The following is a 214,752-nucleotide window of genomic DNA, read 5'->3' as shown; positions in this document are numbered from 1 at the left end:
GTGGGCAGTCACCCCCGGCGAAGGGCACGCAGGCTTCGTAGCGGGGGTGACAGGGGTCACGAACAAGAGCCCGAAGCGGAGGCTGGCCGGCGCGGCCGCGGGTGGGCGGGCGCCTGCGGTCCCACCGTACTGGGTGCGATCTCACGCGGTGTGCGGTGAGCGGCGGCGGCGCGCAGTGTCCTCCGAGGTTTCCGCCTGCTGCCCCTGGCGTGCGCTCTGCTCCAAGGAGCCTTTGAAGGCATTGCCCTGCTCTCGGTGGTCCCCATCACGTTCTCACGTGACAGATACTCTGTGCGTGTTGGTCGCGTATCGTAGATGAAGAGTTCTGCCCTTGAAGCGCCTGTCCCGCTTGAGAATGCCTAGAGTAGACCAAGTGACTGAGCAATCTGGGAGAAAAAAAAAAAGGCCCTCACGTGTAATATCCTGTACGAACAGTTTTTAAAAGCAGTTTTAAATTCCTTCTTTAAAAAAGAAAATATAGCCGCCTTCCTTTGGGGGTTCTGACCTTCTCGTGTTGGATACTTTTAAGATAGGAAACCCTTCTTTCTCTAGGGCACAAAGTTCCTGGGTGACTTTGGGGTTCTCCCCCATTGGTTTCCCCTCCAGAATAATCGCGTGGCCTTCAGGAACGCCCTGCGACTTTCTTGCCTTCACTTCCCACTCTTCTAGAAGGGCTCTTCTAACAACACGATAGAAATTAGAACTGAAGACTTTAAAACCCAGGCCTTACATAGAACTGCCTGAAGGGCTCGGATCAGTCTTTTAATAGACACAGAAATGTCTAGATAAGGAATCGGCCATCTGAAGGGGAAAGTATAATGTTTTTGTTTAGTCCTCACCTACTATTTCTTAACCATCTGTAATGTCTAATTTCGGCGGGGGGTCGGGGGCGGCGGGTGTCCCTTGGAGAAAATAGTTGTAGAAGTTATGCGGCTTGACCGGATTTCCCCCTACCAGTTCTAGACATAGAAAGTAGAAATGCTGCCCTCCGTTCATGCTACCTCCCCTTCAACCCATTTAGTAGAGCTACATTTAAGATTTCCTTAAGGGCATTGAACCACATTCCTGACAGTGTTTCGCTGATTTGTAGTCTGGCAAAACATTAAGATACAAACAGGTATAGATTTCCTGAATAAGACTCTAATAACAAGCACAAAAAGTAATCCCTGGAATTAATAAATGAGATTGCATGAAACTAATCACTCCCCTCCCCCACTCCATTTGCCAGAAAATCAAGAGAGAGGAGACAGCTTACCAAATGGGAGACAATGTTGTAAAAGAAAGGAAAGAAGGAAGGAAGAAAGGAAGAAAGAAAGAAAAAAGAAAATCCTGTGTGTATGTGCGTGTGCGTGTGTGTGTTTAATGGCTGAATCCATTCCAGTTCAAGAATTGTCTCCACTAGATCAGCCTGGAGACATGCCTGTGGGGCATTCTTTTGATGAAAGATTGGTGTGGAACGGCCCAGCCGTGCCTTCCCACGCTGTGGGCGGTGCCACCATTGGGTAGGTGGTCCTGGTTACTATAAGACAGCAGGCTATTCAAGCTAGCAAGTAACACTCTTCCGCGGCCTCTGCATCAATCAGGTCTTGCCTTGGCTTCTCTCAGTGATGGACTCTAAACTGTAAGTCAAAGAAAGACTAATTAAAGAAAACTCTAATTAAATGTCAAGAATACTACATGTATTTATAGGGAGAAAAATTAGACTATATCCATTTATCCAGAAACTCTGTATTCTAATACATTTTTTTCTTTCAAGTGTAAGGGTTAAAGATGTTACTTAAAGTGTTACTTTAGGGTAACATTTTTTTTCTACCATGGTTGTCCATGGTAGGAGCTAGAGAAGGACACAAGGACATCTTTTGCCACTGAGTTCTGGCTTGTTTGTTTTTGCAGCACGGGCAATTGAATCTAGGCCTCATTTGTGCTACCCAAGGGTTCTGCCACTCAGCTGTATGCCCAGCCACGGGTGTCTTTTTTCTCTCTTCCCCTCCTCCGCAACCCTATGGAAATTCAAAAATCTCCTAACGTTTGCAACTTGTCAGCTCTATGTTTCCCCCTGATGGTGTGTTACTTCCACAGAACATGTCCAAATTAAAACCTTCTGATTTCTTTAGGGTGTTGGGTGTTGAAACCTTAGCTAGCCGATATCCAGGCACACACACACACACACACACACACACACACACACATGAACACACGGGGAGGAGAACCAGGGACATAGCAACAAGATGCCTTTCTGCTTTCTCTAATTTTGCCTGTTCTTCTTTTCATATCTACTAAATCCTGAGATCCAGAGAAGATTATAAAATTGGTCTAGAACTGAAATCTACTGAAGGCTGAATAAATAACAATTTATTCAGCTTTCTTGGTCTTTATGAATCAATGACAAACACTTGTTTAAAGTCAGATTCTGGAGCCTCTCAAATGCATTGAAATCTAATTTCCAGAAGATTGACTAGGGAGTTTTGTTTTTAACTGCCTCAGGTGATCATTAGTGATAGCGAGGTTGGGAACACCTCCAGCTACCAATAGCACAGGTGTGTGTGTTGCTTCAGTACCTGGCAGGTGAGGAATGCAAGGGAGGCCTTTGTGTGAATGTAAAGGAGTTACAGAGCAACAAGAAAACCAGCAAAAATGCAGGGTGGAAGAGACTGCTTAAGATGTGTCTATTGCTTTCTTGACAGACAACACTGTTTCTAAGGTTACACTGGCATAATATCCATACCAAGATGCCTTAGAGGTAAGCCACACCTTTATTTTAAAAGATTGCACCCCCTTTTTTTTTCTGAGTCCTAGCATCGGAGAAGCTGAGGCAGGAGGATCATGGGTTTAAAGACAACCTGGGCTAAATAGGAAGCTCAGGGCTAGCATGAGCTCTACTTCAAAAGCTCAGGGCTAGTGAGGCTCTACTTCAAAAGCCCAAAATCAGAAAGGGAAGAAGGAAAGGGAAGAAGGGAGGACAGAAGGAAGGAGAATTTTTTCAAGAGCACCAGAATCACACAAACAGAATTTTGTGTGTGTTCATATCGTGGCAGCTAGATTATGGGAGGGTAAACTGAAGATGATGATGCCCCTGAGAATGTCTGAAAAGAGTTGGTCTCAGGATTCAAAATTCTGTTCAAGTTACTAATTGGAGAAAATATACGGATCTGATGTCTCAGTCTGTGAAACTGGAGTTTTACACCAAATCCTTACATTGTTGATGTTTATCTACATGTGCATATTTTGTGGGTGCTTCTAAATACCTTATAACCCAGCTTTGCTCATGTGGACTGTACAGAGAAGAGCCACGATGTGTCCGTGAGAGCTGGCACATAAACTGCGTGTTATGTTGGGGGATATTTATCTGAGGCTTCCGTATTCACAGTAACTGCTAACAGTGGGTTTTTTTTTTTTTTTTTTTTTTTTATCCTTCTGCAGTAGCTTTAATGAGTAAATATATTTGACATAATTAGCAATGTTCATATGCAGATAGTCTATATTGGATGCAACAGAAAATAAAATGGCATGTATTCCTTTGGCCTCAACAAACAACTGCAAAGGTTTTCTTATTGAGTGTAGTGGTGCTCACCTGTAACTCCAGCTCCATAGGAGGCTGAGGCAGGAGGATGAAAAGTTTGAGGCCTACCTTAACTACATAGACAGTTTGAGGCTGACCTGCACATTTGCTAGATCTTCCTCAAAATAATATTACAAGAAAAAGGTTCAGTCCCTAGTAAAACACAGAGAGAGGGAGGGGAGGGGAGGGGAGGGATGGAGAGAGTTTCATACTGGAAGAAGGCCCTAGACTTGATCATCAGCAACCCTCCAAATTAATCTATTTTAACCATGTATCCTTTCATGTACTTTCTACTGTATGTCAGCATTAACTTAGAGAAACCCCATGCTGCCATTGGTCTTTAGTTAAACATGACCTTAGCTGCTGGGTGTATTCCAAGTGCATCCATAAAAGCTCAAGGCAGGTCAAGAGCTGGAGTTCATATCTTACTGCAGTCCCTCCCTACACGTAGATATCAGTGTCCTACTAAGTATGCTGCCGTGGCGACTGTGAGGATGAAGAAGGTGGTGTTGGGGATGTTGAGGAGTCTAGCACTTCCTTTCTACGAAACCACTGGGAGTTTTTCATTCATGTTGGGTTTTGTTGTTGTTTGAGAAAGGGTTTCATTCCATGTATCCTAAACTCAGGGTAATCTTCCTGTGTCACCCTAATGAATGTACCACCACAGTCTGCTTAGTATGTGGTATTTAAGAGGCGGGGGGAGGGAAGGAACGCTTTGAGTTATATTTTTGATTGGCTATTACCTATTTTTAGTTTGTGTAATTGTGATTTGAATAATTGGATTCAGATATGCTTCACTTTGAATTTTATTAATTGTTAATATTTGCTTCAGAGCTAAGTATCTGGAAAATAGAAAGTAGCATGAAGCTTAGTACTGTGGCAGACCCATATGCAGGCATCTCTTTCCTTCCAAAACATTAATAAACACTATATTTTTGTTACTATAAAATTTATTTTATGTCAGCTTATAAGTAGAGTTGAATGAGGGAGCTTTCACTGTCTTTATTTCCTGGCTATTAACATTCTATGATCATTAATGAAGATACTTTTGTATGTGGTAGAGAGGTAATTATAGAAGATCCTTCTGAATATTAGAACCTCTTGAGTCTCTGGTCTCAGAGGATCACCAAGTGAGTAGTACTCAATTTTCAAGTGAGCTTTCCTGTGTGTTTCCGTTTGGAAGTCTGCATGTGCTTCATGAGCCAACACACTGGCTCCACAGCTCAGATGTGAAAGTGAAATATCGGCAAACATATACTTGAAAACACGAGATATCCAGTGCTCAGTTCTAGTACATTATAACTAGGTTCCTTGTTTTCACTGATAGACTTCTGTGCTGGCTAGTCTTATGTCAATTTGACACAAGGTAGAGTCATCTGAAAAGAGGGAACCTCAAGTGAGAGAATGCCTCCGTAAGATCTGGTTGTAAGGCATCTTCTTAGTGATTGATGGGGGAGGGCCCAGCACATTGTGGGTGGGGCCACCCCTGGGCTGGTAGTTCTGGGTTCTATAAGAAAGCAGGCTGAGCAAGCCATGAGTAGCAAGCCAGTAAGCAGCACCCCTCTGTGGCCTCTGCATGAGCTCCTGCCTCCAGGTTCCTGCCCTGCTTGAGTTCCTGCCCTGACTTTCCTCAGTGATGGTTTGTCACCTGGAAGTGTAAGCTGAAGTTAAGCCCTTGCCTTCCCAGGTTGCTTTGGTTGTGGTGTTCATTACAGCAACACTAACCCTAACTAGGATAAGTTCTAATACTTGTTGGGATTTATTAACTGCTTGCAGTAGTCCAGAATGATGCTTTCACAAGCTTTATTTGTATTAATCTTTCATATAATAACTCTCTTGGCAATGTATAGTTATTATTAATGTTATTCATAAAGGAGACAGAGGGAGTAGCTAACTTGGTCATGATCAGTCTGTATGGAGCCTGGATTGAGACATAGGCAGTCTGATTCAGAGACCTGAAGTTCAACCCTCTTACCTTGCTGCTTCGAGTGTACACAGAGCTGTAAAAATCTGAGCAGTATGATGTAGCTGGGAAAGTATTCTGGATTCCAGGGGTCCGTCTCTTAAGCCATTCTGCCATCTTGTCACTATAGCAATGGGGATTGATCTAGAGAGGACATGACCCATTCCAGGGCTCTAACCCTTTCTAGCTCTAGGGTTTCATTATAATTATTTTGTATACAGAAGAGAAAAATGATTTTTTTTTAACTTATCTGACTTAAAATGAGAGCCAGAAAAATAAAGTACTAACATGGTTAAACTTGAAAGTAGATAACTTTTGGATAAACATACTGTTATTAAATCCATTGTGTTATTTGTATAACTATGAAAAGGTCCTGAACATTCCAACATTTGCATATGACACATTTACATAATTAAAGTGTTCTGAGCCACTGTCTTGATCTCCTATTTCAGGACATATAGAATAAATGCTTTGGAGGAAAATGAACTGTGCAGCTAGAGGGTAGATCATATTATATACCATGACCCCTTCTTCTTTCTGATGAATACTACCACCCTATTGAAATGACAGTCCATATTAAGCTTCTATAATAATTGTGACTTTTTTCATATGAGAGACAAGACAAAGAACAGTTTCATAATAAAAAAAAATGAATCTTTTTGAACTATAGAGATGGCTTAGTTGGAAAAAAAATGCCTGTGCTATCACGGGGACTTGAATTTGGGTCACCAGAACCCACATAAAAGCTGTCAATGGCAGCGTGTGACTGTAGTCATAGGGCTTGCTGGGGTAAGTAGAGAAAATAGACATTGGCTGGCCAGCTAGCCTAAACCAGCTGAGCTTTGGTTCCGTGAGAGGCCCTGCCTCAAAGAGTAAGGAAGGCAGTGGTATAAGAAGACAGATGATAGCAACCTATGGCTTCTATACACATACGTGCACACACACACACACACACACACACACACACACACACAACTAGATACATACTAATTCCTTGCTCTTTCCCCAAAGTCCCTGCCTTTTTCAAAAGGATTCCTCCTAGTTAGTAATTTTTAAAGAAAATTTGAATTTTCTATTACTCTAACTTCTAATTTGGAAATAACAATAAATAGTTGTTCTCTGGGGATTTTATTTATTTATTTATTTATTTATTTATTTATTTAAAAGTGCTTCTCTTTTGATGAAACAAATCCGAAAGATGTACAGTCAGGCTCACGTTGTGCAGTTCACAAGCATGGAAAAACAAACAAGCAGGAGGACAGAGTTCCAACACAAGAAGCTAGCCCAAGACCAGGCTGGACTTGCCTCCAGGGGGGTTCTCCTGGATGGCGCTGGGGCCGGAGCCACTGGGCTGGGCACAGGAGCAGTGGGCACCGGCTTCTTTTCCATCTGCGCCAGGTTGGCTTGGAAGTCTGTGTCCACGTTTTCATGCGTATCACCTTCTCCCTTGAGGTCTAAGAAGTCTCCCGAGCTTGCTTCAGAAGAGTTACTTCTCTGTGGTCCAGGCGACTCCATATCTTCCCTGCCACCACCACTAGACTTGGCACCTGATGACTTGGCCCAAGATGGGAGATTTTCTTCAGGTGTCCCAAAGATGTTAGAAGCCATCTTGTTCTTCCTCACAGGCTGTTCTGTGGGCTCATCAAAGCCTAATGAAAAATTGGACCCACCACCTGGAGGCCGCAAAACCCAGGAGCTGTTCCTGCTCCTACACCCTTGAAGGTGGTGGTAGTGATCATAATGCCAAGGGACGAGGGAGGCTGGCCCTGAAAACGCGGAGGGGGAACTGGGACCAACCTGCACAGACAACTCCACAGCTTAGCCAGCCGGGCTCCACAAGCTTCTGTCTGGGACTTTATTTTTTAGTTTTTTTTTTTTATTATTTTGTAGTTTTTAGATTTGCTATATGTTTCAGTGTTTGGCTTGCATGTATGTATGTACACCATATGTGTGCCTGGTGCCCACAGAGATGAGAAAGCACTGAATCACCCAGAACTTGAGTTAGGATGATTGTGAACCACTGGATGAGTCCTGGGAACTGAACCCAGGTCCTCTGCAAGAGCGACAATGCTCTGAACCCTGAGCCATCTCCGCCCTTCCTGGGACCTGAAGATCACATATCAGAAGCGTAAGGTTTAAGGAAGAAGAAGTTAACTGTATCAACAAAGGGAAACTTGTTTCCTAATTCTCGGGTTCTGTGAGATCACTAAAAATCCTGCTGAGGTTTGTAAATGTTATACATTCCTTTTCTTGGTTGTTAAACTCATCTTTGTTTCTAATCTGTCCTTCGCGCTAGCCTTGGTTCCTATCTGAACAGAAAAGGTGGTTATGAGCCACAGACAAGAAGGAATAGAGTGGGGGTCTAAGGGCATGACAGATAAGTGACTTTATTTCATGTGGTTTGAGGAGGAACCTGTGTGCTAGACAGTTCGTTAGCTATAACTTTAGGTCGTGGTTTGATTTATTGGACTATAACGAATATTCTCTGTAACATGTAAAATCGTGTAATCTTTTAAGTAGTCTAGTTTTTTTTTCGATTCTAATACTTGAGAAGCCTCTGTTCCATTAAATGTTAACTAGAAAAAATAGCATATCAGAAACATCAAAGGACTGTGTATCTGGTCTTTGCATTGTAAAAGTAATATGAATAGAATTAAAACTTTGGGATAGCTGGGCAGTGGTGGTACACGCCTTTAATCCCAGCACTTGGGAGGCCGAGGCAGGCGGATTTCTGAGTTCGAGGCCAGCCTGGTCTACAGAGTGAGTTCCAGGACAGCCAGGGCTACACAGAGAAACCCTGTCTCAAAACCAAAAAAAAAAATAAAAAAAATAAATAAAATAAATAAAACTTTGGGATAGAAGAGTCTGGAGAAAGTCTACATTGCTGTCATGATTAGAGGGTTTGTGTGAGGTGGTGGGCAAAGCCCCCTTCACATAGGTGAGATTATATCAGGCTGACCCAAGGGCTGCCCTCTCTCTAAGACCTACAGGGGAAAATTGTCAGGAAACTTAGGTTAGAAAAATTAAAAGATTATAGTTAAGAAGGCTTTAAGATTGAAATTATTTACTTGGGAAATTATACAATTCTCTCTAGAAGGTCTTCTAACTTGAGATTGTCTGTCAGCAACACCCTATCTACCCATGTATGTACCTGTCACAAAGCTTCCTGACGCCACAGTGCTGTTAGCTCTGGCTTGAGAAGCAGACAGTGGCCTATGTCTGGAGCAATCGCTGACATATTTATAAAAACAGAGCGTACGAACGTACAGCACTTGACCTTTACATTGCTGGGAACTGTACAGTTTTGAGCACAGGAAGTCCTGTATTTTAGTTATTCCATTGGTCATGTGACCACCACTGATCTGTTTAACTTTTATGGCTCATGTGATGCTCTCCCAAGACCTTTATGTTAACAATGACCTTGAATTATGGTTCTTAATGAATCGCCTCTATCAAGAGTAGAGAATGATATGAGACAGAATTTTAAAAATAGTACATTCAAGGAGGATTATCGAGACTAGTTCTCGGAAATGCAAGATGAGACATTCGAGGTGAACCAGAGTGTGGTAATCTAAAGATGGCATCAGGAAGCAGGAAAAAGATGGGTTTTCACTTCTTTTAATTAAGAAAGGATAAAGAATGGTTAGGTTGGGGGAAAAATCACTTTGTGGATTGAAGGAGAACCAGACATTGTTCTGATATATATATTTTTTTGAGGTTTTATTCTATAGCCCAGGCTGGACTAAAATTCACAATATCACCCAAACTGGCCTTGAACTCGAAGCAGCCTTTCTGCCTCAGCCTCCAGAGGACTGTGGCTTCAGGCATGAGCCACTACACCTGGCCCAGAAATTTGTTAGAGTGAAGTATGAGTAAAGGGCAAAAGACAGATGTGCAGGGCCGCATCTTTAATCCCAGGATGGAAAGGCTGAGGCAGAATGATTATGAATTTATTACTAGCCTGGGCTACTGTCTTAGTTAGGGTTTCATTGCTGTGAGGAGACAGTGACCATGACATCTCTTACAAAAGAAACATTTCATTGGGACTGGCTCAGAGTTTCAGAGGTTTAGTCTTTTATCATCATGGCAGGAAGCATGGCAGCATATAGGCTGACATGGTGCTGGAGCCAGAGTTGAAAGTTCTATATGTTGATCTGCAGACAGCAAGCAGAGACTGGGTACCATGCTGAGTGTAGCTTAGGCATGTATAACGTTCCACAGTGACACACTTCATCTAACAAGGCCACGCCTCCTCCAGTGAAACCACACCTCCCAATGTCACTCCCTATGGCCAAGCATTTCATCCCCTGAGTCTGTGGGGGCCGTTCCTATTCAAACCAACATCAAGAAAAACAAGTGAACAACAGCAAAAAGTGAAGAAGAAATTCATGTAAGATCAAAAGTTTGTCTTCAACAAAATGGATTTCCTAGTAGATATAGGTGAGGGGTCAAACAAGTCAGGAAGATGATGGGGAGGTTAGAAGATTGTTGCCTTAGTTACATTAGTTGTTAGTTACATAGTTACTTTCTACTGTTATAGTAAAACACCATGAGCAAGGTGACCTGTGTTGTTTAGGTGTGGGGTTCCAGCAGGTCAGAGTCCATGATGGTGGAGCAAAACAAAGGTGGCTAAAGAAGCAAGCGGAGAGCTCTCACCCTGAACAGCAAGCATGAAACAGAAAGGGCTTGAGTCTTTAAACTCGTAAAGCCTGCCCCCAGTAACATGCTTTCTACAGCAATTTTCTAAACTTCCCAAACATTGCTATCAACTGGGGACCAAGTGTTCAAATGCCCGAGACTATAGGGGACATCCCATTCACTTGAAAGTAAGAATCAAAAATCCAAAGAGGCCATGGTTCCGCAGTGAGAAAATACAATGGAAGTGTAATAGCATCTACACAGGAGAGAGACCTCAGTGAAAGATAAAGAGGTCTGTTAAAATAGACATGAGCAAAACAAAACCCAAAACAATCATCAGTTCTGTATACCAAGAAGACTGGTAACTATTTAGGCCTGAGAAAGGTATATACACACATGAAGTCATGAGACTGTTCCTGTCAGGACAGTCAGGGATGGGAGGGGCTTGCTGCATGGGGAAGGCAACTCTTTCTATTCAAAAGACCACGTGGAATGGCAAACCTTGTACGCCACCAAGCCTGCCCTCTGTCTAATGGAGTAAGAAACCTGTTACAGAGAGGATTCATTTAATTCCATGATGCCCTTATATCAAGGATAATATTCAGAAGCACATCCTATGTGGGTGTTCTAGACTTCAGAGACATAGGCCTCTAGAAAGACCGGGAAGAGGGGCAACCCTGAGGGTGTAGTGGGCTTTGGGAGAACTGCGATTCTTCTGTCCTTGACACACACAGCAATGCATTTTGTAGGAAGCTTGAATCACTCAAGACTTAGTCCTGGCATGGAAGAGTGGAGTTTGTCATTGCCACAAGGTAATAGTTTAAGACTATATAAATTATCTAGAAGCCAGCTTGGACACTGATTCTCAATGGGTTATTAATTGGAGAAATATGTGTTACACGATTTTAGAGTAAAGTTAATCATTGTAACATCATTTTTATGATGTTTAAAATGCAGTCAGTCACAATTTAGTTTTGTCTGGGTTGTGGCCTTACTCTCCAGGCACTTTACATGTGTAAATCCATGTCGCACTTCTGTGTTCCTTTGAAGTAGATAAGGTTATGTATTTTTTATCTGGAATGCTTAGGGCCAGAAGGGTTTCAGATTTTGAAAATTTTCAAACTTCGGAATATTTGCATAAAATTTACTGGTGAAATATCTCTAACCTAAAAATTTGAACTGCTCCAAGAGTTGATATCCAACATTTCAATGCTGGCACGACGCCCCCAAACGTGATGCCCCCAAACGTGACGCCCCCAAACGTGACGCTTTTGCAGCATTTTGGAGTTGAGAGAAAGGATTCCCAGCCTGAGTTAACGTGCCGTCCCTTTTCTCTGTCTCTTGTATAGTGAGGAGAGGCTCACAATGCTGTGTGGCCCACTGTTATGCTCCCATTATGAGGTGGAGTAGTTTCTCTAGGATTTTTTCTCTAACCTTCTTGCTTCAGAACACACGTTCTAAATGTCCTACACCTATGCTACACACCTTTTTATATGTCTAAAGTATGAGTTGAAGTTTGCCTGGGAACTATCACACTTTGGTTGATTTTAATATATTTTAGATGGCACAATGTACATGAAAGAAAGTAGCTTCTGCGAGCTGCTAAATAGAATAAATTGTTTTATTTCATAAGCATTTTAAAAATAGAGTATGTCAGTACATTCTGGGATGAGAAGGACTTGTTGCTGGGGAAGGTCAACCCTTTTTATTCAGAAGACCACGTGGAACGGCAAACCTTGTACACCACCAAGCCTGCCCTCTGTCTAATGGGGTAAGAAACCTGTCACAGAGAAGACTCACTGAGTTCCATGGCTCAGTGCACCTAATATGTAAATTCCAAGGGACCAAAATTATCGATTCATAGGCTTACATATGTTTGTAGTCAGCAGACCAAGATGGGAGACAAAATTAGAATCCAGATGTGGTTTTCAACAATAGGCACATTGAATGTATTTTCTCTTGTTACCATATTATTTATCTGAGAGCTCCCAAAAGGATTTCATCACTAATAGCTGCTATTGGCGTGTGCTATCATTCTTTGACTTATAAATAGCTCCCACCCCTGGGCCCTAAAAACAGGACTCTGCTGCCATAGAAACAGTTGTTAATAAACATGAGCACTTTAGAGTATGTATGGGTTCAGATCTGAAGGAAGGGAAGCCTGCAAAGCAGAAATCCTGAAGGCCAGTCATCCCAGGGATGGGTACTGGATATAACTGGTCCCCATGAACAGGCATCTCAACCCGAAGTTATTTTCTGGAACACTGCCCCAGGTTTTCTCCCCTACTTCAGTAAATATCTGAATTTTATTTGCCAAATAAAGATTGGTTTCTTAAAAATTATTATTTCTATATGTGGTAAGTATTCTTAAGTGACTTCCCATGCTTATGGAAAACCCAAACCCAAACCAAATCACCAAACCTAGAAAATACTTGGGAGACAGGGCTTGGTAAAAACCAGTTGGCTATGTTTAATTTTGGCTAGACTGTAGAGAAGAAAAGCCCAGTTTTCTCTGTCTTGCCTGTGGCAGTGTTGCAGTGTACAGGAAAAGGTGACGTAAAAGCCCAGATGTGTACAGAATCATTTCCTTGTGTTTCTGTTGCTACATTCTGGGTCCCATTCAGTGTTCTTAGTCTCATTACTAAAGGAATTTAAGAATGGACGCACTTGGAAACACAAGGATAATCAGCGTTTAAAGGGAAAGTTGTAGGGCAGGCGAACAGTACAGCAGCTGCCTGGAGGAGAGAAGGAAGAGCCTTGCCATTTAAGCCGGCATGGAGGTCAGACACATGGATGGCAAGCAGCCACATGGCAGGGAGCAAAGCTTCAGAGAAAGAGAAAGGATATCCAAAGTATTGGGCAGGGAAAGCCTGAAACTTTAAGGAAACATGCTCAGAAAAGAGAAGACAAGGTAAAATCATGAGTGGAAGACTTATATTCCTATATTGGTCCTTAAACCCCTACAATGGGGGCAGAGAGTCTGGGAAGGAAAAACACAGTACCTCGATAACGGACTAGTTATTCTGCCTATCTCTTAACATGGCCTACGCTGAGCCTACCTTGCCTAGGGTTGGTCCCTTAGGCAAAGCGGTTGAGCTGCCAACCCAGCTGCAGTGTCAGGTCTGCCCCAGGTTAGAGATCTCATTTTCTTGGCCTTTAGGTGCTCACCAGAAGACTCGAGTCCATTTTGCATGTCTTTAGTTTCATAGGTGGGAGAATTTCAAAACTAAAGACGGCCATCAGAGGAAGATGGGTCAGCAGGTCAAAGTATTTAATGCCAAGCTGGATATCCACATGGTTAAAGGAGAAAATACTCCAGCCAGTGGCCCTCTGACCGCCCCCCACCCCTTGTGTGTGTGTGTGTGTGTGTGTACAAATGTGTACATACACATACTCTCTCACATACTAAATTGATAAAAACACATAAAAGAGAAAACTCAGAAGTAACTTTAAGACGATGTTCATTGGAGTTTGAGGGCTAACACAGGGCAGGCAAGCTGGAGGCCTTGGCTGCTGCCTGCTGGGGGTGGGGCATGAGAAAGAGAAGCTGGTGGATTATAAGAAAGCAGTCATGCCCAGCAAGGATGAGTGTGAGCTTCGAGGGCACAGGAGCGTCTTCGGAGGAGAGAGAAGGCGAACCCACTGAGGGTGTACACTGCAGGGCTTGGGTTTCACATCGATGGTTTCTCTCAAGTACTAGTAATCACCCCTCCCTGTTCTCTCCCTTTAGACACCCTCTCTCCCACTGCTCTCTCTCCTTATCCAAGTCTCCCTCTGTTTTCCTGGCAGATGTATGAATATGAATGAATGAATTCTAGGATACAAATGAGAAAAAGCATACAATATTTATCTTTTTGTTTTGTTTGTTTTTTGAGACAGGGTTTCTCTGTATAGCCCTGGCTGTCCTGGAACTCACTTTGTAGACCACGCTGGCCTCGAACTCAGAAATCCGCCTACCTCTGCCTCCCAAGAGCTGAGATTAAAGGTGTGCGCCACCACTGCCCGGCACAATATTTATCTTTGTGTGTGTGGTTTATCTTGCTGAATATGATCATCTCCAGTTTAATCCATTTTCTAACAAATAATATTGTTTCCTTTTTGTTTGTTTGTTTGATTTTTGAGACAGAGTTTCTCTGTAACATCCCTGGCTGTCCTGGAACTTACCATATAGACCAGGCTGGCCTCGAACTCATAGAGAACTGCTTGCCTCGGCCTCCTGAGTGCTGCAACTAAAGGCATGTGCCACCACTGCTTGGCTAGAATCTCATTTTGTAAGTGTTGTGCGTATATAACACCTTTCTTTGGCCACTGTCTCTCCACAGATGATCTGAGAACTCAGTGATTGTGAACAGTGCTGTCATGAATACAGATGTTTGGGTATCTCTGAAGTATGTTCATTTAGACCTGAAGTGTTATGTCTAGGTCATAATGGTAGTTCCATTTTTAGTTTTTTTTTTTTTTTGAAGGATTTTCATACAGAGGCTCAACCAATTTCTGTTCCCATTCACAGTATATAAGGGTGTCACAATTAATCTGAATTGTGAAAAGGTAAAGCAAAGTCCTGTCATCGAAGCCAGATAGGCCCTGAGGGTCTAGGCAAATGTGAATACAAACCACAGCATCTTTAAGGTCGAACACTGTGAACCAGGAGGTGGTGGTGGGAATCTGCCCCAAGAAGGTATAAGGTTTGGGAACTGTGAGTCGGATGAAGACTACAGCCTCATTTGTGGTCCCCAGTCATAGACCAACCTGTAGGGTCTGTCTGACATCTTTACTGCGAAGGGAAGAGTGTTGCATGGAGAGTTACATGAGTTCTCTGTCGACAAGAAGCCAGGGATTTATCAATGAGAAGCTATGAACTTTTTATGCTTTAGCCTTCAGTAACTGGGGCTTCAGGGGAGGCTGCTCGGCTCATCAGTGGTAGTTGAAAGGGGAGTGGCTATTAGTGTCCAGGGATGGAAGTGCGCTCAATCGTCAGGGGAGTGTTTTGAATGAACTCTAGGGAGGGCTCTTTGGCCCCAGACAGCTCCAGACTATTCAAGGACTTTGGGGGTTGGGTGGTTCAAAAAGCCTGAAGTAGGTCTGAAGTTTAGACATTGTATCTACCCCAGAAGTAAACCCAGCAGTGTGGTAGGACTAGACAAGAATGAACAGAAGATGCTTGCCTATTGTACAGGTCAAGAGGGGGTGGAGAGGGGATGGATAGAGCTTCTGGTGAAGAGAATTGGGCACTGGAATATCTAACCATAGAAGGCGCCTGGGTGAAAAAAAGTTACTCTCTACTCTCTTATCAATAAGTAATGTAATCTTGGCCCTTGGCAATGTAGGGCCACCTAAAGTTCATCTCCATGGAGATAGAACATGCAGAAACCTTATAGTCTCAGCACCCCATCAATCTTCTTCATTATGATCTTTGTAGTTTAGAAATAAAGTCATGGACAATTGGCATTTTTCAGGTTTAACCTAATCCTAGTGGCCTTGGTTGGAGGTCATACTTCCCTCATGTAGAAGAAAGGGACATTTACTTCCGATGGGCCGCCACTTTGTAGACTGGACATAGGCTTGGAGGAGGAGGCTTCTACTCTGGAAACTTTAGGCACTTCTGGCTGAAATGTGCCTGACCACAAGGATATAGCAGAGTCCTTTGACCGGAGGCTGGTTTAGGGCCTTAGACTGAGCTGTTTAGCCACTAGGTGGCGCTCTAGGATTTCCCGAGCTAGACATGGAGTCCGCAGCCCTGTATTAAGATAGCTTGTCATGTTTATCCTTGTCTCCTCTAGTTTGGCTTTTCTAGTTCTTGAGGTCTTCTCTAGGCTATTAAAGAACATGTGTCTAATAAAAGTATCTAATAAATAACTGTGTCTAATAAAGTGGTGAAAGAAGTCTGGGTCCCTGGTGGAGTATTGAAACTGTTGTCTGCTCTCTGGAGAAATTTGGTTTATAAAATATACAGTCGGGATGACTTAGCCTTTCTGTCTACTGGGGTCCACACTGGTGCACTTGCACATGGTTTCAGCTTGCCTAAATTGAAAGGGACCAGGATTCTTGGCAGCGTCCTGTGTTGTGTTCTACAAGTTGTTGTAGTTAATGGGTTTGACACTGGCATTTTAATTCCCTCTAATACATAACCTAATCATATTATCTCAGTGAGTCCACTCTTGCCATTTCCTGAAGCAGCGCTGATGTGGCCATTGGGAGCTCGTAACAGCGATAGCTATGGAAGCTGGCCTGGCTGTAACTGGATGATGAACACACACCTCATCAGTCACATACTGAGAACCAGATGAGGCTTCCCCGTGTTTGCAGCAGCATGTGGCTAGAGAGGCGCACTGTTAGCCTACGTCAAAAGCTTGGCAAGCCGAGCATCATCGCTAAAAGGTCCTCATTTGGTTTATATTTGGGGCAGCTTGGGGGAAAGGGGATGTGTAACTGAACGGCACCAAGGGGAAAAATTTACTACAGGAGAAGCAGTAGTTTTTAATTGTTCATAGGTGCAGCAGATAATTAGAATAATGTAGATGTGTTGCTATGTTGGATGAAAAGCCACAATGAACCCTCTGGATTCCCTAATGCAGGGATCCTGGCTGAAAGGTCCTGATGTGGATTGTATTTGGGACAGACTGGGCATGGGGGAGGGGCTGTGTAGCTGCTGGTGCTGCAATCCTTATGAGCTGGCTTGCAAAGGGGAAAGCTGGTCTCTGAAGGGGTGGGATGGCTTCCTCTCCTCCTTGAGTTCCCATATGAAGCTCTTGCGCAGGTGTGATGGGGAGGGTGTGTCTGGATAAAGAGGGGTGTGGCTGGAAAGAGATCTTTGGAGGGGGGAGGAAGATGAGGAGGAAGAGGAATAGGAGAAGCTGAAGAGGGTGATGAGGGGGAGAGGAGATGGCGGTAGAGAAGCTGGAAGTAGCTGGAAGTTAAGCCTAGATATATACAAAGGAGAGGCCATGAAGGGTCACCTGTGGCCAAGTTTAAGGAAAATCCAAAGTTCAGGAGAATCTAGTAAAATACATAATGCATCCCCATTGCATCTTGTGGTCTTGTGACAGTCTTGAAAGCTTGGCTATAAGAAATCTCAGAGTCCTTTCCTAAATTACAAAGACATCTAATTGTAGGATGAAGAAATAGCTCAACGTGCCCCGAGGCAGCCAGCATGATTGATCTGCAAGTGTGTTAAGGGTCAAGTTTTGCTGTGAAAAAAATTGTTTTCTTTTTCAGAGTCTGAGAATCCAATTTAGACCAGTTCTTAATACCCTGGTGGCAAGTGGAAGGGATAGAAAACACGGGGCCTGTCACATGGGTTCCAGAGCCTTCCATTTATTTACTGTTGAGGGCAACAGACCTCTCCTGTTGTCAGAGTGAAACCCAGACTCCCTGCACCAATTCGACTGAGGCGTCCTCTTAGATAGAGTCTCCCCAATTCCCAAAGGTGGGATACAGTTTCTCTCTGGACCCAAACCAAACCAATCTGACAGGTCAGACTAGATTGACCTTGAAGGGAAAGCTCACAGACTAAAACCGTCAAATCGGTCATGACTGAACGTGAAGGAGACTCAACTATCCTGGAGGAAAATGAAGACCCAGTTACTAGTAGGTTTCTTGAATGAGGAAGTCTGAGTAGGACCTCTTATACAAACACAAACACTGTAAGCTACATGTTCAAGCTCCTCCCCACTCTAGAGAGCTGTGACAAATGCCGTGGTGGAGAAAAAGAGAGGCCTGGCGGAAGGGTCCTTACAGTATGTGCAGATCTGAGGGGTCTCCCAGGAGGAATTGAATAACACCTTTCTTTGGCCACTGTCTCTCCACAGATGATCTGAGAACTCGGTGATTGTGAACAGTGCTGTCATGAATACAGATGTTTGGGTATCTCTGAAGTATGTTCATTTAGACCTGAAGTGTTATGTCTAGGTCATACACTTACACTCTATTGACTAGAGAAGGCCACTCTTTTTTGTCCATTGCCTTCAGATGCTATCAAGGATACCCATGGCCAGGGTTATTTTGTTGCAAATGGGAAGTGAGACTTTCCACAGGAGACAGAAAGGACTGCTTAAGCTGATCCACAGCTGCTCAGGAATCCTAAGTAGTCCACGGGCCAATCAGCTGACCTCTACAAGTACTAGAGGGGGGAGAGGCTGAGGAAGGTGTGGTGGTTTGTATATGCTTGGCCCAGGGCATGGCACCATTAGGAGGTGTGGCCCTTTTGGAGTAGGCGCGTCACTGTGTGTTTGTGTGTGTGTATGTGTGTGTGTGTGTGTGTGTGCGTGCTTCAAGACCCTCATCCTAGCTGCCTGGAAGTCACTCTTCTCTTAGAGGCCTGCAGATGAAGATGTAGAACTCTCAGCTTCTCTAGCCCCATGCCTGGCTGGATGCTGCCATGCTCCTGCCTTGATGATAATGGACTAAACCTCTGAACCTATAAGCCAGCCCCAATTAAAAGCTGTCCTTTATAAGAATTGCCTTGGTCATGGTGTCTCTTCACAGCAGTGGAAACCCTAACTAAAACAGAAGGCATACTGGCTAGTTTTATGTCAACCTGACATAAGCTAGAGTCATTTTGGAAGAGGGGAATCTCACTGAAGAAAATGCTTCCACCAGATTGGCCTGTGGGCAAGTCTGTGGTGTATTTTCTTGATTGATGATTAATGATGTGGAAATTCACAGCTTACCGTAGGTGGCGCCACCTCTTGGTTGGTGGTCCTAGATGGTGTAAGATAGCAGGCTAAGCCAGTCACATGGAGCAAGCCAGTAAGCAGTGTTCCTCCACGGCCTCTGCATCAGTTTCTGCCTTCAGGGTCCTGCCTTGAGATTTTGCCCTAACTTCCCTGAAAGACGAGCTACAAGCTGGAAGATGAAATAAATCCTCCCTCCACAAGTTTCTTTTAATCATGTTGTTTAACACAGCAGTAGAAACCCTAAGGCAAAGAGGAAGTTCTCCATCCATGCTGTCAAAATGTACAAGGAGTGCTGGTGACAAGCCCAAAGCATGGGAGAAATGCATTTACCAGACCAGAAGTAGAAAGATTAAAGAAAAATTATTTCTTAGGAAAATCCTTAAAGGACAGGTATATACAGCAGACATGTTCTCTGAATCAGCCCCTTGGGAAGGAATGGCGTTCTTTCAAAACATGCCATTCCCAGGGGGTTGTGCCTGAATAGATGAGTGAGCATCTTGCCATCGAGGTAAAAATTAAATTTTATAGCACCAGTTGTTTTTCTTGATGTTAGTCACTTGGGATAAAGAGCCAAGGTCCTTTGGGCTTAGGCTCCTGTTTTAAACTTTTTGTGGTGCCATATGCTGTGCATGCGCACTGTAGCCAACACATGCGTGCGGTACCGTGTGCATGTGGAGCCCACCAGAACTTTGCTTCTCTTTGGGTTGAGCCCCACAGAACAGGGCTCTCCACTTGCCTATTATGTTTCAGTTAGGGTTCTTAGTTTCTCAGACAAATCTCGCCTGCTAGTATAAGATCTTTTCGTTCCTTTGTTCACTGCTTTTCTCTGGTGCCTTTCCGTTGTATTTCTCCACAATCTTCTATCTCCAATCTCCTAAGAATTCCTATGGAACTCACAGGATCTGAGGGTGAATGTGTGTCTTGAAGAGATGCAGGAGAGATGATGAAGTGCCATTAGCGAACTGAAATCACAGGTTAAACTTATGACAAGTGAGAATCTGGCAGAGTACAGCCACAGAAGTAAGAAAAGAGAAACAACAAAATGACAGTGGCTTTCTTGCCTCTTTTTTTAAAAAGGCAGTAGAGATCAAACGGAAAGCGGACGGGAGGCTGGAGAGGTGCGTCAGCTACTGGCTACTCTTGCAGAGGATCAAGGTTCAGTTTCCAGCACTCACATGACTACTGACAACCATCTGTAGTTCCAGTTCCAGGGGACACGACCCCCTTTTCTGGCCTCATTGGGCACTACACAGACAGTATGCATATGTATAAGTAGTAGAAAGACTCATATATGTAAAAATAGATTTTTAAAATAGACCTTGAGAAATATATCAATAATCTGAAATTTGTTTTATAAATAAAACCTCATTGAAAAATACCATGTCAATGAGATAGGTGAAGTCTGTTTATGTCTTTTTGGTTATGAGCCTATCATTTAACAGCTGAGCCATCTCTCTAATGTTGGGGTCTACACTAGTCCCTGTTCGGGCGCCAAAATAATGTTGGGGTCCACACTAGCCCCACGTTGGGGCAGCCAAAATAATGTTGCAGCCCAGGCAAAATGTTGAGGCCCGGGCCAACCCACGTTTGGGCGGCCACTGTATCCCGGCCCAAGCTGCTGCTTCCGTCTGCGGGTAGGGGTTCAGCAAGAGCAAGGGTGAGGGCAGACTCTACCTAATGTCTGATGTGTCTGATTCGTCTGATCTCAGTAGTCTATAGTATGATTCTGATCTGTTCTGTCTCTGCCTTTTATATGTCTCACTTCTAAGCCACGCCTCTAAGTTACACCTTTAATCATGCCCTTAGGTCTTGTCTCTAACTCTGATCTCTATACTTCTAAGTCATACTCTTAAATCACACACCTTTAATCTCACACACCTTTAATCTCAAGGTATCTAAACCAAGATTATCGGAGTGTTCTCAGCTGTTGTAGGCTATTGTAATTCAAACCTCATGTCAGGGTATATGGCTCAAGATGGCTGCAAAGCTGATAGCCGCTTTCTGCTAAAAGTCGGCCCCCAACATCTCTCCTGCCCAATTTTTGGGTGGCCGCAATGCCCTAAGACTTGAGGAAAGGTCTCCGGAATTTGGAGCTCTTCAGCTCCTTTCTAAGGATTAGCAAATAATTGTAATTATAACTAAAATTTGTGAACAAGGTGAAATGAACTTTGGAATTCTAATTGCTACAAATGAAACTTTGGTCTCTATTTTAAGGGGACCGAGTGTGAGTGGGTTTTTTTTTTTTGTTTTGTTTTGTTTTGTTTTTTTAATATATGGTATCTTTAGAGAAATGGGAACTAAGATACATTGTATGCTTGAGATTTTTAAAGAATCTTATGCATTCTAAACTTGGCCTAGTGGTGAATACCTGTAATTCTGTCATTTGGAAGGCTGAGGCAGGAGGATCCCTATGAGTTTGATGCAACATAGGAGGGAGGGAGATGGGAAATGGTTGTGCGGGGTGGGGGGGGGGGAGAGAGACAGGAGAGAAGCACTAACTGGGAGTGGTGTGGGCTTTTGAAACCTCAAACCTGCGCTCAGTGACACAAAGGCAGCACCTAGTCTTCTATCACATACTTCTACAACTGAGGACCAAGCATTCAAAAATATGAGTCTATGGGTGCAAGTAGCCATTCTCATTCAAACCACCACAAGGTTACTGTCTAATCTCCCCCTCCCCCTTCCTCTTCCTCCTCCTTCTCATAACTGGTACACACTGTTAACATCTAAATTTCAAGCTTGGAAATGCATATTGGCAAGCAGCAATACAAAAGTATTCACGAAGAATGCATAATCTCTGAAAATTATGAAAACGTGCCAGCTTCCCATACATTTGTAAATACAAACTGACTAGTGTATTTGTCACGTCTGTGTAGCTAGAGAAGTTTGCTTTTAAAACAGATAAAATTCAGTCTTTAGGTGTGCGTGGTATGAATGACAGTCTTTCTTTTTAATTTCTAGTTGTTTGGGATCTTTAAGCATGCAAAAGCTGTGAGCAGGGTCCACAAGGAACCAGCACTGTGTTATGGCATCCAGCTGGGCCAGAGCTGAGACACCTCTGGTCATCTACATCAGGAGCAGAAGCACTTGAACCATCAGCCCTTTGGCCACGGTTTGGATGACTACCACACCCATGCCCACGTCCTCCCTGTCAGGAAGTCTTGGGTGGCCGAGGCCTCTGAAATTGATCTCCAGTTGAGACTTTATATCATTTGCTGGCTTCCGGAAATGAAGGTTTGCAGCCGAATCTGCAACACGAATCTCTTCACTTTTTCCCTTTTATGCAGAACAAAGGCCCTTTTCCATTGTCCATCAGTACCTTCATTCGGTTTTCAGATATTAAATTTTACTTTTGCTCGGTCTTTATTTCCAGTAGCTTCCCACTCATCCAAGTCCTCTCTTGTGGACCCTCTTTCTCTTCATCTTCATTCTCGTTACATTCACTGTCTGCCTCTGGGTGGTCTTCACTTTCGTGGGTTTCCTCAGTTATATTTGATTGATTCAAATCAGTTCATTAATCTCTGACAGTTCCCGGTTGTGAAAGCCACCACCTCCATGTTTGTCCTCTTGCTTCAGGCCAGATCTACCACTTCCACTGTGCCTAACAATTCACATTTGTCACGAGAATCAAATCCATTGCCCTGGCCCATCCCCCATCCACAGCCTCCGTGAGCCCTTCCCAGGTCACCTCGGCCTCAGATAGGCGGTTCAATAATGTCTATCAACTGCAATTCGTCACCTTCACCCTTCAAGTGGCTTTTCAAATCTTCTTTCACGAGGTGGTTGTCTTTTTGGTCTCCTATAAATTATTTTCCCTTTACGCTGGAGGTGTTAATCAAGTCTCCTCCCAGCTCACTTTATTCCTCTTTTCTTACGGAGTCACCAGCAACAGTATCTCCTCCTCTTTGTCAGCCACGCCCACTACTCTTGGTGTGTGGGGGAGGCCGGGAATGTTAAGCCACCCCTGCTGGTGGCTTTTGTTCTCTACTGCCTTCAGTAAGGGTCTGATTCCTCATCAAATGTCTGGTCGAATCCATTGGTGACCCCACAGCTGAAGCCTTTCTGTAGGTGCCCAGGCATGACAGCAACTCAGCAGCGCCTTCCTCCACAGATTGCCGCAGACCACTACAATGGGCTACAATTTGTTGCAGTAACTCCAACCCCATAAAGCCCACAGAAAAACAACACAACTCAGTTATAATATTTATATGCTGTATGCCTAGATGGGCAGATAACCCACTACACTACTCTAGGCCCTGTTGTGAGATCCCTTGCCTCTTGCGGCATGTCCAGGCCACATGGTTCTGCTCCGTCTTCCTTCCACCTCCTCTTCTCCACCTGCCTCTGTCTCCTCGTCTCCTTGTCTCTCCCTCCTCCCTCTCTCTCCCTCTCTAAAACCTCCAGCCCCATCTTTTCCTTCCACTGCCCAATCCCAGGCTCTAGCCTTTATTTGGCCAGTTAAAATGGGGAGAAGGGTCACATGAAATCACCTGAGTACGTGATGGGGCAGCCCCTCTTCAGGAAGCAGAATTAGCATCGAAATACAAACAGCACCAGGGTACCATTTCAATCTTCCCACAAGATTCACTGTCTAATCTTCTAAAAAAAAAAAAAAATATATATATATATATATATTTACATATATATACATATATATTTATTTTAGAATATATATATATCAAGTATTATATATAAGCATTATACTGACTTTTAGTAGATGACAGATTATCTTCTTGACTAAACTCTAGAGCCCCACCTCTGACCCTACATCTCTACATGGCCTCAACCTGGAACCATAAAGGTTAGAAAAAAACAAAAAGTAATATAATTCTAATACCTCAAGGCTATGTTTCTAGGATGCCAGCAGCCATCCTCCCTCACAAAAGTTCATGCCTAAAAATACTAAGAGATATGTGGTAGTTTGAATATGCTTGGCCCAGGGAGTGTCACTATTTGGAAGTGTGGCCTTGTTGGAGTAGGTGTGTCACTGTGGGTGTGGGCTTTAAGACCCTCATCCTAGCTGCCTGAAGCTAGTCTTCTGCTAGCAGCCTTCAGATGGAGATGTAGACCCCTCAGCTCCTCCTGCACCATGCCTGCCTGGATGCTGCCATGTTCCCACCTTGATGATAATGGACTGAACCTCTGTACTTGTAAGTCAGCCCTGATTAAATGTTGTCTTTGTAAGAGTTGCCTTGGTCATGGTGTCTCTTCACAGCAGTAAAACCCTAAGACAGCACAGCAAAACAATCTCCTGCTGTGCAGCCAACACCTGATGGCAGCGCCCTTGCACTCTGGCCTCTGTGGGAAGGGCCTGAACCTAATGTTGATGATCACCAGTTAGCAGCTCAAGTGTTCTGCTTTCTGTGATTTTCACTTCCAAGACTTTATTGTGTTCCTGCCACCTTTCTCCTGTCCCTTCCCTTGTCTTTAAGATGTTTTGTCATTACCTCTGCCATCAAAATCCAGCTCCATTCGGACTAGATTCCTTCTCCATGCAATGCTATGTTACTGATTTAAATATGGTTTTTTTTTTTTTTTTTTAAAGATTTATTTGCTGTCTGAGAGTACACTGTCACTCTCTTCAGACACACCAGAAGAGGGCATCAGATCGCATTATAGACGGTTTTGAGTTACTATGTGGTTGCTGGGAATTGAACTCAGGACCTCTGGAAGAACAGTCAATGCTCTTAACCTGAGCCATCTCTCTCTCTAGACCCTATTTTTACTATTTAAACTAGAGTTTGATTTTTTTAAAAAGCAGCTGTGATTATTGAATTAAGATAATAGATTGAGAGGTGGTGAACACTGGGGGCAGTCATGGTCTACTTGTGTAGCACATGTTACTTCTTAAAGGCTGTGTGACCATTAGCAATTAATAATTTTTGTATGTGTATTAGTCTCCACACTTGTAAATCCTCATTATTTTTCAAAATTGTACTTACTGTGCTTAGTGCTAATTACATGATAAGCATTCCTAAGTCAGGTTTCCTTTGCGTGCTTTATACTTCCCCAGACGTCCCTTTTAAACCTCTTGTGAACTTCAGGAAACTGCACCAATCCATGCAGAGAATTTCTTTTTCTTCCACTTGATATTTTTCAATGTCCAAGTTCTACTTTACTTTGGGTTTTGTTAAAAAAGCAATTCTTACATTTTCCTTGGAAACTGGAGTCCCACGGGAGCAGAAGGCCACACTCAGCTGCTGGAAGAAAAGGTGGCAGCTTTGCTCAGTTCTTTACTTACCTGTGGGCTTTCTCACAGTGCAAGCTTGCCTTCTAAGGCAGAGATCAGGGCAGGACCAATGTCTTTAAGAAATTTAACACATTCAAAGAACAATTGGTCTTTATGCTCTTTTTTAAAATGTATAGTTTATCTTTATTTTATGTTCATTGGCATTTTGCCTGTGTGTATATCCATGTGAGGGTGTCAGAAGCCCTGGAATTAAAATTATAGACAGGTGCAAGCTGTCATGTAGGTGCTGGGAATTGAACCTGGGCCCTTTGGAAGAGCAATCAGTGCTCTTAACTGAGCCATCTCTTCAGCCCTAGTAGGTTTTTTGTTTGTTTGCTTTGGCTTTGTAGAGTTCTTTGTTTTTAAATGAGTCCTGAATTAAGCTGTCTCTCCTGCAAAGGTACTCGTCAGCACAGCAGAACATTCTGGTTTAAAGACCAGTTTGAACAGAAATAAGGTAAGAACTCAGTATAGTGGATTGCTAACCCCAAGTTACTTTTATGAGGATCAAAGCTGAGAGGCTTCCTTACCATGTCTTCTGGAACTGCTCTGTTTGGGAAAGTTGGATAAAGTAATTTAGTTTCAGTTTGCAGACATGGAATTCTGGCCCATGTAACTCCATGTGGTTGTCTACTGGCTCTGGAACAGGACCTCAACCCCAAAGAGTAGTCTGTTAGCTTTCCTGAGTGATCTGAATGTGTGGTCCAAATGGACATTGACTTCTACATGTTTTCATCTCAGGAGCATACCTACAGTGCTTAGAGGGCTAGAACGAATCAAAGACCACCTGAAAGTGCACACTAAGTTCAGGTCACTGCTTAAAAGGCTTAGAGGGAGCATGGACAAATTCCATTGCTCTGCCAAAATAATAGCATAATACACACACATGCATATAAAAAGCCAAATACCAGTGGCTGGTAATCATTACCATTTAAAAACAACTAGAAGAAAAGAGAGAAAAGCAACTCTTGACATTCTAAAGCAAAACTCCACAAACTATGTGGAGCTGTGGTACAGACAAGGCTGAAAACTGTAAGTTCATTACAGTCTTCCTCATCTGTGTGAGTGGCTGTGCTGTGTTCCAATTGCTCCACAAAGGAACAAACAACATACAAAAAGATATGATGGTGGACTTGGAAGGAAAAGAGTATCACTCATTACCTCTTTATGCTTGTTGAATTAGTTTGTTTAGTTTTTTGCTCTGTCTCACAGGCTGTCATGGAACTCGTGGTGATCCTCCTGCCCTACTCCCCAAAGTGCTGGAATTGTGAGGTGTGCAGCGCATTACCCGGCTTCCATGACCTCTTTGTAGGTATTTTATAAAATACCTTTTCTCTGACTCAGCAAGGAGTTTTTAAGATCTTGTTGGGATAACCTACTAGTATGTTTTCTTTTTCTGGAAGTGTAGCAGGATCTTTATTCTGCTATATTGTATTCGCAGTGGAGCTCGGTGATTAGGCAGTAGAAGATGAGGTGGAGCTGAGAGAATAAGAGAGGAAGGGGAGGGGAAAAAGGAGGAAGAGGAGGCTATCGACCATGGAGGAAGACAGGTGAGTTGAAAGCTGTCCTGGGTAGCAACCTCTATCAAAAGGTTAGATATTGGGTAAGAATTCTAATTGTGTTGGCATCTTGTTATTTAAACATTTCCAAATATATAAATCCATTGGACAATCTTTAAGCATTAAGAGTCTTCATTCTATGAGGTACTGCAAGGATGGCAGATATTGTCTGGGGTTCAGCCGAGCTTTGTGGATGCAGCCTGGGGGATTGACAGAGCCGTCTACCATGCTGCCGTCTGGTGGGTGCATTTAGCTAGCGGGAGCCCCAGTCAGAGCTGAGGAGCAGTGGGAACATAGTGGCTGCCCAGGAATAAGCCCTTTTCTAAATATCACCACTACAGGAAGCAACAGTGTGTGGCCTCTACATTTCTTAGTGTTTTACTATGGTGGCCACTCAAGGTACAGAAGCTTCCATAACTGCAGAAGCTCCAGTCCGCTCCCCGAGGCAACCCTGACTGTTTCCATCACCATTATTAATGTTCCCTGTTCTTGAACGACAGATAAACTGAATAATTTTGGTTTGATAAGCATGATTTTATTAGCTTAGCATTATATCTCAAAGATTCTCCTGTGCTCTTTCCTTCAGAGTAATTTTACTTTCTGAAATCATATTACATCATTTCCCTCTTCCTCCTCTTCCCTCCAGTCACCCCCTTGTTCATCCTCTTTATTCATGGTTTCTTTATCTTCAATTGTTGTTACACACACACACACACACACACACACACCCCGGGGGGAGGGGAGAGAGAGAGAGAGAGAGAGAGAGAGAGAGAGAGAGAGAGAGAGAGAGAGAGAGACCTAAATACACAAACACAATCTGTGCAGCCTGTATACTGTTACTTGTGTATGTATACTCACAGGGCTGACCACCTGATATTGGATAACCCATATGGGGCAGGGAGGGGGGAACTCTTCCCTGAAGAAGATTATTTCTCCTGCTCTCAGAATTCCCTACAGGCATTGTGTATGGTTGAGCTTTCCCCTTCTGTGTTAGCATATCCATTGGTGGTCTCATTGTTAAGGTAGACATACTGGTAAAATATCATGGATGTGGCCTCTCTGACATTTCTAGGAGACACGATTTCACAGTAAATGTCGGCTAGCTCTTATGATCTCTCTCCTCCCTCATCTGCAATGATCACTGAGCCTTAGATGCAGGAATTGTGTTAGATGTATCAATTGGGACCACCACATGATTAATAGTTCTTTACCTTATGGTTGGCTGTGGTTTTTGTAATGGTCCCTGTCTGTTGCAGAGTTTCTTTGATGAGCAGTGATAGCTGCACTCACCTGTGGTAATAAGGACAAACCTTTATACTCTGTTGGGAGTGATGCTGGTTTAATAAAGTGATGGTTGTAGGTTCCACTCCAAGATCTATGACTTCCCAGCTCTGGGTAGTTGGCTAGGTTCCCAGTGCCAGCTGTGATTCCCTCTTGTGGAATGGGCCTTCAATCCAATTAGAGAGCTGCTGGTTACCACCCAAGCTACAATCTTTAGTGATTTTTCAAATTGCTGACTACTACTCCATGATGTGACTGTACCACAGTTTGTGTGCACACACTCCTGGTGACATTCCTGGATTGTTCCATAGTTCCAGGGTATATCATAGTTTATGACCATTACAAAGCCTGCTGTAAACCTTCTTGGACAAGTCTTTTTGTGAATATAGGCTCTCATTTCTCTTGGGTATACCTTAAGTTATATAGGCTTGTGGATGTTAAACATTATTAGAAAGTTGTTTAACCTTGGTGCCAATCTGAGAGCTCCAGCTGTTAAAGGTTGATATTAATGGTCCTTTTAATTATGGCTAGCCTAGGGGTATCGAGTGGCATTTACTTATAGTTTTCATATGTATTTCTTTAATAGCTAATGAGACTAAGTACCTTTCTAAACACATATTGGTTTTTGAGATACCTTTGATGAAGGATAACGTTTTTTGCCCCTTCTAAAATTTAAATTGATCATTTTTTCCCTTATTCACTTTTGAGAATGCTTTTGGGGCTAGAGAGATGACTTAGGAGTTCGGAGAACTAAGAAGTTGCAGAGAACCCAGCATTCCTCTCAGGGGCTCACAACTCTCTATAGCTCCAGCTCCAGGGGATCTGATGAGTCTGCCCTCAATGGGCATCTCCATTAACATGCACATAGCCACACCTAACACACACTTCCCTTCTTCCTCTCAGCCGAATAAAGTGATTATCATCTTCATGCATCAATTCATTGATGGACATTTCAACTGAGTCCACATCTCAGCTATTGTGAGCAGAGCTGCAGTAAACATGGATGCCAGGCATCACCAAGGTTGGGCAAGGTTTTCTTGGGTCCATATGGGTGGAGGAGTGGCGTCTCCATATGGCTTCAGTTGTAAGCAATGTAGTTTAGATTGTGATTGTGTCAGTGGTCCAAGCTGGAAGTGTCTGTGGCTATGGTGGTAGCTGAATGGACTACTAGGGCAACAGCTTCAGGAGAGCCTTCTGTTTCTATTGTTCTCACTGTGGGGAGTGTTTACTGAGAGTGCCACTTCTGGTTTGTGAACTGATGGCTCACAGGCACCCACATTAGGATCCAGGACACAGGGGGCTTGGGGGGGGGTAGACTCATATTATTGGGCTCAAGTGTTGCGCGCACCTCCCGAGCCCCTATTCGCCCGCGAATAAGGACACGTGAGACAATAATCGGGTATCACTGCAGACGAGGATTTTACTTCTTGTAACAGTAAAGCAGAAGGACCGAAAGAGCCGGAAGCGGCACCGCTTAAATACGCCCTAGAGTGACGTGTTCACTTCTGATTGACTGTTCACTCATCACCCAACATTACGCCTCGGGATTGGCCAGTGACTTTGGCGGGCTTTCTGCCTTTGCAGCTGCGCAGTTACTTGTTTACTACTGGGAAGACATGTGGCCAGCGCCATCTTGGAAAGGCAAACGTATAACCACTGACCATGGCTTCCGACACTCAAGGTCTTATAAAAAACTACCTGGCCACACTTCAGGTGCAATGCCACTCACTTTCCATGCACGACTGAGTGTAGTTCTTCCCTTAAACCAGGATCTGCTGCACTGAGGTTCACCCCATATCCAGGTCCAGGCTCAGCTGTCGTCGTGACACTGGCCCAGTGGAAGACTGTCAGGCCTCCAGGATCGGGGCACCTATCCTGGGACCCAGCGCTGACAGACATAAGCAGCTCTAGCTTCAACAGAATAAGGTACCACGAGCTGTGACTTTAGTCCCTAGGGCTACTGAATCACAGCAGTAGCCCTGGCTTTGTGGGGCTGGGTACAGCAGAGTGGACCTAAAGATACGGAAACCTCATTCTCCAGAGAGATGAGGTGCCGCCACAGCTAGGACCATGAGGGGCTAGCTCAGTGCCAGGTGCATGGGAGTAGGTAGTTATAACCGCTTGGCCTGATGAATGGATGTCATATAATGTGGTGTCTTGGGTGAGTGGAGTCTCTTGATCTTTAAGGGAGGGCACTTAGGTGTAGTGTGCTTGTGGTGTGGATGCTTCTATTCATGTGTAAAAGAGACTCGGGGTCCTTCTGTGGCCAGGTGCTGGCTCAGATGTAGCATAAGAGGAGCAGTAGCTCTGGAAGTCTGATGCTCTGTGCTGTCTGGGGTCAGATACAATCTCAGTTCAGCCCTAAAGGTAAGGTGTGCCGGTTACCAAAATAAATCTCTGCTCTGCCATCTTCATGTGGCCCCAGGGTAGGGCCCAGCAGTAGTTCCATTTAGGTTGAAGTACCACTTGGTGGGCATAATGCCCGGAGCCTCAGCAGGGGAGAGGCTCAATGGCCTGTGCACCGGAACAGGACAGGTGTAAGGTGCCTAGATGGTATGGCTCAGAACTAAGAGAGATGAGACAAAGCATCAGCTATTCTCGCTTGTTCGGTATGTACCCAAGGACCAAAAGAGGCTCCAGTAGATAATGGTAACAGGGCTGTCGGGTGCTTCTTATCTTTTGTCCTTTAAGGGAACCCCTTCCTGCTTTCAGGCTGACTCAGACAGGATGCTGGGTCCAAGCAGAGTATTTCCTTCCCTTCCCTAGGCGACTGCCCTGGGCTTCTGTGTTCTACAGGATTGCTGCTGCTGCTGCTGCTGCTTCTGCATGATGGTCCATTGTTCTTAGTTATTTGGGTTGAAATGTAGTTTCTTTTATTCATTATTTGGTAAGAATGATAGAAATTTTTGGTCAGCCATTTTTCTGACATCACCCTCAGAATTCATGCTTTGTCTGATGTTAGCTCCACAAGACGCCATACAGCACAGAGTGCTACAAACATTCAGAGCTGCAGTCCACCTAACAGGATCCAACAGCATCGTCACTGCCTGGGAATTCTTCACAAACACAGTTTCTCAGACTCCTCACAGAACTGCAGAACCAGAAGATGGTGGAGTGGGTAGGGATGCCATTCCGTTCTTTAACAGCTCCCACAGTAGCTTTGGTACATGCTGGAGTCTGAGAACCAGCACAGCATTCTAGTTCCTTATTTTGGAAATGTTTTGAAAAAGCAATTTTATTAATGTGTGTGTGTGTGTGTGTGTGTGTGTGTGTGTGTGTGTGTGTATTGATATATATATGCACATATGTGTGTGTATGGATAATCTCAATAATGTAACTGTTGTATGTGTATATATGGCTCCTTTCTCTCTTAGTCTTTTTGAAGCTTTTCTATGTTGTGTGTCTCCATTTGTTTCTCTTTACTGGTTTCAGTGTTCCACTCTGTGGACATGGCACACTTTGCTTATTCATTCTCCTGTTGATTGACACTTGGGTTTTTCCAGTTAGGCAATTGTGAATAACGATTTCCTGACCATTCATTTACACTTCTCTTTATGCAGACTTGCTTTTTTAAAAAAAGAGTTTCCCTTGGGTCAGTATATGAGAATGCAATAACTGGCGTGTACACCAGGCTCATTAGTCATCTAATGTTGCATAACAAATACCCAGAGGCTGAAAACAACCAAATGCATCATCTCTCAGTTTCATTAGACCAGGAATCTTCAGATGACTCAGCCAGATAGTTCCAGCTTAGAGCCAATCAAGGAGAACAGGGAGCATGCTCACCTCGGGGATCACATGAGGTAGACTCTGTTTCCTAATACTCCTAATACTGTTGGTAATAGTCTCATGACAAGGCATCTGACGTTCCTCAGAATAAAACAGCCTGAGAGAAGAAAAAGAATGTAACCAGAAAAGAAGCCATTATCTTTAAAATCCAGACTTGGAAATTCCATCTGATCATGCTGTCCTAACCAACCACATTTAAGGGGAAAAGATTGTAGGGTGTGAATTCTAAGAAACAGAGTCCGACGTAAGGCTCCATGCTGATGGCTTTCTCCTCTAGTAGCTGTTTGCTTACATTTATAAGAAGTTGCCGTCTTTGGTTAGCTCCTTACTACACTTGACACTCCCCTTGAGAGGAGAACTGAATCACACCCTGTGAACGTTTGATATGGGCAGACTTTTACATGCCATGCATTCCAGCGGAGCTGTGGACTCCGTTCTGGATTTAAAGTCACCGTTGTTGGTGACTGCTTTTGAATGTGCTTATGAATCAGCTGTTTATATATCTTTCGTGGTAAAATGACTTCACATTTTTCCCATTTTAAAGTCAAGCTATCTTACCACTGCAGTTTTGGAATTCATTATGCATGTATGTTAAATGTAAGTGCTTAATTAGATATACAATAAGAAATATTCTATCTTCTCCCAGCTGGTGGTGTGACCTTTTGTTGTCTTAATAGTTCTGTACAGAGAACAACAGTTTTTATTTTTGATTAAATCCAATTTATTCTTTTCTTTATAGTTCCTTTTGTTGTTTTATTTTTGAGATGATATCTTGCTACTACGTAGCCCAGGCTGGCCTCAAAGTGCAGTCTGTTTTTACCTCCTGGATGCTGGCATTAGGGGCGCCATCATACTTGGCCAGCTCATCTTTTGTTCTTTATTGATTTTCTTTTTTCCATGTGTGCTCGTGCACCTGCCTATGCCACAGTCATGGACATGGCTAAGTCAGAAGACAGCTTACAGAAGTTGATTCTCTCCTTCCACCATGTGGATTTCTGAGATCAATATCAGGTCATCAGGCTTGGCAACAAGCACCTTTATCCACTGAGCCATCCTGCTGGCCCTCTTTGTTGATTTTTCTATCTGAACAATCTGTCCATTGTCCAGAGTGGGGGAAAGTCCCAAGCTGTCACTATATTAACTGTTCACTGTATATTTCCAATATGAAAGATTAAAGAGGAATGGGGGCAACATCTCTATCTGGAAAGTGCTTCTGAACAAATTGAAGCTGCTGAGCCCACATGAACAGACAGGCATGTGGAGAGCCCTTTAGTGTTTGCACTGAAAAGGCAGAGACGAGCAGATCCCTGACAATTGTCAGCCAAGCTGAATTGGTGAGTTCCAGAAGCAGAAACTGGCTTGTGACCTCTACCTACATGTATACACATGTGTATGCCTACTTTCACATACATATGCATGCACTAGTATGCACTAACGTGTACACAAATACATCAAAAGATGGATAACATAAATTGTATAGACAATAAATAATAAATATGTTACAGATTTGACTACCATGGTGGAATAAACCAGTCTCTTGAAGGATACAGTCTGATTCACACAGGAAGAAACAGACAATCCAAACAGGTCTCTGTTAAGGAAGTTGCACTGGTGATTAATAACCATCTGAAATAAAAAGCATTGGGACAATGCTGGTGATTTTTAGCAAACACTAAGAAGGAAATGATATCAATTTTTTTTTTTTTACCAATTATATATTTTATTTGTGAGTAATAGTTACAGATTCTAATAAGTTAAATTAAAACTGCAATTTATTAGAAGAGTAAAAGATTTATTTATTTTTACTTATATGAATACACATAGCTGTCTTCAGATACACAGCAGATGAGAGCATCAGACCCCATTACAGATGGTTGTGAGTTACCACATGGTTGCTGGGAATTGTTCTCAGGACTGCTGAAAGAGCTGTCAATGCTCTTAACTGCTAAGCCACCGTCTTGGTTACCAGTTTTCTACTGTCTCTTTCCAGAGATTTCCTATTTCCTAATTCATTCTATGAGGTCCTTTAGAACCTTATTACAAAACCCAAGCACATTAACAGATAAGAAAACTTCTGTCCAGTATCTCCCGTGATGGATCAGAGATATAAAATCCTTCAATGTACTATAATGCATAAGAAGAAACATACATTATAACCAGAAGAATTTATGCCAATTATATGAGGCTGTATATACAGCATTCTACAATGAATTGCTGTAATCTATAATTTCAAAAGATTATTAGGAAAAATCACATGATTGCGTCAGTGAATACATTTGACCAAAATTTAATACCCATTCGTGAGAAAGGCTTAATGAAAGTAGAGAGGACATTTTTTTCTAGCCATATAAAGAATACCTTCAAAACACCCACCACTTAACACCTGTTAAAATGGTGAGAAATAGAAAACATTTTGCTGATACCAGGAATATGAAAAGACCTATTCTTACCTCTTCTTTTCAACACAGTACTGAATGTGCTAGCTAATGTATTAAGAGAAGAAAAGAAAGAAATACACAAATTGAGAAGGAAGAGTTAACTATCTTTGTACACAGAATGATTTTCTAAAGGTTTTTCAAAAGAAACAAGCTCTTCACCTAGTAAGCAATCACAGCAAGGTGACAGGATACAAGGTTAATCTGTAAAAGCCAGTCATCCTCTTATTTACTGGCATTGAACAAATATGAATAGAATTGGAAATTGAAGGGAAAGTATTTAACTCCCCAAAATATGAACTATACAGGAAAAAGGAACAAAGTATACATAAGGATAAAACTCTAAAATCTGATTGAAAAACACAAGGAAGAACTAGTAGATTCAATTTGTTGAGATGTCATTTTGTTTTCTCAACCCAATATATAGTTTCAATACAAACCCAATGAGGATTCCTAATCAGTTATTATTACGTTGTTGCTAAGCTAGTTCTAAAGTCTAATGGAGAGGTGAGGGACACAGAATAGCCAGCACAGTGCTGAAGCAGAACAGTATTGGATTTACACCATCTAATTTCAAAACTTTTTATTTGTACATGTAATCAAGACACCATGGCTTAAGTGAATAAACAGATAAACAGAATAGAAAAGCCAGAAATGACCCATGCACAGACAGTCAACTAACATTTGGCAAAGGAGCAGAAGCAATACAATGTAGCGAGAATTCTGCAATTTTGGTTTCTTTAAAAACACAGAGGTGTGGAGGTGTGGGGCTGCTTTGGACTGTCTGCTGCAGCTGATCATGATTTGCCTAGTGCTCTAGCAGGGCATGATTTTGCCAGCTGCAGATAGTTTCTGTGGAATTTGGAGTTCTGGGGACTTTTCGGAGGGTATATAAGTCCTAGGGCCCCATAGGCAGGATGGGCACTATTAGCTGCGACCTTGTTAGAGGAACTGTATAACTGTGGGGGCAGGCTTTGAAGTGTCGGATGTTCAAGCTAGGCCTAGTGTGGCATTCACTTCCTGGTGCCTGAGGATCAAGATGTAGAACTCTCAGCTCTTTCTCCAGTACCATGTCTGTCTGCACACTGCCATGCTTCCTACCGCGGTGATAAAGGACTAAACCTCTGAAACTGTAAGCCAGCCCCAATTAAATGTTTTTCCTTTAAAAGAGTTGCTGTGGTCATGGTTTCTTCACAGCAACAGAAACCCTAACTGAGACACGGTCTTTCCTAGTATTTTGAAATTAGAAAATTTGCCTTTTAATTTTTTTTACCAAGCAATAAAATATTTCTATTCTGTAACTATTAGAAGCAAAGGTATAAGGTGAAATCTTTCTAGCTCCAGTAGGTTAGTGAGGTATATTAATTTTGAACTTGTTTCAGCTTACATGGCTTTAAAATCAACTAGGGGCCTATGAAAATGGTTAAACTTAAAACAACATTGAAAGAGGAAGGAAAAGGAAAAGTTACCTGCTGGCAGATAAGATGATCACAGTATTAGAGAAGATGGAAAGGTAATGTTACATTGAAACAAAAGTTCAGGCTGTGCTGTAAGGCTACATCAATGCCTTAGCATCCTCCAGTCTCCAGAGGGTTCCATTTCAGTCCTAGCAGGCAAGACCTGGCAAAGGCAGTGGGACTGAATGCAGCTGGGGGATAGCATGTGAAGTCAGCATGCAAACCCGCTGAAAGAAGAGACCCATCTGTATCTTCTCCCTTGAAGAACAAGCCATGAGGAGGGCAGTCTGCTCCAGGAGAAAATCTCCTTTTCTGAAGAAATTTAAGGCGATAGGACTTCTAGTATGTATATTTGCTCTAAATAAAGGGCCAACAAAATTTCCGTAAATAGTCAGGTGGTAAATATTTTAAGATTTTTAAGCCATATAAACTTAGTTCTGTCTTAATTCACATTGCTATAACCAATGACAGTGCCACAGATATAACTACATACTAGACAATGACATTTCAGTCCATACTGCACCACATACACAGTGATGGATGACATGCTATAATGTCAGATCCATAGTAGGCTGTATCTTCTATGATCTCACAAGGATGGAACCAATTGACAGATGCATCTCTCAGAATATGCCTGTTAACCCATGATGGTATTTTCCACAGCTCTGAACTCTTAGAAATCCAGTGTCAGATGTAAGCCCGAGTGTCTGATGAGAAACTGTTCTCTGCTTCTGTGGTGGTGCCTTGTTTCCCAGTACTCTAAATCGGAGGAACATGAAGGAACAGGAGGTGACAAGTCTGCATGCTGTATAAAGTCTCCTAAAAAACAATAATAAAAGTGTGTGATATGCACACACATGCAGGTATCTATGGAGACCAAGGGAGGGCGTTGGAACCATTGGAACTGGAGCTATAGTTGTGCATTTTTGTATTGTGGGTGCTTGAAAGTTCAACTCGGATCCTCTGTAAGAAGAGAAAGCACTGGCCATCTCTCTAGCTCTGGAGCCTCTTTTATAAAGACCTTGGTCTAATTCATGAGGAAGGGGTTCTTTTGACCCAATCATCTTGTAAAAGTCTAACTTTTTAATCTGTTGTCATTGGAAATTAAGTTTTAACACACTTTTTAAGGGAATACAAACATTCAAACCAGAGCAGCTTGTGTGCTGTATTTCTATGTGATTTTAAGTATTTGTTTATGATCCTTAAAATATTTTAAAAATTGTCAGGTATTTCTGCTTGGACTTATATATCAGGCCGCTCTCATACAGGATATCCGTACAGTCATAGCTCTTGGGAGGCTAAAGCAGGAGGATTGCCACAAATCTAAGACCAGCTTAAGTCTATGACTTAAGTCATAATTCCAGGACAATTCCAACTAGGTGAGATCTTGTCTCAAGCAAAGAAACACACCCCTCCCAACACACACACACACACACACGATGTGTGTGTGTAAGATCAAGCATTTTACAAAAACAGTCTGGGCTAGTAATAGATTTATACTCTGCTCTAAGAGAAGTTTTAGCTTTGCAGTCTGCCAGTGGGCCCCTGGCCAGATCTTCCTCAAAACAAACCTTCCAGTCGAATGCTCTGCTCAGGTACACAGAGTACCGATTGCTATTCCCATCAGAGCGCGAGGTCTGCTGGAAAGCAGATGTACTTACACAATCTCGGAGGAATCCACACCTCTTATCTAAAAGAGCCAACCATGAACAAACAGCTAAAACATATGAGCAATTCAGGCTTCTCAAATAGTTAAGGAGAAGCAACGTTGGTTAGAGAAGATCCCGATAACAAATACTGGCCCTGGAAGTTACAAAACGAAGGGAACCGAACAGAACCTGGAAATGTTTTCTTAAAAATTTTTTTTTTCATTTTAATTATGTCTATGTATGGACATACGCATGTTGAGTGTAACTGGAGCCGGGCTTATAGGTGGGTATGAGTGCCTTGTATGGATGCTGGGATTTGAACTCTGATCCTCTGGAAGAGTATAGTGAGTGCTCTAAACAGCTGAGCCATGTCTCCAGCCCTAAAGATGTTTTTAACTGGTACATTGTGAGAGATTAGAGAAGCTATTCCATCCTTTAATTACAGCCATGGGGGGTGATGATTGAATGAAGAACTCTATTGATCAAATTATCACTAAATCAAAGGCAAGAATTTAACAAGGTACAGCTGAAAACCCTCAGACAATGATGTCTGAAAATGGGTTAGATAACAGTGTAGAGAAAAGGAAGAGTAAATCTAGAATTCCCCAGATCTAAACTACAGAGTAATATAATACAGAGAAAAATTAGCAAAAAACAAAACTGATGGATTTTTTTTTAAGTTAAAGAACACGAGACTTCATCTAGGAAGGACCCGCATGGCTGTCTAGCATGACTTGCAAAACCTTCCCAAGGATAAGTTTAGGTAACAGTCTCATGACATTTTGGAACCTTCAGTAGAAATAAAAAAACCTCACAGGAGGAGAAGAGAGAGCTGGTAACGTGCAGGGTTTTAATGATTAGACAGGCACCATACTGTGGTCTACATTTCCAGACACTGAAAGATAATGATACAGTGTCCAAACTGGGAATTGTCTTTTCAGTGTACATCAGTATGACCAGCTCAGTTCTATCATGTGTGAAGACAAAATACAGATGTCATCACCATGCAGGAACTCAGATTTGGCACTGCATCCTGTTATAGAAAGTTAGGTGATGTGTTCCAGCCAATGAGACAGCAAACAAATCAGGAGACAGGGAAACCTAGGATGCGGGGACCGACCCAGTGAAGAGAAACTTTGGGATGCCAGCCTGATGGTTCAGTAGCAGTTCTATGGGGGAGTCAGTCAGTGTAGGGCAGGGAGCATTTTGGAAGGGATGGAAGGCAAGGCAAGGAAGATGCCTGGGATAACCACCACAGCCAAGAGGCTGGTATTTCTGGTGGGAAGATTAATTGTCATATTGTTACCATCACATTTAGCCACCTCTTATAAAAGGGAAATAAGATGCAAATAAAATGTAGACTGTTTTTAAACCATCTTACAGAGGGTAAGGAAAGACTCTGTTTAAGGAGAAAAAGATGTGTTATTCCCACATACCATACAAATCTGTCAAGAATATTAATTAAATTGTCTTAATAAAACACATGTTTTTTTATTGTTTCCTGACTTTTAGAGTAAATCAGAGGCAAAATATCAAAGTTCTTTAGGATCATAGTCTAGAATATGAGTGTCAAAAATGTCATCATGGTGTAAGAGTCAGGAAACACCTGATAAAGAAAGGGAAACTTGAAAAAGGAAGACAGTACTATTATTTCATACAATAAGAAGTTAGCTTGTGGGGCTGGAGAGGTGGCTCAGAAGTTAAGAGCACTGCTTTCGCAGAGGTCCCAGGTTCGATTCCAGTACCCACATGGTCAATCGCAACCATCTAGCCATGGTCACAATATCAACTGGATTTCAGGGTAATCTGATGCCCTCTTCTGGCCACTACAGACACCAGGCACACATGTGGTCACACACACACACACACACACCCCTATAGGTATGTCTAAAATAAGTATTTCAAATGTCAGCCTGTGTACTGACCCCAGGTGATAAAGATGTAGAGGTGCAGTTAGCCGTCCATATCTGATGGGCTTCACAACCAGTACATGGAATCACCTGTGAATCCATGATACTCAGGAGAAGTTACATCTGTATTGAACATATAGAGACTTATTTCTTGAAAGTATTCTATTCCCAGTATCTATACAGCATTGACATTGGATTAGGTTAGGCATTATAAATAATCTGAATATATATATATATATGTATATGTATATGTATATATACATATATATGTGATATATATACATGTGTATGTATGTGTGTGTATATATATATGTGTGTGTATATATATGCATATAGGAGATATGTCCCTTCAAGTGCCCATGGATTGTGATCTTTGCAAGAAGTTCTGGAACCAATCCCTGGCAAATACCAAGAGACCATCTATCTCATTTGAAATCACAAATGTAGCCAAGAGGAAAAATAAAGAATGAAACTTATTACATGTTGAAAGGAAGAACGTTAAAGAAGTAGGGCACAGTGTTGAGACTACATCTGTGGTAGGGCCGTAGACCTTGTCTAGAGTAATAAGTATAGAAAGAAGGACTATATGCTGAATTACGGAGACTCACATCGGAAACATGCTGGGAAGAGCTTGCCCCTGGGGAGCCGGGCTATGGCTTCTTTCTTGTTCTGTTTCCTTGACCCCCCTCCAATCACCAGTACTTAGATGAGGCGTCTTACTGGGGACAGTCCCTGACCTTTGTGTCACACTGCGTGTGCATAGTAAATGGCTTCAAGTGCAGAGCACCCTTTTATCATCTGTTCTCTGAGTGCAGACTCTGGATTTTCAAACTTCTCTTTCTGTGTGTCCTCACGTCACTTAAAGCATGAGAGCAGGAGAGATGATGTTAAGACCACTTGCTGCTCTTCCAGAGGACCCAAATTTGGTTCCCAGCTCCCATGGTAGGAAGCCCATGACTGACTGTAACTCTCACTCCAGGGGATCTGACACCTTCTAGACCAGCAGTTCTCAACCTGTGGGTCACAGTTCTCCCCAGGAATCATATGTCAGATATCCTGCATGTCAGATGTTTATGATTCATACTGCAGCAAAATTATAGTTATGAAGTAGCAATGGAATAGTTTTATGGCTGAGGTCACCACAACATGAGAAACCATCCTAAAGAAGGATTCCTACATTAAGAAGGTTGAGAACAGCTATTCTAGACTCTGAAGGTACTCGCCTACACATGACATACCGTTTCAAAGACACACATACACATAAATAAAAATACGTTTCAAATAGAAATCATTTTCTTACTCATGGAATATATTTCTCTATTTTTTGTTTTCAACAGTAGAAGTACGCATGTCTTTCTTTGACATGTTTACATTTACAGAGTTGTACAGCACTTCCACAATCCAGTGTTGGAGCAATTCTGTCTCTCTGTAAAGATCCCTTATATTCTCCAGTAGCTCATGTTTCCAGCCCCAGTTCCAGGCAGCTGGAACTCTACCTGTGTCTCTATAGGTTTGCCTTTTCTACACATTTCATGTAAGCAAGGTCATATGTGTGCTCTCTTATGAGTCACTTCTTCACTTAGCATATTCTGAAGTTCATCCGTGTCTTAGCATCATATATGACCACCTAACTCCTCATTGTGGTCCAAACAGCACTCCATCGTACGGCCACACCACAACGTGTTCATGTGTCAGTTGATGGGCACGCTGGTTGGTTCCAGTGTCTATGGATTGTCAACTGATGGACATTTAGATTGTTCCTAGTTTGAAGACAGCAAGAATGGATGTGTTCTATCTGTGTGAAGGTCTTTGTGCAGACCTGCAATTTCATTTCTCTCATATACATTTGAATGCTAGATTTACACATTGCTTTTTTCCCTGCTGCCCCGGGACTCTAAGGTGGAACACATGCTAGGCACACACTCTGTCACTGGGTTGCACTCCCAGCCCTTATGTATAAATTTTCAGGAACTCGCAAAGTCTTTTCCAAAGTAGATGTGCCATCTTACAAGTGCCATCTTACAGCAATGAATGTGGGACTTGGTTTCTCTGTATCCTTGTCAGAGCTTGGTATTGCCACTGTTGTGATTTAGCTATTCAAGCGGGTTCAAAATGATAACTCATCAAGAGTTTCTATCCACTACTTATACTTTGTTTAACTTCAGCAGTGTTTGAAAACTACCCTAACTTTCTCCTCTTACTGTGCTCCCTTGTTCTGTCACGTGCCTCTTTAGGGATGTCTTTTTTTTTTTTTAACCCTAATTTCTATTGCTTTATTTTATTTCTTCACTCTTCTTGGTTACTAAAATAACTTCCTAACTTTTTTTCTCAAGCCAACTATTTTCTATACTATCAGAAAATATAAACCTTATAGCATGCGGACATGACCTTGTGACTCCTTTCCCAAAAGCTCTTCATGGCCTTCTGTTGCCCTTCAGATGATATCTGTCTCGATTCTGCTTTCGTCGCCCCTGGCCCTCTTTGCTCCACTACCTCACACTCTCACAAACCTGTACACCTTCACGTCTGTGCCATGCATGCATCCTGGGCTGTGACCTGCTGACAATTAGTTGACCACCTTGGATCTTCTTTCTCTGTGCTTTTGAACATCGTGTGAAACGTTCATCCATCTCTGCTTACAAATGCTTCTTTATTCCCTAGGTTATGTGCCAGCAATAACACTTCTTGGAATCTCTCACTTTTCCTTATTAGTTAACCAGTATTGATGTTTTTGATGTGTGTGTGCTTATATAGTGGTATACAGCCTAGGCTATGGCAAGACTCTGGGTTAAATAATAAAATATACATAAGAGTTGGCAAGTACCATAGACTGACCCACACGAAATTATCCTTGTTCTAAGTAAAAGTCTCTTTTACGTGAGTTTCTTGTGTCAGCTTTCTGTCACAGTGGAAAAACCCTGAGAAAGTAAAGGGAAGGAGAAGAGATTTACTTTGGAGCACAGCCACGGTCCACAGCTAGTTGGCTTCTGGAGCATCACATCAGAGAGCTAGCGTACCTCTGCATCTTGTGGTGTCTAGAAAACACAGGATGGGCCAGGACCCCAGGATCCTAGTTAAGGGCCCATCTCAAAACCTGACTTCCTCCACTAGGACACATCTCCTAAAAGCTCTGCCACCTCCCAGAAGTGCCATGACATAGGGACCAAACCATTCAACACTCGTGCTTTAGGTGGGGGCACATTTAAGACCCAATCCACAGAGGTGAATCAGTGAAAGACTTTACTTAGTTACTTGTTCTATGTTTTTTATCCTGTGTCCAACAGTAGGCGGGCATTTGTTTAAAAGGTATTTACCGCTTAGCACACTTGTTCCCAGGTATAAGGCGAAATTGTTCTGAAATACCAGGCTTTCATTCAGTGAAATACTAGCTTGAAAATCTTTTTATTTTCTAATTTAGAATCACATGTATCCAGGTAGCATACATCTGCATACCCACGATCTGGTAAGCTAAGGCAGAAGGACTATACATTTTAGGCAAGCCTGGGCTACACGTAAAGACTCTATTTTATTTATTTTTATTTATTTATTTATTTATTTATTTATTTTTGGTTTTTTGAGACAGGGTTTCTCTGTATAGCCCTGGTTGTCCTGGAACTCACTCTGTAGACCAGGCTGGCCTCAAACTCAGAAATCCGCCTGCCTCTGCCTCCCAAGTGCTGGGATTAAAGGCGTGCACCACCACTGCCCAGCAAGACTTTATTTTAAATAATAAAATAAGGAATCACATAGTTCTCCCTGTTTTTAATTTCTCACATATAAGACAGCACAAATCATCATAACATGTCTCTTAATAAATGCATCTTGAATGGCTTAAGGTCACGTGATCTCCACTTGCAGTTTAGTGTTCATTCCTATATTAATTGGCAGCATAATAGTTTCCTAGTTCAGATAAAATAATAAAGGATATTTTTATTATCTCATTTTCAGTCTCAAATACTATGTGCTAAAATGATTTATGTATATATGTGTATGCACACATATATGTAATGACTATATCTATAAAAATTTCATTTGATATGGGAGATAATATGAGCAATGAAAATAAACTTATAGTCAAATTTATATATATATATATATATATATATATATGAACAAATGTATTTGTTTCTGAATTTTCTACCCATGAAATAATGTTGTCTTAATTGTGAGTTTTAGAAAATAAAACCATCTAAATGCTTAGTATACTTTATATAAAGGAAAACCCCATACTTCCTTTAAACAGATTTATATATTAACATTTTAAAACATGATTTTTGGAACTTGACTTTTCTTAGTGTATATGAGGCTGAGAGATCCTCTCAAAAGGAGAGGAGAGAAGATTCTAAGAGCCAGAGATGGGTGACTCCAAGGAGACAGGACTTAACACACACGCGTTCAAAGAGATCGTGACAGCGCACACAAACAGCTGTGTCACGGTTCTCCTGAGAACTTCTATCATCAGATCCACTAGTTGCATCATTATAGGTGGCACCGTAGGTGTGAGCTCCGTTTCAACTATTGCTCCATTTTATAAGTTCAAGTCATTACTTGTACATTTTATATAGTCTATAAGGGAAATTATTTTTTAAACTCTGTGGTGCATCCAACCATTAGTTTCACACCAAAATGCTGTCTCTCCACAAACTTGCATAACACTTATCAGTTATCAAGACATGCAGAGATTAGTAAGGGCTCTAAAGAATGTGGCTTATTTCATAACTTTGAAACTTGGACTGCACTTTAGGGGTGCCACCTACCGCAGCTCCGTTTCTTAGTGAAATCCTGCCCGTTTGCAGTTTGGAAACGTGTGGGCGTGGTTCCCGTGGCTGCTCCTGACCTCTGCTCACACCTTGGTCTGCCTTGACCTCGCCCACACTGAAGTGACATAAATCAGATTTTTGACACGTTCTAAAGTGCGAGTCACTGCTGCTGAAGTACTCAGCGTTCAAAAACTTGTGAAACGCTGCATGTCTAGAGAAATTTACTTTTTTTTTATGAGAATATAAATTTTTGTTGAGGTAAGCCCTGTTTATTTGGGGGAAAAGGAGAAAACAATGGGCCAATGATTATATGTTTACTGTACTTATGTGTTCTCTTTCTCCCTCTCTCTCTCCCTTTCTTTCTCCCTCTCTCTCTCCCCCTCTCTGCCTATCTGTAAAAGAGATTGCCTCTAGAAGACTTTAATATTGCATGTTCTTACATGAAGTAACAGATTAAACTTTCATTAGAGTCTTTGTACTGAGACAAGAGCTTGCACTCACTGTGTAAGGATAAATACTTCATCTGCAGCTCTATTTCAATGCGCTTGTTTCTTTACGGTAGCAAACTCCACTCATAAGAATGTCTTATTTAACCTTGCCTTGCCAAATCTCAGAGACTGTCAATTGACTGACAGGCAGAGTACATATAGCTTCTGCCTATCGAACGTGGACGTGCTGTTATACATGTTTTAAGGCTGTAACCGGCATGCTTAAATGCTTCTTGAGATTTTTCTATAGAATGGCCATTATCAACAAGTTGAAAAGTTGGGAGGTCATGGCTTTGTTGTGGAAGTTGGGTTTCTGAGGGCTTCCTGGTTTAAAAGCACAGATATCTCTGGAGGTTGGTTCAGTTTGAGCACGCATCTGGACATCTCCATGCGCGTTTGCAAGCGAGACGCTATGACACCATCCTCACCCAATGCTACACTTTTAACATCGATCTCTGTTTTATCTGTTCATGTTTCAGCACTGTCTGTGTGTCTAAGATGCTAGAATTCTGTCACGCATGTTTTGTTTTCAACATTTTAGAGTTTTGCTGATGGAACATTTGGCATGTTAAAATGCCCTCAAAACAGGATAACCTCCCCTAAAATATAAATTTTAAATTATTTTAGGTGCTGTTTTTCAACCCTAATCCTTCCACCAAGAATGAAACTATTTAGACATTAAGATGCCAACAGGTAATTTCTTGTAAGTTCATACTTTTTGTCTATGTGTGAATTTATTTAGTAAGGAAATAACAAATGTATATTAATATAAAGCTATATTGTCCCCATGCAAAGCCTGCCAAAAACAGTAAATAGTTTAGCTTTAATAGACTTATGTAACATAAAGCTGTTTTGCTTTTTACTTACGTTTTATTGGTTTGTTTTCCATTTTACAAAGTGACAGATTCTACCTTTCTATCTCAAATACTAAGTGAATGAAATCAGAATAAAATTAGCTTAAGAGGTAGTAATTCCAGTTAGGTGAGTAATGTTAGGAGCTGGATTATTACGAGACACAGCTTTTTATAAAAATAGAAAAGGGAATCTGAAAAAAACAATAACTTTGGGCCAGTTTTTTGTTTCTGTAACACTAAATTCTTCATAGTGTTTTTTTGTCTTCTTTGGTATTGCATACCTTTTTTATGCTTTCATAGTTGCAATCTGAAACTGACACAGATTTTTCTTGTTTTTAATTTAAACTTTTCAAATTCAGACTAGAGATTTCCAGCTCCTTGCAATTATATGTTAACAGGTATCAATAGTTTAGAAGTCAATATACTAGCAAGTTTTTTTTTTTAACAGCATATTGTTTTTTAATGCCAAGTTGGATATCAAATAAAAGCAATGCATTTTCTTCTTCACATTAGATGATTCTAGATTGCATTTATAGGCAGAAACAATGAAACTAGCAATATGCAATTTTAAAGCAATAGGATGTTTTCTTTAAGGAGAAATTCTCAATTTTCCCATGTAAATAGCAGTCAATGAAGACTGGTAAAGGAAAGGTCAAAGGTTAAAAAGAAAGTAAAGGGAGAAAAAGTACAGAAGAGGAAGGCAAGAGAGAAAACTCGACTTCTTTACTTGGTAGTCTGATGTTTGTTTGGGCTGCATCTAAGCAATAGGCTAAATTTTCAAGGATTTTTTAGGGGAGCAGCTGTCATGGGAATCCCCTTCAAATTAACACTCATGTGATTGTTTCCTTTGGTTTTTTTGACATTGATATGTAAAAGTTTTTAGAAATCAAAATCTATTTCAATTATCTAAATCTTTCCCCACTACAATTTATATATATCGATATATAACAATATATATACATACATACATATATGTGCATATGTATATATTTGAGACATAAATAGTAAAATAAAGATCTAAATACAACTTTGTCCAGAAAGTATTTAAGTGCTACAGAATTCCCAGGCTGCGTGAGGGACAGGCATGTTTTGTAGTAAGACTGTACTTTAACTGTGAAGATTTCTTATTTCCGTTGTATAGCTTCTACATGTATTATTGTCAACAGCCATATCCTTGGGATAGAATGACTTTTCTTTTAAGGGATAGATGCTCTTGTCCATGAAATAAGGAATAAAATTATTTTACTTTGAGAAAAGAAAATTCATTCTTGTAAAAAAAAAAAAAAAAAAATGCTGGTTTGTTCTTAGATGAGACATTTCAACTCCAGGCGGCCTCAGGAAAGCGTTAACCGTGTCTGTTTCATATGCATGTGTGTTGTAGATCACGAGCAGCCCTGTGGTCCCAGGCACAGGTCATTTTGCCTGAATGGGGGGATTTGTTATGTGATTCCTACTATCCCCAGCCCATTCTGTAGGTGAGTCTTGTGGACTGGGGGAGAGGGTGATTTTAGTTTCATCTTTTAATTTTGAAAGAACGTAAAAAGTATAAGATGAAGGGGAGCTGGGATGTTCTGTTCTCTCTGTGTAGGACAGTAAGCTCTGGAAGAAAACAAAGCAACAGATAAATCTCAATATGGTGGTCATTTTCAAACGTGGTTTGGTAGTTACCATCCTAGGCAGATTATAAAGAAGAACACGCTCAAGAGACCCCTCTGAATTTTAGAATTTTAACAGTTTAGGGGAAATGACCAACATTGGTCAACATTGTTAGAAAAACATCATGAGAAATCACAGGAGAAAAAGCTCAAACAAGACAGTTTTATTTAGAATACTTAAATACAAGGTAACAAACTAGCCTTTAACCTTCTCTTCCAATAGCCAGTAACCACTGTTTTAAGAGATTTAAAAGACAACATAGTTCACCCTCCAAATTCTAATTGTTCAGTTCCAAGTTTAAAATTTTCCATTGTGGCTTTTTCTTTAACCTATGGATATTATTTCTTGGTTATAATCCCTTAATGTGTAAATTAATTGTATTGTGGTCAGAATATTTGAACCATTGAACTGTCTCTGCACCAAATAAGCTGAAAGACAGCTCTAAGCATACGAGGATTTGGAGATTCACTAAAATGGGAAGGAAGCTTGGTTGCCTACAGCTTTTTTACTTGGATAAATGTGTTTTTAGTACATTCCTGAAAAGTTATGTACTCTGGAAAATTCACCCGCAATGAGAGAGAACAGGCAGTTTGCTGGTAAAATACTAAATTTAAGAATGTGTCTAGTTCCTTCCTGGTTCCAGTTTTGAACAGCAGTGTGGATAGCCAACAGCACAGTCTGAGCTTGTAATGGGTAGAGGATGAGGCTCAGAGAGCTGGCCACCCTAGTGTGTAGCCGTAAGTCAGTGAGGTTGGCCCTTTCTGGCAATGAATGAACCATGTAACCAGGAGCTGTTCAACACCCAGGAGAAAGAGGGATCAGGGCTGGATGAGATGGGTGAGCAGAGGAGATTGAGAATTAAGGAATAGAGTATCTGAGGGTTCAGATGGGTTCAATAACATAATAAATCATGTGTTATTTTATTAAAAAATAATATCCTTTCAATGACCTTCAACATTCTAATATAGTTGTTATTGTTATAGACTGTAGTAGAAATATCTGAGGGTGACAAATTCCTTTTCCATGCCTTCCATACTGTCCCCTGTATTCCCAGTCTTCTTGTCATGGAGAAATCCAGACTCAGTTCCAACCGGTTTTGCTGGTTCAGCCAGTTGTCGGTTTGGATTTCTTCTTTGCCCTATCTCTTCATCTCTCCAGTCCTTTCTGTTTTTACTGTCAGACCTTCCTGGCCCCGGGTTTGTCTAACAGAAATAGTTCCCAAACTAGCTCCTGGAGCCCCATTTGTATCACTGTACCTGCGAAATCAAGAAAACTTCAACAGTGGACCCTACGCCTGCACACTGACTCTCTATGTCCTTACTGTTTTGCACAGCTTTTGGGCCTTTTGACAGCTTGGTACCAAGCCTACCTTTGTGGCCTTTGCCTCACTTTTGCTCTGCCAGTGCTTGATCTAGAAGCAACTGTTTGCATTAGATACACTTTGCATTACGCCAGTTTCCTTGAATTTACAACTGTTCTGCCTTTTTTTTGTATGTAGCCAGATTCAAAAACGCATTAATATTTCAAGGCTACCTTCTCCCTAGTCCTCGACCCCACCATAAATCAGAGCTGACTTCTCCCTGTGGACTTCTACAGAAATGAGGGAAAGTTATTACTTTATATGTTTGGTCATTTGTATACTCAGTACTATTTTATTAAAATATAAATAGCCCCTAGTCTGTCTCACCACCTGTAGACTGAATGATCCATTGTCCATGGTGAGGTTTTAGAAATAATTTTAAGTCTGAATGAGTGATCAGTATTCTTTAGGGAAACAGGTAAGTGAATTATTAAAAAAAAAAAAATGAAATTCCACAATGGTGATGTCTAAATATGTCTTGCAGCTCTGATACAATCTCTCCGTGCACACAGTAAGTGGCATTTTCTCCTCTTGTCTGTACTTTTTTTCTTTGTTGAACGTTCTTAGAACCTACTCTGGCTTTCTTTATGTAATTTAACTAGCTAGACTTTTAAATAAATGTTCTTGAGCTAACATTTTAATGGAGCAACTGATGTTACTTCTTCAGTACTACTTGGGCATGGTATCTCAGTACTCGGAGCTGGAGGCAGTAAGATCGCTGAGGGTTCCAGGCCAGCCTGGGAGACTCTGTCATTGGTGTTTGTTAAAACTGGCCTTGAAGCCTGGTTCATGGACAGAATTTGAAGTGGTCAGCCTGTGCTAGAGGAGAGAGTGAATTCTTAGAGATGGGCTCAGGGTTGTACATGTCCAATAGGCCAAGCTTCTCATTTTCCTGAAATATTTCCTGTGTTTTTATCTGTTTGGTTTCTCAATAACTAAAGAGCCAGGCCAAAAGTTCCTCCTGTAATTTTGAATCTTCGATGTGATTTCTGCTAATTTTTACTTAAAATATTTTGAAGTAATATTATTAAGCTCGTATAAATGTATAATGGATTATTTTCTGGTAAATGTCCCTTTCATCTTTGTATGATACTGACCTTTGTCCCTGATAATGATTTCTGTTTTCGCACATATCGTTCATTGACATTAGGGTGGCTAAGCTAGCCGTCCTTTGTTGAGTATTTGAATAGAAGATTTTTCCTTCAACTTTTTATTAAATGTAAGCTTAATAAAAAGCTTATTAAGAGTAAGGTTTTTTTAAATCCAGTCTGAAGTGTTTTTCTTTTAATAAGAGTTAATCAAATTTTGTTTTTCTGGTTATATTACTAAATTTTTAAATCAGTTTGTAACCATCTTCCCTTGTGATCTCGACTGTGCTTTAAAGATTCCTTCTGATCTTTTCAGTGTGTTTTGTTTCATTTCGTCTTGTAGCAAGATCTCACACTGGCCCAGGTTGGCCTGGAACTCCTCTTACATAACCCAGGCTGGCCTGGAACTAACTCCTCTTACGTAACCCAGGCTGGCTGGGCTCCAGGCATGTGCTGCTGCCATGCCCAGCTTCCTACTTCCCTTTAGTTCTAGGACCTTGAACTATGTACATCTAATTAGGATATATGAGGCCTGTGCTAAGCCTGACTCCATACTGCTTCCTCCTCGATCTGTGAGGTACAGGGGCTTCCTACTCCCCGTGAAGCCTTCTGGGTCCTTTCTAAGCACCTGTCACCCCAGGGTCACACTAGCACGAGAACTGACACTCGAAATTTTTTATTTTTATTAAGCCACAATTAAGTATTTTTTTTCTTTGTCATTCTAAGAATTCATTGCCAGACCCCATCACAAAGCTTCCATCTTGTTTCCTTCTGAAATGTTTCTGTGTTTAAGCCTTTGATCTATTTTATGTTAATCTTTGTGTTTGGTATAAGATAACGTTTGTTGATTGGCTTTTTTTTTTTTTTTTTTTAATGAACCTGTGCAGTTTTTTTAGCATCATGTGGTGAAAACTTTTCTTTACTGAATGGTCTTGGTGTGTCCACCATGTGTGTGAGGGGTTGTCTGGACTCTGTAACTGTGCCCCATTTGGTCGATAGTCCATAGTCTGCACTTACAGTTTTTTTTGTTTTTTTTTTTTTTAATGTGTATAAATGTCTTTCTTGTATGTATGTATCTTAGTTAGGGTTTCCATTGCTGTGAGGAGACACCATGACCAAAGTAACTCTTATAAAGGAAAACATTTCATTGGAGCTCGCTTACAGGTTCAGAGTTTCAGTCCATTATCATCAAGGTGGGAGCATGGCAGCATCCAGGCAGGCATGGGACTGGAGGAGCTGAGAGGTCTACATCTTCATCCACTGGGAAGACACTGACTCCCACGTGGCTGGCAGGAGGTTTTCATTGCCCACCCCCACAGTAACACACTTCCTCCAATAAGGTCAGACCTCCAAATAGTGCCACTCCCTGGAGCAAGCATATTTAAACCACCATTGTATGTGTGTATACATGTGTGCCATGTGTGTTTCTGGTGCCCTGGAAGATCAGAAGAAGCATCATAGCCCCTAGAACTGTAGTTATAGATGGTCTCAAGCCACCATGTGGGTGCTGAGAATCAAACCCAGATCCTCTGCAAAAGCAACCAGTGCTCCCAACCCCTAAGCCATCTCCCCTGAACTTACATTTTTATCACAGTTGTTCAACATGTATTTATATGGGAGGGAGTGTGCATGAACTAGGTAGGACTTGGCCTCTCTACCATGGGGGATCCAGGAATCAAACTCATCCTACCCTGCTCAGTGGAAACCACCCTTACCTACTGAGCAAACCTGCCAGCCCTTAGCACAGTATTTTAATAGTGTGGTTTTATAGTTAGTTTTTAACTCAGAAAAGGAAGATTTTTCAATTTTCTTTTTCCAGAATGTTTTAGCTGATCAGTGTACTTTAAAAGTCCCTAAGAATCTTCACTTGATTTTAGCCAAAGGCTGAGAAGTGAATCTTAAGAATCGATGGTCTTTTTATTGTTGTTCTATATAGATACCCAGTTTGGATCAGACTACTCATACAGCCTTCTTATTTGCTTATTTATTTTAGACAGGTTTCCTAAGTAAACCAGGCTAGTCTTGAACTCACAGAGATCCACTTACCTCTGCCTCCCAAGTGCTGGGATTAAAGGCGTGTGCCACTACACCTGTTCATTTCTTTATTCTGTGTCAGATATTATATATGAAAACCGTAAAGGCCTTTGGTGCAGAGAGGATCTACACACACTTCTGGCAGGGGCTTAGAAACAACAGTAAGAATAGGTTGACTTCTCAGTGACTGGGATCCCTTGCAGCTAGGCTTCAGCTCAATGTGGACAACTTCATCTGGTTTATCATGTGTCAGAGATAAACATTAAACTCATTTTCAACTTCAAAAAAAAAGAACAAAGGCCCATAAGATTAATGAGATTGAATCGTTAGATCATATATGAGGAAATTTGATATCTTAATAAAGTTGAAGACTTCGGACTCCTGTACATGTTATATATCCTAGTTAAGTTTTCTTCAGTAATACCTGTCTTACTATAATATTGTCGCAAATACTCTTTTTACTTTTAAAATAGGCGTTTTAATAGTTTGGGTTGGTATTTTAAACAGCATTTAAAATTTCATTTTTAAAATATTTATTTATTTATTTTGTTTTTTAAAAATAGGATTTCTCTGTGTAGTTCTGGCTGTTCTAGAGCTTGTTCTATAGACCAGGATGGCCTTGAATTCAGATCTGCCTGTCTCTTCTTCCCAAGTGCTGGGATTAAGGCATGGGTTACCACCACTCAGCCTGTTTTGTTAATTTTTTTAAATTAATTAATTAATTAATTAATTTAACTGGATGGTTGATTTGAAACCCTCCTTTTTTCCTCAGTTGATTTCCATGCTGTCTTTTCCTACAGTGTGTGTATTTGCATTCCATAATTAGACAACTGGGCTATAATACTCACTCAGTCCCAGCTCCAGCTTTTGACTCAGATTAATCTAAAGTGTAATCTTTATTTCCAAACGACTTAGGGAGGTGGTCTAGGTATATATATTAATGACTTTTAAAAAATTATTGTACCAAATATATATGACATAAATTTATTATTTTAACCATGTTTAAATGTATACTTCAGTGTACTAAGTCTACTCAATATTGTGTGATTACCACCACATATCTCTGTGCTTACCCTGTGGACCAGGGGCTTGGTGTCAATACCTTATATCCACTCATCCTGTAAAATGCATTTCCGGGAGTGAGATTGCTGGGTTGAAGATAAATACATTTATAATTTTAATGTGTTACAAACTCACTCTCTAGAGAACTTTTGATATGATAGTTGAACTCCCACTAATAAGGTCTTTGAGTGCCTCTTTCTCCATCTATACCCTGGAAAAGGACTGGACAAACTTCTAGGGTTCTGCCAATCTGATAAATAAAAACATCTCAGAATCGTTTTAGGTTATATTCTCCTAATTCTAAGTTGAGTTGACTATGCCATTATTTAAGTATAGTTGAAATATTTCATAATGTATTTGTTTATTTTCATGATTAGAATTCTTATTCCTTTCCTTATAAGACTTCCATTTTAAATTTGGATTTTCCCCCTATGACATCAGTCATTGAAAATTACTTATAGTTTATTCTTTTTAACTTAACCTGTTTACTTTTTCCACATGATAGCTTTGTTTTCTTGAAGTCAAATTCTGTTAGTTCTTAAAGCTCTTTGAGGTTCAGTCATACTAAGGAATGTCCTCCTTGGTCTAAGTTTATAAGGAATTCACCCATGTTTGCTTCAGGTACCTCTCTAAATATTTGGGTTTTGTATATTATGTGGTTAAGGATCTACGTTTATCTCCTTTAAAATGTTTACTTAGTGGGTTTGTGCTGCTAACAATAGAAATTCATTCCTCTCAGTTCTAGAGGTTGGTTGAGATCATGGAACTGGCATTTGCTGCCCTCACAAAGCGAGGGCCTAGGTTAGCTTGCTCAGCCTGTTAATAGCCCATGTCAGGGAGTAAGTCAGGACAAGCATTTTGGAGAGAACAGATTGAAGGCAGGCCAGCAAGTCTGTCCTCCTAGCGTTTCTGCTCTGGCTGTCCCACTTCCTGTTAACGCATCAGTCCCACGAGGACAGGAGCCTACATTTCTGTGCTAGTAGGTGGTAGTCTCTCTTAGCTGCTGGATTTTTATGGTAATTTAATATACAAGAAGTCTAGTGGTTGTCCCCTGCCATGCTTTTTGATATTTCCATCTGAACTTTGGACTTAATTTATCTGTTCAGAAGAAAAAGAACATGGTTTGGGAGGGGTGAGGTTGTTTTAATTGCATTAAATCCACTTAAGGGACATTTATTTGTTTCTAATGCGGATGCTTCATATCCAGGATTGAGAAGTGTTTGCATTTGTCCAGAGCCTCTCTCAAGTGCTTCAGGAGTGCCCTCAACACAGAATAAATGTTTTGACTATCCCTGAAGGGAGCTTATTCCATACACTTTGTGTTTTATTATTAAAATCAGTTTTTCCTATGAATTTAAAAAGTAAGTTAAAGTAAATTATTTCTCTGCTTAGGATTCTTGTGGGTCTTTCTCAGATAAAAGCCAACAGCCAACAAAGCACATCCTTCTCCAGCGCTCTGGCCTTGTGCCTTGCTCTTGTCTTCCTTCTCATCTCCTGAGACACAGTAGCAGCCCAGCTGCTCTCTACTCAAGACTCCGCAGCCCCTCCCCATGTCTCCCTTCTGTGCCAGGTGCTTTCCCTGTGATTTTTTTTCAAGGGCAGTTTCCTTACTGCCTTTATATTTTTATCATCCTCCCAGGGAAAGCTGAGGTCCGCTTTCCTTCTCCCACTCTGATTCTCCAAACCTCCCACCATCTACTGATAAACTACATAATGTTTATTTAGTCTTTAGTTTCTAATTCCCTAAAGTAGAATATAAGTTCCACGGCAGAATATGTTTTTATCTGTTTTGTTTTTCAAATCTATATAGAACAGCTATAGAGCAGTTATTGGGTGATTATCTTTGGAATGAGTTAATGCCCTATGACTTTGTTGAAGTCTTTTATAGTTTGTAAAGCTTCTGATAGTTGTTGGATTTTCACCAGACAGGGTCAAAATCAGTAGTGTCTTCTAAAACCCACCCAAGGCTTTCTATCCTTTATAAAGACTCTCAAGGGAGAATTTACCATTTCTGTTCTATACACTGTAGCAGAGGCTCTTAGTGTCCAATACAGACTCATCTGTTCTGCATTTCTTAGTCTTGCTTGCAGGTAAGTTGGGTCCATGTAGCAGATCCTCACAGTGGATATCAACAAAAGGGATACCAGCACTGGCAAGTCTGACTTTTAAAACCAGCTTCTAAAACACTCTAACCCCAGGACCCAAGAGCCATATTTTCCAGGAGGTAGAGAAGATAGCCAGGTGGGATTGGGCATTAGACTGTATAATGAACAGGAAAAACTTTGGTTGCATTAAATTACCAGTGTTTGACAGTGTGCCTTCAAGGCAACAGAAAGCAACTTAAGGAAATGCACTGGTTTGCTACTGCTGTGATAAACACCATGATCAAAAGAAACTTGGGGAGGAAAGGGTTTATTTGACTCACATTGGTACATCATGGTTCATCATCCATGAACGCCAGGTCAGGAGCTCAAGGCAGAAGCTTAAACAGAGACCCTGGGAGAACACTGCTTTTGTGACTCATTTCCTGTGGCCTGCTCAGCAACCTTTCTTATATAATCCAGACCTACCTGCTTAGGGATGCGGCTGCCTGTGAACCGGACCCTCATACATCAGTTAACAATTGAGAAGGTGCCTCCCCTTGACAGTCACCCAGACTGTCAAGGGCAGTTTCCTTACTGCCTTTATATTTTTATCATCCTCCCAGGGAAAGCTGAGGTCCGCTTTCCTTCTCCCACTCTGATTCTCCAAACCTCCCACCATCTACTGATAAACTACATAATGTTTATTTAGTCTTTAGTTTCTAATTCCCTAAAGTAGAATATAAGTTCCACGGCAGAATATGTTTTTATCTGTTTTGTTTTTCAAATCTATATAGAACAGCTATAGAGCAGTTATTGGGTGATTATCTTTGGAATGAGTTAATGCCCTATGACTTTGTTGAAGTCTTTTATAGTTTGTAAAGCTTCTGATAGTTGTTGGATTTTCACCAGACAGGGTCAAAATCAGTAGTGTCTTCTAAAACCCACCCAAGGCTTTCTATCCTTTATAAAGACTCTCAAGGGAGAATTTACCATTTCTGTTCTATACACTGTAGCAGAGGCTCTTAGTGTCCAATACAGACTCATCTGTTCTGCATTTCTTAGTCTTGCTTGCAGGTAAGTTGGGTCCATGTAGCAGATCCTCACAGTGGATATCAACAAAAGGGATACCAGCACTGGCAAGTCTGACTTTTAAAACCAGCTTCTAAAACACTCTAACCCCAGGACCCAAGAGCCATATTTTCCAGGAGGTAGAGAAGATAGCCAGGTGGGATTGGGCATTAGACTGTATAATGAACAGGAAAAACTTTGGTTGCATTAAATTACCAGTGTTTGACAGTGTGCCTTCAAGGCAACAGAAAGCAACTTAAGGAAATGCACTGGTTTGCTACTGCTGTGATAAACACCATGATCAAAAGAAACTTGGGGAGGAAAGGGTTTATTTGACTCACATTGGTACATCATGGTTCATCATCCATGAACGCCAGGTCAGGAGCTCAAGGCAGAAGCTTAAACAGAGACCCTGGGAGAACACTGCTTTTGTGACTCATTTCCTGTGGCCTGCTCAGCAACCTTTCTTATATAATCCAGACCTACCTGCTTAGGGATGCGGCTGCCTGTGAACCGGACCCTCATACATCAGTTAACAATTGAGAAGGTGCCTCCCCTTGACAGTCACCCAGACTAATTTTTATAGAGACATCTCCTCAGCTGAACTTCCCTCTTCCTGAGTGACATAGGCTTGTTGCAGGTTGACAGGTGAAGTTACCTATGACGGGGGAGGGGTTAATTTAGGCTTCTGGTTTGTCAGGAGCATGAGGCCCCTGATCATATTACATCCTCCCTCAGGTCAAAGTTCAGCTTCTTTCTGTGACGCCAGCCCACATTCAAGGTAGGGCTTTCCGATTCTGTCAGACCTTTCTGGAAACACCCTGGAGGTGTGTTTCCATGGTGATTATAAATCTGGTCAGGCCAATAATAAGAATGACCAGCACAAATATCTTGCAATGTAGTATGTTTCCAAATTTCTCATGAAGTCGAACTGGTACCAAAAATTTTAAACTGTGCTGCTTTCTGCTGGGGACACTAGTAGATAATTTGCCCCATCAAATGTAGTTGTGATTTTGTACAAGGGTGTTGTTGAACTGCTAGCACTCTTATTTAGCCCAAAGTTTCCTTCTCCCATTAACAAATCAGCTCTTCAGAGCATCTTGGGAGCTGGGGTCCTTCAGAGTCCTGACAGATAGTGCCCTCTATTTTACACCTACCTCATCCATATTACAAATGATCTCAACCAATATGTGTGAAGTGAAACTCCAAATATAGAGCAGTCCTGGGGGTCAGATGGCAGTGCGCAGTACTGGTATTTATGGGTCCTCGTTATGCAACTTCTGGAATGCATTTCATGGGAAGATTTTTGAGGTTTGAAGTACACCCCATTTACTTTCATATTCTGACATAACCATTTCATCAGATCCCACAAGTAAATATCATAATAAACATAAGATCCAGCACTGGCGATATATAGATAAGTGATCTACATAAATAATTAGCCACTTCAACAGTAAGTTGTTAGGGAGTAATTTGCCACATTTTTTTTCTGTTTTGTGAATGAATTTCTTTTTTGCTACGTCTAAGAAGATTTGAATGAGAGACTATGAGCCAGTTCTCTAAACTAACCAATTAACTTACTTTATTTCCCCAGCTTTTCAGTATATTCTTTTTCCAGCATTGTATCTATCTTTATCCTTCTTTGTCCTATACAGTTAAGCATACATGATACATTGAAAAACAAATTAGCTGGGCATGGTGGCACACACCTTTAATTCTAGCACTTGGGAAGCAAAGGCAGGTGGATCTCTGTGAGTTAAAGGCCAGCCTGGTCTATACATAGTTCCAGGACAGCCAAGGCTACATAGTGAGACCCTATCTCAAAAACACAAAAACAAACAAAAAAACCTCCAAAACTTGTTTGTTTAACAATGTGAAAAATAAGCCCCAAACTCTCGAAGTTAAAACAAAATCTTCACTACTCCATGAACTAGTATTAATGTGTCTGGGGAGCTAACGGTATTTCAGACTACTGTGACACCATGCCCAGGACTAGGAGGTGTGACAGCTTGTATTTCTACACTGCAAGTGGATCTCATCTCTCCTCATCAGACATACACTGACTAAGCTTACAGAAACTAGTGTCTAAAATAAGCTTGCTAACTTACTGCTTTATAATGGGTATAATTAACGTGGACTTGAGTTCATGAGAGCCAGGCATTTTCTTTCCCTATGGACTGACGCAGATAGGAAGCCAAAGTTGTAATCAGAACATTTAGTTTAAATATTATTGACTGGGGAAAAAAAGAATGTGATCTAATTTGAATGTATAACTTCCCTGATGCATTTATTTCCATGAGAGGACAACATCTCCCATCAGGTTGTGAGGCATCATGTCGCCTGGCCGGAACTGCCTGTTTGATTGTACTTAAATACACACTACGGATCCTTGCCTCTGTGCCATTTCCAAGCTAGGTTTCTTTGCCAACCAACAATTTCTCTAGGTAGTCAGTTTTTTCTTTATACAGGTTAATGTATATTAAGCTTTGTTCAGCTCTGTTTCATTAACTTTGTAATTAATTTTGAATCTAATAACATTATTTCCTTCAGTTCTAAATATTGTATACCACATCAGTTTCCTGCTTGTACCTAACAGTCAATCTGAATATAGTCCAAGTCTAAGAAATGAATATTCTGGCCTGAATTATTTCCCTATGTACATTTTTCTTCTAAGTCTTGCCTTTCAGGAATACTATTCATGTGGCCACTCTACTTCAGCCTGAGAGAAGAGCCTCAATTCTTAAATCCCTCGAGGTTCTTTCATGCTTGGACATCATCAGAACCCATTCTGGTTTATACCTGTTTCTTAGGACAGGCTGGAGTTGGTCCCACTCCTTTCCAATAAAATGTTGAACTCTGAGAATGTGACAATGCCATGGGAAAAGCCCTCAAAGGTAACTGGGGTGGGTAGAAACAAAAGGAAGAGGGTGTGGAAAAGGGACTGTCACCATGTGAGTTTTCCCCTTTCAATGGCCATTGGCCTGTGGATACACCCTTAAAACTAGGTAAAGCCCTGCAGGCAAACATCACATCTGGGACTTAATGGCAGACATCTTACAGAGGCTGTAACTTAGTCAGCAGTTAGAATTTAGAAGTTAGCAGTGAGGTAGAAAATGGGGGTGACTGCTCATGGGTTGCTATTACTTTTAGATGGGATTAAAACACCCTAAAATTTTGAGTGACAACCCTGTGAATATACTAAAATCATTGCACCGTATATGTTGAATGAGTTACATGTTATAGAAATTATATCTCTCAACAAAGCTGTTAAAATGAAAGCAAGATAAAAGATATGTTTTCAGGTATATGAAAATGAAGACCATTCATTGACAGTCAGCCTGTACTAGAAGAAAAGCAAAACTCTCCAGATTGAGGGAAAACAGAGCCTGCGTCTACAGAAACGCACAAAGAGCACTTAACAAAAGTACCAGAAACTCTTAAGTTTCAACTTCGGTAAGATATATATGACTATTTAAACCAAAAGTGTATTGTGGAACATATAAGGTCAAGGTATGCCCCATGACCGCTGGTCACAGAGGAGCAGGTATTGATGATAGGGTGGGAAGATTTTATGACAAGGATGCACATTTCAGCTCCAGGGACATAATACAGACTTAGCTGTAAGATACATTAACATGAGCAGCTGAATGGTACAGAAAGAAATCATTCGGGACAGAACAATATGAACCTATCAACTTTGTTAACTGCAAATGGGTTAAACATAACATGTCCGCTAAAAGAAGCAACACACACACACACACACACACACACACACACACTTGCATGCACGTGGGAGGAGGGCTATGGGAAAAGGGAGGAGAGAGATGAGAGGACCAAAAATTTTAATAAGACACAGTAATGGATGAGGGAAACAGTTGCACGTGGAGACAGGAGGCCCCAGCTGGAGTAGTGACAGTGGCACTGGAGGAGGTAACCTTCAAGCAGAGTGTCACCTGACATGAAGGAGTAGAAGACGTCATTTTATGTATTTACTGTTTGTGATTTTATAAATGTGTATAATGTTTTGATCTAATGCACTGCCTTTCCCCTCCCCTCCAGGTCTGCTACCTCCACCCCCTTCCCTCCCAACTTCATGTGCTTGTCTCATAGTTTAAAACCCACTGGGTACATCTAGCCTGCATGGCTGCACGGGAGTGGGTGTAGGCCCATCTGGAGCATGGGTGGCCTCTTAGGGATCATATCCCTGAAGAAAAACAGACTGTCTGTCTCCTCAGTAGCCACCAACTGAAAATAGCTTCCCAGCTAGGGATGGGGCCACACGAGCCACCTCCCTGGTCTGTGGTGGGATTTTGCCTGGCTCAGCCTTGTGCAGGTCTGGTGTCTGCAGTCACGGCCACCATGGGTTCACGTATGCAATGGTGTGTTTCATCTGCCTAGACCTGTTTTGCTGCACATGCCCACTGCTTCTGGCTCTAAGCCTTTTTTTTTTTTTTTTTTTTTTTTTTTTTTTTTTTTACCAAAGAGAAATATTTTATAATGAAAAACTGTTAATTAGGAAGATAATAATCACAGATATGTATGAACCTAGCAACAGGAATTAAAAATGCTAAAATGCTTGAGATATTTGAAAAATCAACGAGGTAAATAGATAAATCAACGAATTAGAGATTTCAAGGATATCCCAAGAACTACTACCAGCCACCCACTAGACCAAACTGCTTCCAACAGAACTTAAAATCTGTTTTCCATTAAATGTTCACGATACAGTTTTAAACATTTAACTTATGCTGGGCTAAGAAATCCCTTAGTAAACTTGTGGTTGAAATTTTACAGAACAAAGATTAGCAAACACATGGTCCAGAACCCCCTAATCACCAATTTTTATAGAATATGGGTTAATAATGGTTTTATATTTGAGAGTATTTTTAAAGACTATTTTTTGGCATAGGTGATTTATATGAAATTCTAACCTCAATGTTATAATAGTTTTATAAACACAGACATGCTCAGACATGCTCGTTTATGTACCATCTACACTTGCTTTTCTATATGGTTTAGTACTGCTAAAAATACCATGAACCACAGTACCTAAAATACCCACTTTCTTTTTACAGAAAATGTTTTCTGACCCTTGCCATAAAATATGTTTTTATTACAACATATTTTATTGTATCCCAGGCTGGCCTGAAACTTACTGTGTAGCCCAGGTTGGCCTCAAACTTATGGAAATCCTTCTGCTTCAGAGCCCAGGAAAGAATAAATAAAATTGCTGACATCTATAATATAATATTATAATGAAATATATAATGAAATGAAAGAAATATAATATTACTGCAGATATCCTGCAGACATTGTGTCTTCCTCCTGAGAGCATAATTAGACTAGATTTGCTCTCTAGGTTAGCTTTCTGTTGCTGTGATCAACACCATGACTAAAAGCAACTTTGGAAGGAAAGAATTTATTTCACCTTACAGGTTACTGTCCATCACTGAAGGAAGTCAGGGCAGGATCCTAGAGGCAGGAACAGAAGCAAAGGCCATGGAGGATGCTGCCTATACCGACATGGCTTATACAGTTGGCATCCTTGTACAACCCTGGACCATCTGCCCAAGGGTGGGACCACCCACAGGGGGATGACTCCTTTCACTACAATCAGTAATTAAGAAGATGCCCCACAAGTATATATGTATATATTTGTGTGTGTGTGTGTGTGTGTGTGTGTGTGTGTATACATATAATGCTACTGCTTCTTCAAATATATTTTAACGTATTTATAAATATGTATAATTTATAAATATATTTGAATATATATCAATGGTCCCAAAATCAGCAGAATTAAAATATTTTATATTTTAAGACTTTTCTTACACTTAAATCTGTGTATGTGCACATGTGCATGTGCACGAGTGTGTGATCTCCACAGATGGAGATCAGAGGATAATTTGTGGAAGTCAGTTTTCTCCTTGCAGCATGTAGGTTCCTGGGATCAAGTAAGTCATCAGACTTGGTGACAACCGCCTTTCACCACTGAGCCATCTTGCTGCCTGACATTCTGGGGTTTCACAGATAGTCAGTATCTACAAGGGAACAACTTTGATCCCAGCACTCTGAGAGGCAGAGGTGGGTGGATCTTTAAGTTCAAGGCTAACCTGATCTACAGAAAGAGTTCCAGGACAGCCAAGCCTAGACAGAGAAACTCCATCTCGACCCCTCCTCCCTCCCCAAAATATTATAAAGTCATCATTATGCTCCTAAACTGTTAAAAAACAGTTCATGGGCAACAGTAAACTGAGGTTGAGAAAGGCCCATGTCTCTGCGAAGGAGCAAGCATCCCAGTGTTGATCTGAATCAAAACAGATGTATTAATCTTATAATATTAGAAATTTTTACATCATACTGTGTGGTACTGTTTGGGATAAAGTCGTGTCTCTAGTCTCTTCCACAGGCTCTGTGTGTTCCCAGATGTAGACAGGCTCTCCGTTGTCTCTGTCCAATAATATTTCCCAGAAGTCAACACAGATGTCACAGATTTGTTTATTCAGATTGAAAATGATATCACTGATCACTGGTTGGTTCCTTGGATCTTGCAGTATGTCGTGGCCCTTACTCAGATTCAGTGCCCACTGTAACATACAGAACACAAATAGCTAAGGCGTTTGTTTGTCCAGAGATCTACAGAGAAATGAGCAGAAGTCTCAGGACACAGTTTCCTACATTGCTTTAGCGGGGGTCCCAGAAGCTGTTGGCATTTTAAAACCTTGATAATAAGTTCACAATAGTGATAGGTATACTGTGCACAGCTTCACTTTCCTGTCATGTGTCTGTTTTCTGTTCCTGTGTGAACAACTTTAGAAGCTTCTAGCATAAATGGTTGTGTATCACTGCCCTATGTTACTCAATGATGGGCTGTGCTCTGATAAATGCGTTAAGCGATTCTGTCATTGTGCCAACGTGATAAAGTACACACACGAACGTAGACGGTGTAAGACAAGTTGCTCAGCTCAGCTTCTTATGCTCAAGTGGTGTGTGAAACACGGGTCTGCAAACCCACTGCTGGTGGAATAATGCTCACTTCTTCATAGGAAACTTCATGGGTAGACAGCACTCTACAATGATACAATGTAGCAATAGTAATTAATAGTAACAGGATAGTAAATACCGAACCCAGTAATGGCTAATTATTATCATTATCAAGTATTATATACTGTATTTGGTTATCTATATGATTTTTTAATACATTTCTTTTGTGTGTGTATGGAAGATGAGGACATGCACCCATAGCTCATGGGAGTCGGTTCTCTTCTTCCACCATGTAGGTTCTGGGGATCAAACTCAGGTTATCAGACTTGGTGGCAAGCTCTTTTACCCATGAACCCATCCACCAGGCCCTTTGTATGCAGTGATCTTGAAGGGCCAGCAGTGCAGCCAGTTTCTTTAAATGAGCATACCCACAAACATGAATAGCATTAATTCAGAGTGTTTCTATGCAGATGGTGCCAAAACGGATAGCCTTTCATTTTACAGATGCAAGCACATTTCAAGAAGCTGGCCTGGCAGGAGGGGATATATTTATTTGTAATTCTGGTAGACATTGTCTGATTGTTTAACAAGGCATCTTAGACCCCACCAATTTATATATGGAACTGCCTCATTACCAAGCAGAAAATTTTCCTTAATATGGACTTTACCAGCCTGACAGAGGACAAGATAACTCAGTATTGCTGTAATTCATGTTTATCTTGAAACAGATGAGGCTACCCTGTTTGTATTAGTCAAGGTGTACAGAATAAAGCAAGTATAGCAGACTTGAGACAGCTGTCTTAGAAAGGCCTGCTTGTACAGTACTTATCTGGTGTATAGTTTACTTCTGTAAAGCTTTCTCTAAATGGGAGTGTGCAATGCAGTTCACACTAAGAACCTGCTTTTCTTTTGAAAGTCTGAAATGATGCTGTAGGCTAGACAGAAATGAGGTCATGATCTGCTCCCAGGAAAACCTTGGACACCAAGTCTCTGAGAAGCCTCTGTGGTAGGTAGCATTTTATACATGTTATCACGGGATATTACTGGAGGACTGGGCATCTTATGCCTGCCTGCACCAGGGGAGGACCTGGGAGCACGTGCCTGGAGGACTGGGGGTCTCCCTCATGCTTGCCTGCACCAGGGGAGGACCTGGGAGCATGTGCCTGGAGGACTGGGGATCTCCCTCATGCTTGCCTGCACCAGGGGAGGACCTGGGAGCACGTGCCTGGAGGACTGGGGATCTCCCTCATGCTTGTCTGCACCAGGGGAGGACCTGGGAGCACGTGCCCAGTCTTTTCTGGAGCAGATCCTTAGCAGCTTCCCTTTATGCCTCTGCGATACTAAACGGTTGCCTTGGGGATGACTCTATGCTTTCTCCATTCTTAACAAGTCATCAGTCCTGGGAATTATGATAGAATTTGCCCTTGCTCTCTTTCCTTTTATTAAAGGCTTTATTTGTGTTTTTAAAGGCCTTTTTCTGGGGTAGTTTTATGTTCACAGCAAGGGAGAGGCTTCTGCTCATTCTCTTGCCTGAGCGTGGTGGTGGGGGGGGGTCACTTACCGGATTGAAAGCAACTTCCCAGTGACTACACCACTGCTGTCCTCGGGGGAGGGATCCACGTCCTTTGCATCCTGTAGTCACTTGCACATTTGTGCCATTTCTGTCTCTTTACTCCCTGCTTCTATTCCTGCAAACAAGACACTTAGTTCCTGCAAGTCAAAATGGGCTGCTATTTCTGTCATCTATTTCTCTCTGTCTGTCTGTCTATCTGTCTATCTATCTATCTATCTATCTATCTATCTATCTATCTATCATCTTTCTAAGACAAGATACATACATACATACATACATACATACATACATACATACATACTACATAGCTCTGGCTGGCCTAGAATAATTCACTATTTAGACCAGGCTGGCCTCAAACCCACAGAGATCCCTGGCGCTCTCTCTCTCTCTCTCTCTCTCTCTCTCTCTCTCTCTCTCTCTCTCTCTCTCTCTCTCTCTCTCTACCTGGGAATCAAGGCACATGCCCCCACCATACCTGGCTTTGGAAGCACTCTTAATGGTGCTCACTGGCCTCGCTTGTCCATGGAACTCGTTGTGACTTCTGCTCATCTTTGCTTCTCCTGATATTTCTCACACACATTTTAGAATCTTTGGATTACAACTTTTCAAGCAGTGTAATGAGGAAAGGGAGAAAGTCTAACCTTTGAAGGACATATATCGCTTTTCCTAGTATCCTGATGGCTGGAACCTACATGTCCCATGACTATCTCACTGAGAAGTGGGGCAAAAAAGTGTAGCCCTGTGCTGGCGACAGATTCTGTGATTAGATAAAATAATTAAAGGATAATGAAAACAGAGAGGCATGTAGCTGTTTTCCTGTATTTCCAACCTTTCACCAATCCATCATGAAGAGCACTGCTGTTTAAGATACACACATTTAAGTGAGGGATTATAGGCATTGCATTGGTACAGATTCAAGGATGGATATGGACTTTTCAAGCTACGATATGAAATATCTCTCCTTTTATGGCAGAGATGTATTAGGAAAAGCCCTAGTTATCTTACACTGTTAACTACAAAGTTTTCCATAAGGCTAATTTTTTTCAGCAATTGTTCAATTTCTCTTTATTGGGATAAGTATAGTTGGACATTATTATTTGAGGGTTTTTTGAAATCATTTTTTATGATACAGTGCCCAAGAAAAACTGTTTAAAAGGAGGAGTTGTCTTGGCGGAGCTTTAGCCATCTTGGTCCCTCATTGTAGGTGAGAGTAGGCGAGCAGAGGGCCCCCCATGATGGACAGGACACAAAGGATGCCTGCAGAAACATCCTCATCCTTCCCCTTTGACTGCATTTGCCCTTCTAGCCTATCAGGTGGTGCCAACCATACTCCAGGTGTGTCTTCCCCTTACCTAATACTTCCGGGGATGCCCTCACAGATTACTGAGAGGTGTACCTTTCCCAATCTCCTAAGCAGATCTCAACCTAGTTCCATTGACTTGGTTAACCATCACCGAGTTTAAGTTTGCAAAATTTGATTACTTTCTGTAAATTGCAAGGTTCTCTTTTATATGTATATATGATCTTTGGAAGATAATTCTTTGGCATTATTAAATATTAGTTACACATAGGTTATCACATAGACTTGATAAAGCCTCGGAGGGTATGATCCGGAGTGTGAGACCTGGCCCTGTTGTCTCTGTTCTAGAATGTCCTGAGTCCCTCTGGAGACTGGGCTCAGGTGACAACAGGGAAATACAAGGTGAATGAATGGGCGTCTAGGTCGAGACTTTGGGGTACTTTGTTGTCTGCTTGGAAGTGCCTTGAATGGTGCCTGGCATCCACACTGAGTGTGTTTCTTCTCCTGTTGGGTTGCTTTACTTGATTACAGCGAAAAACATCAGTTCTAACTGTTCTGGGTCTGTTAGTGTTTTTTGTCATCTTCAGTCAGTCTGTCTTCCTTTTTATTCTTTCCCAAGTCTAGAAGTTTTAGAAATCTGGCCATTTCTTAGATAAAAACCTCTTGGGAGGCTCCCCAGGTGGTCTTTTCAGATTTTTTGTTCTGGAATTAGTTCTACTGTCAACAGATGCTTCTTGTCCATTCTAAACTATAGGTCTGTATGAAGCAAAATTCTCTTAAATGCATTTTGAACATAAAAGTAAAAAATATTAAAATAGTATAAAAGTAAAAGTATTAATAAATCAATAAAAGTCAGATAACATTTTATATGTTTTTTGTTCCTACAATTTTTTTTAGGAAAAAAATTATAAATTAGACTTAGAATAACCTTTATCTCAGAACTCAGGAGGCAGAGCCAGGCTTTCTGTGAATTCAAGCTTACCCTGCTCTACATAGCAAGCCCCAGGTCATTCGGGGCCGTACAGTGAGACCCTGTATCAATAAGTCAACTCGTTAATTCCTTTAACAGATTAATTCTGAAAGTCTTCCATATGTTAGCTGTCAACTTTGAGCTCAATTAAGATGCCCAAGTGGCCATTTGAGGTATAACTTCAACCATGGCTCTTGTGGTCTTGTTCATTTAATGAGAAGTAGCTAAGGCCAACTGCAGGAATAACCATGTATGTATCTTGTGTTCTAAAGGCTGAGCCAGGAGGATTCCCAGCTGTAGCTGCATAGGAGCTACACACACACACACACACAAACACACACACACACACTCACTAAGATTATCAAAAAGGGGCACATACAAGAGGCATAAAATTTTAATAAAACAACAAATTTGATATTTGTGCAATGTATTGACCTCTTCTATAAGTTAAGGTCTAAACAATGAAATTGAAAATTATTGGCATTGGTGTGGGGGAATTTTGTGTCTTTGGTCAGAATTTTACTGATTTAAATAGTTATAAATCAAACAGAAATGCAATGAAATATAAAGGAAATTTAAATAAAACTTTAGTCTTTTAAACTAGAGTTTAAGTTTGGGTATTTTGACCTTGACAAACAGTACTTGTGATAAAAGTGTGTGTTTAAGTCTTTATATTTAAATAATGTCATTAAAACAGCCACCCTCCCCTAGGAAAAAATAGAGGCATCAAAATCTGCCTCTATTTGGAGAGAAGAAAAGAGCAATATGACAAATTTTGCTAACACACACACAGGCTAATGCTGTTCCGGCCTAACCAGAGTCATGCTGGGCTGTCCCACAGTTAACCCGTGTCAGCATTCCTGTCAGGAACACGGTGTGCTTGAAAGAACTTACTGTAATTTACTGTCTGGGATAAAAAGCAAGCCATTGTTTCTGAACTCCAACCAAGGGCTGTTCACACAATAGGGAGAAACTCTGGCAAACCTCTTAGATATCTGGTTATATTTTTAGCTTCCTACGTACTTTAGAAAATCATGACTATCTAAAACTAAAAGAAATTTCAGAAAGTAGAATAATTATTTTGCCTTTATTTATTTTATGCATATATTACTTTTTCAAATGTTCTGTACCTGTGTGATTTATTCTAGTTTTATACATAAAATTTCAGAATTAAGTGAGGATTTTGTTTAGTGTATCAAAACTTACATTATTAAGCTGGGACATAGCTCATTGGTAGAGCATGTAATAATTAACATGTATAATCTCTGTATTTGTGCTCTGGCAGCAACAACAAAGAAATCTTTATATTACCTCTTTGCATGTCTTATCATTTGTTTCTAAGACATCGCCTACTTAAATCATCCATGCAGCTGAGCACCTCGGTGCACCCCGTGTTTTTGAAACAGTTTATCTCATTGGCGCACCCCAAGCTGACCGTGAGACACCAGATGTGAGTAACTTGTTTCAGGCGATTTTTCTTTCTCCTTCACTTACCTGTTTACTATATAGACCAGGACTGTAGTTGGGAGCATGCATATTCCAGGCAACCCTCCCCCCCCCCCCAAATAGATGGCTGCTCTCAGAGACCAGCTATGAAGTAGCAGAAATATGCCTTTTTTTTTTTTTTTTTTTGGTCTCTTTTTAGGTAATGACTTTCCCTTATAATTTCTCTCTAAAAATCTTCAATTACCCTAAAGTATAAATGCCACCATGTAGCTTAATATCACCCCCTAAACGCACAAGTTCCACAGGTGAAGGGAGAGCAGAAGCAAGTGGTGGCCCCAGCTCTCCTGTAGATTTCATCAAGGCTGACGTGAACTTTGTCTGGCCTATTCACACTGGATTTTTATCAGACTACCAGTTGGTTCTTCCTAAGATACAATTTTTATTGCTTTATAGTTTGATATCCCTTTTGAAATGTACTTTTGAGATTATTATACTGCTCTGGTGCAGTGTGTATATATAGCAGAAAATTAACCCATAGAATATTGTAATTCTGAAAGAATTTGCATTTTTAATTTTCTATTCTTACTCATTAAATATAGGATGGTAAGTGAACTTCAAAAGTATGATTCTTTTACTAGGTTTTTTCAGAATTGGTCAATATTTGCAGGTCACTAATCACTTGCGTCTCACAAATAAAATTTATTTGGATTTCTGTAAGAAAGAGTCCTTTCACTACTGTACATAGTCTGAAATTACAGACTTGTGAAATAGCACACGGAGCCTCCCTCATCCCACCCTGGATACCTGGTACTTCCTGTGAGACACAGGTTCCAGTGATAACTCTCTTGGTGCTTCTCCCCAGGTCTCCCAAATGCCGGGATTACAGGTGCCACATGCCTGGCTCCCGGTACTTTTTTAAAAAGTTTTTACACATTCCAAATTCTTTCATAATTTTTATAAATATCTTGTTTATGATTTTAGTAACCTCAAAAGTTGTTCATTTTTTTCAGTACTGGAGATTGAACTTAAGACCTTGTTTATATGTACACAACTACTGAGATATCCCCTTTAATTACGTGTGTGTGTGTGTGTGTGTGTGTGTGTGAACTATCTTGCTAGGTTTTTGTTTTGTTTTGGTTCGAGACAGGGTCTTTCTGTTTGCCCTGGCTGTCCTAGAACTCACTGTGTAGACCAGGCTGGCCTCGAACTCACAGAGATCCACCTGCCTCAGCCTCCCAAGTCCTGGGATTAAAGGTGTGCACCACCACCACCTGGCTTAACTTGATGTTTTAAAATTATTACTATTTTAGGTTGGCATGCAGAATTAAGTTCCATCCTCACTTCCTCACGCATGTGCCACACTTTGTCCTCAGTTCTCCTCCCCGAATTGCTGTGTCCTATGCTTCCTAGACCCCTCCAGCTGGTTTCCTTTGTCTTCCACTTAGCCCCACTTCTGCTTTCTTGTTACATGAATTCTCCTCTCTCAGGATCCCTTCCCCATGGGTGCATGCATTCGAGCATACACGCAAACATGCACATACAGGGACACACATGAACACACACAAATGCATGCTAATAGACATACACATATAAATAAGAGAACACTTGTGATATTTATCTTTCTGGATGTGGTGTGTTTTGTTTAATATAATAATTTCCACTTCCATTCACTTTCCTGCAAATGTCAAGATGTCATTTTTCTTTGTGACCACTCTAAATTCTATTGTGTATATGCCCTACATTTGTTTTGTCTGTCTATTTATTGATAGACAGCTAGGCTGATTTTATTGTCATGCTACTATAAATAGCAATGGAATGGATATGCATGTATCTTCGTAGTAGGATACAGGGTCTTCAGGCATGTGTCCAGAAGTGGTATGTCTGAGTGTACAGTAGCTCAGTGTTTAGTTTCTTGAAGACCCTACTGCTGATTGCTGTGGTGGCTTCACAAGGTGACGATTTAGTCATCACCGAACGTCTCTCTCTCTCCACATCCTCTTTGCCTTGGTCATCATTTGTTTTCTTGATGTCTGGTGGTAGCCATTCTGATCAAGATAAGGTGGTTCTTAAAGGAGTTTTAATTTGCTTTTCCCTGATGGTTAAGGATGTTGAACACTTGTTGAGTTCTCATTGGTTAATTGTGCATCTTCTTTTGAGATTATCTATTCCATTCATCATACCATTCATTGATAGATCAGCAGTTCTCAACGTGTTGCTCACAACACCTTTGGGGTTTAAGGACCCTTTCACAGGGGCCTAAGATCATCATAAAACACATTTACACCACAATCAAAACAGTAGAAAATTACAGTTATAAAGTAGCAACAAAAATAATTTTATGGCTAGGGTTTACCACATCAGAAACTGTAAAGGGTTACGACATTAGGAAGGTTGAGAACCACTGGATTGGGTAATTTGGGTTTCTAATGTTTAATTTTTACATGTTTAAAAAGGCTTTTTAAAATATTTATTTTAGTGGGCTTTTTTTTAGCTTTATGTGTTTTGTCTGTAAAAATGTATGTACACCTCGTGCATGTCATGCCCCCTGAAACTGGAGTTATGGATGGTTGTGAGCCACCACATGGATGCTGGGAACTGAACCTGGGTCCTCTACAAGAGCTGCCAGTGCACTTCAACTACAGAGCTGTCTCTCCAACCCAGGCCTTTTGTTTGTGTTTATTTTTTTAAAAAGTTTTTCAATTTAAAAAAGACCTTTTCATTTATTTTGAGACAAGTTTTCAACAATTTGCCCAGGTCAGGCTGACCTTGAACTTGTGATCCTGATCAAGCCTGTTGAGTAGCTGGGATTTGCAGACTGTGCTGTGCTGCTCAGTTACTCTGGTCATAGAAGTGCTTGTGTGAGTGAGGAAGTGTGTCGATACCACCCTGAGTTTGTTCTTACAAGTCTTAGCCATTCAGAAGTGAGTCTATGAAAGTTACAACACTCACTTTGTTCTGAGAAATTTCCTAAGAGTCTTGAATGACAGGCCTCTTGGCTGTCTGAGGACAGGAAGCCACGCCTAAGAAACTATCCCCCAGATTTCATGGGTAGCATGGGCATTTAAGCCAATTCCTCTTGACTTGGAATCATCCAATTTCCTGAGGTGCTTGGCCTGGTAGGCAAGGACATTCTTCAGGGCCTGTAAGCCGGGGACCAAACTATTTGTATTGAGTAGACTTGGTCAGATGTAGGACCCACAAGTAAAAACAGTGTAGTTCTGTAAGAATGAATGGACACTAGATAATTCAAATCAACAAAAAACAAGTAATTCGAATATTTAGTTCTAGTTTATAAAAGTAATGTTTACTGGATTTTCGTAGTATATAAATATCTTCTGAAGAGTTTTTTTTTAATATAAAAAGAACATGACATTAAAATATGAATAGTAATCTAAGCAAGTATCTGTAACAATTGTCCCTCCATAATTCATACAGTCCCATGCTCTTCATGATTTGGGGTTACCAGTCTGGTTTCCTGTGTTGTCTTCTGAAGTGCAGAGGATGCTGGGAAATCCTGACTCAGGCCTTTGGTTCTGAGTGAATGTTCTATAAATACCCATCACCTTAGAATCTTGTTCCCAAGAATCTATTCTTTGAAGAATTAAGCTGCACTTGTCATTTATTTCCTAGGTGACTTTGGCCTTTGCCAAACATCAAATTAAAACAGAAACTGTGTTGGAGATGTCTCGGAGAGTAGCATGCTTGTCGAGCACTTTACTGCCTTTTCTAATTCTCAGTAACCAGCTTAAAAGCCAGGTGTTTGTGCTCCTGCTGCTGGGAGCACACTACTCCATCTCTCTAGTCTAATTGGTGACCTCCTCCAGGTTCAGAAAATATGATCAAGAGTGATTGAAGAAAAGCACCCCAAACCACTCTTGGTCCTGTGTATACATGTGCATACATGTGCCTAAACATAACACATGAACACACACACACACACCATGCACAAGAAGGGAAACAGGAGTCTTTTATATAGAAGATAATGGCTCTAGTTAAATTTCCCCTATAGTCAATAATATCACAATGGAGAAAGACAAAATTCTTTACTGGAGTGTATTGCATAACTATTTCACATGGGTTTGGATCTGTATTTAAAACCTTTTAAGGTGACTGGGTTTGATGGTACATGCTTGTGACCATAGTAACTCAGGAGGCAGAGATAAGAGGATCAGGCTAGCCCCATTGTTCAAGAAAGGCATGAATCTCATCTTAAATCAAACAAGCAAACGTACAAACATGTGGAGACAAATATGTTGAGAAACCTCCAGGAGCATCTAAAGATTTGAATGTGATGGGTTCTAGTCCAACTGCTGTCTTTATTTCTGTAATGTAAACAACAGTATTTCCTATGCTAACTGCCATCTTTATTTTCTAATGTAAATGACAGGAGCGCCTATTCAAACTACCACCTCTATTTTTATAATGTAGACAACAGTGATTTTGAAGTATACCTTTTTGAGTATAAATAATATTTTGAGGGTTTTTCTGTATTCAAGATTCAATTTGGGGAAAGTAAAATTAAAAATTTATTGAAGAGATTGAGCTGCTTGGTTATAGCATCACGGTGGCTGAGAAAGGGTTCTTGGATGTCTCTTTCCTCAGAGGAGCAACAACATTTAAAATGAAAGTAGAGCCAGGCGGTGGTGGCATACACCTTTAATCCCAGCACTCGGGAGGCAGAGACAGGAGGGTTTCTGAGTTCAAGGCCAGCCTGGTCTACAGAGTGAGTTCCAGGATAGCCAGGGCTACACAGAGAAACCCTGTCTCGAAAAACCATAAATAAATAAATAAATAAATAAATAAATAAATAAATAAAATGAGAGTTGAAAGGGTGGTTATAAAGGAGCTTGGTCCCTGCCTCTTCCTCCTTTCTTTTTGAGTTAATATTTTTCTTCCCATAAATAATCCAAGGTGTAAAATTCAGCATCAAGCACAGAAGCACATCCTGGGCAGGTGCTGAGTCACTGCTTCCTGGGCTGGTCCAGGAAAGAGCAGTGTTTGTTTCATCTACCCTGAAAGCCCAGCTAGCAGGGTACTGAGAACCAAGAACACGCTTCATGTGGGGAAAAAAAAGGCTTGGGGATCCCGCGGTTCCTCCTGCCATGCTGTGGGTAGTCGGCTGGGAATGCTCTGGGTTTCTCCAGCTGGAAGTTGGGCCCGGCTGTTCATTAACTAAAAGTCTCTCCCTGGCTCCTCACGGTTCCTCATAGCGGCGCAGCCCCAACACACGAGGAAGCCCTTGGGTTTCCAAAACTGGTTTATTCACATGGCGAATTGTGGACGGATCTGGATGCATACCCCTCAAACCCAGGATCGACCTGAGTTAAAAGGGGAGGGGAGAAGGGGGGAGGGGCTGGGGAGGAATGTTTAATCGGCTCCACCTCTGGCCTTCAGGTACCTCATTAGTATGTAAATCTCTCTAGGGCCTGTTCACGCCCTCCACCTCTGTACATGACTGAAGGGTGGAGGTGAAATGGAGATTAGACCTTGTGTTAGGCCCAACAGCTTCATATGATAAGAAAATGAGATTCCAAAACAAGTCTTTTCCTATTCTAACAAACACCTTAGTTAACCCCAGGTAACAGTCGCTTACTCAAAAACTCTGAGGTCTTATTTGTATATCCATCATTTGTATTTCAAACAAATCAATATTTTTCATTAGGTTTCTGTTTCCAATACACTGGTATTGGAATACATGTAAGGTTTGGCTTTGAGGTTAAAAAAAAAAAAAAGCTGAGAGCTGCTACTTTCAAACAAAACTACTTTGCTTTAAAAACAGAAGAGCATGCACTCATGTGCTTCTCTGTTCTTAGTATAGTCTCCTCGCTTGCATCAGCCATGGCTTTTGACCAAGTAACTGATTTCTGTTTCACAAGAAAAACTAGGTTCAGGGTCATCTGGAACTGTGAGGATAAGAGGCAGCTCAGCAGACAAGTCACAGACACCACACACCTTATGTTCTGCCTCTATACACATCCTTTTTACTTAATTAAAAAATTTTAATTTTTTTCATTTTTATGGTGTGTGTGTGTGCACTCATGCACACGTTTGAATGTGGTACAGTTTATGTACGGAGGTCAGAGGGCAACCATACATTTGTTTCTCTGCTTCTACCGTGCCGGTCCTGGGGACAGGGCTCAGGACATCATGGTTTGATAGCAAATGCCTTTACACTCTGAGCCATCTTCCTGGACCTTATTTCTGCTTTGTTTTTAGACGTGGGGCTCACTCTAACTTTGCTTTTTTCCCCCTTAAGTGATGCTAGGGATAAAACTCAGAGCATCCTGTATGCCGAGCAGGTTCTCACTGCTGAGCTATACCCTCAGTACAGTACACATCCTTTATATAACCCACTAAAGTAGTAAAATCGTCATTAATATAATGTAAATTTTTTATGCAAGAAACAGAAATATAAGTACAAAATCAACTTAGTGATTAATGTTTTAGTGGTCCTACCTTATTTAAAATCAATTTAATTGGTTCAGATTTTAAAGATATCTTTTAAAATTCTATTATAAAGCATAAATGATATAAAATAACTATGGTTTAAGTAGAGCATCAAAACAATGATTTAGTTGAACAGTTTTACATTCTTAAATTTGGGGTTTTCCTTGTTTTTTGAGACAGGGTTTTTCTGTGTAGCCTTGGTTGTCCTAGAACTGTTGTGTAGATCAGGCTGGCCTCGAACTTATAGAGATCCACCTACCCCTGCCTCCCAGGTGCTGTAGTTAAAGGCATGTACCACCACCACCCAGCAACAGTCTTAAATTTCTTAACAATATGTAAGAACTAGTAACTTATTTGAACAGTTTAAGTTTAGGGAAAATAGGCCTAGGTCAAATAAAATGTATGCATACTGTACTCAATATTCTTAAAGACAATCTGCTTTTATTAATTCAAAATTAAGCTTTTTTTTTTTTTTTTTTTTTTTTTTTTTTTTTTTTATGTAAGAGTACTCTGTCTGGCCAGGCGGTGGTGGCCCACGCCTTTAATCCCAGCACTTGGGAGCCAGAGGCAGGCAGATTTCTGAGTTGGAGACCAGCCTGGTCTACAGAGTGAGTTCCAGGACAGCCAGGACACAGAGAAACCCTGTCTCAAAAAAAAAAAAAAAAAAAAAAAAAAAAAAAAAGTACTCTGTCTGCATGTACACCTGCATGCCAGAAGAGGGCATCAGATATCTTTATAGATGGTCCTGAGCCAGCATGGGGTTGCTGGGAATTAGACTCCGGGCCTCTGGAAGAGCAGTCAGTAGTCAAACAAAGATCTATTAATATAACCCGAGTTCTTTAAATGTTTCTTGGTTTTGATGATAATAATTTTCTTAAATTCATTCATATTTAAGATATTAGAATATTAGGTATATTTGTTAATGTTCTATAATGGACTTTTAGGGCTGTTCAGTATAGACATCAGGCAGCATGGGGTTCCTTGAATTTGATTTTATACTCTAAGAATCTCCTCTGTGAACAGACAGTTTATCCCCATGTCTCCTCTCTCTCTCTCTCTCTCTCTCTCTCTCTCTCTCTCTCTCTCTCTCTATCTCTCTCTCTATCTCACTCTCACTAACTCTCTCTCTCTCTCACTCTCACACTCTCTCTCTCTCTCTCTCCCACTGAAGCTAATCTTGAGTGTCAGCCGCCAGCTTAGATGTTTAGATGGTTGAGCTGGGGCCTTCATCATGAACAGTTTACTAATGGGAAGTAAACTGTTAAACCCATGTGAGCCACAACCACCAACAATGAAACCCATGAAGTAATGATAGAGAATGTGAAGTCCAGAACATGAGGGAACCGGCCAGTCTGAAGCTCTGCTCCCATGGATTCGCCTCTGAGGGCTGGGAGGAGAACTGGGATGGAGGAGATGCTTGGGTGTGCCGTCTCCCAGCCCTCAGGTCTGCGTACAGTCCTCTCTGGCTTATAAGGCCCAGTTTTATAGGCTTTTCCGACACCTCAGTTGACCTGACTCTGCCCAATGAGTCTACTGAGCATTTCAACAAATAGTCTCTAAATGTTTTAAAATATAAAGAGAAAATCAGATTTTCACACACAAAAAAGAGCATGCCTTAGAAGTGTATTTGAAGAACTGCTTATTTACAAGGAGACCAAAAGATGTTGTAACTGACTGAGAGGAAAGGAAAATTCAGTACTGTGCACACATATGAATAGACATGAAATTGATGTGGGCCCACATAGCAGTCTGTTGTTGCATACCAAGCAGAACACATCTCTATTCTCCTAAGGTTTATGGTTTACAGAGTTGTAAAGTAGCCCAAAGGTGAAAGGACAGGTCTCTATGGAGTTGGATAACCAGAAGGATATGTTTGCCTTATGTCTGGGAACCTGTTTTATGGATGATATCAAAATCTTTCTCTGAAAAGCAATCTACACAGGAGCCTTGTAGCCTTTGGCATCTTGGTCAACTTGGCCATTTAGACACAAAGGCAGTCAAGTAGAACTTCTGACCAGAACTAACAGAGTTGAAGCAGCAAGCGTGGAGGAGAGGTTTGTCTTCATCTGTACCTGCACCACTAGCTGGGTGAGGCCCTATGGGCTACCCTGCTTTCCTCTCAGCCTTGTGACTTGTCCAAAGATCACCTCAGAGGCAACAAGTACATTGCATTCAGCTTTGTGATTGGAGCTTGACTTGGCAAAGCATCATCTGGTGGAAGAGTTACCCACAGTGACTTAATGAGCTCTGATTTTGCCAAGACTCTGGCAAATAGTAGGTTGCTCATGTGATCACAAAGACCCAACCAGAGTGGCTTCCTGCTTTTGTGACTTCATCTGAGCACCATTTCCCATCTGCAGCAATAGCAATAGTACCCTTGGGCAGGTTAGAAACCATTTGCTGGGTAATTTACAGACTGAGTTCTGTTTAGGAAATGGAGTTTAGAAGAACAAACATATAATCTGTGGAAGACTAGTTATGCAAAAATAAGATGAAAGAAACCTACATCTACAGTATTGCTGTATTTGGCACATCATCTTGTTAAGTTGTAGATTATTGTTTTTGACCCAGCATTCCTGGACCCCATCTGACTTAGTCACTGTTCTATTGCTGTGAAGAGACACTGTGACCATGACAACTCTTATGAAAGAAGGCATTTAATTGAAGCTTGCTTCTAGTTTAGAGGCTTAGTCCATCCACAGCATGGTAGGAAGCGTGGCAGCTCACAGGCAGACATGATACTAGAGAAATAACTGAGAGTGTTATATCCAGATCAGCAGGCAACAGGAAGAGAAAGAGACACTGGGCCTGCATTGGGCTTTTAAAACTTCAAAATCCACCCCCAGGGGCACACTCCTTCCAACAAGGCTACTCCTACTAATCCCTCCCAAGTAGTGCCACGCCTGATGAGCAAGCATTCAAATACAGGAGCTTAGAAGGGCCATTCTTACTCAATCACCACACCACCCTATGCGTTACCAAATCCTTTTTAAAGGGAGTTTCAGAGTTTTGTGGCTCACTTTATTAACCACAGAAAATATTAGGTTTTAGGGGTTCTTTTGTTTGTTTGTTTGTTTAAGGTCAGTTCTTGGCATGCCTTATGAATAAGATTCGCCCTTTGCATCTCTAAATTTAGTAGAAGGCTGTGTTTCAAGAAAAACAGCCAAAAAACGCTTCTAATATTAAATACCACTAAGTCCCATTTGCTTTTATCTTTGACAGTACGTCATAAGCTTTATTAAACATCTGGAATTAGGCTGATCTTTAGAACACCTTTATGGAGCAGAAATAACAGCCTCGGTGCTTATAATAGAACAAATGCAAATGCATCCAGCAGCTGCTACGTTCATGCATTTTGTTAATGCTTTTTATTTTAGTAACCTTACTTCCAATTATAGACTCCCTCGTTAGTGCTCTCAGCAGAAACAACGGATGCCTCTCTCTCGACCTCAGTGTTTAGAACAAAAGAGCACGAATCTTGACCCTCTAACCTTGCCTGATGACTCCTCTCTCGTGGAGCAAGCTATAGCAGGGAAACAATGAGCACACACCACCTCCCTTTGCTCGATTACATTTCCAGCTGCGGTTGTCCCGACTTTCGTTACTAAGAGCTGAAATCACCCTTTAGAGGCAACTCGGTTCAGCCCACTGCTCTTCAGAAAGTTGAGGGCTGATGAAGGCAATGTGGATCTTGTTCCTACCTTCTGATTGTTGCATAATGGAGTTTATACAGTTACATGTTGCCATCTGAATTTTGATTATCCCTTGGGTAACTGTCTTTATCATCCACTCTCTCCTTCGGAGTACAGCCAAAAAGAGTTTCATCATCTATAAGCCTTAATTTCTACACAGGAATGCTAGCAGCTGCGACTTCTGCATAGATCTAATGCTTAACTTCTTTTGTCAGGAAGTGAACTGTTGCTGGCTTCTCTTTGTCTTATTCCAAGTTGGGTCATGAGATTTTCCCTGCAGCCTGGGAAGGTAAGATGCCAGCATTAACACTGTGCATTTAAACCTGTGGTTTAGCTACTCCAGTCTTTCTAGATGTCCTAAGAACCCTTAAAAGACCTGAGCAGGGAAAATCTCTAACGTTGGAAGGCCCATTTATATATTATTTATATGTAAATATATTTTACATGTACTGAAAATATTACTTAAAAGAAAAGGCAACAGCAATTTTGTATATAAATACTTTATATATGCATAGACATGTACATATGTATATATATATGTCTCTAAGCTATGTGATGAAAACGATACATATATTTTTTTGTTTGAGATTGAGTCTTGTGTAGCCCAGGATGACCTCAAACTTCACAGTGTAACTGAGGTCACCTTTGAACTATTATTTATTTATTTATTTATTTATTTATTTATTTATCTTTATTTCATGTGTGGGTGTTTTACCAGCATGTGTCTGTATACCATGTACCATGCCTGAAGAAGCCAGAAGAGGATGTCAGATCCCCTAGAACTGTAGTTACAGATGGTTGTGAACTGCCACGGGAGTTCTGGGGATCTAACTGGGGTCATCTGGTGGTACCCTTCTCCTTTGAGCTATCTCCAGCCCAGCCCTTGAACTCTTTATCCCCCTGCCCCCATTCTGAATGCTGCTGTTGTAGGCATGTGAGCCTGGTATGCATACTGTTTATTTTTAGTTTTATTTCATCTTCCAACCTTTTAAGTAGTCAGGGTGGTGACTTTCAGAATTTTCTCCCTAATCATATTTTTGAGGTAAGCAAAAGGGAGAAGATGGAAATGAGAGTTTAATAAATTATTTTGTTTGTGCAGGAAAAAAAAATGACAACATTATGAAAGCTAACCATCACAGAGGTTTGTCTCAGGCTCCTGTGAAGCGGGCGTTCTGTGGGTCCTCTTCTCTGAGTGCTCAACGGGGAAGACAGGCCTGTGCACACTCAGTGACGAAAGTTGTGCTTACAGCTTACAACTCACTCATTGTGTGCTCACGGAGCTTCTGTATTTTGCTCGACTTTAGCTACTTTTAGCAGATATTTGAAATTTTCAGTGATTCACTTACACTGAATCTTACAAACCACCGTAAGCGGTAACTCTCCTGATGGCAAACATGGATGATTCTCCGTGTGGCCTGTGTTGCCTCTCCCTGAAACGCAGCCCACATATGAGTTAGTTGTTCATGGCCAGTCAGGAAGAACTCTAAGATTTTCTTTTTCACTAGACATAATCTGGCTAAACCCCTGGAAGAACTCATAATTATCAGTCCTCCAGGGTGCAAAATGTCACACACTTGACATAAATAGATGGCAGAGTGGATATTGACTAAATATCACTAGGCATAATCAAACTAGTAGATGTTTAATGCTTTTGTGGCACTAGGTAATGAAAGTGGCAAAGATTACTAGCCAGTCATCTCTGAGTTCTTGGCCTATATACATCTGTTACATTTGACAGGATTTTGGCCGTGTATTTGTATATCAGATAGCCTTGTGTTTGTATATCAGACTAAGTGGATCCAAACCATGTAAGTGTATTTTCTTGAACTCTTGTAAAGGTTTTATTTTTGGTTTGTTCTCATTTCTTTTTATGAGTTTTAAGCTGAACTTTGTGTGAAGTTGGGTCAGCTCTGGGGTCACAGTGTAGGATTCTTCCTTCCAGGGTAGCTCTGTCCCAGTGGAATGATGTTGGAGTTGAGGGTTTCAGGGGGGAGGTTTGTTGTTGTTGTTAGTGATTCTTTTGTAGTACGGGTCTTGTGTCTTGTTTCTGGGAAGTGGATTAGTAGCATCTTTATTGGCCACCGTACTCCTAGTTTCTAACCTGAAGTCTGGCCTTGGCTTTTGAAAAGAGACTGCTCACATTTCTCTCTTACCTGGACAGCATCCTGCTGTCTTATGACACTGATAGATATCTTGATCAATTATGAAAATAACTCAATGAAAGAACTAAGGCAGGGGTGATTACTTTGGCTTCATGTTATAAAGCTTAAGCAGAGCACAGCAAGGTCAGGACGTATGACAGGTACTTATGACAGGTACATATGACAGGTACATATGACAGTATATATCTAGTTTTTTCTAGCCTGAAGTCCAGTGTTCATATTTTGGAACAGAGCCACATCTGTTTAGGATTCACAACTTCATGGTTCTTGTGCCTTGTGTTTGTTTTGCTTTTAAAGGGAGTTACCCCAAATATCCCAGCCTTGTGTTGAACTCATAGTAATCCTCTTTTCTCAGTCTCACAGGTAAAAGTTTGGTTCCTTTGCTCTTGCTGAAAGCCTTCAATATCACAGCAACTTTCCCTCAACAGAAAATCAGATGGACTTTTCTCATGTCCAGTGCACTAAACATGGCTTCGCTGCCTCTGCTGAAACTCTTTGGTGCATCTAGAAAACCACTGTAACATGAATTCTGTGTTTGGAAGATTCTCACGTCACTGGGCGACTGTACACATTCTGGCATTAATCGTCAGTTCCAGGAAAGTGTGTTAGCACTTGGCGTTCATCAAATTAGATGACACAACCTTTTGGGAATTGACAGCCTGTACAGAAGTGAAGGCCAGGAATACTTTAGCAAGAGTTACTTACATAAAGACAGCGGCTGCTTAGCTCTGTGCAAATCCGCTGTGACACTTGACCTTCAGTTTACGCTAGTGCTGCTCCACGGCTGCTGTCTCCACTCTGCCGTCCCTGACTTACGTTTGCTTAAAACAACATTTGTGTTACAGCTGAAGCCATAACATTTTTGTAAGTTAGACAGCGCTTTCAGAACAGACTCCTTATGTACAGCACTGGATAGGCAGTGTCCCCTTATTTATATGCTAAATATCTGGAAAAACAAAATTCACTTGTAGGTTAGCCAAGCAGTACAATGTGTCTGTTCTTTTCTCCGAGTTCAGATTTAATGAGGTTAAGAATAACATTTTTGATGTTGTTTTGCTTAAAATGTCCGCCAGTGTGTTACTTTTTCCCCAGATGTGGATGGTAGAGAACTTAGCTGATCAGTTCTCACTTGTGCCATTTTCTGCTTCTTCAGTCCTGACCCGAGCACTGAGCTGCACACACACTGTTCCTGGACTACACAGGGCTTTCTTTCAGTGGCTAAAATTTTCTAAAACAAAACAACAAGAACAAAAAAAGAAAACCCACCTCTGTAAGGCATACATGGTAACTGAGTCCTATTTAAATACAAAAGTAATCATAAGGAAATTGTGAGAGAATTTTTATTTGTATTTTTGTGCATCTAGAACAACTCTTGGAAGTGAATTCAGAGCAGGGTTATCTTGTGGAAAGCTGCCTTTCCTGTGTTTGCTTTGCGCTGTGTGACAGGCCAGCTGGGTTTCCTTCGAGGGGACTTATCAACTCCTCCCACCCTCCACCCTTTTCACCTAAGAAACCTCTCCCTGACCCCAGATAAATACGTGGATAAAATTGGAATACATGCCAAGAATTTGCTGATAATGATAAGAACATTTATTTTTAAAACAATTCTTTGGTAAAATAGTTTAGTTATTTGTTGGTGATATTAGTTATGTTTGTTAGTGATAAAAGCAAATTTACATATTTGATACTGAATGCCAGGATGCATCTCTAGCACTTTTCAAGGCTGATGGGTATTTTACGATCCTCCTCCACCATGACATATAGCATGGAGCAGCAGAAGCATATTAGGTCCGTTTCAGAAACGACTAGGAATTCTGCCCTGACGCCAAGACAAAATTCATTTAGTTATTTTTTTATTTAAAAGTTAGCAACTTAAATAGCAATTTTAAATTCAAATGTTCTGACAGTATAACCCAAAGATGTACTATGTTGATGCCTTCATGCTAAGGAATCACAAGAGGAATATATCAAAGCCTTTGTTTCCCGTAATTAAACCATTATGTTTTTATAATAGAAAACTTCGCATGCCTAGTAAAAACACTGCACTTTACAATGTACGCTGGTCTTAAATCTGAGCAGAGGTGTAGCAGGCAGCATCTGTCAGGGTTGTGTGTGACTACGTGTGCAGTGTAAAGTGTGTGTAGTGTGTTCAGGAAGTAGCTGCAGGGTTATGCTGTCCTGAAGGGAGATGAGCTCGGCAGAATCACCATGGAGTCAGTTTAACTGAGAATTATGTTTGGGACTTTGTACGTTCAGATATCTTTTACTGTTGCCAAATTTTCCAAAACCCCACACGCTAAGTTATGTGACTTCTGTGACCTCATAGAAGGTAATAAACCATAGTTTATGAAGCTGTATTCTGAAAGTAAGTGTGTGTGCACATGCATGTACTGTCTGTGTCTTTGTGTCTTTGTCTGTGTCAGTCCTGGGTAGTAGAAATAAAACTAGAGAAGAAAAAAATGAACTTCTACTTATCTTTTTTTTCTTCTCATGTGTATTTAATTGAGTCTATGGGAATAATAGTCCTTTCATGTTTTATTCATTAATTTATTTTATGTGTATGATTGATTTGTCTGCATGTCTGTCTATCTGCACTCCATGCATGCCTGGTGCCTTCAGAGACCAAAAGAAAGGGATGTAATTACATATGTTTGTGAGTCTCCATGTGGGTACTGAGAATTGAACCCAGGTCCTCTGGAAGAGCAGCCAGTGCTCTTAACCACTGAGCCATCTCTCCAGCCCCAAAGAGAAAATAATATTTTAATGTTTATACTGTAAGTAATTATGGGTTTTTCCCAAAATATCTTTCACATGGTGTTTTGGCTCCTGTCCTGAGACTCCCTTTCCTTGTCTCCACAAACCAATCTTTACAGTAGTTTGAGAGGAAACACTGCATTGTCTGAAGCCCCCACAAAACCAACAGCAGTAACCTCCTGCCTTCATCAGGTGGCACTAGGATTATAAAACTTCGGCTCTTTGACCAGTAAAATTCGCTCTTTGTGCTGAACTGTTCTCTTTCTGTAGTTATCCTATTGGGTTAGTTGTTAAACCAGTCATTATTAGCTCACAGCTAGTCCTTTAGGCCTGATGTCCTCATTAGCACAGTGTGGGCAGCAGAGAGAACAGATGTCCAAATGCCCACCTACTCTGAAAAGAGGCGAGGAGGAAAACTAGTTTTCTAAAATCAACCTTTACAGGGTTTTTTTTTTGTTAAAAAAAATAGCTTAAAGTATGTATCTGTGTGTGTACATACTCATTTTAATATAGCATTGTTATTATATATACATTGTGAATTTTCTACATAACTTCTAGAGTTACTTTATAAACAAATCCTCATATTGAAAAGAAAAATTTGTTTTGAAATAGAGTATCACACTCCAGTATGGGCTGGCCTAAAACTCATCACGTATCCCAGGCTGGCCTTGAATTTGAGTCGATCCTCCTGCCTCAGCTTCCCAAGTGCTAGGACTACAGATGCATGCCAACATTTCCAGCTAAAATATTTTTTTATTTTACATAATTTTGTAACATAATTTACTGTGATTTAAATGGATGGAACTCCAAAGAGCATAATTCTTGTTAATGTGTAGTAATCCTTTGAACATGTTAACATGGAAAAACGGCTAACTGGCCACATCAAAGACTGCTTCTTGTGTTACTCTTTGCTGTTTCATGTCTCTGAAGAAAGGCTGTTAGTGAAGTTGACTTAAGTTCAAGAAGTTTTTGAACCAGTAGGGAAGAGATGTGATACCAAATAAGTCAGGGTTTGGAAGAAACAGTAAATTTGAGAGAAAGTTGCAATCATCTGTACATCTATATAAAATATAATAAAATAAATTATAGATGAAGTTGAGTTATATATGGACAGTTACACTCCTGGAAATGTAGACTTTAAGCCTTGGTGGCATGTACCTGCAGTCCCAGCTACTTGAAAAGCTGAGGCAGGAGGATCACTGGAGCCAGGGGGTTGAGGACAACTAGAGAAACCACATTGCAAGACCCTTCTGCAAAAGTTGGCAGGCAGAGAAGTCAAACCCAGAAGGCATCAACACTAGCCGAACGTGGAGTCTGAGTGCTACCCGATCCCTGCAGACTCTAAGCTGCTGAAGAACGGTAAAAGGAAGGAGGCAAGAGTAGGAATGCATTTGTCTGTAACCACGGCTCTAAGCGCACCGCGTAGAGCACGTCTACTCCTCATTCACAATCTGAAAAGCAGAGGCCTTTCCCTTCCTTCCAGCGGAGACCGTATATTGTCCACGTCAGTGTGTGATCTTTATCTAAACTTTTATCCTGTAGGTGCATTGAAAATTATACAGGAGCTCGTTGCGAAGAGGTTTTTCTCCCAAGCTCCAGCATCCAAAGCAAAAGTAACCTGTCGGCAGCTTTCGTGGCCCTGGCGGTCCTAGTCACTCTTGCCATCGCAGCGCTCTGCTTCCTGTGCAGGTAACTGAAGCAGAAATAGACCCTCGGAAAGAGGAAAGCAGTGCACAAAGCAGAGGCCGCTAAGAAACAGGCTCTTTGCTTCTAGTGTTTCCGCAGATACTGTGTTATAGCTGGCATTATCTCTCTAGTACAATTTTGTTATAAACTAATAAGTCGCTTTAAAAGCAGCCTAGGCAGTTTTATCTCGTTCTTTGTCACCGTCATTTGACTTGATAACCTCTGAGTTAGGTGGACCCACGCTCACTACAGTACCGTGCTGAAGTCACTTGAGTATTTGGGTGAGATGTTTCTTAGTGAGTTTTGAATATGAAAAGCAAGGTGACTCACCCAGTGCTGTAGAAGCTTAAGGTGCCCGGCTGACGTCTGCCTTACCATGTGCTAGGCATGATAAACATAGCAGCCAACAGGGTAGAAACATCCCCTAAATTCATGGGCTATTTAAACCTAGAGAGACAGATCAAGAAACAAAAAGTTAAATTGGAGAAACTGTTAACTCCTAAGAGAAACAAAAGGAAAATTCACATGTTGCAAGGCTATGTATCAAAGATTACTTTTATTGATTCCTTTTGATTGATCTTCAGTGTTTTGGGGAAAAAATGTTTTAAAAAAGAGAATATGGAATTAAGTTTACTGGCTATTTGTATTAATAAGTATTAAGTGTGCACTGGTTTCTCTCATGTGATTGGGAAATGGGGCTGATAGTCATCAAAAACCAAGTTGGCTTGAGAAGCTAATATTCCAAGAATAAGATGTCAATAAAATAATATCTCATAAACCCTGATTATAATTTGGGGGACTTTGCTCCTTTAAACGATGTTGTATATTCCATTTCAAGGTATTATTTAGTAGATGTTATCTCATAATTTTTGCATTGGAATGCTTCAGATACAAAGAGTTACAAGCTCATTACACCAGACTGTTTCCCATGGGATCTGCCATCCGCATGTGCCATCTTGGTGTGACTCTGCTACTCACCCAGCAATGGTTAGAGTTTTGGGCTGGGCTGTGTAGTTCAGTGATAGTATGCTTGTCCGGCAGGCATGAGGTTCTGGGTTCAAGCCATCGAACTGTGATAATAGTTTTTTTCTTTAGACAGACACTATCTAAAGATTACTATGATTGTGTAAGTGCTACAATTAAGAACACAGACTTTAAATGGACTAAAAGCTCTGTCTTTGAGCCAGGGAGTATCTTGTAACAAACCTAAGCAGAGAAAACAAGCAGTTCCAGCTGGACTCCCAGCCAGCAGCAACTGCTAGCCATCTGAATGGACACCCTAGACTCCTGCTTGTCTGGACCTTTAGTTGGCTTGTATTATCTCCTGGTCAACTGCAATTACACAGAGGACACTCAGGTTTAATAATAATAAAAAAAAAAAAAAAAAAAAAAAAAAAGCTTAGCTGTCAACCAGTAGAACCATGAGAAAGAAAATCTTAATCTACAGAGTTTAGGGTAGCATATTATGAAGTATTAAATGAGCCATCTTGGTTTGATCTTCACTCTAAAACATTTTGGAAAAACTGAATAATGATCTATTCTTATTCTATCTCTGTGTGTATGTCTTCCAGTAAAATATGCTAAGAGAAAGTTCAGCTTAACTAATTCTAATTTCTCATTATTTATATTAGTATTGACTTGGAAATAGATTTTTACCTTCTACTGATTGGGCTACTCTGTGGAGTAAGCCCTCTGACGATCTAGGTTTGACTGTAGTAACTATCACCTGACTTACTACGGCTTGAATTTGTTCTTAAGATTTCATGTATTAGAATCAACTTCCCCAAAGCCCTATGTTAATGGTGTTTGAAATGTTGGGCCTTTGAGTGGTGATCAGGCCATGTGGGCCCTGCAGAATGAATGATGCAACCTTAATAGTTTAATCACTTAAAAACAAAAGCTTTCTTATTCGTAGTATATAATCCTTATGGGTTAGCACACGGTCAAACTACAAAGCAGCCATCACAAGTGCGAGGGAAAAGAGCTCCAGAGCGCCTCACACTCACGAAGAACTGTCCCGGAAGTAATGCAGACACTCTGACAGAATTCCTCTGTCCCGGAAGTGGCTCAGATACTCTGACAGAATTCCTTTCACAGGCTTACTCAGTTACAAAGAGCTGTAGTAAATGCAGCTCCTCCATGTGCTGAGTAGAAAGCCAGAAGCAGGTGTCACACAGTGACTGAAGAGCTCTAGTATCCCACAAGAGAATCTCGCATCCACTGAGAGTAGCTAAGAGTGGCTTGCGGTTTTTGTTTTTTAAATCGATAGAACTTTAATGTAGGTACAGCTGTCTGCAACTTAATTCCTTTACTAACCTTTGAATTTGTAAAGGAAGTGGTATATTCCCACATGTATATATATACATGTAGGCAAAACCCCTATACACAAACAATAAAATATAAATATAATTTAAAAAATAAATATGTTTACAGATGAGCAGATTTTGCAAATGCTAATACAAAAGTTGACAAAATAAAATTATAATAAAAAATCAGTTTATCTTAGCTTACTATTTTTAAGTTTAGTTTGTGTTTTTAAACAGATTAGAAATGGTAAGAGGAGGGAGGGAGGGGAGGCAGAAACAGAGAGAGAGGAGAGGGAGAAAAACAACAGCACTGGAGGAGAGATGAAAAGTGAAAAAGTACCCCAAACCTAAGGAACAAAAGAACCGTAAAATATTAAGGAACAATCAAGAAACGTGGCAAACAGTGACTATGTCTAATTCATGTTTTTCCTGGAGTTTGGGGAAGAAAAGACTTGGGACAGAGGCGGTGTTTGAAGAGGGTGATAGCTGAGACATTCAGAATGTTAAGTCACCCACAGATTCAGCACTTGTCAGGTTGAGGAAGAACACATGCATAGCACAGCCTTATAAAACCACAGAACACTGATTCTGAGGCAGCACACATGAGCGGTCTGAGGCCCCCGACACATATACAGCAGAGGGCTGCCTTGTCTGGCCTCAGTGAGAGAAGACATGCCTAACCCTCGAGAGACTTGAGGCCCCAGGGTGTGGGGAGGTCTGGTGGGGTTGGGGTGGGGTGGTGTGAGGACATCCTCTTGCAGACAGGAGGGGGGTGTTTGGAGGGGAGGTATGGGATGAGAAACAGTGGGAGGGTGGACAGGGAATAATAATACTTTAAAAAAACAAAATGTTTAATAAACAACAAATTGTTCTCTATTGGTTCTGACCTATTGGTGGTTGAAAGTGCTTCCACCTGAGACCTTGGACTTTCTGTAACTTAGGAGATGATGGTACCTGAATGGTGAGGTCCAAAATGTCCCCCCCCCCCCCCCAGTGCTACAACCTCGTCTAAAGTGGGCATTTTAGGATAAAAGGCTGATGTGCTTTTAGAAAATGCCATTTTGCTATGGCTAGATGATGTTGATTCGTTTTCACTAACATAAATTAATATGCTGAGGTTGACATATTAAAAAAAATAAAGCAACTTTTCACATTTCAATTTTCATTTTAATATTTAGGATAGTTTTTAAGATTCCCGTGGTCACAAATTATAGCCTGTGTAAGGTTATAATCAGATGACCCAAAGCTGAAGAAGCTTAGGTTCAAAATGATTTTTTATTGTCATGAATTAGAGTTGTTCACTAAAGCCATCCCCTATTACATAAATGCGTCCACAATGGTGGGAATAATCTCTTTACAGAAACGCCACCCTAAGACTCAGCATCAATGCCATGCTTGTAGGCTCAGCTCAGCAGCATCCAGGATGCCACTGCCACCTCTGCGGGCAGGCTGGATGAGGTGGGGGGGGGGGGGAATGTACCACATTAGTGCAGCTCTAAAGAGAGAATGTGCTTCCAAATAGTCAAGATCAATTTTCTTTCTGATTCTTCTGACAGGTTTTCAAGTTATCCATTTTTCATTTGTAATTTCTCTTCTCTCTGGTGCCAGGAAGGGCCACCTTCAGAGGGCCAGTTCAGTCCAGTGTGAGATCAGCCTGGGAGAGACAAGCAATACCAGTACCCAGCACAGTGAGTAAAGTCCAAATGGGACAGTTAGGGGCACAGTGAGATTCTTGCTGTTGTGTGTCCTGACTTGTGTTCACAGCCATTCAAAGAAGGGCGGCCTAAGACTTTCCCCTTTTCACATGAGAATACTTTTCTCTTTCCTTTCCTTTCCTTTCCTTTCCTTTCCTTTCCTTTCCTTTCCTTTCCTTTCCTTTCCTTTCCTTTCCTTTCCTTTTCTTTTCTTTTCTTTTCTTTTCTTTTCTTTTCTGTGTTTGTTTTTTAAGACAGAGTTTCTCTGTATACCCTGGCTGAATCCACTCCATAGACCAGGCTGGCCTTGGAGATCTGCTAGCCTCTACCTCCTGAGTGCTGGGATTAAAGGCATGAGGCACCACCACCCAGCGCATTAATGTTTTGATAGCAGTGTGACAGAAGTAATATTTTTCACAAAATAAATATGTGACATTATATGAATTTCAGCACTTGAAGTGATGCACTCAGCTGCAATGCTACAGCAGATCTGAGGAGCAGTGTTCCAGAACCATTCTGATGTGGGCTGTGCTGGAGGCCGGGCAGGGAACTACCTTAGGAGTGAGAGAATCATTGGGAAAACTGTAGACAAGTCAGTGTTTTCATGCTGTCTTGAGATTTTCTGGCAAAATAAGACAGCATGCACTGGATTTCCTTTCTCTTACTTGAAAACCATGAAAAATGAACAAGCCATGTGAAGCAAGAGGTGACCTCTGTTCTCAGTATGCAGTTGCATCTGTGTGTACACACATGCACACATACATGGATACATGTGCACACACACACACATGAATGCACACACATGTGCACACACACACATGAATGCACACACATGCACACACACAAATGCACATACACTAAAATGAAATAAATCTAAAAAAAAATGCTGGGCTTGATGGCATGGAAGATCTCTGGGGTTTGCTGGCCACATAATCTTACTGAATCAGACCCAGGCTCAGCAGGAGACCCTATTTCAAAAACTACTAATGATCAAGGAGGGGGAAATGACAAGAATTAGCAATGTCAACAACAAAATTAGGCGGCATTTCTAGCAATAGTATACATAGGGCAATAGGAGAAGAGCTGGCGTAATTTAGATCAATCAGACAAATCATTTGAAGAACAAAAACTATCAAGGAAAGGGCTTACTTGAAGGGCGGGGCTGCAGCTTACATGTGGAGTGCCTCCCTAGAAGGCAAGATGGCCTGTTTCTGTCCTCAGCATGACAGGCTCTGTTATGCACGCTGATAATACCAGCCCCTGAGAAGCAATAGAAACAGGAAGATCAGAAGTGCAAAGATATCTTCAGCTACCATGAGGCCAGCCTGGGCTCCACGGAACCCTGTTTCAAAAACATAAAATCTGGAGAGTAATATGGAAAGTTAGAAAAAATGTAAACATAATTCAAATAGTTCTATTTTCGTTGATTGAAACTTTTCTTCAATGACAGTCCAGGCCCAAATACCATAACTTATGCCAAAGTTCACTGAAGAAACAACCGGTCTCCATAAACTCATTTAGAAATACTGAAGAGAGTACAGAATACGAGACAAGATGAAGTTTGGTGATGTTGCAAGGTTATTAATATTAAGAGGTAAAATATATTTTTATATATTAGAAACTGCTAGATATAAAAACTTTAAAAGAAAAAACAATGCTTCTTTGTAACAGTGTCTCACAGTATACAGGGATTGAGCTAACAAAAGCAGTGGAAGACCTGTGGTGATCTGAGTGAGAATTGACCCCACCCCCCAGGCTCACGTGCTTGAATATTTGGCCCCAAGGTGGTGGAAATGCTTGGGAAGGATTAGTGGGAGTGGCCTTGTTGGAGGAGGTGTGTCACACTGGGTGGACGTTGAGGTTTTTAAAGATTCATGTGATTCCCAGTGTGTTCTGTCTCCTGCTTATGGGCCAAGAAGTGAGCTCTCAGCCGTATTCCAGACAATATGTCTGCAGTTTGCTGATACACTTCCCTGCCATGTTGGACCCTTAACCCCCCTGAACCATTGTAAGCCAAGCAAAGCCTTCCTTCTATATACGACATTGGCCACAGCGTTTTACCACATCAGTAGAAAAGTAACAAATACAGATCTGTGCTATAAAATCTGTGGTAGTGCTAAGAAAAAAGAAAAGACAGACCCAACTAATTGTGGGGATTTCTGTGCTGATATCTTTGGAAAGTATAATAATCAGAATTTTCCCAGAGACTGGTGTATCCCAATACATTGTAGCAGGTGTTTTTGTGGTAGCTGACAGGGTGACTGTGACATACCACTGGGGATATGCCAGGGCCTGGGACAGGGAAGCAATGATTTAACAGCACACTGATGGGCTCAAGCTACCAACAGCCAGCTTATAGCAAATCTGACCTGGTTTTGACAGCATGATGCTGGTGTGAAGAGGGACGCAGGGCTCTAGACACAGGCTCCCACCCAGCAGCCTAACAGAATGCAGCGACAGTGACATGGCCACATGCAAGAAGATGCATTCATTTCCCCCATATACACAAATACCTCATGATCTTGTGAATGTAAGGACTAAAATATAAACCTCGTAGGAAAAACTCTTTATGCCATCATATGAGGCAGAGATGGACTGTGGAAAGCACAGTTGGTAAAACACGTGATAGACCACACTGTGTGCAGATGACAGATCTCCATGCTTCAAATGATTCCACTGTAAAAATGAAGAAATACAGGGCACAAAATAGGAGAAAATATTTTCAAATCATGTATCTGACAGATGGTATAATATACACAAGAACTTGTTCAATGGAAGTGTCCCAACTCAGTAACAGAAAAAGAGAGAACTAAAGTGTAGCCATTTTACCAAAGAAAACACACAAATGGCCAATAAGCACGTGCAAAGTACTTGGCATTGTGATTCACTAGAAGCCCCCCCCAAAAAATAAAAATAAAATACCAATTAACGCACTAACTCTGCTGTGATTTTTGTGGGATATGGAAGAGTGCAGTTCACTGCTGCTGTGACTCTGAAGAGGTGTGGACAGTCTATTAAGGGACATGTTTGCAAGCCCGGCAAGTCTCTTCCTAGTAAACAAAAACATGGGTTTGTATAGAGAGCCCGAATGTTCCCAACAGCGCCCCTCCCTGTGTCCGAGAATGCAGATCACCCGGAAGTCCATTGCTGCGTCTGTAAAACGGACAGCCATGTTCGCAGTCACATGACTCAATTGTGCCGTGAGGCAGGATTTGCAGAGCTCCCAGTGTGCATTTGTCTTTGTATTAAGATAGGTGAGTGGCTTCCTAAGGTTCAGGGTTGGAAGAGGCATGACTGCAGAGAGCCCTGAAAAGTATTTCCAGGGTGATAGATCTGGTTTAAAACTGGGTCATGGTTACAACTTCAACATGGTTACTTTTAAGCCAGTGAGTTGTATATAAAGCTGAACGTTGTAAGCTGTGGGTTATAGCTTAGTAAACTTGTTAAAAGTGCGATTTTCAACTAACCGTGCCAGGGCTGGGGATGTGTGCACCGGAAGAGGAAGCTGCACATGAGCATCAGGCAAAAATGAACTCAAAGTGGACGAGAGACTACACAAAAGATGCACAATTACAAGACTCTGAGAAAAACTGGAGAAATACTCTACAAAGCTGGACTTGGCAATGATTCTTGTGTATAAATAACACCAAACAAGCCAACGAAGAAATGTAGACATCTTGGACTTCATTAAAATGAAAAGTCAGTATAACTACAGGACACTGTCTATAAAAAGGCAGTCCACAAAACAGGAGAAAGGGCTTTTCAAACCATGCAGCGCTAGGATTTAATACAGAGAATTTATTTCATGTACACATATGTATCCATGAAAAGAAACAGGAGGCTGTCTTTGAAGTGTGCGTGACTCTCCTGGGAAAATGTAAAGAATCATCTATTTACCTCAAGCCAGAGCAGACAGGCCTGAGAAACATTCTACCAGTTTCAGCTTGACACGGGAGATGAGTTCCTTAGGGTTTCTTACAGGGTGTAGGTAACACACAGCACGCTAAGAATCAAGGCCCGCCCACTGAGCTCCCCGCTCTGTATGGTTCTCAGTTGGCAGCAGAATTGGTACAAACATGGGCTCAGAGTGCTACCTAGTGTTAAGTCAGGAGAGGCAACAGCAGGTTCAGGCAATAAGGTGCAGACAAATCAGACTCTGCAAAGGTTAGAGCCCAAGTAGATGGTGCCTTTTGTCTTACAGAGACTTGCTGATCTCAGTAACACTGACCTAGAAAGGATACAGTTGGCACACAGAACCTTTAAATGGCATCGTAGTGCAAGACACAGCTTCTCTGCCACGACCTGGGACTAATTCCACTATAGGAGGGAGTAAAGAGGGGAAGGGGCAATAAGTCAAAGGAAATAAGGGACAAATGTGAACAATGTAAATGATACACGTGTGGAAATGCCATCATGAAAACTATTGTTTTAATAGCAACTTAAAATTAATAACAAGAAATACTCCTGAATAAATAACTCAGAACAAAAACAACCCAGTTCAAAAATTGGCATAGGATTTCCACAGACGTTTCTCCAACAGCTTGTGAAATGTACAGCATCACTGGCTGCGGGGGACAGAAAGAGAGTGTGGACTCGTCACACACTAGGACAGTAACTGCTAAAGACCATGTGTTGTCAAGGATCTGCAGAAATTGGAACCTGTGTGTACTGCTGGTAAGAATATAAGATGTTAGAGTCACCTTGATAAACAGTGTGACCAAACCACAGAATTGCCTTTTTATCCAACAGTTGACTAGTGTGAGGTTACACACATGAGCAAATATGTGTACACCATCACTCTTAGAAGAAGCTGCATTCATAATAGTCAAAAGATGGAAGTTAGAAGAGATGACAGAGGTTCTGGTTAGTCAACAAAATGATGGACTGGGTATTAGGACTATCTTGTACCTCACTGGTACAATTAGGAATAATTATGCTCTAATTGCATTTTGAGAGAAAAAATTTTATTTTAACAGGAAGGGTGAAGCTAGGTGATGAGAGAGAGAAGGGGGGGGGCATGGAGGTAGATGCTCACGTGTCTCCACCACTGGGGAGAATCTTAAATTCAAATTTATTCTTTATAGATTAGTTAGGGTTTTGTTTATTTCTTAGATTAAGTTGTACTCCATAGCTTAGGATGCCCTGGAACTAACTGTATAGCCCAAGCTTGCCTCAGACTTGAAAGAATATGATAGCCTCTGCCTCCCAAGTGCTGGTGTTACAGGAGTGAACCGCCATGCTGGGAGGAATGAGTATTCTTTTAATGGAAGAAAAAAGACAATGAGACCGTAACAACAACCAAAAGCTGAGGCAGGGTGAGTATCAGCTTACAAAATCAGCATATCTGACCAGGCAGTTTTCCAAGGTCAAATGTTACTATGCAAGGAGGTAACCCAGTGAAGGAGGTAAGATCTATGCGGTAAGATGAAAGCTGGGCTCTGGGGTGAGCCTGTTACAGACACTAGGAAACACTCAACCACCTCAGCTCAGACCTGTGCTGTGCAAGTCATAAATGTCAGAGAACATGGTGAATGACAGACACCATCCAGCGGTGGTATCATTGGTCTTCATTCAGTCCATCAGCAACCAGAACAGGTGTATTCACATCATCTTTGCACTTAGGGAATGCAGACTTCTAGGCAACCTTCCTCACTTGCTGCGTTAGAGAACCCACGGCCTCAAGTCTCAGCATATATTTACATGACAACGTGTGAGAGTCTGGAGCAAGTGGCACTTTCTATGAGAGGAAAATTGAGGGTCAGAGGTAAAAGTTCTTTATCCAGATACTAGTAGAACAAGAATTTAAACCCAAATGTGTCTAGATTCCAACTCGTACTTTCCTTTCTTCCTTTTTTAAGAGTAGGGGTGTGCAGAGGTCATGGGACAGTATTACAGTCAGTTCTGCTGCTATCAGTAATGGGTTCTGAGGACTGCGCTAGTTACTAACTTTGTGTCGCTGGGCTGTTTTGCTGGCCTCCAAGCCCATGTTCCCTATTGCACATGACGGTTCCCGGGTCCCTGGAGGTTGCTGGTAGAGCTTTGCCCTCAGGATCCTCCTGTCCTTGTGTTTGGTCTCCCTCCCATGTTAGGCACCTGCTACTGTCTTTGCTGTCAGTGACTTACCTTGGCGTTCTTCCTCTCACCCAGCTTTTGTAATTGTGATTTTTTTTGGAAAGATCATTAAGCTTGTTAGAACTTTAGGTAGTAGAAGAAGGGCAGGAAAGCAGAGGTGGGCACTTGAGAGACTGGGATGGGAATGCTGGCACACTGTGCACAACTGTGGGTATGGATGTCTGAGGTACGATCGTTTCCTGCCACAGGTGGAAGCTGTGGGTTTCTGCGTGCAGATAAGAGGGCAGGTAGGTGTGTGTATGCAGAAAGACAAGTGCCCAAGCCTCATATCTTACTCTCCACAGGTCACAGAGAGCACTGAAGACATCCCCAGTGACGGGTATCATTACCTACAAAGATAGACTGTGGACCATACAACAAGAGAAGGTAATGCTTTGATTCTCCTTGTCTTAGACACAGGCTTGCTAAATGGTCCTATTCAAGGTAGCCTGCTTAGGAGAGAAGCAGCAGCACACCATGCAAGGTCTACACAGGGAGATTTACTGTTTTAAACTACTTTGAAGAACATAGCTCGGTGCTGTGAAGTGCATTCCCCCGGGGTAGGGCCATAATCACTCTCACTGCTCAGAATGTTCTCATCATCCTACATTGAACCTCTGTACTGTTTCAGATTCCCTTTTGTATTACCCAACATCAAAACAAAACAAACACCCAACAGAAAGTAACTGGAGACAAACACTCCTTGTCCTCTGTCACTGGCTAATTTCATTCAGCATGTTTCCGAAGCTCATCCACACTTAGCCAAACCCATTCTTCTAATAACAGCTCAATATTATTCAGTGTGGATACATTACATTCTGTACACCATGCAAATATATGGATGATTCCCAATTTGACTGCTGTAAACAGCAATGTTACAGTGTAACAGTGATGTTACAATGTATACCACTCCAACCCCCAGCTTTTTGTTTTGTTTTTTGAGACAGGGTTTCTCTGTGTAGCCCTGGCTATCCTGGAACTCACTCTGTAGACCAGGCTGGCCTCGAACTCAGAAATCTGCCTGCCTCTGCATCCCAAGTGCTGGGATTAAAGGTGTGCACCACCACTCCCCGGCCCAGCTTTTATTTTTAAATATTACATTTCAAGTAGAATTTCTGGATTGAATTGTAATTTCTGCTTAATTTGACAAGGATCATACTGTTTCTGTAACCAATGCACCATTTTATAGTGTTACCAGCAGTCCAGGGTCCAATACTTGTGCATCTGTGTTACTGTGTAGAAAAAGATGGCAGACAGGAAGGGGAGCACCCACTGTTGTAATGGGGTGATGCGACATCTCACTGCGGTTTACCATGCATATCCCTTGCATCAGTGAAGCTGACCATGTTGCCATATTGTTTGTTAGTCTTTCATGTATCTTCATTGGAGACTCGTTTAAGTCCCTTGCCACTTTTAATTAGACGTGTGTGCGTGAGTGAGTGTGTGTGTGTTAACATTTTAGTTTTCTGTTCTGGAAATTAAGTCCTCATTTGTAGGCTGTAAATATGCTTTTCAATTCTGTGTATAACCCTTTTTCTCTTTAAGTGTGACATATTTTTATGCAAAAATTTTAATTTTTGATTAGACTGCTTAGATCTATGTTTTGATCCCTAAAAATCTGGTAACACTCCACAAAAATCATTGAAAAATTCATTATCCTGATATCCCCACCAAGAGTTGTATAGGTTTTTTAGCTACGATTGTTAAATTTTTAAAATCTTATTTTAAGTTAATTTTTATAAATGGTATTACTTAAGGTCCCAATTCCAGTATTTCTAGAAGATTGTCTCTTCCTTATTGAAAATAGTCTTGGTACTTTTGTCAAAAATTATTCGTGATACAGATGCTTCTTTTCTAAGGATTTCCATTCCATCAGTTTAACTTGGTGCAAGAATCACTCTGTTCTAGAATCAGATGACTCATCCTAGGTTGATTCCAGATTGATTTGGCTATTCCAAGTCCCCTGAGATTGTATCTGAACTTTAGGGTATATTTTTCTGTCCAAAAAAAAATCTAAAACTGTACTGTGAGGTTGTGGTTTTGATAGGGGTTACAGTGACTCTGTAGATTGTCTTGGGTAGTGCCAACATTTAGGTCTTCCAGCCCATCAACATGGAGGCGTCCCATCATTTCTATGGCAGTCCCAGGATCTCACTCTTCTTGATACTATTGTCAGAAGAATGGCTCTACTGTTTGATTGTTCATCGCTCATGTACAGAAATGATGCTGGTTTTCTGTTGACCTTGCAGCCTGCTACTGAGAGGAGTTAGTTTACTGGTTCTGAAAGTCTTTTGTGGAATCTTTACTTTTCTGGGTATAATCATATAATTTGTGAAGAGATAATTTTACTTCTTTCCAGCTTGATGCCATCGTTTCCTTTTACTTGCTTAGTGGCTCTAGTCAGTCCACGTTGCCTAGCAACAGTGCAGGCAAGTATCCTCATCTGGAGAAAGTTCTCCACCTCTCCAGTGGGCATTTTCATGGTGGCTTTTATGTTGAGGTAATCTCCCTCTACTTCTAATTCATTGTTTTTAAAAACAAAAGGATGGTTTTTACCAAATGTCTTTCCTTGACAACACGAATGTTGTGTTGGGCAGTGGTTTGTATCTCTGTCCCACAATTTCTCCATGCTGGCTTCATCTGTTCCTGTTTATACTCTTCTGGTTCCAGCTTTCAGCTTTCTTCCTCATTGTCTCTCCCTGTCCCCAGCGCCCTCTGAAAGCTCCTGGTGAGGTCATTTGTTACTCCTTTTCTCCTTGGGGTTCTTGGATTTTGCTTGTTTTGTCTTTTCGTATTTCCTTTCTAGTCGTGGACACTGATTCTGTCCTTTATCGTGTTCCTGTGGTGTACTGACGTCTCTAGTAAGTTGTACCAGCTTACATTGCTTCCTTTTTGATTATCGGTGTTTGAACTCTCAAATGCATGCCATGGCGTATGTGCGGAGGTCAACGGACAACTTCCATGTTAGTTCTCTTCTTTCAGCATGTGGAGCATGGACATCAAACTTCCGTTGGTCTTGGTGGCAAGCGCACCTTTATCTGCTGAGTCATCTTGCTGGTATTTATCTTGATTCTTTGATTAGAATTCATTTTCCTGTTCCTGTTTGTTGTATGACCCAGGTGGCCCTTCGGCTTAAAATGAAAACACTGAGCTGTACAGACCTTTTAACATTTTAAAGCTTAGGCCTTAGGGGGCAGACGCTCATCATCTTAAGTTAACTGGACCATCTAGCCCCGTCCTATCACATGGCTGGCTATATACTTTCCAGACTCATAGTCACCTCTGCATCCTCTCCTGTCGCCTGGCAAAAAGCCCTCTTCCTTTGTATCCCAACCCCCAACTTCCCTACAAGGAAGTCCCGCCTTCCAGTTCCTGCCCAGTCATTGGCTGTCAGCCACAGTCTTAACAAATCAGCAGCAGGACAACGCCTGATCCACCCCTTTGGCCTGGATGAGGTCCACATGATTTCCTTTAAGGCAGTTTGCTTTTAAAGGTGATAATCTCTGAGACTCTTCTTTTGGGCAGGTGAGGAAGGACAAGCATTTGCCTATGGAAAGCTGGTAATGGGCGGCTGTGAGACCAGGATAAGCAATTAACAGTCGAATAAACAGAGACAGGCCTTATTAGAATGTGAATGAAGGTCACCTACTTTTCTTTTGGGGTATGTCATTATTTTAACGGTATCACTCCCCCACATCCCACTCTGATCTCAAGGTTTCCTGGTTTGTTCTTTAACAAACCTTTTACAGGTAGGTGCCCCCTTGTGTGATCTTTCACCCCCTCCCCACTTATATTGGACCATTTATATAGCAATCCCCCTTCATGCTGCTTTCCTCAGACTGGCAGGTAATCCTCTGACAGTCGTGCACTGAGTTTAGGGATCAGACACACTTGAAAGGCTGGGTATCAGCCCTTTAGAGCAAGTGACTTCTCTGAACATTTCTGCCATTCTAAATTCTGCGTATGTGTGGGTGCTTTCGAATGTTCTAACTTCCCTACGTCTCTCCTCAATGGTCAACTTTACCTCTCTGCCCGTCTTCTCTAGGCCTTGTCGTTTGTGAATCGTTGCAGTTTGTACAAGCAGTGCTCACTCCCCACCCTAAGGAGATGCAAGCTAAACAAACGAAGCCAAGCCTTGTACCAGCACCTCAGGTACTCTATCCTGAGAGTGTGCATATGTATACAAATCTACAGTAGGGTCTCTTGCACTTCTCCGGCTTATGAATGGGAACTGGGCTTCTGGTGCTTTAAGAATCAGTTACAAGGGGGCGAAGTTGCTGAAAAGCATTCCAGAACCTAGGCACTGTTTTAAAGACTGATTTCCCTGAGTGGCCTTTTTGTTGGATGAACCTGGTTTCTAACCTCCAACAAAGCCAGCTTCACAGCTGGCTTGTGTTTGTTGCCGGTTCTGCTAGGGAATGAGAGTTTGTCATTGGCAATGGCTCTCCAGTCAGCATGTTTCCCTCCTGTCTGTAGTATCAGATGACAGTGGACAGGTTTACTGAGTGAACGCAGGATGATGGTTAAGAAAAAAATGTTAAAAACAGCCGTGGTCTTGATTTGTTTCTCAGTCTAATCGATTGCTTCTAAAACCAACACCATCATGCTTTGTTTTTGTCTGTTGCTCACCTGAGCAGAAACCAGGGCAAAGTTACTGAAATGCAAGTGTTCCACACTTTTAACTCCAAAACATGGCGACTTTATTGACTTCTGCCAGGTGACGTTTACTTTACAGTAGCACATGTACTAGAAACATGATCTGGTGCTGGGCAGACATGAAATATTCATACTGACAACACATCTAGCACATGTCACTCACTGCTCAGTGCCTAGGGGACAGTGTTAAAAGTAACTTTCTGGTAACTACACAATGACAATGTCATTCTGCCTACTATACATAGGACTTTACTATATATAGAGCCTACTATGCTTCATCACTATTAACCCACACCCAGTCTACAACCAAAATATCAAGTGAATCACCTGTATTTTCATGGTTTCATAGTCTTCTGCTTCTATGAAAGACTAAATTTATGTTAATTTGAGCCAGATTTTGTGGTTTTAAAATGACATAAACACTCTCCAACCCTAGTTAACATTTCCACCAACTGGCTAGAAAGGACTCAGATTTCTAAGTTTATTTCTACTGTAATTCTTTGCATGTTCATTTTGTTAAATTTGCAGCACAAACCACTAGTCTTTTGCTACTGGCCTCCTCGATCAAGATCCAGGTTTAAACAAAATTGAGAAAGCCAAACTAACAAGGCCCCCTGCTGGACATACCCCTTACACCTCACACTACCATTTTGCCTGCTGGATTTCTACACCTCAATTTCAAGTTTCCACTTCCCCTTTCCTTGGATCAAGGGAGTGAAAATGTATTCTTGAGGCAACCATTGTCTAACAAACTAGAGCCCCAGGAGCACTTTCATTTGTTAGTTAGTATACAGAGAAAACAGTATTTCTAAGCCTTGGTAGATGTCAAGCCTTGCTTGAGACAGCTCAGTATGTGAGCATACCTTCACTACTGTGCTCAAATCAGTTTTTTTGCAGCTTCATTAGTATCAGCAATTGCCATTTCTAGGCAATTTGTGACAAACCAGCAATTTTTTTTTAATATTTGTATTTGATTTTACTTATAAATTATCTATTGTCCCATTAGTACAAACCTCTGACCATTACAGAAATCAGTTACCTTGTAAAAATATCCTGCAACACAGATCTGGTACAAGTCCATGTTAACTTCTGCCTGTAGAACAGTCTGGAAGCAGCACAAGTGTACAGAGACTCAGGATCCCCCTGTGGTCCTCGCCACAGTGGAATACCGACATCTCTGCAGTGTCCAAGGTGACCTGCCCATATTCCAAGCAATAAGAAGGGAGCAAACAAAGGCCATGCCATTGTTAAGAACACACAACACAGTAGTATTAAGAAATACAGGCATATGAGTAACTGAAAAATCAAAGTTCCTGTCAGTGTAAGCTTGGATGCTGAGGGGGACCGGTGCTCTCATCTCTCTCTCTCAGCGCCAGGGCTACTACTGTTAGAGGACCGGGTTACATCCTTCATCCTCTCATCAGCAGCAATAAATACAACACCAGTCGAGTGGGTTTTCAAGTATATTTAATTGGTGTAAAACCAAAATATGGTGATATGATTTTCAGAACTGTGATAAAGGCTGTTGTTCCTTGCAGTCTTTCTACTATGAAACCTTCAACTTACAAAAAAGAACTTGATACAGTAACAAAACAAAGATAGTTCTTTATCAGAAAAGTAAAAAATCAGTAATTTTGTTACAGCTTCTGTAAAACCTCTCAAAGCATTTCTTTAATTTTCTCCTTTATTAAGTCGTGATTCTGCTTGGAGTTCATCAACCACTACTTAAACCTCCGTCTTCCTGGTGGCCCTCCTTCTCAACCTCCCGGGACACAGAAGCTGTGGCCACAGAAGCTGGCGCAGTTCAGCCACATCGGCTTAGCTTGCACCTAAAACCAGCCTCACTTGTATGCATACAATATTAACGTTGTCCTTCATCTATATATTAAAAAATCATCCCCAAGTGATCTCAGAGCATCAAAGCTATAAAACACACATAGCTAGTTTTGTTTAAAATATTTTTATCTCAAGTTCCATTTTTCCATTTTTCTAAAAAAAGAGAGAAACCCCCAGAGTTACATCCTGCGAAAGCCACTCGCAACAAGGAGGCTCATTTAGAGGTCCCCAGGTGAACGAGAGCCATGATGGTTGTGTAGCTATGGAACAGGTCCTCTTCCTTTACCTCATTACATCTCCTCAGTGTAAAGTTCCCAGTGACAATCCGGTCACATCCAATCTCCCCGTTTCCAAAGAAGCCAAATAAGGGGACACTGGGAAAAAACTTTCTAAATGCATCGGCTTCGACATTCCCCTTGGCCCTGTAGTACTGAAAGCCTCGGCCAACACACGCAAACATGAAGCCAATGGTGTTCTCTTCAGGGATGTTGGCTGCTTTGAGGCGCTGCATGGCAGCCTCCACGGTCTTGGCATCGTTTACGTCCTCGTTGAGGAGAACTGTGGCACTCTGGATTCGGTGCCCACTAAATGACAGTCCAACCACACCCGAGGCATCAATGTCCAGAGCGTTCCTGCAAACAGACCCAGAAAATCATCATCACCTCCGGACTGACTAAGGGGAAGAGATCTGCTGCCTTTGGCAACTTAAGCTTTGGTCTCAGGTTTATTCCTCTCAGACAAGGATTAAAATAAACTGTTATTTAAAAATAGGGCAGATCAAAAAAGGCAAGCAACTGCCCTCTTTCAACCACAAACACAAAGCTAGCTATACAAAAGCTCCTCCTGGATTAGTAGTACCCAGTAACTCCCCATCTGACCATTCTAAATACAATCTAGTAGGTTTGTGTATATAGACACGGAAATACCCACCAGTTTTGTGGTGGTGGCGCTGGCAAGCACTCTGTCACTGATATCCCCACCCCTTGACACCTAGTTAAAGTATGCTTCACATTATGGCATCTTCCTCCATTTCAGCCCATTCACTGTTAAATTATGAAAAAATATATTTAAAATATAATCACGGAGGATAATTTCTACTCTGCAGGTTTCAGCTTTGTGCTGACTAGCCTTTGAACTAGGATTGCAATGCTTCCTATCTGGTTTATTGCTTTGAGTCTGAAATTTGACTCATTTGAATTGTAACCCTCACACCTGGGGTAGGGGATGGCTGGAGAGGTGGCACAGGTCAAGAGCAGCTGTTCTGCTCTTACAGACGCTCCCAGTCTGGTTCTTAGCACCTCCGTCAGGCAGTTTATAACCTCCTGTGACTCTAGCTCCAGAGAATATTAGTATCTCTGGTCTCTGAGGGCACCTGTAATCATGTGCTCATAGCCTACACAGACATACACACAGCACATAATTAAAACTTTACAAAATTTTCTGTTACATTAATTCTATGTGTATGTCTGGGTGAGCGAACACATACACAGCATATGAATGGAGAGCTCAGGAGTCCTTTCTCTTTCTACCTTGTGTGGCCCAAGGATTAGACTCAGGATGTCAGTTCTTGTGACAAGTGCCTCATCAGCCCTGTTAAGACTTTTTTAAATGAATGAAACTTTTCTCCTCACACAAGAAAATAGAAAATGCATTATCAGTAAGTTATAAAACATGAAAAGATTAGAGATCCCACAGGGAGATCCTGCCCCCAATGCAAGGGGTTAGAGCCTGACAAGTTTGTCCATGAACACTTGGCCCATGTACCACCACCACCTCTTCCTCCTCCTCCTCCTCTTCTTCCTCCTCCTCCAAAACATGTAACAACCTTACATGGCTACAGTCTAACCAAGAGAATTTGTGACCCACAGAGACGTCTTTAAGAGGGTGAAGTTTTTGCTTCAGACTTAAGAACTCGATCTTCAGTAACTGTCTAAAGACGAGCTTGCGAGGTCCAGCCAAGCTCTGGCCGGCTGCGGGACCGTGCTCATCGGCTACCCACCCCCTGGCAACAGTCCCTCCCTCCTGTGCACACTCAGCAGATGCAGACCTCAGCACCAGGTTATTCTCAGCTCATTTGAGACGACTTCCACACAAGGGCCGGCCACTGGACGGTTTAAAACAAGCTGCTTCAGCCTCACCTTTTAGTTCCTCTTCCTTTAAAACCTCAATCATCCTTATTTCTTTCTAGGAAATCTCTATTTCCCAGTTAGCAACTCAACTCTCTACTGAAATAAGCCATGTGTTTGTTTATTTTAGCCTCGCTCAGATGACTCTTCATTTGCAGGAGGTCCTGAGCGCTAAAATATACCAGCTGTAAATGCTGAAGGAGCCTCATTCTGACCTTCTTAACACAATAAATTCAAGTTTTGTTCGTTGACTGCCAGCAGAATTATGTTTAGTGAACGTTTTGGCAAGAGCAAAATGGAGTGAAGTGGTATACTGGCAATTTCTTTTCCTTTGTATGTTTTTGAGACAGGGATCACTTCATAGCCTTGGTTGGCCTGGAAGTCACCAGTGTAGATAAGGCTGGCGCTGACTTCAAGAGGCTCACCTGCTTTTGCCTACTCAGAGTTACGGGAATTAAAAGCATAATACCATCACACTGCTTGATTCCTCTAATTTCTCTTTAAAAACCTAAAAGTAACAAGAACCTGAAATCATTACCATTCACCCATGAGAGAAGAGCAAAGTACTCAGGCTTACTTCTCACAAGTCAGCGAGGACAAGTTGTCCACCTGGCCTCCAGCCAAGATGATATTCATATTGCTGAAAGTGCTGACCACCCGATACAGGTAATTACTGGCACCCATCTTACAGCAGTTATAGCCAAAGACAAGGACCACACGAAGTTCAGGGTTGTCCAGAAGACCTGCAGAGAAGTGAGGGATAGAGACAGCCTTAAAACGGACTGGCACTCCCCGTGCGTCTGCAGTGCTGAAGCGCTCTGTTTGAGATTACGCAAGTCTTAGTTATAATTTTTTCCATTAATAAAACCTATATCTTTTGAATATAATATACCTAACATAAGCAAGGACACTTTACAGAGTGTTACAGATGTGCTAGAGTGAATAGCAGGTCTACATCTTAATTCCATATACACCAGTGACCTCATGTTTCTCAGATGTGGTCTGAAAGCGGCTCCCACCACTAGCAGGCAGCCGAGCTTGAGAGAGGCAGTGACTTTAACTATTTCCTTCCCAGAGCTTCCACCTGAGCCTCTGGCACCTTGTTTCAAAGCATTAAGTTGAAACTGATCAGTATTGAACAGGATGATTCCATTTATCTCAGCCACATGGCTTCCAAAGCAGTAAGGCGGCAGCAAGACTGGAGCAGGCTACACGGGGAGGAGGACCTCTGCAGACCCAGTGCTGGGAGCCTATGCCAACAAAGAATCAAGAATCCAGCACATCAACACTGAACTCCATGCATGCCAGCCACCTCCAGTTTGATTTTTATCAAATGTTATCCTGTCCTGCATCTCAGGAGCCTCCTACGATTTAATGACAGAGCCCCTGTAAACACAACATGTGGCCTTCCTCTGCAGAGCCCACATCCACTCTCCCTGTGTCTCTCAACACTATGCTGAAATTGATACTGAAAACCTCCTTTTAATAAACTCTGATTGTACTTTACACCAGCTCATCCTGGAATTATTGTCTGTGCTGAAATCTAGGTTAGCTTTACCTGTAAGTCACAGCATGGAGCAGTGTCTCCATCCCAATGTTGCTGACAAGATAACCAATTCTGACAAATAATACTTCAGACTCTGCTCCTGGGCCAGTTCTAATTCTCCTCATTGTAAACTGCAGGTTTGCACGGTGGAAACCACAGTACCTCCTAGCACCCTACATCTCAAGCCAGTTCTGAAGGGTCCACCTTCTTACAGACAAGCCTAGCACACTGAGAAAAGACCCTTATGTTTTATAGAACCAATTTTCTAAGTAGGAAAAAGCCTATGGCAGCAAGAGTCAAGTTTATTTTAGAAACAAGATTGTTACTTTCAGGGAAATGACTACTTTGGGACAATGACATGGCTATTCAAAAGAAGTCAGGGTGAAGAGACATGGAGACACACCCAATAAGAGCCTTTGGTCTCCAAGCCTGGCGCCCCCGAAGCCCACACCTGTTTTTCTATTCTAAACAGTTACACTCCAGGAGCAGGGCGCTTGCACCTGTGCAGTCCTCTTTGCCACTGAGGCCTAAGTGCAGGGCTCCCAGCTTCAGCTCTCCCTCTCCTGTTCATACCTCCTCTCGGGACAGTGGAGGAGCCACTCTCAATGTGTAGCCTTCCTCTGATGCATAAACCCAAACTTTCCTTTGTTGTTACACCATTTCTCTATGGCTGGTCTTTTAATTGAGACAAAGCTTCTTAACTTTTCCAAACCCATTTCCTTGTCTGTAAAGTGAAACTAACTACCTGGAATAGGTACAGGACTCAACGGGTGACTTACATATTAGCACTGTGGAAGCAGAACAGGGGGGTGATCAGAGAAGACTGAGAGTGTCGCTATGAATGGAGGCATACGTCTCCAGGCTAGCCCATGTACACACAGATGTGGAGTTTGCACTAAATAACTTTTATGAGCAGTGGCAGATTAAGTCCAGTCATCCCCTCTGCAGGTGTAGATGATGAAAAGCCTTCACCCTGCCTTGCTGACTCAGGAGCCAGCGGCCTACTGTAACAACAAGTTTCAAAGCCCAACAAAGCCTGACCTACTGCAATCATGCGTGCGTCCTCAAACTCTGGTGTAAGCCTAACTGTTCACCAAGTTCATGACTGTCTCTACTTTTTCTTCTAAAAACTTTTATAATAAATGGTTACTATAAATACTTTAAAAAGCTTTAGGTTTTTCAGCTTTAAATAACAAAAATAAGACAAAATTATCAATAAGAGCTTACCGAAGATCAAGAATTCTTTTGAAATTCAATTACAATTAAATGCATGCATTCTCACAAATGCCTATAATTCTAATTACGGGGAATCTGATGTCTTTTTCTGTTCTCCATGGGCAGCAGACACACATATACTACATACACTTACATACATGCAAACAGAACACTCATACGAGCTTACTGGCAGAATACTAATAAGAATGTTTATCTTTAGTCACCTAGGACTTCATGGCAAATAAAATAACTTGAAGCCAATTCTACCAATCATCACCAGCCTTGTCAACAGCAGCCTAGCAGCTGCTATCGGGCCAGAACTAAAACAGAGCAAATTAATCAACAAAATGAGCAAGTAATAGTAAGTAACAGTGTTGGTGTATGGCACGCACTTTTAAACCCAGCACTCAGAAGGCAGAGGCAGGAGAATCTCTGAGTTTAAGGGTAGCCAGAACTACATAGTCAGATCCTGTCTCAAACCAAACAAATCAACCAGTAAATAACAATAACTTACCCACTTCAGTAAGTTGGTGTCTTTCAAGTGTTAAATTCTTGGAGTCCTTAAGAAAATGAAAGGGCTGAATTTTTATTCCTTCAATTTGAGGGAATAATAAAGCAAAACCAGCTTCTCCAATTTCTATTTCCTGAGGTCGATTGCTACCTGATCCCATTGGAGTCACTAGGGAGAAAAAGACAGTTTCATGAGGACATCTCATAGAAATTGGACTTAGTAAGAGATACAATCAACCCACTACATCCTCCCGACTGCAGGCGAGGCTGTCAAACAGCGGCTCCTAGAGTAGCAGCTCTCTGGCAACGTTAGGGTCGCGATGCCTGGACCACATTCAAGTATGTTCAGAAAGGAAGCTTTACAAACAAAAAGTATCAAACTGAGCAGTCGCTGAGTCCAGATGAAGGAATCTGCTGTTCTTCGGAAAACCTTGTTTCAGCTCCCAGGAGATCTGCTACCCTCTTCTGGTGTGCATGAGCACCAGGCAGGCATGTAGTGCACAAAGATACATGCAGGCAAAATGCCATAAATCTTTTTAAGTGGTAAGTTTCTAAAAACCTCAAACCAGGGTGGGGTGGGAGATATTCAAAGAAAAAAACCCAGAAGACAAATCCCACTAGATATACTGTGAGCTTACAACATGAAAGAAAAATGCAAGGTTATGATAAGGCCTGTGATACGGTATCTTGTATTTAGACAGGCTTTAGAGCCACTGTTGACTGGGGCACTCCTTGAGGGATCTAGATTAGGTTGGGATAAGACAGACCTTGAACTTGGGCAGTACTATCCCAGAGCCTGGAGTCCTGCTCGAGCACACACACACACACACACACACACACACACACAGAGAGAGAGAGAGAGAGAGAGAGAGAGAGAGAGAGAGAGAGAGAGAGAGACACACACACACACACACACTCACACATTATAAAGGAATTACTGATAATTTTAACATAAATGAATCTCAAAACCATTATATTGAGTGAAAGAGCTAAAACACAGAAAGGATGACCATTTATGACACTGGCAGGCAAGACTAGCCACACAAGTCAGAAGGAGTTCTGGGAGCCTGTCTGGAAAGAATAAAGAAACTACTAAGGCTCAAAGACCAGGGCCTTAGTCACTGTGTACTGCTGTGAAAGTGACACTATGACCAAAGCAACTTTTCTAAAAGGAAGCATTGTAACTGGGGCTTGTTTATAGTTTCAGAGGCTTAGTCCATTATCATCAAGGTTGGGAACACAGAGGCAGACAGGCTTGGTGCTGGAGAAGTAGCTAGGAACTACATCCAGGCCCAACGGCAGAGAGGGAGACTAGGCCTGGCATAGGCTTTTAAAACCTAAAAGCCCATCCTCAAAGACCAACTTTCTCCAAGGCCACACCTTGTAATCCTTTCAAACAGTACCTCTCTCTGGTGGCCAAGCATTCCAGGAGGCAATGGGGGCCATTCTTATTTAAGTCAACATAAACTTCATGGAGAGGGCCCAGCACACAGCAGAGGCCACACCCTGGCTGGAGCAGAGGGAATAGATACTGATATTTAGCCCCAACATAAAACTAGAAGGACTTTAAGCAATACAACAATCAAAGCTGTTTCAGGACAGGGCAGCAACAAAGGGCAAGCTGTAACTGCCACCCACTCAGCAGGGACACAGGCCTGCCACCCTAGCTAGGCATCATTCCTGTAACCGAAAGCTTAGAAACGAGGAACTTGCCTATGTTTGGAGAAGCCACAGTGGATATAATGGACAGACTAAGATGTAAGGAATGAGAGCTACAACATAACCAGTAGCCAGGAATCATCCAACAGTAACCAGTAATGATAAAAAGGCTCCCGGCTACTTACTCAAGCCCTGGAAGAAAACCATGCACAGCTATTGCTTTATTAGTGTGTGAGCAGCTACAACAGCCCCTATTCATCTGCAAACACTTGGAGCCCTTTGTGTTTCACTGCACAAGACTCCAAAATGCAAACAGAATCTTTCAGGATTCTGTGTGGGGATCCAGGGGTGGTGAGGGTCTTCAAGCTTGTGCAGCAGGCACCTCCCCAAGCTCCAGAAAATAATAATAGCTAACTAACATCTTCTTGCTGCATGGTTTGTTCTAAATGCCACAGATGTGTTATGTCACTACATCTTCACAGTCCTCCAAAGATACTAACATCAGCATCCAATTTTACTGATGAAGAAACTGAAGCCTCATGGATGTCGGTAAGCTGTCCAAAGTAACACAGGCACACTAAGCGGTACAGCTGGAATCCTAATCCACGTGCCTTAACCACTGCACCATTGCTACATCAACAGGAAACAATACAAACACTAACAGCAAACATTCACTAGCAATGTGCCATGCTGGCAACATGCAGAGAAATAAGCTTCTTGGTAAGGCCCACAAACCTGTCATTCTCAGTTACTCCTACCTGCAAGAAACAAGAGTGGGTGAGCTGACCAGACTGGACTGGTTGCAGATTTTTCCTAATCTGGGGTAGGTAGAATGAGATCCTCCCTCCCTGCGATTGGCTGAGAGAAGACAGAGATTACACTTTGCTCTTAGGCAGCCTTGAGATCTGAACTATGAACCTCACCGACTTGAGAGATATTTTAAGTACAAATAAGAACATGGCAAGGATGACTAATGCTATTGTTTTAGATGATCGGAAATGTAAATGTATTTTTCAGCTATAAATATTCTACCAATCCATGGGACCCTACATTAAACCAAGACAAGTGAAAGATATTAAAAACTTATGAAAAATATATAAAGTTTTTATGACCCCTAGACCTGAGCAAAAGAATGCAGGCTCACTAGTTCCAAGGAAGCGGAACTGAATGTAAGATTTCAGGCCTTCACTGCCCCGGGATACATTCCAGGAGGAGGACATTATCCCTGAGTCAGAGGACACTTGCTAGATTAACATTCCTCAAGCCTCAGGGAAGAGAACCCACCTGTGGGTGGGGAAGGCCCAAAGCAGGAAGACACATTCCTGACTACAAAGAAAGATGCAAGTCATCTGGGTGGTCCCAGGAACTGGCTGACAACAAGATAAATGGTTGGGTGAGGTTACACCCTTACAAAAGATAAGTGTATAAGATGTGTTCCCCCCCCCCCATGACTCTGACTAAATTTGGGTTGAGTCTTTTTAAGACCTTCTACTGTTGTCTCCTTGGTAACCCCCTCCCCCCTCCCCGCTTGGTTTGTGGTTCTGCCCTTTATAAGCCCTCCACTCCCAGCCGACTGGGTCACACTCCTCTGCCGCTGCGTGGGTCAGGAGTCTCTGCCTCAGTCGGCTGATCCTGAAATATACCTCTTGCTGTTGCATCAAGAATGGTGTCTTGTGAGTTATAGGGGTGGCTGAGAATTCCTGAGGCTAGAGGGAGGTCCTCCCTTTGTGGGGGAGGGGGGGTCTTACACAAGAAATGAACTACTAGTTTCTCTCACCTACAATTCCTGGGGTCACAATCCCAAGGATTTGGCACTGCTTGGGGAACAGCTTCTCCAGGGCACATGCTGTTTCCATGGTAGTTCTCTTCCTTGCTGTAACGACACAGTCATACAACCTTAAAATACTATCCAGCTTTATGTCAAATCTGACAATGTTAAAAAACAAAACGATATTAAAACAGGCTATGAGTTTGGGGATGTAGGTCAGTTGGTAGAATGCATGCAAGAAGCCCTAGGTTTGATGTCGGCGATAGCATGGCATAAACCCTGAGCAGGTGCATGCCACAATCCTAGCACTGGAAGGTGGAAGCAGGGTAATCATGAGTTGGATATGGGTTTTCCATTTTGGTGCCTCCTTTATTCAAATTCTAGACTAACCTTTGCCACCACCACCCGTGCCCTAAAGGCATCAGATCTAGCTCAGTCTGAGAAGTGCTATTTACCGGACATCTCTGCTCAACCGATTTCATAGCATGACTACTACTTGATTCCAGTCAATTAGATTCAAGTCAGACAATGTCCAAATCAAAGTCCGGGCCACAGGGCCCATCTTGGATTCTTGGTCCATATTTTCCCTCAGCAAGCCAAGAATGCATAGGGTCTGTAAATAGCATTGCTAATAAAACCTTGCAGTGCTACTTTATACATGAGCAAGCTTGGATAACCAAAGGCAGGCTCTTGTTTTAATTAAAAAAAAAAAAATGTACCTGGAGGGTTAAAGTATTTCAAAACAAGAAAAACATCTTTCTGGAAAACCTCATTCCATCCATCCAACTGTACCATGAGGTTAGATATCAATCTGCAGCACAAAGGGCTCCTCAGCTCACGCCAGACATAGGCATGCGTACAGTAGCAGTGCCCACAAGTCTCAGAAGGCTTGCTCTCAGGACTAGGACAATGTCAAAAGCAGAAACAAACAATAAAACACCTAACGCTTGTCTCCATAGCTACCTCTTTTATGGCCTCGGCACTCTTCCAGGCTGATGAAAGTCTCAGAGTCTGCCATGTAGAGAACTGTCTGTGGTAAGATTCGAACATTCTGCAAAGAAAAAAGAATGGGATCCTGGGAGTCCGTGCGTGCCTCTGCATTCCCAAGCATCCCTGTCCGAGGCCGCTGCCTGTTCCACCCTGAGCCCTCCCTCACACATCTCACCTGTCCTCCAACGCTTGTCAGCACCTACTATTCTGTTTTTTGTGTCAAACTTATCTCAGTCTTAAGTTCATTTTTATAGAGCTCATTCAATCTTTTAGAACAGACGTCACAGTAAGAAACATCTCAACAGAGGGAGGGTGCACAGGCTGCACCCCTCTTGTGGCCTTTGGTGCCAGCCCCCCCAGCTCAGTATTTCAGACCTGCTCACACTTGTACAAACAAGTTCCCTTGCAGCCAGGCACCTTAAAGGTTCTTTAAGGTACCTCAGAGCAAACCTCTCAACCTTTGTATCTGTACCCCCTTACAGACCATTCTTGTTTGTGTAGTTCCAACTCTGAGCAGGGCTTCCTCAGACTGCTGGCTTTCCTAAGCCTTACATGGTAGACAGCTATCAAAGGCTGAAATGAAAGGAGAAACTTTCCAAGTGTTTCCTATAGGAATGGAATTAAAAGCAGCATATCACTGCCCTGTAATCTGGGGAGAAGTGGGTTTCAGAGAAGTTCTAGATAAACTCATGAAAAACACTGAACAGTATACCATACAGTATAGGGTGGGTGAGACCTATGACCAATGGATACAAAGGCTTGATTTCACCTGTCATTTCTAAAAAGTCTAACTAGTCACCACAATTTAAAATTCCACAGAACTTTAACCTATTTCGTAATCCTTTGATAAAACTACAGAAACACTCAGACTACTTCCCTTTCAGCTATGGCTAGGCAGACCTGCCAGTACCTACACCCACTAGACCCTCTTGGGCTTCTTTCTGACGTTGAATTACTTCTGTCTGCAATGCCTGCTGAGCAAAGGAGTCAGGGCCTGGTTCTGCCTCTAACATCAACAGCAGGTAACAAAGCAGGTATCTAATTTCTTGAGTTTCCTATGTTTAAACAAACATACCAGCCTCACATCTAATTCTTACTAGAAACTGACTACAAGCCTAAAAATGAGACACTCACTGCAGCATAAGGCAGCTAGGACTACACTGTTCAAAGTTACAAATGGCAAGCTATCTTACAGAAGTGCAAAATATTTCTAACAGAAGTTAAGCAACTTTCCTTATATTAAATACTCAATCCACAAGATGATCTGGAAAACACAGAGAAAACAGCATACATGACTTAGTCGCCATGTTTCTGTCTCACCATGAGTTTAATAGTCTTATTACAAAAGTTCCTAACACCCATTGAAAATATAGTCTTAACATGTTATACGCATTATCTTTTTGCTGTTTAATCCTGACAAGAACCCTTTAATGGTACAAGGGAATTATTGTTCTTCCTTTTCAATTTATGGAAATAGAACTCAACTTGGAGAGGTCAAAGCCACATTGCTAGCTTGAGCCAAAATTTGCGTTAACATCTAAGACTCTCTGTATAGAATAGCTACCACTACCACATAGAAAATAATGCCTACTGCAGTAAGAAGTTGAAAATGACAGGACACGTAAAAGATCATTAAAAAAAGTCACATGGATTCTGTCCCCACAGAGAACTCTCACCGATGTCCCAGCTTATGTATGACCCTCCTTTGTATTAGACTAGACCACGTTAATATAATTTAATAATCTACTCCTCAAATTTATCAACATTTAAAAACTTTTATGTGCATGTGTCTTAAGTGTATGCAATGTATGCGGGGGCGCCCTCAGAAACCAGTTGTAGTTACAGGCAGCTGTGACCCCCCCCGATGTGGGTGCTGAGAAGGAACTTGGGTCCTCTGGAAGAGAAGCCAACTATACTAACCACTGAGCCATTTCTCCAGCCCCCTTATCAAGATTTTCTTATGATTGAAGGTGCTTTGGGATTTATAATTTAATGATTTGTTTTACTAAACAGCAGATTTTTAAGCTTCTTCACTGTACATGATGCTCCAATAATAATGGACTGTGGGTTCTGATCAATGTATCAGAAACAAACAGTACTCCAACAGGCAGGAGGGATGGATGCTAGCAGCTTTCTGGATGTGAGTCCAAGAGTCCAAAAGAGCTAAGTAGAAAACCTACACAAGACAGCATGGAAAAAAGATACCACACTCAGGACTAGCACATTAAAAATAAGAGCCAGAGCTTGGCGAGGTGGCTCAGCATTCCAGAGGGGGATTGCCGCTCTTTCAGAGGACAAAGTTTACATAGCTCGCAGTCAGCTCTAAGGGAGTCAATGCATTCTTCTGGCCTCCACAGGCATGTGCATACACACACATATTCAGATACACGACAGACATACAGACATGCACACTCGTGCCAGGTTTCCTAGACCCCTGGGAGCTCTCAGAGACTGAGTCACCAACCAAAGAACATACAGGGGCTGGAACGAGGACTCCTGCACATAAGTAGCAGACATGCAGCTCAGTCTCCATGGCTACCTTGTCTGGCCTCAGCAGGAGAGGAAGTGCCTCATCAGACAGACACTTGATGTGTATCTGGGGTGGGGACAGGGATAGGGGAGGTACAGAAGGGCACCCTCTCAAGAGAAGGGGAGATGGACTCTGAGCCAGGTTTCCCACTGACAATAATTTCCTAAATGAAGCAGGTGAAATACAAGCTGAAGACATTTGGTGCCAAAAGAAAGGTCATCCCTAAAGAGACAATAAAACTGGCTCGAGAGCTGGACAGCCACACACAATCCATGTGAGTATCAAGGAGATTCTAACAGTAACAGATACATCTCTAAACAAGAGACCAAGAGTATGTGTGTGTGCTGTGTGAACAGACTAAAAGAGAAGAAAAGTTAAGTTTCAAAGTTTTTACACACAAGGATTTATTAACGGCCACAGGACAGAAAATTTAAAGGCAGAAGCTTCTGGTAGACACCACTTGAATCAAGTAATTTAAGGTAATGGGATAAAAAAAAATCTAGGAAATCATAGTCACACTCAACTTGTGAAAATTTTACAAATTAACTGGCTTTGACTTTTCTTAAGTGTTGAGGCTGGTAAAGAAAGTCAAGTTGGAGACCCATACAAAGCAATGTGTCAGTCATTGGGAAGCAAATTGAATCCTTTTGCTCTTAAGAAAAGTACTGGAACAAAATCTGAATGGAAATCTGAAGACTAGATGGTAGAGTGTTTACAAGCTCTTACTGAAGGATGTATCTGTTACAGCTTTTATGTGGTACTCAGATTATCTCCAATTTGACTAGCGAGACCCCACTTGAAGGCACCTTCAGAAGTCTTTAAGGTAATGTATTATCTTGTAGAGTGAGAAATTATAAATATATATATATATATATATATATATATATATGCTTTTTCTTTACCCTAGACCTGAGCAAAAGAATGTAAGTTCCTCCAGAAAGGGGGACTGAATGTAAGATTTTCACTGCCCCGGGACACGTTCCGGGTGGAGGACGTTATCCCTGAATCAGAGGACACTTACTGAATTACGTTCCTCAAGCCTCAGGGAGTAGACCCCACCTGTGGGTGGGAAAAGCCCAAAAGGCAGGAAGACACATTCCTGACCACAGAGAAAGATGCAAGCCATCTAGGTGGGGCTATAGCTGGAAGAAGTGAAAATAGTTAACCTGAAATAGTTGGTAATGACATGGTAGAACTACATTTTTGAGAGGAATGAGTGTGCAGAGTGATTTTCACATGACTCTAATCATTTAGGGTGAGTACCTCTGAAATGTTCCACTATTTTTATGTTTTGTATCCTTGACAACCCCTCATCCCCCTTCCCACTCCCCTGGTTTGTGGTTTTTCCCTTTAAAACCCTCCTCAGACTGGCTGGCGGGATCGAACTCTACTCCTTCGCAAGTATGTAGTTAGACCGATGGCTGCCAGCTTTTTTCCCTAATAAACCTCTGCTGATTGCATCCAGGTATGGTTTCTTGTGGTTTTTGGGTGGTCGTGATTTCCTGAGACTTGAGGATGGGTCTCCCGAGTTTGGGAGTCTTCAATCTTAGATTTGTTTCTGTTACTGTGATAAAGACCATTATGAAAAGCAATTTGAGGAGTAAAGGGTCCCTGAACAAAGAAAGCCAGAGCAGATAACTGAAGCAAAAGCCACAGTGAAGTGCTGGTTACTGGACTGTTCTCCATGGCTTGCTCAGTTTGTTTTCTTATAAGCTCTAGGACCAGCAGCTAAGGGGGCTGTGTAGTCTACAGTGGGGGTGGGGGGAGCTCCCACACCAAAAATTAATCAAGAAAGTGCCCTACAGACTTGCCTACAGGCCAATCTTTGGCAGAGGCTTACTTGAGTTCCCTCTTTCCGGATCAAGTTGAAAACCAAATCCAAAACCAGAAAAACCTCTCACCAACACATATATCAATGATAATTTCCCAATTTGGAGGCTATATTGTGGTTAAGTAGAACATTCCTGTTTGCCTATTATAAGAGACAACAGAGCATCAAATTGGCAATTTCCTTACAAGGGCCGCTGCCACTCAGTGAGATACTGGAGATTCACTATCCATCAGCTTTACAATCTGTCTTCACCTCCCCGAACACTGACTCTCCTGAATCCAGGAACAAAAATGAGAAGAGGACTGGGGTTTAAGTATTTAGGTAAAGTTTTAGTTCTTCTAGTTCTAGTGTATGGCCCTTGGCAAGTGATACCCAATGCCTTCATTGCAAAATAAAGGCAAATTAAGAAAGGCTCTGTAATAGTGGACACCTGGATACTTCAATTGCCCAACATCTAATAATAAATAAACCACAGCACGCCCTTACAAAACCTGAGGTTTACTACAAAATCAAGAATACGAGCAAAGGTTCCCCGAGGGACACGTATTACAATCGTGATTTTAAAAAAAGTTCTCAAAGATGGCCCACCAGCCCTGCAAGTGACTGTCCACAGCACAACTCCATACTTGCCTCAAGCGCCTCAGCTACTACGCGGACCAAGCAGTGTCCCTCCAGGTGGCCCGCCTCGGCCACACCCGCGGAGATCCAGGTCACGTTGCGATGGGTCCGCAGCACTCTGCGCACACACTCCCTCCACAGGCGGCATACTCTGGGGATGCAAAAGCACAAAGGGTGGCCGCCGGGCGGCCCATTCCCGTTCCCATCGTCAGCAGCCTCGCAGCGCCAGCCAAGCACTAGGACACCCGGGCAGGGGTCCCGGCAGACGCGAACCGCCACCCTCCTGGACGAAGGTCTCCTCCCGCCCCATTCGCCCTCACCTGGCTACCCGAAGCAACGCTTTGGCCGGCAGGAAGGTAAACACACGCTCCACCACCTCCGCAAGGTTACTCAGCACGTAGGTGCTTCGCGGATCTGTGGAGGAGCCGTCGCCGCCACCACAGCCCACCGGCTCCATTCCTCGCCTACCGGCCCGAAAGCCCTACGGAGGCTCAAAGGCACCGGAGAGGCCAGCGCACCACCCACAAACCCGTGCTCACTGAGCAGGCGCGCACCACTTCCGGTGGGCCGCTTCCGGCACAGGACACGCCCATGTGGCGGTGCACCAGCCCCACAGTTCCGCCCAGCTGCCGGGCGGTGGTGGTGCTTGCCTTTAATCCCAGCACTTGGGAGGCAGAGGCAGAGACAGGCTGATTTCTGAGTTCGAGGACAGCCTGGTCTACAGAGTGAGTTCCAGGACAGCCAGGGCTACACAGAGAAACCCTGTCTTGAACTCCCCCCCCCCCCCAAAAGAAAAAAGCCGGCTGCAAACACAGTGTATTTGGTGAGTCTGGTTAAGCTCTTAAATTTTAAGCAGTAAACATAAATAGCACTCGCCATTCTTTGGCCACGAACTATTAATTGCTACAGAAAGCACATGCCAAACCAGACAGTTATTTTCACACAGGAGCCATTATTCTTTGGCTCCTGCTGTGTCTTTCCTGCAGGCCTACAGAATCACAAGGAATGAGACCCAACAACCTGTTTTAACCCTTATGTGGGTCCCATATACTCCCGAACCAAAACTGAAAAGAACAGTAGTGGCTCAGCAGTTAAGAGCACTGACTGCTCTTTCAGAGGTCCCAAGTTCAATTCCCAGCAACCACATGGTGGCTCACAACCATCTGTATGGGATCTGATGCCCTCTTCTGGTGTGTCTGAAGACAGCTACAGGAATACACACACACACATTTATATTTGTGTGTATGTTTATTTATTTATTTATAAGTAGAGGCAGCTTCATTTCAACTGAATAGGGGCCCTTTGTCTCCCAGATACTTGGTCTGACCTGGTGCTTCTTGTTTAGGCCTCATGACCCTTTACACTGTGATAACCCATTAGAACATTTTGAGCTGGATATGATGGTGCATGTTTGCAATCTAGCAAGCTGGAGGCAGGAGGATCAAAAGTCAAAAAAAAAAAAAAAAAAAAAAAAAAAATCTGGGCCCAACCCCAAAATATGTAAGATAACATAAAACACATTAACAAGCCCTCAATAACAAACTGCCACTTTACTCTGGAAACCTTAAGGCTTAATAGTAAACATATGGATGCATCATACAGTCTATAAAATTCCAAGATACACTGAGAATGTGTGAAAACTTAATGCTTCCCGTTAATAATAATAATAATTAAAAAAAAAAAAAAAAAACCAGCAGATCCGGGGTCTCTAGGAGTCCTGAGACCTACTTCCAGAACTAATGGCTCCATTCTTCTCACCAGGCACTGGCTAGGTACCGGAGGGGAGAGCTGATGAGGACTAGGTAATGAATATCAAGGGCCAGTGAGTTTAAGAGGAGGACCTGTGAACATTCCCTCAGCCAAGACTGCCTTCAGAGAAAACTGCTGTTTCTGAATGAAGTAGGGTGGCTGTACATGGAGACAAAACATTCAAACCAAACATGAAACTGGCATGGGAATTTCAGTCAAGGAGAGAAAATGCTTCCTTCTGATGAGATCTACTCTTAGTGGTATGTATAGGGGCCTTGAGTATACAAACAAGGGGCACTGTGCTACTAGTACCCTAAGAACATTAGAGACACTAATTAAAATAGCACTTGAAACCCACATGCACTGGAATTTAAAGAACACAGTAAAGGGAATGGTTAAAGAAAATCTGAATACACTGTGTGTATATACCAATTCTAGGTTCCGTATCTCTCTCACCATCTTCATCTCCACTTCAGAAGCCTCCCCACACCCCATCTTCTCTTTGAATAGCTTATACTAGAAATTCAATACAGAGCCTAAAGACACCTGAATCACAGCAGCTTCTATGAGGGAAAGGTGACAAACCGATTTTTAAATGGTTCTTTATTCATAAACTTGATGCAAGTTTACAAAATTTACTGTACATTGCCAAATAAATCTGCAATGAAAAATAAAATCCAAAAAAAAAAAAAAGAGAAAAAAAAGAAAAAACCCAAAGCATGCCAAATGTGCAGCTGTCAATCTGCTAGCCATTAGGAAATTAGAATTCAATAATGTATTCAAGATTTCGCTTTAGGCATAAGGAATTTTATAATGTGTTGAATTCTGCCTTGTCACTTGTCATCTGAGCCACTGGCAATCATTTGTTTACGGTAACCAAGTGACCAAGAATACCAGGTATCTTTACTGCCCTCTTAACCAACAGAATCAAGAGAAACATAGACCACACATAAAATGCACAAGTGCCATGTCTCCTAGATGTGGTTTACAAAGTTAAAAAAAACTCAAACCAAATATATAAGAAATACTGTTGAACTTTGTACTGGTTTGTGCAGGAAAATGTGCTTCTGGGTTTCTTTTTAAAAGTGCTTCAATAGCTAGATTTAAATCAAACATGGGATTATTTAAAAAAAAAAAAATCTATTACCAACCAAAGAGTACTGATTCAGGTAAGGCAATAAAATGCAAAGTACATTGATTTGTGTCACATTTTATAAAACATTAACAGGCTGAGTTCCTACTGGTCTTCTGATGTAAATGCCACTGCATGACCATAGCAAAAATTTAAGGATCTCCAATTTAGGTATCTTTCATAATCTTGCTCAAAGAGTCTTTGTGCCAATCATTCCATAAGTTTATTAGTTTGTCATCAATTGCAACACCCCGCTAATAAATGGAAAGGTAAAATGATGTCCTACTTTAGAACTTCAGGCTCTACACTGTGGCTCTTCCTTCCAACAGGACGCAAGTTCAGCCAACAGGACCCTGCTGCCCCTGTGGAAATTACTGCTCACAGGTGGCTGCCTTGCTTTGCTGTACCTAATGATACAATTAGGATCATACTTTCAGATTAGTTCAAACCTTCACACAACGATGAAAAAGTGTAACAATTTAATGAAGAGGCTTCCTGTCATAATTTTGGCAATAAAATGATTTCAGACCTGAAAAAGCTATGGTTTAGAAGACCTAAAATTTCTAAACCAGTATTGACCATCAGTTAAACTTTTATTGGCTCTAAACGAACAGGATCTTGCAAATCTTCATACCCCATAGGCTCAATAGAGAAAGGTAACTGTAAAATCACAGCTGCAGTAAACTGGTGCTGACTTCCCTGCTTAAAAGATTTCACTTTTCAAGAAAAAGGTGGTAGGGAGTGGCTATTGTGTGTACTTATCAGGAAAAATACAGTAAAGGCCCCACTGCTCAGTCCAAGATACCTAAAGTGAGCAAAATGAAAAGGCTGTAACTGGATGTCAGCTGACAGATTATCCACTAAATGACCTATTAGCTAATGTCTTCGGTACTGCTGTTACACGGGCACTCGAAAGCTTATGTCTGTACGTTGGAACGATTTTCTTTAAAGCAACATTGGTCCAGACATATGTCAATGTAGTTAGCCATCTTCCTTTGGAGGTGTGTACCAGCCTGAAATAAAATGGGAAAAGGTTAACTACATCAATCTTGAAGCAGTTAGATAAAGGCATTACTATATCAGATCCAGTCTCTATTCATAATTGTGTTGTTTAATCCTACTGTAGAAACTTAAACTTGCTGTTCAGTTATTAACCCAGCATTCTGATATCTGATTTAGCTACTGCTTATGACTAAAGCATACTTGGATTTTCAACGTCTTGTATGAACGATACTCCTAGCTGACAGTGACAGTATGGACTAACACCTACACACTAAACTTTCATCTCAGTTTTGTATTCAAAAGCAAACTTCACTCAAAATATCCTCCACACAAAATCCTAGTGACCAGAATTTAAAAACAAACAAACAAAAACATTGGTAGGGAAAGTGCTCTCATCACATTAAAATTCCAGCTGTGTGAGGTGGGCCATCACAAAGTTGTAATATCATAATGCATGACTAAACATCAAGTTACTTATGGTAAGCACACAATTTTGTCAATTTAAAACAAGTACAAAGATATAAAACTTTAAAAATTAGAATTGTTCTGATTCTGAATCCACTGCTCTTCCATCAATGCTCTTTCTCTGTCTCTCTCAAATACATTTTCTATAACCATCTTGTGAACACCAATTGTAGGGTTTGCTTTAAGAAAGAAAAAGGGGGAAATGTGACTGTTGGCTCAGGCTCCACTCAAGTGTAAGCTCTCACGGAAAGGCAACTGGATGCTCAGTCAGGCCTGGTAGAAAGCAGGCACTGGAATGTATCATCTGATGCACTTACTGGAAATGACTACTACAGAAGCTTGGGCTTGATTGACCTCATGTTTTATACCTTCTTTTTGAAGTTTCAAGATTTGGTTTTGAATACTATTACAAAAAGGAATCATGGAAAAAGTTGGCTTTATCATTAAAATAAAATAGAGTTCAAGACACAAATCCAGACTTAAAAACTAATACACCTATGTAAGTGTGTACACAGAGGTCAACATCCTGTGTCTTCCTCAAATCATGTTGTTGTTTTTTGTTTGTTTGTTTGTTTGTTTGTTTGTTTTTGAGACAGGTTCTCAACCTGAAGCTCAATGATTCAGACTGGTTGGCCACAGCTGGGATCAGAAGCATCCACTGCCACACCTGAAAACAAACTTAGGGCCTCACGCATGGTAATTTCCCAGCCCAACTAACACATTTCTAGCAGAGTTAAGACCATTTCTACAGTCCTTATCCTAAGGTGCCTGCCCTTTCACTCTGCACACAAGAGTATTAGTTTCCCTCCCACTACTACAATGAATTCTCTATTCAGGGCACTTGGTTACACAGTGCTCTGCAGAGGCACTGTTCTTCTTCATGTTTTCTAAGAGAGACTTTGCCAACATCAGATGAGGAGACTTAGGATGAAGGAGATCACAGAGACTGGCAAATGGCACAGTGGGTGAAGGTACTTGCCACCACGCCAAACTGAGCTTGACTCTCAGCACCCACATGGTGTGTGCAGTGGCCAACACATTTCTCTTTTCAATAAATCTGAGGACCTGCTCAAAGCCACAGAGCTAGGGAGTGACATAAATGGCACCTGCAAACAGGTCTTCCAAGCCAGGCCAGGCGATGCAGGCCTATGATCCCAGCGACTGGGAAGACTGAAGCAGGACTCTAAGTTTAAGCTTTGCCTGGACTGCAGAGTGATCTCAAAGCCAGCCTGGAAAACTTAAGTGAGATCTTGTCTTAAAAGGTGAAACAAAGGAAATGAACCAAATAGGAATCTGAAGATACGTCAGAAGCAGATGGTCGTGATCCTGTCACACTAGCTCTGCTACAGTGAGACCTCCTGTAACGAGCTGCTAGCACAGTTCCTTTACTTACAGCGGATATTCCAAGTGAGCAAAGGGATTTCTCTGTTAACCTACATTCTTGGCAGTGACTCAAAGGCACTTAGGTCAAGGAATTCAGGGCATCAGCTTTTGAAAGAAGTAGTGTTAAGATTTGTTCCAAGATTATGAATATAGAAAATATTTTCCCCTCACTGTAATTAACAGTGTTTGATTTTAAAAATTACGACAAAAACACAAAAACGAACAAGGCAAACATCAACATGTTATGTATAACTTCATAAATAGTAAGTACTTATTGAATTAAACATACCATTTTTCTCATGTATCTGTACAATGGAATTATAGGACTGTTGGGCTCGTGCTAGATTATACTGATTCTGAAAAAGAAATATATATTATTAAATCAAAACTGCAGGCGGATGAAAAGCAGAGTAAATTCCTGGATGTATCACTATTGTGCTTAAAAGAATATTTTCATTTTTCAGACAACTTGTATTACTTTCTGTATTTAATATAATTTTATAATAATAACAAAACCAAAATTGTACTTCACTACAACCCCACAAACTTCAGAGCTGTTGTTTTAAAGTCTTCCTGACACTGGTCAAGCATGAGGGCTTACAGTCCTAGTGTGTTTCTACACGTTGTCTGATCGAGTCAAAAGAAATACATTTGAATGGGAAAAACCCCAACTCTTCTTTCTAACTTCATCCAAATGACAATCTATGCGATGATTTCAGATAAGAAAACACTAAGCTTCAGGCACCATGCATGTAAATACTTGTAAATTTTTGATATTTGTAAATATTTTAAATGTAAAGAATGGCCATGATTGCCACCAAGGCACCTCTTTTGGTTAAAATAAGGAATGTTCTCTAAGAAGCCAAGTTCAGACAGACTGAATTGTCTTAAAGTTTGAATGGCCTACATCTTAACTTCACATAATACCAGACACGCTCTCCATAACAGGCCACCCCACCTACAGCAGCACATCATACAACTGTGTAACCAATGCAAGCACAGAAGAGACAAAATGTATAGACAGTCTCCCAACAACCAGTCCCCTCCTGTCCCTGCTTCCCCTACAGTGAGCTACATTACTAGTTTCTGCACATGAAGGACATTCACGTGCAGTCTGTTTTCCAAAGACCAGCTATGTACTGGCCAAGTGTGGGCAAAACCACCTGAAGGACACTTTTGCATCAAAGGACAAGCCTCGCCATGCTGAGACCCTGTTCAGGTGCTCCACATGGGTTGCAAGGCCATCTGTCTGTGAGCGCCTCTAAGGAGAGTCCCAGGGGTCCGTCACCTCTGCGTAGAGCCACATTCTCCTTGGGATTTCAGCCTGCTGGTCTACGACTCAGTCCACCTGGACTACTTTTATTTCTTTAAACAGACCCTATTTTCTACAGAGTAGTCTTTTGAAGCCCTGCCATAAGGCATCTAAAACCAAATAAATAAATAAATAATAATCTCAAAGATAATTATAAAATATTTTCATGAGCTGGAGAGATGGTTCTGTGGTTAAAAAACACTGGCTGCTCTTCTAGAGCACCAAGATTTGATTCCTAGCACCCACACAGTGGATAACAACTGCAGTTCCAGGGATCCGATGCCCTCTCCTGGTCCCTGTGTAAAGCAAACATGTATGCAGTACACAGACAAACAAGAAATGCAGGCATAACATCAATGCACACTAATTTATTTACACAGTCACTGTGGACAGTCTCCAAAGCTGATGACTGACCTCTGGATTAGGACTGCAGACTTCTCCTTTATTAGTTTCTGGTTTCTCCCTTTTGACTCCTCTCTAACAATGAGTTGGACTTTGCTCTACTGTTACTGGTTTTATTTTGTATGTTAGCTCTCAGAATTTCTGAACAAGGTGTGCATCAGTAGACTCTCCTCTCCCTCACCTTCTCTCCCCTTGTACCTCACAGCTGCCAGCTTCTCCTCTTTCATGTGTTATGTGCCCCTTCTTTTCCTAATGTTGTGAGCCCCTTTAGTTTCTGATTGCATTGTTGCTCCTATCTCAGACACTGCAAAATTTTATTTTCAAATTCCTATTTGGCCAACGGGCTGCATTAAGTCTGAATGTCCACAGAACATTGTATATTTCTTACTGTAAGCTTTATTTAACCAGGATCAGTGAGTATCTGTCTTCTCTTTTGTTTTTCAGCATTATGGGTTGTCTTCTCTCAAGAACTTTAAACATTTTTTCCCCAAGAATTTTACTACTGCCATTACAGTTCAAAATTATTTTTAATTTTACATGTTCTTTTTATTGTAACTTAGAAATGCACTTAAATTTCCAAGTTCATATGTAATCTAATGAATCTTCATTATTATCTTCTAACTTAATTATATAGTTTTGGAAGGTAGCACTGTTTTTATATTGTCTGCCTTGTTTTATAAAATAATCTGCTGTAAATGTTTTCAGTTTCTTATGTATTTCTGGGAAAGACACAGGGCATCTCACTCAGGACACAGAGCTCAGCTTATGCAGCCCTTTGTTGGTAGATTGGTCTGGTTTTCCCTGTGGTTTTATCAGGAAAAGTTTTCTCTTCAATTTTAAGCTATTCTGTATGTTAAGATTCTTGAGATCTCTTAAACTCCATTCCTGGCTTTAATTGATCAGTTTCATGGTTCCATTTTTAAATGTTTTCTTTTCTTTGGCTTTTTGAGATAAGGTCTCATTTAGGCCACTCTGGCCTGAAACCCACTCTGTAGCCAAACATTATTTTGAACTTCTGATCCACTTCTCTAAGTGCTGGGGTTATAATCATGACCATTTTACCTAGTTATTTTCTTCCTTTGACATTTTATATAACTATTTTATTGCATTTAAAATAACTGCAGTTTGTTTTGTTTTGTTTGTGTTTTGAGGTGCTGGGATTGAACACATGCTAAGTAGGCACTTTTCCATCAGCTACAACCCCAGCCCTTACCCCTGTATCTTGTGATCTGATATTTCAAGAACCAGTCCTTGGAGACATGTATGTAACATTCACATTTCTGTCAATTCTGTGCCTGGGTAGCCTAGTTGTGATCTTTAACTGAATTCCCCATTTGTTTGATTTTAATCTACGGGAAGCCTACAAGCTTCAATTAGAAACACTTTTCTCTAGAGGATGAGTCTGCTTCTGGTGAGAGCTGAGAGTGCAGCTACCATGGGATCACAACAGTCCCTGTGGAGAATCAGACTCCTGTATTTGGCACCACAACTCACTTATGGATACAGGGCAGGGCTTAGTCAACTCTCTAGCACTGGAAACAATGAAAAACTCACTCCTGGGCTTGTGACCATTATGACAGGTTCTACAGTAAGTGGCAGCAACAGAAGGTTCCTATCCTGATTGTAGAAACAGGGTCAGCACTGCCCGAAGGCTGTGTGTTCCATGATTTCACTGCCTGATGTTCCTTCTGTAACATGCATGCTTAGCACATTAGCTTGCTTTGTTAATAGTTTTGAACATAGGGTCTCCTTACACAGCCATTTGAGTCTAGACTCACAATGTATCCCAAATGGCTTTAAATTTGTAATCTTCCTGCCCTAGTTTTCGAAGTGCTAAGAACTATACCTTTCTACAAACAGGCCCATACTCTGAAAGGATTTATTACTTGTATAGTCTCAAGTTAAATGCTACAGACTTTATTTCCTAGTAATTGTACAGGAAACAGCCTGGTGGCCTACATCCTTCTCACGCCATGGTTTGTTCTTATTCCTTCTAGCTAAACCCTGTCGGGGAGTGGGGGAGCTGATGGCAAGACTGTACTTCCATCTCTCCACAGGCTCTTGTCTGTACAAAGCTACCAAGTTCTCAGCCCCATTAACCCAACCTGGCCTCAATCATGTCTACTGAGAAGAACTCAGATTTCCAGCATATGTATCAGTTAATTCGGCTTTTTTTTTTTTTTTTTTTTTTTTTAGACAGGTTTCTCTGTGTAGCCCTGGCTGTCCTTCTTGGAACTCACTCTGTAGACCAGGCTGGCCTTGAACTCAGAAATCCACCTGCCTCTGCCTCCCAAGTGCTGGTTAATTCGGCTTTTTAAAATGCAAGCGCATTCACTTACTTTGAACCAACAAATGAGCATCTTGGCTTTTTGACTAAGATCAAACAAACGTAAATATTTTAAAAATTCTAAAGTAATAAATATATGACACAAAAAGAAATTTGAAGAGCACAAAATACTAATCTCATTTTTAACTTAACCCTACTGATATTTCAAAAACCCCTAATCAGTATCAATGGCTATTAGCATTTGACTTTTCCTGCAAAGACAGTCTATACTGGTATTTACATGGCTCTCCCTTCCACCCCATTGCTGTCCCCACTACAGACACATGTACCCACCCACACAGATCAAAAACGTATTTTTAAACACAATTTAAAATATGTACTGTTGTATGTGTGAGCACCTGTGCTTCAGCACATGTGGCACTCAGAAGACAGTTCTGTGGAGCTGGCTCTCTACTTCCACTTTTAACATGGGTTCTGGGATTCAAACTCAGGTTGTCAGGCCTGCCCACTAAACTACCTCACCAGCTCCAAATGTAAGCAATTTCTTTTAGTTGAAACAGAGGCAGGCAGGCAGGCAGGCAGGCAGGCAGGCAGGCAGAGGAGGAGGAAGATGAGGAAGAGAGAGAGTGAATATATAAATGTGTGTGTGTTCAGGCACATGGAGATCAGCGGACAACTTTCAGGAGACAGTTCTCTTCTTCCACTGTAACTGAACTTGGTCTGCATGGCAGTAGTTCTATCCCATGAATCAACTTACTAGCCCTTTAAAGATTGACTTTTATTATTTTTAATTATGTGTGTATGTGTCTTTATGTTTAGTATGTATACATAAGTGCAGATGCCCAGAAGCCAGAGGCCTCAGACTCCTCTAGAATGGAAGCTAGAGGCAACTGTGAGCTGGCTGCCACAGGTTCTCAGTAAGAACACAATTGTTCTTAAAAGCTGAGTCACCTACTCAGCCCCGTATCTTCCTTTTTTGTCACATTTATTTTATGTATGTGTATGTGGGGAGGACAAAGGGAGCGACATGTACCATAATATAAACGTGAAGGTTAGGGTAACCTTGGAAATTGGTTCTCCCACTGGGATTGAGCTCGGGTCCTCCTCGCTAGCTTGGTGCCAAATGTGTTTACCACTGAGCCATTTCAGCATCCAGCTTTCTCTCAATTGTTTAGGGCTTTAGTTTTTTTTGAGGTGGGGGTCTCACTACATAGCCCAGGTTAGCCTGGCTTGTACAACATCCCAACTGCTAGAACTATAGGCATGAATCACTGTCAGATTTTTGTGGGTTTTTTTTTTTTTTTAAGTTAATGATTAGACTATTTCCTGAATAGTTCGGAATTTGGGAATTCTATTGTATTGTACTAAGTTTCCACTTTCTTAGCTGACAATATTTTTTAGTTTAAAAAAAATGTGAGGTTTTACCCTAAACATCTCTCTGAATTTACCTTCTAATGTACTAACCACATAAAGACACTCTGTAAACCATGAACAAAAGCCAGCACACAGGATGATGGTCTCAAAAGATTCTATAAAGCTATGTCATTACACCCATCTTAGTAGTATGTGCTATAGTTTACATAACAAAACTGCAAAAAGATCGCCACATTTAAGCAATGTACTTCAATATACAAAAGTATTCAGCAGCCTGACTTAAGTATAATGCTTTTTCTTACTTGCCAAGAAAACCGCACATCATAAAAGAGCATGCAGGTTTAAAGCAATTGAAATGGTTCTAGAATTTCAAAACAATAGACAACTTTCCCTGCCCTACTGACTTGATAAACAGCTCTCAGGAGAAGGAAGTCTGCACAGTATACAGGTAAATTTCAATTACCCAAAATGAAAGAAAAAAAAATTCACTGTTCTATGCCTTTCTTTCTTTTAAAACGAAAAACGTGTAGATTTTTAAAAAGTTATTAAAAATTTACATCGAATCCTCTATATAAATAGATATCAGGAAGAAAGCATAGAGGAAAATTACCAATTACCTCTTCAAGTTTTTGTGATATTATTTACTTTAGAAACTTTGCATGAGGCCGGGCAGTGGTGGCGCACACCTTTAATCCCAGCACTTGGGAGGCAGAGGCAGGTAGATTTCTGAGTTTGAGGCCAGCCTGGTCTACAGAGTGAGTTCCAGGACAGCCAGGGCTACACAGAGAAACCCTGTCTCAAAACATAAATAAATAAATAAACTTTGCATGAGCAAATATTTAAAAAAAAAATTTAGATTATATTACATAACCATTTTATTGACACATTAAGATAAAAACATAGATTCACATATACTGTTAAGAAATGTTGGTCTGGCCCATAGGTGATGGTGCATATCTTTAATCCCAGCACTCAGGAAGCAGAGGCAGGTGGATCTCTGTGAGTTCTATGCCAGCCTGGTCTACAGAGTGAGTTCCAGAAGAGCCAGGGCTACACACAAAGAAACCCTGTATTCAGAAACAAGCAAATGAACAAAATAAAATAAAATAAATAAATGCTAGTTTGATATGAATTATTGGACACTGGTGAGCTTTTAGATTTTAAACAAAAAACTTCTAGATTTTAAACAAATAAAATTTTTGTTCCAGATTTTAAAAATTCAGCTGCTAAAAGCAACACTATCACCCTAAATAATGATTTCTTAAGTGATCTTTAAAATTTTTCTTTTTCTTTGGATTAATATTCTAAAACAATCTCATGATTTGAAGTACAGTGTAAATATAAATCTTACTATTTGAATAAACAATGCAAATTTACAAAGAACTTTAGGGGAAACATTTACTATACAAAAAGCATCAGACCAAGACCAAGGTTGATTTCCATCACAAAAGGTTCTCCAAAACAAATGTCATAAATACCTACAAATAACTATAATCCCACCTAGAAGGAACGTCCTAGTGAATTCAGCAAACAACTCAGTGAGTAAGTGCAGACTATGCCTGCAGACTGAAACCCTTGTCTTGACCCCATGACTGTAGGAGTTATCAGACTCTGTGTGTCTCAGTTTCCTTATCTATACAATGAGACAACAGAACAATTTCTCTTAGGTCATAAAAGGATTGAAAAGGTTAATGATGTAGATTAGAATAGAGACCAGCATGGATACACTGGCTGAATTAATGATGCTAATTTGGTTCCAGTTTGGAGAAACCTCAAAGTCCACCCAGGCTTTTTACTTAGTGTATTATATTTAGCAATAATAAGCTCAAACTCTAAACATGTCTGTGACTATGAAAGACAGTGCAGTTAAGGGAACTGTAATGACTATCTTCTCTTACACATCTGTGTTTTCTACCTACACTTTTCTAAACAAGAAAACCAAATAAAAAAAGAAATAAACGGTCTCAAAAAGAACTACAATGGGAGGTGGGGGGCTGGAGAGATGGCTCCACAGTTAAGAGGACTTTTTCTTGAAGAGGACTGGAGTTCAATTCTAGTCACCCATATGGTAACTCACAACTGTCCATAACTATAGTTCATCCAATGCCCTCTTCTCACCTCAGAGGGCACCAGGCACACACATGGTGCAGACACATACACGTAGGCAAAACACTCATAGACATAAAAATAAATTTTAAAAATAGAATCAAGATAGGAAGATGCCTCAGATGTTAGGCACACTAGCCTGAGCACCCCAGCGTGTCTGTGGAGTTCACACTAGCCTGAGCACCCCAGCATGTCTGTGGAGTTCACACTAGCCTGAGCACCCCAGCGTGTCTGTGGAGTTCACACTAGCCTGAGCACCCCAGCGTGTCTGTGGAGTTCACACTAGCCTGAGCACCCCAGCGTGTCTGTGGAGTTCACACTAGCCTGAGCACCCCAGCATGTCTGTGGAGTTCACACTAGCCTGAGAACCCCAGCATGTCTGTGGGTTCACACTAGCCTGAGCATCCCAGCGTGTCTGTGGAGTTCTTAGTCAAGTACCTTATTTGCTCCAAACTGCACCCGGGCTTTGCCTTTCACTAAGGTGGCATTGATCTGCATGATGACAGATTCTATTGAATAGGCACTGCTCCAGCCCTGTGGGAAGAACAAGATGCATCTAAAATTCAGTGGTCTTCACAATTCCCATCAGAAAAACCTAACAAAACAGCACAGGAGGAACCCAACAATAGCAAATCAGTGCTAACAAATCTGTAGTGACAAGAAAAACACTGGGCCTCTTCCAGAATCTCATAAATAGTCCTGTGTTTTAAATGTCACTGAGTGGATTATAATTTCAGATAATCATCACTCTGAATGACTGGGCTGTTCCAGCATGGAACAAGCTCCAAGTACAATGAAAATTTACCACTTTACCTTGAACTTGTTTATAAAAGTAGGTGCTACTACATTTAAGAACTTTCCTCTTAGAATCCAGCTTATATATGGAAACAGTCCACTATGGCTGAGAGTTATACACAAAGTTACCTGTTTTGTGAGAAGTTCCATACACAGTGCTCCTCCACCCAACACATACCTTTAAAAAAGGGAAAACAAGCAAACAAAATCCTCCTTAGCTTCTGAATCATTGGTAAGATAGTACTCACACAAAATCAGAAAATAACTTATAAAAATAAAAACTTGTTAGAGACATAAGACTGCAACCAATTTCTAATGTTTGCAGTTAGTTCTCTAATATAATCAACTTGTCAAACAAGTTGAACAGAATACTAATAAACTTTTCTGATGTCAAAAACTAAGAACTTAGCTCCAAACATCCCAGAGAACAGGAGCAAAAGAATCTGTTTTCTTGGCGACACTCACGTTCTTCAGGCTATGGAGCTTTCCCTGTGCCCTATTGCAAGGCTGACAACTCTGCTGACAGAGTTACAGACAGCTGTACAGTCTGAATCTTCAGGGTTTTGTAGAGAGGGCTCAGTAGAGCCCACACCTCCCCCCAACCCCCAACATGCCTCCATTTCTAGAGATTCATACAAAATTTAAGATTATGAGATTCTGAGATTGTTGTTTTAGATCAACCAATATTTTTTCTTCTTTAAGTAGCTGCACTATGAAAGAAGCCACTTTTTGATTTTCCTTCACTTGGCTTTCCTACCTCACTCCTCTTCCTATCAGGTCTTCTGTCACTTGATCCTGTGACAGTGGGATTTCAGTTACAGTCTTTATGTCAGACCCATCACTCTAGGTGCTTTTCTGTGTGTGTGTGTGTGTGTGTGTGTGTGTGTCTCTGTGTGTGTCTGTGTGTTATACACTATGGAGGCTAGATAAAACTCCAGCTATCCACCATACAATTTAAGACAGGGTTTCTCAATGAACTTCTCACTAATTTGGCTAGCATGGCTAGCCAGCCAGCTTCAAGGATTCTCCTTTCCCCGCCTCCCCAGTGCTAGGGTTACTGGAGTAAGCCATCATGCACAGACTGTGTGTGGATGTCTAGTGATGTCAACTCAGGTCCTAATTTCTCAGCAAACATTTTACCAACTGAGCCACCTCTTCCATTCCTAGAACACTTTTAAAAATTATTATTTCCTTTTTCCTGTATACCAGTTAATGACAGATGAATCCACTATTCACAGTTAAATATGCTACCAGAGGAAAGAGGGGGGAAAAAAAAAAAGACTTGTTAAAGAATTTACCATGTTATAGCAACACTAAACTGTAAAAATATTTAATGTTGCTATACTTGGCTAGGAAGGGGCTGGTGTTCTGAGCAAGAGATATTTCCACCCTATGTTTATTTTGTATATGTAAATATTTGGCTCGGTTACCTAATATTCTCCTTCCAAAAATAGTCATGGACTTTCTGGTAGAAAAACTACCTTCACTGCCTAATCCAGAAGCATGCGGGGAATGTCTGTACCCTCTTAGGGTGCTCTCCACTCATCTTAACGGTATTTTGTGATCAGCACTGTAACAGTTTGTCAGAAGCAGCCGCGAGACATCTAAGGGATTATGCCAGCCTTGCTATGCATCACTCAGAACTCTGGGTCTCTAAAGAGCAACATTTCACAAATAGCAAACCAGAGATGCCAACAGGCCAAAAAAAAAAAAAAAAAGAAGTTATTCAGTGATTTTGTGGAAAACAGATTTAGGAGCTGTTATTTAGTGACTTTGTGAAAAAAAATCACACCAAGTCTTTAACAAGTCCATTTGGAATAATTGAGCCTGATGTTCAAAATGCCTAATATACCACAGAACTTTCTGGGAGATGTAGCGAAGGAGCAGGCATGGGCATCACCTAAGACATCTTTCAAAAGATGTCTTATGTCAATACCCCTTGACTGTATTGTAGACATTTAAATGGCTTTACAGACACACGACCAGTTGTGCAGTATTATACATCCAATATCAGGTCACACATATTCTGACTATACTGACAAATTTTACCAGGATGTGATCTCAAAAACAAAAAAAAAATTTTATCTGTTTTGCACATCTATATATCACAAGAGACTATTTCTGAGAAGATCTGAACTCTATCTTTAAGAGTCACTACTACTGTCTCAGATACAGAAATTATCAGCTTATGAGCAATGTTTTAAGATTTTATTACTACAATAGAAATCATCTCACAAAGTATAATTAGCTGAGGACTTGAAAAATCTCAAAGGATTTATTTTCATTCATGTGTGTGTATATATATCCGACTGCAGAGGCCAGGAGGGGTATTAAATCCCTTGGAGCTAAAGTAACAGGTAGCTGTAAGTCACTTCACATGGATGCTAGAAACTGACTTTGGGCCCTTTGCAAGAGAAACAACTACTCTGAGCAACCGAGCCATCTCTCCTGCTCCCCACAAATAGTTTAATGACGCCCATATGGGGGATTGCATAACATTTCATAATTAACTTGATCTTTTTCATGCCTCCCATATCTTCCTAACTACAAAATTCAGTATGGCTGTATGACAGTCACTGGTCAACTGTATTAAGTAATAACTGTTTATGCAGACATCAGCCCCACAGCAGGTTACCCAATTATCATTGTGACTGCACTCAGCATCACAGGCCTGTGAGAACCACAGTAACTTTAACTTTCCTGAAATCCTCAAGCATATTTTATATTTGAAAAACATTTTTAAAGACAGGATCTCGATATATATTGACAATATTAACTAATATCCAGATATAGATTTGGATGGATCTCTCTGGCAGGCTCAGACCTACCTCATTGCTAAGGCTGGCTTGGAACTCACAATCCTGCATCAGTTTCTGACAGAATGAGATTACAGGCAGGTATACTCAGATAAAACCCATTTCTAAAGGGTCAATACCGATAAATAAACACCATTAAGATGTCTGCTTGTAAGTAACTAATTTGTACCTATGGTTCTGAATGTGCTATTAGTTTCATTTGAGAACTTCTTAGACATGTAAGTTCTCAAGTCCCTTCACCCTACCTGACACAGAATCCTGTCAAGTCCTGCAATTCTGACTTCCCAGGCTCCAGCTAGTTCTGCAAAGGACTCTGACACATACTATCTCAAAAAAGTAAGTATGTAAACTTACCCTCCTGAGAGAACAGGTAACACCACTCGAACAAACGGAGGATCAAATGGAAAATTATCCTAAAAAAAGTGTAAGTTTAATCAATTTTAAGAACATTTTTAACATGCATTATTTAGAAGGTTTTCAAATAATCAATAAAGAAACGTATCCTCTTATGACCTGGTCATGAAAGTGAAATTAGTAGCACAGGACAGATGAGAACAAGTAACATCAACAAAGCCATCAAATAAGAGACTCGGGTCAGGACAGAACAGAGCAGAGCTGCACCAACCCAGCCATTCATTAAGCAGCATGGTGTGGTCAGCCCTGGGAGAGGCCTTTCTCCCCCAGTACAGAAGAAGAATGGAAGAGATCAGCAAACAACGGATGCAGACTTGCAGCCAGGAAAGCAAAAGCTGGAGCTTCAGCACACCAAAGAGAGGCCTGGGGGCCTTCTGTTTGTCAGGATGGTCCCTGAGGGATTAAAAGCCAACTTCCCTCACAGGGAGTCAAATCTGGCTCTCAGCAATCTCTACCACTGATTGTCTAGGTACCCCACTATCTGTGGCCCTGACAGGGCAAATGTTACTCCGTCCTGGGGAAGAACACAACACTGCAACCCTCCTCTGCAATCTTTCACACATAATGTTCATCACTGCTAAGACTTAGACATAAGGACAACACAATGAGATAGAGTCAACAGGCACATATTACAGTAACTGCTGAACATCTGGAAGGAAGAGAAGATGAAACCAAACCACAGCAGAACTGTGGTGTGTACCATTACAACAGAACCCATAAAGATTCTGGAATCTGGAGCCACAGCAGCAGGAACTAACAACCCAATGGGTGACTAACTGCCAAAAAGCGATTCAGTAAACAGGAAAACAGATAACAAACATCCAGAATGAAGTTAGGAAAAGACCCAAAAAGGTACAAGAGGTAGAAAATGCAGAAATTAATGACACAATGTTTATCACATGTTTGAGTCTTAGGAGAGAGAATTGGATAAGAAAAAAAATGGATGAGACGTTTTCAAAGACTTTTCAATGCTTGGCCTCTGTAAGCACTTTCAGGAAAGACTAGAATCTTCAATGATAAGAAAGGTTATCTTCAAGGGGCTGAAAGGAGTTGACAACTTGTCAACCTAAAAATCTATATTCCCCAAAAATGCAATTAAAGCCAGACAAAGGAGCATATACCTGTAACCCCAGCAATCAAAAGCAGGTTAACAAGTGAGGTTAACAAGTGTGAGACCAGTCTGTGACTCATAAGACCTTGTCTCAAAGACTAAGAAATAAAACAGATGCACTTTCCCATGTAAAGCCATACTAAAAAGAAACACTTAACATTTTTAGGCAGAAAAAAAAAAAAAAAAAAAAAAAGATAATGCTAGATATAACCTGAGAATAAAGACCATGAAAATTCCAAATCTGGTTGGTCTCAGTGTTAGTATTCTGTCTAAACTCCACCTCCACAGTTACCTGGCAACAGCCAGGTATGCTCCTCCCCACAGTTACCTGGCAACCGCCAGGTAGGCCTGATCCACTATAAAAGGGGCTGCTTGCCCCCTCCTCACTCTCTTACTCTCTTACCCTCTTGCCTCTCTGTCCCCTCCCCACCTTCCTCTCTCTCCATGTGGTCATGGCCAGCCTCTACTTCTCTTCTCTCTTATCTTTCCACCTTCTTCTCCCCACCTTTGCCCTATCTCCTGAATAAACCTCTTCCCCCTTGGAACCGTGTGGTCTGGAGTGGTCTGTTCTGAACTGCGGCTGGACTTCTTAAAACAACTAACACTCAGAATCCAAGGAAAGAATGTAAATGCATGTACTGAGAACATGAACTCAAACACTCTAAGGCAGTGCCTCTCAACCTATCTCACGTAATAGATACCCTACATATCAGACACATTATGTTTCATAACTTAGCTAAATCAGCTATGAAGTAATAACAAAAAAATTTATGGTTAGGGGTCACCACAACATGAAAAACTGTATTAAAGGGTCGCAGTATTAGGAAGTCTGAGAACCACTGCTCAAAGGCTAGGAGATTAGAAAGGCAAAAAACAAACAAACAAACAAACAAACAAAAAACAAAACAACAACAGAAAAAAACGAATGCCGGACTTTGACAATTCAAGGATATATACGGGATGAGTAAGAGAACATATAACTATACTAAGTTAAAAGGTAGGAAACAGGAGTCCTAAGAAAATCCAATAGAGAATGAGGCAGGGGGAGGAAGATACAAAACAAGAAAGAGAAGTAGAAAATCACCTATAATACGCTAACTAGCAATAGCAACTTTCAAAACAATGAATAAGCTGCTTCAAACAGTCAGCCGTGGTGCTAAGAAGATGGCTGTGCATGCACAAGGACCTGAGCTCCAGCCTCAGAACCAAAGACGATAGTCAGGGATGCTGGCACAAGCCTGTGTTTCCAGCACTGAGGACACATGTACAGGGGATCTCTTGAGCTCACTGGCCAGCCAGTGTAGACACACTGGAGAACTCCAGGTCAGAGACCCTGCCCCACTCCAGCCCTAAAATGGTGAGAGTCATCTGATAGTACACAGACAGAAGTTAGAAGTTAGTTCCCTGATGTCCAGGACAGCAAAGCCGTCTCTAACTTCCTACAGCAGCTGGATAGGGAAATGGCTTCCTGCTCCTGATGAAGGCAGGCCAAGGGAGTCTAACAAAATTACATCCAAGTTTTATGCTCAAACAACATGAAGTAATGCTTTTTAAAAAGCTCATTTTGAGGCAAGATAGGAACAAACATGTCTCATGCAATCACTTCCAGAAAACAAGTGGAGAATGACGTGCACACTCTGCAACCCTCAGAGGACAGGTATCGAGTGGCTCACATGGATCACCCTACATTTCTCCTGCAAGTTAGAAAATGAAGACACCTGTCCATATAAGAGGCCAACTCAGTGAGTTATCTACTTTTAAATCTACCTATAATTCAACAGTATAATAAAAACATAGATACAAAGCTTAGAAAAACAAAACTATTATTAGAGTAGATCCTTCTTTAAATACATGATACATAATACAAATGAGTAACTATAAAACCTCTTTTTGACTGACAGAACTACCTTCAGTTTCAGAAATTTCAGAAAGTAATTCTATTTCAGAGCCTAGAAGCTTCTACATAAACTGTGCTCTGGGATTCCTTTTTACAAATTCTAAGTGTAAAGAAAATACTCTTTAATGTCTATGTTTTCTTCCTCCAAAACATCCTAAATCCACCTGTGTCACCTCTAGCACCAATATCATACATATGCTCTGCATCATCTCTAGATTAAGTAAAAGCTTCCAACTAGTCTGCCAGAGATCAACTGTCTACTGTCTATCCACCAGTGCAAATGAAAGGGAGCTAACTGTTAGGTAAAACAAGAAGCTGAACAGACCAACTAGGCCCTCAAATAAAAAGCCTCCTGTGGCTGGTTTACAGCACGAAGAGCATGTCTCAGAGACTGTAGGCTTTTCAGTATGTTCTTGAAAGTCTGACAACCCCTTTTCCCCAGAGAGAACTGCAAAGCCAAACCCTTAATCAGCATGAGGGAATTCAAAGTCACTTGGATCAAGTACTGTGGACAAACACTGTAACTGCGAGACAACTGAGACAACTGCTGCACTAATTCTCTTCAACTCACAACAGCCCTAAATCACTTCAACATAAATCCTCAAAAACACCTCCATCTAGCAGAGATTTTCAATCACTAGATTTTACCATATTATACACTAATGTCACTAACGTTTTATCTAGAGCCCATTACTATTCTTTTTAACATCTTCAAAATTACTAAGTATTTCCAAAAGGAACATAAATATACAGGGAAACCTTTAGGAATTACTGTAAACAGGAAGCCCACATAGTCTCTGTCTACTCGGCAACTCTCTGTGATGATCACACCTTTGCTCTCTGGTTCTGCTACCCAGGTATGAACCCCGACGACTTCAGCATTTTTGAGCTTGCTTTTCTCACTATTGCGTACCTAAAAAGTCTTCCTAGAAATGTTTTTTCTAGTTTTACCAGGGTTCCCAGCCCCATGGGATTTTAGCACAAGAGAAATATGTTTTGTGGCTAAAAGCCCATTCTAATGCCTAAGAATATTTCATTTACAGAACCAGTTTTCCCTTGCCTGCACTGACAATGCATGCCCTATACAATACTAAGTTTACAATTTTTGAATTCTATATAAATGGAACTACACAAAATGGCTAGGGGTCCAAGTCTAATTTCTTCTTATATATACTATATAGAAGACTGACCTATCTTGTCAATCTTATGGATGCCACATTCTACAATTTACTGTAGCTGGATTATTTTGGTTGCGATTATGACAAACAATGTTGCTCTACACATTCTTGTGTGTTTCCTGGTGTCTAAGTGTTCATCTCTTGTGGAGTTTATGCCTTGACAACTCCTTAACTAGCCAAAGTCAGTAGCTACATTTAATTCCAATGCTTGGGAGTTAGAGGGAAGCAGGCAGACCTCTTTGAGTCTGAGGCTCTCTAGCCTAGAGAGCAAGTTTGAGGCTACACAGTGAGACCCTGTCTCCAAAAGAAAAAAAAAAAAAAAAAAATCCTGAACTATATGGTATGAATATCTTCTACTTTACCAAATGGCTCTCCAAGACAGCTGAGCCACTTACATACTCCCATTAGAAAACCATGGAATCCCATTGTAATGTTCTTACCTTAAAAGAGAAGTTAAGCAAAATATATTCTATGCCTTCTTTTTCTTTTAAGATCTGAAGATCACTGTGCAAAGGACTATCAGAGTCAACCCTAAGAATAACAAAACAAAAGCCAGTTCAAACAAGATTAGAGAAACCTTTCTTACTAAGCTCTAACTGAACCAGTCCAAAAGGGACAACAGAGCCTCCAAGGTAAATTCTAAACAGAAGCTCTAAAGTGCTCCACAGTACCAGAAAAAAATTACCCACTATGGGCTCTAGCTCCTTGGGAACCAAGGGAATCTGAAATTAACAGTTATTCCAAAGAATAGCAGTTAGATACACAGAACTTCTCAAACAACTAAAAAACATTTTGGCAATATTCTTTCCTAAAATTGTATTTTTAACTAAGAAGTTTAAGGAAAGAAATTTACCACCAATAAAACCACCAAAAGTAAATCACTATAAAAGCATTTTTTCCTATAACTCTTTTCTATGTACTGCCTAAATCTCCTTATTTCAAACATAAACAGAATGACAGGCTCATGCTATTTGAACACATTTTGTTTGTAAACTGTCACAATCTCATAAACTTGTCAAACATTTCCTGCCTATTATTCCCCATTGTCTGACTCTCCCAATGAGCCTGAGAACAGGCTTACTTTAGTAATTTAACAACCACTTCCACAGCAGTGCTGTCCAGGCAGATGCACAATACTATGAAACTGACAAAAGGTACTTACTTATGTAGTTTGACATGCCAGTCATATAAGCTGTCATTTATTAGCTCCACTGAGTAAATCCCTGTGGGGACATAGGGCACACTGGTTACTCTTCATTTCCATTACTCTAGTGTAAGTTAACTCTAAATATACTAGTCAATAACAGCAAATTTTCACTATCAAAATAACTAAAGCTATCAACTAAAAGATACTTAAATCAATTTTAAAAAACTGCTTAGTACTCACTTTCACTGAAAAACATACATTATGCAAGTAATAGTTCTACGTATATAGACACTTCTAAGAAAATCAAGTCTTTCTATATATATTACTTTAATCTTCACTTTTATGAGACATCTTTTTTCTGTTGACCTTTTTAGAGCAATTTGGTTTTTTTTTTTTAGTATTTGTATTATGTGTCTGTGTCAATGTATATATGCCACCTGTGTACGTGCCTGTGGAGGCCATAGGTGTCAGATACCCTAGAGTGGGAGTTAGAGGCAACTGTGAGTCACCTGACACGTGGTCTGGGAACTGGACTTGGGTCCTCTCCAAAAGCATGAAGTGCTCTTCAGTACTCTCTTAGGTCTTAATAGCAATCTTCTAAACAACTCTATACTATAATAAATCCAAAATAACCGAACAAATTATTCCTAAATTAGTTATTATTTTATTAACACAGCAGCAATACATTTTTCCCTCAGGCTCTGCGATACACAAATCTTACTATCAGTTTAAAAAAATTCCTGCTTTTGAAGATTGAATCCCAGGGCCCCATGTCAACTGGGCAAGTATTCTACCAAAGAGCTACAGCTATAGCCCTGAAAAAGAATATTTTTTCATGGAATTATGAAATGAATGAAATCCATCAATTTTAAAAAGAATACCACCTCTATCGTAAGTTGTTTCAAAATAAGTATGAAAACAAATCGAGCAAGTTTTCCTTGTACAATAAAATACATTAATCTTACTTATTTTTAAAAGTAGTACTACTCATGCTTTTTTTGAACTCACCAGAAAATAAAAATCATACGTTATATCTCCATCAGGAAAAAAAAGGCAAAAAAAAAAAATATTTCTTTTTAGATTTATTTATTTTATGCAGTGAGTACACTGTCAATGTCTTCAGACACACCAGAAGAGGGCATCAGATCCCATTACAGATGGTTGTGAGCCACCATGCGGTTGCTAGGAATTGAACTCAGGACCTCTGGAAGAGCAGTCAATGCTCTTAACCACTGAACCATCTCTTTAGCCTCTGAAATTTTTTTTTTTAAATACAAAAAATAAACTCACTGGGCAAGGGGGACATACATCTTTAATTTCAGTACTTGGAAGGCAAAGGCAGGTGGACCTCTGAGTTCAAGGCCAGCCTGAGTTTGAGGCCAGAATAAATTCCAAAACAGCCAGAGATACACAGAAAAACCCTGTTTCAAAAAGCAAAAATACAAACAAAAGGATAAACTCATTTTATCTCTTTTCTCATTTAGAATTCATTAAATCTGAGTTTCACATCTCTAAAATAACATCAATAAAAATGTCCAACTCTGCCGGGCAGTGATGGCACACGCCTTTAATCTCAGCACTTGGGAGGCAGAGACAGGTGGATTTCTGAGTTTGAGGCCAGCCTGGTCTATAGAGTGAGTTCCAGGACAGCCAGCACTACACAGAGAAACCCTGTCTCGAAAAACCAAAAAGTCCAACTCTATCTATATTACACAAATTTGACACAAATTTGGTGTCATGGCACACATATCTAACCCCATCATGACCAAACAGAAAAATAATGAGTTCAAAAACAGTTTGCGCTAAATGGTCCCCCATCACTCCCCAAAGGAAAGCAAAGCAAAAGAGAAACACTCCATGTAAAGAAGCAAACGGCCAGCAGAGCCAGGGCCTCACCTGTCTTGTAGCTCTGTGATCTGTAGACATCCCTGAGTTCCTTCATGAGTCTATCTGATGCTTGTACTGACCCAGACACTGCACCCTGAAACAGTTAATAATTAAAGGCTTAAGGTATCAAAACCTGATGTAAAACTTTACAGTAACATTGTAAAAATGACTACCACTCAGTATTAAGAAGTCAAGAAGTGCGACTGAATAAAGGATTATGAAATGTTAAGAAAAACAGGAAACTGAAGACAAGTCTTGTTTGTTCCGATCACGAGGGAAGACCTTCCAGAACGCCCAGAACCCCATGGACTATGTGACAGTTTAGAGTTCAATATGACTCTACTCCAAACTACAACTTCTAAAAATGCTCCAAATCCCTCACTGTAACATTTTAGCAGTAATGTCAGCTCAAGGTGTCCTCTGACCTCCACATGTGTGCTGTGACAAGCACCCCTCTCCTCCACACACACATGCACACAAATACAATACTTTTTCTTAAATATCAAAAAGCTTGAAAGTTATACTTATTCTGAGTTTAAAGGTTTCAAAGATCTATTTCCTCGCCATGAGGCCTTGCTTGAACTAGTTAGATTTTTTAAATGTACTTAATGTGTGATATACCTGTGTATTTGCATAGCTGTATACTCACTCACGTACAGTCAAGTGTCCATGTGTACCCATGCGTGTACAGGCCCAGGACTGATGTGTGCAGTGGATTATTTATTATCCTTGGTTGCTTTCCACCTTATTCACTGATGTAAGGGCTCTTAACTGAACAACAGTTTAGTTTAATTAGCCAGCTTGCTCAGAGGATCCTGTCTCCTCCTACTGAGTTGTTACTCAGTGTTTATATGGCTTCTAGAGACTCAAATACCAATCCTAATACTTGCTTCTTGAGAGGCAACCACTTTAACCACTGTACCATCTCACGGCCCTTGAAGTGGTTTTATGCCCTAGATTTTATATCTATAAAATATGAAGAATGTCTATTTCCTACAATGGCAATATACAGACCATCACTATGGAGAAGTTAACGAAATAACTTCAAATAGATAGTCATACCACATCCACAGTCAAGAGCAGAGACAGAACAAGTACATTCTCACCCACTTGCTTGCTTGCAGTTCAGCTTCTGTCTTCTCTACAGAATTCAAGACTACCTACCTAGGGATTGGTGTCACCCACAGTGGGCTGAGTCTTCCTGCATCAGCTAAGTGAATAAGACAGTTCTTGACAGCCCTGGCCATAGGCCAATCCAATGTAGATGATCCCTCACTGAGATAGTCTTCTCATGTTAATTCTAAGGTTATGTCAAGTTGACAATTATAACTAACCACCACAGGATTATACAGAGATAGCAGTTTGTTTTCAAGATGTGAAGAACAGATAGATGAACAGGGTAGAAAGTGGCTGTCAACAATCAGGAAAAGCAGCATAGATCAACAAAGGAAAAGACCGAATCTATCACTAAGTCAAGGATTGAAGGGCAGGTGAGATTGGTATCTTAATGAATTAAATGCGTTACCCAATCTGTAATTATGTAATCACGAAATTCATGTTCTAGATACTTACTCACACTTACATTTAAATGGTCTTGCCTTTGAGTCTTCCTGATTTTCTCCAATATTGCCAAATTTTCTTTCTCAATCCCTTCGTCCTCTGACTTTTTCCCACTAACAGGCTCTTCTTCCTTCATCTCATAGTGATCCAAGTCTTCTATATCCTACAAAGAGGATAAAAAGGCTTATTAATGTCTCTCTTCTTCACTAGTTTCTTATGTCAGAAAAAAAAATTTGAATAAAAATTTAAAAGTACAAGAAAGAAAGGATGCATCCATTCTAGGAGGAGAGGGAAAGCCCCAGATTCCATTCAGGAGGTTTTCCCCTTTAATACCTCATGGTCTGTGGAGAGGCTGGATTGATTACAGCAGATGCCATAGTTGCATAAATGTGTGACTATTATCAAATATGCCATCTTTAAAAATCTCCAATTATGAGGAACTTTTTCAAACTATTTAGTGATCCTTTAATTACTCATACATTATTCTAGAAATCTGACTTTAGAGTTTTATTCTAAGAAATATAAACACTAATTTAGGCATAATTATACCCATCTCATTCTGATAATTACAAAAACAAAATCTACACATACAAAAACAAACCAAAAGCCAGTTAATTCAATGGATCATCCATTATCCATTATGGGGTCATTAGAATACTAAATTTTTCCTTCTTTTTTTTTTTTTTTTTTTTTTTTTTTGAGACAAGGTTTTATATAGCCTTGGGCTGGCTCAAGCTCCCTATGTAGCTAAGGCTGACCCTGATCTTTTGTTACTCCTACCTGTGGTGCTAGGATAGGTGGCAAGTACTACTATGTTCACTTTTATATGGTGATTGGGGATCAAGGCCAGGACCCTGTGCATGCTTTGGCAAGCACATTACCAACCAAGCTACAGACACAGCCAACATAATTATTTCTTTCTATCAATAAAAACCCTGAAATGAAAAACATGGAAATACAGAATCTCCATGCTTTCAGAATAAGAACTAAAACAGAAAGTTTAGACTTGAGTTTTTTGTTTTTTGTTTTTTTTTTAAACAACTTTAGGGCAAAGTTTTTAGAAAAAGAATTTGAAAAATACCTGCAGACCAACATCTTTCACAGCCCATTTTCTTTCCAGTATCATACACACAAATCTATGCCCAAGTTTCTGGTCCTAACTTTTCCAAGTATCTCAGTACTGCATTAAGCTTCATTTACCAAGATCTGTTACCTCCACTTTTCATGCAATCTGAATTGAAGGTCAGTGACTACCTTCAATCCAAAATGAACTCAATGGGTCTCCTTCCACCCATGACATTTTGTTCTTAATCAGATTCTACACAGGGCTTCATGTTATGAAGACTTCTCTCTTGTCCTGTATTTGTTTTCTTTAGAATTTCAATAATGTCTCCTTAATCTGTATCTCCTCCTCCAACCTCAGGTCATTTCCATCCACACACTTTAGCTGCATTTTAGTCAGCAAATCCTAAATATAACTCATCTTCCTAAAACAATATCCACAGCATACGACTTTTTTGCTTATGGTTTCCTGATCAACAGCCTTATCCAGCAAGCATGTGTCTCCCATCCAGTCCTGTATTCTCAGAGCCACCTCTCCTTCCCTTAAACGACAGCAGCCAGTGCCTGAAACACACCACATTCAGGTCTACCAATCACATTAGTTCTAGTAAAGTTGAAATGCCTTCCGTGTTATCCCTACGTTTCTAGATTTCCCCAAGTATCACTGTCCCATGTCAATCTTATGAGAAGGAAAAGAAACTCTGAGTGCAGTCTATTTCACTGCATACCAGTCCGGGGGAGAGCTTAATGTTCTCATACAATTTGTTCCACCTAAATTAAATTCCATGAAAACAGTAAAGCAAACAGCCTATCCACCAAAAGTCACTCTAATTAAATAATTGTAAGAATTATTCTACTCCTGGACACAAAACAAATGACTCCTTCTTTTGCTTTGACCCATTCTCAAAGTACATTTTAAACAGATTTTTTTTCAAATAAAGGTAAAAGTCTGAATAAATTATAAGATTCAAAACAAAAACCAATTTTCTTGAAGCTAAAGATTATGAAGTTCATATGCATTTTATCTGGTCAATGAAGCTTTGGATCTTTTTTTAAACCTGAATTTAAATTCAAAGGTTCAAAAGCCTAAAGATCTATTGGTGACTGACAATTAATTATCTTAATGCCTTAGAAAGTTGCTACAAAACTTATTTAAATGTCCCCTCCAAAAATCAGGTATGGCATTATGACATATTAAGACAGGGACCTTCCCTATTGCTAATGTCACCACACTTACAACAGAGGACTCTGATGACCTGAGCCTTTCTGTCTTGAAAGCCTCAGTCTTGTCTGTGGCTCTGTCCTGAAGGCTTCTGTCCTGTCTAACCTCCACAGTCCCTGCTAAGGAAGGGTGCAGCCCTCCCCAGGTGCAACACTTATGAACCACAATGTCCATCATGGCAAGATACACATACAGGTGCAGTAAGTGGCACTCACATGTTGGTGGCGGTCAACAGCAGTTAAATTGGACTAAGGACCGACTCAGCAGGAGGGAAACCATGCCTGGGACTGGAAAGCTAGGCAGCTTTTCTAGAACTAGTGAGTGTGTTCATGGACTTCAAAAAAATTAGGAAAAAATAGTCTCTCCAATAATAAGGGATGAGCCCCTTATTGGTTGCAGAATGCAGAATGGTCAGATACCACTGAAACCAAATACACAAACAATACCAGGCTCAGCATGTTACATACACGCACGCGCACACGCACTCATTCATATTTAACATACCTAACAATGAAGAAAAAGAGGCTATCAACTTAGGAGTGGAAGGGTTCAAGGGAAGGTAGCTGGGAAGAGTTAGGGAAAGAAAAGTGATTATTATTCTATTTCAATTTAAAACATTAAAATATAAAAATTAAAAATATTAAAAGGCACTGGTGGCTTATGCCTGTAATCTCCAGTACTCAGGAGGCAGGTGGATTTTTGAGTTTGAGGCCAGCCTGGTCTACAGAGCAACCTTTCAGGACAGCCAGAGCTACACAAAGGAAATCCTAGCTCAAGTAAAACACCACAAATGAAAAGAAATAGGGCCTTTAACAGATGATAAGGCATGACCCTCCCCCCCTTCCTTGATAATGAAATCAAGTCCTTTATAAAGGAAGCTTAAAAGGTTTTATGTCTAAGTTCTTCTGCCCTTTTGCTTTCTACTGTTTGAGGTCACAGAATGAAAATCCTCACAGGATACCCTAATTCTAAACTTCCTAGCTCTCAAAACCGTACAAACATAAATTACCCAGTCCTGGGTATTCTAATTCCAGCAGCACAATGCAGACTAACAGAAAGCCCTTAAATATTCTTTCAATAAGAGATAATGTCACTGCTTCTAGCAAGCAGTCCCTGTGATGTCCACAAACTTTCCTTTCATTCAAATATAATTCTCTGTCTGTCTGCTTATGTTAGGTTCATGTGTACATGGAGGCCAAACGAAGCTGAGCGGTGGTGGCGCACGCCTTTAATCCCAGCACTTGGGAGGCAGAGGCAGCGGATTTCTGAGTTCGAGGCTAGCCTGGTCTACAGAGGGAGTTCCAGGACAACCAGAGCTACACAGAGAAACCCTGTCTTGAAAAACTAAAAGAGGCCAAACGAGTCTTCCTCACTCACTACCTTAATTTTTCAGACAGGGACTCTTACTGAACCTGGCTAAATAAGAAGAGTCACAGGAAGCCTTCTGTCCCTGCCTCCCCAGAGCTGGGGGTACAGATCAAGCTGCGGCACCTCGACTCTTTCCTTCTTTTAGACGTAAGTGCTGGGGTCTGCACTCAGCCCTCACACTTTCACAGCAAGCACTAGACTGACTGAGCCTTCTACCCGGCTGTGAACACAAAACTCTAAATTTAGTAGTTTTTCAAAAAAATAACCAAATTATAAGCTAAATACTATTATTAAATGTAAACAATTTTTACTGCCCTCAGATAAAAGTTTGTTCAAAGGCATACTGTTAATTAGAAGCAAAACCAGAGTTTACAGAGTATATTTCATTTGAAAGAGCAGGTGCTGTTATTGAACACTAATATTACTTCAAAAACAAGATTAAAGAATTACAAAAATGTTCAAATATTGAGATATTGATAAGATGTGAACCAGTGAGACAGACCACTCAGCCAATAAAAGGAAGTTCCCCCAAGTCTAAGGACTTGAGTCCAATCCTTGAACCCATATGGCAGAAACAGAGAATGGACTCTTAAATGTTGCCTTCTGACTTCCACATGCCACAAACACCTACACACATGCACGCACACACACGCACACAAATAAATAAAATTAAGTGGAGAAAACTCCATTAGCTATTCATAAAGTACCATTCTTACATAAATACCTACTTCAGCCATCTCCTCCTCTTCCTCTTCTTCTGAAGTTACTTCTTCAGTTGTCCCATTCTGAAACAGAGAAAGAATGTGCCAACACTATACAGAGCACACCAGACAGCTGGCCACTATTAGCCACTGTTCCTACAGTCCCATAAGCAGAGCTTATTAAAGAATTTCAAGTCAATCCAATGTAGCAGATACCTTAAGGATAAACAAAAGCAATCAAATATAAAGGAAACGTAAAAGCTAAAGATAACCTAATTTTAAATTTTTACTTTTACTTCTATCTTCTGCTCATAAACGCTCCAAACTATTCTTTCCTTATCTACCCATTTAATGACCCTCCCAAAAAACCCCTTAATTTTTCTATAAATTCACCTGCCTTGCATTTTAAATGGAGAGATGTTATAAAGAAATAGATACGTGAGAGTGACTGAGGAGCCAGTCTATCTTAGGGAACGTCTCTCCTAAGGCAGGGTTTACTTCATCCACACAGCAGTCATGTGAGATTTTAGGAAGGGTCTTCATATATAGTCTCTTGCCAGAGCAAAGTTTGCCATCTCTCAATATGGAAATGTATCTGTATTCATAAAGACAGGTTTAGTTTGGGACCAGAATATCTAAAATATCAAGAAACTAGGACTCAGAGATCAAATCAGACCACCAGGATCTCAGTAGTCTCAAGGCATCTGTTCTTAGATGCTCTGAGATCACAAGTCTTAATAACAAAACAAAATGCAATCATTAACTCCTCACCATCAGTGAGCTGGAAAACCTGTGCAGACACATATAACATAAGCTTAGGCTTGTTTTAAAATCTGAATCTCTTTAAACACTTACTCCTTTCCTGGAGACAAAATAAGAGAAGGAAGCAGTTCCCAAAATTATTGTGGTTCACCCTTTTCTGCATTTCTACAGCAGGTTATTTTTTTATATCTTTTCAAAAACAGAAAGTAAACAGCTACCAACCAGTCCCAAGGTCCCAAATACAAGTCTGAGTGGGGTGAAAGGGTGAAAAGCATTGTCAAAATGCTAATTTCAGAACCTACCCCAGAGAATCTCTCTTCAAATGCATTTTAATTCAAGAGTTAGAGACCATTACAGAAAATCACAACCAATCATAACACAAAGAATAAGTGGGCCGGTAGTGTCCAGCCCCAACTGATACAATACGACTGACTCCTCCATCCAAGGCTCAGGGTCACAGCAGACGGGCAGTGAGACTTTAGAGCCAGAGCAAGGAAAAGGAAGTCCGCTGGGAGACTTTGGTCTCCTAGAAATATCACAGCCACTGCACTGCACCCATGAAGTCTCACCACGGTTATCTAAATAAGATGTGAACAAGAATGACACCAGTAAGAATGCTAACACAGAAGGGAGCTGGGCAAGAGTCAGGAGAAATAGTCCTCCCCAAGGGAGAGCACACCAGCAGGTTAACCAAGTTCACATGGTCAGCCCTGAAAAACATATACACATGTTATATGGACTGAAGACGGAGGCGGGGAGGGAGGGAGGGAGGGAGGGAGTCTGTATTAAACAACTGAAGAAATAGAGGCCATGAATCTGAAAGACAGCAAGACCAGTACTTCAGAGGTATTTGATGGAGAAGGGTAACAATATATTTTAATTTTTAAAAGTTTACCCTTCTCCAAAGGATAAGTTATTTGACAAAAACACAAAGCCAATTAGACTCATGAAATCCTAAGGACTTCGTTTCAATAAGCAGGTTGTTCTTTCCCAAAGCTCACTGAAAGCAGGCACAGTGGCTCATGCCTGTGATCCTAGCACTAAAGACGCCTGCAGCAACAGACACAGAGTAGATGGATCCTATGGTTGCAAAAAATGTTTAGGAAAAACCACAGGAGAATAAAAGGATGAACTGCTGTAAAGTCCTAATTATTTTAAGGACCACTCTATTCTATAGGAACTCTCTCTTCCCTGATGGCCTCTGAATCTAGCACCCTGATGGGTTCTAGAACCAAAGAGAGAAGGAAAAGCCTTTTTATTATAACTCAACACAAGAGCAGAATTTCCTAACACACTCTGGAGTTGGAAACACCATAAGCTCCAGCCTCCAACTTCAGCAGAACACAGGTCCACACTCTGGACAGCAGAAAAAAGTATCCTACAGACATCTCTGTCAAAAACTGGTACTGACTGGTGTCACACCTTTCCTACAAACAAGCAAATGACCAAGTAGCATGAACAGAAAACAGACCCTGAGGGTGCCACACAGAAAAGCCACACAAGTGGCCTGAAGCACAACTAGTAAAGAAGACAGAACTAAACTCTAACTGGATTCACTGGCACTGTTGAGAAGCTACTGCACCCACAAAACAAGAATAAGTAACTATACAAAGGACAAGACAGTTCCAGGAAATAAGAAACATTTGAAGAAAAACAGTAAAAGGAGAAAAGAACCTGTTTCCTCTGAACAAAGCATTTATAATGAGGACAACCAAAATGAGACACAGCTATAAAGAAAGGAGATGGAAAGCCTGAGGAAATACAAATAAGAGCATTCAAGGGACCTGGAAGACAGCAACATATAGGTTCCTATGGACTTTTGTTACAGAATTCACAAATTATCTTGAGTATCTACACTGTTGCCCAATCTACACCCAGGAAAAACAAGACAGACTTCAAGTTCAGGATATACTGTAAGTAAAAAACAAAACCATAGACATTCTAGAAAATAAAACCTGAACAGATAGAAAAATTAAACATTTTCTCATCATCTTTCTTTAGGCTCCACTAAATTACGAAAGAATGAACACTGTGTAAGTATAAAAATTTGAAAAACAAAAGGAACAGGCTTATGAGGAGTAATCAATCACCATTCTCATGAGATAACTGTGAACAGGAGCTGTGATCAATGAAGCACACAAGTAAAGGTGCAGGTCAGAGGACAGCAGTGACCCAGGAGATCTGCAAAGAGTACCTGAATTCAGAGGCTCCAGACTCAGACACCAGATACAGTACAACAGGGACAGCAAGCAGGACAGAACCCACAGACTAACCAAAACACACCACGCAGCTCTCAAATGTGAACCCCCCCCCCAACACACACACACACCCCCAAAGCTATCTAACAGGTGAAAAGTCTTGGCTACAAGGAACTCCAAATCATTTATTTGGCACAAAAGAAAGGTATGCTTAAAAAGAAAAATCAAAATATGAATGAGTAAAGATAAAACACAAAATACTTGAGGACAGACTTTACAATATATACAAGGCATGGTAAAACTGAGAAAATACATAGCAAATAAAAAATACAGATGCTAAAGAGGGCAAAGTGCCAAAATAAGCTGCTTTATGATTCTATCACATCTACACGACCTGTACAGAGTGCTGTAAAGGGAGAATCAGAAAAAGCTCTTAAGCTCACTCAGGTTCACATTCAGATACTGGAGATGATTCCCTCCTCCACCAGGCTTAAAGCCTAGGATAATGTCACAGCCCACAATTAACCTGAGCTGGCTTGGAGAATGCTTCAGGTCACAAACCAGCGGACCTGCTCCAGGTTTAAGCCTTAAGAATGACCAGCAACTTAAGCTGGATATCAGTGGCTATCTGAGTTCAAGGCCAACCTGATCTACAGAGTGAGTTGCCAACAGCCAGGGCTACTTTACTTAGCAAAACTCTGTCTTGGAAGAAAAACAAAAATGCCCAGCAACTTCCCTCTTTTATTCTTTAAGAGTTCTGACTGACCTCTAAGGAAACAGAAGCCTTATGAAGCAGCCCTAGAGGATGTACATGTACAGAAAAAAAGCCATGTAAAGAAATGCTAAAGATGCCAGATACATAAGGAAGGGGTGGGGGGGGGAAGCAGCAGCAGCCATCCTTGGACACTTGAGAGTTGTTTAGGATAAAGATCACACTAGTTGTCTACGGCCATACTATCTTGAATGTGCCACCACCTGACTGCACATAACAGCCACCAAATGAAACCAACAGACACTACTCAGCTAAGCCTAACTAATCCATCCAATAGCAAGAATTAGTATTTTAAGGCATTAAGATTTTTGAGACAGGGTCTCACTGTAACTCAAGAGCTCTGCCTGTCTCTACTTGTCAAGTATCTACTTAAAGGCAAGCTTGTGGGGTTCTAAGACTGGGTCTTCATTTGTAGGACAGGCTTGCCTCACATGCATCCTGCCTCAGCCTCCTGGGTGCTGAGATTAAAACATGTGCCACCACATCCAGCTCTAAGCCATTAAGTTCTGAGAAATGGGGTAAACATATAATGAAAACAAAACTTTGGGGCTAAAGAGATGGCTCAGTGGTTAAGAGCACTTGCTGCTCCTGCAGGAGACTAGGGTTTGATTGCTAGCACCTAATGGCAGCTAACAACCATCCATTTTCAGGGAATCCCAACAGATTTTCTATTATATGCATGTGGTACACATACATGTAGGCAATACACTCATACACATGTTTTTTTAAAACCTTAAAAGTTATTATTGCCCATGTGAAATAGCAAAAAGTTGACAGAACAGCAATATTTTAAAAGAAAAAGTAAAATGGCTCAGTGGACAAAGATGCCTGCTGCCAAGCCTGACCTCCTGGGTTTGATCCTGGGACTCAGATGGTAGAGAGAACCAATTCCTCCAAGTTGTTCTCTGACTTCATAGAAGTGCCATCAATGTGCATACCAACACATACACACATACAAATAAAGAAATAATAAAATTAAGAAAAGAATATAATAAAACAGATATAAAGACTCAAACTACGAGGCCTAAAATCTAAAAGCAGCCAGGCATGACGATACAACCTGTAATTCTAGCATTCAGGACATAGAGACAAGAGAACCAACAGCCTCATCTACACATGGTTTTGGAGGTCAGCGCCAAAGTATACAAGACCTTGTCTCCAAAAAGTAAAAACAAAATTGAAAAGCCCAATTAATAAACTCCAAAACAAATCAAATGGAAAAGCAAAGCTAACACACAAAAATATATACCAAAATTCAAGACTTAAATTTGAAAAGGGATGTCCTTCCTGAACATCCAGCACAATGGAAGAAGACCCTAAGCTCAGGCCACTGTTGCAGTTCATTATACCAAACAAATTCCCTGAAGCTTCCAAAGAAACTCATGCATAAATAAGATTCTGGGCGGCATCAGCTTCAGCAACACCATTGACTAGAAGACAATAGCATAGTATTTGAAATCTTAGGCAAAAATGTCAGCCTAGATTTATTATTCAAACACAGAACACAACAGCAGCTGATACTGAGGCCCCACAACTCCCATGTACGGCACTGCGCACTGCTTTTAGAATACCTGTGGTACTGCCAAACCACTCTGGTTACTTGGTACAAAAGTGAGAAGTGGTCAGAGACTAGGAGGATGGCAACAAGAACCACATTTTGAAACCAGTGTGGGCTTGTTCTAACGACAACTCTGAACCAGATTTTTCAAAAGCTAACTCAGAAAACATGCCATTCCTTCATGCCTTGGCTTTTATCTGATAGTGTAATAAATAGAGAAAAACAAGAAAAGAGATGGCATGAGACCCAGGAATCAATAGATTCACCCTAGGATAGCAGAAAAAAAAATCTCGAGGTGACAACTGCACACAGTCCAGAGAACTCAAAAAGACTAATGCAGAAGAGCCAGGGACCCCAAAGACAGATGGTCCCAGAAAGAGAACCTGACATTTAGAAACAAACTGAGAAGTATTACTATAAAAAGGACCCTGAGAAGTAAAAGACTGCACAGGCATGGAAATGCCGTAACAGAAAACATGGCTCTCCAAAGTCCTCGTAGCAAACTGGTTGCTCATGACTAAACAATGCTTTAGAAGCAGTGGTTTAAGTAGGTAGTTTCTATAAGAGCTAAACCCTCATTTATTGTAATAAAAAGTCATAAAGTAAAATAAAATAAAGTCATAAAATAAATAGCTAATTAGGCAAGTCTAAAAGTTATGAGTGATTGCTGAATTGGTGGAAATTTCCATGGCTTAGGGAGAGCTAACTTTGCATTAGATCTTAAGAAGCACAAACAGACTTATGGACATGGTATGCCAAAGGAAGGTAATTAACTAAACAACCAAACAAAAAAGAAACACAGGTATCAGAAATTTTAACAAAAATCAAAACGGAGGGGTCGGGGAGCAGCACTCACCTATCACAGTAAAATACAAACAACTCCAAGAAATGAAAAGGCTGTTAGCACCTAAAGCTAGGCAATTTACTAGGAACACAAAACTAACTTCCAAATAGGCTGTATAATAATTTTAAATTATCCTAGTTTAACTTTCAATTAAGACGATTTCAGCTCTTCAACACTAGAGAATGTTTACTTTACCTGACCCGTGGGTAGTGGCTGATCTAGCATCTCAACATCCAGGTGCTTAGGAAGGTTATATAGTCTGCAGAGGTCACATATCAACCACTTCAACTGCTGACGGAGCTACAAAACACATTTCAGTAAATCAGCATCATGTTAAAGAGCCCTTAGAAGACATTGAATAACACTTCAACTACTGTTCATCAATCCAGGAGGAAAGGGAACCGTGCTCCTGCTCAACTGCAGCCTAGGATGGAGTTAACAATCTCTGATACAAGGTAGAGCTGCTGGTCTAAGGGAATCGCTATTTTAAAAAGTTACTACAGCGTATTATGTCCTGACAACAAGGTATCTAGTTGCTAACTAAGAAACTGGCAGCTTTAGACAACACAACATTAATGCATTGGGGGGAGAAGAACTAAAGAAAGTGTTGCGTATGGATTATAGAATTACATTCACAACAGTTAATTTGTTTAAAACTATAAGGCAAGTGTGACCTAGTAGACTTAGCCTGGAATAGATAACCTTGTACATCTAAACCCTGGCTTTAGTCTCTGCCATCTGCAAAACAGGAAAATGAAGGCTGTCTCATGACAGTAAGGAGTAACTTAAAATTAAGCCTCTCCAAAATTAAAAAAAAAAATTAGCAAAACTGCCATATTAGAATAGCTCTTTAAATTTCCATTCTAAATGTTTGTAGGTATATTTACTTTAAGGAAGTAAACAAGGAAAACTGTGCAAACATACTTTTCATTTTTTAGGAGTTTTCCTCAACACAGAAGAGAAGCAATACTTAAGGCTCAGATGGGAGCTGATAAGGCAACTGACTTCCCTGGGCAGGAACAGTTAGCTCAGTGTCTCTAATCAAGAAAAGACATTAAGAAGAAGCAGGTTTATGGAGGACTAAGAAAACACAATCAGGATTAGAATGGGTTAAATCCAGCCAAGAACAAGCCCTTCCAAAGTGGATGAAGGACCAAGTGGACATGAGGAAGGCTAAGCACTAAACTAGATCAAACAAATGTCCTCATGCTCAAAGGGAAGCAAAGGGCCCACCTCTATGGATGTGTGTAGGTACATCATGGGATGAGACAGGGTGACCAGGACACAGCCCTGACCTCGGATCCTGCCACAGTACCTTGCAGGAGTGCTATAGGTGATAGCAGTCTGATGGCTCCATACTAAGCAAAGGGAAAAACAGGGAGTTCCAGAAGTTTAACTTTTAACACTCCCCTCCTCTTCAGGGACTGTGGAAGAAACTAAGATCACAGGGAGGGTCTACACTATTTAGAAGGTAAATGGACACGTCCTTGGCACTTACTAGAGTTTATGGTTTTGGGAACAGAAGTATAAAAAAGAACTCAAGTTCCCAGGGCCAGGCACAGACGACCAGTACCATCGTTTCATTTTCACAGAGAGAGAGTTAGTGAGGGAAAACACAATGGAGACAAATGTAACTGATATGCACATCCATGGCACATCTAATCAAGATCCCCTAGAGAGGACCAGTAATCTAAGTATATGGGTTTCAAACTCTGAAGATAAATTTTGGCTAGAGATATAGATTTAGGGATCTCTACAATAAATAATGACGTAAGTAATGAGAGTAAAAGAGCTTGCACAGAGAAAATACAGAATAAAAAGATAAAAAAGAAACATACCAAGGAAGAGCATGTCAGAGGAGACCAAGATGAGACAGTAAGAGAGCCAGGGAATGGCGGTCTCATAGATGTCCCCACATGGTTATCAATTAGCACAGGACAGACACACCTTGGCTTTGAATACACATCACTTATCACAGAGCTTCAGAGAAGCCAATCAGTATTTTTCTGTGTTCTGTTAACAGCTTCCCATATTTATGGGAAGGAGGATGCAAGCACAGTTAAGCCATCACTAATATGCATCGTACAATACTGTATACAGAAGAGGGCAGATTAAACAATATTCTATGCCTCGTTACAAGATACAAGTAAGTATCTTGCAATGTCCTATGTGTACTATGGGAAAAGGTTGGTTGCAATTCTTTTTTTTACTTCACTGGAGTATTCAACTATACATTACATTTTTAAAAGTTTAACCAGCTCTTTATTATGGGCATTAAGTAATACATGTTGATGGAACAATATTTCAGCCATGGAAAAATCTTCCTTTGAGTACTAAAAAGGAGCCAGTGGACTAGACAGCTAAGGAATGTCTATACAACAGCAGATTCTCTACTATAGTAAGTAAATTGAAAAGTCAAAACAACAACTATTCTCTCTAGAACCAGATTATGAGAAATTGGCAGAGGCTATTGACAACAGTGAAACCATGTCTTTCCTTCATGTAAATGGACTTACTTTATATAATTAGGTCCAATATAAGTTCTATTCCCTTTAACTTGACACAGGTTGGATTTTGTTTGTTTTTGTTTTTTCATAGTATCAGGGATTATGCCTAGGGCTCTGCACAAGGTAGATGAGCATTCTCCCACTGAGTTAATAGTTAACAGTCTCTTCACTTCTGAGACAGAATCTCAATCTGTTGACCAGACTTGGCCTTGGCCTTGGCCTTGCAATCTCTGTGCCTTAACTCCTAACCCCAAAGAGCAGGATTATGGGCCTGTGCCAGCAGGCCTAACTCATAAGCAATTTAAGAAGAAACAGCTAGCTAGAGGCTATGTCTGTCTCTCTTCTCCATCACCAGTCTGCTGCAGATGAAACATGAACCTGTCTGGCTTTTAATTATCTCCGACTTTCATGGTTCTTAAGATCTGGACTCTTTTACAAACTTTTGAAACTTATATTCTTCATTGTTTTAGAAATTTTTTACACTTATGGAGGTTGGGAAAGTGGGGATGACGTGTGCCATGACACGGTGTGGTGGTCAGAGGACAACTGTAGGAGGTAGTTCTCTCCTTCTATGTGGGTCCTGGAGATTGAACTGGGTCAATTTTGTAGCCAACTGCCTTCATCTGCTGAGCCATTTCAACAGCCTCAGTGTTCTTAATTTTAAGAACATGCTTTAACCATCTAAAATTTATATTGACAAGACAAAGAGTCAATGATTCTAACTTCCCTAAATGGTCAGTTCTAAAATTATCTATAGAAAGAGTCTTCCTTCTTGGGTTAAAACACCAGCTTTACTTACTCTAAGTTGTCATTTACATGGCTGTTTCTAAATTTTTATTGCCTGCTGGTCTAGTTCCAATAGTTACTATTTTATATCATCTACTATTGGGGTAAACTTTTTACCTTTTTAAATTTTTGATTTTATTATTTATTCTTGAGTCATTCTGAAAATACCAAAAACAAATGTGTTGGTTGTCAGGCATGGTGACACAGCCTGTAATTCCAGTACTGCAAAGGCTGAGGCAAGAGGCTTGCAAGTTCCAGGACAGCCTGAACTACACAGCAAGACCCTGTCTTTAAAAGCCAAAATAAATAGAACATTTTCTGTGACACTGCACTGGACTTATAAATATAAGGACATGGAGATAAGTGGCATTTGTAACATCTCACATCTATCTGTCCATAATATCTAAGTCTTTAAATTCTGTGAGGCAAAATTCTGTTGTTTTCTTCATATAAGTCTCCCACATTTGAATTTATTCCTAAGTGTTTAATTTGTTGCACTCATGAATAAACTAATCATTGTATCCTCTATTTGGTAATAAGCAGCATTTGAGGTACTATAGATCTTTATAAAATGTACTTCAACAGATCAATTTAATTGTTTTTCTCCAGCTCATTCCTTTGCAGTTTATAGGAGTTTAAGAGGAGTATTTTTTAAGAAGATGACATCTACAAAGAACAATTATTTTCCATAAGAATTTAATAACATGGAAAAATACAGTAAGTTCAAAAGGGATATAAGACTATGACCCCAACTATTTAAAAACATATGAAACAGTGTATGTATTTTGCTAACAAAGAAAAAACTGCAGAAAACATCCATTATGTCCACAGTGGTTATATTAGACAGAAAATTATAGGAAAGTTAGATGTCCTCTTGTTTTTCTACAACTTACTAATTTTCTCACAATGGAGTTTACAATCAAAGAATCAAACATTTTAATATTTAAAAAAAAAGAATGAATACTTTTTACAAGATTTTTATTTTTAACTGTGTGTAGTTTGTACACCTGAGTACAGTGCCTATAGGGACAGAGACATCAAATCCCAGTGCTATAGTCACAGGCACTCATAAGCTGTTGGAACTTGGGTGCTGGAAACTGACCTCAGGTCCTCTGTAAGAGCAGCAAGTGTTCTAAACTTCTGAGCCATCTCTCCAGCCTGGAAAGATACATCTCTTTACACAGCAGCCCCCCTTTAACAAAGAGATAAACACTGTTTTCCAGGGTTAATCAAGGTCCACATATACAAACTGGAAGTAAACAATGTTTACAGTTATTTAACATGGAGCCCATTGTCACGGGTTCTACTTTACTAGTTACTATTCATCTCTTAGTGTGCAATGTCCTGAAGAAACATGTTTATTATATAGAGTTCAGAGCTATCCACAGATCTAGGTAGGCTTCTACAGGGAGCCTTGGAATGTATGCACAAGGGGGATGACTAGGGATCCAAAACAAACCAACAAACCAACCTTTTTAAAAATAAATTTGGCTTTTACTGCAGACTTGTGGGTCCTTAACAGCAAAGGAATTCCCTAACACAAACACTGATGTTAGGTTGGAGAGATGGTTCAGTGGTTAAGAGTACTGACTGTTCTTCCAGAGGTCCTGAGTTCAATTCCCAGCAACCACATGGTAGCTCACAACCATCTGTAATGGGGTCTGATGCCCTCTTTTGGTGTGTCTGAAGACAGTATACTCATATAAATAAAATAAGTCTCTTTTAAAAAAATCTTAAAAAAAAAAAATCCTGATGCTATCCCTATGTTACCTCCCTTAACATCTACACTGGCCTTTCTCTCCCCTTTGTCCTTTCTCACCTCACCCAGTCTTATCAAAAATGTTTGCTTTGTTTAATGGTTAGAATGAAGGAAAAAAGAGAACCTCAATTCCTAACGTAAATAGAATGTACATGTAGAAAGAGGGCAATGGACGTCACAGTCTCTAACCTTGCCAAAACTGTCATTATTAAACATGCTGTAACAACCTATATTACAATCTAAGAAGGGATGGAAAATTATCAGGAAAAGAAAATAAATTTTAGTATGATAAATTTCTTATCGTATTACTGCTTAATATTTAATTCTTCTGTATAAGACCATGAGAAGGAAAAAAGAAAGTGTGGTTCATCTCCTTACCGAACTGTTGTTCTTAGTATCTTCTAAGCGTTCCAGAACTGATGTCAGATTTGGGTCATCAGAGTCCACAAACCATATTGGTGAAGAAGATGGGTAAGATTCCTGTTACAGAGACAGCTAGGTGAAACATATTTACAAATAGACCAACCCAAAGATGCAATTAAAACCGTACCACTAAGGGGCAGGTGATTATGATCCACACAAAATTCACCAAAGGAAGAAAGGCGACATTGAAATTCATGAAAAATGACCAGAGTCCTCTGTGGAATTTAAAAATTAAAATTGCTAAGTTTAACAACTTAATCTTGCATAGTCCATGTTATACAATCTGTAAGTTTAAAACCAGACAACAGAACTTTTACCCAATGAGCAAAATGATTAAAACCAAATACACCTTAAGAGTTGCTTTGATCTAAGGGGAGAAAATGTATTCAAGTGCCACTGAAGACTTGCAACAACACATCTATCATGACCTGAATTTTCTAGCTTTTACCTTTTTCAGAGCTTTAAAATATGGAATCATGATAATCTCTCAAAGTGAAAAGGCAAATTAAAAAGAAAATCTCAACTTTAAAATTCAATCTACAGATTTGGAACAGTAGCTCTGCCTTTTAATGTTACATTTCTAACTGGATACCTAGTTCTGAATTATAAAACTAATCCAAGGAACATGTCTCCAAATCTTCACATATGCTAAACACTACTTTTCAAGACCCTCTACTCAGAGTGTTCTGGCCTTCAATGTCAAATAATTACAGAGACTTCTTCAAGGTTTTCTTTTCCTTCACCTGTATAAAATTTACTACATTAAGCCAGGCTTGGGGGTGGCCACCTCAAAGGCTGCGTAGGAAGCCCATGAGTTTGAGGCCAGTCTAGGACATACATAAAGTCCCTATCTCAAAAAGTAGGCTGTAAGTGGGCTGGAAAGATGATCGGTGGTTAAGAACATGTACTTTCAGAGAACCTGAGTTTAATTTACCACAGCACCCATGTCAGCTGGCTCCCAACTTAACTCCAGCTTTAGGGGCTATGGCACCTCTAGACCTGCACTCATTGTGTATAATACACATACATACTCTTGGTTTCTGTGGATCAGAGTCTGTGTACCAGTTACGTACCTTGATTTCTCTGACCTATGGTCTTTCCCAGTGCAGGAAAGTGTTGGTGGAGGCTACAGTGGTCAGAAGGATGGAAAGGGAGAGGGTCTCTCATAGTTGTTGCCAGGATCCTTCTCAGGATGTTGGCCTAATCTGAGAACCTTGGTTTAATTTTTAGAGTTCCTTTTCAACTTCTTGACATGCAGAGCTCTCCATAGGTGGCAGCTGATTTTCATCACCAGGATTAATTGCAAGACAGATGTTAACTTTTTTGTAACTTAATTTCTGAAGTGATGTTGGTACTTTTGCTGCATTTAGACATGAGTGGCTTAGTCTAAGGAAGGGATTTTTACAAGGGTGTGATACCAAGACATGAGAATTAACTGGGCCCAATTTAGAGGTTTCCTGGTAGAATGTTTGAGAATGCTGTTGATAATGTCTTCAAATAAATGTCGTAAACATCTGTAGTAGGAGAAAGGCTAACTCAGAAGCCCACAGCCTCTGTGGCAGGTGAAATCTGAATAAAGATTGTGGTAGCCCTGTGCTGCTGTTTCATTTTGCTTTAGCACCTGTTATATTTAAAAAGCAGTCTTTAAGGATTTCTGATATAGTTCAGTGGTAGAGCGTGTATCTGGGCATGATCTTATGTTTGATCCTCAGATCCCCCAAAACAAAACAGGTAGAAGAAACTATCGTCATTGAGAAAATGATTAGGCAAGATCAAATGAAGGTAATTTTATTTAATGTGTCTGTTTTCTATGAAATTATATTCTGAAGCCAGCCAGTAATTTTAGCACTTAGGAGGCTGAGGTAGGAGGATGTGCAAATTTGAGTCTACAGATTGAGACCATGTCTTAAAAAAACAAAAGAAAAAAATCGAAAGAAACTACATTCATTGTTACAGTCTAAGAAGGGATGGAAAAACAAATGGATTAGTCCTCCCTTTAGATATTATTTATATTTATATTACTTATACTAACAGGCATGGGAGGGGTCCTTCTAATTTTTACTAAAAATCTGGGAAAAGACATTATTAGTAGATACTAGCTACTGAATATATTTAAGTAGTAGAAAACTGCACTACACAAATAGTTTTGAAGAACAATGTTCTGTAATGCTATATATAACCTCATTTTATACATATATGGTACATATATACCATACACACACAGAAACTCAAATCTTAAGAGAGGCTAGTGGTCAGGAGTGGTGCACCTGTCCAGCACTGGCTGGTTTACTTTTTCTTTCTTAATGGCTCCAAGTCTCTTCACAGGCTAAAAGGTAAAGGTCTTCAGAATTAACCCCATTCTTAAATAAAGGCATTTAGTAGGGTGTCTGCATCTTCACATTCTTCATCCTAGCTTAGGGACTTATTGACTGGGCTTTGCATTTGCTTTAGCTTTAAAAAAAAAAATAAAAATAGATCTAGAAGCTCATTGTACAGATTAGTGTTTATCTAGTAAATATCTGCATAAAGAAACACATGAGCTTAATGTGGAATCAAATGCCTTACACCATGTTAAAAGAAATGTAGGGAAAGGAAATCAGTTCCCCCTGAGAGCTGTATGTATTTTAAATCCTGTACATAAAAGGGCAGGATAGGCAGCAAGTCTAAGCACTCATTTCTATGTTTCTCAAAGGCCTTGCACCCCTCAGTACAAGACTAAAATGGTCATGATCTTTTTCACTCTACTTAATTCTTTTAATCCTACTTAATTACTCTACTTGAAAGTGCTGCTACCTTCCCACAAGTGAAGGTCTTAACAGTGGTCTGCTGCAGTCTTGCCCTGCTAGTGTTTAGATGGACAAAGCTGTGAATAAAAACCAGGCTTTCCTTCAGGATGCCTGGTGATGTGCTGCCCCTTACACCTTATAAGCCTTTCTTAATAGATGGTAATGAAGCAGGGAATACACAGGAGCCCCTGTAGCACACTTGAGAGTAGGCATGTGTGACTCGTCAGTGAAATGAACTGACATGAACGGATGACTGCAATGCTTAATTCCAACATGAGTTTCTGGAAGATGTTTTCTCAAAAATAAGAGACAGCGTGTCATTTTCAAAAAAAATAGTACATTTCTCAGTGGTAAGAACACTTGCCTACCGTGATTGAGGCCCTATGTTCAGTTCCCAACACTAAAGGGCATGGAGAGTCCAGTTATCGAAAGTGGCGACTGCTATTAAAATATTTTTTTTCAATCAGACACAAAGATGGGTTTTGTTCACATTACTTCAATTAAAGCATCAAACAACTGGGCTAGAGGGATGGCTCTGAGGTTAAGGGCATGACTACTCTTGCAGAGGACCTGGGTTCATTTCCCAGAACCCACAAGGTGGTTCATAAATATCTCTATCTCCAGTTCCAGCAAGTATAATACCCTCTCTTCCAGACTCCATAGGCACCAGGCATGCACATGGTACAGACATATATAAGAGACAAAACATATACATAAAATACATTTTAAAATATATTTTTATAATCCATATAATATAAAAATAAAATATATTAAATTATTTGATACTATTTATACATATATTTAAATACATATTTAAAAGTGCAGAAGCAAATGACAGAACAAGTATCAAAGAAAAAGAAACATGCAGTATTATTGTTTTAAATGTTTTAATTTTTAATCATAAATATCAAAGGTATAACTGATAAAAAGGAAGTTTCCTTAGGCCTGTGATATATTTAAGAGTTTAAGTCTTGATTCCAAAAATATTGAGAACTGCTACTTTCCAACTTCTCTCCTGCCAAACAAATCCCCTAGCCTTTCTTCTTTGGAAAAACACCTCCTTTTCTCCATTCTACATTAACCTACATGCTCTATTGGGACTGGTTTTGATACCTCCCTCTCTTGACACAAAGCCTGACCAAGAACTGTGATGGAACACCATGACCAAAAGCAACTTGGGGAGGAAGGTTTTGAATGGATTACATACCCTGAGTCACAGTTCACTGAAGGAAGCCAAGGCAGGACCTCAGACAGGACAAGAACCTGGGAGCAGGAGCTGAGGCAGAGGATATGGAGGGTTGCTGCATACTGGCTTGCTCAGTCTGCTTCCTTATAGGAGGACCACCAGCCCAGGATGGTAGCATCCACAATGGGCTGGGCCCTTCTCAATCAATCCCTGAGCATGTGCCCTAGAGGCTTGCTTGCCTACAGCTGGATCTTATGTTGCCATTTACTCAACTGAGGTTTCCTCCCCAGATGACTCTACCCTGTGTCAAACTAACCAGAACACATTCTAACCCTTCCTGATGATGAGCTGTCAGGTGGGGGAAGCCACAAAGATCTGGGTCTTCTCTCTGACTGTCTTGTTGGGGAACAATTGGGGTCACAGGTATAATTCTGGCTATCGTGGAATAATCAGCATTCACCTTAACCCTAACAGGGAGAATTCATAAGGTCAAACTTCTGCTCAGAGGGCTGTAGATAACTATACCTCCTGCCATTACTGTGGTGATGCTCATCCATTACACAATGCTAACATTTTTACCCATCTGATAAAGCTGGAAGCTGAATGGAAAAGTTTCTATATAGTACAATATAATTTGTTCTACCTTCAGAAACCAAATCAGCAACAAGAAGAATGAAAAGGAACCACCTATAAGAAAATTTCCAAGGACATTTCCTATATGCACTAGGATTCCATCTACTGATGCTCAAAGTGCTACTTGAAATAAGAAAATGGATGCAACAGCCACCTGCATGGTCAATATTAGGAAACAGGAATTATTATATCACAGAAGAGCAAACAACTGGAGACTCTGGGGAAGGACCTGAAGATACAGATCCACAACACTGCTAAGTGAGAACAATGTGACAAAACAACCCCATTTATCATTTTTCAAAATAGTAGCCAGATGTGATAGCATATGCCTTTAATCTCAAAACTCAAGAGGCAGAGGATGACTGTCAATTTAAGGCCAGCCTGGTCTATATAAGAGTTCCAGGACTACATAGAAAGATCCTGTCCCAAAAAAGGAAAAGCATAAAATAGAGGGAAAAAATAACCAGAAAGGTACTAAACCAAAATTTATAGCAGTGAGTAGAAGAATTAAAGAGGTTTTGTTGTTTTGTTTTGCTTCTCTGGTTTATAAATTCCTTGCAACAATGTTTTGTTTTCCATATTACAAAACACCTACCACCACCCCTGGAAAAACCTTCAACACAAAGTCTGCATCACGTTCTAAAAGTTGTTTAAATATCCAAGGTAGAAAACAAGTTCTACTGAGAACATTTTTCTAAATGAACTGAGGCAGATAAAATAATGAAACTGATCTGAATCAACTAGGCTGCAAATTCCCCTGGATGATTTCAGTAGTTCTGATTAGCCATTGTTTTTCATAATTCTCTTTAGAAGCTATTAGAGACCACTATTACAAAAGCCTTGGGGTAGGGGTAAGCCTTGTTCTGTTTCTCCCCTGTCATGTTTTATATTTGGCATTCTGTCTCTACCCCCTCCCTCAATTACCTGACACTTATTTAACATTACCCCTTCCCAGGTCTAAGCTTAACACTCCCACCCTGCAGTCACCCCCCAAAACTTACTAAGATATAACATCATTCATAAAAAGGAAACCCAAGCCTCTTCATAGTTCTATTTCTCTCAAGAAAGTGCATTAAAATGGAGACGGAGAAGGACAGATAACCTCAAGGAATCTGACCCTTTATTAGCTGGTCAAATAAATGAAAACAATGAGTCTTTCTGATCTGAAAGTACCATTCAGGAGCCTAACACAACAGCGCTGATATTTCCAACAGCTTCTCCATGAATTCAATTTGGAAAGGTAATCTGTCACAGGAGAATAAGCTAAACAAAGGTCCTTAGGCTTTGTGGTTACTTTGTTCATTATTTCCTTTGTACAACTTCAGCTGAATGACTTTGTATCAGTATACAGACTAGAAAAACAAAACATGAAGTTAACAGTATTGCCTTATTTGCCATGAAAAGATGTTACAAAGCAGATTATTTCCTTCCTTTGTAGCTGGCTCTTGCATATACTAGGCAAGATGGAGTACTCTACCACTGAATTCTCTAGCTCAAAGTATTTTTAAAGGTTATCACTTTCCCATTTGTACAGTATAGTACAATAGTGTTGATAAGAAGCTTTCCAATAACATTCCAGGGCAAAAGGGGACTGTTTTATGGAGAATAAAAGAAATGACTTAAGATCCTAAATATTAAGTAATGCTTAAAGCTCTCCCTCCCAGATTCAGTGCTAATATTTAATATTAATTTAAATTGCTTAAATTTAATTAATATTAAATTAATATAAACTTAAATTAATTTAATAGCTTGCTGTTGAAGGAGGTGTTTTTAGTAATGAAGAATAGAAATTAGCTAAACAAAAAGCACTTCATTGCTGGGCGGTGGTGGCACACGCCTTTAATCCCAGCACTTGGGAGGCAGAGGCAGGTGGATCTCTGAGTTTGAGGCCAGCCTGGTCTACAGAGTGAGTTCTGGGACAGCGAGAGAAACCCTGTCTCAAAAAAAACCAAAAAAAAAAAAAAAAAAAAAGCACTTCATCAAAACTAGCCTGACAATCATTCATTCAGAAATATTTATGTATACAAGTAGCAAAGAATAAAGTTTCAATTTAATACCAATTTATACTTTCACTTTCTGTGGAGTTTGTTTTTGGTTTTTTTCTCTAAAACAGCAATTTAGTACCAAGAGTTCCCAGATGTTCCTGGTTATGTGGTACACACAGAGGGGAGACAGGAGGAATAGGAGTTTCATTTACAAAGCAAGTTCAAGGCCAGCCTGAACTACTACTACATGAGACCCTCAATAAAGAAGTGGGGAAGACTCAGGGGGATGAACAGCTCAGTTGGTGAAGTCTGCAAGCAAAGCCAGAGAGCCTGAATTTGAGTCTCAGAATCCACAAAAAGCCATGCAGCAGTACATTCATGTAGTACCAGTGCTGGGGAGACAGCAACTAGCCAGCTACCAAGGCCAATTATCTGGCCTCACAGTAGTGAAAAAACTCAAAAAAAAAAAAAAAAAAAAAAAAAAAGGTAAAAGACCAGGAGGTAGACCTGTTTGTCATGCATGTCTAACCACCTGAGTTTAGACCTCCAAAATTCAAGTCAGCTCATTGTCTATATAATCCAAGCCCAGTATTCTTCTGGCAAAATGGGAGGTAAAAACAGGAGACTAAGCTACCCTGGTATACTTATTGCAGCAGAAAAATAAGACCTTGCCTCAAAAAAGGCAGAAGACAAGAATAGTGGAGATTGACCTCTGACCTATACACACACATCATGGCTGATGCTAACCATATAAAGAACATGTACACATGCCAACATAAAAATAAATAAAAATCCTAAAACCCAAGGCAGCACGCACACATACTCACACATCACACAGAGAGAGAGTTTTTGTGTGTACAAGGAGAGAAAGTGAGAGTGAGTTTTTGTGTGTACAAGGACTAGGGAGATGGCTCCGACTATAAAGTACTTACTACACAAGCCTGACAACCTGAGTTTTTCAGAATCCACATTTAAAAAGAAAGCAAGCCAGGCATGGTGGCACATTCTATTAAGTCAAGCACCAAAGAGGTAATGGCAGGTAGATGCCTGGGCCCACTGGCTGGCTACCTAATTGATGAGCCCCAGGCCAATGAAACACCTTCTCTCAAAGAAAAAAAAAGTAGATGACTCCTGAAAAAGACCACCTAAAGCTGACTTCTGATCTTTACCTGTACCCACAAACACATGTACCCACATGAACATGCACACATACTCTCTCTCTTGAAATTCCAACAAGTCTATACAAGAAGGAATGGAGCCAGACACAGTGGACTATGATCCCAGCGCTCTTCAGACAGTGATGAAGTTTCAAGGCCAGCTTGGTCTACATAGTAAGTTTCAAGCCAGCCAAGGCAATATAGAGAGATCCTATCGCAACATCCCTTTACTCCCCCAAAAAAGGAGTAATGGAACTGCCATCATTAAGTCTTTTTAAATGACTAAAAGAAAGCCACATATTAGCTCCCAAAATGGCCATTCTGGTTATTAAAAGAAGCTGCTTTGCTTTGGAGTGTGATTATAAGTGGATGTTAGTGAGGACTGGCAGCCAGGCCTGTTTACTGAAATGAAAAAAACAATACATAAGTTTACATAACAGATCTTTCATGAGTCCACAGAAAACAAAAAATATAACAGATAATCTTTCATGAGTCCACAGAAAACAAGAAATAAAGACTCAGCGAGGTTCATATTTGAGAGTATGACAAATTTATAAAAACAGGAATGGGGGGGGAGGGGGAAAAAGCCCAACTTCCCTGGCCTAGGAAGGCGAGCACTTAAGTTGTAGTTCTGCCTCTGACATGAGCCTTCTCACATACCTAAACTACATACAGATGTCCTATCAATCTTCAGTGACCTTTTAAGCATTTCTTTACTGCCCATGATTCTTTGAGAAATTCTTACCAGCTATCTTTCAAGGTAGGAAAAATTCTCTTCTAATAGAACTGTAACAGTGGCCATAGAGCCAACAGAACAAGTATGAACAAAATACAAGGCACAAATTTATAATTACACAATATTCTGCCACCATTACAACTAACTTGGAGAAAAGATAATCAGAATTATGAGTGAACATGAAAGAAAAAAAAAAAAGCAGCAAATCACCAGAACTAAAAGGAGGAAGGGGAAATGTTATCATGAACTGTGGATGACCCAGAAAGTCTTGATGGGCAATCAACCATGGAAAAGGCAGGCTGGGACAGGGCAAAGGCGAGAAGCAGGAGCTCATTCCTGCTGATAAAGAAGGGTAAGAAGAAAAGTAGGCACAGTGTCCTCAGAGGATTATTCACAACTGGTTCCCAAGTACAATGTCACTCAGATGCTTCTTGGTAGCTTGGTAACCTGGTGTATAGAGTGCTCAATAAATACTGCTGTGTAAAGAAGAAAGTTAAAGAACAGGTCATGCTCACTACAACTTTTTGCAAAATAACAAATCACAAACCCAGTAGATGGGGTACTTGTATTTGAATTCCAACATTTTCCCCTTGCCATTTCCCTTCTGAGCAAATTACACCTATAAAAGCAGGCCCTATACATTATCAAAACATATTTTAAATGTGTACTTTTATACTCACATATTGAAATCTTTATAGAAAAACTATGTCTGGACTACACTTCCACAAAAAAAGCTAACATACACTCCTATTGAGAATCTGTAATGGTCTTCTGATAACGTCTGGTCATCACTCATTAGTAAGTCAACTGTAATGTCTCCTAGCAACACCACCACACTGGTCCACGTCAACGCATCCTTTCGCCCAGTTTATCAGTCTTTCTCACTCCACCCCCACTGCCACCACCTAATCCAGATCATCATCATCCTTTCTCCATGGGATGCTGCTGACACTTTAGGTCAGATAATTCTTGGACAGGGCAGACTGCCCTAACATTACAAACATTAGCATCCCCTGGTAGTAAATGCCAGCACGCCAACAGCATCACCCAACCTTTGCTGGAAAAACCAAAACCATATACTCATGCATTTTCAAATACCACACCACTGTAAAGAATTGGAGTTCTGAAAGCAGTTTCTCACCAACTTAAGGGTGTAGCTCCACAGTCTACAAATTGAGTAGACTATCACTTAGATCAGTTGTTCCTTTCCTTCCCATACCTTCAAGTTCTACTTGAATAATAACCCTCCAATTGTCCAGGCCAGTCTACCTACAGTCACTTTATACTGACTACTACTTTCTGCCTTCCACACTTGGAAAATCTTTACCAGCCTACAACCCTGGACTTTTCATGTCTTAGCATTAACTGTCCACTCCTACAAAATCATCTTTCTCAAGTGTTTCATTTGGGTGGAGTTTCCTCTGTCTGGAACACCCTTACTTATGCTAGCCTTCCAAATGTGTACTCACCTGTTCAATTACTCAAAGCTTTCTCTGAGACACACCTTCAGTTCCTGTCTTAGGGCTTCTATTGCTATGATAAAACACCATAAACACCATGACTGAAAACAAACTGGGAAAGGGGTTCAGGGATGGGGCGGGGGAGGGGGAGAGTAGTAACTTCAGCTTACAACTCCATTACTGAGGTAAGTCAGGGCAAGCAGGAATTGAAGCATAAGTCACAAGGGAGCACTTCTTAGTTTGGTTTTGTTTGTTTGTTTGTTTGGTCTTGTTTTCCAAGACAGAGTTTCTCTGTGTAGCTCTGGCTGTCCTGGAAATCACTCTGTAGACGAGGCTGGCCTCAGAGATCCTCCTGCCTCTGCCTCTATAGTGCTGGATTGAAAACCCAAACCCAGCACAAAACCAATTACCCAGGGGTAAACCACCACAATGGGCTGAGCCCTTCCTCAATCATTAATGAAGAAAATGCCCCCCACAGGCTGGCCTACAGGCCAATCTTTTTTTTGTTGTTTTTTGTTTGTTTGTTTGATTGATTGATTGTTTTTCGAGACAGGGCTTCTCTGTGTAGTCCTGGCTGTCCTGGAACTCACTCGGTAGACCAGGCTGGCCTCGAACTCAGAAATCCACCTGCCTCTGCCTCCCGAGTGCTGGGATTAAAGGCGTGCGACAGCACTGGCCAGCTCTACAGGCCAATCTTGAGGCGGAATTTTTCTCAATTGAGGTTCCCTCTCTTATTTCTCTACCTTTGTCAAGTTGACAGAAAACTAGTCAACACAGTTCCCTATTCAAAATTTGACGCTCCCTTTAGATTTCATAGCATCAAAGTAGTTGTTACAGCTGTATAAAACACTCCAAGAAGTTGGAGTTCTCTGGCACTGGTCTGCCAAGTTCTCAAACACTAGTACCCACAACAGCTTAACAGGATATTCAGAAAGTGAATTCTCTCCTCACTAAAGTACACTGCAGCAGTTTTTTCTTTTGTCAGATATAGCAGTACCCATACCCATCTAACACTACCCATCTTCCCCTGTAGAGTTTGGAACTATGCTAAGGTCAATTATCATAATGTTAATCCCTTTGCAAACTCCCACCACATTTGGGGTTATCTATTGGGTGACTTAACAGAAAGAATTTTAGCCATGTAAAAACTACCACCTTAACTCCTGTTGTAATAAGGTGCATTCTGCACATGAGAGCAATTCCACAATGAACAGCCAGCCTCATAATGCACTTGAATAGGATGTGGCGGGAGAGTTCACTTACAATCTGATCTTTTACCAACTGAATGTTTCTAATGAGCTTTTCCCTTAAACAGAAAAGTAACTTTCCACGTGTTTCCCCGGCTTTCTACTCCCACCTCTTCTTCCCGGATGCTAAACTGGAAAGCATTCCCCTCCAGGCTTCCGCACAAGGCACAGGTGGGACAGCTTGCACACTCACCACACCACCTGCCGCGTGGAAGGTTCCATGAGCTTTCCCAAAACACGTTAGCGCAAAGCCAGGTCACGGCTAAACGATGGTTCACACCATCCCCGGGGTTGCGTCCTAAACTTTTGCCTTTAAATACGTAGTCTTTCAGTGTTCATTTGTCCTCAGAGACCAAAGCACAAATGAGAACTGGTTGAACAAGCAAGGACGAGGGTTTTGAAACCTGGTGGAAAAACGAGTAGCTAAAACAAATACTTGAGAGCCTTTCCACCTGGGAGGCTGACAGGAGGAGCCCACGGACGAGCCGCGGTCCCCAGGGCAGGCCGGCTGCGGGCGGCCATGGCGACCTCGGGGCCCGACGGGGGCCGCGAGGGGCCAACAGAGCAAAGCCGGCCCGCGCCGTGCTGCGACGCGCCTCCGCCTCCTCCCGGCCAGGCAGCCCGAGCTCCCGGCCGGGCCCAGGGCCCAGCCGCCAACCGGCCGCGCCCGGGACGCCGGGGGTCTCCCGGGCAGGCACCCTTTGTCCCGGGACTGCGGCGCCCCCGTCCGTCCGTCCCCGCCCGGCCCCGAGGGGCTACGACCCGGCGCCTCACCGTGATGTTGCAGTGGAGTGTGAGCGGCGACGGCGGCGAATGCGAGCTGCCCGGCGGTGGTGGCGGCAGCGGCGGCACCAGGAACTGGCAGTGCAGCTCGTCCAGCTTCCAGCTGACGATGCGGAATCGCTCGTGGTTCTTGTCGAAGATGGACGCCAGGAACTTCAGCTCGGCCTTGAGCCCTGACACGGACATCTTCCCCTCATCTCCGGCAGGAGGGGTGAGGAAAGGAGCCGGGGCCGGGAGCCGCCGTCACGGCCGCGACCGCCCCGCGGGGCCGGCCCGGGCCGCGCTCTCGCGGCTCCGCCTCTTCCCGCCGCCGCGACCCGCGTCCGAGCGCGGCTGGAAAAATGGCGAGGAGCGCGAGGCCTCAGCGAGCGAGCGAGCGAGCGTGCGGGCGTGCGGGAGCCCGGCCGGCTGCTGCCTTTGTAACCGACTCCACCCGCAGGAGGCGGTGGCCCCGCGGCTTAAAAGGGCAACAGAGACGCCGCCCCCACCGCCGCCTGGGAGAGGGCTGCCCCCGCCCCGGCGCGCGCCCGCGAGCTCCGTGCGCGCTCCCGCCCGCCCCCTCCTCTCATGACCCAGCCCCCTTCCGCCCCGCGCCGGGGCTCGGCGCCCAGCACCCGCCGCCCGGAGGATTTGGGCGGGCGGCACCGCTCGAGGACGGACCTGAGCCCCTTGCGCGTCTCTGCGCCGGGGCCTCTGGCCAGACACGTGCACGGCCTGTCGCGCCGGCCACGTCGGCTCCGGTAGAAAGCGCGCGGGCCCCTGGAGGTAGCTCCTCCGCGTGGTTGTCCGCGGGCCACCCACTCACCTGGCCTGGGCGCGGCCGGGATGGGGCGGTGAGGAGTGTGCGCCGAGCAGCTTCCCCTCTGTTGCTCTCGCTCTGCGCTGAACCACCCACCACTTTTCTAAGTGTGGCTCCCGAAAGGTCCTTCTCACCAGACTTGTGCTCACTCCTTCGCTCCCGTTTGCCGACGGCGATGATGGAGCCTGCCGGCTTCTTCCCATCATTTCGATCTTTCCCGTAAACATCTCTGTGCTCGCTCTAAGGTGGATACTTCTGCTTCCTGAGTTTCTGCTGTACTTCCCAGGCTGGACCATGTTTGTTGAAGTCGCAACTCAATGTGTCAGACTGATCCTTCCTGTCCAACTAAGCTAAAGTAACCTTGTATCCCATCCCTAGGTTAGCTTGATGCTTCTTACTGTTTGTTGCTTGTCTCGTGCTTCTGACTTCCTTAAATTACAACAGAACAACACAGGAAGACATTATTTGGGGTATTTTTGTTTGTTTTGGGTTTTTTTTTTTTTAATTTCTGAGGTACCATGTTATGGTGCTTCTTCTTAGCTTTCAGAAGGGACCCAGATCCCACTGAGAACCCAAGAAAAGTTGCAACTTATCTTTCCAGAAAAATACTTTCACCAATAAACCTTGTATTTAGTGGAGATTTATGGTTGCAGCACCCTACACCTGGGCTTGGAGCTAGAAGTAAGATACTGCACCGGCGTAACTGCTGCTCTGAGCACAGATGGGACCAGTCATCTCCTTTTTCTCTTTCAGTCTCTGGTACTCAGGATCCTAACAGACATAGCAACTATAAGCAAGGATTCGCAACAAAGGGGTCCATTCTGGTCAGAACTGGGTATCACTAAACAGGTTTCACTTGATTATCTATAAGTGCTATAGATGATAAAAAAAAAAAAAAAGTTCCTGTATTGTGATTGATCTTACTTATTATATCTTAGAGATATATACAAGTTTTAATCTGTTGAATACATCAGTATGGACCAAGCCCTAACAGTCATAAAAAGATGAGATTATCTGAATTAAAGAAGTTTAATCTATCACAGAAAAAAAAAAAAAACTGTCCCCTTGTGTATCATGCTGCAAATAACAGGATAGAGTTTGAAAATAGCATAAACAATAAAGAAATATATTGCTTCATGGCATGAGATATCCAAAAGCAAAACCATCTCCAGGATTGGTTGGTACTTAATAATGTCATCAAAAACTCAGATTATCTAAAAGGAGCTTGTCAAGCTGAAAGTAAGCAGATTGTATCTAGACATGGTATCCAGAGATAGAAAAGATACATTAGCCCATTTCTCCTTACAAGACTTAGAAACCTTTTCAAGATCCGTCCCAGTAGACATCTCTCCTGTGTTCAGTACAGTCAGGGGCCAGGAGAAAGATCAAGCTGAGATGTCATTTATGACTAGATTTTAGAGCCCTGGCATACATGGCAGGAACTATATAGTTTCATCTGGTGAGGGTCACAACTTTTACAACTGGCATTACTACAAAAAAAGGATGAATCCTGGTTTAAGAAAACAAAACAGCTACCAAGGGGAGGCAATAAACCCAGATTCTCTAAATCTGGCCTGCCCCTTATTTATTTGTTTATTTATTTATTTATTGGTTTTTTTTGAAACAGGGTTTCTTTCTCTGTGTAGCTCTAGCTGTCCTGGAACTCACTCTGTAGACCAGGCTGGCCTCGAACTCAGAAATCCGCCTGCCTCTGCCTCCCAAGTGCTGGGATTAAAGGTGTGCACCACCAGAAAAAAAAAAAAAATTAAAAACACACGCCTTTAATCCCAGCACTTGGGAGGCAGAGGCAGGCGGATTTCTGAGTTCAAGGCCAGCCTGGTCTACACAGAGAAACCCTGTCTCGAAAAACAAAACAAAACAAAAAAAGTAGAAGGAAGATTGTGGAAGGAAAGGAAGGAATCCTAAAATGGGGAATGGGGTAATAGAATATGTGCTGTGAAAGTACAGGGGGAGGGGAGGGGACCATGGGAGCTAGGAAGGAGCACAAACTATAATGGCACATGAATGAAAATGTCATAATGGGGGCTGGGGAGACAGCTCACTTGCTCTCCTGGCAAGCATGAGGACCTGAGTCTGATACCTAGAACCCCTCAGAGGAAAATACCAGGTATAGGCCAGCAAGGTGGCTCAGCAAGTAAAAGCACCCACTGGACTTGTAGCCAGAAAAACCAAGTTCAGTTCCTGGAACCCGTGTAAAACTAGAAAGAGAAAGCTGCCTTCCCCGTCCTCAGCACAAATGCAGTGCCATGTGCAGATCCCCCTGTCCTGGTTAGTTTTGTTTTGTTTGTTTGTTTGTTTGCTTGCTTGCTTGCTTTGTCAACTTTATACAGGCAAGTGTCCTTTGAGAAGAGGGAACTTCATTTGAGAAAATATTCTCACTAAGTTGGCCTGTGGGCTAACCTGTGGGGCATTTTCTTTAGTAAGGACTGATATGGGAGGGCCCAGCTCACTAGGGATGGTGCCACCCCTAGGGTGGTGGTCCTAAGTGGTATAAGAAAGCAGGAGGAGCAAGCCATGAGGAACAACCAGTAAGCAGCACTCTTCCATGGCCTCTGCATCAGTTCTTGCCTCCAGGATTCTGCCTTGACTTCCTCCCCTGACTTCCATGGGTGATGGACTAGAAATTGTAAACTGAAGTAAACCCTTTCCTCCCCAAGTTGCTTTTAGTCATAGTGTTTTATCATGGCAGTAAAAAGCTAACCAGGATACCCCCCCCCAAAAAAAAAAAAACAGTATATTTTTTTAAATAATTAAAAGCCAAGTATAGCTGGGTGGTGGTGGCAGCGCACGATTTTAATCCCAGCATTTGGGAGGCAGAGGCAGGCGGATTTCTGAGTTCAAGGCCAGCCTGGTCTACAGAGTGAGCTCCAGGACAGCCAGGACTACATAGAGAAACCCTGTCTCAAAAAACAAAACAAAACGCCAAGTATAGTATCATATGCCTGTAACCTTGTCACTAAGGGAACAGGGCAAGCAGATATCTGGGGTCACCGGCCAGCCACTGGCCAGTGAAAAACTATAAAAAAATAGTGGCAACTCCTGATGAACAACACTCAAGTTTGTCTGTATCGTAACTTTTTCAAACTTTAATTTTAATGAGGGTTCTTAAATGCTTTAACCTCACTCATAGCCCACCACCCACCAGAAGTAGTAGAAAAGGATACAGGGGAAGTGGACCTGTTTAGAAAAGTTCTTTGGAGCAACTCCTGTCTGTGTTGTCTGGAAATCAGCAGTTCAGTTCACAGGCTAGCAGGCAGCGGCAGCTTGATCCACTCCCAAACACTTCATGGATATACCAGCAGTCCAAGTTGTTAGAGCTGGGATAGCAAACACAAATCAGCAGCCATGCCACTAACTAGCAGAGCCAGTGAGACCTCAGCCTCAGCCTCAGCCTCAGCCTCAGCCTCAGCCTCAGCCTCAGCCTCAGCCTCAGCCTCAGCCTCAGCCTCAGCCTCAGCCTCAGCCTCAGCCTCAGCCTCAGCCTCAGCCTCAGCCTCAGCCTCAGCCTCAGCCTCAGCCTCAGCAGTGGTCAGCAGGAAGGACCAGGAGGAACACCAGGAGAAGTTCTCAGCTGTGCCTCTCTCAAGGAAGCAAGGATTAGCGAAGACTTGAGACCCATAAATGTTGCACAGCTAGCTCTGTAAGCAAGCCTAGCCCAGCCTCCATCACTGTCATAGAGTCCTATTTAGACCCTCTAACATCAGGTGTCCTCCACATGCCTTGCCTCAACATGTGTGTCTGTCTCAGCTGACATCACTCTGCCAATCAGCCCGAGTCTGTGGAAGTGGCACAAAATTGCAGCACACCACCAGTTTTTGGTGTTTCTCTCTATGGAGTCCTGACGAATGCCTCTCAACTACGCAGTGTAAGGTGGAGCGATACATGTGTGCAAAGAATCCTTCACCCCATGTCCTTTCACATGCTTGCTTTAGCAGAACATCCTTTCATTTGTGTCTTCGTCAGCTAAATGTTGCTTCATGTGTTTGCTCTAGCAAAACATCATCCAGCTGACTTTCCAAAGAACCCTTCAGTTATCCTCTGCCCTCTACGCGCGCACGCACACACACACACACACAGAAAGACAGAGAGAAAATGCTATGGTGAAACAATTTTTTAAGAAACTTTGGATCAGCCCAAGTCAATAGTGAGAAAAGCCGAAACAGAGCAATCGGCAGTGAGATTAGTGGTGCATGCCTTTAATCCCAGCACTTGGGAGGCAGAGGCAGGCGGATTTCTGAGTTCAAGGCCAGCCTGGTCTACAGAGTGAGTTCCAGGACAGCCAGGGTTACACAGAGAAACCCTGTCTCAAAAAACAAACCAACAAACAAAAAAGTATCCTGCCAATCCTAGGGACATGCCTGCAATAGAATTGCTGAATCTGAGAGATGATAATAGCCCAGAAAGAGTTTTGTTCAGAGTAACACTGAACAGTCTAGAAGACAGGGGAGGAAGGTAGTGATGCCACACAGCCTAAAGAGATGCTGAATGTGATGTGTCCATGGGCTCAGGATAGAGACTTTGTATCTCAGGCCTGCAGTTAGTAACAGAAGTCAGGGCAAGGAATATTTTTAAAAATTAAAAACTGGGCTTGTTAACATAAAACTATAATCTCAACCTGGAGAGGCAGATAGAAGGATCTCAGGCTCCCTGGCCAGCCAAGGTAACTGAATCAGTGAGACACCCTGTCGCAAAACATAATGTGGAGAGCAATTCAGCAAGACAGCCAATGTTGACTTTTTTGTGTGTACAAAACACACAAAATATGTATGTATGTGCAGAGAAAGGCACTTTTATCATTGTAAAAGACAAAATAGGTTCAAAATAGATTCAGAGTCTTAGGACTGGACATTTGAAACATTTTGGACACACAGTGGAATAACTGAAGGCCTTTAGCCAGGTTGCATATATACCTGGAAGGATGCAACATCACAATAATGAACAAACATTTCCTGGCAATGACTTGAAACTACTTCAATTTTCTATCTGCTTCTTTATATTTTCCAAAATATTGGTATTGAATAGATACATGTCAGTAGCCTAAATACATAATTTTAAACTAGTCTCTAACATATGTAAGATAGAGAGGTGTCAGTCATGGAAGAATTATGAAAAGAAAATTTAAAGAGCCAGTACATATCTGTTTGGTTTGCTGGGGTCTGAACCTGGGGCCTCATAAGCTGCTAGGCAAGCACTTTGTCACTGTACTACCTCCCAGCCCCAACTTTTTTTTTTTAATTAATTAATTAATTTATTTATTTATTTTGGTTTTTCGAGACAGGGTTTCTCTATGTAGTCCTGGCTGTCCTGGAACTCACTCTGTAGACCAGGCTGGCCTCGAACTCAGAAATCCGCCTGCCTCTGCCTCCCAAGTGCTGGGATTAAAGGCAAAGGCGTGTGCCACCACCACCCGGCCCAGGCCCAACGTTTTATTTTTGTTTGTGTGTTTGTATTTTAGGTCTCTCACTGAGCCTGAAGCTTGGAGATTGAGCTGGACTGGCTGGCCAGCAAAGCTGGGAGATTTTCCCGCATCTCCCTCCCCTCCCCTTCCCCGGCTCTGGGGTTATAGGCTTGAACCACTACGTGTGTCTCTTTTATGTGACTGCTGGAGATGGAATTTGGGAACTCACGTTGACACTGTGAACACTCGACTCACTGAGCTACTTCCCCAGCTCCTGCTTTGATTCGATCTGTTTTCTAATCACAAAAGGACACTTGAAATAGAAGTGACTCCGAGGTAGAATTACAAATACCTGAACTTCAGGCTCCTAGACAAACAGCCAATTCACTGATGCTTCACAAATTTCACCCTGTTTCAGAAAGAAAAAAAAAAATCCTTCTCCCCAGACCATGCTGAGTAAAGGTCTTGATGCTTTCGGTTTGGCCTAACGGGTCTTCCTCCTCTGGGACCAGATTCGAGTCATCAAGGGGTGTGATTTCCAGGAGAAATTCATGGAAACAAGAGCTTGATTCTGTTTGCCATTTTCCATAATCAATGAGCGCATTATAGGATTCTGAATAGCTGAAATCAATAGATTATCTCCCTGGTTACATTTAGGTCTCATCTTACAAGGTATAAAAAATTAAATAGTGATAGAGCATAGTCCTTCAGACCTCATGGCCAAGGGCAGACAGCCTAGTCCACGATCCAGCTAAAAGCCTGGAGCTCCACTCAGAGGGTAAAACAAACTCTGCTCCTGACAGAAAACCAGAATGGCACTGAGCTGGCTTCCAGGCTTACTCTCTCGGGAACATGTGGCCAGTCACATTCTCTGATACTTGGTTTCTTTGTGTGTCAAGAGGTCTTGGACAGAGTTCATATTTTCCACCATCCAGAAATGTTTAGTTCCAAAAATTTGTGAGGGAGTTTGCTAGCTCAGAGGGTCGGAAGGGTCAAGGAGCCCATAGGTGTGAGAGCAGAGCAATCATAAGTACCTCAACGAGCTGGACAGAGGGAATGCAAGGCAGTTAGTAGTGCTTCTTGGCGTGGAATAGAGAAGGGCAAGGAGAAATACTTTGTCTTGGTTGAAGAACTGACTTCTACTGTCTAAATGCAACAGTTACGTGGGTTAGTTTCCATCTGGATTTCAAAGGATCCCAGATTTCTTAGATGGCACTGTCCCAGAAGTAAGCCACTGAACAAGGATTCCAAATGTAAGTATTTTATATTGGGGTTGATCTCAGGAAGAAGGAAGAAAGACAACTAGAGTTTGGCCTCTCTGATAAATCTGGTAACATTCTAGAATGCCTCAGGAACCCAACCATGCAAAAGAAATCTGAACTCTAAGCTGATTTCATTCTCTCTCTCTCTCTTTTTCTCTCTCTCTCTCCCTCTCTCCCTCTCCCCCCTCTCTCTCCCTCCCTCTCTCCCTCTCCCCCTCTCTCTCCCTCCCTCTCTCCCTCTTTCTCTCTCTTTCTCTCTCACCCCCCCTCTCCCTCTCTCCCTCCCTCTCTCCCTGTCTCTCTCTCCTCTCTCTCTCTCTCTCTCTCTCTCTCTCTCTCTCTCTCTCTCTCTCTCTCTCTCTCTCTCTCTCTCTCTCTCGCTCCCTCAGTCTGGGTACTTCTGTTCTGTTTTGGATATCCAATTCCATCTGGTTTTCCCTTTTGAGGGGATTGTTTGTTGGTTGGTTGGTTTTGTTTTTTTTTTGTTTGTTTGTTTTTTGTTTTTTTTTTGGTTTTTTTTTTTTTTTTTTTTTTTTGATAGGGTTTCTCTGCGTAGCCCTGGCTGTCCAGGAACTCACTCTGTAGACCACATTGGCCTCGAACTCACAGAGATCTGCCCACCTCTGCCTCCTGAGTGCTGGGGTTAAAGGTGTGAGCCTCCACTGCCCAGTTATTTCCCATTTTTATAGTCAGAGTTTTTTACTGGGTATATGGACACCTAACCAAAGGCTTTCTTTTTCAATATCCCTTGCAAGTCAGTGGGGCCCGGTAGCTAAGATGTGGACAAGGGAGGACACCTGGAAGAGGTGTCCTCCCATGGTGGCAGAGCAGGGTCACAGCTGCCGTTCTCCTGGTGAATTCACTTCTTACCTACTATGTAAGAGAGAAAGAAGCTCTCGAATGTCAGCACTCTATTTTGGGTTCTTTGTTCTCAGCATGTTCCCTAACCGACATACTCCCTCTCAGGACAGTTGGCTTTCCTTTGGGCCTTATTGTATTACTCTTTCTGGACTGTGTCCTTACTGGAAAGAGACAAGTCACAAAGAGAAAAAAAAAAAAAATGAAGAAAAGAACAAATAAACCCGTTATTGATGTTTGCATCACCCACGGCTGCCAACTATTCTTTAAATTATCTTTGTATCTAGAGAAGGTTCTGACAGTGATTAAATAAAGCCAGACAGTAAGCAGTTAAATCGAGGAGAATAGATTTCATTCAGTAACTTCTGACAACAGGGGAAGGCTGAGCCCCATTCCAGTGCGTGCACTGGTGACCAGGCACATTGAAGAGGAGGGTAAGGGAGAAAACTGGTTCTAAGGGAAGAACTTGCTGAGGGCTGCAGAGGTGTGATTGTGTCTGGGAGCTGGCCACTGTCAAAGTTAGGATCTGCTCTTTCCTGTCCGTCATGGTGGATACATTTCAAAGTAATGGTTTTTGGGTCATTGAGCAAAACAGTCTGGGTTGATGGATACACACACACACACACACACACACACACACACACACACACACACACCAAAGACATAGAAAATATTTCCGTTTGTAATAAATGTCCTAAGAAAGGGAGGGAGGGCAGGGGCCTGTCTCAGGTATTGGCTAGAACAGATTACACTGTTTCTTTTTTGACTTCTGAGCGGTTCCACACAAAACTCTCAGAAGAAGACTGGTATGGGAGGAGCTGGGAGAATAACTCAGCCAGTAAAGGCTGATAAAAGCTTGTAGACCTGATAAAAGCCATAAAAGCATGCAGACCTGAGTTTGATACAAGCACCCATGTGTGGTGGCACATGCCTTTAGTTCCAGCACTTGGGAGGCAGAGGCAGGCAGATATATGTGAGCTGAGGCCAGGCTGGTCTACAAATCGAGTTCTAGAACAGCCAGGACTATGCAGAGAAACCTTGTCTCAAAAAAACAAAACAAAATCAAAAAAGCAAAAACCAACCAACCAAGCAAACAAGCAAGCCAGGTATGGTGGCAGACTCCTGTAAGCCCAGCTCTGGGGAGACAGAGACAGTTGGAGTCCTGGAACTTGCTGGCCATGATGAGAGCATGTCTCAAAAAACAAAGGTGGCTAGGTGTGGTGGCACATGAGTTTAATTCTAGCACTTGGGAGGCAGAAGCAGGCAGGCGTCTATGAGTTTGGGGACGACATACTGAGCCCCAGGCCATCAGGGCTAAAATAGTGAGACCCTGTCTCAAAATAATAATAATAACAAGAACAACAAAAATACACTTTTTTTTTTTTTTTTAAAGAAAGCTAGAAGAGGACTGGCTTTTCCAAGGGTTCTCTCTTAGGCTGGCAGAAACCTGGTTCAGCTGGAGTTAAACCCACTAGTGCAAGGGTTAGAATGGAGCTTTAGGGCTAAGAGCTCCCGCAGTGCCTAGCTCCCCCCCACCCCCACCCCCACCCCCACCCCCCACCCCTCTCCCCAAGTCTTACCTTCCCAGAGCTCGCACCTCTCTTATTCACAGGCTCCCTTACAGGTAGGGAAAAGACATTTAGCTAAGTTTCCATTCTCCTCCTGCAGGAAAGGAAAAGCAGCAACATAGGAAGAGGCTAGGCTCAGGGAAACAGCCTTTAGGCAAGCACAGCTGTAGAGATAGAATGTGGGGGGCAACTAGTCTGGTGTTTCTAGAGAATACTGTAAGCCAAGTGTGAGAGTACACACATGCTGCAAATGGAATCATCTGCTGCTTACCTGAACCAACTGGTACTGCTGGGATGATCCCATTCTCCTTTCTCCGGCCTTCCAGTATCCTTTTAGCATCCCCCACTGCCTGATGTGCAAAGGAAAAAGATGGTCTGTGGCCCAACACCCCAAGCAAGCATAGAAGTACAGGTCTGAAATCAATAAACAACCTTAAGCCAGACAGGTCTTAAGAACAAAGACAGGTTCTTAGGTGCGTGTCTCCCCCCCTCCCCCCCCCCCGCAATAGAATCAACTGGATTATTAATTTATATCTCTATGTACATGAATATGTACAGGATCCACTTGAACATGTGTGCATGTATGGAGAAGCCAGAGGTCGATATCCGGTGTGTTCCTCAGGAGCTCTCCACGTTGTTGATGGAGACAAGATCTGTTGCTGAACCTTGAGCACACCAATCTGGCTAGACCAGCTGACCAGCAAACCTCAGCGACCATCTTGTCTCTACCTCCCCAGTGCTGGGATTGCAATCAAGCACACACCCCTACCGTGATCGAATTTCAATTCTCATGCTGGCTCGGCCAGCACTCACCAAATGAACTGTGTCCCTAGGCCCTCAATCACCTCCTTTCTTCTTGGCTTGTTCTTTCCCCCTCCCTTCTTGCCTCCCTGCCTCTCTCACTCCCCCTCCCTTGCCCTCCCCTCCCCACTTCCACTTTATTTCCATGGCTTCAGTTACGACCTCATGCACAATTCTCCACTTGCTATTTCCAGAGCAGACCTCTCCTCTGAGCCTCCACCTTGCATCTCCAGCTGCCTTCTCTGGAGCTTCTTCCCTTGACACTAGGGCTTCTGGAAATAACCTGCCCACTCTAGACTTCTCCCTGAAGTTTGTCTCAGGAATCGTCTTCCCTCCTCGCAACCCCGAGAGCTACTCTGTCGCCTCCCCTCCTCCCCATTTCCACATTCATTACCAAGTTGTGTCCTAAAGATCTTTGTCTCCTTTGTTTCTCCCCATCTGCCAGCCCCACCTGATGCGTCCCCTCATCCTCTCTCCTGTGAGCTGCTGCGATCACCTTGTAACTCCCAGCATCCTCCTCTGCTTCCCACAGTGCACCCCCCTCGGTGAGCTTTTAAAGCTCTGGCCGCGACACTTGGCTCGTTAAAAACCCTCGGGTGGTTTCCCCGCTGGTCCTCAGCCCTACGGACCTCTGTCTTCTAAACCCATTGCATTTCTCAAGACCATCTCTTTTACATCGGGCCTTTGCGTATTCTGTCTCTCTGCCCCAAACTCGCTTCTCATGCCCTTTCGCCACACTATTGTCCGTTCGCTGTCCACGGCTCAGCTCGTGTATCACATGACTGTCCTGGGACAGCTTCCAGGATCTCACTTCACTGTCTTAGTTAAGTTTCTAGTGCTGTGGTAAATACCATGAGCAAAAGCGTCTGGGAGGGAAGGGTTTTGTTGTTGTTGTTGTTGTTGTTTTGGCTTACAGGTTACAGTCTATCCTCAGGGAAAGCCAAGGCAGGAGCTCAAGGCTGGAACCTAGAGGCAAGAACTGAAGTCAAGGCCGTGAAACAGCAGTGCTTCCTGCCTTGTTCCCCATGACTTGTTCAGCCTGCTCTCTCTTGTGCACGCGCACTCTCTTGTGTTCTCTCTCTCTCTCTCTCTCTCTCTCTCTCTCTCTCTCTCTCTCTCTCTCTCTCTCTCTGTATGTGTATGTTTTGTTGTTTTTGGTTTTTTCAGACAGGTCCCACATTTACCTAGCACTCGCTTTTCTACTCGCTAGCATACCAGGCTGTTCTTGAACTCACAGAGATCTGCCTGCTCCTGCCTCCTGGGATTAAAGACCTGAGTGTGCCACTATGAGTGTGCCACTATACCCTAAAACAGCCTGCATTCTTATACAACCCAGGCTCCACCCCCAGCAGGCTGGCTCCTCCCACATCTATCAGGACTCAAGAAAATGCGCTACAGACTTGTCTCCAGGCAAACTTATGGAGGCATTTTCCCAATTGAGGTTGTCTTTCCAGATAACTAGCTTTTAACACCTCAATAAAACAAAACAAAACAGGATACTATCACGATCACCTCTCCCAGGGCCAGGTTAGGCTTGTAAGCGTGCTAGTATGCTTGGCACCCTCGGATTCTTGCAAGGAGACACATTTGCCATCGTTTATTGGATAATTCCCTAATTAATGTGTCTTACAGCACTTAAACTTCATGTCTATCTCATTTACGGCTCCAGATCTATACATTCATATCATAGGGGCAACTAATATCAGTGTCAACAAATATGGAGTTAGAGTGAATGAATGAATGAATGAATGAATGAACACATGAATGAATGGAATCTCTGTTGTGTGGCACAGAGGGTACCAAAAGTCACACCAGGCTAGCAGCCATCCAGCCTGGACTCTAGCCCTGACTTTATCATTTCCTGGGTAATCATCAGCGGTAATACATTTCTTTGAGTTTCAGTGTCCTGGTTTTAAATCATAAAGGCTCTAGGACTCTTTAGTTTCCCAGATGCTGAGAGTATTCCTTTCTAGTGCTGACTTCAGCAGCAGCATAGAAGGAAAGGTGTTTCTCTGCAGGCCTCAGGGTAATGCCTTGACCTGTTTCTGGAAGTACCTTCCTGTGTCCTCCCAGGCTCACAGAGTAAATATTCCTGTCATTACCACCAAGCCAACCATTGACCAATCTGCTTGAGCAATTTAAGAAATAAGAGAAGCTAAGGCATGCCGAGCTTCTGGCAAAGACAGGACACCAATTCTCCTGAAATAACCTTCCCCGTTGAAAATTAAGGGGTTAAACTCAGACAAGCCTCCTGTCCATTTTCCACAAGAATGAACTCTGGCTGATGGTCTCGTGGGGACAGGATGTTGTAGAGCAGAACATGGTGCTGAGAGAAGCCACTCAAGCCCTCAGCTGGCTAACAGAAGGTCCCTGGGATGGGTTGGGGCCCGCTTGCTTGTGGGTGTGTCAGACATTCTGGGAATTCATGTCAACCCAAATCACTCCCTCTACAACTGGAAGGTCTGAATCACAAGGCAAGGACAGTTGTTTGGTTTCCTCACGCCACTCTCCTGAACTCCTCCTCCTGGCTCCGTAGCCCACTCCTGAGATCAGCACACCATTGTGGGAGTGATGCAGAGCTCCAGCCAGAAAGAACTGGTTCACAGTGCCTGCTCCCCCTGAGCCCCACCTCTGCTCCACAGGGTTGCTCTCAGTCAGAGAGAGGCAGCATGGGGTCTTACAGGCCTCCCAGAGATGACACAATTATATTCAGAACAGAAGCATTTGCTACCAGAACTTCTGTGGCCCTTCAAACTACATTATTACTTGCTCACAATGACAGTAAGGACCCTCCTCTTCCACTCAGGAAGCCAAAGAGGAAATGTGTGGGAAAAGATCACCCTGTAAACAAGAATAACACATTCCCACAAATTCTGAGTGGCAGAATCACACGTAACGCATCACCATCTAAGATGGAATGACCCAAGACTGCATGCATTGTTTAAGCAAGGAAGGCCGGGATTAGAGGGCGGGGGTCCGTACTTCAAGTCCTAGACTAGGAGGGGCTGTGTCCTTCCAAAGCCTGTGCCTTATTCCAACTTACACAACAGCATTACACAAGGTAGTGATGTCTCTGCCAAGGACTCCAGGTTCAGAGTGAACAGGACATCTTGGGAGCCCTAGATTGTCTTGCTCTTTCTTCATTCAGCCTCCTTCAAAACATATAACTGGTTATTTATCCACATATCTTCTGTCTTCTCTGTGATGACTGAATTGTTGCACTGGGAGGTTTTATCAAAGACATTTTCAAAGAGAACAAAGACACCAGTCTTAGGATAATTCAAAGGAGATCTTTATTAAAAAGCTAACATAACAATTATGGAGAATTGGAGAAATAGCTAGCTAGGTAGGTAAAGTGCAAACCATACAAACATGAGGACATGAGTTCAGATCCCCAGCACCCACATGAAGAGCTGAGTGTGATAGTGTGCACTTGTAATCCTAGCACACTGGGGAGGTGGAACACCAAGGCCTTGCTGGCCAGCCAGTCTAGCCAAATTGTCAAGTTACAGATTCAGTAAGAGAGGGTGTCTCAAAATGATGATGATGATGGTGGTGGTGGTGGTGGTGGTGGTAGTGGTGGTGTAAGAAGACATCTGAAGCCAACCTCTGGCTTTCACACACATGCACATGGATGTGTATACCTTACAGCCAGATGTGATGATACACACTTTTAATCGCAACACTTGGAAAGCAGAGATTGGCAGAGTTCTACGATTTAGAGCCCAACTTGATCTACATAATGAGTTATAGGCCAGCCAAGGCTACATAATGAGACCTTGCTTCAAAAAGAAGTAAATAAAAGATAACAAAGTATCTTTTGTTGTGGTTGTGAGGATGACATGAGGAAGCGAGCAGGGACCTAGAGAGAACAGAGGAGAGGCATAGAGCATGCATGCTGGAGCTAGAAGGAAGGGAGGCGGGTAGAGTGACATCATCCAAAGGGTGCTGTGCAGAGCTGGGCAGCTATGCATGCTGCCCCAGTCTGTGACTGGATGTAAATGGCAATAAAAATAGACACTTAGAACATAGTAAGTAGTCGGCCATTGTCAGACATCAAAGTACATGGCCTTGTCAGCTGGTGTAGCTGGGTTTCATGTGGGAAGGTTGTCTGATAATACAGCAGAGATGATAGGCTGAGACTAAGAGACTCGCAGCAGAATACAAGTGGACACGTGACCCCTTCACGGAGAAAGTCATGCTGCTAACCCACCCTCTACAAGCTGTTGCTGTGATAAACACCATGACCAAAAGCCACTTAGGGAGGAAAGGGTTTATCTCCACTTACAGGTTATAATCCGTCACTGAGGGAAGCCAGGGAAGGTGTCCAGGGCAGGAAAACAGAGGCAAGAGCTAACAGGCCAGTCTGCTGGAGGTGTTTTCTCAGTTGAAGTTTTCTTTTCCCAGATAAGTCTAGCTTTGTCAAGTTGACTGAAAAACTAACCAGGAAAGGGTCAGCATACCTTCTTAAACACTGAGCACAATTTTTTAAAATATTACATTTATCACACACACACACGTGTGTGTGTGTGTGTGTGTGTGTGTGTGTGTGTGTATGTGTATGTATGTGTTAGGAGACACAGTGAGCGTGACAACATTCGCCATTACAAGATGGCGCGGGCATCCTGTGCTCCCACAAGTAAACAACTAACTGCGCAGGTGCAAAAGGCAAAAGCGCCAAAGTCACTGCCCATCCCGGGGCGTATTATGGGGTGATGAGTGAACAGCCAATCAGAAGTGAACACGCCACTCTAGGGTACATATAGCAGTGCCTTTCCCGGGCTTGGGGTCTTCTGCTTCTGCTGATACAAGAATAAAGCCTTGCTGTAGTAACTACCCGAACACTGCCTCACGTGTCTCTTTCGCAGGCGAAGGGGACTCGGAAGGGGCGTGGAATATCTGGTGCTGAAACCCGGGAATTTCAAGGCGCCACGGAGACCCCCCCCCCCCCCGAGATTCGGGTGGGTTAAAAGACTACAGGATCGAGGTACGTCTCTGAGAGATATGTTTGGGGTGGAAGCCTTCATTGAGGGCGGATTTTCACCCATTGCTGCCACTGCACTAGTTGGCCTCTTGCTTGTGTTGCTTTTGTTTTTAGCTTATTTGTGTTGTGGGGATCCAGCTCGCAGCACAGCTATTAGTGCAAGTCAAGAGGTTTCAAGAGAGGTCCACTCCAGGGTATCAGAAACAGAGAGTGTTAGCCGGCATCAGGCCAAGGAGCTTGGGGAAAAAGATAAGGCCAAGGAGCCTGGAAAGGAGAAGCAGGCAAAAAAGCCTGGGCAACAGAGACAGGCCAAGGAGCCTGGTCAAAGAAAAGAGTACTCAAAAGGAACAGGGGCCACTGCAGGGCCTGTTAAGGTTAAGGACCCTTCACCGGTTGGTGAAGAGAGAGTGGAGGTCAAAATAACCCATTAAGGAGCTTGCCGCCATAGACCTTAGCAGCTCCGAAGAAGAAAGCCTAGAGAAGGAGGCAGCCACCTATGCAAAAAATAACCGTTCTGAGATAAGACTAAGAAAGACCTTGAGTCCCTCAGCCCCGCCCTTGCCTCTGGCCTATGCCCCGGGCAGCGTCTCTAATTCATTTCTCAGCCCAGGAGATCGGAGACAACTACAGCTGGCATTTCCAGTCTTTGAAGGGGCAGAAGGCGCTCGTGTTCATGCCCCAGTAGAGTATAGGCAGGTCAAAGAATTAGCTGAGGTAGTACACGCATATGGAATTGGGGCTAATTTTACTGTATCCCAAGAGGAGAGATTAAGTACAGCTGCTATGACGCCAGGAGACTGGCAGGACACAGTGAAGGCGGTACTTACCAATATGGGCCAATATTTGGAATGGAAAGCGCTCTGGCATGAGCAGTTACAAGCACAAGGGAGAGCTAATGCAAGCATTGAGAGTCAACAATTATGGACTTTTGACATGCTGGCAGGAGTTGGCGCACATGCCAATGACCAGACCACTCACCCTTGGCAGGTATACGCACAAATAGCGACAGCTGCTGTTAAGACCTTCTTCTGTGTCATAAGGATTTAATTACTTTACAGACCTCATACCCCTTATTATTAAACACCTTGGAACAGTGGGGTCTGCATGTTGCTACTGAGAAAGTTCAAATTTCAGAAATTGGCTCCTTTTTAGGGACAGTTATCTATCCAGAAAAGATAATTCCTCAGAAATTGGAGATTCGTAGAGACCATTTACATACTTTGAATAATTTTCAGAAATTATTAGGTGATATAAACTGGTTAAGACCATTTTTAAAAGTTCCCTCGGCCGAGCTGAAACCTTTATTTGATATTTTGGAAGGGGATGCTCATATTTCCTCACCGAGGGCCTTAACACCGGCTGCGAGCCGTGCTCTACAAGCAGTAGAAAATGCTTTACAAGATGCCCAGTTGAAACGCATAGATGAAACCAAAACCTTTGATTTATGTGTTTTCAAAACTAGATGCTTACCCACTGCTGTATTATGGCAAGAGGGGCCTTTGTTATGGATTCATCCCAATGCTTCTCCCGCAAAGATTATTGAAAGGTATCCAGATTCAGTCGCTCAGCTTGCCCTTCGTGGACTAAAAGCAGCCATTACCCATTTTGGAAGGGAGCCTAAGGTTTTGATAGTGCCTTATACTGCCCATCAAGTCCAAATATTAACGGCAACCTCTGATGTTTGAGCAGTGCTGGTTACTTCCTTCAATGGTCAAATAGATAATCATTATCCTAAGCACCCCATTTTACAATTCGCCCTAACTCAAGCTATCATATTTCCACATATTGTGTCTCAGGAGCCACTCCCAGATGGAACGGTAGTTTATACAGACGGGTCAAAAACAGGAGTGGGTGCCTATGTGGTTAATGATAAGGTTACATCCAAACAATACCATGAAACCTCACCTCAAATTGTGGAATGCCTAGTCGTGTCAGAGGTTCTGGAAATCTTTCCAGGTCCCTTAAATATTGTTTCAGATTCCTTCTATGTGGTTAATGCAGTGAAAGCATTAGAAGTTGCTGGGTTAATTAAGACATCTAGCAGACTTGTAGAAGTTTTTCAAAAGATTCAGCTTACCCTGGCTAAGCAAAGATTCCCTGTCTTTATAACTCATATTAGGGCTCACTCAGGCTTACTGGGACCTATGTCTCGTGGAAATGACCTAGCAGATCGAGCCACAAAGTTGATTGCAATTGCCCTTTCGCCAAAATTGGATTTGGCTAAAGCCTTTCATAAAAGGTTTCATGTGACAGCTGAGACGCTACGATGCCGATTCAACATCACTCGAAAAGAGGCTAGAGATATAGTGACTCAATGCCAAAACTGCTGTCAATTCCTACCTGTTCCCCATACCAGAATTAACCCTCGGGGAATTAGGCCATTACAAATCTGGCAAATGGATGTTACTCACATCCCATCCTTTGGCAAATTACAATATTTGCATGTCTCCATTGATACCTGTTCTGGAGTTATGTTTGCCTCTCCATTGACCGGAGAAAAGGCGGCCCATGTTATTCAACATTGTCTCGAGGCTTGGAGTGCCTGGGGAAAGCCTAAAATCCTTAAAACTGACAATGGACCAGCCTACACTTCTCAAAAATTTCAACAATTTTGTTGCCAAATGGAGGTGACACACCTGACGGGTCTTCCTTACAACCCTCAGGGACAGGGCATCATTGAGCGTGCTCATTGTACCCTTAAAACTTATTTGATAAAACAAAAAGGAGAAGTTGAGGAAGCTCTGCCCACGGTGCCACGGGTTACTGTTTCCCTGGCACTTTTTACTCTCAACTTTTTGAATTTGGACAGTCAGGGCAACACGGTGGCTGATCGCCATTGCCTGGAACCAACTAGGCCAAAAGAAATGATAAAATGGAAAGAAGTTTTGACTGGTCAATGGAAAGGCCTGGATCCTATTTTAATAAGATCCAGGGGAGCGGTTTGTGTTTTTCCACAGGAAGAAGACAACCCATTTTGGCTGCCAGAGCGACTGACGCGGCAACTCGCAGTTCCTGAAAATGACCCCCCCCAAAGGATTCATCTGCAGACGTTCTCAGTTCTCATTTGGACTCTCCTAAATTGAGTTCCTAGTATATATAGTGAATTTAGATGGCTATCCTATCTGCTTTTCCAAAACCTATGCCCTTGCCTTCTTAAAAGGCGCCGCTTCTGCTAAACAGAATTTCTCCTGTACCCTTAACTGTAATGCCTCACTCCAGTTTGTATATATCCTCCATTTCTTTTCATCTTATCCAACAACTCCTTTAATACTTGTACCAATGTAACTTGCTTTATGTCCCAGTGCTGGTCTGCTCTTGTCTATAAGCAGGCCCTAATAGCCATTATACCACTATGGATCCCTATCCCCGTTCAGATGTCTGGGACCTTGACTTTATTTCGACAGAAGAGAGATTTTGATATAACTGCAGCCATTATCACTGCTATTACCATCTCTGCAGCTGCAGCTGTGACAACCGGCATAGCCTTGGCTAATCACGTTACAGCAGCTACTGTTGTTAATCAAATTTCAGAAAAGACTTCTGAGGCTTTGACCACTCTACAGAAAGTGGATGCACACTTGGCATCAGACATTCTGTTGGTCAATCAGAGAGTTGATTTGCTCCAAGCCCATGTAGAACAACTCACAGATGTGGTTCAAATGAGCTGCGTGTCAGCAACCCCACATCTATGTATTACCCCTCTGAGATTTATGAATGATACATTTATTCAAAGCCATAATCTTTCTGCTAATTTACAAGGGAATTGGACTAAGGAGCTCGACCAGATGCAGCAGCGATTGCATATCCGGATTTTGAGCCTTAATGGAACACGAGTGGACCCTGTTACCCCTGGTGATTTTACTTCTTGGCTTACCTCTGCCTTTTCTTTCTTTCTTAAAGGGTGAGGATAGGTCTGTTTGGTGCAGCCCTATGTTGTGGATTAGTGTTCATGTTATGTTTGGTCTGCAAGCTCAGAGCCCAACAAAAACGTGACAAGGTCGCTATCGCCCAAGAGCAAGGATCTTCCCCTGAAATTTGGCTATCTAGGCTAAGAAAGTATCTGATGACTGAGACACTCAGTCGATGCACCCCAAGGGTTCAGCCCATTGCACTGGGTCGATGAGAGGTCTAAGTCTAGCCAGCCCTTGCCTGAATAACTGTGGTACCTGAATATTTAGAGGTGTTTGTGAGTGGGTACTCGACAGGGAATGTTCCACGAGTGTGGATAGATTTCCCAAAAGTATGCCTGATTGCACAAAGGTTTGATGCCAAAACCTCCTCTCCGCGCACGGACGGCTGCTGGGCGCTCCAGAGTGGAGGCTCCCTTTCCCCAACAAAAAGGCATCGAGATAGGTATGGGAAATATTACTCATTGCACGACGACGACAAGAGAAGAAACCCATTACAATATCTCATTTTGCACAGGGGATCAGGCCTCTGCTTTCCCTCACTGAGTTGGTGCCGCGCTTGATAGGCAAAAGGCTGTTCCATCTTAATAAAATTGAAAGGGGGAGATGTTGGGAGCCGCGGTGAGCGTGACAACATTCGCCATTACAAGATGGCTCGGGCATCCTGTGCTCCCACAAGTAAACAACTAACTGCACAGGTGCAAAAGGCAAAAGTGCTCCAAAGTCACTGCCCATCCCGGGGTGTAATATGGGGTGATGAGTAAACAGCCAATCAGAAGTGAACACACCACTCTAGGGTACATATAGCAGTGCCTTTCCTGGGCTTGGGGTCTTCTGCTTCTGCTGATACAAGAATAAAGCCTCGCTGTAGTAACTACCTGAACACTGCCTCATGTGTCTCTTTCGCAGGCGAAGGGGACTCGGAAGGGGCGCGGAATATGTATGTATATATATGTATGTATGTATGGATGTATATATATATATATATATATATATATATGTGGGAGGGTGTATGTATATATGTGTATGTTTGTATATATGTGTGTATATGTATATATATATGTATATATGTATGTATATATATGTGTGTGTATGGATGTACGTATATGTGTGTATGTATGAATTATGTATGAATGTATGTATGCATGTATACCCTTTAGTTATCAGTTCTATCACTCTAACCTAGGTTAGATAAATTAACAAAATGAAAATTGTTAAAATGTAAAGTATTGATAACACACATTGCTTTTTTAGAGAACATGCAAGCATTTAATATAAGCAACTGTAGAACCTCATGATGTTTTGGTGTGAAGGTGACTGTAGAATGACAGCAAGTACCCACAGTTATTACCATGTGCACTTTCACTGAGTAACATGCATATTTTGATAATTACATTCTCTCTATGTTATATTTCTTCTGGTTATATATTCCAGGAAGTCTAGACAAGTAGGTCAGCCTCCAGGAGAGAGGAGAGGAAGAAGAATGGGAGAAGCCACATATAAGAGGACATAGAGACTGAAGACAAAAACCACAGCCAGTGTCCCAAGGTGCTGAGTGTTTTGTAGGTAACAGGAGACTTGACCACCTGATGGCAGTGCCAAACAAAGGACAGCTAGGGTTCTGGAATCCTATCTCCCCAGGCCAGGCCTTCAGGCAGGGTGGTAAGGGGTGCAGTGAAGTCCTAGGCAATGTGATGTCTGAGCTAATAGAGGAAGAAAGGGAAACAATGGCAAGGGAGACATGCCAGGGGAGAGTGGGGGCAGGACTGTCAGCAAAGAGAGTAGCCTACACAGAGGCACAGAAGCCAAATGACTGAATGAGGAAGGCAAACGTGAAGCAAGACTCGAGAGTCTGGTCCATTCATGGGACAGCTTAGTTCGGGGCTTGAAGTTTTACTGTATCCTAAAATTAACCAAATATAAAATTCCAGCTACACAAGGAATAACTGAGAAGGATTTGACTACATCACAAAGCCAGAGGAAAAGTCAAAGGCCAGAGCACTCTGGATGCTGTATCCGTGGTGACTATAGCACAGAAAGCTTGGGCTCTCTCAGTGCTACCCACTACCCGAAGCTCTTAATATAAACTGGTCCTTCAATACTCCCAGTAATGCTTCAGAAGAGATATTGTTGTTCCAAATTTATATGAGTAAACTGAGGCACAGAGAGGTTGGGGGAACAGCCTATATTCACCCAGCTGTAACTGTGCTTGGAGCCTAGGCAGTCTAGCTCCAGAATCTGTGCTTGGGGTCACAAAGCAGGCCAGATGGAGAAGACTAGGGCTGAGGCTGAGAGTAAAGCTGACACTGGATGTCCTTACTGTTTCCTCTATGGAGAGCTCAAGGACCCAGAAACCATGGCTGTTGCCCCTTTCAAATCAAATCAGTTGTACTGTGAGAATAAAATTTGGAAACAGCTTAAAACAATAAGAAAATTCATGGTGAGCAAGGACCACCAACAACTTGTTAAATATAGCCATAATAAAAATATCATGTCCCCCCAGGGGCAGGGTGACCAAGAAATGGCAAGGCATGCAAGGACATGCCCAGACAGGTCCAGTCCAAGTGAGTAATGGGCCACCTGGTGTTTTCTTCCCTCTTCCTCCCTTTCTGGGAGGTCCAAGATTTCATGGTCACAAAGGCATGCAAGGATATGCCCAGACAAGTACAGATGAATAGTTAAAAATAACTAGTTATCCTGCCAGCTCAAATGATTGCTTACACGAGTTGCTGTTGTTTAAAATATCCAATCACATGTAACCGTGCCAAACTTTCCCACTCTCCCCAGCCTCTACCTATAAATATCCCAAGCTTCTTGGGGTCTGGGTCGAATCCTCTATCTCCTATGTGAGATACATTTCGACCCGAGGGCCCTCGCCATTAAACTGCCTCTGCTGTTGCATCAAGAAGGTCTCTCGTGTGTCTTTGGGCACATGCAGGTCCAGACTTGAGTGAGGGTCTCCCTTTGGGGGGTCTTTCATGTGGGGGCTCGTCCGGGATTTGCGGGAATCTTGAGCCACAGTGGAAAGGACCTTATCTGGTACTGTTGACAACCCCAACCGCTGTCAAGGTGGAAGGGATCCCCACCTGGGTTCACGCGCGTAACATGTCAAGAAGGCCCCTCCAGAAGATAGCCAAGATGGGTGGATTTTGGAAAAGACTGATAATCCTCTTAAGCTCTGCCTATGTCGCAGACACCAGCCTGAGTAAGGACAGTAATCTTCGTGCCCCAGTGAATTAAATCTGGGAAGTGCTTAATTTGGAGGAAAGCACTGTTTGGTCAATTGCCACCACATGCCCCCCATGGACCTGGTGGCCAGACTTATTTCCTGACCTGTGCTAGATAGCAATTGGTGCCCCCAGGTGGGATACAGAGATGCAAGAGGTTTGGCAATCAGCACCTAGTTGTGTGGGCCAGACAGAGCATGGATATCCAGGATGTTGTAGCCACTTTAGGAGGTCTCAGACATATCATAAATCTTTTTATGTCTGTCTGGGATGTTACAGAGTTAAGGGACAGAGGTACTGTGGAGCAGAAACACATTTCTATTGTAAGTCTTGGGGATATGAGACTAGTGGAACGGTGGGTTGGAGGCCCACCTCCCAGACTGATTAGATTACACTTACTGCCAACTATAGCAGCAAAAGGGAACGCCAGATAATGTTCCCTCATGTAGGACCAATTGGTGCGTGCCACTGAAAATCCAGCTCTCCGACATAAGGAAAAAGCAGACTACCTCATGGAGGAGAGGGGCCCAATGGGGCATCCAACTTTATGTCACTGGATATGACCCTGGGCTTCTCTTTACCATTAGACTTAAAATGGAGAGTACTACAGGACCCAACAAGGTTCTCCAGGAACAAGGTCCTCCTATAAAGTCCCCTATCTTAAACCCAGTTCCAACCATACCAGTAACCACCACTGACCCTCAGAGTCTTAGCCCTACACAGGGTTTTAAGACATCTGTCACTCCTTTTGGGCTGTCAACAGGACAACGACTAGTCAATCTAATCACTGGAGCCTTCCAGGCCTTAAATAGTACAGATCCTAATTCTACTAGATCATGTTGGCTGTGTTTGGCAGCAGCACCCCCATATTATGAAGGGGTCGCCGTGAGTGGTACTTTTAACAACACCACTTCCCATAATTCCTGCACCTGGGGAACAAAACAGAAATTAACTCTAACTGAAGTGTCAGGGGTAAAAACTGGCTTTTGTCTGGGTAACCCACTCGACTCTCATAAACATTTGTGTAATCAGACAGAATCTCATCCGAAAACATCAACTACCTTTTATCTAGTGCCTGGACCCAACCGATGGTAGGCCTGCAATACTGGGCTCACCCCTTGTGTATCCACGAGTGTCTTTGAACCAGCTACAGATTTTTGTGTGATTGTACAATTAGTCCCCAGGATTTCTTACTATACTGCTGATAATTTTGAGGATTATTTTGATAATGGGCTCAAGAGATATAAAAGAGAGCCAGTATACATCACTTTAGCCATTTTATTGGGTGCCGGTGTTGCTGCTGGGATAGGGACAGGAGCTGCCACACTAGTTACTGGACAACAGAGCCTCAGTGCCCTTAGTACCACCATTGGTGAAGATTTAAAGATGTTAGAACAATCTATTACTAATTTAGAAAAATCTTTGACATCACTATCAGAAGTAGTCCTTCAAAATAGAAGGGGACTAGACCTGTTGTTTTTAAAAGATGGAGGACTGTGTGCAGCCCTCAAAGAAGACTGTTGCTTTTATGCTGATCACACCGGGGTGGTCTGAGACTCAATGCAGAGACTCAGAGAAAGGTTAGATAAAAGACAGAAAGAAAGAGAGGCCCAACGAGGTTGGTTTGAGTCCTGGTTCACCAATTCCCATTGGTTGACTACACTGCTCTCTACAGTGGCCGGGCCCTTAATAATAATCTTTCTGCTTTTGGTTTTTGGCCCATGTGTGATAAATAGATTAGTAACTTTTGTTAAGACTAGGATAGATACTGTTTAGCTACTGGTGTTGAGACAACAATACAAGATTGTGGAGGATGAAATAGAAGATACTGATCTTTAATTTTAAGATTAAAATTATTCAAAACAACAGGAGTAGGGGATGTGAGAATAAAATTCGGAAACAGCTTAAAACAATAACAAATTCATGGTCAGCAAGGACCACCAACAACTTGTTAAATATAGCCATAATAAAAATATCATGTCCCCCCAGGGGCAGGGTGACCAAGAAATGGCAAGGCATGCAAGGACATGCCCAGACAGGTCCAGCCCAAGTGAGTAATGGGTGTTTTCTTCCCTCTTCCTCCCTTTCTGGGAGGTCCGAGGTTTCATGGTCACAAAGGCATGCAAGGATATGCCCAGACAAGTACAGATGAATAGTTAAAAATAACTAGTTATCCTGCCAGCTCAAATGATTGCTTACACGAGTTGCTGTTGTTTAAAATATCCAATCACATGTAAGCATGCCAAACTTTCCCACTCTCCCCAGCCTCTACCTATAAATATCCCAAGCTTCTTGGGGGTCTGGGTCGAATCCTCTATCTCCTGTGTGAGATACATTTCGACCTGAAGGCCCTCACCATTAAACTGCCTCTGCTGTTGCATCAAGGTCTCTCATGTGTCTTTGGGTGCGTGCAGGTCCGGACTTGAGTGAGGGTCTCCCTTCAGGGGTCTTTCAGTACCTCCATATATTCATTCTCTCTCTCTCTCTCTCTCTCTCTCTCTCTCTCTCTCTCTCTCTCCCTCTCTCTGCATGAAAGCCAGAGGACAACCTCCAGTGTTGTTCCTGAGGAGGTGTCTACCTTAGTTTTCTTGACAGGGTCTCACACTGGCCTGGAGCTCACTGGGTAGACCAGCTAACACTAGGAATCTGCCTGTTTCTACTTCCCTAGTTCTAGCCTCTCACCAAACCTGGTGCCTTAGTGTTTCCATTGCTGTGAAGAGACACCATGACCAAGGCAACTCTTATAAAGGGAAACACTTCATTGGGGCTGGCTTACAGTTCAGAGGCCTAGTCCATTGCCATCGTGGCAGGAAGCATAGCGGCATGCAGGCAGACGTGGTACAGGAGGGGCTGAGAGTTCTACATCTGAACCAGCAGGCAGCAGGAAGACTGACAGGGCCTGGCTTGAGAATCTGAAACCTCAAAGCCCACACCTCCAGAAATGCCACTCCCTATGAGTTTATGGGGGCTGTTCTCACTCAAACCATCATACCTGCTTTTAAAGTTTTTTTTAAAAATTTTTTGTTTGTTTGTTTATGGGGGGTCGGTGCAAGCCACGTCACGCATATTAAAGTCAGAGGACAACCGGCAGGAGCTGGTTCTCTCCTTGTACCACATGGGACCCAGGGATCAAACTCAGGTGGTTGGGTTTGTAGCAAATGCCTTTACCTGCTGGGCCATCTTGCCCATCCACACTCAGCTTCTGTACCTGGGTTCTGAGCATCAAACTCGGTTCCACAGACCAGATTCCAGCCCCTATTGAGGAACCTCAATCATTTTCACTTTGTATCTTGGATTAGATAATAGAGACCAGATTTCAAGAAAGAAATGGGACAGAGGCATGAATTCGGGTGGCAGGCTCCTTCCACAGCCCTGCTCAAGGCACTGAGTTAACTCAGGTGGCAGCCATCTTGGCCTCCTGTGTCCCTGCTCGAGTTGCTGAGCCAAAGAGAATTTTTGAAAGCATGTTATCTTGCCCTCAGTTCCTTATCTTTCTTCATGACCTGATTCAAAGTTGATCTCTCCCATTGTGGGCCTCTTGGTGATGGTACCACTTTGCTCTGAAGCTCTGATGACATGAAGCTTTTCTAGTTGTTCTGTTTGTGAATGTTCCCCTCCCTCATTTTCTGTGTGTGTGTGTGTGTGTGTGTGTGTGTGTGTGTGTGTGTTGAGACAGGATTTCTCTGTGTAGCCCTGGCTGTCCTGGAACTTGCTCTATAAACCAGACTTACCTTGACCTCATAGGTCGACCTGCCTCCCACGCGCTGGGATCCCAACAGCATGTATCGCCACCACCTGGTGAAATGCTCATCTCTTAACCCAGGACAGCCACTGGCCTTGTATAGATTGCACAAACATTCCACAGTTCCACATTTCAACATGATAATTCAATATTCTTCCTCAAGTTGTATTGTTCATTTCAACCAATTGAGGCATGCTCTTTGTGTGTGTGTGGTCGTCCATGCATGTGTGTACATCTGTGTATCCAGATGTGCTCACCTGTGCTGACTTCAGGTACCATCCTCTATCACTCTCTACCTTTGTTTTGGGAATAGGGTATCCCACTGAACTTGGACCTCAACAATTGGTTAGTCTGGCTGAGCAGTGAGGCTCTGAGATCATCCTTTCACCTCCCCAGTGCTGGGGTTCCAGGTGAGTACCACCACACCCAGCTCTTTACTGAGTGACAGAGATCTATACTCAGGCCCTTATGCTTACATAGCAAGTACTCTACCCAAGGAACCACGTACCCAGCCCTTGAAGCAGACTGTTCTTGACCCAGACACATGGTTGCTGCTGAAACTAGTAAATAGGAAGTAAGAGTACATATGGAGGGACCCATGGCTCCAGATACAAATGTAGCAGAGGATGGTCTTATCTGGCATCAATGGGAGGGGAGGCCCTCGGTCCTGTGGAGGCTTGATGTCCTAGCATAGGGGAATGCTAGGGTGGTGAGGCGGGAGTGGGAGTGGGTGAGTGGGTGAGTGAGTGGAGAAGCACCTTCACAGAGGCAAGGGGGATGGGAAAGAGGGGGGATGGGATGGGGGAAGGGTTGTGGAGGGGTAACTGGGAAGGGGGATATTATTTGAAATGTAAATGAATTAAATGATTTTAAAAAGCAGGGTGTTATATCTACTTCATTCATCAGGCAAAGTGGCAGCCGTGCGGTAACGCAAACTGAGTACTGAGTTCAAGAGCCTTGCTGGCATAAGGGCTTTGAGCTAAGACAAGAGCATGGGGATGTACACTCCTCCTAACACAAACACACAGACATTCAGCTATGGTTATAAGCACTTTCCTGTCTCACTAATGTATGTGTCCTCAGAATGATAGTGATCACGCTTGAGGCTTTCTGAACCAGGGAATGGGCTAACTTTTCACAGCTGTCTCAGTTAATAATCCCTGCTACACACATCAAGAAACTCGGGCTATAAGCTGTTGTGTATTTTACAGCTTGTGTGTGCAGAGCCCACATCTGAGCCCAGACCCTATGCCCTTGGTCATTATAGAATCTAGAGTCAAGCTATACAAAATTAGGGTGTGTGTTTTCAACTATGCCTAAAGTAGGTGACTGTGAGTTTGGAAGAATTCTACTTATACAATCCATTGAAATGAGATTAGATTGAGATTGAGAACAACAACAACAAAACCCTAATGATTTTTCAAAAACTTAAAACTTAAGCCACATGGTAACACTGCCAGAGATGAGGCACCACGCGGCTTTCTTGTGAACGTCTTTTGCCAGAAGACCGAAAGCTAATAATCAGCCTGTAGCCAGCAGTGCCTGTTCCTTCAGACACACACACACACACACACACTGAAGGGGGTCACTGAACCAAGAAAAGGAAGTGGAGTAGCTTTTGGAGTTGGCTTAACCTAGCCTCTTTTCCCACAGGCACCTCTTGGGTGATGAAACTAAGACAGGCCCAGGCTGCACATCTTCAGGGACCACCAGCAGCTCCAGCCATCTGTGAGAGGGAAGCAGAGGATAACATCTGTTTAACCAGAAGACAGTCTGGGAGATGGCTTGGGGCTTCGTGTACAGATGGCGTGCTCCTGCTCGGAGGCTGGGAGTGGTCGTCTACGTCAGGAGCTGGATGGAGACAGACTGTATCTCCATATCGCCTGCTGCTTAGGGCGTCTTTGAAAACAGCGGATAACTAGTGGAAAGGCCAAGTGGACTCCTGCAGTGGCTGTGGACAGGCTGTGCTGTGCTGCCTTTGACCCACATCTGAGGACAGTGCTGGAGGCCTGAAGGCCACGTTGGGGAATCCTTCCATACATGGACATTCCAGGACCTGCCTGCAGAGACTGATGTGGAGGAAAGTTCTTTGGCTTGGAGCACTGCCATAGACGCTGCCCTTAAAGATGTCTCTGAAGAGGAAGAGCTGCTGGTTTTGTTCACAGTATGAAGAATGGGAGGTTGCTATGTTTAGAGAATGTAAAGAAAGATTTTCTGGGAGAGAGAGCTAGCCGAGCCCGCAGACATTGCCTGCTTTTACTGGTAGACAAGTTTTGGAGTCAGCTATTCTCCAGCTGTGAGACTCTTAAAGAAGTCGCTTGACTATGCTGAGTCTTGGCTCCCTCGTCTACGGATGGAGATAACAGCACATTGTGGTGCACTGTCATGAACTCTAGCACAGCGATGATATAACAAAATCATATGACAGCACACTGTCAGGGTGCTGGGTAAACAGTTACCCCAATAAACTTAACAGCATTTTGAGGTGATAAGTGCCACTTGGATTCACTGAGTGACTGAAGTATTTGTGAAGACTGACTTGTAGTGCGTCTATTTCCCACACAGGCACAAATTTCTCTCTATCTTTGTTGCCCCTTCCCAGGACCTGGCCACTTGCTCAGTGTGCCCAGGGGATCCTCATCCTCCCTGGTCTTGTTTGAGTCTGTAACAATTGTTCTGTAGCTGAGTAGGGCTGTCGCCAAAGTATCAATGGCTACAAGACTCCTGCTTTCAAGCTAATTACAGGAATAACCCTGGCATCACATGACTGAAGGAAAGGCAATGGGATTGTCTTGGGTTTTACTATTGCAAACAGACACCATGACCAAGTCAAGTCTTATAAAGAATATTTAATTGGGGCTGGCTTACAGGTTCACGGGTTCAGTCCATTAACATCAAGGTGGGAACATGGTAGCATCCAGGCAGGCATGGTGCAGGAAGAGCTGAGAGTTTTACATCTTCATCTAAAGGCTGCTGGCAGAATATTGGCTTCAGGCAGCTAGGATGAGGATCTTAAGTCCATACCCATAGTGTCATGCCTACTCCAACAAGGCCACACCTTCTAATAGTGCCACTCCCTGGGCTGAGTATATACAAACCATCACAGGGATGAAACCCTTTATGTTGAATGACCACCCAGTCAGTTGCTCTTGCTTGGTGGTTTTGATACGGCCACCAGAGCTACTGGGGAGCATTCTGCAAACAGATCTCTTGTTTTACCCAGACAGGAACTTCTCCATTAAGAGAGACACTGCCAGGGTACGAGGTACAGGAATATTGACCTCTTGAAGTAGTGGCAAGCTGCTTTCCAAAGTGGCCACACAATTCATACCCAAATGTCAGCGTGGGCAGCCTTGGCCTTGCACACTCTGAGGTGTCACACAGCAATGAAAAAGAACCGGTATAGCGGGAAATATAAACCTTAGCAATGGCAGTAGGTGAAAAAGGCAAACTCCCCAAGAAAGAAAAGGACAGCATTCTTTATAAAGCCCAGGAAATTTGAGGCCAGTTTGGTCTACAGAGTGAGTTCCAGGACAGCCAGGACTACACAGAGAAACCCTGTCTTGAAAAACAACAACAACAACAACAAAAACCCAAACAACCAAACAAACAACAAAAAAAATAAAGCCCAGGAAAGAACTGGGGAGAGGGGATGCATGGATACACTGTGGGGTTATACAAAGATGAAACAAACAAAACTGTATCACGAGGACTGGAGGAGGGATCATGCCACGCCCACCCTCACCCTCATGGCAGAGCACCTTGTAGTTCCACATTAATGCTTATAATTTCTCTTGATGCAAAAGGCTTGTTTGAAATGTCCAAAAGATGGAAGCAACCTAGGTACCCATGATGGATGAATAATAATAATAAAAAAAAAGGTATCCTTTCATACAGTGGGATGTTATTTGTCCATAAAAGGGAAAAAGATGGTGACACATGCTACAACAGGGACAGACCTTGAGGATAGCACACCAAGAATCCTCACAAAAAGCCACATCCTGTATGACTCATCTTATCTGAGATCTTTAGTCAAACACAGAAAAACAGTAGAATGTCTGGCAGGTCAGGGAAGAGGGCTCAGGAGTTGTTTTGTAGGTAGTTTCAGTTTTGCATGAAGATGATTCTAGAAACTGTTTGCCTAGCACTTTAGTATACTTTATACCACTGAACTGCACACTTGAAAATGGCCATGACCGTACGATGGTCAGCTTTCTGATTTCTTCCTCTACTTATTTGTGTGCATGGTGGGGAAGGAATGATTGTATCTGCACATGCATGTGGAGGCCCAAGGCCAGGGCGGGGTGTCTTTCTATATCATTCTCTATCTTTATTTTTGAGACAGGGTCTCTCATGGAACCTGACACTCATCAGTTTGGCTAGGCTGGCTGACCAATGAGCTTGAGGGGGTCTGTCTGTCGTCAACGTCACCCTACCTCAAGGCTGAGGTTACAGGCATGGGCTGCCTGCCATACCTGGCTTTTTACACATGTCCTAAATATCCAAATTCAGGCCCTAATGCTGGCCTAGCAGGCCCTTTACTGAGTCATCTTCCCATCCCAGCTTTTCAAGTTACAGTAAAATACCCAGGATGATCACCTTAAAAAAAAAAAAAAAAAAAAAGACCAGGAAGTTTATACTGCCTCATAGTTTTGCAGGTTTCAGTCAGGAAACCTCATGGTAGTCAGGAAGCAAAAGAGTCAGGGATGAGAAACCAGGGTCCCCGTATCTCCTTTAAGGATATATCTGCACTGATTAAACTTCCTCTCATTCCCCACCCCCATCTTAGAATTCTACGTCTCCCAAAACCACCATAGACAAGGGACCAGGTCTTTAACATAATGAACCTTTGGGAAACATTCAAACAGGAGCTTATGGTGTCCATTCTCATACAAACCACCACAGAATATACGAAAATGTGCCTGTATGTATCAGTAATGAGATTCTATCATGAACCAGGTAATTACATAAATCCAATTCTCCATTAGTAAAGAGGGAAAAAAATCACTTTCAAAGTTCTCTGCCAGAAATTGTAAACTATTTTAGAATTTTCAGCAAAGCTGAAAACATCACTGTAATAACTGTCTCCTCCTGTTACTTTCTGAAAGCTCCAATTTATTTTTATTTATTTATTTATTTATTTATTTATTTATTTATTTATATTGGATATTTCAGATGTGATCCTCTTTCCCCATTCCCCCATAACCCAGAAACCCCCTATCCCATCCTCCCTCCTCCTGCTTCTATGAGGATGTGCCCCCACCCACCTTCCCACTCCCACCTCCCCACCCACGAATTCCCCCACACTGGAGCATCCAGCCTTCACTGGACCAAGGGCTATGCCCGACAAGGCCATCCTCCCCTACATATACAGCTGGAGCCATGGGTCCCTCCCTATGTGGTCCCAGGCTGGTAGTTTAGACCCTGGGAGCTCTGGTTGGTTGGTATTGTTGCTCTCTACATGGGGCCAAACCCTTTCAGCTCCTTCAGTCTTCTCTCTCATTCCTCCATTGGGAACCCCATGATGCATTTAATGGTTAGCTATGAGCATCTGCCTCTGTATATGTCAGGCTCTGGCAGACCTCTAAGGAGACAGCTATATCAGGCTCCTGTCAGCATGCACTTCCTGGCATCCACATCAGAGTCTGTCTTTGGTGACTGCACGTGGGATGGATAACCAGGTGGAACAGTCTGTGGACGGGCCCCCTCCTTCAGTTTCTGTCCCACACTTTGTCTCCATATTATTTGCTCCCATGAGTATTTTGTTACTCCTTCTAAGAAGGACTGAAGAGCCGGGCAGTGGTGGCGCACTCCTTTAATTCCAGCACTTGGGTGGCAGAGGCAGGCGGATTTCTGAGTTCGAGGCCAGCCTGGTCTACAGAGTGAGCTCCAGGACAGCCACGGCTACACAGAGAAACCCTGTCTCAAAAAACCCAACCCCCTCCCCCCCAAAAAAGAAGGACCGAAGCACCCACACTTTGGTCTTCCTTGTTCAAGGAAAGCTCCAATTTAAAGAGCCCTCCCGGGGCTGCAGCTATCACTCGGTGGCAGAGCACACACTTAGCCTATTCAGTCCTCAGTACCAAGCAAACAAATACACAGCCCTTCCAAGAACTGCTGTGGATAGAACCCAAGCCAGGAAAACTCCTGTTGCAAGTTCAGTGAGATTTCTGGCACCTAAAAGACACAAACAAACTTGCTCCCTAGTTTGGGAAGGAGTTGGCTCTGCTGGTAAAGTACTCAACACACTAACATGAAAACCTGAGTTTGGGCCCTCCGCATCCACAAAAAAAGCTAGGCAAGGTGGCACATGTCTGCAATGCCAGCACTGGAGAAGTGGAGACAAGTATTTTCTCCAGAACTGGCAGATGTTTGGTGCATACCCTTAGTCTCCAATCAATCAATCAGTCAATCACAGAATAGCACACCAGTAAGCCTGGTCTATGTTAGAATCCTTTCTAACATGGCTCTTTATGTAGCCATCCTATCAGAGCACAAGATGAACCTTATTTGTACCCTCTATGTTTTAGTCAGGATGCCCTAGAACAGTAGTTCTCAACCTGTGGGCTGTGATCCCCTTGGGGGTCACATATTAGATATCCTGCATATCAGATATTTATATTATGATTCCCAACAGTGGAAAAATTACACTTATGAAGTAGCAGCAAGATAATTTTATGCTTGGGGAGTCATCATAGAATAAAGAAAAGTATCAAAGGGTCACAGCATTAGGAAGGTTGAAAGCAACTGCTCTGGAAGAACAGAGATTGATAGAATTTATATACACATAAACTCATATATATATCAACAATATATGTGATATATATATTTGAGATCAAACAAATGAAACTTGTCCTAAGTACTGCCATTTTGTTTTCAAACTCCATTCTGATTATAAGATGAAATTAAGTTCAAGTTCCCAGACTCTAAGGGACCTTTTCAGATGGCTATTCACTTTCCTCCTTATTCTTCTTTTGTTCCCCAAAACATAATGGTTGTTACCAACCACACACACACACACACAAAAACCAAATGCTTCTGATTGATGAAAAATTGTCACTATAACATGGCACAGATGTTTGTGGATTTCGAGCTTACAAACTCTGTAAGCACATCGTGGCTCAGGGGTCACAGTTCAGCTCCCGAGTCTTTGCTGTTGCCCCTGACTGGTCAGTCTTTGCTGTCTAATTCAGGTAAAGGTTTTGCTTTGTGCCTGCTTGGTTGTTTTGGATTTTCAGACCTTAACAATAATGACCTTAACAATAATATATATATTATACATATAATATATATAATATATATATATTATATATATAAAAAGGGGATTTATTAGAGTGGCTTACAGGCTATGGTCTGGCTAATCCAACAGTGCTGTGTCCTGATAGAAAGGCCAAGAATATAGTATTGTTCAGTCCATGAGGCTGGTCTTCAGTATTCATTCGAATCCCAAAGAAGTAGGCTCTAAAACCAGAAAGGAATGGCTCAGCAGCAGGATAGATGAACTTTCCGGCAAGATCAAGGGCAAGCAGACAAAGAAGCAAAAGTTTGCTTATTTCCTGTCCTTCATGCGGCTGGCTTATCTAAGGTCACATAAGAGCCAGCATTTCCCTTCATGACTTCTAGGAGCCAGTCCCCTTGAGTCTACTCCTTCCAGTGTTCAGATAGAACCTGAGCCAGGGACATCCCCCTGTGGCAGTTTCAGTGAGCTTTCTGGCACCTATAAGAAGTTTCCTTCTTATAGGGAGTTATGGCTTATAATGATTTGACAGAATATTAATGTATCAATGGAATCCGTGAGTCCACCTCTCCTCTACAGTTCTAACAGAGACCAGATACTCTTACTATCACAGGAATGCCAGCCATGCTGTCCCAGTGAGCAGAACTCAGCTTCCTCAGTGTAGCCTGTCTGTGGACAACTCTCTTTCCAGTTAGGATTGCTGCTCCTGCTGAGGCCTTCCATAGCAAAGGGATGAAGCAGCCATGAAAGTCTTCTGGCATTTCTCCCAATCCAGCCAGTTTCAGAATGTACACCACCACCATCAGACTTGGGGCAGGGTGTACACCACCACCATCAGACCTGGGGCAGGGTGTACACCACCACCATCAGACCTGGGCAGGAACCTCCTCATAAACTCCAGGTCCCTTTGCTGACCCGGAGCAGTTTTCATGTGATTGCCTAATTTGGTTCTTCCCATCATCCCCATCCACAAATGGTCACGGCAGTATTCTTGAGGCAAACCTACAAACTCCAAGTTGTCAGGAACTACAAATTACAGGAATCTGTAAACTAGTTTGTGTGCAGTCGCTGAGGAGGCTGAAGGGAAGATCTGGTGCCTTCCGAGACTGCCTTTATTGAGGATGCTAGCCAGAGCTGGGGATGGCCAACAGCAACTAAACAGCTTTAGTGCCCACACTAGCAGCCTGTTACCTCTGAGTGGGCACGGGCTAGCATCTTGCTCCTCCCTGAGTAATGAGAGGACACCTCACAACCTCTGCCCAGCTGCCTAGATTCAGTGTAACATCAGGAGGGTCAGCCTCTCTTCCAAATGGAAACAGTATTCCTCTCTTGAAAGCGCCCCCAGGAAGGCTTGGGAAGAAACTGGTCTGGCCTCATTCTTTGCACAAGAGGAAGTAGGTCTCAGGTAACACTGGCCACAGCACTTAGGTTGTCAGAGACCCGGTGTGTGTCTAAGTTCTTCCTCAACACCCATAACTGTCAGCGGGTCTGGTTCAGGTGCCCCCAGGCAAGACAGATACTTCAGAGCATGAGGATACAACCTAATGCTAGCCTATTGGGAACACTCACTGCAGTTCACTATAAAAAGGAATGGGTTTTCTGCTGGAAAACGAAAGGCCTGGGACAGATGAGCGGCCTCTGTTGTGACATGGTGCTTGGTCTTGTAGGTATTTCCCCTTTCTGTCAGAAGAAATGAGGTGGGGGGCTGAAGAAATGTTCAGTGATTAAGAGAGCTGACTGTTCTTCCAGAGATCCTGAGTTCATTTTCCAGCATCCGCATGACTATCCCCAACCATCTCTAACTGTAGTCCCATGAGATCTGATGCCTTCTGGTGTGCTTGACCAAACACATACACACAAAATAAATAAATCATTTAAAAAAGAATTTGGCAATTGCACCCACTTAATGGATGGTAAAGTAGAGACTTGGAAGTAGTAGGTAGCTTGTCTAAGGTGGGCTTAGTAGGTGCTGGCTGCACTATTCAACTGCAGGTTAGCCCTCAGGACTTAGATGTTCCTGCTTAACACTCTCTTAGATCACCCCCTGGCCAAAAGAGCCAAGCCACATCCATAGAATCTGTAAGGACCTCCAATTTAGGTTGGAATGTATCTGGACACTTTCGAGAAGACCCCAAATAAGTAAATACTTTTGAAGATAGATATGGGAGACTTGATCTTATTTTACATGTATGAGTATTCTTGAGTGTGTGTGCATGTGTGTATGTGCATCATGTGTGTGCAGGGCCTGCAAAGGCCAGAAGGGCACATCAGATGCTCTGGAACTGGAGTTCCAGACAGTGCCTGTGCCTGTGCAACAGCAAGTAATCTATTATGTAAGCCACCCCTCCACCTGACTCCTGAGGTTTCTAACCCCCTTAGAAGAATAAAATGTTCTTGAGCCACCGGACAGTAGCTATTTTTATAAAATTATTCTATAATAAGCTATCACATCTAGCTCTCTGATCTATATCGTCCAGAAAAGAAGGCATTGTATTCTATTTTTTTAAACAAATACTTATTTTTTTTTAAATTTATTTAGGGCTGGTGGGGCGACTCAGCAGTTAAGAGCACTGACTGTTCTTCCAGAGGTCCTGAGTTCAATTCCTAGCAACCACATGGTGGCTCACAACCATAATGGGATCTGATGCCCTCTTCTGGTGTTTCTGAAAACAGCGACAGTGTTTTTAAAATAAATTAAAAAAAAATTATTTGTGTATTTTTTAAAATTTCATTTCAGAAGAGAGTGTTCTTAAACACTGAACCATCTCACCATCCCCCAAAATACTTATTTGTAAAAGGTATACTGTTTATATCTTAGTACAGATTAGTGGGATATAGGAAACTGGGCATGCTCTGAGAACTGAGGGTCAGAACAACCACACTTTAAGCTGGGGCTGTTTAGAACAGGACAGGAATTTGTGAACTGAATGCCCAATGCACTCAATGGTTACCTTATTTGTGGATGGATATATTGTTTTTGTTGTTTAGACTATTGTTAACTACACTGTAACAAACGTCCTCTACTTAAGTCCTCTCTGATATATAACAATTATTAGTAGTTACTAGTTAGTTCATATATTTGACTGTATAGCCAGTATAGGTTGCTACTATTTACATTTGTATAACAGGGGGTGAGAGTTCTTTTTCTCAAACCCTCTTAAACGTTGAACTTGCTTTTTGTAGTTGTTTGAAAGGGTTTGGCCCCTATAGATTCATGTGTTTGAATATGCTTGGCCTAGGGAGTGGCACTATATGGGCTGTGGCCTTGTTGGAGGAAGTGTGTCCCTGTGGAGGCAGGGCTTTGAGGTCTCATAAATATGCCTAAGTCTGGTCAGTGTGACCCAGTCTTCTGGTTGCCTTCAGAACAAGAAATAGAACTCTCATAGCTATCTCCAGCACCATGCCTGCCTTGACGATAATGGTTAAACCTCTAAACCTATAAGCCAGCTCCAATTAAATATTGTCCTTTGTAAGAGTTGCCTTGATCATGGAGTCTCTTCTCAGCAATGGAAAACCTAAGACACCTTTTCTTTCCTTTTTTATTACTAGTGAAATTGAGTATTATATGTACATTGGCATGTGTGTGTTTTGTGTGTGTGTTTGTATATGTGTATAGCACACGCTACAGTGGACATGATGAGGTCAGAGCATAATCTTCAGTGTGCATCCTCACCTCCCACTTTGAGACAGACCTGTATGTTGTTTGCTGCCACAGATGCCAGACTCCTTGGCCTATGAGTTCCTTGTCATTTGCTCTCTGCCCACCATCTTCCCAGGAGCTCTGGGTTGCTGACACTTACTTACATTACATGTCTGGCTTTTCTTTGGCCCTGGGGATTTAAACTCAAGTCCTCATACTTGTGTAACAAATGCTTCTACCCACTGCACCTCATTGCCTCTGTGTGTGTGTGTGTGTATGTGAGTGTGTGTGAATGCGTAAGTGTGTATATGCACGTGTGAGTATTGTGTGTGTATGTATGAATGTCTTCTTTGCTGAATTGTTTGTTCCTTTTCTTGATCCATTTTTCATTAATATACCTGTCTTTCCCATTGGTTGATAAGTATTTTTATAGAATATCCACCTTGATAAATTTCATTATATAAAAGTCAAAACTTCTATATGTTTCAAAAACACCAGAAAGGGCAGAAGAGATGTTGAGAAAAACCAAGGTGGCAATGGTTTAACTTTCTTTATAATGCCTGTTTTGAGTATTTAGCTTAAAATTTCTCTTATCATCCCTAAGATTACATAAACACTTGTTTTCCCTTTCTGTTGATTGGTAGTGTGTTTGTAGTTCTGTGTCAGCTAAACCCCTTAATTTGGGGTATGCAACTTAAGGCAATGGTGATTCTAGCTTGATTTCTTTCCAGGCAGTTAAAGAATCACTTAAGTAGAATGTACTGAATAATTCTTCTCTTCTCAAGGATCTTTTGGGGGAATCTGTGCATGGTGTATATGGGTACGTGTACATATGTGTTTGTGTGTGTATGTGGAGGTCAGAGGTCAACCTTGTGCATGATGTTCCTTGGGTGCAGTCCATCTTGGATTTTGAGTCTCTTGATGGCCAGGAGCTCACCAATTAGGCAAGTGGATTGGCCAGGGAGCCCTAGGGCCGTGCCCACTACAAGCATGTGCCACCCCAGCAGGCTTCCTGTGTGTTTTGGGTCTAATTCAGGTCCTGTGCTTGGGTAGTGAGCACTTTGCTGACTGGCCTATCTCGCCCTCTTCTTAGAGGTTTTATCTACGATCAATCTAGATTCTTCTCCAGACTCAGGTTTGCTTCTGGACTTGCTACTCTGGTCCTGTAATCTTTTCTGACTTCTCATGCTGTCCCTGTTTCAACAGGGACCCCAAAGTCTCGGGAACAGTTTGCATACTTTTGGAAATCTCTGCTCACACTCTTGCCTCCTGCACCAGACAGAAAATTCCTTCAGACTAGGGTCCCACTTCATTCCTCTTTGTGCTGAGAGGGCCCAGGGTAATGTAGTGGAGGCTAAGCCTGGCAGCAAGCATTATAGAATTGGAGCAAGCCCAAACACGAAGGCTGGCAGACTGAGCATGGTACAGGATGCCCAACTAAATCAGAATGGTGAATAAGCACCAAGTCATATGGTAAATATTTGGGACACACTTGAGTCTTAAGGTTAGCCAGGGGTTGAACTAGAATGTTCAACCCCCTCAGCCACCCCAACCCGCTTGCCATAGATTCAGGCTGGCAAGTAATAGGTTTATTTTTACATTTTCTCATTTACAAGCCCAATGCTACTGCTATTGTAGTTCAGTTAGAGATGACAGCAACTGAGTCTAAGGGTGTGCAGTGTGGCCTTCCACACCTGCAGAGACTGTTGCAGGCCCTGGAAGGGTGACTCACAGCCAATCCCTGGGGCCCAGGAGCCTTGACCAGAGTGGAACAGAGCAGATACCCTGTACCCCTGCATCTGAGGCTGCACTCTCTGTAGCTTTTCCCTCTCCCAGATACGGAACATGGGGTTCAGCCCCAGTTTATGACATCCACAGCTTCACTAGAGACGCTAGGCGGAGGAGAAGTGGCCCAACTGTTTGAAGTCACATTTGCACGGGTGACAAAAGTCGGCACATCCTGTGCACTTGCTGCAGATGGCTCCTAGGGTGTGCCTCGCACGCCTCCAAGCTGCAGGGATCTGCTAGTAAATGAAAGACAAACAGGAACTTGTCTCGTGGGAAAGTTTAAGTTAAAAAAAAAAAAAAAAAAAAAAAAAAACAAACCTAAGGAGGTGTGACAGCAGACATGAGTCATTCATTCCCTCCCAACAAATATCCAGCCTGAGCCCGGGCCCCTCCCCTGAGACTGTCCTCTGGGCCCTCCTACTGAAGGCCTCTAGAAAGGTGTCCGTGCTGCATCTAGAGCAATCCTGCCCAGGATGGTAGCTTTATCTGAGTCTGTGTCCTAACTAAGGGTGTCAGAGGCCCAAGACACTGTGGAACTGACTGTCTATACCTCTTTCTCCTAAACTGTTCAAACTAAAAACAAAATTAAATAAAATGTGGGACCAGCAAGATGTCTCCATGGGTAAAGGTATCCGCTGCCAAGCCCGATGACCTGACTTCAATCCTCAGGACCTACGTGGTGGACTGCAGGATATTTGATCACACTGAACCCCGAGATTGTGTTACTTACTGAAAAAAAACAAAAGCACCGTGTTGTGGTGTGACTCACTAGCACACACCTTTAATCCAAGAACTAAATGAAGGCAACTCTAGGTCAGGAGGCAGAACAAGCACCAGCTGATGGAGAGTGAACGGAAGTAAACAGAAGGGAGGGTCTCTGAGTTGAAGCGGATTTAAGAGAGCTTGGAGAAGAGCTTTTTCCTTCTGGAAAGTCGGTGGAGTAGAAGGGCAAGCTGGGTGCTTCCTCTGCTTCTCTGAGCTAGCAGGCTTTCTCCACAGAGGCTGCCTCCTGAGTCTTCATTTGGTAAAATCAAATGTCTGGGGTTTGTGTTTTTATAAAACAACAGTGGCAGAAGGAGAGAACTGACCTCTCCTCTATATCATACTCTGACCTCGACACACACTGTCCTGTGACCTCCACACACTGTCCTGTGACTTCCACATACTGTCCTGTTACCTTCACACTCTGACCTCTGACCTCCACACTCTGACCTCTGACCTCCACACGCTGACCTCTGACCTCCACATACACTGTCCTGTGACCTCCACATACTGTCCTGTGACCTTCACACACTGTCCTCTGACCACACACTTACCTCTGACTTCCATACACTGACCTCTGACCTCCACACACACTGTCCTCTGACATCCACACACTGTCCTGTGACTTCCACATACTGTCCTGTTACCTTCACACACTGACCTCTGACCTCCACATGCTGACCTCTGACCTCCACAGACACTGTCCTCTGATCTTCACACACATTGACCTTTGGCCTCCACACACTGACCTCTGACCTCCACACACTGACCTCTGACCTCCACACACACTGTCCTGTGACCTCCACATACTGTCCTGTGACCTTCACACACACTGACCTCTGACCTTCACACACACACTGACCTCTGACCTCCACATACTGACTTCTGACCTTCACACACACTGTCCTTTGACCTCCACACACTGACCTTTGGCCTCCACACATTGACCTCTGACCTCCACACACTGTCCTCTGACCTCCACACACTGACCTTTGGCCTCCACACACTGTCATCTGACCTTCACACACACACTGGACTCTGACCTCCACACACTGTCCTCTGACCTTCACACACACTGTCCTCTAACCTCCACACACACTGACCTCTGACCTTCACACACACTGACCTCTGACCTCCATACACTGTCCTCTGACCTCCACACACTGTCCTTTGACCTCCACACACACTGACCTCTGACCTTTACACACACTGACCTCTGACCTTCACACACTGACCTTTGGTCTCCACACACTGTCTTCTGACCTCCACACACACTGACCTCTGACCTCCACACACTGACCTCTGACCTTCACACACACTGTCTTCTGACTTCCACACACTGTCCTCTGACCTTCACACACTGTCCTCTGACCTCCATACACTGTCCTCTGACCTACACACACACTGACCTCTGACCTTCACACACACTGACCTCTGACCTCCACACACTGACCTTTGGTCTCCACACACTGTCTTCTGACCTCCACACACACTGACCTCTGACCTCCACACACTGACCTCTGACCTTCACACACACTGTCTTCTGACCTCCACACACTGTCCTCTGACCTCCACACACTGACCTTTGGCCTCCACACACTGACCTCTGACCTCCACACACACTGACCTCTGACCTCCCCACACTGTCCTCTGACCTCCACATACTGTCCTGTTACCTTCACACACACTGACCTCTGACCTCCACACACTGACATTTGGCCTCCACACTCACCTCTTCACACAAAAAAAGTAAGTTAAAAATGTGACCACAAGGGCCACATAAGTTAAGTCGAACATTAGCAAAATGATGCAAAGCCCTACAGGGCAGCTAAGAGTAAAGTTGCTTATTTCTAGATTTTCCCTTAATGCATTTGTGTACTTGCACACAGTCCAAGGTGCCATGCTGGTACCATATGTGTGCAGCTTGCTCTGTCTGTTGGGCTGTGTGGCGGTGTGTGAAAATGGAATTTCTAGCTAGCTACGGCTCAATTTCCATGCCGTCAAGATGGGACTATCAGCTCCTTCTGGGCATGATTTGTATGCATGTGTGTGTATGCATGTGGTATACCTGTGCAGTCTGGGCATAGTTTGTGTGTGTGCACATACATGTGGTACACATGTGCACATGTAAGAGCCTGCAAGTGTGTGTACAGAGGCCAGAGGGTGCCACTGTGTGCCCTGATCTAGCATGTTCTGTAGTCTTCCCTGATACCCAAGTGAGCCTCCTATCTCTGCCCATGCCAGCATTAGTGTTACAAGCCAGTGCCTGGCTTTTCCCACTGTGGTTGCTGGGATCTGAACTCAGGGCCTCATTCTTGTATGAGTGCTTTTACCCACTGAAGCATATCCCCAGCTCAACTTCTGGGTATTATTTGAATTAAACTTCCTGTTTGTGTTTGGTATGGGGAAACAATCCTCAGATGATCCCTGTCACCATCCAGTGGCACTCAGAAGGATCATCTTGGCTAAAGGCTGGTACAGTTCCACCAGGGAGAGCACCCTCCATTAGAAGCAGGAAGTCGGTCAGTCTCAGCCTGTCCTTTAGGAAATGGACCTTGGTTTGTTCAGTTTTCATGAAGGGAAGCACCTGGTGCAATGACTTGTCTACTGAGAGAATTAGCACGGGACCCTGGGCACAGCTTTTCCCACTGGTGCCCCTCCAGGTGTCCAAGCTGGAGAGTAAGGTGTTTGGGGGCATGGACTGAGAATGGTATGCTTGTCAAGGCTGCCCAGGCTGGGCTACTCTGCTGCCTCGGCTCCTACCCTCAGGAACTCTGGGGAAACAAGCAAGGAATCCTACTGGGCTCTGAGCCAATACACCTATAGCTTCTGAGTATACAACTGAAAATGTCAGGTTTAAAGACCCAGAGTCTAGGGAAATAGCAATTGATCAAATCTACTCAGAACACCACTAAAGCTCCCTGTGGTGGAGAAGTTCTTGATGGCAGAGTCGCACCCATGGAGGTGACTTGCATGGATCCCTGCTGCTCCAAGCAGGCAGCATGTGACTATACAGTGTTTACTTAAGGCAAACCTTTTCCTGTTACCTCCACCACTGTCCCAGTCCTTCCCAGAGCTCTGTCTTGTGAATTAGTGCAGGCAAAAATATCTATCTTAAGGGGCCTTACATGGGTATTTAGACTGAAATTCACACCATGCCAGGGAGTTGGAAGGACAAGTGTGATTTCAAGAGCAAGACATCTTTGTCACCTTCCCCCCTCTCAACTAGAACCTATCTTGGAAGAAAGGGAAATTTGAGATGATTCTCACTAAGGTGGAACTGGTGCTCACAACGTAACAGTTATTATCAAGGCATAAATCCAAAAGCAGTTTGGGAGACAGGTTTCCAGGCAGGATAAATGTCAGTAAGAAAACCTCCTGTGGATATAAAAACTTCGCAAACCCAGGCATTTCGTAAAGAACATCTTGAGAAGTGGCCAGCCCGGCAGTCTCTTGTCTGCACCACCCAAGAACCTTGAGACCCCTGACATCTGTTCTGACAAATTTTATCAAGAATTGTCACTGTCTGGGTTCATTTAATGACCTAGGAGATTTTCTATATTAATAAATTCCAGATCAAAGGAAAGGCATTGTCTTTATTCACAACTCAGCCTCACATGGGCCAATATAATAGATTTTTATGGGGCTTTTGTTTTTGTAAATTTGAAATATTGCTCAAATCAGAGCAGCTTCAGAAAAATGCCTAAGTTCAAATGAGAGAGAGGGAGAGGGAGAGAGAGAGGGAAAGGAAGGAAGGAGGGAGGGAGAGAGGGAGAGAGAGAGGGAGGGAGAAAGAGAGGGGGAGGGAAGGAGGAAGAGAGAGAGAGAGAGACAGAGAGAGAGAGAGAGAGAGAGAGAGAGAGAGAGAGAGAGAGAGAGAGAGAGAGAGAGAGAGAATATTTAGTAGACCACCCTTCTCTCCTTAGCTTGCTGGCTTCCCTCCCCTTCTAAGATCTTTGCTAAGGATGGGGAGACAAGTTGGAGGCAGCTAGCTGCTTGGAGCTGCAGCAGGGGCATTAAAACCCTGTGTATTAAATAGACTTCTTTTCCTTTCTGAAAAACAAATTGGTAAAAAGAGCTTGGTTTTCTTGGCTTCAGCTGGGTCTAGCTCACTCCAAACCTGAGCTTGGCCCACGCTCAAGGTTAGCCAAAACCACGGCTTGTGGCAGGACAGGCGATTCCCCAATATGTCCTGAAGGTGGCACTAGAACAACGTGGAAGCTGGGCTCTCTAGTCCAGCCCTCTCAGGGAAGGACAATGAAGGGAGGTAGAGGGAGCAGGGAGAGGCTAGTGAGGCAGGGTAGAGGTGGGGCCGACCCCGCCCGGGGTGGGTGTTCAGCTCTTGGCTGGACGGATGCCTGTTTGCAGAAAGTAGACTGTAAGTCTACACTCATTCAAAAACCCAGGTCCTTTGGCCAGTTTCATCTGTGGAAGACAATCATGTGATAAGCGCACAGATCTATATATTTTAGTGAGTGGAAAGGGGCACTATTAAGAATTCCAGGACAACAGGTGTAAACGTATTTGCACCTGTCACTAGAATACATGCTTACCGACCCGACCTACCCTCCGGTCACCTTTTGTTCTCCTTTACAAACATCCAATGTTCCGTCCCAAGCATCACTGTCTTCAAAGGTGACCTGGCAATGACGGGCATTGCAGCTTCTTCTGCAATGACGGGTCTGCAGCTTCTTCTAGGGTCTAACCATTTGTCCAAGGACTGCTTTTAGCTTCTAGTTAGAACACTGCTCCTCAGTCAGGATTGCTAGTGAGTCAGGAAATAGGGACGTTAGGCCAGAA

General features: G+C 42.1%; 3 protein-coding genes, 1 long non-coding RNA gene and 2 pseudogenes across 20 annotated transcripts; 1 reads left to right on the top strand and 5 right to left on the bottom strand.

Annotated features, from left to right (window-relative positions):
• Positions 1–6,801: 6,801 nt before the first annotated feature.
• Positions 6,802–7,261, bottom strand: LOC143438880 (jupiter microtubule associated homolog 1 pseudogene; annotated as a pseudogene).
• A 14,539-nt stretch (positions 7,262–21,800) lies between these two features.
• LOC143439242 (SERPINE1 mRNA-binding protein 1 pseudogene) lies at positions 21,801–24,685 on the bottom strand (annotated as a pseudogene).
• Positions 24,686–43,975: 19,290 nt separating this feature from the next.
• On the top strand, positions 43,976–103,589 carry Nrg4 (neuregulin 4). 16 transcript variants are annotated; one of them, XM_076925308.1, is made up of 11 exons: positions 43,976–44,162; positions 45,020–45,085; positions 46,628–46,721; positions 48,747–48,773; positions 84,466–84,612; positions 88,524–88,603; positions 90,060–90,203; positions 92,085–93,283; positions 95,026–95,107; positions 98,766–98,872; positions 101,069–102,020. In XM_076925308.1, exons 2-7 carry the CDS (start codon positions 45,076–45,078, stop codon positions 90,077–90,079), a joined length of 378 nt encoding a protein of 125 aa, XP_076781423.1. In that variant the 5' UTR covers positions 43,976–44,162; positions 45,020–45,075; the 3' UTR covers positions 90,080–90,203; positions 92,085–93,283; positions 95,026–95,107; positions 98,766–98,872; positions 101,069–102,020. The 16 variants fall into 16 exon arrangements, with proteins under 16 accessions (XP_076781423.1, XP_076781424.1, XP_076781411.1 ...); XM_076925309.1 differs by lacking the exon at positions 48,747–48,773 and having other exon boundaries at positions 43,982–44,162; XM_076925296.1 differs by lacking the exons at positions 43,976–44,162; positions 45,020–45,085; positions 48,747–48,773; positions 101,069–102,020 and adding exons at positions 97,703–97,777; positions 103,081–103,589 and having other exon boundaries at positions 46,555–46,721.
• Positions 100,827–116,561, bottom strand: Fbxo22 (F-box protein 22). The gene is made up of 7 exons (XM_076925289.1): positions 116,326–116,561; positions 116,018–116,156; positions 111,000–111,087; positions 110,046–110,141; positions 106,614–106,778; positions 103,916–104,081; positions 100,827–101,844 (listed from the first exon to the last, which is right to left on the bottom strand). The coding sequence occupies exons 1-7, from the start codon at positions 116,460–116,462 to the stop codon at positions 101,427–101,429; spliced, it is 1,209 nt and encodes a 402-aa protein (XP_076781404.1). The 5' UTR covers positions 116,463–116,561; the 3' UTR covers positions 100,827–101,426.
• Positions 116,562–118,340: 1,779 nt separating this feature from the next.
• Ube2q2 (ubiquitin conjugating enzyme E2 Q2) lies at positions 118,341–170,421 on the bottom strand. 2 transcript variants are annotated; one of them, XM_076925290.1, is made up of 13 exons: positions 169,949–170,421; positions 157,940–158,041; positions 152,705–152,809; positions 146,403–146,459; positions 142,045–142,185; positions 140,472–140,556; positions 138,591–138,651; positions 137,869–137,959; positions 133,183–133,241; positions 130,142–130,190; positions 129,656–129,751; positions 122,026–122,092; positions 118,341–119,899 (listed from the first exon to the last, which is right to left on the bottom strand). In XM_076925290.1, the coding sequence occupies exons 1-13, from the start codon at positions 170,141–170,143 to the stop codon at positions 119,868–119,870; spliced, it is 1,140 nt and encodes a 379-aa protein (XP_076781405.1). In that variant the 5' UTR covers positions 170,144–170,421; the 3' UTR covers positions 118,341–119,867. The 2 variants fall into 2 exon arrangements, with proteins under 2 accessions (XP_076781405.1, XP_076781406.1); XM_076925291.1 differs by lacking the exon at positions 169,949–170,421 and adding an exon at positions 169,368–169,710.
• Positions 170,422–173,855: 3,434 nt separating this feature from the next.
• Positions 173,856–180,246, bottom strand: LOC143438879 (uncharacterized). The gene is made up of 3 exons (XR_013107437.1): positions 180,135–180,246; positions 179,876–179,957; positions 173,856–174,094 (listed from the first exon to the last, which is right to left on the bottom strand). It is a non-coding gene; the product is annotated as an uncharacterized LOC143438879 (long non-coding RNA).
• Positions 180,247–214,752: the final 34,506 nt, after the last annotated feature.

Source organism: Arvicanthis niloticus, chromosome 26 (assembly GCF_011762505.2).
Source record: "Arvicanthis niloticus isolate mArvNil1 chromosome 26, mArvNil1.pat.X, whole genome shotgun sequence".
Classification (NCBI taxonomy): domain Eukaryota; kingdom Metazoa; phylum Chordata; class Mammalia; order Rodentia; family Muridae; genus Arvicanthis; species Arvicanthis niloticus.
This window is presented reverse-complemented; position numbering and strand designations above follow the sequence as displayed.

Excerpts from the sequence above, each read along its gene's own strand:
- Nrg4 (XM_076925301.1), top strand. The coding sequence starts at position 46,555 with ATGAGACATTTCAACTCCAGGCGGCCTCAGGAAAGCGTTAACCGTGTC. Across the intron at positions 84,613-88,523 it reads GCGCTCTGCTTCCTGTGCAG|GAAGGGCCACCTTCAGAGGG; the intron begins GTAACTGAAGCA and ends CTCTGGTGCCAG. Across the intron at positions 88,604-90,059 it reads CAATACCAGTACCCAGCACA|TCCAGGCCCAAATACCATAA; the intron begins GTGAGTAAAGTC and ends CTTCAATGACAG.
- Fbxo22 (XM_076925289.1), bottom strand. The coding sequence starts at position 116,462 with ATGGAGCCGGTGGGCTGTGGTGGCGGCGACGGCTCCTCCACAGATCCG. Across the intron at positions 111,088-116,017 it reads TAGTAGCTGAGGCGCTTGAG|AATGTTCGAATCTTACCACA; the intron begins GCAAGTATGGAG and ends TTTTCTTTGCAG. Across the intron at positions 110,142-110,999 it reads GTGCCGAGGCCATAAAAGAG|CAAGGAAGAGAACTACCATG; the intron begins GTAGCTATGGAG and ends GTGTCGTTACAG.
- Ube2q2 (XM_076925290.1), bottom strand. The coding sequence starts at position 170,143 with ATGTCCGTGTCAGGGCTCAAGGCCGAGCTGAAGTTCCTGGCGTCCATC. Across the intron at positions 142,186-146,402 it reads AAGAGGAGGAGATGGCTGAA|GATATAGAAGACTTGGATCA; the intron begins GTAGGTATTTAT and ends TCCTCTTTGTAG. Across the intron at positions 137,960-138,590 it reads TGGCATGTCAAACTACATAA|GGTTGACTCTGATAGTCCTT; the intron begins GTAAGTACCTTT and ends TGTTATTCTTAG.